This window comes from Myripristis murdjan, chromosome 6, assembly GCF_902150065.1.
Source record: "Myripristis murdjan chromosome 6, fMyrMur1.1, whole genome shotgun sequence".
Classification (NCBI taxonomy): Eukaryota; Metazoa; Chordata; class Actinopteri; order Holocentriformes; family Holocentridae; genus Myripristis; species Myripristis murdjan.
Window position 1 is genome coordinate 12,399,525 of NC_043985.1, and position 288,358 is coordinate 12,687,882.

A 288,358-nucleotide genomic window follows, 5' to 3' on the forward strand; every position below is an offset into this window, starting at 1 on the left:
GTTGAAAAAAGTGACACATGCTCTGACAAAATTGCACTTTTTTTTTTTTTGGTTGTTAAGATGATAAAACTGTTTCTATTTTCCAGATATTCAATTATGACATTTATGTAGTGATGTGTAAATTGGCCCAGATGGATGTGAAAGCATTGTGAAACTGAATGCTTTGTTTTTAGTCTCAGGTTTTCACTCAGTTATACATGCCAAGGTTGCCAAAGCCTGGCAGCTTACCTCAGGATTATCAAAAATAATCATATCCTCACATTGTTCTCTCAGGATCAGCGCAGGAAGGACAGAGCTGCAGCTGCAACACTCCAATAAACAACTCATAACACCACTCAGAGACATGTTATACATGGTATTTTGATTTGTTTAGCTGGCCCCTATGTCCGCTATAAAGTTGGCTCACGGATCCTCCTGGATCTGCCTGAAGAATGTGTTTATAGCTGCTTTGGTATATTTATCTTTTTAAGGCCGCTGACACAAGCCTCACATTGTTCTCACTCTGTGTTGAAATTTTAACATTTGAGCAGCAACCAAATGATCCATTCTATTACTTTTCAGGAGTAACACTTTTCAACAAATAGCCACATTGTTTTGACACAGAGGCTTAAAGCTAAGTGATGGATGGGAGCTGTCCAAACTCCTCTGGCCTTTAATTGTTTGGTATCACTAAAGGGGGTTATGTTGTAATTGTTATTTAGCTGCCAGTGATGGAGGCCCACTCTAAAGGGCTTTTTATTGGCCTCTATAAAACTTAATGCAGTGGCAGCGGGTGCCTTGGACCTCAGGTGAAATATTGGAGGCTGGCCTGGCCAGCCACCCATCACCCTGAGGAGAAGGCACACCCCCAGACACCAGCCAAACATTTACACACTCGCTCACACCGCCAAACTCTCCCAAATAACATTTTACTTTTACATCTTACATACATTTATGTGACAAGCTTATCCAAAGTGACATAATGTGTGCAATGGTAAAATAAGCTTCAATTCTCACTAAGGATGGGATAAAGCACTTAACTCAGGATACAATTCCTCAGGCGATACTGGGTTCATGATTTACAGCCATGCATTGGTGTCTCTCCATTTACTTCCATAGTATGGCTAAACAGCTCCCACAATAAAACAGCACATAGACCAACGCAGACAAAATGGATTATGCCAGTATGAAAGCAACTAGTTCTGGTAACAATTTTTTTGAGAAAAATTAACAGCTCTTAAAATATGTTGAGGATGATTTTTTGGCGTTTCTGTTTTATTTGATAGTCACAATGGAGAGAGACAGGAAAGGCAAGGGAGAGAGAGAGAGGGTGACATGACGCAAATGGCCAGGGCTCGGATTTGAACCCATGCTGCTGCGGTAAGGAGTAATAATAATAATAATAATAATAATAATAATAAATCAAATTTATATAGTGCTTTTGTAAGTACTCAGAGACGCCCCTAAATGACTCTTTGCTTGTTATTTTCTTATTTAAATTGGGATAATTGTGATTAACTGTAATAAAAAAAAAGGGGGGTACAGGGGGTACAGGGACTTAAAGCATTATCTGCTCTGTTTGCATTCAAAGTTCAGTTCCATCAAAAGTATAAAATAGATAAACAAGATCAGGCACCCACCTTTTCATTATTATAGGTCAGGCTTCACAGAGATTTGGGTTTGGGGTTTAGTTACGCTTTAAGCCAAACATCCAGCGTTCTTTCTTTGAGAGTGTCAGTAAACATCTAATATGGTTGCTGTTTCCTTCGCAGGGAGTCTGTTTGTGGCTGGACCGCAACAGTGGGGCCAGCTCTACACCACAAATGTCCGTCACCAACTGAGTGATGAAGTTACTCAGTGACTGAGTGATTAAGTTACAACATTGGTTAGCTGAGTGTTGGAGTTTCCTAATTGGCTACAGCTCTTTCAGAATGAATCGTGCCATCCTCAGGGGGTGTTTATCGTGGTTCCACTCATTGACTGCAGCTCATTCCAAACTTATTGTACGTTAAAATAACAACACCAACTCGAAATGGCTGCTTCAAATGAACAACATTAGTGTAACTAAGAGATTTGCGGATTTTTATTTTTAACATAACTAGATTATCAACTATGAAACAAGCTTCACAAATCTCGCTTTAGCATTTCCTGGTTGTACATAAAGCTGTTCAGTTTCTCTCTGACCAGTCAGTGGTCTGCAGTGCTTTCATGTCACCTTTCAGTATTGCCTCAGCTCGCCTGGAACTTCAACAGAGGTGATACTGAATAAATTAACAAGTATTATTCACAACTTTTGTCTGATAGAAAAGCAAAAAAGTCAAGTTGAGCTATGCCATGCAGCGGAAAAGTGGCTTATTTCATAAAAAAAATAAATAAATCTGAACTATTTAACTGTATAAATAATCAGGGTATAGAAACTGCTGTCCAGTAAAGCTGCTGTTCACAGAACCAAAAACAGATGCTTTCTAAATGTATTTGTGCAGCTACTAATTAAATGGCTACATTTTTGCATGTTGACCATACACAGTACAGCTATATACCATGTTTTGACTTAGTCTTTTTCCCACTGGTGATAGAGGTTTGTGATTTGTGGGTAACAGTGTTTTATGGGTTACTGTCTGTAGCAAAATGGCATCTTGCACTTTTACAAGTTTGTCCAATGGTACTCCCTGTCACAAAAATATAAGGCTAGGAATATGCTCTATAAAAACGTAAGCTTTAACTTATTTTCAGGCAGTTCTGTTTTTGGCTATAGTAGACAGCACAATTTCGGGTTCATAAAAATTGTGTAACATAAGCAAATAGTCAACTCGTTTCTTTGGACTTGCAGTTTGGAAACCGGTGACACATTAAAGCAAATCTGTAATGGATTTAGAAATGATGCTGCGTCCAAGAAGTGACACCGGTGGCAGTCAGACAGTATGCCATCTTAGTTTGGGCTGAGATTCAACCATTAGCTCATTCATGTTGAAAAATACCTTTGACTTCTGTAAGTGGCAACACATCCTTGATTGGATTAAGGTGTTTGACGTCTTTAGTGTCATATACAGTGAGAAGCAAAAACACCTGAACAGAATTTATTAATTTGAGGTGTGAAATTCTTCTGCGCCCACAGGAACTGAAACAATCAGAGGCCCCTTATTGCTACTATCCCTGTTTTTGAGACATTCTGAATCTGTTTTTTCATCTCTTCTAGATTTTCTGGTTGACAGTTGGCCTGTGTCAAATCCTCCTGGCTATAGTCCCCTTTATTTAAAACCTGCCAGTCTATTGTCTCCCTTTGCCCACCCATTGCCCTCAGCTAGTGTCTCTATTTTTATGTGAGGCGCCTGTCAATTTGGACACCGACTCTGGCCTGAATATGCACACTGAGGGCCCCTCGACACAGACTAGTATTCCAACTTTCAGAGCCAAAGGGAGGATTTCCTTTTCAAAATGTCTGGCTGGTAAATATGTCACCTAGCTGGAAACCGATCCTGTGAAAAACAGCTGGGATGTTTTCAAACCCACCAGGGGAGAGCAATCTTTTTCTTCCTTTACCCAGTTGAATGTATGAGTGTCAATCCGGTGCCAGCAGAGGCATAGTCTGTCCTGCTCTTGTGAGAGTAAATAGCCCTGGAGCAGTTTCGAAGATCTGCGGCTAAATCTTCTCTAATTAGATTCACCTTAGAGTCACTGTATAGTTATTTCTACAATGGTACCACCTTAAAAGAGTTCAGCTCCTCTAAAAGCCCCCACAGTGACAGTGAGCATGAATAGACAGTGGCCATCTATGTTGTGTTTTATTTTATTTTATTTATTTATTTATTTAAAAGGGACAGTGCATATTAATAAAAAAAATTACATGTAAATATGCCAGTTTGTAGCCATAGGCTAATTTCCAACTGTAGTCCCTTGGCAGGTTGATGTAAAGAAAGAAAGGGAAGAAGGAGAAGAAAAAGAAAAAGCTCAACAAGAGCAAGACACATAATACAAAATTTTGAATATTGACTCACAGGGAAGCATCCTTTGCACAACACCTTCTTGTCAACACATGCCTAACAGTAGAACCTGTTAGTCGTTAATTCAAATTAAGTCTCCCCATGAACATGGCATCTTTCCTACAAAAAAAAAAAAAAAAAAAAAAAAAAAAACCTCTCATTCCTATAGTGCCACATTCAGTTGTAACTTGATCAAAATATACCCAACACTAAATACATAAATGCTTAGTGTTATTTTAGTGTCATGATGACTCAGATTTAATTGAGATGCTTTCATTTCCCTATGAAAACAAACTCCAGTGTTGCTATAATAAACTTACAATACAAATAGCAGCTGTACGAAGCGCCATATGTTAGGTATTTACATGGGATTATTAAGTGATAGAAGATAAAAACACCATAAAACAGCCTACTATAAACATTAAACTGTAATCACTATAAACTCAACTATAATAAAACAACTACAAGTTCCTATAGAAATATCACAGGAATATCAATACATATTTCGTTAGGGATCAGCAAAGCAGCTGTTTTGTGTGTGTATGCGTGTGTGTGTGTGTATGTGCGTGTGTTGGGAGGGGGCAAATTTTAGTCACACCCCATAATATTTTCAGTAATGCGCTGAATGACATTATGATTATCTTTAAAAAACAAACAAACAAACAAACAAAAAAAAAAAAAAAAAAAAAAAAAAAAAACAGTAGCTACGGTCACCTGTTCGGCCCATTCGCTGACAAATTCTTAGTAATTCTTCTCAAGAGAGTCCTGCAAATTCCCTCCATCACAACTCCCACCCTACGGCGTAGCCAACGTGGACGCGCAATGCGAGTGCACGCGAGGTTGCACCGATTGTAAGCGGAAAAAAGGGAGAGAGAGAGAGAGAGTGAGAGAGAGAGAAGGCAGAGCCGAGCTGTCGGAGGGCGACGTGACGGGAAGAGTCAAAACACAGCCTCGGAGAAAAAAAAGACAGATAGAGCGAAAATTGGATTATCTTGACAGAATATTACAGATTTGAGCGGCGTAGACGCACCAGGATACGTGGTGCGTTCGACTGCGCACGGTAGCGTTTCCATGCGGTAAAATAACGCCTGAGTTTTGGACTGGGGGTGATTTGCCTAACCTTCCTCGTCAGGAAAAAAAAGACGTTTAGCGGGAGCAGCTCGCTGAGGAGTGGATTCAAGCAACAGCGGAGGTAAAGACGTTTTCCTTCACACTATTATAGCGTGTTCTTGCTGACCACTGCATGTTAACTCTCACCTATCAGTGAAGGCTGAGTGTCCGCAGCTCATGATGGGGAATGTCAAACCTCCCTGTCTTTGCAGGCTGCTGCTTGCTGTCTCTGTCATTTCGGCATCAGTGTGTCGTCTACACAGCTTGCCTGAATTGGGACCGGGGGATATGAGGTTGTATTTTCAGTGGGGCTCAGTCGAGGTGGCTGTCATAAAACAGAAAACGCCGTACAGCCCTAGCTTGGTGTGGTCAAAATAGCCTCCAGCCTCTTGTACGCACCCAAGGGACTCGAGCCTCCCGCCCCGCGCCTCTGCCTCTGGTAATGTCACGCTCTTTTTTCTTACATAATGGTTACGAATGTTGCGTGTTGCATTATGGACGCGCACAGTCGCCACATTTCGGACATGAACACGGTCTGACATGCAGAATAAAACAGGCGAGCAGTGGTAAACATGACGCGTTGGCTGTGGATGGGGTAGCGTATCCATCCAAAGACCAGTGTGGCGGAGGATGAAGGGAGGAGGAGGGGGCGGTTGCTTCATGAAAACTAATTATGTTGTAAAGGCTGATTTTTTTTTTGGTAGCGAATACACTGTGTTTTGGGGCATTAGTCGGTGTAACGTTATGGTAAACCTTTGCTCCGATGGGTGTGTGTGTGTGTGTGTCCGACAACTAAGACGGCTTACATCACATTGATGCCTAATGGGGCATGGCTGAGGTTTTTCCATGGCACTGTATGGCTTGGACACTGGGATGTGATGCTGCTAGCGTTTCCAATTAATCACACAAATTAATCATACTTTTGATGAGGCAAAACTAATCTATACTGGTGAATTAAATGGTGGGTAAGCAGATCGCTATAAGGCAGAACAACCTAAACAAATACACAATTAGGCTACACTTTTAATTATTTGTATCTTTTAATGTATTATCCCCTGAATCACCCTAATCTCACATAACGGTAATATATTGTGAATTTGCATCATAGATTTACATTATCTAAAAAAAAAAGCTGCTTCTCTGTAAATGAAGAGGTGGATAAACTGAGCTTAGCCAAGCCAAGTCAGCTTTATTTATATAGTGCTTTGAAACACAAAACCAATGTGTACCAAGCTACTTCACAAAATAGTGGGTTACAAAAGAGGGAAAAAAGCAATTTGATACAGGAACATCAACATCAAGATTAAGAGGCAAGAGAAACACAGCAGAAAAGGATGTGTCAGACGCAGAATAAAGCCAATGAAATGCAATAGTTCTGGCAGATGTACCCCCCTGCGCCCCTTTTCTTCCACATGAATTTGATGCCACTGCTTATTTTAGCTCTGAAATACAGCAAAGTATGTGTCTGTTGCTCAGTCATCCTCCAGTTAGACCTGTCAGTGATGGGCTCTCAAGCCAGTAGTCATGTTAAAACAGGCCTGCATGGCTTCAGTCAGACCAGTGCCCATAAGCTTTCAGTCCACTCGCTCACACTGGAGAGGGCTTCAAGTGGAGACCCACCCTTCTCTAACTCTGAATTGCCTGTGTTGAGCAACAGCACTGAACAGCAGTGGCTGAATGTCACGAGTCGCTACCGGCCTTTGGCAATCCTCAAGAAATACCACAATGATATCATTCTCCTTCAGCAGGGGTTAAACAGGGATGGGGCTGAAGTCATTATGTCTAGGTTAAGTTTACATGTGGGGGAGAATCAGATAACCGCTTTACAACTAGGTGTTTGTGGCTGGACTTCAGTCGATGCGTCATGCGCTGGCTCTTACTCTGCTGCCTCTGTCAAAAGAGAATGCACTCGCTGCGATGTTAAGTTTGCTGGCATTAACATTTCATTCAGGTTATTATGTAAGTGGCGAACGTAAAGCCCTTGAGAACAGGACTGAACACATTGCCTTGACAGCCCAACCGAGTTGAAGGCTCTTAAAACAGCTCAGAAGTTGCCCTGAAATGCTTTGTTTTTATATTGTGACAGATGAAGCCGGCAGATGCAGAAGATCTTCCGCACACCTCTTTTATAGATGATGCAGTAATTGGTCCACTGTGTATCAGCTGTGAATGTGACTCTCTACAAAGGCTCAACCAATGTAAACACCTCAACAGTAATAAGACACAAGGTTCAACAGGAATGCTGTACTTTATAGAATCACAGAGTCTAACACAACCTGCACACAATGTTTGGAGATTGGCTACCAGAGATTATGAGAAACCTGTCACCATGTTGGAAGAGCAACAAGAAAACTGTAATGAAGACTGTAATGTTATCATGTGTTCCTTCATGAGGTTTACTCCCTGTTTGTAGAGTTACTGTGAACATGCTACCATTATTATTTTCTTTGGGCTTATTGTTAACATCTATTTCTTTTATTTTTGCTCTCTCAGCATGGTGGTTTGTCCACTATAACCATGGGGACACACTGTCCAAACGTTTTGTGACAGGCGAACAGTGGTTCAATCAGTATTGATGAACACAATTAACTCTCTCTCTGAAAGCCAGAAACAAGAGAAACGAGACTCCGTTCACGTCAATAATCCATTGACTAGTTCTGCTGAGATTTTATAGGAGAATGACATCGGCAGACTAGTAGAACATCTGAATTGTTTTTTAAAAACTTTTAAAATTTAAACATGCTAGAAACAACTAAATTAAAGCCAAAATTGCACCCAGAAAGCAAACCTGGTTACTGTGCCCGGCTTCCTTTTTCCTCCTTGTCAGTTGGTACTTTATGTTGCATTGATATGATGTGCCTGATAAGAGAGTGGGACAAGCTCCTGTCTTTGCGAATGAAGATGTCTCAGGCCTGACTGATACAGAGAGTTTGGACCCGGTGCCAACATTGCTTATTGATTTAACTCCAGATACAGACTTTGATTTCAGGCGTGTTTCTTAAATTTGCTTCCTCAAGACAAGCCTATTACAGTATGCTGTTCAAGCCCTTGTGTTTCAGCCTTCAGGGAGGGGCTAGAGAACAAACCCAGAGCAAACCTTAAACTACTAGAAATGATTTGAATTGGTCCGCAGGCCCACTGGCTCATGTTTCTGTTTTGTCGACCGCTTCAAACGATCATGGCATTAAGCAAAATGATTTTTTTAAGAGCAGCTGGCCACAACCATTTAGTTCCAAATGACGTCACAGTCAAAGCTCTCTACACAATGAATACAGTACATTTGCATTGCATGGGAACCACTGCAGAGCCCCCTCTTTCATTTTTCCTCCATCTTTCTTGCATTAATTATGTATACTGTTCTTTAGATCAAATAGATTTATTCCAAATGTATGGAAGTCAATGGAAAAAAACAACTCCTCTCTTTGTTTTCTCAGTAAACGTTTTTCCCATAAGGTTATGGACTCAATCACAAATTGTATACTGTTCCTTGATGCTTATTTTGAAAATCAATGCCCCATTTTAGAGTAAAAAAGCTCCAAAATAGGGGAACGTTTTTAAGGCGTGGTAAACCTGTCATTGCCTATAACATTAGTGACATTTACTTTATAATTATAGCTCATCACTGAAAATATCTTGGCCATTCAGAAACCAAGTGGTAACTTCCCAACAGCTACGCTCATTTATTTTACACAGTCAATGGTTTATTCCAAAAAGCTTAAGTCTGTCTGTCAAGAAAATAGTTGCCAGGCCATTGCTTTTGAATTCAAGCAAACAAAAAGTTGATTTTCTATGCCACCTCAGGAGTTCCTCTTGAGGTGGCGTTCTGCTGCTGTAAAATGTGAGTTCTGCAAAAGCAGTATCTGTAACATGACACATATAGCACTTGTTTCAGTATTTGTGATAGCATTCTTCATTTGCAAAGTTACAGATTTTATGATTTCTGAAACTGAAATGTTTGACATTTCATATGAGTATTATTGGAAAGCACTGATGCAAAAGAGATACCTGAAGGAAATAGACCGAAAGAGCCATAAGTTACATGTTCTCTGTTGTGTATAGCAGGGCAAAAAGAAAAAGTGACTGCATTTTTTATTCAAGTACAGGAACAATTTAGACTTTCCAGAGATTAAGAGAAAAAACAAAACCTGATATTCTATAAGAAACTGTTATGTGCAGTTACACTTCAGTCTTTTGGATTTTGCTCTTCATTTAAAATGTTGTTTCATGTTTACAAATGTGTTTCTCGACCATCAGATAGAGCTCAACAGTAGTATTTCAATTTTACATGAGACTCATTTCTGGTGGAAAATAACACTTGCAGCCCTTTTGCACCAAAACTTCAATATGTACTGAACTCCAATAATAAACAGTCTGCATGCATACTCATTCTACATGTTGGGCCATGATGGGAGTAGATGATTTATTTTGACTTATTTTACTGCATAAACATCATATTAAGAATCTGGGTAAAATATCAATCATTAATAATTGGTTCGATAGAGGGAAGGGTAACTCAAACAGCAAAATTGACATGTTTTGAACTGCATTCTGTGTGGGTTTGACTGCAGGCCATTTGGCACTAGATCCCAATGCCCTTACTTTGAGCGGCGGGCTCACGTGTGAACTTTGTTTTGCAACACTCAACGCTTCATGTAAGACAATACCAAGATGAGGCCAACGTTTCACATACCATGTCAGTGCTGCTATATGCATCTCCAACCAGGTGTATTTATAGATCTGTCCACAATGGTGGGCGGGGGGTGGGGGGCATCTTAAATAGCATGCGTCTTTGTCCTGACACAGTCAAGGGGACGTTAGAAGATACTGTGGTAAAGTAGTCAGGTTTCTCCATCTCATTGTTGCCAGTTGTCAGATTTCCGCTGACACAGTTTGAGAAAAAATAACGAATAAACACGTCTGATGGAAGCAGTGTTTGTCTGAGAAATACTCTGCATATCAACAAAGTTTGTCAGAATTACAATTGAGAGGTAAAGAGAAAAAAAATGTAATTTACATCCTCTTACACTGTTATGTTCATTAATCTGTGATGTCAAGTGCTTCTCAGCAGTTAATTTGTCATGAAGTGTTTTTTGATGTATGCACTTTCATTCAGCTGTCCTTGTATGAGTCAACTTCAGTTAGTGCTTCCCTGCATTTCTCAGAATGCCTTTCGACAACATCCAGTGAATGGGCCTGAAGTTGGTCCATTCTGTAGTGGGTTTAGTTTTACAGAAAATTGCAGATAGTTGAATGTAGCTACCATGCATTCTGTTCTAATGAGGTTCCTGTAAGATTCAAATTTGTTATCTCATCCTTTTCCACAGTGCATTTCTCCCTGTCTGTTTTTTTAAATGTCCATGCAAAATAGGGAGTCTAGAAAGAAGCCCTTGCTTTTTTATTTTGAGAGACTGATGCCAAAAACCTGACATTTACCAATTATGTTTTAGACCGCTTAAACCTTTTCTGCTATCAAACTCCATTGTAGCTATGCTGAAAAATGATTCAGTGTGATGTCACATAATCTACATTTGGCAAGCTATTTATGGGAATAAGAAAATTACAACATCAACCAACAAAACGGGTCCAGAAATGCAAGGTGCACCACCAATAACGTTTTTTTTTTTTAAAGTCTTAAAGTGTGATTCAGGGTGAAGTTTTCCTTTTAATGTTGTTCCGGGAGATTTCTGACCACATTTTCCCAGTCAGTCAGGGATTTGGAAGGGCGTACTTCTGGTCGCAAGCCTGCTACTATAATTACCCCAAGTACCCCCAAATGATTTGAAATCATGTGGAGAACACTTACATTTTGAGAGATCGATTGCATATTCCCAGCAGGGAAAAACAAAATAGTTTGGCACATTCCATGACTAAACATAGCACATAGGACAAAAGGTTTGCCATGCTTTGTCACAGCTGCTGCTTTCTTCAACTGTGAATGTAAACAACACTTTGACTTTAAGAGAAGCCATATTAACATCTGAAATGGACATATAAGGTTCTTTTCTGTAAGTATTCAATTCATACTGCAAGCTTCAAACACTGAAACAACTTGCTGGACTATTCAGTGGAAACTTGACTGGTGACACCCTTGAGCTGTTTGTGCTGCCAGTTGAGGCGGCCTGTAATGACCTGTGACGCTCATGTGACATGAAGACCCAGGCTCAGTGGTCAAAGTGATTTGTCACGATGTGACACATTGACCTTGTTGATGCTCTGATAGATTGTGTCTTGTGAGTGTTCAAAGTCTGACCTATTGACTTGCATCGTTTGAATCAGTCATAATCTCTTGAAAATCACATGAAGACACTGGCTGCTTTAATGCCTCCACCCGCTGCTGAAGTTAATTGTTGAATACCTTCTCCCCATTCTGTATTACATGTTCTTTTGAGACAAAGCACTCAAAGACGATCCAAGGTATTGCTAAACAAAGACACGTCGGCAAGAAATCCTAGCACTCTCTTGTGCGGCTGTCCAAGCATATTAAAATCACTTTCACTTTTTCCACAGCCCTCTTCAAAGGAGTTGCTACGGTACGTGTCACTGGCGCAGATTGTTAGCGTGATAGCGGAGCTCTGTTTGATTCCAACATGGCCTGATTCTTAGCAGGGCGCCACTGTTTGTTATTCTTTCAGCTGTTCAAAGGCGGGCCCTCGGTGAATTTCTGCATCCATTATCATTCCTCACATCTCCTTATATTATTCATTTAACCTCATGCTTTGGCGATGGGACGAGCTGTCACAGCTTTAGGCACAAAAAACGCTTTAAGGCTTTGAAATCCATGTGTCCTGTTGTTGCCATAGTTGTTTTGACACTGAGAACTGGAGCATTTGGCAGGATTGTGATTCTTGCATCAGGCGGCAGCTGGTGAGGGCATGGCTCAGTCCCCTGGCATTACCCGGGGCAGAGTGCAGCCAGCGGCATTGCCATGCTCCCCTCGTCCTGCTTGGCTGATTACAGATGGAAGGAGAGGGAGACTGGGAAAAGAGATGATTAAGAGTGAGAGTGAAGCCGTTAAAACATGTTGAGAGATTGCTTCTGAATCAACAAGCCAACAGTCAGACCCCATGAAGATCCAGTTCACGCTTCTGGCAGCTGCACCCAGAACTTTATTTATGGGATGTAGTACTGTCAGATCCTACATTTAAAATCAGCAACCAAAAAAAAAGCTCACATCTCATACTTGTTGCTTGGCATGAACACAACATGGAAAATGAAAATGAACCTGCACACTGAAATGCTCCGACAATCTAAAACCTGACATTTCCTGTAATTCCATCCACAAGTAGTTGTAGATTTTAGGCTGCTTGTCCCTTTCTGTGTGTTGTTCTCATGGTACAGCTTTGCGGATTGATGGATGTATCATAAATATTTTGCATATATGTCTCCTTGAAGATGTATTTTGTAAGTCAGGATTCCTCATCTACTGACAGTACCTCCTTTCATTTCAACATTCTCTGACTCTGTCTATGTATGGATGTAGTGAACTCAGAATATGTTTGACCTGACGAAGAGCCCAAGGGATGGAAACATTAGATATTAGATGTCAACTGACAATAGAATAAAGTATTGGAATGAATGAAAATGAATTTTAGTGTAAACTAACAATAAAGTTGTATCGTATCCTGTTGTATCATAGGTCTCTGGGCACTTTTTAATTTTCCAAGCAAAATCACACATGTAGTTGTCCTTGTTTTATACCTTTAATTAAGGATGGATGGACAAATAGTCTGTCTGTTGATATATGCTTTAAAAAAAAATATTGTATTAGTCCAATATTATTTATGCTGCCAACATCTGGCTGATTGCGTGACCTGTCTTCCTAGGAGTATACCACTTAATACTTCACTGTGAAGTTACCAACAGAGTAAGATTGACATGGTCTTTTGTTTGAAATGAAAACACTTAATTGTCTTAAGACAGGCCTGTCTGGAAAGCTTAACCTGTTTTTCCAACTGGATTTGTGTTACAATTCTTACAAAAATGTATCTGCTGGTATCAACCATTGTGGTTGAGATGATATAGGATATCACTAAAAAACAAACAAACAACATATAGGTGCATCACTACCTGCCACTCGTCTCCCCACCCTGGGACGCATAAATTCCCCTGGGATGTAGGGATGGAGTTAAATCTAGATAGTTACCTATCTGTTGACTTTTGGGAAGCTTTAGTGCAACAATGCGGGGCCAAATCTGGCCCGTCATAAGGTGCTGAGTGGTCAGCTGACCAATTTCTAATTCACAATGAACATAAATGCATTCACACTGGGAATCCCCTGGGTTTTACTTGTTAGCCCATCATTAGGCTATTCTGTGCAATCCGCAGAGGTTGTGCCACTTGATTTCTACAAAAAGATGAGAAGTTAATTTAGTGAATAAGTTAATAAGTCAATTAATTTGAAAATAAAGAATTTCAAAGAAAGATGAGTTATGGGCCTTTAATTATTTATTCACTTTATCTGAAAAACATTGTTATGGTTGTTTATTAACTGGCCGTTGGCCTCCTGTCATTCTGCAAAAGTGTCCTCCAGGCAAAGCAAGTCAAGTATCAAGGGTTTAAGGGACTGCTTTGCTTAAGTGTCTTTGAGCAAGTCAGCTGTGCTGCATCTGACCCTGCGCTCTGACCTTGCTGGACTGGGGCAAGCAAGGGGAATTTCCCAAAAGGGATCAATAAAATATCACATTAATCATTTTGTTTACCTCCTCAGGAAGCTGTCTTTTATTGTGTTCAGAACATGAGTCGACGACTCGGCGTAGCCAAACCCTGCGCTGGCTTGGCTGGACAGCAGTCTCACTAAACCCACAGAAAACAATGGAAGGAGGCTCACAGGATGCGATTCACAACTGCAGTCTGAAATGCTCATATTCCTGTTTACTCCAATGGGATATGCTGTGAAGCAAAATCAGCCCTCATTTGTGTCTGCTAGCAAATTTGAAAAACCTGGTGGAAAAGACTCTCAAGACTTAGCTAAATAGTAGTTTGTGCCTCTTCTGTGTGCTTCTGTCTCGTAAACTGAAACTTAAATTGCTTCAGCGAATGTCGGTGGTCCGTATTAGCCTTCGGTCGGTGGTTTAGCTCGGTGGCTGATGCTGACGCTTGCATTGTTTGTCTCACTGTGTTGCCAGAAGATTGATGGAGGTGTTGTTCGGATTGACAGATCTAGTGCAGCTCACTGCTCTCTTGAAAGCAACACACCCTCCCTGTGAAACACCCGCAAGGGTAAATCAGGAGTAAGAAAAACTCTCACCCCTCCGCAATTAGCACCGTGTCATTTGGGGTTCAGAGGCAGCCAATAATGTCACATTTCTCGTGCGTCTGTGGTTCACTTTTTCAACACAGTTTGACAGGGTGCCCGCAGACTTGGTAGGCGGCGTTATTTAGCACTTGTGTCACTTCACTGAAAGCTGAATTACTGTCCTTAATAAGTGCTTGTGTCATATTTGTACTGTCTGGGCGAGGTTGAACCGACCCATGCTGTCAGTGAGCTTGGGAGCAGTGTCTGGATTCAGTCACCGTGGATTGGCTGCGGGTCTCAAACTGAAGCCAAATGACGCCCTCCAGAAGTGCTGGCAGACGACACACATGCAAGAGGAATTTGAATGCGTGCACAATATGGCAGACAAACACACGTGTGACCTGCTGTCTGCCTCGACTCTGTTGCACTGTGTGCGTGAGTGTGCGTCTGCATGTGTTTGGGTGTGTGTGAGTGTGAGACAGTAGCAGGGTGGTGGCCAGAGCTAGAACAAAGCAGTCTGCGACCAGCCAGTGGACTTGGGTGTGGCACATTCAGTGTGATGGAGCACCAATGAAGTCTGGTGGCCCCCCCCTCACTCTCTCTTTGTGTCTCTCTCTCTCTGTCATTTGCTCTACACATTTTGTCCTTACCGCATCCATTCACTCGTACTTTCTTTGTCTTACTTTCCTTCCTTCTGCTCATCTCTTTCCATCTGCTTTTTGTCTTTCTCTCTGTCCCTCTCTCTCCAGTAAAGTGAGCCCTGAAAGCTTAGTCATTCTGCCAAGGTTGTGTGAAAGTTGCTCTGTTCTGCATCCTGCAGTCTGTCCTACTTGGGCCTGCGATGCTAAACTGGGACGCCACAATACGAATATAGCAGGTAGGAGCCAGTGGTCGAGTGGGCAGAGGTGCACTCTGTGTAAATGGAGATGGTAAATGTCACAAGTTCTGCCTCACTGTCTTATCATCTTCCCATCTTCTTGCTTTAGCAGTTAGAGCGACCACTTGTTAACTTAAATTGTTCACACACTTGATCCTTTTAGCAGTTGTGTGTCCTTCAGCAAAACTTGCTCATTGTAAGTGGTTAGAGTGCCATTTAATTTGCCTAAAATGTAAATAGCTAAACATATTTATATTCAGCTGCCCCTGTGGTGGAGACTAGCTGGATTCATATGACACAACATACAGTTTAACAACATTCAAGATTATTCTTTACTGTTTATTCATTATAATTTATAAGGATCCACATTACCTTAGTCTCACAAAAGACGCATGGCTCTTGCAATTCCCAAATGGTTCCACCCACCTGCCTGTATTTTTGCATGCCATGCTGATATTGGAAGTGAAGGTGGATATCCAGTCATGCAGTCACATCTGCATCTGCTTTGCAGTCACGTGAACGCGTCATTCTGGAGTCCAGCTCTCAAAGGCTCACTAATGCTATCTAGCTGCTAAGCAGAGTGGAAATCCAGAAATAGCCTATTTTTGATTCCATCTTTTAGGAACTTTGCAGAGTTCATTCTGACACTAATTTGAAATACTTTCAGTCTATGTGTTTGCTGAGTTTTTCCATCATGGTTTAGGGTGTTGCTAATAAATTAAACATGTACAGCTAGCATTGTGATCTCTTGACACGGTTTTGTTTCTGAGGGGAACACGTCTTCTGGTTTCAAGACTTTTCCAGTGGAAGATGACAGCCTCTGTTTTTTTTTTCTTGTGTTGCAGTACAGGCTAACATCAGGCCGTCTTCTGGGGCTCCACAAACATTCACAATGACAAAGACCTCCAGTAGCCATGTTTTTCTGGCCGTTTGCCCATCTGTTTTCCTAGCTCCTCCCTCCTGTTTTCCTCCAATGAGATGTTAACAGAGCAGTCATTATGTAGCCTGCTGCCGCCACCTGCGCAGACTACACACACCTTTATGTGTTTGTCTAGATGCAAAGGGGTTCAAAGCCCAGCCTTTCTTCCTGCTCCGTCTAACACTGATTACTTATTCATTCATCCATTCAGGCTTGTGGTCCATTTACCCAGCTACACGCCTCTTCAGCCTTCATTGACAAGCAGTTGTTGCTAGGAGCCACGCACACACACACACACACATACACACACACACACACACACACACAAAACCACACACACGCGCTCACTGACAGTGCCTGTGTCTGTGAATAGCAGTGCAGACCACACGCAGTGAGATCTAATACATAAAGATAGATTCTTATTGTATTCAGGTCTGTGCTGCTTTACTGGCTTTATATTTCAGTACTGTTACATTTCAGCAACGGTTACTGTTCTCGCTGTTTTGTTGCATGGATGTTGTTTGTTTTCTGCGAATGACAGCTGATTTGATCCACTGCATGTAGAAAAGTGATTCATAACTAAGCCATGATTCATGACTCGTTTACAAATGCATGGGTGTCAGTGAGGGAAGTGATTAAATATTGCCCTGCCTGTTGAAAGCTGATTAGTTTGATGATACTACAACATGACGCTACTGGCTCTTTTTTCCTACACGGAGAGTGTTACACATTATGAAACTAACACATACTATTGATATCACTCTATCACTCTACCTGTGTCAAATTATTTCCCATGAGATATCTGTCATTTGAAAAATAAAAAAGAACTCTCAAGTCACTTAAGCTGGACAAAGTGATTACACTTTTACAGGCTGGATCCTCCTTATTCTGAATATCCTGAATATATAACTATACAATGGTGACTGATTTCAGATATATACTCTCTTCGTATACACAGACACCATCATCTTCATATTCAGCTGTGTGTGTTAGAGCAGCCTTGTTAATGAATGGTCCTCTTTTCCCTCAGAGGCGACCACAGCTCTTTTGAATAATAAGGAGAGCTAATCAGCTGCACTACAGTCTCCTGTGGAACAATGATGAAAGCTGCTCATGTAAAAACCGGCCTCGGACAGAGAGTTGCCATTGGCTAATGAGGAACGAAAGGCGGCTGGCGATTGGTTGGTGGAGTTCCGAGGAGCCATAACGTGGTTGGCTGTTGTCACGGCTCCGAGAAATCTCACCGGCGAGTGTGTGAACAGGGTTGAGGCTGGATAGCTGAGAGTGAGAAGTGTGTGTGTGTGTGTGTGTGTGTGTGTGCGCGCTGTTGGTGTAAATCGATGCTTAGGTCAAGGTGAGCACAGTGGGGTTTAATTTAGCCAAAGCCGAGTGTGAAAGTCACCCCACTGTGGCTACATGAGTGTGAATGATGGGTGTTTGAAGCATGACACATTACACACACACACACACACACACACACTTGCTCACACACTAGTAATAACTTATGTACGTGTTTTTGCCTGCCCTGAGACCTGACATGAGCTCCATGTCAATGCACCTTTCTCCGTCTTTTTATGATTTATCTATTGTTTTCATTTATTATTTCTATTATATTTCTGCTGTATGAGATGTTATATAGGACAGACAGCGATGACATGAGACATATTATAGGCTGGGTTCAAACAAGCAAAAGTCACCAGCTCACAAGTGGCCTGTCAATCCACTGAGCCACCCCCATTACCTTGACTGCAGCTGTAGAGGTATAAGATAACCAGGCTTTGTTTGTGTGTGTGTGTGTGTGTGTGTGTGTGTGTGGTACCGTGTCATTGTGTTGTGAGTGTTGGGCATATGATTCAATAATACAAAACAGTACAACAATACAAAATTTATTTGCACAGACGTGGATAGACTGAGACTCTATCTATCTATCTATCTATCTATCTATCTATCTGTCTATCTATCTATATTTCTAACAAGTATCAAAATAATGCAGATTCTCTTTTTCTCATTGCTTTATGCTGTATTTCCCAAAGATCACTTGCCAGTCAAACAGTGTGTTCAGCACTGGGACATCTGTCACTACTCCATGTGTACCACATGCACCACATCTGTACTGCGCATGTGCATTTGTGCACTTTAGGGCAAGACTGAGCTGTCAACAGAGGTGGGAAGGAGGCGAGATGGTTCACTCATTAGCGACTTCCCTCACCAGCTCTTGAAGCAACTGACGTGCTTAAATGAGAATGTCATTCTTGAGATAGTTTATTTCCAAATGATTTCTGATGTCCTCTGCATGCAATCTGGTCACTAAAAGAAGATATAGCTAGAAACGAAGAAATTAGCTTAAAACTTAACGCTTAAAAATCTGATCATTAATGAAATTGTGTCCGGCATTGGTAGCATTAACATCAGACCTCAAGCCTTGCAGTATTTGCTTTTTTTATTAACAATTTGCAGTATTTATATGATACTGCCTGTTAGTGAATTTATCTAAAGAAACAAACTTTTTTCCACAATATGAGTTGCTTATGTTTTATGCTTGACCAGAACTCTTCCCCGTCCCTTAATGTAGAGTTCTTCATGGGTCCAAAAAATTGTGCCAAAACCCCAAAAGTCCCGCGAATGTACCACCCAGAACCAAACCAGACCTGTCTATTTTTTGAAAGTTAGTCCTGGACCCATGCAGAACTGAGAAATGCAGGACCCGGTCCTGGACCAGACCCGTATATAATTTGAGAGGTGGTCCTGGACCCATGCAGAACGCTAACAAGTTAAAGTTAATTTACAAATTGTCAAAACAAAACTTTGTGTCTTACCTAATGTAGCATTAGTAGCGTTGTAGTGTGCTTAAATCCATCCTCCTTGCCAAGAAAGTTGATAAAATACCTCCAACGGGGCTCGTTTAGAATCAGCTTTGCAGTTTTGTTGCATCTAGCAAAGATAATTTCACCTGCTTGCCCATTTTAAACTATAATAACGATTGCTTGTTTGATGCCATGGCTGTTAACATTAGCATTGCTAATTTGCATCATCATCTGTCACACAGTTGATCACGACCGGGTCTTCTCAGATCCACTTGGGCATTACACATAATGTTGAACAGCGGCAGTAAAATGGGACCCGACCTGGACCTGATGGACCATATAAAAACATGCATCCGGACCCATATGAGTCCCAGGTCGGGTCTCGGGTCCTAGGGATCGGGGTGGACCTGTGAAGACCTTTACCTTAACCCTCCTTGGTAAATTGTGCACATGAACATGCTCATCAGCAATGTGGCAGACGTGCAGATCAGATAGAGACAGGGCCTTTTACCTTGGATTTTCTGTTGATGGAGTTTGAGTTTCTTGTTCTTGTAGTTGTCTATTCAGCCATAATGGTTACCTGTGCTCATGCTAACAGCCTTGTTCATCTGTTTATTCCAAGCAATGTGAAACCATAAAACGAAATCACTTGGTGGTGTATTGTGGATTATTTGTTTAAATTTATTAACTCCTTTCTGAATGTAAAAAGCTAAAAACAGTCTCTCTTCATCCTTTAAGGAAGTTTAAAAATCCCTCTCTTTGAGCCCACCGTCCATCCCTGAATCTCTGACAGCTGATTAGGTGGTCGTGACAGAGGAGGGAAGTGGAGCAGCTGCCGCCAGAGAGAAAACAATCAGCGAGTTACACACTGGCCTCTAAGTGGATTTGGTGGCTGGGATTGAGGGGGAGGGGGAGAGGCGGCGTCTGCACTACATGTCTGGATTGTCTTGTGGACTGTGTGTGTGTGTGTGTGTGTGTGTGTGTGTGTGTGTGTGTGTGTGTGTGTGTGTGTGTGTGAATAGACGGTGCCTTTGTTTTCAAGATACAATACATGTGGCTGCTGAGCCACACAGTGATGTGGTGGTACCGACAATGAAGTGTGTGTGTGTGTTTGTACGTTTGTGTACATGTGTGAGAAATCAGATGAAACTTTAATGGTCCTTGTGGAGAAATTTGGTCACTACAGCAGCAAACAGCAAAATGATACTGCAAAGGAAAAAAAATATAAACTGAGAAGATGAATATAAACAAGAACAGAGAATATAACAAATGTGGGATGTGTAGAGAACTGACAGTTTTAACACTGTGACATGTTAGTTTTAATATATGTGTAAAATAAAGATAGACATTACTGAGGTGAGGATTGAGTGGAAACAAAATGAACAACATGAAAATATAGGCAGAACTAAATTGGTGGAAACAAGAATTTAAGTATCTATATATAACAATTAGGAGGGTGTTGGAATATGAAGACAAGATACAGGTGTGTGTGTGTGTGTGTGTGTGTGTGTGTGTGTGTGTGTGTGGCTGATTTAGCCTAACTTGACCTCTTATTGGTCAAACAGACATGCATTTGTTTTCTGAGGAGTGTTTACCAAGAAAAACATTACTGTTTCAAGAGGAACAGTAATGTTTCTATTGATATCATTCAAAGCTAAGTTACACAGTGTGTGTGTGTGTGTGTGTGTGTGTGTGTGTGTGTGTGTTCGTGTGTTCGTGTGTGTTTGTGTATGGTAGCATTATACACAGAATGCTTTCTTTATTGACTTTTTTTTTTGTTTTTGTTTTTGGATCTTAAACTGTTTCCCCCTTGTAAATGGAACAGAAGTGGAGCAGTGGTTTAGCATCTGATCCTGATGGCTGGACTCACATGTGTCTGTTTTGTTGTTTTGTCAGTGGTCATGGCACACACAATAACACATCCTGTTGCAATATTTATCTTAGTCTATGAGTATATATCTGTGTTTGTATGTGTCTGTGTGTGCAATGAGTTTGATGAGAGACTGTGGTTGTGTGTCAAAAGAAATGTGTTCTGCCTCTTTCTCTGTGTCTCAGCGCGTTTTCACACCTGTAGTCTGTTCGCTGTGGTTTGAATCGGTGGAATAGTTGATACTTTGTTACATTGTTCATTTGATACGGCTTGATTCCACATGGCAAGAAATTCAAACGAACAAAAAATGTAGCATCCACCTGGGAGCTGTCAGGCAGATATGTCCAGGTTGAAAGGTGGAGAAAGGAACTGTTTACTTCAGGGATGTTTTTTTTCCTCTGTCACTTAATTGTACAAACAAACCTGTTGGCCAATTCAGTATCCAACATGGGCATGGAGCGCCAGCAGCAGCCGTGGCATGTCTTCATTATTGCAGTTCCCTTTTGGGCAATATATCAGTATATTTCCTTGTTGCTCCCTGTCAAGCCTTTCTACATGGTGTTCCTATGCTGATCGTTGCTCACACTTACCGAGTTGCTTCTTCCAGTTATTAATTACGAGTCCATAATGCACACCTGAGTTGCAGGAGCCGCTTCAGCCCAAAAGGCTTGGTGCTTGCTGTAGTTGGGTTTAATGTAGGTCGGTTCACATTCACACCACAAACAAATTGCTCTGTTTGTAAATGTGCCAAGACTACCTCTTCAACAGGGTTTCCATCTAGTTGTTTTGGTCCACACCCGAGTGCGAATGCTAGTTTCACACTTGGATAAATAAATTGCACCAAGCGAGCATGTGCACCGGAGTTCGATTCTGTTGGACTAAATATGTTCAAATCTGTTTTACTGCCAAATTAAAGTCACCTTAGAAACTACATATTATCAAATACTATTCTAGTATATTGTAGTATATAATAAAATTATTGTCCTTTAAAGTAGGCAATAACAGAAATTTGTCTTTGGCAAGATGGCAAGATGCACATCATAAACATTAAAATATGACTGATGACAGTTAAACAAAAGTCAGTAAATATCTGATATATAATATAATCGATCATCTCTCTCTGTCTCTCAGTTCACCTTCCGTTGCTGTATCAGCATCATTCTTATTTACACATTTACAAATAGTATCTCTCTTTTTTCAGCCTCCTTACCAGACAGAGCAGTGGACACTCACTTTATCCTGATATGAAAGTACAGAACAAAACTATAATATCATATTGGAATGGTATTGGAGTTATGAAAAACTCTTGAATACTTGTTTTGTATTGATGACATCTACTATAATCATATCGCAGCATTTCACTCTTTATTTCACTCACTTACAACACAACTTGTTCCACATGATCAAAACAGGCCAGTTCACTCTGTGGGCCCCGGCGGTGAAGCACACTCTATTACCCCATCCCATCCTGACATGACTTATTGATGAGGATGTAATCGGCTTTTTTGTTCACGGCATGGATTCACACACGTCTTGTGTATTATTCATCCCTGCGTGGTGATGTGATGTGTGTGTGAAAAATCTACTGAAGATAGGTATGTGTTTGTGCATGCTTACGAAATGCATAGCCTATGTGTTGGGCACATTAGTGGTTGTGATGTGTGTGTGTGTGTGTGTGTTTGTGTGTGTATGAGAACATGCCTGTCTTGAGTACCTTTGGTCCTTCCGCAGCTACCCGATATTTTTTTACACGTGCCCCAAGGCTCATCCTTGCTGGGAGAGGCGCTTGGCCTAATGGCTGCATTCTTAGGATTAAATGGAGTGTACCTAATCCATGGCAATGATATCACACGCACACGCACACACACACACACACACACACACACACACACACACAGCTCATGTCTCCCCTCAGGGCCTTCTGTGTAGAGAGCAGTCTGGTGGGCAGTGTATATGACAGACCCTCATAGCCTGTGCAAAGCTTCACTCTTAAATGTCAAAGCAAATGTGATGTGTCTGTATGTTAACGTCCTGTTCAGGAATTGCTGCTGGCCATGTAGCTCCATTATTGCACTGAAAGTGTATTTGAGCATCTCTGACATCATCTGTCGGGATTTGGCAAGCAAGGCTGTAGCATTTGAATCCACTTTGCCCCCCACATTTTCTCCTTTGCTGAATCTGTTAGCTGCCTCTTTGTTTTTGTTTTATTTCTAGTGGACAGAAAACAGACATTTGGTCTGCAGGCGACATGAGAGTTTAAAAACATCCCTGGAGCTGTTTGGAGTGCCAGCCTCCGATTGAAATCTGTAAGTGGAGAGCATTTCACTGAAAGTTTGTCATACAGTCCTGTTTTCCCTGATATATAATCCCAGAGGATTCTGCTCCTCTGTATGATGGTCATATCTAATCTGTGCAGGATTGAACTGGGAGGGCAGAGAGAGGGACTGAGCCAGTGCTGTCACTATGGTTACGGCAGGCCAGGGACATTCATTGATCCAGGCGTCTGGTTACAAGAATCGCATAATGAGATGTTTTTGAACGGTTTCTGTCACTGGCAAATGAGTGTTTCAGCCGCTGTTGACCTGCTTGAAGGGACGACAGATCACACAGCTTTAATTTTTCATTTTAGAGGATATCTTATGTTGGAAGATGTTTTCAAGTCTACAAGCGCACAAGTAGACACTGACATTCAAGCCTACGTAGGGTTCTCTCATTGACACTGTGGTTAAGCGGGCTCAGTACAGCTTTATGTGCAATACTGGAATAATTTATGTGGAATACTGAATTACTTTATATGGAATATTTAGTACAGTAACTGCGCTGTCTAAAATGTAAACATACACACACCCACACACACATACACTAACCGGGTTGTTCCTCATCAGGGCGATTTCCGTATAGCTATGAGAGCATTAGAGGTAAATACTCTGCATTAGATTGTTTTGGGTTTAAGCGAGAAACTGTATCCAACGCTGCTAATCTCGTTGAGGTCAGTCCTTGATTTATGACCCTGTTTGGAGTCATCTTCACCATAGAGCCTTTTGTCTTCCTTGTAGCCCCCAGGGTCAGAACATAACACCGTCTCCACAGCCGCCTCTCTCTCTCCATCTTTCTGCTATAGAATGCAATAGAGCATTCAGTGCCAGAGGTCTTCACTTAATAACATAATCACTTGGCCGCTAAGAGAAGATGAGAAGGGATATCGGCTCCCTATCCAGCTACTGGCTCTGTTCCTGTAGCTGTGAAACTTGAAGTGTTCAGGACGTGTTACTTATGGAATTAACTTGAGGCGTGTCGTTATCTTTGAATTACCGGGCTGCTTGTATAATGAAGACTAAAAGTTTCTTTTCTGCTGCTTCTTTCTTGTCTCTCATGGTCACACTGCTCAATATGCCAGAAAGGGGCAGTTACTTCTATAACAGATTTGATGTTTTGGAATAAGTCTCTCGTTTCCCCATGAGAGCCATAGCTCATCTTGCCATTGGCCCCAATCTGAGTAAGAAGCAGAAGGAAAAACAGAACAAAGGAGACTAATGGGACAGATTTGCACAAAATCTGCCACATTACCCAATCCAGCTGAACAATGCTCTGCATTGAACAGTAGGACTCTGTACTTTGGAAAGCTCCAGTCTCTAAGTGCATTGATCGTTTCCCTCTGCTGGCCTTGTCCTCGTCTATGGGACTCCCACAAAGTAGCTTGTGTCAATCTGCTGACTGTCTGAAGGCTGTATTGTCTCTTTGACTACTGAAATAAAGCCTCAGTTTGTGTTTCCCCTCGAAGACAGTCAGTCTGATTTGAAACGCGGCTGTGCGCCATAATGACGGGTTGGATGAGCTGTGCAGCCTTTAGAGCCCCGTCATTACCTGGTGTTGCACCGCTGCCTCAGCGTGCACATCTGTGCTTGACAGTTGCCTTTTCTGCTTGTTTTCATCCTGTTGTCTGACCTTGCCAATGCACTGCAGAGACAACAGTGCATCTTTGGCTCACAGGAAGTCAGAGTGTACGGTATGTTTAGATGGTACTCTCAGGTTTCCTTGGGTTTAAAGTCAAATGCTTTGGATTGGAACTTTTTTGTTGTTTTTGAGGTTGAGAGCACAAGCCCTTGGGAGGGGAAACAAGTCAAAAATAGTGAAGTAGGAAGAGGATGTGATAATCGTGCTCGTCCCTACATTAAAACTAGCCTTCACAGGAAATGATTCATGTGAAGGAGGCAAATGCAACACAGGGAGCTCTGTGACAACTGACATCTCTTTGGTGGAAGTGAAAGTGACCACAGCAACCCCCCCCATCCTGTGTCTCCTCTTGCAGTGTCATGTTGCACCAGAAAGAAAAGAGGACCTTGAAATATCGTCCTCTTGGCTCATTTTTCTGTTGGATTTCGGGGAAGGTGAGAAGTGGACTGATGCAGCTGGATGAAAACTGAGAACTGAAATAAACTCTTACTATGTGTGCGTGAGAGGGTGAGCGGAAAAACAGGGAGCAAGATGATGTGAGCGACTGCCAATGTACAGCAGCAAAGCCCTCGCATTGTTATTGCGACAAGCCTGCTAGAATTTGCTGAAATGTCCCGTCTGGTCCACAATAGGTGGGGCTGAAGCAAACAATACAGGCCTTTCCTCAGAAAACAAATCAAAACATTCACCGGTCATATCTTGGGAACTGTGCCATGTACAGTTATTAGTTCCCTTTAATGAAACACCTCAGTGGTGTTCAGAAAGTGGCCACAGACCCAGGGGGGTCCATGTTGTCACCCTGTGTACAGAGTGCCGCTGAGCGTCAGAGGTCAAGGCTGGGATCGCTCCCCCTCTGCGTCGGAGTTGAAGTGATTACAAGCCCATAAACACAGCTTGTCAGAGCACAGACATCTGGTTGGGGCACATTCCTCTTATTTTTGTCCAGTGACCTCAGATTTTTGGATGCTCCCCCTTCCCCCCTAGCAATCATGAAGTCTGCCTCAGGTTGGATTAAGGCCCAGACAGCAACAATGCTGAACTTGGGACCTGGATACTCTTATGGTCCCTCAATGAACATCTGTTGGACATCATGGTTTCACTTAACATACTTCACCTGCAGAATGTAAGTACATTTAGTTTACTATAGGAGTCTCATTCTCATAGCATTAATTAATTTAAGGTTGACTTGGTTTGTCCTTCAGTCTAGTCTGTGTACACAGATACACAATCCTTTTGGCTCTACACCTTATATTTGTTAAGTATTTGTTCTCCCAGGTTGGTCCCTCTGGGGGATCAACTTGATAAATGCTTTTTTATAAATGAATGTGACTTGACTCAACCTAGTCTAGTCTCTTGGGATCCAGGTGTATGTATGTTTTGCTGAAGTCCGTGGTTTGCTTAGTGGCTCCAGCACCTTCTTTGCTTTCTGTTTCCGGCCTTGCTGACTCTGGAGAACAAAAAGGTTTCTCTTCGTGTCAGATGGATGATGCCACTCCTCAACACCACTATTGCCTGATTTGGTCTCGTGACTCATCGTGACAGAAGTCAAGCCTGGAGCCTCTTATATTCTTCATCTGGTGCTTTTTATCAAGGCTGTGGCAAGCTTTCATCTCTGTCCATCTGCATGCTGCATCTATCCCTTTCCATTGTGTCCCACCCTTCCTTTCCATGGGGTTTGAGGTTAAAATAAAGCCTGATGAGAGAGTGGAGGAAAGTATAAGAGAGGGAGAGGGACATGCTCCAGCAGACGACATGTCATTTCAGATTCCAGTGAAGTTTAAGAGCCACTGTCGGCGGCGGTGCCCAAAGTGTGGGCACAAACATGTAATTCGACATCCCCTCTGCTGTATGCTGTGCCTTGTTTCAGGGACATGCCACTGGTACTGTAATTCTAGTGGCCAGGAGGCTTATTTTACTTGTCTTTTGCCCTTCTCTGGATGTGTGGCAGCTAATGTCATTTTTCAGGCCACTTTTATCAAAGTGCTGCCGACCTCTTCAACAGCAGCACTCCCTTCATCTCAAAGCCATTTGGCTCCATTGCTCTGACTGCAACAGCTTTTATTTGTTTTTACACTTTCGCACACACAGTCACACACAATCACATTTACACACAAATGCCCGCATTAGCCTCTGACCTGTTTTTGTCCCTCTATAAGCAAGGCCTGGCGGACTGTTGATGGGAAGCCATTGTGACAGGCCTGCACAGAGAAAGTGACCAAGTGTTCAGAGTGAACCTCTGGCTCTGTTGACAGCAGGGAACAATCACTTTACCTGTCATGTTGCGCTGTGTTTTCTCTCAAGGTTGACGTACCCTGATTTCATGAAGATTTTGAAAGCTTTTGCAAACTGTTGAGCCAGTGTCATGAAAGCTTGCAAGCTTGCATCAAGGGAGCCAGTGTCTGTGTCAAAAAAAAAAAAAAAAAAGTAATGTCCTTTTCCTCATGCAAACACATGCGCACATCCTGCCGGTCATGACATGTTTGGTTCTTCTCAGTCCAATGTTGTGAGGGCCGTTATTAGGGCCAGACTTGCCTTGCTTTGATCTTCCCAAAACGCCGTGGTCCCACCATTCATTACAGCATAGAAATTATGCATGAGGATCTGTCCATCGACAAGCATTACTCAGCCTGAGTCCCTTTGAGTAGGACAGGAAATTAGTGAAAAGAAAAAAAGACTGACTTTCTAAATAAGGATTAAAACTGGCTCTTGGACTTTGAGTTTCATCTGTTTCACACATTGGACATGTTTTATTTTAGCCATGTAACTGATGCTCTTATCCAGAGGAACTGACAGGGAATAGCACAGTAACAAAAAGTAGTTCCTGTAGATGCAGAGCTGTATTTATGCATCACATATGATCATGTCTTTATGTATTGTGATCACACTTGATTCTCACATTGCAGCTGCTGTTGTTGAATTTGTTGTGTCTAACCTGCCCTGCCCTGTTCACATCACGAGGAGCTCTAACTTTTTGTCATAGCATTCTTGATAATTTTAGCATAGTATTTGATATGTTTTAAAGCAATTAAGGAGTCTAATTCAATTAAATAAGGGTGGAGTGGTGTCCTGACGGCTAGAGTAACCACCACACAGCCCACAGGCTCAGGATCTGCCCACTTACTGTTATTGGCTCTAGATGACAGCACTGGCTAAAATGCTTAAAATGTGAAAGGGAAATGTACAAAGCAAAACAGCATCTACACAAGGGACAGATATTGATTGTTTTCTTATGGATGCAAACCAAAGCACAGAGCTGAAGACCAACAGGAAGCGGAGAGGTGGAAACTATAGGATCAATGCAGGGGATGGAGCCATTAGTGACACTGTGACCCTGGATTTGATGGGTTTTTTTTTTTTGGCTTTGTTTGGAAAGTACGACTGTTGCTGGTGGGTAACAGTTTCAGGGGAGAGCTGATGTTAAGATAGTATGGACATTTTAGATGCATGTTTCCAAGATCTTTTCTGTTGGCCTCATTCAGAGAAAAGGAGGCCTGGGTTATCCTTGGTTGAAGCTTGCATCCTCTGTAACCTTTGAAAAGTCTTTGAAAATAATAGAAGACTCAAAAGTGAAACACTTTAGATTTTGTAAATGCCAAAATGTGAATAGTGCCAAAACAGTATCAAATGCTAATATCCATTTTCTGAACCCAAATTTCTGTTGAAGTATTAGCGGTTACTATATTTTTGCATTACACAGATGCAGTCATATAAATTTTTGATTTTGCTTTGCTGTAAAAATAGCAAAGTGTCACAACTGCTTCACTTTAGCTCTCAACAGAGGAGTTTATTATAGCATTCTAATATAGCAACAAAAACTAAATGGTGTATTGACAATTAGCCTATTCAGTCATTTAAATTGGTTGTTGGCAGCTGGAACTGTGACTGTGAAGCATTGCATTTCTGGAGATAACGTGTGTGCTCAGTCAGCCTTCCTGGATCAATGAAGGTTAACAAATATGGATGTATTTTTATGTATCTAAAGGAACTGCTTACTAAAAGTGTGACTCAAGGATCTGGGAAGGTTGAAAGAGTGTGCCTTAGCCAAGTCCCAACAGGTTGTTACTGTAGGTCTCCTCTATGGTTATAAAATAATATTCAGCACATTAAGCTACATGACCGGCAGCACGTACAGTGGAATTACATGCGCGCCTTGATGAGCAAAAACATCGCCTGGCTGCACTAACTCTGCTTGCCATTTCTATCCCAAGAAACAAATTGCGTTTTGAAAATCGCTTTGAAGTGTGAAGTGGCATTTTGCTTGTTGCACTTGCAGCTCTGATAATATATTATCCGTACATGTGAAATGAATCTTGACATGCCCTGTGTTTACTGTAGTTGTCTGTAAAATCAATCCTGGTTTTGATAATCCAGTTTGCATTTCTGACATGTCCGAGAGCCTCGCCAAAGCTTTGTTGTTTACTCTGAAATGTTCATTTCACGAGGATGACCAGTGGATCTGCAGCTGATCATGAAGCTTAGAAAGAGGGATTTGAAAGAGAGATGGAGAGGGGAGAGAGATTTGATTTGATTTGAAAAATACATGATTGAAAAGAACAGTGTATCTAACACTTATTTCTATTTTGGTCCTTTAGCTAAGACAAAGTAACAGAATGTGACATTCCATTCTAGACAAACACAATAATAGCAATCAGTTTTCTTATATTGTCTCCTTCCAAGTTTGCTCACTTCCTTCTTACTTCCTTCTTGAAATAATAATCTATGACATTTTCATATGGAGCTGTTTGTTTGTTGCTACTCTCTTTTGCCAGTTGATTCAACCTATACCTGCATGCTACAAGGTTTTACATTTGTTGCTCTTCATGCCAGAGCATGTGTGAAAAGGTCTTTCCTGGGAGAAAAAGTAAAGTAAAAATAAACCAAAAAGGCAATAATTATATGATTTCATCTAATACCACTTAAAATTTAAGTTTGGTACAGTATAGGAGAGAGAAAGAGAGACAGAGATGGAGACAGTCGCAGTGTGATTCGAGTGGGGAGGGGTGTTTAATCAATACAGCTCCCCTGTGGTTTTGTCTGACGTGTGTGTGTGTGTGTGTGTGTGTGTGTGTGTGTGTGTGTGTGTGTGTGTGTGTGTGTTTAGATGGGGTGTGGGGTGGCCTGTGCCAGGAGGAGAGCGGTGCAGGTTGAGGTGATGTCATCCCCCTTGGGGAAATGTAGTAGCACAGAGGATGGTCAGGCGGCTCTGTACCATGTCTTTCTCACACACACACACACACACACACACACACACACACACACACACACGCACACAGGCAGGGGAGACTGCAGGAGTCAGAGAGAGGCAGAGACGAAGGAGAAATCTGTCCTAGGTGGGAAGGAAAGTGCAAGGAAGGAGAGAGGAGGAATGAAAGAGGTTCCAGTGTTTTATTTAATAATGATTTATATATATATTTTTTTATATTTTCCTTTTTTTATCAAGGAAAATTTCTGAAAACTGACTGTCATGAGCAGTAGTGTTTTTTTTCAGCTTCTGTGTCAGTGCAGAAATTGCATGTTGCATACACATTTCTCCTTCACACACACACACACACACACACACACACACACACACACACACACACACACGCACACTCATACAGCCCGTTGCTCTGAATGACTCGGCACTCTGTCTCTGCACTGGTTTTCTGGCAGATGTTTGTGTCTGTGTGGGCTCAGTTCCTGTGAGCTCTGCTAGCCTGCTGGAATTTAGGAATTCCTACACACACACACACACACACACACACACACACACACACACACACACACACACACACACACACACCAGGCATTTATTATTTTTTTAGTTAGCCTTTATTTGTCTTAGGAAAGTTGACTGAGCATGCTTTCTCTCCCGCTTCACATTTGCTCAGTAACTGACAGTCTCACCTGGGAGCCAGCCGTGGTCTCCTACCGCTCACAGTTTTAAGGTGCTGTAGTAGAGGAGGGAGTGGATAGGGCTCCACAGTAACTTCACAAACTCGTATTTCCCAGTGATTTTTTTTTTTTTTTTTTTTTTTTGAATGAATGAATTTGATTTTGCTGATGCTATAACTCTGCTGTTAGTGACAAGAAGAAATCCTGGTAGATTTACCAAATCCAGAAACAGGAGACAGAGAGAGGGGTGTTTCGGTGTGAACATGTTATCAGAGATCTCATTTGTTGGTAGTAAAGCATGTAAATCACTCAGCTGTAAACTTGAAACTTGAAAACAGTCCACTGTTTGTAATGCATTTTTGCAGTGAGACACTCCATATGATGATACCGTTCATATGAGGAGTGCTGTGGCTTTGGTTTGTGATTGTACAGAGGAAGTGTGGTGTGGAGGAACATTTTGATTCTGCCGTTTTTCATGCTTGAAGCTGCAGGTGGTGTCACTTGGGTAACTCCATGACGTCTCTGGATGTGGGTCGCTAGATTAGTGGTGCTACCTGTATGTTTCATTTTTGTTTAGCACATTCTGCATAAACGTTTTGTAAAGTTTTCCATATTTTCTAATATAACTCAATCTTCCACACTTGTGGTTTATGAATGTTCTGTGGTGCAACATAAATTTCCTGCGTGTTGGTCAGCATCTTTGAGGAAATGAAGAGGAACAATTGACGAAGATGGGGAATGCTTGTTTTCCTTTAGTTGAGGGGAGCAGGGGTCATGTGACCTGATGTGACCCCTTCAGAGAGAGAGAGAGAGACAGTTGCAGGCGGAGAGAAAACATTAGACAAACACTCACAATTTGAAAGTAACAACAACCTCAGTTCGTTTATGCCAAAAATAAAACATGCACATTGTTTTGAGATGCACTAATACACAAAGTGCTGCAGAGATTTTCCAGTGATTCACTTCCAGCTTTTACCGATGCAAACTCTCTGAATCAATATGCCTGTATTTTATTCGTTAAGCCCGCTGCATCCAAATGCACCTGTGAAACATCATATCCCTAACAGGTAGTGTTGTATACATGTTGTGGATAATCAGTCCGTCTCTTTTCTTCAATGACACAAAGGACAGTTTTGCACCAAAATGTTTACTAACTCGGGTGATCAAACACCATAGGCCTGCATTATCAAATCACACCCAGTAAACATAAAAAAAAAAATAAGATCTACAGAATGACAGTCTGAATTAAACACTCTGGAACAAATAAACCTCATGTACTTTGATTGATAAAGGAAAACATCAGGTTTTTGCGGTGAGGTCTGTTCATTTCTTCCAGAAATAATGAAGGAAATAGACATCAAATGAACCATCCCAGTTCTTTCCTGTCGTTGCTATCAGGTGAAAACTTTGGATCTCCAAATGCCAACTAAGAAAAGCATTTCTTATGTAATCCAGCTGGCTTTGAAAGGGTTTGTAAGTCTAATAGGTCTGAGAATTGTATGGCAAAAATCACCATTAGGCTTGAGGTTTTCACATAACAGCCATACAGCCACATGCAGCTTTCATTGGGGATTGAGCTGCGTGTGTGAGTACAAAGTCTCCTATCTCACTGGGTATGCTACTGTGGTGCAGCGGGTCTGTACGTGTTATCAGAGCTGCAGGTTTGGGAGTGTGTGTGTGTGTGTGTGTGCTGATGGCAGCGGTGGATACGCTTGAGTTCCTTGATCACCAACATTATAAGGTACTGAGAGTGGGCGGTGCAAAGGTCAGAGCCTCAGGGAGCTTTAAATATTCCTGTGACCACAGAATAATCTTGTCTGATGTCTGATGCCAGGATTTGAGGATTGGGAGCGAGTGTGTGTGGAGGTAGATAAGGTTTGCTGTTTGTGTGTGTGTGTTTGAGAGAGAGAGAGAGAGAAAGAGAGAGAGACAGACAGACAGGCATGAGTTGGGGTCAATTCTGTCTTGGTTCACAATGTTCTGTTTCTTAATAAGTTAAAAAAGACATTTTACCTTCACTGGTGGAACTGGAAAAAAGACAACACACACACACACACGCACGCACACACACACACACACACACACACACACACGCACACAAGCTGACTACTGTGTGTGTGTGTGTGTGTGTGTGTGTGTGTGTGTGTGTGTGTGTGGCGTTGAGGAATGCTGAGGTTTAGTGTTTATTGCTGTTATACTGGTGAGAACGGACTGTGGGAGAGGAGGGGGTGTTACTGTTTACCAGCCAGACGGAGACCTGCAGGACGAGTTGAGCCTCTCGTGGGCACTTGAGCATCTTGGATGTTTTCCCGTCTCTGGTTGGAATTACTCGGGACACTTTATGTGAATGGGGAACTGTTTTCTTCCTCGATCTCAATGCTCGTCTTCCCTTCTAACAGTCCTGTAAAGATGTATTCATAGTAGAAGTCATGTTTTACTGCATATTTGCTGTTCTGTTACTCCGCCCATGAGAGACTGTTCAAAAACGAATCCTAACCCTAACCAACTTTATTCACCTTCAAGTTGTGCGGGTTGGGGTGCAAAGAGTGGTGTAGCAAAGTAGTCGTTTTTGAGAAACATGCCTATTTACTTCTATCTGAGGCCTCTGAGAAAGAGCTCTTGCAGTATTAGTGAACAGATGTAAGACGGGAGACTGTTTTAATGGCTACGCTCCCCACACATAGCTCTGTTTCCATCCAACTGTCCGCAAACATGGCAAAAAGTAAAATGCAAATGAGGTGTGTTTCCATCATCTGGGTTTGTGCAAATAAATTGGCCTCCTGAATGGGGAAAAAACATGTCTGGTAAAAATGTATCCTGGCCATTTTTCATGCTGTCATTTGAACAGGAAAACAAACATGCACTTGACTATATTGTAATTTAGAGTGCTGTAAAAAGTACTCAAATGCTTTTCTTATGTATAAGTAGCAATACAGTGATGGAAAATATTATTTGAAAAGTAAAAATCCTGCAATCAAAACTTTACTGAAAGACCAGTGATTTTGCATTTTTAGCATAATATCTACAAAATGTATATACTTAACATTTCTGTTGATCTTTTACTAAAGCAATCAGTCATATTTTCCCCACCTTATTTCCTACTACTAGCCTATTACTATCCTCACTATGATATGAAAATGAACTTTCAGAGACATCAAACCTTCTTCATCACCGTTATCAAGTCGTCCACGAGTTCTTCTAAAAGCAGCAACACTGTTGTGTTTTGATGACTTGAAATTGGGCGGAGTGAAACGGTCTCTCTACCAGGGAGTTAACTCTGGAAACGGTGAGCTGGGTACAACCCTTCACTGGTACGGTCCTTCTAAGTAAAATGATGTTAGCATTAGCAGTACAGTGTACTTAATTACCAAAAGTAGAAGTACTCATTCTAAAGAATAGTGCGATTTGGTGTGAAATTATTGATGTATTTGTTGAAGGGTATTTAAATGTTATACTAACCCTATACCTAAACTATACTATACCCGCATAATTTGTTATGAACTTATTGTATGTTATGTATGTAAAACCTTATTCTACAAAATAACTAGTTGCTGCAACCATCAGACAAATGCAGTGGAGTAAAACAATATTTGTGATATTTTATAGTATTTGTTTTCTGATATGTAGTGGAGTAAAAGTGTAAAGTTTCCCAAAATGGAAACACTTAACTGCCAGCACCTCAAAATTGTACTTAAGTAGTACACCACTTCTCTGCTAATGCACCAACTAAATGGCCGTACAACCATCAGCAGGAGCATCCAAAGCCACTTGTGAGCTGTTGTGCAGTGAAATGAAGCATTCATCGGGCCGATCATGCCAAACCCGTCTCATTTTTCATTCAACAAACGTCTTCCCATTCCTGTTTATCACCAAAAAAAGTAGCCTTTAAGCATAAGGAAAAACGTTTGGGATAGAAATCCTCACGCACTTAGTTTCAGATACATTAATGAACAAAAGCACACCTGCAAATTCTTACATACAGATGGTCCCTCACTTTGTTAATTTCCTCCCCCTTTTCTCTCTTTTTCTCCCTCTCCCTTCTCTATCTTAAACCACATTCTTTCCCCCTCTCTGAAGCCCCCTCCCTCTCTCTCTTCACACACTCAGGTCTATTTGGAAGGAGCTCAGTGTTTTCTAACATTAGCAGTTTCCCTCTACCTGATTGACAGCTCTGAGTGGCTGTGACCCGCTTCTGAACCTATCCACAAGTTGGATGACTGGCACGCTTTTATTATGATGCCTTCCACTGTCCCTCCCTCTCTGTTTTAAATCCCTGGTTCCAGTACTGCATCAGTGAAGCGCCTGCTTTCACCTGCACAGCGCAGCTCACAGCCTTATCTACACACACTGTCAGCGTTTTGGATCCAACCATGTCAAAACAAGACGAAACAGACGTGTAGCCCCCTCCCCTCTACTACCGCCTCCACTTGTTCATCCTCTTTTTGTTTCTCCTCTCTTCTTCCCACAACTTTCCCCTTTTCTTCTTGTCTCATGGCATCTTGCCCTCCTCTTTTCCCTCCCATAACTAATTTATATCACTTACCAACCTAATCCATCATCATTCAAGCTCCATCGCTGCAGATTTTTGTATTGGATGCTGACCATACCAAGGCTGGGCTCATCTGTTGTACTGGGTGTCCAGAGAGACTGGGGGCTTTGCATCTAATAGCCGTCCAGTTTCTGCCCGAGTGACCTCACCACACGCAGCTGTCCACTAAAGTGCCAGAAAATGTAAAAAGCTTCCTAAAATTGGGCAGCTAACTCCACATTTCCACCGCATGTGATCTGTCAGAGCCTGAGTAGGCATGCAACCTTGGCTCCTCACTCTGACCTGTGACCCCTAAGGTCCATCCATCAGTCCCTTCCCATCTTCACCCAGGGGGGTTATCACGACCTACCAGCTACTAGCGTAGTCTGCTGGTTCCAGGCCTCAGCGCTGCACTGTCTCATAAAGTGTCTCTGATGGTCAGTAGACAGGCTCCTGAGTGCTGAAGGTGGTCTGCTTTCTTCAGCCTGTTGAGGATGTTTTTTCTGTCTTGTGATTTTCTGCCTCTATGTCTCCATGCCATTTTTTAAGCAGGGTCATGGCTTTCGAAAGAGCAAAAGTCAAGGAAAATGCCAAATATCTGTTGTGGGAGAAAAAAAATCAACAAAAATTAGGATTTGGTAATTTGTGATAGCTGTTTTATTTTTGTTTTCGTTATTTGTTGCACCACTTGGAGATCATTTGGCAGTGAAACAGTGTGTCTAGCACTGTGACATCTAGTGCTCTTTTCTTTGTCTCTTCAGCCATGGTTGCTGTCACTGTGTGTGTGACCTACCCAGCTCTTCTTTTATTCATTCCAAACAAACCACATAAAACAGCAACATAAAATGCTTGATTCCCTCTGCAACACAGGAACTTTTCCCAAGAAAAACCTCTTGAACAGCAAAAGTGAAAGCTCTAATGAATTGATTATGGGTTCGATCACTGTTTTTGTTACATCAGTCAGAGACAAAGAGCAGCAAAATAGACATTAATTCATATGAAAAAGTTGCCGATTTAAACCTAGATAGTACGAGTATATTTATTTTAATTTTTTGTTGTCAGTCATTTTGTGTCTTGGTGAACTTCATATCTCTTTCTTCTCAAGCAAAAGTTTTGGAGTCTAGCCAGAAATTTTTGTTTTGGTTTAGACAAACATTTGAAAGGATATGTGAGGGTGAGACTCGTGCAGTGTTAACACTGTATTATCACTGTGGTAACACTGCTCTAATTTACCCCTGACTTATTGCAAGTTTAAACTTTTAATTATTCATTTTGAGGCATTATTAGTAGTGATCTAGTGTGGAGAAAGATTGGAAAGATACCATTTGGCAACCAGCTGTGGTTCACATACACTCACTCAGTCACTCACTGAAATTCATACACTCAACACAACATACTCACATGCTCACACACACACACACACACACACACACACACAGATGTGTGACTCTCCCATTGGTACTGTATGTCACAGCAATCCATCCTCACCATGAAAGCAGTGTGTTTTAGCCCCTAGCGGCTGAGGCGTGTGCAGTGATGACTGGATGTGTCGATGACAGTCATAACTGACTGATTTCCAGCTTAATGACTCGCTGAGCCAGACTGACAGCTGAGCTCTGTGACGGGGCCTCCTGTGGCCGGACAGCTACGGTGTGTCCGCTTCATCGCTCCATGGAGACGAACAAACCAGCCTTGCCGGGAGAGCTGAATGAAGGCTCAACCAGCCGTTTTCAATAACTGTATACTTAAGTTGAATCCAAAAAGCCATCTGGTGCCATGTGGAGATATCCTGTAGTCAGCATGGAAGAAATACCGCACTCACACAGGCTGAGAAAATTGTTTGTCATAGTTGGTATGAAACATAAGAACAGCAGTCAAGGTTGCAAACAATGCATTTACTGCTCCTTATGTTATATTGGATTTCCTCAGAAAGGTTTCTCCCATAAGATTGAATATATCCACTGGCCCAAGTATTGACATCATCATTTATACAAGCATCACAAATGCAGAAAAGAAAATAACTTCCAGGTAATGCAAACATCCATAGGAAATGTATTACATTGCTGTGTAACAGACTTGAAACTCTGACCTTAATCACATTTCTCCAGCTTGTTACTGAAAGGGTGACTGCTGCCTTGGTGGGGGATGACATATTTACTGTTGCTTTGTTCTTTTTGACATAAATTCAAACTTGTTTTGAAGCCTGTGTTTACCTTTCTACTACACACTCTTTCTCTCTCTCAGTCTGTTTTTTTGGCTCAGTCTTCCCTCGTTCTGCTCTATCTTTCATCCTGCAGTTTACCTCTTTCTTCCTTACAGACACCCAGCTGTCTCTTACCTTCACTTGCTCTCTCTTTCTCTCTGTCTCTCTCTGTCTCTCTCCCTCTCTCCCTGTCTGGTTGTGGTGGGCTGCAGACTGGTGTAGGTGACTGGGATTGCCCCAGACTGACACTGTCTGGGATGCTCAAAGGATGACTGGCTGGCTGACGATAGCGCACATTTCAATCCAAATAATTGATCATCTGAGTATGATTTGAATGTATAAACTGTGACGGTTTTGAATGAGTCCATTTAAATTTAATGCTATTCACTACTATGGCAGCATGGCATCTGATAAACAGCTATACTAGTGAAGCATCTGACTTGAAAATTGATTTGAGACAAATGGCATGATAGTCATGTTTTTTTTTGGTGAAGCAGTGAATGTCCACTGTCAAGTCTGACTGAGAGAGCAAAGGAAAGACAAATGCTCGGTGTGAGAGTGAAAATAGGAAGAAGTGATGAAATGCACTAACTGAGAAAAGAGAGAATATTCCAAGAAGTAGTGCAACAGAGGGCAAGATGGACGACTGGCAGGGATCACTTAATCCTTCACAGTGGTGGTCTTGGCTTTGGCCTACATTTAAATAGAGTTCTTGTTTTTACAGTTTGGGGTACTTAAGTTTTTCATATTTTGGTTGTGTGCCATTATACACAGTAATATTGATTTTTTTTTTTATTTTTTATTTTTATTTAAATTTTCTGTGTCCTACAAATATTTAGTGAGCATGTAACTTTCATATTTCTATGGAGACTGCCATCCAAATTGTCAAAATGCATTTTCTGCATTTGTAGCTGACACGCTTATCCAGAGCAGCTTACAGCGAGAACCAGAACAGAATAAGCCTCAGTTCCCAGATCTGCAATATTACAAGCAACAAGAAGCAAGGGTCAGAACTGTAGTTTCCTGAAAATATTCCTGTGACCTAAATAATGATCATGTGAGAAAGTGCGTGCAATGATGTTTGGTTGGATGTTGTTAGACATAAGCATTGCTTCTTTCTCTTTGACAGCACTTTTTGGCACATTTGTTCGGGGTCCAATTTTAGATGTGTCAGTTGTCACAATATTGTGTGCTTATCATGCTGTCACAATACTCTTTGTCATTGTGGGATTACTTTTGTTCTCTAAGAAGCCTAATTAAGCCTGCAGACATTTAAGGAGTTTAATTCCAAAATGAGATTGTAACCACTTGGGAAAAAAAGATGCCTGCACTCATAAGATGATTTCTGTTATGACTGTAGCACAATAGAGGATACTGCTAAAATGATGTGATGTCCTAAGACCCCTGATTATAAGACAGTTTGCAAGCAGAATCATTTGTGTTGTTGAAATTGTGAAATTGTGAAATGTTGAAATCTAATTAGGGTTCAGCAACAGCCCAATTAATGATAAAGAAAAACATTACTAAAATCTAGAAAAATAAGATCTGAAATATGGGAATGTTATTTGAAAATTTGCATAATGCTTTATGTTGTTTACTTGATATGATATACCATGCAGATGTCCATGCCATATCCTTTTAATCTTGTATTTTTAATAGCCTTTTCTACATATAAGCCAAAGATAAATCTGAATGTGCTGTTACAAACACATGAATGAGAAAAATTAAATTAGAGAACATAATGTGACAACACCCTATCATCATCAGCATATAAAACATCATTTTACCATTCCTCTCCTGCTCCTCTGCATCACAGTTGCAGCTTTGTAGTCTGTGGGACTGGAGTCAGTTCTGTGTGTGTGTGTGTGTGTGTGTGTGTGTGTGGGGAGTGCTCTGTCCACTATCAACAGGGAAGTGGTGAATTACACCATTGTGTTCTCATTACAGACCGTTTTGTGTGGAAGGTGGCAGCTGTTAATCTTGGCACATGGCTAGAGCGCTTGGATTATCATGAGGACACACACATGCGCACACACACATCACACACACACACACACACACACACACACACACACACACGACTATGTGGCTGCGATAAGCTGTAGCCAGCAGCCCTTAGATTCATGAAGTAGCTACTGTTCCTCATTATTTTGAATGGCTATCAGCGCTTGTCTCTCTCTGTCTTTGTGACTCAATCTCACGCTGCTCTTTTGTAGCGTTCACTTCAATGATAGCAGTTCCCTTTACAGTCCAGAACAGAGAGCTTATTGAGCTGGCCTGCGCTGTCATGGGACAGATGAAATCACCATGGCTGTACTGACCCTGCTGTGACTCGATGCACTGAAAATGCCTGAGGCTATGAAACAAAGTCTCAAACCACAAATTTTTCCTTTTCCCTTTGAATCTCTTGCTGTTGCTGTTTTGCCTCCATGTGTAACACTTTTCCATCGTTCTCTCTTTGTCCTTCTCCAGCTGGAATGTCCTGAGTCTGTCTGCTGGGCCCAGAGAGGGGTGAGCTGATGGGACCTACTGCGCCGCCATGAGCCTACAAGATGGCGGCTGCGGCTACCCTAGCGGTGCTAACGCAGCCACCGCTAGTGGCAGCATGCGGCGGCGCCTGGAGGACCAGGAGTTCACCCTGCGCGTCTACCCGGGCGCCCTGGCTGAGGGCACCATCTACTGCCCTGTCAGCGCCCGCAAGAGCACCACAGCCGCTGAAGCCATCGAGCGTCTCATTGAGCGATTGCGCCTGGAGCGTACCAAATGCTATGTGCTGGCCGAGGTGAAAGAGTTTGGTGGGGAGGAATGGATCCTCAACCCAGGGGACTGCCCTGTTCAGCGGATGATGCTGTGGCCGCGAAATGCCTTGGAGAACCGCAGCGGCCTGGGCAGTGGTGATGACTACCGCTTCCTCCTGCGGGAGAAGAATCTGGATGGGTCCATCCACTACGGCGGCAGCCTGCAGATGTGGCTGCGCGTGACAGAAGAGCGCCGGCGCATGGTGGAACGGGGTTTCCTCCCCCAGCCTGCAGGGAGTGAGCACCCAGCTGACCTCTGTGCTCTTCCAGAGCTGACAGAGCGTGCCCTTTTAGAAAGCCTCCGTGCACGCTTCCGCCAAGAGAAGATCTATACTTACGTTGGGAGTATTCTTATAGTGATAAACCCTTTCCAGTTCTTGCCAATCTATAACCCAAAATATGTCAAAATGTATGATAACCACACACTGGGGAAGTTGGAGCCGCACATTTATGCGGTGGCAGATGTGGCATACCATGCCATGCTACAACGACGGAGGAACCAGTGCATTGTCATTTCTGGCGAGAGTGGTTCTGGGAAGACCCAGAGCACCAACTTTCTCATTCATCACTTGACTGCCCTCAGCCAGAAGGGATTCGCCAGTGGGGTGGAGCAGATCATCTTGGGGGCAGGGCCCGTGTTAGAGGTAAGGATCTAATTGGATACTAAATATGTGCGTCTGTGGCACTGTACTGAGGTCATGAGTTACTTGTGAGTACCTCCACCAAGGAGATTTTATTTTCACCCGTTACTTTGTCTGTCATTCAGCAAACTCTCTCAAACACTTGAACAGATTTCCATGTGAACTTGTGAACAGATGTCCTTGAAATTTGGAGGACACATTGGACTTTTGGTGATGATTATAGATTTTGGTAAGATGAAAATAACAGAGAATTTATCCTAATCAGAGTATATTCACAGGATCAAGAAATCAGTTCGTTGATAGGAATTTGGATGAATTTGGGTCTATGGGGTCATAAGTTGGAGAACTGCACAGTATTGGTGAAGGTTTGAGCTCTTTGAATTTTTTATAAATGACTGTGAGGCAGAGCTGTAAAACCACTTCAATGAAGTTAACACCAAGACAAAAGAAGGCCCCAAATCCAGGGTTAGATTTGAGTAAATTGAGTCTGAATAGAGACAAATAGCTGAATAGTTGTCAAATCTATCAGAATGTATCTTGAACCTTGCTTCTTCAGGAAATTCTACGAGGTTATTTGAACCTCAGAGGACCAGAAGTAAGACCAAGACATCGACAAATAAAGCTTAAGACATGATTGGGACAAATAAAACCTTGAGACCAAGATGCTTGTGCCATAGCCCTGCTGCATTCACGGTACTTCGTGAACATAGAAATATTCTATAACCCTCTATTCATGAAAAAAAAAAAACATCCTTATCTGTGTTTAGTGATATTATAGTGCTTACTACCATGGTGTTGTATAGTTGATAGCCGTACTGGCTTTGTGCTGTTTGACAGTGGATGTGCTGGAAGCTCAAGTCAAGCTGATTGCGAGCCATGTGTTGTGCATTAGAGGTCTTGGGTCTTGGGAGGAAGTGACAAAAGCCATTCAAAATCTGAAGTGCAGTCCGCAGGTTACGTCTCCAACCAGTGGAATGTCAGTGAATGAGACAAGGCATGAAATGGATTATAGAAGCCTTCTTCTGAAACTACAGTCCCTCAACATGCAGGGAAACCTATATTTAGCCTGGCTTTGCCACATATGACTTTTAGTATATGAATTATGTGACCCAGAAACTGGGTTTTGTGCAGTGTTCAATCTATGGATTTATAGCTTTGGTGGAAAAAACCCTAATGGAATGTTGCCTAATCCAACCCGGATTATAAATCAATTATGGATTATGGAATTTCATTGGGAATTTTGTGTTTGGAGGACTATGGTCTGTTCAAGGGCAACGCCCCCTGCATGCTGCTTGACTGATTTATGAAATGGTTTTTGCATTTCAGCCTAAATGTGATTGGCTGCACATAGTGTTCCTTTTAACTATTTGTTGTTTTCTGGCAGCCATTGTGTTCTGTAATGCACAGCATCCTCTCAGGACGTCTGGGGATGTCATGTCAATATGCAGCTGTTCGCCATGTGCGTCCCATGCGGAGGTCTGTACACTAAAACAAGGCCTCTGTATGGTCAGTTGGTTATATGGTTAGTCCTCTGGAAATTATGAATCATCGTTTAGACCTCATCACTGTTTTTGAAGAGAAACCTCATAACTCTGATTTCTGTGGTTTTATTGCTTGAGCTGAAATGTCACACTGTCCGTGGCACCTATCCTGTTTCATGATCAAATTAAAATATGCAGGCATCAGTGAGAAAAATGAACTCTTCAAAATTCCAGAAAAACATAAGCTTAGGAGGTGCACAGTTTTCACATGACTGCAGCTTTATGTAATCTCACACATCCTGGGAATCTCCTGTGCAGTAAAACGAAGAAATAAAATTAGATGTTTTACATGGATTGAAAATGACTGGAATTTTGGCCGTGTAGTTTCATCGCATAGCTGTGGTTTATCCCCTCCTGCATTCAGGTCAGTTGCAGTCCTATGCTGGTTCTTTTTGGACACTGGTGATCGAATACCTGTCAGGTCTCACATGCTAGCAGCGGCAGCTCTATCAGGAATGAACAACCTGTTTTGATAATAGAAAAAAAGGGGAACACTATTCTGTGGGGAAGTAGATATCGTTCTGTAGCTTGTTTGTGTGTTTGTGTGTGTGTGTGTGTGTGTGTGTGTGTGTGTGTGTGTGTGTGTGTGTGTGCCATGCAGTCACTTCCCATCCAACACCTGCCTGACTGAGGCGTAGAAACCAAAAATGTGCATTTTATATGTTATAGAGGAGAGGAAGCAAAGGGACAGGACAGAACACACGGACAGGAAGAAATCAGTCTTAGTGGTGCTGTATCAGAAACACATTAATAACTTATTAAGTGATATAAGTTGCCATATGTACAAATAGGCACAGGGACAACAGATCCCTGAATAAAATACACATCACTCTGCATATACACATTCAGCCTTCTATCAGTGGATTAGAGTCAAAGGAAACAGCATTTCTGAGGTGAAAGAGTTATTTCCACTTTAAACAGGATGTTGTGGCTGGCTATAAAATGGCAACAGTGGCAACAGTATAAATCAGTCAGATAGCAGTAATCATTAAGGAGGAGAAAGAAGGGGGATCATTCAAAATTGTGATAATATTAGTTGATTTATTTGTCTACATACTGTTATAATATGAAGAAACAACTAAAGATTTGCCACTTTCCAAGGAAGTAAAGGTAATGGGATTTTGATATAAATATATGAGAAAATACATGAAATTGGATGTGTATTGAAACATGAACACACATGGCCAAATGTATTTTTCATTTCGCTTTTAAATTGTACATGCTGCAGCTACATCACATGTTTAGCACCGTTACACCTGTTCACACTCTCTAAACAAAGTCCAACATTAACCAGCCCTTAGCCACAAGTCTTTCCTGTGAGCTGTAGCTGTTTATACATTCCCCGACAGCTGAACATGACGTCCATATCCATTCACTGTTTTCTTCATACGAACAACAGCTGGATTCAGGCAGGAATCTGTGGGCCGCTGTGAACGCCCCAGGGCCCAACATTCTTTGCCCCACAGAGCTGGACCTGAGTCAGTTAGGAGCAACCCTATGGGGTAAAAAGTTTACAGCTAGCCAAGGCATGACGCTGCTGAGCTGAATGAGCCAAATTCTTTGGTTTCATCAAGTTGTAATGCCAATTACAGAACCATTCGCCTTGGTCAGATGTTGCCCTGGCTGTAGTGAGGTTTTGTGAAAGTTTGAATATTTGCCTGGGGCAAAATCAGGCTGAGTAAAATCAGGTCAGTGAGACATGTTTGATGAATTTTGCATGCCAGTTTTTGTGGAAGTATTAAAATTTTGATGTTTTTTTTTCTCTTTTTTGGGTTCCCTAATGTCCACGTTATGTAAATCTACTTCACATACCATGTGTCTGGAAAGTGCTTGTCTTGTGTTTCTAGCTACATTCGTCTGTCTAGTTTTCTGTTCTGCTATTGATGTTTCTCTGTCTATCTATGCATCCTTTTTTGCAAACATTGTCTTAATGGATGAAAAACAGGTTCATTGACTCCTGAAATTGTTTTTAATGGAGGGGAGGGGGGGGATCAGATCCAACAGCATTGGTAATTAGTGTGATTCATTCTTAGGACATGTAGCTTACCATAGAGATAAATCTCAATCAAAGGTTTCTTGTGAATAATCATAAAAATATGTTAAAAATATCAAGCAATGCCACAGCAAACACCAGTGTACTACAGCAACAATCAAAAGACAAAGAAAAATGGTAGCACAAGAGAAGGAGAAGACAGCAATAAAGGCAAAGACACAGCCAATAGGGAGATCACAAGGCTGTGCCCAATCACCAATTCAGTTTAAGTAAATAGTGACAGAAATAGCTATATTTGTGTGGAATGTTTCTAAGACAATTGTTCATAGTGATTCACATTGAAGATAAACAAAAAAACACAGAAACAAGTCCTGGATGCCCACACTGGTCGCAGAGCAGTGCCTGTGCTGGGAACCATGTCTGACAAAAAGCATTTTTTCAGGATGAACTACATCTCACTGGGGAAGCTGTGGTTGGACCCAGATTTGGAGAACATTTGTAGGTTATAAATGCCTGTAGACTAAGATAAGTCTTTCTTTTGGATTCACTTAAGAAGCTTACTGCCAACTAGATTAATGAAGGGAGGGAGGGGAATTTGTAGGCAATTTGTAAGTCTTGCCCTATATGTGTAAATATCTATCTATCTATCTATCTATCTAGATAGATAGATAGATAGATATAGATATCTATATCTATAGATATAGATATAGATATAGATACGTGTGTGTGTGTGTGTGTGTGTGTGTGTGTGTGTGTGTGTGTGTGTGTATGTATATGTATGTATGTATATATATATGAGGGAAATTTGAGAGATAATTCACTGGATAAATGGATAAATAAATGATATTTTCTTCAAGGTCTAGGCACAGCATGAAGTTTTTGCTGTTGGAAATATTTCTCTTGGTGAAACGTTCTTTCTGCTCAGAGAAAATAAATAATATAGAAGCGAATATTGTGTTTTATGAAAGTTTTCTTAGCACCTTCATTTGAGAAGGTGCTAAGTGAAATTAGGTATCAGTTAACTGTGGAAAGAAACACAAGAAAATGGTTTTCCAGTTCTGGAAAGTTCTAGCATGGTTCTATTTTTCAAATCTAAACTACAGGCAGCACTAACACACACATACCCACTGTAGGCCTGGGCAATGTATCAATATTATATTGATGATGATGATATAACACTAGATATCGTCTTGGATTTTGGATATCATAATATTTTGAAAAGGCATGACTTGTCTTTTCCTGGTTTTGAAGACTGCATTACGATAAACGATTGCAGTTTTCAGAATTTAATGTACTGTACTAGCTTTTCTGTCATTTACCTGCTTGGTTATCATATCCTCATGACTGTTTACCCAAATATCATACTGAAGCACCAATAATCATCCCTACAATATTGATATTAAGGTATTCAGTCAAAAATGTTGTGATATTTGATTTTTTCATATTGCCCAGTCCTAACCCACTGCATGCTTGATGTAGCAGCATGCAGTGCTGCTACATCTGTTTGGTGCACAGGCTAAAATGTACTGTCTCTGTCTTCCTGTTCTTGTTCTCTCCTGCCCTCCCTTCACCTCTGCATCTAACACACTGTCTCTCTTTCTTTGCTTCTCCCCTGTTGAATCCAGCTCAGCAGTGTGGCCATCAGCCCTGTGCTTCACTTTGTGTTACCACTAAGTGCCAGGTCAACAGCATCACCGGTGAAGGCTATTTTAGCTATTCCTTGAGCCAGGGTGCTGGACTGTGGCTCCAGCGCACCAAGAGATACACACACAAACACACTCATATGCTCATCTCACACCCAAAATAAGCTGAAAATGTAGCTCACACACATCCAAGGAGTCACCTTTAATTAACTCTAGACATTTTATGATCTGTTGATCTGATATTTTGAGGGGCATTTTGGTGTTTTTTGGGAAAAATGTTACCGTTAAACTAAGAAATAATACATTTGCATTGCACATTGGCATATAAACACTCAATTTGTGCCACTAAGATTTAGTTTAAGTTCTTTCCCACCGCTGGAAACTGGCGTCAGGCCGCACAGAGGAGGATGGTGCCATTTTCCATCTCTGCCCCCAACCAGTAACAACTTCCACCCCGCGAAAGTTGAGTTTTATTGGTTGTTACATTTTGTTGATACAGTGGTTTGTGTCAGGTTTTCTCCTGCTGTCGTTTTCTGATCAGAAACAGCTCCATTTTTCTCCCCCAGAATGCACTGGAAAGAATCTCCTGGTTGTCGGCTCATACATATCACCTACAGTGGCCCATGGGGGACAATCGTCACATTTATGCACTTAATAAAACCAAAGTGAAAAGGGTCAAATGGAGATAAAGGTTACTTCCACTTTTTTATTTCATGCATATTTTATAATTTTTAAGGGCATCTTTGCCCTTTGACTGACTTTAGTGAACATGCTCTTATTCGCTTTTGATCTGTTCACTTCCACTCACTGCACTGGAGACGGTAGCTCACTGAGTTACTTTACTCATTTCTCAAGGATTCATTCAGGTGTGTATGTGTGTGTGATGTATGTGTGTGTCACACTCTCCCTTTTCATTTAACATTTTAGGCCACTAACTGACTTGCGGGTGAGCAGACAGGGGTGCAGTGTCTTGATCAAGTCTTTATGGACTCATAGGCTGGTGTGGGAGTCTTGTGATCATCTGGTTACTGGACAGTACTTCTATCTGCTGGGCCACCCTGGCACTTCTCACAGTAGCACAAACCACATGGCATACAGCGGCCGTCAGCATTACATCACGCCAGCGGTATCGTCTGACAACTGGCTTTGCCCTGAACGCCCCCTGGAATCATTACTTGTCATAAAGAAAGCCTTTAATAATGTACCGCAGATGGCCAGCAACTGCAGCCTTGTGTAATTTGAGCTGCATTCAGAGCCAAGTGACAGTCGAGATATGACTGTACAGTGGGATAGTGCTGACTGGAAGACAGCTGGCCGGCTGATGGGAAGGCCCTGGCTCCTGTAGCCCCATAGGCCAGCTAGTCTAGTTGTTGTTTTGCAGTCAGGTGACCCTTGTCCCAGACCACAATACAACAGCCTATAGAATATCAGACAGTTAAATATTGTACAGTTGGAGATGAGATTCAATATTTGACTCTCCCACATTGCCCTTGGACTCATTCAAGACTAAGTTAACTGTTTGAAATTTGCAGTATACTTGACGATATGGACTTTAAAGCTAGCCTTCATCACTTACTCAGTGATTTAAATGTTGAATTCACTCTTATGTTACCTTGGTGTCACGTACAATGCACCCTTACAAGTTCCTTTTTGTAGCTTGGCTTACTCAGTTATATTTCCCACCTTATGCCCTTGCAGCCTTGACAACGTAATATGTACAGCCGCTGAAAGATGCCACTGTTTGACGGACACCCTACAGGAGTCACATCTGGCTTTTTACCATGCTGGGAGTTTGAGAGATGATTCACAAGGTCTTGTTTTGTTCTGGGTGACTCATAGATGTCACAACTAGCTAATCCCTGCTGTAGTCATTTTATGTCTCTGACAATTAAAGCTTAATTGGATCATACCAGGCTAACAGTTGTCTCTCAGTTGTCAGCTACCTCTCAACTGGTGATTCAGGACCTAAAAGTGCCTCACCAAATAGTCTGACAGGGATACCAGTTTCCTTGATTAGGGGAATACTGTGTGCTCATCTATGTTTAGAAGTGACTGCAAGGTGAAGGTAAAAAATGGTGCAAAAACACTAGACAGTCATTTGTGTTTTATTGGATCAAACGTCTCTCCATAAGTTCTCAAAGTACTGAAGTACTTCAAGGGGTCAGGTTTTATGTGTTGTACAAATACATGTATTTGACATTGAATTGGATCATCAGTGGGAACAAACTATCCTAAGCTGTCAGGATGATGAACTGGGAGGAAAAGACAACTTTACCTCATCCCTGTCTGTCTCTGCTGGAAGCTGGACAGACTGCTCAGGATTATCCTCACAGAACACAGATCTGAACAGAAAAACTGCTGATTTTTTTCCACAAACCTCATGCTCCCTGAGGGGAAACACCCATTATTTACATTTATATTTTAGGCATATAGCTCATACTTTGGTCCAGACTGCAATAAATGAAGTGGGATTTTGCCTTTTCTTGCTCAAGGATGTACTTTGGCCACTTTATGGTTTTTTACCCAGTGACCTTTAAGGTACAAAATTGACTCTCTAGGCCAGTGGTTCTCAACTGGTGGGTCACAGTCCAAAAGTGGCCCAGAGATTGATTGTGAGTGGACATCGGGCATGCAGGTCTGATACAGTGCCTATGTTTCGTAGAGTAGACTCCCGAGCATACATGTTTGTGTGAACGCGCACCAGCACAAAATTCCTCAATATCAAGCATTGGGCGGAGTTAGTTCCTGGCAGCTGGGGAAAGACAGCTCCCATCCATCGACTGGGTCGAGAGACTAGAAGTTTTATAGAAGTTTTTCAGTTTGGACTGTAGAGACATTGTTTTTATTGAGTGTTTTTTTTCCTTGGCTTGGCTCTGCTTCATCACCCCTTATTAGCTATGTAGCTAGCTAAAGTGTAAATAAACAACAATAGCTCAAGATAGCAAACCGTAATATGGGACCTCATGGTAAAGACTGGTGCTGAATTAGCTGTAAAGCCTGTCATCCATAACTGAATACATCTCTACACATCCGTAAACACAAGCAAACTCGCATGTTAAACAATAAACTAGATGCCATTACAATTTTCTACTTATGTGTTCAGTTAGCTAGACAAATACAGTGGCCTTAAGCGCTACCTGGATTTTCCGCCTGCATCCTTCAACAATGGGGTGACTGTGATGGATGGATGGATTCAATTAGGGACAGCGTGTTTGGCTGGGAGGAAGTCCAGCAAATATGTTCTCTGACCAAAAAAACAAACCAAAAAAAATTGCATCTTCATCCAAAGTTCTGATTTTGAAATCTTTTTTTAAGAAATAAAGGACATTGTCTTTTAGTTTTCCGAGGGCTATCAGTGCATGGAAGGAGTGTGGATAATAGCACCTCTCATTTGGCAAAATGATATTGAATGGTTCTCAAGTTAAACTGTGTAGACTGGTGCTGTGGCCTTGGTTTCTCCCTGTCTTCTGCTCATGCTGGGATTGGTTCTGGCACCATGACCCTGAAAAGAATTAAGTGAGTGGGGAAAATGAATTAAATATTTCACCGCCCTTCTTATTGACTAAGTTTTCATCCCCAGTTTTCATCCTCATTCTCCAGTTCTCTTACATTTTTGGTACCTGCAGCTGAACTAGTGATCCAAAGAGGTAAATACAGAGAGGCAAGGAGACAGGAATAAAGCAAAAGATGAATATTTATTTCAAGGCAGTGTGGATGGGATGTGGAGCTGGGGATGAGCAGTGCAGAGGGGATGGCTGGGTGTATGAAGAGCCAGGGAATCTGAGTTGAGCAGGTCCGGAGCAGAATCTGTGTGGGGGGCCCCTAGGCTGGGATGCAGGGCTAATGAGTCGAGGGGCTGGAGACAGACAGGGGCCAGAGCAAAGTAGATTGGACTACAGAGAGAGGGGACACATGATCAGGCTATTGTATCAGGCAACAAACAGAACTGCAAAATGCAAAAACAGGAATGGCTTGAAGTGTAGACTGGCAGGGTGGGTGTGGCAGAGCTGAGAATTTGTAGGTGTTTTGATTATTGGATGAGATGATGGGGTTGTGCTCCAACTCCAGCATACCCGTCTCCACTCACATAATCACACACTCACATACGGACACAGGGAAAGAGGGAGAGAGATCCACTGGGAAAGTGGCAACAGTCACAGAGTAGGAAGTGGGGGGAGCGTCAGGGGAGGCAACAGGGCAGATGTAACCCTTTGTCCACAAGCGTCATGTCAGTGTCTTGCTTGCAAGATGACAAAGTTCATGCGCCACTGACACGGCTGTCCGTCCAGTTCCATTCCAGTTCTGGCATGTCTGTACATTTCAAAGCATCGAGCAGCCAAACTTTTGTGCTGTATACATTAAGATGAGCATTACACAATGCAGAATCAATAAATAAACTTCAATTAAGGAGAAAACTTGTCCTCAGAAACAATAAAATCAAAGAACAAAGTCAGATATAACAAGAAAATAAAGATAATATGATAACATTTAAATAATTAAAATGATATACTAATGATGAACCCTAAGCTATATAGTAAATTATAGTAAACCCATGAAGTTTGAAATAACAAATAGCCTGGGTTGCAAAGTGAAGATAGATTTATTAATTCAGAGCCTTTTTATTGGGCATCAAAGTTGTGTTTACCTGTGTATTGTTGAAAAAATTGACTTGAAGCATAAATAAATGCTTCAGGTCACAGTTATACCCATGAGCTGAAGCTGAGATGTGAGGCTGCACAGAACTGGTGAAGACAGCTGCAGAGATTAAAATCAAAGTGTATCTGTTGCATGAGAGGTGCGAGTAAAAACGTGTCTGATATGCTTGTGGTCCAGACAAGGAGTAACACATTTCTTGTGTCAGTAACCCTTGCCTCGTGCACTACAAGGTGGCCTAGCCACTTGCATGGCAGATGCACAGTCCTGCTTCAAATCTTCTGGAGGGCTGATTGAGGCCTTGAGTCTGACCCCAACTGTGTGGCACCTTGTCTAGGAGCTCCTGCAGGGCTGTGGGGCCCAGATTATAGCCTGCCTTTGTTCTGTTGGTGTGGCCACCAGCCCTGCCTGCCAGTCGGAGTTGTAGCCGAGTGGCCTCCTTCACCAGATGGTTCCTATCCAGATGTCCCCCTGCTCTCAGCCAGGCCCTGAGGGACAAGAGCTGTCTCCCATGGCTGAGATGGATGGCTCCAGGTAGTGCAGGGCCCCTCTGGTGTGTTGTGTTGTGTTGTGTGTCTTCAAAGGCTTGTGTTTCGTTAAGTGTGTATGTGAAAGGGCTTGAGGAGATGCTCAGTACCAGTATCCAGCACCACAGATCCAGCCAGCTGTTTAAAGCTTTAAATCCCATGTAGCCTTGGCATATGGACACAGTTACAGTAGAAGAACCAGAGCTGAACCTGGTGCACCCACTGAACCTGGTAGAACAAATGAAAATCTTCAGCCCTGTAACGAGGTTGTGAGTTTCTGATGGGAAACGCATGCATTATGGCACCTTGAGGCATATGGCTGTGTGTGTTCTAGGGAGTAGGGCTGTCCCCTATTACTGGGCATTGCAATATGACAATAAAACAAGACACATTATCTTGAAAATACACTGGGAATATATTACAATAGAGAATGGAAAATATTACGTTTTTTTAGAACTGGTAGATCCACAATCAGTTTGGTTAATTAACTGGAGAATTGTGCAGGGTAGTACTGAAGGGCTGATGTGGGGGGTTGTGAGTTGGATACATCCTTAGTAGGGAGAGGGACACTACTTTGCTGTGTGTGTGGCGGTGGGGGGTGGGGGAGTGTGGTGGTGGGGGGTGCTATCCCCAGTGCAGAGGAGAGCTACCTGTCAGAACGTGTTAGAAGTCAACTTTCCCAGCAGCATGCAAATAGCGGATATGCATCCCTGACTGAGTCTGTCCTTGGTCTTTAAATCACAATGAGACATCCAAAAGCTCTCTGCTATCAAGAGAGGTTTCTGCAGAGGACAGGCTGGTTCTCTTGCACAGCACTTTATATCGCACTGCGCATCAGGGAGTGTTTCCCTCAGTGAATGGTCACATCATCTCTCATTCATCTTTCGCTGGCGTTTCAACATGGCTGTGTGACTGAGGGAAGTACCCACTTCCTCTTGATTTAGCTAATGCATTCAGCAAAGTCCTGTTTCTGGGGAAAATGTCCTACTTTTGTATTCTCCCACACAGTCTATGGGCTACTTTTGAGCATTCCATTTCCAGACCAAGTTTAAATCCCACCTTTTCCCCAACAGCAGAATTAGCCTCTCTTTCTTTCATTACATGTGGCTTAACAATAGCTGCCCCCTTTACCTCAAAAGGCCTTGCATTAGCTAGCTAGTGTGGGCTTGCATTGGCTAATCATAGAGCCTACCTCAGGCCCTGCATGTTCCTGTTAGCACTTCCATCCTTATAATCCATGTCCTCTGGGCAGCGAACACTCTTCGATGCGCTCCCAACATCTGTTCCCTGGATTATCCTCATCTCCCTCTCATTCTGTCTTTCTCTGGAGCATTCCCTCTTTCCTCTGTCAGGAAGCTCAGTACAGTGTGCGCTTATCCCTGCCGACAGCTGTACACAGTGTACTCAAACACTCGCTGGTCATATTGTTGAACTGGACAATATTCAAGGTGCTATCAACTGACAGATTTCTACTCATTTTGATCATTTCTATTCAGCTTTATTATTGTCTGCCATTTACCTGGTCGTAAAAGGACAGTTTGCTCAAACTATTGGAAAAAAGATATTTTGCTATAGACACCTCGTGCAATCTATCCATCCAAACAGTGTCTGTGTGATTAGGTGAGGCAAATTTTATCCACCCCCAAGGAGTATGTATTCGGAGCAGGCAGATACAGTTTGTGGCAGGAAACAGCTCCAAGTGAATCTCTTTGTCCCGGAGGGCTGGGGATTATGCCGAGTATCTATTTCACTGTTGGAGAGAGCCGTTGTTTATTTTTTTGACATGTAAATTTTTGATGGTTTGAACTCCACAAAACAAAGCCCATCCAGCCTGTTGTATTGGGAAGATTGTGGTAGACTAGAAATCTTGCAGAAATCTTGTAGTGCAGTGACAGAGTTTGCCACGGCACAGAGACAGATAATGCGATTTCTGAAACACGGAATGGTGATTTCTGCATCCACCTAATATTCAGTCAGTGTACGCAGTACACACAAAGAGACACACACATTGTTGTGCAGTTGACATGAACTAAACGAACGTGTAATCACTCCTGCTGAAATGTTGACGTGTTATTATTCACGTAAGAGAGGAGAGCTGCTGTTCCGTTACATCTCATCATCTCACGGTGAAGATTCGGTGCCAGCGTCTTATCTCCTTGTGTGAAAACACTGTGATTATCATTTAGGCAGCTTCTACATGATTAGCCAGGGAGTGTTAATTGAGTTAGGAGTTTTGGTTATTGTGTCGATGTCTATGTTAAACTGTGGCATTACACTCAGGTAGGAGTCTTTTTGCTCTTTACTAGGGAAAACATGGTGCATCTTCTGACATATGGCCTTAGATCTCTTTAATGGAGAAAAATGATTAAAATTTCGCTTTTTAATGTCCAGTGACTTTAAATTAAAGATTGTGTTATTCAGAAATAGTGCCTTTCTCTTGTCGGGTCATTAGCTCATCCTGCCTGCTTCCACTTGGCTGTCACACTGTTGTTCCACCCCCCCCAGATTTAGGGAAAGCTTTGCAACAGGAAATTAATTGTCCAAATGGTCTTGATTCAATCTGAGCCTGCTTACATGGTGTCAGCTCAATCAGACAGAGATGAGATTAAAGTCATTAGTAGACTTAGTTGGACATCATGCCATCTGGGCCAATAGGAGTCATTGAGCAAACTGGATGCGTATTAGTGGCCTTGTCCACTTTAACCCGTTAACTACAATGTCATCAATCAAATGCCAGATTGAATCAAATTAAGCCACATCCATTAAAAAAGAGGAGGACATTTATTTTTCTTAGTGCCAGTGCTTTTCTCTTTTATTGTTTAAGTGTTTCTTCCTTTTGTATGGTGGCACAAACTCTCTGCTGAACTTTCTCTCAACTTAGGCAACAAATAAAACATATTGAATGCATCTTGTACATTTATGCATATATGGTTTCTAAGGCATCACAAATTAGGATACTTTTTTTTACCAGTTCTCTCTTTATACCTGTTCCCTTTGAAGATTTTTGTTTATATATATATGTATTTATTATTTTAGCCTCAGACTAACTCGTGGCCTTGGATGCATGCTGAGTGGTTGAACGCAGTGTTGCACGAAGCACAGGAACAGGAAAAGCATCATGTTAACAGATTTCTGAAACTATATTAAATGTACAGTTTTAAATTCAGGTAATTTTGTCGCAATAAAATTGCCATATTGTTTCCAGAATATAATGTTGCAGGTGACTTCAGCTAATTTTATGCTCCTTTCTCTCCACTGTGTTGTTTTGCTGTACAAGACGTAGAAGTTGTACACAAGCAAATTATGTCCTATGGGAAATATTGATTCTGGTAACATTCTTCTTTGTCAAAATTGCAATGGCTGTATTGGGGGAAAAAGAAACAATGGTTAGTGTCATTACTTTGTGAAACAGTTGCATTATACATTTATCAATTACAATGAATGCTGCATGAGACAATACATTCAAACCTTTCATATTTTCTTTGTATTGTACACCCTGGCATTGATCTAGAATTGGCAACATGAAAAAAAAAATATGCAAAAGTAAAATTTGTTATGAGGAACAGAAAAGATAACAGAGTTCCAAAACCTTGTCTGTTAAAACCTCTGCAGCATCTTGACATAACTAGTGACACACAAGCAGATACTGCATGGAAACCTATGAAAATGTGGAACACCAATTTTGGTGATTTGCATGTTTTCACTTCTGTTGCCTGCTGCTGTGGACTGAGAGAATTCTTCTTCCTCTAGTCTTTCAAACCGTTTTGTATAAACTCAAAATGCCTGGTAATCAAGCTAAAAGCAACTCCTGAACCCCTGTAGCATATTAAGCATAGCATAACCTATGGGTGTGTGTGTGCATATCTCTTCATATGTGCGCATACACCCAAGCTAACATGATAAAGCTAATTTGATCAAGGCTCCTGCTAGAGCAGATAGCATGGCAGTAGCTGATGTAGCCTCTCTTAGCTTCAAGTGATTCATACCGTAGTAAACTCCATTAACCAGAGATGCTCTCTTTTGTGGCTGTTCCATCTTTGTGGTGAGACCTCCGTTATGGTGAAGCATACAGCTAAAAATCCCACTCATTTAGGCTCATTTCACTTGTGAAGTAATTACAACTCTAATCTCTTCACAATCCTTCCACCCTGTTTTTTTTCTCTTCACATTCCTTCTAAAGAGCCAAATCTGTGTCATCCACTGAGAAAGTAGATCAAGAAAATACAAGGCCTTCTGACTGTATAACATGAGGCCATACTCTATTGTAGTCCTTTTTGCCAGGTGTTTGATTGTCATACTTGAACAGCAGTTATGCCTACTCTCAAGAGCTCACATCACCTTATTTCTGCCCTTTTTTTTGGCAGGTCTTGTCGTTTCTAAACACTGTTGGCACACTGGTTGACTGACTGTGCTGGCTGGATCCCTTAGCCCAGTTTGTTATCCAGCAGCTACCTGGGCTTTTTTTTTTTTTGCAGCTCATGGGATTCGGTGTAGCTGCTGTGCAAGTCTAGACATTGATTAATAGTCATACTGGCATAAAATCATCATTGTGGTCTGGGTGCAACCCACGCTGGCTTGCTTTTTGCTTTGTTTGTGTGTGTCTGCATGTTTCTGTCTGTTTTTGTTTTGTCTATTCAGTCTGGATTGTTGAGAAAGGGTTCACACAGTAGATGTGCTGTCTTTGAGTTTTCACACAACATAATTTCACATGTGAGGCACCTCATATGTGAAGGCTCTCTTATTCATCAAGTGTAACAGTGAAATACAGTCAGATTCAGGCAGTCTGTTGCCATTGAAGGTAGGCTGTTGTGGATAAATGAATAAGTGAATGAATGGTGCAGATGTACCTTTGACCCTGCCCTGTTGGATGTGGATGTATGGTTGGGTAAATGAAAAGGCAGGGAGTGGCAGTATGAAGTTTGAACATGTCGCCAGGAGAGCTCCTGTTTGCGGCCTCGGCTCAACAGGTGTTGCTTTCGTGGGATTTGTCATTTCGACGTGTGTGCGCAAGCATTCCTGTTTTCTTGTATGCAGCGCTTTGTTAATGTAAAGCTACACCACCTCAAGTCCACCTCACCACAGAGCTGTCCTCATTCAACCTCAGTGGATAGCAGAATAATGCAGCTGGCCTGTAGTTTGAACTGTAATATGTGCATCTGTGCCTTCCCTTCACATTCCAGCTCTGCCCTTTACAGCAAACAGTTTATTTACCATCTTCCTGTCTCCTTTGTTTTCTGTAGTCTTTCATCTACTAAGCACTCCATTGTATCATTTCCTCATGTTAATCACTCTACCTTGTTCTTGCTCACTGATCCCATAAATCCCTCCTCCTCTTCCTGTGGATGACACAAGAAAAGCGTGCTGCTGTAGATTCCCATTGTAACATCCACTGGCTCTCAAACTGAGACTGACAGATTCTGGATAGGGCTCTAAATGCTCCCTAACAAAATGAGGTAGCTTGATTTCATGAATATTTAAAAAAAAATGTCTACAGCATTGACACAGTTATAATATGTAGTCACAGCAATCTTTGCAGCTGGGGGTCACTGAGATAAATCATATTGGGGGAGGGGCATCTGTCTTGGAAACCCTCATCATAATGGAATGATCCTGCTGCTTCCATAGTTACAATTATTTATTCTATTATCTTCAATACAGACTGTTTTTTCTATCCTTATCTATTTCCTGATCTCTTCTGCTGTAATGACTATTTCCTACGGGGATCATTAAAGTTTAATCTAACCTAATGGAGTCTAAAAGCGTAGTGGACTGATCTGACTACTAACTATGGACTCTCATAGTATAGTAGACTGCTCATCTCGCTAACACACAGACCGCTTGTTTAAGTTCTGCTTGTCTCTACACGCTTGCAGGCAAAAAGATGGATCTTGCAAGATGACATTAGAGTTTTGTGTCACATTAAGCCCCTGCAACTCTATTTCAAACCTCTTAGAGAGAGCAGGCTGCAGTGGCTGTTGCAGTTCAAGTTCATGATAGTTGCAGGATAGGATCTGGTCCTTCCTTATAATGCTGTCTATCTCTCCTATCATTGTTGAATGTTCACGGTCTTTCTGTCCTTTGAGAATTGTGAATGATTGGATTCAAAGCATTTCATATTGATTCAGGGCAAAGTCAGAGCAATTTGTTCGTTTATTTCTTTTAGCAGATTGATCCAGTTGAATCGGCAGAATTTATAAGCAGTGCATTAATTCAGTGGATGAATCGCTGCAGTACATCCTTACTCCTGTAGCGGTTATACTGGTTCTGCTGTATCACTGCAAGTGTGTGCAGTGTGTCTTCTCCCTCCGTCTTTTCTGATGCAACAGCTCTGCAGAGAGAAGATCAAAGAGCTCTGCTCCAGCACCCTGAACCCCCACCCACCCCCCCACCCCTCTGCTCAGCTGCAGCACCAGCATCAGGGACAGATTCGGAGAGAGATGAAATAGAAAGGGGGGTGGGATAAGAGATAGAAAAGGGGGTGAAGGAGTCGAGGGGGAGGAAGATGAGAGAGAGGGGTTGAAATTCTTGCCTTAATAATGGAGCATGGGAGAGTCGTTTTCAAGAGAGCCCGGTCCCAAGTGTCCCAGTTTCAAGGGTTTAGTCAAATTGAGAGGAGGCTTTTAAATGCAGCAGGATTTTGCTCTTCCTCCTGAAGGCCATCTTTGCAGCCCTCAGAATTGAAGCCTTTTCATGAAAAAACTCATGATCAAAAACGCTTGAGAAAACCCATGATGTCCCCTCACCTCTCGCCCTGTTCACAGCTTGTTAACCTTGTAAACAAACACAAAAAAAGTGTGTCCGAATGCCTCTGGAGCTATGACGTCCGTAAAGCTTCTTTTAAGGTGTTTAATAAGCCAGGTCTGCTGCTGTCTACAGTGTTTACTGCTTCCTCCTAGTAAACACTGAGCATAAGCCCCCCTCAGCAGCTATGGTAGCACCCTTGGAGCAGAGGTCAAGGGAGGAGGATAGACGGGTGTCACTTAGGAATTGTTGGACATCACTCACCAAGCAGGATGTGCAAAAATGTGTGACACATTCTTAATAACATACAACATGAGAGCTGCTGGTGATACAGTGCACGGTGTTGTAAATGCATTTTGTCATGCATGATGGAGATGTTTTACCCTGTGTGGTTCTTAAGGACACAACAATTTGGACATACTAATCAAGAGGGCCGAAACATCCTTTCACCACTTTGTTTTCATGCACACCAATGACTCAGTCTTAATCCATTTAAGGTAACACTCAGACTACTGAAACTGTAAATGCCTTTATTTGATTTTCTTAATTGAACCAAGGTCATAATCACATTAAGCATAACTCAGTTAATACAAGTCCTGTAAACACTACAAACACTTGAGTCAGATTCTTTTTTGTAAGCTGCAGATGTCATTCACATCACCAGATGCAGAAAACAAAGTAAAGAATTTGCTGAGAAAACGTATCAGGCTTCTTTAGACATACAGAATGATTATTGTTATTAAACTTTAAAAAATACATTATGTGTGATGTCACGTTATGTATCTGCTACTTCACTGAAACTACATCACACTCATTGAAAGAAAAATATTCAAACCTGATGCCATTGTTTTATAGCTAAAGCATTACATCAAATAGAAAATATCTAGATGTCTTGTGCATCATTTAATACTTATTTTCCTGTAATTCAGCAGGACATATTTGGTATATTTGGAAACCTCGGGATCTCCACCAGAATTTAAGTTCTGTGGGTTTGAACAATGTTCGGCTGCACAGCATGCTTTTATAATGACAAACCCACCTGTGGCAGGGGCAAAGTTGAAGAAGTTAAAGGTACCCAATGCACTTGATGACTACTAGTGATGCTGTAGTGCTTTTTTTTTTACATGCAAATTTAAACAATGCAGAATTGTCCAAAATAAGTCTTTGGAAATGTCTTTTGTGGTAAGAAATGCTCTCAGGATTTTATGAAGACTCCATGACACACACAATGTGCTATGGAGAGAAGTTTTAAACATAATCAAGTGTGTTTACAAAATAATCATCATTGGGTATCATTAGTAAGCTGATTGCACCCAGTTATCAGAGTATGAATGTTCATGTAGATGTTCTTGTTTGGGTATACACATGTTGGTGTGACATAGATAAATTAATAGTTTATTATCCTTAGAGAGAAAAACCTTTTCGATAACCATGTGTTGTATATTTACTTTTATATGCTTTGTTGAAATCACATGAAAAATGCATTTTACTACCTCGTTTCTAAGATGTCACATGTTTTTTGTCCTACATTAGATGCACAGATGATTGATTGAATCCTTTTTAAGAGAATGTGTGTATATGGTTACTTAGTGTTTTCAGTTTGTTCTTGATTAGATATCACAACATTTTGATGCTAAAGATCAGCACAGTGCACAGTTTTTTTTTTTTTTTTAATGGTGTACGTGGCTTTAAAACAACACGTGAGCTTGCTTTGAGGATCCGAGCTGGCTTTACTCTGTGATTGCTCTGTGATTTTGTGTGTGTGTGTGTGTGTGTGTGCAAGTGTATATCTGTGTTGGTTTTGGGATTACATGCGGTGCGTGCTCCAGCGGCCTATCGTAATGTTCACATTGGCGCCGGGCATTCTTGTGGCATTGGTGGCTGCCGCCTGATGTAAAAATAGGTCGAGCTGCTGCTACCACTGCCTAAACTATGAACCATAAAACATGTAGAAATGGAGGTGGACACACAGAGAGATAAAGAAGGAGGAGGGAAGGGAATGAAGAAGACAGAGAAGTGAGAAGGAGGAGGTTTAGAGTACAAGAGGAGAGAGAGAAAGGCAAAGGAGAGGATGATAGAGGCCAATGGGTACAGAGGCCTAATATTAGAAGAGCATGAAAGAGAGAGATAGAAAGAAGAAAGTATTAGAGGTCAGTTTCCAGGGAAAAGCTCCAGCTAATTTGCAGAGAAACAAAAGAGGAAAGAGGGCAGTCTCACAGGAAGGCAATAGCGTCTAGTTTTCAGTTGCTTCTCCTCCATCCAACGTTTCCTTCCCCTGATAAACAGAGATAAGACAAGAGGAATGCCACGCTCCCTTTATTGAATCAGTTCGCTAAATCCACTGCTCTGACCATGCACTAATTCAACTTCTTGACTGCTTTTTTTTTTTTCTCCTCCGGCACATTCGTAACACAATACCCATCCATGACCAGAGAGATCGGACGATAATTCCACAAGACCTGCCATTTTGGCTCCCGCCCTGAAGTTTTAGTGAGTTATGAACAGTAAGGTGACTCTCAGTTAAAAGCTGACATTATTTATTTTTATTTTTGGACTATGTGAGGCAGGGGTTGGGCATGGAAGCGGCCAAACTGGGCTTATTAGCTAAAATGGCGATAAATCTGCCATGGGCATCTCATAAATTTTAAAAGCTCTTAAAGAGAGTAAGCTCACCTATGAAGTTTGACCTAAATATGGAAAACTATTCTGATTTGATAAAAGCTGCACAGCTTGCAGCTGCCTCTCATGTTATTTATGGTTCAGGTTACTGTAGTCCAAAGCCAACATTTAACACCTCTACAGCATTACTCTGGTGTGGATTCTGGTTTGGAAGGTACATGTAGGGATCATCACCAGAGGGTGTCACATAAACAGGAAGTTACAGGTTTGATCCCAGCATCAACCATAATATCTACTAAAGTGTCACTGTTCAGTGTGCAGCACTATCATTGAGAAATGCCTTGAGACTTAAATTTGTGAAAATCAAATTGAGACTTAATTTCCCCTTGGCCCCCTGAACCAATAAAAGCTGAAATGTTTGGGTGTTTTTAATAGTTCCATAAGGGAGCAAGCCACCAGTAAAGGTTTTGTAACTTTTTCAAAGAAGGTTGGCCTGTGCCATGTTTGATATTATGAAGGTCGTGATCCCTCGGCAAACATTGCTTTCTTCCCCTGTAGATGTTCTAACACCGCTGACCTTTCTGCCTGCTTTAATCACACTAATGTAATGATTTGCTGGAAGTGACTGAAGGGATGATGGACTGAGCGTGCATGCTCTGTTTCTTAGCAGAGCCTTGCTTCACTCTGATGCAGGTATCAACATTCCTAGACTGGGAGCCCTGTGCAACCGAGGGGACGAGTGCTTTGCGTGAAGGCAGTAGTAATCATGTGTTTGATGTTTAACCAAATTGTTTCTTATCCACATACAAGGTCAAAGGTTTGAACCCGACAGCAACCTGTATGTGTTCATCAGCAGCCACGTGTCCTGTTGAAGTGTCTTTGAGCAAGGCACTGAACCTCCACATGGACGATCATGATGTAAATCAGCCTGGATAAGCGCATCAGCCATCAGTCATTCCTTGCTCAGCTTATCAGAGGCTCCTTTCCAAGGGGTCGATTTCTCACCAAGTTAATTGACTCTCGCCCAGCCGCTTTATTTTTAGATTGAACCTAAACATTGTCTTTGTGTTTTTGCTGGCCTGACGCGATGTTAGCTTTGCTGACTCAAGCATACTTGGCCGTTGTCGCTGTCAGCAGACTGTAAAATGGTGAGAAATGATAACTTTGGAATGCTAACAGTTATTAAAAATAACTGGAGGCCCTGCTAGCCAGTCAGCTGAACCCCACGAGCATGGGAAGTGTGCATCTGTCTCACTGCCTATGTGTGAAATTCCTAAGCAGAAGAACATTGTTTCTGGTCATGTGGGTTAGAAGAAGATGTAGATGGCCTCAGTACTGTTGAAAGGGGATTTTTTTTTTTTTTTTTTGCTTCAAGACAGCAGTATATTATAGGGGCAAGATATTGAAGAGGGATATGATTTAGTGGGCAGAGGGTGGTGTAAGCAGATGAGTTTTTCAGCCCACGACAGAAGGTAGGCACTGACTGGAGTGGCAATCTTCCTCTCTGATCTCTCTCGACCTTTCAGACACACAGTTGTGACGTGACTGAGTAGGTGCCTTGTAACCTCTCAGTCTCCATCTCCGTGTATTATTTAAATCCTATGGCTCACCATTACAATATCCTGTCTTTGCAAAAACCACCTCATCATCCTCTGCGTGATTCCTCAGCATTTTTTCCTCAATTACCCTGACGATATCCCCTATCACTTCTCTCCATATGTGCCAAAGTAATTAAGACACCTTATTACATCTGTTTCCTTGCCAAGGTAACCTTACTGGTTACTCTTCTGTTGAGCACCAGAGCTCTTAGAGGCTTGGAGAGTGATTTAACCAACACCCTCGGCCAAATGTAATACTTATCAGGTCACGATAAATAATGGTGGTGATGGTGAGAGAACTTTTAATTTTAAATGCAGGCCGGGGAGCAGTTGAGGTAAATTTATTTAGGCAGCACTCTTGACAGAACAGGGTGTTTGCAAAAAGTGTTTTTGGAGACATAAATAGAGGTAAAAAGAAGAGAGGGCAATGGCACATTCAGACTTTTGTGTGTTTAACTGCATTTCAAGTGTTTATGTGTCTGTGTGTATGTGCATTGCATGTTTGAATAATTGCCCAGTAATTGAATGTTTGTACAGTATGTGACTGACTGCCTGTCTCGTGCTGCGTGAGACCCCAAATCCACTTCATTGTAACTATAGGAGCTGGGGAGTCATTGTTCTGTGCTGCTGACACTGACTTTTAATGACTCCATTGAAATGACAACCAAAAAGCAAAAATGTGCTGGCTAAGCCGTGTTGAATGATGAATGGGACTGATGAAGAGAATTTTGGAGCATAATGGGAGAAGAAAAGAAGATGAAAGAGAGCGAACGCTTGAGGTTGCAGGAAGTAAGCAACTGCTTCAACGTTCTTCCCAATCAATGCACAAGCATACATGCACATACACAAGTATCAAAAATTTGCACATGTTAGATAATTTCCTCTCACTGAGTGCAAAATCATATGTGTGCATAGTGCCATTGTCAGGTGAAAACCTTAGGGGCCCTATCTTGCGCCAGACTCCCTAAACCCGCTATTTGCGGATTTAGGATTTAGGAAGAGGCGTTCCCCCGTAAAAGTTGCTATCTTGTGCACCTCCCGCTATCCGCAAAACACCTCCGCTACCCGCTATATTATGAATAGGCGTGTTTTGGGCATTACGCCAGTTAAACCAATCAGTGTGCCAGGTGCCATTGCCTTTAAGGGCAGGCTGCGCTATCCTAAATCCTAAATCCTAAACCCGCGATGGAGAGAGGGAGGTAGATTTTCTCAGGGCTTCTACTGAGGCTAAAGCAAGTTGGCTTTATATATATATATATATATATACATATGATATATTATATTATAGGCGAGTTAATTCGGGAGGTGGGGCCACATGTGTCCAAGTGGACGTGTCACAAGGTTGTACTGATTGAGTAAAATCCCCGGGCCACACCACACACACACAAGAGACAGAGGTGGAACTATGTGTAAACTAATTTATTGACAAGGTAGATTGGGCAAATAAAATATTAAAAATAAAAATATAGCACAGCTGCTGGCTTATGATAAAACAATAAAACGTGCTGGCGTAAGTGTTCAATTAAAACAGTCTTTCCTCTAAACACTCTATATGAGTAATATACTCAGTCCATTCCGGCGGCGTCCCGGTATCAGTCCGACCGTGTGCGTGGCGAGGCTCCGTCGGGGCGCGCATTGAAGCCGCCTGGGCGCGCTCTCGTAACAGCCCAAACTTTAGGGATAGCGGATAGCGGGTGGTCAGGACCACCCGCTATCCGCTATCCCTAAAGTGTGTGCACAAGATAGCAACTTTAGGGAAAGCGCATGAAACACGCCCACGGACACACCTCCAGGCGCAAATGACGGAGTCGGCATAAGGATAGCGGGTAGCGGGTGGCGCAAGATACCGTTTAGGGATAGCGGAAGCTCCTAAATCCGCAATTTGCGGGTAGCGGGTAGTGGTAGCGGATAGCGGGTGGCACAAGATAGGGCCCTATATCTCCACATTAGCTTATCAAGAATTAAGAAAAAAAAGCCTGCTTTAAGCTTGATGTCAATCCATTTTTGAATATATACATATAATGGGGTTTGAAAGGTTTCACAAATGTGTAATTTTCAAATTGAAATAAAAACTTGAAAATCACCATTTAGGTATACGTGGTTTTCAGCTGATGGTGACAAAGACATGCATGTACACACACACGCACTTGTAAACAAACACATAAACACACACACCGCCATGATGACATATACATCAGCAAATCTGGGCAGGCATGTGAAACCACCACACAAACATTGGTCTCCTGGACTGAAACATACACTTCACATATATACAAACATATAGCCATACACACACACACACACACATTAGCAGCATGCAGGACCCAGTTTCCCCAGTCCAGCTCTCTGGGGATTAACACTTCAGCACAGTGAGTCGTGGGATTTTCCCACACCAGCATGCGCTCTGAGTTACGCTGTCTGTCAGTCACAGTCCGGCATCACAGGCTCACCGCCAGCATATAGCCAAATCCCACCAATGGGATTTGCCGAATGCAACATAGCTGAGGCATGCTAGCCTGCTGGATCCAAGCGAAGGCAGTTTGGAGTTGATTAGATGTCAAATGTCGGCTGAAAGGTGTGTGTTTTTCTACGCAGAAGCTGTTGTAGAGGTTGAGATGCACACACACTCACACACTCCTGGCAGAGGGAACGTGGAGGTGGATGACATAAACTTAGGTGTGATATGACTGGATATAAAGGTTGAAGGGACACATAGACAATGGTTGTGCTCACTTAACATACACACACACACACACACACACACACACACACACACACACACACACACACACACACTATGCTCAGGAGCCAGGCCAATGTCAGACAGTGTGTCATAGCTGGTCAGGTGATAAAGTTTTCATCAGGTGGAGTAAAATACAGACTTGTACCTCTTCCTCTCTCCGTCTCTCTGTCCCTCCACCTCCTCTCTCCCACCCCCCACTGACAGCGTTAGACGGCCTGTTGACAGTCCTTTGCAGTGGGAGGAGGCTTTTATTGGGGCAGTGTGTGCAGCACTTCCTGAGGTCAATGGGATCCAGATGTGGCCCTGCGCTCTGGTGACAGCAGCCATTTATGGAGAGAGGGGGCATATTCGTGAACAAGAGAGAGAGAGAGAGTGACAGAGTGTGTGAGAGAAAAAGACGACAAGAGATGCGAGTTCTCTGCTTTGCTCCACTCTCTTCGCCTCTTCTCTATACATGTACACAAACTGTAAATTTGGTTAGGGGTGTGCGAACTTGGCAAAATCAAATATCACCGTATCTTTTTCTGAGCACCCCGATATTGTGACAGTATTGTTTGGATAACTATTTGTGCTTTCATAAGGTATTTACACAAAGGAGATGTCATCAGCAATGTGGATTTAATTATCAGGTGGGTAGAAGGAAACAACAGAAAAGCAAAAACAGTCTAATAATGACAAAATTACATCCCTTTATTGTAATGAAGCCTTTAAAACCAGGAAAAGACAAGACTTACACTATCTTAACATCATGATATCCTAAGATCTGGACGATATCTAGTCTTATTTCGTGATATTGATACAATAGCGATTTATCACACAGCCTTAGTATATATGCTTACATAGAAGGCTGAATTGACAGACAATTGCATGAGCACATTCAGACACATGTTCTGACATATGAACACACACACCCATGTAGTGGCCAGTGTGTTGTGTGTCCTGTCCTGTTCTGTGCGTGTGTTGATTCACACAGCTGGTGTCTTTTTGTACCCTTAAACCACATTGAGCTGTCAGTGGATGCAAATAAAGTATTACAATGTGTGTGTGTGTGTGTGTGTGTGTGTGTGTTTGTGGCTTTCATGTATTATTCCAGTGTCCCTGCCTCGCTAGATCATAAAAGAACTCGCGTGACTTTCTCTCTTTGCATAGTCACATTGTACACATATTGTAGCAAAAGTACACCACAAATGAGTGTGTGCTTGTACAGTATGTGTGCCCATGTGTGTGAATGGATTTCATTTCTGATGCAGCCACATAAGAGGCGAGTGGAGCACTGTTGATGAATAATACACACTTCTTTCCCCCATTCATCTGCTTACCTGGCACATCTGGATAGGTAATACTGCTCCTCAGCTTCAGACACAAAGAGGGCCCTCTTTCAGCCTTCCTGGATCTGCTCACTGGACACGATGTGTATGTCCTGCTGCTTGAACGCACATTGACCTTTATCCAATACTGAATGTCTGAATGTCTCCTGTCCACAGTATGTCTTTCCCTGCAAGTGAGTTTGTTACTGTGAATCTTTAAGTTGTCAATATTTCTCAGTGTAACTCAGCTAAATGACTACTTATTTATCTGCTATTTACTGTGATTTAAGTCACTGTCATTAAAATGTATAAGTAAAATTTACAAAATATAAATAACTGTAAGATTTTTAAAGTTATCATGAAAAGTGCTTCAAAATAAGCTGATTTCAAATTGAAAATGCTTGAAAAATAGCAGCTTGCAAGAGACTAGCATCTAGTGTCGTCATCTAAACCTGTGCTTCTGCGGTAAATAAGGTAAAAATGTGACAAAAATGTGACAAATGTAACTGTGGTATAGTATAAGGATTATATATAGTTCTTAGCAGTGTGAGCTAGGCTAACCTGCTCCTAGCTTGCACTCTGTTGGCGAAGTCTCTTATTTTCTGGTATGTTTCTCTCTCTGTGACATATGTCAATGAGTCTTTTGTCACATTTGTTTTTCAGTGAATTTCTTCTTTTTTTTTACACACTGAAGCTCCACTCTTGCTATCTTCCTTCAGCGCTGTAACTATCTGCCTTAGAGTGAGTATATCAGAATATTACAGACTGCATTGTGTTGGCGCCTGCTCAAATGCAACCGCTTATATGTGGAATAAGCCTTTTATTTTTTACAGCTGTGTCTGGTATACCCTTTTGTGAATCCACAGGCCAATATCAACCCCTTGCCCAGTCTTAAACCTTTTTGCGGTCAAATTCGGCAATAAATACCGGGCATTTATTCAACTGGAAGATAGTCACTGAGCAAGGTTTAACTTTATTGCCTCCTTTTTTTCACATCAAACCCCAGTCGTTAGGCTGTGATGCTAACCACTGGTGCTCACCACATGAAAAGAGCCTCCATTGCAGCGTGTGACCTAATAGCAGAGCACCATTACCAGTAACTGCACCCACATGGAAGAGACATGATGAGGAAGCTCAAACCAGAGCCAGTTGGCTATGAGGCTGATAAATCCAGTGATATAATGTGTTTACTATACGATGCATCCTGTGTTAACATCTCAGTTCATTTTAAATTTATTATGTCCCTAAACGAAATTTGGTTTGCAAAAAGTATTTGCCTATTTTAGATTTTTTATTTCAAAAAGAAAGTTAAGCCACCCTGGTCAACAGGTAGTAAACAAGCAGGGAATCAATTAAAATGTCTTGCAGTTATGTAACGATGGGACTGAATGTTCAGCCAGTGAATGAGGCAGACAGTTCGTTAACATTTACATTTAAACAGGAAATAAGGTCATGGTCTTTTTAAAAGCCTTGAAGCAGTAGGCAAGTACTTGATGGCCATGTGTGTGTTTGTGAGACTCATAGAGCGTTAGATGGGTTGATAACAGTGTGGTTTCCTTACAAGAAAAGGGTTGTCCTTGGTCTTCAGGTTGGGTTGATGACTCATGTGTGTATGTGCTTGTGTGTGTGTGTGTAAGTGACGCTGTTGTGTCATGCAGTCGCAGTATCAGTGAATGCTTGCCGGTATATGTGCATATTCTCTGGTCATATCCAAATGCCGTATTGAACAGGTTAACATGTTCCCTGCTCAAGATAACTCGCCTCTACTCTAAATAGGACGGCTTTCATGCAAAGGCCCTTCAGTGTGACCTACCATGATTATGTAACTGTACTCCTCCTGCATCCTCTCCTCCTGTCCCTCCTTTTCCAAGAAATGGGGGTACTGGTTCATCCCAGGCCTTTGAAGAGGCTTCCTCAGTAAAGAAATACCAGCACTGTTGTCAAATGGAGACAAAGACTGAGGGAGAAGAGAAAGAGATGAAGGCAGAAAGAACAGGGCTTAGAGAGGGATGAGAGGGAGAACAGAGAAGAGGGAATGGGAGATAGAGGGATGAAGATGAAAGGTTGAAGAAGAGTGGGAAAGAAGAGATGGAGAGAGGAAGATCTGATTGATCTGATGTGTTAGCTTTGTTCATATACAAAGCTTGAGTGTTCTATTCATGCTCTAATCATTAGTGTATTCAATTAGATACAGTTCTTCATAGTGCCGCATTTCATCAGAGTGGCCCGGGCTGCTGTGATGTGAATGCATTTGGTGTTACTTTAAGTAACAAATATGGTAAGTTGACTGATTGTGAAATTTGATTAAAGTATGGGAGAAAATCGGGAGAAAAGAATCAACGAGAAAATCGTGAAGGTTGGCAAGTACGGGCAGTTTGACAGTGATGAAGGGATAATAAAACTTGCCCTTCTACTCCATCTGTCTACATCAGCCTCCCACGTCATGACAAACGCTGTTCAATCAAGTTAATGAGGGCTTGTGAACAGCCAGACAAACATGATAGTAGTTTACAAAGTTGGTGTTGAACAGGCCTCTGATCCTGAACAAATAATAGAGCTTGTACACCTGAGTTAAACACACATGCATGCATGCACACACTGTCATTCATCACTTCTTATGAATGTTACAGCTTGCCGCTAAGGGCAGAGCTCTTCAGAAGCACCTGCTCTTGTCTGGCTTGTCTGATGTGTGTGTGTGTGTGTGTGTGTGTGTGTGTGTGTGTACATGCTTGTGTGTTAAAGCTTTACTGCACACCAACAGGAAGAGCTCTCTCTCACACACACACACACACAGCCTTCCCAGCCTGCTGTGTGGAGTGCGGCTGCACCTGCTAGCGGAGGAATGCGATGTGATGTCATCTTCCTAAAAGCTCCAAGTGCCTTAGTCAATGTGGAAGTAGTAAAGCCTAAAAAAAACTCCTCTAGCTTTAAAAACAGACTGAGGCAGAGCATAGCCAGGCCGCTGGGGGAATTCATACAGCATGAAATCATTTTGAAAGATTATTTTTAAGGCATTGCTGCTGCACCATATACTTAACAACAAAGACAAAGGCAAGATGTGCGGGAGGCAGAAGGGACAAGAGTCATGACATGGGCCCAAACTTAGGACGATGTGGTCACACAGCATGAATGAAAGTATCATTTCTCCACCCCCATCTCTTTCTCTCTTTCCCAGTCTTTAAACACAGTTTACTTAAAGTCCCAATGTAGTGAACTCCCTTTACCCTTGCTTCTTGGAAAACAATGTATGACCTCATGCTGCAGCAGCAGGCGAAAATGTCAACGAATAAAACCTTCACAACCTCCCCCCTCTACCCAGTCAAATAAAACAGTATTGTTGTTTTTTTTTTTCCCTTAACTGAGGGGTATCATATTGGGTTATGCTTTTAAACGATCCATCCCACAACATGCTGGTAGAACAGGAAATACATGAAATCAAGGAAGTAAGATAAACATTTGACAAAGTTTTAAAATTGTTTTTTCAGAGACACCAACAGTAAAAAAAATAAGTTAATATCAATGTTGAATACATTATGTATACATAATGATTGTGTAATTCCATTTTGTATTTACCAGTAGTTATGTATTGTACATTATGTATACATAATGATTGTGTAATTCCATTTTGTATTTACCAGTAGTTTTACTTTTAATAACTGGTGTAATATTAAATAAAAGTTTTGGTAAGCTAAACTTTTTAGAGTTGAGGTGTATTACCCTTCACTTCCCTCTGTGGAAGTTTCTCTCTGTCTCCATCATTTTTCAAAACAGGGATATGCTCTGAGGGCAGAGGAAGACTAAAGACCAGACGTCTGCTTTAATGATGGCCCACTGGGCTGAAATTAGCCACTCTGGAGTAAACTACAACTACGTAGTCCAGCGACTGAACTGCTCTTTGAAAGAAGATCCCTTTGATTAGAGGACAGGACTCAGACCAACACACTTAAGCCGCATTTTCACCCAAAGTAGCTGAAACTCTTAATCCCAGGGACTACTTCTCAAGGAACTAAAGGTTCCACCAGCCCATTGTTGTGTTTCTTTGTTTGTTTTGTTTCTGTGTTTCCAATGCGGTCTAAAGACCTGTGAAGATTAGGCAGATTAGTCCGCTGAAGTATGAGGGTAAACAAGGGTAAACACACTCGTCTCTGCAGCCTGTAGTTTGGTATGCTCACCCTTTTCCTCTGACAAACATGTTTATTTTTGTCTCACTGCGACAACATTAAAACGATATCATTTTGTAGGACTGATTTAGCGCCATGATTCTACACCATTAGCAGCTGGCATTAGTGATTGGTGTTAGCATGTAGCTTACAGCTTTGGCTAGGGTAACAATTGTATGACATCAGTTAACAATGAACAAATTAGTTTGCAGTTGCAGAAAAATGGCAATTGAAATGCTAGAAGTGCTCGACCAATCAGAAGTGTTCAGTGCTGCAAGCTTCAATCTGTGGAATACAATTGTTAAAATGTGATTTAATGTGATTTGTGCAAGGAGAAATGTGTTGTATTCTCTTGCTCTCTTGTTCTCATTTGTTGTAATGAAATAGCTTTCACAGCTTTTGTATTAATTCCTAATTAGTTGTCAACACTAGAAATGTGTGTGTGTGTGTGTGTGTGTGTGTGTTAGTGGAGGACCACAGTCGGAGATTCTCAAAGTAGTTCCCATCCCACTATTTTATGCATATTGAAAATGTCAAAAGCGCAGTTCTGTGTGTGTGTGTGTGTGTGTGTGTGTGTGTGTGTGTGTGTGTGTGTGTGTGTGTGTGTGTGTTCACATGTAGCCATCAGCAGTATATCTTGGCAGTCTTCTCCTGACATGTTATAGTTGTTTAATGAAGCAGCAAATGTGGTTAGTGTCTCCCACCACGCCTGTGACCTGAGGTTTGTGTTTTTGTGTGTGCGTAAGTGTGCATATGTATACATTTTTGTGTGTGTGCATACAAAGTGATGGCATGTGCTGTGTCTGCCACCAAGGTCTTCCCTCATGCGGTCTTTTTATGGCAAGTGTGTGTTTGTCTGTTTGTGTATGTGTGTAAGGTTGACTGACATACTGCACACTGTGTAGTTTTATTGTTGCTTTTGGGGAGCCCCAAGGTGATACATACCACAGAGAGTGACATGCTCTATTTTTTCATTTTCTTCCAAGAGCTCTGACACCCTGAGCTGAATCTTGAGCAGGCGCTGCTGGTTGGATTATTTTAGGGTGAACTGTCAGCAGGGGGTTCAGCGTCTCTGCCTACCAGCTGGTCATAAAGTCACCCTGAAAAGACTGCTGTTACCCTTCTAATATCACTGTTATGTTATTTGCATATATGAGACAAAGGAATGTTTTGCTTTATTCCTCTGTGCACCTGAACCTGTTGACTTTACAGCCACCAACCATTGCAGCCAGCTCTGTCAGTCTGTCAGAGGTCAGAGGTCAAACAGCAGTGGGGTCATGGGGTTAAATCCTATGTATACATCCTGTTTGAATTTTGGCAAATGTGTTTCTATCCCAAATGATGATATTTCTTTTTATCAAGTAAGTTTTGCCACCTCAAGCTAGCATATATACTTTTTACTTGCAATTTGAGGATTTTGTTCAACATTTGCCATCGGGTAAACATTTTTTATTTGGTGTGTCAAAATGCACATAACAAGGGTTGATGGAAATGCAGCTACTAAGTGCCAACAATATAGTTATACAAGGTTATGCCATCTTATATTTAATCCGGTTGCATCAGGTACATAGACTAAATTGTAAAATGTACCTACAGGCCCTAATAAAAAATTACATGTTAGTCTGACTTTTAATAATGCTGGTACCTACTATCACTCAATATAGTGTATGCTGAGTTGGCATTGAGCTCCTGAGTGGATGACCTACCAGGCACAAGAATAATTTTGCCATATGCTCTCATCACTAACAGGTGACAATGGGCCAAGCTCCCAAAAATGTTTTCTGTAGTTCTCACTTCTCAGTTTCTGAGCCATAAATCAGACGCAGTCCCCTAACATAAGGTCAGCCCCTGATATGGATATCCACACACGCAAAAAAGCTGATCATGCTGACGCCAGCAGCAGCAGCAGCAGCAGCAGCAGCAACAGCAGCAGGCCTTGTCTGGACATCAGGAGGCTGCAGCCAGCGTCAGTACTTTAAGCCACTGAGTCCTCCATGAAACACAGCAGGCTGGCTGAAGGAGGCTAAGCCTGGCAGCGGTTTTGGCACGTTTCCAGTTATTTTTCAGAATCTAGGTCACCTGTCGGCTTTGGTGAAAGAGTGGGCAGAACACTACAGCTGTAATCGAAGAAAAAAAGGCAGCGAAAGATAGAGAGCACCGGGTTGTTAATGGTAATATATGTGCTCGTTTTAGTCCCTGTGTTGGGGAAGGTCTTGACATGCTAATTAACAGGCTAGTTCCCGGCTTGCTCTCCTCTCTTCAACACTTAACTCCCTAAATCCCCTTTTTTAAATAGCAGTACCGCTGCTTGCTGCCTCTGAGGCTGAAGGATCAGGCTTTTCTGCCGCAGCGCAGGACATAACTGGCTAACAAAATGTGACAGCGTGGAAGAGCCCACAGGGGCTAACAGGACGCCCAAGGAGACATTAGCATACTGCTAATATGAAGCCAATGTTGCCATTTGGACTCATATGCACACTCTCTCTTTTCTCTCTCTCTCTGACTCACAGCAGGATTAGGCCTTAGGGTCAATACATTTGCTTCAGCATAAACCCGAACATATGGCAGGCTAAGCGCTGCATCTTTGATTCATGCACAGGGCCGCTCTGATGTGTTTCATCACACTGAAGTTGGCTGTTTCTGGACTCCATATGGCACTATAGGGTATACAGTGAGGTTAATTCAGTTCCGAGTGACTCAGTGTGGCTTATATAACTCTGTTTCTTGTTGTCAAGTATATACAGATACATAAACACTTAAAGATAATCAGAAAGTCTGCTGCTACAAGAGAGAGGTGTCAGGGTCCCACTATAGCAGTTGATTTTTAGCTTGCCCTTAACAATCAGAAAAGCTTGAACGGTTATAGAAATAGAAAAAATGTGAATGGGGAGAAAGACACACATAGGTAGAAAGATGACTACATTTGAAAAGCCTGCAATATGTCTCTTAGAGAAATATGCTATATAAATGTTAGATGATAACTAATGTTTGTGTATTTCTGTATTCATTCAGCTGCACTAGGCCAAGTCAGTCAGAAATACACTTCACAACTACAAAAGCATACACATACACACATAACTAGTGTGAAGACACACAGAGGCACAGAGAGTGTGTGTTTTCCTGTGCTGCGGTCTCAGCTCCCAGTTGGGGGGTGTTGACCATGAAACAGAGTTCACCACTAAATCACCCAGGCACCACTGCCCTGCTCATTAATCTCACACACACACACACACATAGATGCATGGCATGCCATGCATCCACACATGACACACATGCATCATGCAAACAGCGCTGCACTTATAGTGAACTCCAACATAAAAAATGCCAGTACACGCGTCCTCTTACACACACACACACACACACACACACACACACACACACACACACACACACACACACACACACACACACACACACACACACAACCACAGGCATGCAGATACAAACTTGAACCCATGCATAAGGGGAAGTATTCACACTCCACACCTCTCCACACACATTTAGATATTTTTTTTATATACAAACGTTCTGTTTCTTGGCTGTCTGTCTCTCACTCCTTCGGCCTGTTTTCTGCAAGTGTCAGTGAGATTGTCGTTGACAGTTTCCACCAGAGCCGGGCCCATTTCACTTTCAATTCAATCAATTCAGGAAGTGGATTTTCCTCCACAGCTCAAAACTGGAAATATTTTGCCACAGAAGGGCTCTTATATCCAGAAAGTATTGAGAATGAAAGCTCTGTCATTATCATGTGAATTGCAGTTTCGATTTACATTTTGGATTGAGTCAATTGAAAGTGACCTGCTGCCAATCCTGGTTTCTATAGCAATACATCTCTCTCTCTCTCTCTCTCTCTCTCTCTCTCTCTCTCTCTCTCTCTCTCTCTCTCTCTCTCTCTCTCTCTCTCTCTCTCTCTCTCTCTCTCTCTCTCTCTCTCTCTCTCTCTCTCTCTCTCTCTCTCTCTCTCTCTCTCTCTCTCTCTCTCTCTCTCCCCCTGTGGCAATGCGGCTCAGCCCCTGCAGGAGTTATCCTACATTTCAAAAAGACCAAATACAGATCTGGTTCAGAGAAAGGAGTGATGCATGGATAGCAAGAGGACAGTAAGGGGATGAAGGGATGCACTGGGGGAAATGAGAAAGAAGTGAAGAGAAACAAATAATTGGGGGAAGAGAAAAATAACTAAAATAGGCAGCAGACAGAGAGAGAAAAATTGAAACACGGGGAGAGGGATCAATGTTAATGTGGAGATTAGACTTTCCCTTTATTTTGAGCGTTTTTCTGTTTTGGCTAGAAAATGTATGTCATGTTGGGAGTGCGTGGGTGGGTTTATGAATGGGAGTCATCTGAGTGATCAAAGCCTAACTCAGGGGTGGATTTTAGTTCTAATTAAAGGATCCTACTAGTGTTTTTTTCATATTTTAGCCAATTTACTACACTGCACACATACTTAACATTACTACAAACCATTAGCCAAAACATGCTGTACTTTTGTTGTTTTATTTGATATTTACTTGATTTCTTTTCTCTTTTCAATGGTTATTATTTATGTATATAAATGTTCATGTGGTCAAGGAGTCCTTACTGTAGTAGCCGAGTTCAAATCTGGCCTGGGCCCTTTGCTACGTGTCATCTGCTCTCTCTCCTCTGCCTTTCCTGTTTCTCTGTATAGTCACGGTCAAATAAACCAGAAATGGTAAAGAAAAAAAAAAAGTCACTTGAATTTAGTTCATAAAACAGTGTTTTTCTACAGTCTGTTGTGTGTTTCCCTGTATGGAAAACATTTCCAGGTTCAACAGAGCAACAGGGCTTTCATGTGCTATCAGATAATCTGAAATGTGAATTTCCTACTTGGTAGTTAGTAAGACTAACTATAATAACTCTTCTTAACATGAAGAAATCAAATCTACATAATCTTTTTCACAATGTCCATGTATGCTTACCAACTTTTAAGTGCTAGATATTGAAGCTTCACATCACATCACATTAACATGAATGTACCTGGACACAGCAGAAGATGTTGACTTTTTAAATCAGTGCAGGCACTAAGCAAATTATTATGTAACAATAAAGTAATATTGACACAACATAATGTTGTGTGATGGGTTCAAGCAAGCTTCTAGTCCCTGCACAGTGATTTTCAGTCTGTACTGAAATGAATGGACAGGAATGGCCAACTGGAAGGTCAGAAAAACACATTCCAATGTTTGACAAAGTAATAAAGTAAAATATACATTAATTCACTGTGCTAAAGCATGCAAAAACATTGTCATGGCCCTTTATATTATCCAGAGCTTTACATTCTTCCAGCAGTCAAGTTAATTTAGTCCTGCTCCACTCTTTTTCCATTTCTGTGTCTGTGTCTGTGTATTCCTTTCTGTCTCTTCCTGCTCCTTGCCCCTAACCCTGCTCCTCCCCTCTTCCCTGCTGGTTCTTATTTACTCATTTATCATAACTGCAGCACATCTCACGGCTCCAAAATACTGATTGCATCAGCCCAAAATTTCATCCCTGCATCTGTGATGCTGAATTATGAAAATGTTTGTGCTTCCCCTCTCTTTCATGTGTCACGAGGCACAATCTTTTATAACCTCTTCTCGTCTTTCTTCTTTCCTTTCCCTCTGTATCCGCCTCCTGTTTTCTCTCCTCTATCTACAACTTTGCTGTTCTCTCTATCCTCCCTTTTTCCCTCCATTAACGTTCTTCTTTCTCTCATCCCCTCCTTTTCTCTTTATTCTCCTCTCCTCTCCCATCACTGCAGTTCCAGTTCTTTCACCACGAGGCTCACACTGGGCCTGCAAACCAGCTCCACTGGGGCCCATCAGACTCCTAATGAGAGTCTTAATAGTTCCTCCAGGGGTCTCTAATGACGGGCCATTGGCCCCTGTGTGTCTGCCTCTGTGTATGTGTATGTGTGTGTGTGTGTTTGCACATATTTTCCTTTTCCCAAACATATTTATACTCACAAAAATGTGTGTATGTGTGTGTGTTTATGCAGGCATATTGGTATCTACAGTATGTGTGGGATTTCATTGCAAAAGCATATTTGTCCATGCAAAAATAAAGACATGTAACACTGAGGGACGAGGTGTGTGTGTGTGTGTGTGTGTGTGTGTGTGTGTGTGTTGGCAGAGATGCACACAGACTGCCACAGTTAGCGTCTGTGCCTGTTTTCAGTTCCCAAGCGTGTTTGCACACACAAGAATGTGTCAGTTTAGTGCCTGGTTGACATGTGTAAGTGTGTGTGTGTGTGCATATGTGTGTGTTCTTTACGTGCATCCCTTGGTGGCCCCTTTCCAAGCCTCATGACCTGTGTTACAGTGATTTTGATTGGTAGCTATTCCCTCTGCATCCAACACTTTTCTTAGTTCAGTTAAGGGTTCACTTCCCATCATAATGTTTTGGCTACATGTGCAGATGTGTATGCATTGCATGTGTGTTTATAAAATCCTGGTGATTGTTATGTAAGTCTGAAACGCTTATTGTGGTGTTTGCTCGCTTTTGCTTAAATATATTTCATTGTTTCTATGGCACTTCTGTTTTACTAGACACTGTGAGAGCAAGAGAAGGGGAACAAGGGCCACTGCAACCATTAAGGATGTTCCCTTTCATGCATTAGTACTGCCTTGAATGTTATCTAACCTCTGGCTGCTGTACCTGCCAATCACAGCCTGTCTGAACTAATGTGCTGACCTGCCGGTGAATCTTAAAACTCTCTGTTTCCTCCTCAGGCCTTTGGGAATGCCAAGACAGCCCACAACAACAACTCAAGCCGCTTCGGAAAGTTCATCCAGGTCAACTACCAGGAGAGTGGCACCGTCAGGGGGTGAGACACACACACACGCACGCACATGCACACATACATTAGTAAATACAGACATCCATATAGGCACACATTTCACTCACTCTCACAGTTGCAAACACCTCCTGTGGGCTGGGACACTTAATAATACTCACCAGTTACAGTTGGTGAATTCATAATTATTTCATATTCACTAATTATCATGTCATAGTGGAGTAAAAATAAACCATACTCACTAGATATCTTTAAAAGAAGACTAAAAACCTACCTTTTCACTCTAGCCTTTAACTAGCTCCTATTTTATTCCACTCTGTGTTGTCTTTTATTGTTTATTTTCATCTTTTGTTTTATTTCAAAGATCTCATTTTTAGCCTTTTCCTTTTTAATTCCACCTTGTGCTGTGTTATATTCTTTTTAATGTTTTATTTAATGTGTTTTCAAATGTTCTTCTTTTTATTGTGAAGCACTTTGAGCTGCAATTCTTGTATGAAAGGTGCTATACAAATAAAGTTTTATTATTAATATCATATGTTGTTTACTAATCAATAGTACATAGTTATATAGTGTATATTATTTGATTGTTAATTAACAACATCTAAAACAGTTAATCATTTATATGTTATAGTACGGTTTAATTTATATAATTAAATATTAAACCTTTGATTACCTTAAATAACCATTCATTAATAATTTGTCATTATTCGGGTTAAACATTACAAATACTTAATATTTGTAATGGGTAATTCAATGATTTGAAATGTACCAATAGGCATTGTCTGAGCCCCCATTATAACAGTGCAGTGTTTCCAATTTATTTACTTATTTATTTACTTATTTATTTACTCTGTGGGACACGTCAGCAGGCAGAATTCTGTCAGCTTATCTTTTCCTCTTCCCCGTTGAAGTAGTACCTTGGTTTCTTCCAATGATAGGAGCTGTATAAGTCATTTCCCATTTAACTGTCTGTCTACTTCTGTGTGTGTGTGTGTGTGTGTGTGGTGTTTTCAGAGCCTATGTGGAGAAGTACCTCCTGGAGAAGTCACGTCTTGTCTACCAGGAGCACAATGAGAGGTGAGTCAGGACACTGGGACATTGGATTCACAGATACCAGTGATGGACTAATACTGGCTGATACCTGAGAGCAAAACTTGGATGATGTTGAGCTTGTTGGCATATCAGTATATGGTCCTTGCCGTTTTTATAAGGAGAATCTACACTGAAAAGGCACTTTGTTGCACTCCATCAGCCGCTGTTCTTTGTTTTCGAAATCGGTTCACTGTTGGTACACTTCTTACTGTTACAAACACCAAAACCATGCCCACAGCTCCTCAAAGGAAGCTGATTGGTGGCTTAAATGAAAGTGAATAGCCTCACAAGATCAGTTTTCTGTGATTTTCACCCTGCCATATCGCTCAGAAGTGTTCAATTTTTTTCATGTCAGAGATCCACCAATAGACCCACACTGGACCATGAACCACTAGACCTAGTATCTCGGGATATTTTTCTTGAAAGATAGGCCGCTGAACCACAGAACTGTCTCTGCTGTATGTTTGGAGGCAATAGAGGAGAGAACAAAACCAACAGATCACAACAGTCATTGTCACAGTGTTTTATTGGACTTACTTTATGGAAATTAGGGCGAATTTAATGTGTTTTTGATTTTGCTGGACCCCTACTGTTACTGCTGTAGTCACGTGGTTGGCGGCCTAATCCACAGGAAACCTGTTTATGTGGTTCATCCTTGAATCAGTCATTGAACTCAAAAATGTTAATCATCAAGAACCATATTCCCACTCTTCTAGGAGCTAAAATGCCCAAATCCATATCGCTGCACTCATATGTGTTTTGTCTGTGGAACGTGACACCTAAATAGCCTTCACTTCCTCTGTAAACTGAGGATGTATCAGGTGTCCATCTGGAATAGGCCACATTTGCCAGCTTCCGCTCCTCACTCAGCTGACAGCTCAAACTGTCAGGTTTTGCCTGTTAATGATTTGGTCAGAGTATAATCAACAATGACTAACTATACAGACTACCATTTCTTGAATTTACTTAAAACTTTGGTTATGGCAGCAGTATAATAACTGTATTGTTTATAACCAATAGTTCTTGTTCCCTCCCTTTCAACACACACACACACACACACACACACACACACACACATATATTTGCATATTTGCAATACTGCTCCACCTGCACCCACATCCCCAAATTAGTCAACCCTCAGACAGCACACACACACAAATCATTCATCTCCCAGGCAATACACACACACACACACACACACACACACACACACACACACACACACACACACACACAAACATACACATATCTCCACCTATATCCCTGTCCCCATATCACTCATTAATCCCAGGTGACAGTTAAAAAACAAAACAATAAAAAACAACAACAAAACAAACAAACAAACAAACAAACAGCCAGTCCCAACAGTATAATAGCTTTGTGAGGAGAGAAAAAAAAAAACTCTAAAATCTTCTACTGGTCATCTAATCCCTCTAACCCTGATTGGCCCAGGGTTTCTATTTCATCCTGATGACAGGCCTTGGCGGCCATATTGATAGGGTGGAAACTAAAGACGGACCTCCCAGAAAGTTCATGGGGAGGGTGGTGGGCAGGCTGATGATAAACTGCATACTATCTTAAATCTTAAAGGCATGTTCTACGACAGGCCACCTCTCTACGACCCCCAGGGTAGAATTTAAAAAAAAAAAAAAAAAAAAAAAAAAAGACAAGGAAGGAGCAAGCTAAGCTTTCCAGCAAGGTTGTCGTGTTCTGTCACTCCACATGTCTCAGTCTGGATGGGCAGTGAGGGTCAGAAAATGACCTGCGTGCTCCAGGCATTTTGTTAAATCAGAGCCTTAATCAGCAGCCGCTGCTCATTCTCATGTTAATAGAAGCAGTTGCAGAGACTGTACTACTTAGATTAGCAATCATGGTTCATTTTTAAATAATCTACCATTATTCATCACTGTAATTATTATTATTAGTAGTAATACAAATAGTGGATTAATTATTAGCTTAACGCATATTGATAAGGACCTCATGATAAGACAGTACATATCACATTTAATATGTACTGTATGACAGTGCAATCTGTATCACAATACACTGCCATACACTGACTGAAAATGTATAGAGCTGGAAACACAACATACTGGATAACACTTGACTAGACTAATGAAATATGCAACATTTTATGTGACAAACTGACTCAAAACAATTTGTTTCAAAATTCAAATTGCAATTTATTAAATCAGACTTTTCACAATGCACTTATCATCGTACACTAAAATGAAGATGTCATCATATCAAGCATCATATGAAAATAAGTACAGAGATAATACATATCAATATGAGGGACTATGATGCAATACTTTGAAAAATATTGCAGTATATTTTTTGCATAGCTACAATCACTAACCACGGTTCATTATTTTTGCATTAGGTTGTTATGCTCTATTTTTAGCAGCAGCAGTAGTAGGCATATCATTCATTGTACATTTGTTGTGCTGAATTGCTCATTTCAGATTTAAATGTCAACTGTTGAATTGTTTAAGCAGTAAGTTTCCAAACACGAGCCAAAAACTTAACAATAACATCCATCCTTGGTTCTGACACCAATTACAGATCTGGATACTTTAATATCCCAGGGCTTTCCACCGCATCCACTCTGTGGAGCGCTGAGCGTCTCAGTGTGGAGAACAAGGTCGTTTCCAGCTGTAATAGAATTACATCTCAGCACGTTGGCTGAAGCCCCAGCCTTTGTCATGGCTAATCACAACTCCTTACCTCCAGCCCACACAGCACACTGCTCCTTTGTTTGACTTGAAACACGAGCCTGCCGGGTCGAAGGTGTGACATATTTGTTACATATTGCAGGTTTGAATTGTGAAATAAGCTGCAGATAGAAGGTTTTCACCATGTGTCAAAACCTTGAATGGAATCTCGGCTTCTTCCTTAGGCATTGTTTCAGCAGAGCGACCAGATTGGAAAGCTACTGTTCCCATTTGTCCTCTGAGGGAATTTACAATGATTAAAATGGGTCCTTTTTTCTGACATACTCTCTAACTCGTATTTGTGTGTGTTTATGTGTGTGTGTGTGTGTGTGTGTGTGTGTGTGTGTGTGTGTGTGTGTGTGTGTTTAGGAACTACCATGTATTCTATTACCTGTTGGCTGGAGCCAGTGAAGAGGAGAGGAAGACATTCCACCTGCTCAAACCTGAGGAGTACCACTACCTCAACCAGGTACGCATACACACACACACACGCGCACACACACACACATATATATACATATATATATGTGTGTGTGTATACAGTTGTCCCTCTCTATAACACGGTTCACCTTTCGCGGCCTCACAGTTTCGCAGATTTTTTTTAGTGCAATTTGCATGCTTTTTTTTTTTTTTTTTTACTGGACTTATTTTTCTACGAAGGTTTGAACTTTGAGAGTGTTTAAACAAGAGAGAAAAGTGAGAAAATGTTAATGCCTGTCTGAGAAAAGTGTATAAAGTGTGTAGTGAGGGGTTTTACAGCCTTAAAACATCTATAATAATTGTAAAAAATAAAGCTGATTACTTCGCGGATTTTGCCTATTGCGGGTTATTTTTAGAACGTAGCTCCCGCGATTAACAAGAGACCACTGTATACATATGTATGTTTATATTCAGATACTGTGCTGCCTCACACTTGGGGTGGGAAGCCTAAATGCCCAACTGCTACTGAACATTGTTTTAATTGATTCCAAGTACTTAGAGTTGTGTCTGTCTTCTTATGCCATTTTAATTTACAGCAGAACAGTGCTGTAAAAAAAAAGCCGAATTCCATTGGGTGAAAAAAAAGAAAGAAAAATCAACGACTTGTGCATTTCCCCCATCAGTATAGTCAACATATATAGTTCAAGGCAAAACAGAATAATTTGGTAATCCATTAGCTACCATTAGCTAACGATAGACAACCGATAGCAGCAGCCATCCACGTCCTGTCTAGTGAACAGTAATGTAAGATATGATAGGCTTTGAGAAGAAAGGCATAATTTACATATGAAATGTCATTGAACATCCTGGCTAGATTTGTTTTGAGTTCACAAAAGCCTGGATATAACCCAAACTTTTTTATCTTTTGGCTGAAGGTAAAAGTTTGTTTTGTTTGTTTTTGGTCAGTAAAGAAGAGTTTTTTTTTTTTTTTTTTTTTTTGAATATTGTGAATAAGCAACAAAATAAATGCACCTTTCACGTAGTCCTAAACTGTTGCATATGTCATTGCACAGCATATGTATGTCCCTCTATTGTCTTATCCATCAAATCATTAAAATCATATTTCCATGTTCGCGATGGACAGATGACAGCATTTGGGTTGTTGTGGATTTGAGAGCTAGCAAGATAGATTTCTTTTTTTTTTTTTTTTTTTAAAGAGGCACAATCTTGCTAAAAGAACCATAAAAACATCTCAACTTCTAATGTTTGTCTTTGATTTTCATTTTGCAAAGCGATAGAGTTTATCTTGTTGTGAATTACATATTATCCTGTACGATGACTGTGTTCTTCATTGAGTCTTTGCTACTATGTCTGCTTGTAAGGGTTTGCTTACAAAATAGGCCTGTCATGCTTTGATTGGAGAGTGACTTCCGCATATTACAATTCACAATAATGATATTGGCTTTACCTCCATGACAAAGTAAAGAAAATGCCTAATTTTGTCCTGTGTCTTAGTATGGCAACAGTAGGAAAAATAGCATAGACAGATCAGGAGGAAAGGCAATCATGCTTTCTTGTGGTGATCTTGGGTGCGTGTCTTTCATAAATGTTGCTAAAATGGAGTAATGAGGAGATGCAGCATTTACAACCACCAATACAAGGACATGAACGTTCTCACACACACTATATTGCAGAAAAGAGTGTGATGTTAAAATGTTATTGTGCTATAAAGAATTGAAAATGGATATATATGTGATCAGAAGTGTGAAAATACATTTTACTCGGTTGGAAGTGATGAACTTATATCCCAGATGCAGTCAAGGTTGAGTAATTGTGAATCTAAACAGAGCCAAAGAACTGTGCAGAAAGATTGATGGAGTCACTGAAAGCAAAGATAGACAGTTTCTCTGCCTCTCTTCCCTTGTTCCCTCTCTCTGTTGGCTCTTATTTGCTCGTTCATCATAACTGGAGCCCATCTCAACCCTCAGCAGTGTTGCCCGCATCAGTTCAAAATCTCACCCCTGCATCTGTTCAGTTCAGCCCTGCTTCCATGTATTTGTGTGTGTCTGTGTATGAGTACATGTGTGTGAGTACTTGCCAAAAAAAAGCCATATGTGTGCATCTTTTTGTGTGCATCTGTGTGCATTGGCAGCAGATGTGTGAGGATCCAAATTCCCTCTTCCTATCTGAGGACACTGGGGAGGCAAAAAAAAAGAAGAAGGAAAAAAAAAACTCTTTGTTCATCTCTTTTGGCTTCCCTAGAAAAGTAACAGTTTTTTTTCTCCGCCCTTAATCCCCACGACAACAAAAACCCCTTGATGCCTGTTACTATGCAGCCCTGTTTCCATGGCAACAGCGAGAGTTGAGAGTTAATCTGGCGCGCTGACTCGTTGTTGTGCAGAGGGCGCCGGCGGTTGTGCGTGTGTGTTGGAAGCATGCCTGCTGTTTGTCAGGGACACACACACACACACACACACACACACACACACACACACACACACACACACTGGCATTCTCAGTCTAAATCAGAGCAAACATGGTGTCACAAAGGATCAAAATGATTATCCATATTTAGCTCTCTCTCACGTTTCTGAGGTAGATTCGGTCTCTTATGTCTGCCTGTCTGTCTGTCTGTCTCCAGCGCGAGTACGGAGAGTGTGTCACCCAAAACATAAAGTTTTCGCAAATGGGTGTAATATTGTATCTCAATCCCTGCAATTCAAACCAGTTGTGTCATCTTCAGTCTCTGATTTGGTCACAGCCTAATGGATTCAGCTGCCGTAACTGTTGAGTTTTATTTGTATGTGTGTGTGTGTGTGTGTGTGTGAGGATTAGAGATTTTTCTCCTTAGTCATTGGAAAGTGTGTGTGTTGTGTGTTATTAGTTTCCACATTTTCTTAACCCGCTCTGCCTTGCTTCCAGATGACAAAGAAATCGCACAAACTCCCCTGGGACAATTACTATGAGAGCGAGCTGGTCAGTATTGTGTGGAGAAGCTGGTGTGTGTGTGTGTGTGTGTGTCTGTTGTTGGGTGTGTCTTGGTTCACTGGTTTTTTGGTGCTGGGTGCCGCTCATGGTCTGACTCTGTCCTCACAAAGTGTCACTGTGAACACACTTCCTGTTTCACTGAAATGGAACGGCTGCATAAAAATGGAGGCGACCTGGACTGACATCGTTTGCTCTTCCACACCGAGGGAGTTTTGTGGACTCCCTCAATAATGTTTAAAGGGATGCCTTGGTATTTTGAATTTTACTGTAATTGGTCATTTCTCCTCAAGAGATTCTTGTACAAGATTTTTTTTTTTTTTTTCCCAAAATGAGGCATGCATCCTTTAAAAAAAGTGACTCTGATTCGTTCTGATAGTGGAAGTCACAGCTAATTGTAGCACTTTCTGAAGAATATTAGTGAAAATTACTTAAAGTCTTTTACCATCAAAATGGTAAAATTTAGAGACAGAATGTTAACAAGTTTATAAACATAGAATAATAATCTGCAGGTAATAATTTAACCCTAACCCTAACCCTAACCTATAGCGACATGGCTAGCCACATGCTAGCTCATTAACCAAATCAAATTCAAAGGTAAAGGAATCCCTTCAAATAAATATTTAGTTTTGGATGATTTGCCAAAGGGGAAGAGTAAAGATGTCAGACCTGGAGATTGCCAGTCTTAAAGGGAAGCTACAGGATTTACAGAGGTCAGTCTTGCTGGAATGAATATCCATCACTAAGTGCAATAATTGTGCAGGAATTTAGTCCACAGGAGCTCACACGGACAAAGGGACCTCACACTCTACATTCATGCATCCGTAAGTGAGAGTCCAGCAATGCATGAAACAATGTATCAAGAGATAGCCATTTTGAACATAACCTACATAACACCAAGTATGAGAAATTTAGTATGATTAAGTTACAGTACATATGATACAACTGAGAGGAATTTAACTTGTATCATGTTACAGATAACATGAAAAACATAAGACAAATACCAGGAATATGGACGGAAATAGATTCATATTTTCATATTTTGCCCATTAAGCTACCGGTAGACGTCAGAAAATACTCCTGCACTGTACTCAAAAACATTTTAGAGCAGGTGCGTTGGGGGAAAACCACAAAAGTAATAGAAGAGAAATCCTCCACACTGGCTCAATTTGAAATGAGAGCTGTATTGCAAGAGACAACATTTTGATCCAGTAGCGTTCTCAAAATTGCTGACTAATTTCACCAGTGTTTGGTCTATGTGAAGTCAGCACTTGTATTTTGTCGAAGTAAAACTCATTTTATATTCAGTGTGCCAGTCTGCTGTGTTGGAATTTGTCATCCCAAGTTCAAAACGAGCATCTTTCGAACAGGGTTAATGGTGATTTTAGTTATTGTGAAAACAAGTCTTCATACAAGAAAGATCCAGCCAATGATCTTGAGGTGATTGCAAAATTGTCTAGCATCTTAGATTGGTTGTTTTTTGTAATGCTAGACTAGATTAAGTAAATGGGACTTAAATGACTTTCAAAATCGTGCACAAGAAATTCCATTCATTTCGTCTAGCTTTAGTATCGTAAGACAAACAATCCCCATGTACAGCCTAACAGATATATGGCTTCAGACAGACAGGCTTCATATCCTGAAACTTCCTTTTAAGTATGTGGTCCATTTTGTATGTGTGTGTGTGTGTGTGTGTGTGTGTGTGTGTGTGTGTGTGTGTGTGTGTGTGTGTGTGTGTGTGTGTGTGTGTGTGTGTGTGTGCGTACGTGCGTGCGTGCATTTACTGCTTCATTGGTCATGAGCCTGCCTCTGTCTTGCCAGCTGTCACCCGAAGTGGTCAATGTTTGGTCACTGGGATTTGTTGTGTGTGGTTAAAAGGATTTAATGTGTCTTCGAGGGAGATTACCTTACCTTGACTTTGCCAGTTAGCAAACACTTGACAGAGCTGATTAGTGTAAATACTACTATAAGTATCACAGGTTGTCTATTAGTCTTGCCCTACTTCTCTCTTTACTTTGGCTCTTACCTTCCCCATTTTTAAACCTTTACTCATCCAGGAAAGGTTTTCCGAGGACGCTCGCCCTTTTTCAGCGCAGTCCAGCTCCACATTCACGCAGTTAAACACACAGACACCAGCAAGCTGCCCAGTACTCTCACATCTTTTGTCAGTCGGTATTTAATCTTTTCTTTCATACTGTTCTCCATTCTCTTCCCCTTCTTCTTTCTCTTCTTTATCCTTCCACCTCTGCCCCTCTGTCTCTTGCTCCTTCCTCCCCCTGCTCCCCTGTCTCATTTCTCTCCTTGTCCCATCTGACGGTTGACATGCTCTCATTCCCTGGGGTCAGCCGATGACCTCATCAGTCTGTGACCCCAGCATCCAACAAGATGATGTCACCGTCTTCACCGAACACACACACACACACACACTTACACACACACACACACACACACACACACACACACACACACACACGCACGCACACACACACAAGCACACACACACACACAAAGCCCGGCAGCCCTTGACAGCTGTCTGAGCATCTGACCAACCCTGTGGGCCTATTTAACCTTTGACCCCCAAAACCGCCTCTTGAACAGTCATGACTTTATAGTTCAGATGCCAGACACAATGTCTATTGTCAGAAATAGAAAATAAACAAATTTAAATAAAGCATACAATGTTTCCAGAAGATCCCAAAGACCAAACATTCTGTTTTGTTGTTTGCATTTGATGTGTGTTCTCGGGTGTTTTGTTCTGGGTCATGGTGGTTGCGGGTTTGCATTGTCTGCCTGTTTGGGTGTCTATGGTTTTTGCTTGGATGGAATGTCGAGGGACGGGTGGCATGCTGTTTTGGGCGCAAAACTGAAATAAATCACTCAAGTCTTGATGAACTCATGGTAAGTAACAGGACAGCCTCAACTCAATGTGTTATGCGCAGCTTTTAACTGGATCCAGGAGTGATCTATCAAAAAGTTACATGTGCATTATCGGTTGAGCTCCTAAGTTCAAGTTAAGCCCGCACCAAGAGTGTTGTAAATTCACAGCTGACTTCCAGTTACAACCTCAATATATGAATAATGAAGTGAGAAAGAAAATCTGTTTAAAATAGGTGAAAAGAACAGATTGTTCTGCTACTGGACCCAATCCATCGCCTTTTCCCCCCTAAGTACCAGGAGTTAAGGGTTTGGTTTAAAACCAAATTATTCCCTACAAGTGGCCAACATTGATGTCTTTATTTTCCCAACTTCCTTGAACGTATCACGTTGTGCCGCTTGGCACAGAGGTCTAACAAACCCGGCAATTTGAAAATTGCCTTTCCCCGGGACTTACCCGTAGCTCGAGAAGCCTCAAAACCCCTTTGTTGCAATTGGAGAAGCTCACTGTAGAGATATGCCAATTGTTGGCTTTTCAGTTCCTGGCAAGTTACAAGCCAAAGGAAAACAATGGAGAGGATAGTAGTGTTGAATGTTAAAGAGCACAAGTGGCTGATCCAGAGTGAGGATTATGGGTTCCTGCGTCTTCACTCGCTGGCCGGTCTCTATGGTATGTGCTAATTACAGCCTGAGTGAGGCTTGCTGCCGGAGCAGAGACATGCTGACCAACTGGAGGGCCTGGGGAGACACACACACACACACACACACACACTCGTTCTCCCACTCACTCATTCAGTATCTTGTTTGCAACGGCTATTATTTATTCATTCACTCAGGTGTTCACTTATGACTTATGAAGTTACTAAATCACAAAGGTATGCATTCATGTATGCAGACAGTGACACACACACACACACACACACTAAGGCAATTGCAAGACATTCGCACACTAATGTAAATCGGTAAGATAAAGTACTGGTACATCCCTTTCATAGTGAAATGGATTCAGAAGCTATCAAAACAGCTCATCGCAGAACTGTTGTGTTGTCTGATTATTAAGAATCCTTTTTAATGCTGATGTCTCTCTCCTTCATGTCTGTCTGTGTGTGTGTGTGTGTGTTTGTGTGTGTGTGTGTGTGTGTGTGTGTGTGTGTGTGTGTGTGTGTGTGTGCGCATGCGTGTGTGTGCATGGGTGTGTGTGTGTGTGTGTGTGTGTGTGTGTGCATGCGCGCCTTACACCAGCAGGACTGCTTCACAGTGGAAGGAGAAGACCTGAAACATGACTTTGAGCGGCTGCAGCTTGCTATGGAAATGGTTGGCTTCCTACCTGTCACACGCAAACAGTAAGACATGCGAGATATCAGAGCTGACATGTGCTGTCTACCTTTGTCTGTGTTTACCATAAATGTTTTCAACTTCCGTCCCTGTGTGTTGCAACTTTTCCAGAATTGAGATCATGAGTGTTGCATTTGCCAGAACAATAAATGTAAAGGAGCTTTTCTTGGTGGTAGCTTGTTTACTATCATCAAGTGTGACTTGTACAAAGGAAACACAGATAAGCCAGGAAGTAAAGACATTTTTGTTAAGTATTATCAAAATAAAACTTTTGGAAATGTGCAGTTTTTGTTTGACAGAAGCCATATGTACTGGTTCTCCAGTGTTAAGAGAAAGAGGTCTCATACGATGATGTTAATAGTATAACATTGTTATGAAAGTTAAAGAGACAGTTAAGCAGAAATGTCAAAGGTTTGTTTCCTTCAACAACCTGGCTAAAGTATCCTGTTCAAGTGTCCTGTTCACTCAACCTCTTACAAGTCGCGCTGGATATCACAAGAATGCCGAAAATACAAAATGCAGATGTAATAGCCAGTGTCTCTGTTCCTTGTCAGGATCTTCTCCCTGTTGTCAGCCATCCTCCATCTGGGGAACATCCGCTACAAGAAGAAGACCTACCGGGATGACTCCATCGACATCTGTAACCCGGAGGTGCTACCCATTGTCTCAGAGCTGCTAGAGGTGAGCAGCAAGGGTCAGAGTTATGATCTGCTAGTTTTTCTGACCTATTGATGACAAAAATACTGTTGTTCAATCAATTTTTACTTCATTACAGATCCCTGTTTGAGTGAAAAATAGTTTTTTTCTTCAGTGTTATATGTGGCTTCTTGTGATACCCAAACTTTTGTCATCCAGTACTAATACTTGGGTTTAGCTAATATCCTGGATCAATGATCAGTGCAGCTTGATCAGTGTCAGATTGCATTAATCGAGAAGATTTTCAGCAGCCCAACAAGAAGATCAAAGACTCTGTCTTTATTTTGGAATCATTCATTTAAAAATTTTTGATTAGTAGAATTGTTACTCTTATTGGGAAGTGCAAAATGAATTGCAACGTGAATCCTGTATATTCAGAGGTGCTGTAGGATTCTTTTGAATTAGAGCAAAATCACAAAGGTTCTTTTTGTCTCCCATATAGTGCTGAAATACAATCCTATAAATACTTAGAGGGATAATAAAAATGAAGAATCGAGGTAGGATTTTACCACAGGGTTAGTTTATTCACCCTACACAGCCTCCATGCCATTTTGTCTCCCAGAGATATTCCATCACATGCCCACTGAACCAAAGAACCGAAGATACTTAAAACTTAATGAACCTACTGAACTTCGAAAGCAGCTGGAATCCGTTTTAAGCATAGGATTTTCCTCTGCCATGTTTGAAATGCTGCGAGAGATTGCAATTCCTGTTGGCACGATTTACCTCCAGTGTGCGGCTTTTACAAAGAAGCTATTTAGCCTTATCCGTACGAGAACAGCTTGTGGTGTCAGCAGAAGTTAAGAGGTGCTTCAGGTCCCAGAGAGCTGTGTAACCATCCGGTGCTTCCACAAAGTGCTATTTGTGTAGAGGCTATTTTCAGACCTGTCATGCTTGTGTGCTGCTGTGCGGGCATGCTTTTCCACCAGTAACTACATACAAACTGCTTCAAATTCACCTGCCCAGTTAAATGAATGCCAAACTTAAAAAATGGCAAACAGTAATCCCAGACCCTATCATCTTGTTTTCTTTTAATTTTGTTATCTAATGCAGTTTAAGTTTTAACTTATAATTGACTTTTTGTTACTTTTTTTGTTCTGAGGTGATATGATTGATAAACCCTTGCAGTTTATTTATTTATATATATATTTTTTAATTCATTAGATTATTTTATTATTTAACATTAAAATAATTAAAAAAAAACTTTAAACTGAAAAGCAGTTCTTACAAAGGTGATCTATGATCTATGCATGTTTTCCTGACTGCAGTCTAGGCAGACATGTTTAAAGGTATCCAGTGTCCACTAAATCAGTCTTGTCTGTAGGCTCAGACTGACTTGGACACTGTGTTGTCCACATGGACAAGAGAAATAGGAAAAAAAATCCAGATGGGTTTGCGTGCCACGCAGCATTTGCTAGTTTATGGCTGAGTTCTGAGAGGGGACCACACACACACACACACACACACAGATGCACAGACATCATCATCACTGTACACCGTGACAACTCCAACCATCCACATACTGTTCTGATTTACCTCGGGATTGAGGGATGGTGTCTCTTCCCAACCCCAGTTAAAAGCTGCAACCATTAGTCGGACGTGACTGTTGAGTCACTGACAAAACAATGACCAAAGTGCGCCGGAGACTCCTGTCAACAACACCGCAGGGATGTTATGACTGTGGTGAGCCAGTCAAGGTTCCCCTTAACACCAGAAGTGGTCTGCTCCACAATCCAGAGGTCCAGTTTGACTTGGTGTGGCAGCAATGTGAGCTGAGCCACATGCTGACCACACGCTCTGGGTTCATGTTTTAGGTTCAGGGGTTGTTTTTGGACCTGCATTAGCTGGCTTAGAGTGGACAGTTAGTCTTCCTGAGGTATACATAAAAAAAGCTCAGAAATAACAAAGAAAACACCACAAGAAAAAGAACACATACTGTCTAAAAAAACACATCTATACAGTATATGTCAGAGAAGCATCCATCTATTAGGGAAAACCAAAATTCTACACAACGAAATTAAACAAAACCCTGAGGTTAGCTACATGAGGAATTAAATACAGTAAAGCCAATGCTTATTGTGGTTTACACTGGAAATACCTTTAGAGCTGCCTTCTTTCCTTGGGTGCTTGGGTCAATGATAGTGTACAGATAGATCTCTATTACTGACAATACATGACTTTTTTTTTTTTTTTTTTTTTTTTTTTAGGTGAAACAGGGGCCATTTCCATAATTGATGATGCATGATTTTTTGTGATTATTCTACTACTCTCCCACTTATTGCATGGCCCTCTGGATAAGAGCGTCTGCTAAATGGCTAAAATAAGCATCTGAGGTTTTTCTGAGTGAAGCGGTTCAGTTGTGTATGAGTCACGCAAGGTTGGAACTGTTTGAAGGGAAAGCTAAGCCAAACTGCAGATGCCAGTAGTTTGGAGTGAACACTTTATTTGCATCGCTGAATCACCATTGTTGGAAATCATGCTTGAGCTCAACATATTATTATGATTCTTTTTAAAATAACCTATTCATTTTGCTATGTAAAATTTGCATCACGTTGAAGTGAATGAGATGTGACCCATGTCTTGCTCGCACAACCTCTGTATACCACGGTCATGTGAGGCACTTACCAGGGAAAACTAATTGCCCTAAGTGTAGATTGATGCATGAATGGGAAAGGACTGGTTGGGACTTCCTGTTTCCTGTTGGGGCGGAACAGGAAGAGGAAGTGGGGCTACTAGGGCAGGATGGGGGGTTGAAAGACTGGATCCTCTGGGCTGTGGAGTGGAGTGACTTAAGTCTGGAAATGCAAACCTGGCCCAATGTGAAAAATCCCTTGATGAATCTGAACTCACTCCAGATGGTATAGCATATTTTGTGCCCAGACCCCATTATGACTGAATTTGTTGTTATTATTCAGTGCAAATTTGAAAAACACAATATCATTTAACAGCGATTTGGACTCAGAGGCTGATCCAAATCCAAGAAATTTGTTCATTCAATTTGCAATGCATCCAATCCACCAAGCAATGCTTTTTCAAAAAATTGTTAAATTTATTTGTTTTTAATTGTCTTCCACTGTTCACAAATGCCTCACATGGTTTGGTTTGGAAGGAGAAGGTGAATAAATAACTGGCAAACTATGCTTAAGGTTATTTTTTTAAAAAATAATTGGATATCAAAATGAAGAGTGGATATTAACAAAAGGTTATGAGGTGAGTAAGGAAAAATTTGTCCTGCAGTTTACGTATTTCTTTATAAAGAAAGAAAAAGACAACAACCATCAATTTGACCTAGATATTTGCTAACCTACAATCAAAGTCATGCTCATCATGTTTAGAGTAAAAAGTGGTTAGTTTAAGAGTAGGATCACTGACCCCAAACCAGTGTTTAACTACAGATGTAAATGCTACCAGTGCCTTGATCATACACCCAGCAGCAAGCTTGTTTCCAGGCGACTAATACATTGCAGTGTACAGGCTAAAGACCAATCATCGAGTCACAGAATAGGCTTTGCTCTCAGTTGAGGGATTACCAGTCAGTGTGAAATGAAGTCTGATTATGCCCCCCACTCAACACTCCTCCCATCCCCCTCCTCTGTACACATCAAAGTCCTTACAAAGGAGGCAACTGACAGAAATAGAGCCATAACCGTATTAACTTTAATATCAACACACTTGCCTTTACACATTAAGACACACAATCACATATGTATGCACAAAGGCATGCTTGCACATGCATTCATACACACACGAACACACACACACACACACACACACACACACACAAACACACACACATGCATGCTCTTAGCAGCAGCTGTTTGACCCACTCCCATAATCCCTATGGTTGCAGGAGATGTGTGTGGTGACATCTGCCTCTCCCAGTGTGGCCCTGTTGTCAGTGGTTTGTCTGGGCCAAGTTTAGAGTGTGTGTGTGTGTGTGTGTGTGTGTGTGTGTGTGTGTGTGTGTGTGTGTGTGTGTGTGTGTGTGTGCGCGTGCGTGTGCGTGTGCATACTTGTGCGCAAGGCTACATATTGCTGTGCAGACGCAGAGCAGTGTTTGCGTGCACTGTTTGGCCTGAGAACTGCTAATCTTGGCCCGTTATTCTAGTTAGAAGCAGCTGAGTTATTATGGGCATCAGCAGAATGGAGGGTCAGGCATGACCAAATGTTGCTTCTTGTTATCAAAACGACGCGCAGTACATCACACACAAAGTATTTAACATGACCTCAAGTTCAAAGTTTGGCTGAACTGAAAAAGCAAAAGAAATCCAAAGTACACTTCAAGCAAAATGTTATTGTTATTTTTCGGACTCTCCGTCGTACATTGAAGGCGAATTTTTTTTTTTTGTCACCGCACAGAGAAATCTTTGGTCTCTTGTATTGACACCCCAGCCTTCCCCTCTGCTCCTTCCCCCATGACTTTGTCCCTCATCTTGTATTTGTCCTTTTCCAGGTGAAAGAGGAAATGCTGCTTGAAGCGCTGACAACCAGGAAGACGGTGACTGTTGGAGAGAGACTCATCGTGCCCTACAAACTTGCTGAGGTGAGCTTCTGGTTACCAAGAGGACCACATGCAACAACAGGATTTAAAAAGCATTCCTAGGTTTGAATAAAAATAAATAAATAAATAAATAAATAATGGTTATCATCTCTCTGTATATTCATATATGCGGTAAACTTAAATGTGTTATTATTTCTATGAGATGCCATCAACAAAAATAAAAATGAGACAGGCCTATGTTTTAGAGACCTGGGCTAAAAACAAATAAGCTTGTTAAGTTTTATTTATCCCATAAATGTTTCATTTGAAGAACAGTGTTAATTGAAAAAGGTTAATTGAGCTATGTGGATTCTTCTACACTAGTTGGTCAACTATATGTTATTTTAAGTAATTGCAGTACTGTGTTTAGCAAAAATGTGTAACGGTAGTGAGCTCATTCCCTGGTTCATCTTAGGCTGATGACTGACAAGGTGGACAAAAATGCTGGTGGTCCCGCTCTGAGAGGCTCATTGTGGTTGTTTCAGAAAGACACTGAGGCACATTGTTACAATGAATAGAGGCACATGAAACATTAGATCTGATATTTGGACATTTGGAGCTCAAATAAAAATACCATCCTAGAGGACAGCTTCAAGGTTTTATCAAATGGCATGAAAAAATAATGTCTTCAACCAGTTTACACAAATCAGAATCTTTCATGTTTTCAGCTCATTTTTTGTAAAATGCTATTCATGCCTGCTTTTCACTTCCAATCCTTGAACCAGTTTGAAGTCCTGTGCAACACCACATAACACACCCACCCACCCACGTCCAGAGGACACAACGGATCCTCCTTGGCTTTCTGAAATGGACCTTAACCCCCATCCTATTCCCACTAAACTTTTATGAACTAAGAAGACAAAAAAACATTTAGTGAAGCTGTTAACGGGCAAGAGCCTCGTCGTCATATCTGCTTATTTATTCTTCTCCTGCTGGTGGTCAAAAGGTTGATGTAGTACAGGGGGCAGAGGGGGCAGGGCTCACTCACATTCCAGTCGACCTTGCGGAAGTAAAGCCAAGCCAAATGTTTTGTTGTGAGTTGCGTCAGCGGTTGGGGAGATTCTGTGTTTGTGTGCGTGAGTTTGTTGTGGCTCTGCAGCCCTCTGCAGCCCACCCCTCCACCCCCCCCTGCTCTTGGATGGGGGTCTCTTCCTATGCAACTTCCTGTTTCCTGTCAAGACAAGCAACAGTGTAAGTTAACTCTATCCATGCAAGCTCCAAGCAGAGCCACACACTCAGTCCTACTGCAGTTACGCTCAGCAGAAAATTTGCACTCCGGGATGATACAGTTGACCTAGATACAGTGCTCCGACACATAGCATCACGCTCACGGATGTTTAATGGTTTCCGTTTATCTCCCTGTTTCCATGTCTTTGATGGTTCTGTGGAGAATTGTGCCAGCAGCTGCAGGAACTTTTGTCTCATCAGGGGAGTGCTTTACATAGATGGTCTATGACTCTGCTCAGCTCCAATCCCTCCTCCGCCCCCATCTGATCCACACATTAGCTTAGCCCAACAATGGTTGCAACCCCCTCTTATGTCCCCCCCTCCACCCCCACCCCCCTCTCTCCCCTCCATCCCTCCAGTCATGTGGTCTCATCTCAGGAATGTGCAACCTCCACTGGAATATACAGTAGAGAGGCCAGAAACCAGATCCCGCGTCTGTCTGTTTGTCTCTGTCTCTCTCTCTCTTTCTCTACTCACTTTCTCTCTTTCTCGCTCTCTCACTCTCTCTGCCTCCCCTTCCCACCGACATACACACACACACACACACTCATATACCTTCCCATTTCCAGGGCAACCGTGTAACAGAGGCTCAGACAATGTGATCAGAAACCTAATCTTGGATTATGTTTGTAGCTATGACAAACCTTGTCCTATGGCCTCTGGTGTTACGCTATGGAAGTTCCCTCCTGTCCTTCACAAGCCTCTAGCCTCACACAGGGAGGGAGACAAATCAAGATGCAATGACAGAGAGAGAGAGAGAGAGAGAGAGAGAGAGAGATACAGAGGCTTTCACAGCGAATCTTTGAAAAGAGGCACAGAAAAAAGAGAAGAGTGCAGAATGGCAGAGGGGGGATCTGCTTTATGGAAATCCCCAGATATGAACTTGCAGAGATGAAAAAAGAGAATCCATGACCATACCTCTCATGCATGTCCAATTATTGTGTATCATCCCCCACAATAAGGCAAGCTAGCAGGCATAGAAGGAAGGATTAGCTACTGTATGCCTAGCTCCCTGTCTTTCACTCCCTTTTTCTGTCTCACACACACACACACACACACTCACATGCATACAGCGGAGGAATAGTCCTGCTTTAGCGAGGGCCACCTGTGGAATCCATGACTTGCTGCTGTTCCATAACACGCCCGCCTGTTTTTATGCAAGGGAGAAGTGGAAAAAAACCTGGTAAATAATGGTGGTGTTTCTCAGAAAGGATTTCTCCCTCCCTGGATGAGAAAGGTTACTATCCCAGGCAGCTGTCCCATACACCCTGATGAGTTAAGATGGGGTGATATGGACAAGACTGCTGGCCTGCTGTGCCCTGGTGTGCTGCAGAGTAGAGGTTGATGCTTGTTCCTGAACCCAAAGGGCACCTGAGCATGGGGTAAAGCCTGGATTATAGTGTCTCCATAGCATTGTTGTTGTTGTCTATGGTGGTGAAAACATTTATAATCCTGCATTGGAGAATCTGTATATAGACAATTGAAGGTCTAGACATGAGCACAGATAAATGAGGAAGCAGCTATGTTCACATTATCTGCACCAGAGTCTATTCTCAGACACACTGATAATGTCTAAAGCATCAATAGCTAGGAGCTCCAGTGATTCAGCATAGCTGATTCTTGTCAGCACAAGAGCTTTACATGGGTTTTTCAGCTGAATGTTGTTGTCTCTCTTGCCAGTGAATCACCCTGTGTTTAGGTGTTACAAGTTATCAATACCCCTGTGGTCAATTTATCATTATTATTAAATTATTAACAATTGTAGTCTTTTCATGGGCTCAAAAAAGCTGTCAGAAAGTTTGAATTTGAGTGTGTAGAATTTGTCTACCTGCAGAGTCTGAGTTTCTGTAACTGAATGTTTGTGTATGTATGTGCACATGAGCCTGTGTGTTTCAGGATATAAAGTATGCTGACTGACTGTGTTGATGGGACTGCAGATAATCTGAGTCCACCACTTCCTCCTTCCTGTTTTAAAGTCAGACAGGAGGGAGGAGGAGGGGGGCAGCAGTCAGCGACTTATTCACATAAAAACTGCTCTTTCAAATAAAAATTATTTGAAAGTTGTTGAATCCACATAGTCTAGAGGTACTCACACACTACTGCATGTGTAAAGATAACACTTTTACCTTCCCACTGACAGAATAATGTCAAACATATGCAGAAACACACACAAACATACACACTGATAGACAAAAACAACAACTACATAAACTCTAATTAAAAACATACACGCAGATTGTAGTGGAGTTCAGACTCACACACCCACACAGAGCAGCCTGTAGTGAGGAAGCTAGCAAGCCACGTGCAGTGTAAGCCCATGCTGAGCGGTTTACACCTCCTGTGGTTCTTGGGAGACAGAGACCGAGTGCGATAGGGGAAGATAGGAGAGAAAAAGAGGGAGAAAGTGCAACAATTTCCCCTCAGCAGAGCCTTCTAATTATAAACACAAGCTAAGGCCTGATTTAATGGCCAGGGCCATTACAGTTTACAAAACTCTCTGATAAAGTCCCTCTAATCATGTTGTCGGCCTCTTGGGTGGCCTTACCATAAAACAAGTTTCTACCCATTTTCTCCATCCACATTTCCCTCTTGTTCCAAACCACTTCCATTGTGGTGAATAATTAAATTACATTGTGAACATCAAGACAATACATGCTCAGTGAGCATGTCAAATGTTCCAGTCACATGTGACGATCCCCCGTGTTCCTCCTGAAGTGTCTCAATCGCGATCCCTTTTAAAATGTTGCATTATTCATCACAGTCTTACATAACCTTTGGGAGCAGAAATGATGCAGGCCCGGTCGCTAAAAATATCACAAACAATCAATAATACAGGACGGAGGAGGAGGCTTTTGAACTCATCTTTTTGCTTGATCATGGTTTGTTGGCTTCATGTGGCCTCACTGGACGCTGTTTTAAAGTCTTTCAAGTAAGAACGCCCACACCGAGGGCTTGATTGTGGTCACGATGTTCCAGAAGACTCTGACAGAGCTTGATTGCTCTTGTTGTTATGTAACTGATGCAAGTCACTTAAGTCTTTTCAGCACATAATTCAAATATTCTGTTTGACCTTTAACTAGGCAAACCTATTAAGAACATTTCTTATTTATGCTAATAGCCTGGTGAGGAGTCATTTAGAGGGAAGCGTGATCAAACAGTGCAGTAATTTGAAGTCACGGTTACAACCTGTATCAAACTCCCCCACTAACATTGACATTATCATTAACTCTCACCAACTTGACATCAGACAAGCCAAAGCTCCTTTCCTTCTCTCTATACTGCTCACTAACTTCTCGGCTGTGTTTGTTACAGCACAAACAGGGGAACTCTGATGCCAACAAAATGAAGTTAGTTAGCTCGCTTGTCTGTAGTTGCACTGGTTAGCTTGTCCAGTGTTTGAGGAAGTTGAACCTCCAGGTTTCCTCGCAAATGAGGAGCAGTGTCTGCACTGCTCCATCTTTACTTTAGCTTTCACAGCTGACGCTCTTTCTGTCCATGTACAGCCCAGTTTTACACTAAGCAATAAACAAACTAGAAGAGTGTACTCAGTAGAGTGCAGATCTTTGCCAGGTGCATCTCCCCTTCTCCAGTGCTCAAACTTACAGTCAAAAAAAAGAAAAAGAAAAAGAAAGTACACCCTCTTTCAGTTCTATGGTTTTACATATCATGACATAATAAAAAATCATCTGGCCCTTACCAGGTGCTAAAATTAAATAAGTCTAACCTCAGATGTAAAACAACACACAACAGATTCCACTGTGTTGTTATTTATTTAACAAAAATTCAGCCAAAATGCAGAAGCCATGTAGTATGAGTAGTATGCAAGATTAGCTGCGGACGGATACACACATGGACAGACACACACAACCAAATGCATGATTCCCTCCAGGCTACAGCCTGAGGGAGAAAATTAGTACATATTTAAGTAATGCATCAACAGCTGTTAATATCAAGCAGGCACCAGAGAAGTTCATACGTACAAGGCAATGCTTTAAGCTTTTTGGTACGGATCTCAGAAGATGCAGTCTACGACAAAGACATCTACTAAACTTTCACTTTTAAACCCTTTTTATTGTCCAGTTTTAGCTCAGATGTCTGTAACCATTTAGACATCTTCTCAAAAATTGAGTCAATATAAAATCTTTAAGTGGGATTATTTCACTTACCAAAGGTAAGCACAGTTAAAGAGTATACCAGGGTGACTATTTTGATTATTTCCTCTCCAATTTAATCAAAAACACGTTGTGCAATTCTCTGTTCAATCATATTTTTGTACAAAAATCTTGTCAGATTGGGCTTCATACATTAGGCAAAAGTCTTATCTGTGGTCTAAGGATTTATTTGGGGGTCCTTGGCATGGAAAAAGTTTTGGAAGTTTAATCCACAGGTTCAAGCACATTTCTGTTGTCCTGTTCCACAAACCATTCAATCTTCATAACACTTCTAGCTGCCAAACAATATGCACTGGTGTCCAAGTCTCCATTTTGGCATACTTATGTTAGTTTAGCATGCCTTTCATCATCTGTAAGGGGAGAGCATAGTTTCACTTTGGCTTGTTGAGCCATAATAATGGCCGTTCTTGGCAGGGTTGTTTTTTATGGATCGATGAGGTGTCCAAAAAGTGATCTGCAGGACTGGAGGCACTTAACATTCTGGCTTCTGACTCACAACACCTAAAGTATTATGGCACTCTGCACAGCAAGACCACAAAGCATTAGAGAAGAAACTTGGAGGTGCAAGGCTGCTAGCAGAGTGGTAACTTTAACACTTGCTGGTGTTTGTACAAGAGACTATTGCCCTCCAATAAGAAAGAAAAACACTAGTTGTCATTGTTGGCCTTCAGCCATTGATTTGTAAATAAATGGTTGAAGGTCAATAATTTAGCCCGATACGAGCCTGTGGTGTGAGCTTCCTGATTGACAGTAGCAAGATTGGTTGCAGATAGGTGGTGTTAATGCTTGTTCATGGTGCTTGGTACCAACTCTAATTAAGACAGATGAATGCCAGTTCAGTGTTGGCTTTTGTCTTTCATGAATTAAGAGCCCTGTGCTAGCTTGAGCTGTCAACATCCTGACACTGAAATATCAAAAAACAGACAAATCACACAACCTCACCTTTGTGTTTGTTCTTTTTTTTTTTTTTTGGATTCTTTCACAAGTTTCACCAAACCTTTTTGGACAGGCCAAATCATAAAGTCATCATAAAGTTTTATCTGAAAGTGTCCAAATAGTCTGATAAAACAACACAAAGAGGAAGAGTTAAGTGCTACTTGTATGTTTTTGCTTTTTTATGGATTGGAACATGATGTTTCCACAAATCAGCATCTCATGAAGTGTGCTCTCTGTGCTTTAATACTGAACATCCTGACATCAGCCAGGTTTGAGGCAGCCATGTTCATCAAGAACATAATACAGGCTGACAAATGTAGGTGTTAGTTTAGTTTTAATTTTACACAACGCATCTTTGCAGTGATGGGAGCCAGAGGGAAATGAGCACTAAGATTTGCATCTGAGATTTGCATCCTGTCTGAGTACAGGTCTGTGGCAGGCTTTGAGTTTGACTGGTGGTTTAAAATATTATTTATCTATTAATTTGATCAGCAGTGTTTTTCTGACTTGCCCATCTCTCCTCAGCCACTGGCATTTTGCCAGTGGTTGGAATAGACATTTTCTTTCCCTCAGTCAGAGTCCCAGCAGATGACTCAGCTGCTGTCGAGTTCATTAGACCTCTTCCCTGCGCAGTTCACACAGTTAAAATGACACTGATCCAGTTTTAGAGCAGAAAGAGAGAGGGAGGTAGCAGTAGTGTTGTATCTCTCCAGTGTTGCACTGGCTGAGGTTCCTCCTGTGCATTTTGAAAATGACATGCTGTTGTTGGCAGGCTCTTATGCCACCAAGTTGTTGAAAAGTCAGCTCTCAGTAGTTGTGCCCAGTACTGCTGAAGTGCTTTATGTCATGCTGTTGAAGAACATCAGCAAGCATCTGGAGGAGAATACACTTATAAAAGGCATGAAAATGTTATACACATCGTACATGTGTTTCCCCCATATTTATTCAGATTTTGTGGGTCACCACAGCAGAACTACCACCACTGTGACATAAAAATGGTTCAGCAGGGGGCATGTTCCTTAAGTGATGCAGTGAACCTGTGTATACGTGTGTGTGTGTGTGTGTCTGTGAGTGAGAGTGAGATTACACATACACAGTGGGCTTTGGCAATCTTAGTCCCTGTTGTAGATTAAGGAACCCATATGTTTTTGATTGGACCCGAGACTAACATGATCTCTCTCTTGTGAATTTTGGCATGTCTGTGTGTGTGTGTGTGTGTGTGTGTGTGTGTGTGTGGTGTGTGTGTGTGTGTGTGTGTGTGTGTGTGTGTGTGTGTGTGTGTGTAGGCGGGCACAGTGAGAGACTCTATGGCAAAGTCACTATACAGCGCGTTATTTGACTGGATCGTGTTCAGGACCAACCACGCCCTGCTCAACAACAAGGACCTGGAGGACAACGCCAAGGTAGGGATGCAGGTGCACACACACACACACACACACACACACACACACACACACTGTCAGTGTCTCATACAAATCAAATGATGCACAGATGCTGGACCTGGGTCAAGCATTACAGATGCTACACATTGTTATGTAACATTCAAAGCTTTAAAGTTTTGATTCATGCTTCTTCCCAGGAAGTTTTGACAATCCCAGAGCAAGAATGAGAGTGTCTGAAACTGATGTGGTTAACCCATCTGGGTTGAAACAATTCACAGGAAGTTTTTGCACTACCTTTAGTCATTTTAAGGATACATGGACGGAGTGATTTTTTTCTTTGGTAACATCTGTAAGGTACAATCACAAAATAGCTTCAGGCCTTGATCACATTAAACAGCTGTGCACCTTTTTTCAGGTAGTTTTAATGCAAAACATACAAACATATGTCGCCTTTCACCGGCTAACTTTGCCTTGTCTGTTTTACGCTCCTTACTTTGTTTTGCTCTCGCATTGTTACTCACAACACTTAAAACTGCACTTTGTATTTGAGGAACTACTTTGTTTTAGTATCACTTTACAAGAGCTTCCCTCAGCACTGTACTGTAAGTTTAATACACCTGATAGATGAAGCCGTGGCATAGCGATACAAAAACAAAGTAATTCCACCCATAGCAAATATGATTTTATGGGTAAGAACTTGAACTATCACTTAAAGCAATCTTGGAGAAATTAAAAAAAAATAAAATAAAAAATAAAGCCACCGACATCAATGTTTCTCTCTTTGTGCCTTATATTTTGCTTCATCTGTCTCATCCTGCTGTCTGTCTGGTCTTTGTTCCCTGCTCTTTGGATTTAGCTAGTTCCCAAGTTGGCAAGTTGGATGATATGAGGACTCTAGTGTGTGTGTGTGTGTGTGTGTGTGTGTGTGTGTGTGTGTGTGTGTGTGTGTGTGAATGTGTGAATGTGTGTATTGTGTGTGTGTGTCCATGTTGCAGTGGCAGCTGGCAAGTCGTACCCAGTGAGCATCTAAGAGATTAGAAGAAAGATCATTCCCGCCCTTCCCTGTGTTTGTGTTTGTGTGTGTGTGTGTGTGTGTGTGTGTGTGTGTGTGTGTGTGTGTGTGTGTGTGTGTCCACATGTGCCAGGAACACTGTGGCAGATGGCATCAAGTTCCCCTCAGCTCAGTTTACCCCCTGTGGTTTTCTGCTGTCTCAATGCTCTGTTTGTGTGTGTGTGTGTGTGTGTGTGTGTGTGTGTGTGTGTGTGTGTGTGTGTGTGTACTGACATCATCTGTGCATTTGTGTGCTCATTCTCCCTCAGTGCCACTAGGGCAGATGAGGTTACACTCTCTGTCAAGGTTATTGTTTTTATGTGCAGCTGACAGTCTAGCCTATATATGCTAATGAATGTTTTTTATGTCCAGATTAAAAAAGGTTGCCCTGTGGGGATCAATAAAAATAATAATAATAATAATTTAATTAATTAAATTGAATTGAAAACAGCTTTTGCAGTCAATTTTATAATTAAAAGGCTTGTGTGAGTGAATAGCTTCTTCAGATGCTGTATGTAAATGAGATAAGATGAGATGAACTTCATTGATCTCCAAGGGGAAATTGGGTCATTGCAGCAGTAAAAAAGAATGGAACATCGTTAGTCAAGAAATCCCTGTGCGAGGACTGCTGACATTTAATGACATTTTACAGATTCAGTGGAGAATAGTTTTGCATTGCTGGCTTTTTACTTATTCAGTTAATTGTAAAATATAGAAGAAATATATTTCTGCTGCTTCCTGTCTGTTCAAAGTCGTAGGAGGACTTATACAATTATGAGATGTTGATTAAGGCTATATTGGTCTTGGTTAAAGTTAGGGGGTACATTAGATTGCCAATATATTCTGCCAATATTGAGCTTCTTATTAAATATGAGACACTGGCATGTCAGTGTCATACACCACTAATAAAATGAAGGTTCATATTTGATAACATCTACAAAAAAGTCTGTAAATCCTGCAATGACATTTTATTTTCTATGCATATTTTATTTATTCACTGAATTGCTCAGTTTAGTTGGTCATGATTGTCTAAATTCTGACTCAGATTCTTTTCTTCAATGTCAGTGATTATAGTGGCTGACTGTTTAGTCCAAAATAATTAAACATCGCACAAAAAGTAAGGAAATTTGTGTTTGGTAGATTATTTCTTCTTGGCAAGAAATCTTATGCCGTTGGAAAGCCTGTTTATTTCCCTTTTTAAATGGTGCCACATTTGTAAGGAACATGCATTTGTGGGGTGAGCAGCAGAGCTGAGTATGTGGGTTGCGCCCATGAAAAATTTGCCAAATCTTCTCTACCAATGCCAAACAGCTTATTTTGCTGTTGCTATTGACTCTTGTTTTGAGCTTTTGGTACCCCCAGGTGCCAGGTGATACCCCCAATCTCTGGTCTCATTGGCCTGCCAGGAGGCTTGCCATGACTGCCCTTCACCTCAGGCCCGTTTGCGCTGGTGTCGGCAACACATGCACTGGAACCTGAACATGTGGAGGAACGTTACGTTCAGCGATGAGTCCAGATTCCGCCTAAGGCATTTGGATCGTAGGGTCAAAGTGTGGAGAAGATGCGGAAAACGCTATGCTGATTGCTGCACCGATAGAGTAACATCTTTTAGTGGAGGCAGTGTGATGGTGTGGAGCGGCATCTCCCTCACTGGAAAAACGAGGCTTGTCATCATTGGAGGCAATCTCAATGCAGAGAGATATCGAGATGAGATTCTGCAACCAGTGGCAATCCCATATCTCTACAGTCTGGGAACGAACTCTATCCTTCAAGATCACAACACTCGCCCCCACAGAGCAGGGTTTATCAGAGACGACCTCCAGAATTTGGGAGTGGAGAGGATGGAACCTGCCAGCAGTCCTGACCTCAACCCCATTGAACCTTACAAATGTGGCACCATTTAAAAGGGAAATAAACAGGCTTTCCAACAGTATAAGATTTATTGCCAAGAAGCATTGTTACAACAAAGAAACAATCTACCAAACACAAATGTCCTTACTTTTTGTGCAATGTTTATATCAATCATAAAAGACTATCGGCCCATTTTGTGGGTTTTTAAGTGTCTTTTGTTTCTTAGAACATAGTTGACTCTGAACCGAATATACATGTCTGTTTGTGCGTGTATGTTGTTATTTTGTGTGATATGGTGATCACGATCCTATGAACGCTTAAGGAATAAAACAGTAATGTCCAATAGTGAAGGTTTTCATGCTCTCTGTCTTCACCACCAGATTCTGTCCATTGGAGTCCTGGACATCTTTGGCTTTGAGGATTATGAGAACAACAGCTTCGAGCAGTTCTGCATCAACTTTGCCAACGAGCGGCTGCAGCATTACTTCAACCAACACATCTTCAAACTGGAGCAGGTAAAAATTTATTCTCCTTTCCTCTCCTCTGCTCTCCTTGTATCCCACAGTGACATAGAGGGGAAAACAGTGACTTGTCGGCCTATTTTCTTCCAAGACAATGTTTATTGTGATTTAGTCGATAACATGCCATTGTGTCCTGTGATTTACAGCCACTGTGGCGACCTTTACAGCACAACCACCCACACCCATAATCTGCCATGGCATGCCTTGATGCATGCAGTGACATCAGAGTTTGTAGATTGTAGATTTGTAGATTGTAGCTGCCACACATTCCTTGTAGTACGTTTTTCTTGCATTTTACAGCCGATTGAATCAACCACCGAAGCCAAGAATGGCCCACCTGACTCTTTGTTTTGAAAGAAAGATTTAGCATTTTTCCTCAAAACTTGGAAGAAGCTAGCAAAAGTCATGGCTTCCTCATTACTGCAGTGTCCTTGCTGTAGGTCAGTAATGTTTAACGCTATCTGAGAAAGTCACTGCTGTATAAAACAGGGGTTTTCCTGTTCACTCAGTTGACTCTAAGCGTCAAACCCCCTGTTGAAGTGACTTTGCCCCAGGCACCCTCATATGAAAAGATATCTTGGTTTGTGTAAAGTATTAAATTGTTTAGATATCATACTTGAACACTGACAAGTATACTCATTAACTGGAATTCAAATGAAGTTACAGTGGAGGTTTAACTAACGTTTTCATTTTGCTGAGGACCCCCCTGGAAGCGCTGCAGGTAGCCCTTTGGATCCCTGAACCCCACTTTCTAAACAACAGGTCTAAAATACATGCATCTCTGGTGTTTGTACACACACACACACACACACACACACACACACACACACACTGGTTGTAACAACTGAATTCTGTTGCTGCTATGAGGCAGAATAAGTGCCTGGTTTTGGCATTATCATAACTAATTATTTAGTGTTGTGTTATCTACCTTTACTACACCTGTCTCATGTAAAATGGTAGAAGAAGCTGTCACTGAGCGTTACGTCACCTGTCTTCTGATGGTGATGCAATCTGAACACTACAGTTTGTTCAGCTGTAAGATCGATTAACATAATGCCATGTAGCTCTGCATGTGGAGCGGATTTAGGCAGCATGCCAACTCTGAGCCTTTGTTTGCAGCCCTGGCTTACTCTCACAATCACATTTTAGGCAGTTCAGCTGACAGTCAAGCATCCACTCATAAACAGTAGCAGTGGTCAGAGCCATACTGCCCTGAGTGATGCCTAGAATAATAATGTAAGGGAAATGTCTTGAGAAAAGAAATAAAATGAGAGTTAAACAGAGAAATACAAGGGTAATTAGAGTGAGTCATCAGTTCGCAGAGGATGAGGGGTGGCCTTGCTGCTCAAATGGATAGGGAAGATCACTGTTTTCCTTGTTCCTTTCCTTTCTTACAAATGGAGACGGCTTGCTGTTAGCATGTTCCACACAGCACTGTAAGTTGAGTGTGTTTTCACTGAGCACCAGTGGATAAAAGTGTTTCAGCTTCTAGCGACACAGCAGCATTCTTCAGACTGGCTTTCAGTGGTTGTTTAGTAAAGGCAGCCATGACTAGTGCTTCCTGCAAGCACCTTTTAAGTACCACTGCGCTAGTTGCAACACAAGCACCAAGTGAACATTTTTTTAGTAAAAATATGTACATTAAAAAAAGACACTGGGAGATTGCCAGTCAGGATGAGAGGTTTTTAGAGATTTCCAGTGACAGTCTTGCCTGTTAAATGCTGTTGCAAAATGACACCAAAGCCTGATGTTTACTGTTAATGTTCAGGATGGACCCAATTCTTCCTCATATGAAACTGCATTGCAGCTGTGCAGGAAATATCTTCATGTGACATTGTGTTGTCAGCATTTGGCCAGTTATCCATGGGAATAGCAAAAATTGACCACACAATTACTAATTCACCCAGAAATTCAAGGCTTTACAATTAAAAGAGAAACAGCGAAATACAAAGTTTATTTTTTTTTTTTTCTATTTTTAAAATCAAAACAGATGGCAAGGCATGTAGTTCAACAGTTATCAAAGGAAGGAACTCAAACTTAGGTGATACTGATGCTTGGTTGTTTTATTCAAACATAAATGTACAGTAAATGTGACATGGGGAACACTTCATCGCACTTTAGTCTCATAGCGCACAACTAACTAACAAACCTGTCGTTTCTGCCAGCCATCAGTGACTGTGCGAGTTGAATATTTCTTCATACGAATGCTCTGCTTTAGCCAGCCATGTTCCTCCCTCACATTGCAGTACAAGCAGCTGTAATTATGTAGTGGGGCTAAGTTAGCACACACACCCATTAAAGCAAAAGGTCAGAGCAGAAGTGCTAAATGAACAGGCTGGGCTGACAGGCTGGGTGAGTGGTAGTCGAGCAGAGCTGGATGTCTCCTGACAGCTAAGTGCTGCGAACAGTAGCGCCAGTTTTAGCCAGACCAAAAGCTTTTGTTGGTGATTTTTTCCCCTCCTTCTGGCTGGGCTTGACAGGTTCTATGTTTTTGTTTTGGTTAGAGATATTTAAATGATCTTCCATTCCACACACAGATTATTTTTCGTCATTATTTCTTCTTGTTATGGCTGATGTGCTGATGAGAGACTTCATCATAACATGACTACCACCTGCCTCTCTCTCTCTCTCTGTCTCTGTCTCTGTCTCTCTCTCTCTCTCTCTCTCTCTCTCTCTCTTTCTCTCTCACTCTCACCATGTCTCTCTCTCTCTGTTTCTCCAAAGGACTATTACTGAACCACTAATCTCTGGCCTGCCATATTATGTATTCATTATGCTCATTCATTCAGATGCCAACTGAGAAACCACTTAATATTGTTTGTTTGTGTGTGTGTGTGTGTGTGTGTGTGTGTGTGTGTGTGTGTGTGTGTGTGTGCGTGTGTGTGTGTTTGTGTTTTTTCCATTTTATATCCATAGAACAAAGAGGAAAGACAGACAGGGAGAGACATATGAAGGCCTGGTAATGAGGCTCAATCAGCTGGAGTGTGTCACAGTAGCTGTCAACTCTTGTCTCCTTCTCGCTGGCCCCTGATAGGCTATGGCAACTTAGCAGGCGGGCCAATCACTGATGGCCAAAGGGAGAGAAGGGTGGAGTGAAAGAAAAGAGCAGTGTTTTGTTAAACAAGTGCAGTAATGTCCCTTCACTCCAAATGAAGATCAGATACAGCTGCTTGGCCTGCGCTAATGGCCCTGTTATCCATTTGTGACAGTTAGCCTTCAGGCAGTGGGAGTATACACACACACACACACACACACACACACACACACACACACACACATTCATTCTGCAGGATGCAACATGCACTAATAAACAGGTTGTGCTACTGTAATACTTGCATGTGGTTAGGTTTTACATGTACATTTAGATTTTAGACAGATGAAATGGGAAGCTGGTGCTCCTACCCAAAGTAAAAAAAATCAATGGGCTACAACAGATTAAATTCCTAGATCTCAAGCATTACAAGCCAATATTAAGGAGCCACAATGTCTGGACTATAAGTGGCTGGAATGAAATAGTGGATAGTGGATATATTGCACTGTCCTGTAATCACAAATTCCTTTATTCTGCCCACCTTTTCCTCCAGTGTAATGTGTGTGTGTGTGTGTGTGTGTGTGTGTGTGTGTGTGTGTGTGTGTGTGTGTGTGTGTGTGTGTGTGTTTGAATTTGAATTATTTTGATGAGATGGTATTGTTCCAGTGTTCATAGGCTTGTGGTCATAGAGCAATGTGTATTTGATTGTAGTAAAGCCAATTTGTGTAAAGGGTACGGACTAGGTATTTTATCTATTTTCTTGTTGCATTTTTATGTCTTATGGCTTATTTACACATTAATAGTCAAAACAAACAAACAAATAATACACACCAAGAACCACATTAACAAAAAATAACCAGCCTAATATAAACCTGCAATCTGTGTATTTGTTTTGTTTATTTCTGATTCATGTGGAAGCCCCAAATACTAAAAACAAATTGTGTTGCTGGCACCTAAAAATGTTAAAAACAAAGTAATACTGGACATTGGTTTAATAATTGCTGCACCATATTAGTGATAATGAAAAGTTTATTTTCAAAATACCATACATCCATTTTGAAAAATAAAAAAATACAACAACCCTCAATTTATCATTCCATAAGATAGAGGATCTATTTTGTGAAAGTCTTAACATTTCAGGTGTTGTGGTTATATTTACCTACTACACTGCAGAAATGACAATGATTTGTTTTATTTTTGTGCTGTAAATCATTACGTAAGCATAGCTGTCAGTTTTTCCAAATGGGAACTATTTCATATTGGGATGAAACTCTTCATGTGATGGACCGTTCCTGTGTTTCACAGCTAATGAGTGTCAAAGTGCTGCAAAGGTGCTTGCCCTCACAGGGCTGTGCCTAAAATTGTATCAGTGGAGTTCACGTTTATTATCCTTTAATCACCGGGGTCCTCCAAACGTTTGGCCCTCTGCTGTTCTTGAGTTTATTTGACAGGACACCAGTTGAGGTGGAGTTGAGTGCCGGGGCCCCGCTCGGGCAGGTTGCTAACTTCTTTTTAAACGGGGGTTGCCAGATCCCAACTGATTTGTGTTTGTTTGAATAAAGAGGTGCAGTTCACACCACGAGCCCCCTATCCCTTCACTTTGACGTCAAATGGAGGGAAAGCACCTCATCTCCCGTGCTGCTGCTTTTACAGTTAGCCTTTCACTGCTGACCTAGGATCAGCCAGCACTATTACCTTTAAAGGATATAAAAACATGATGGCAAATACATGCTTTAATAATATATCTGTTATAATAATGTCATAATAATCTGTCTTTTGCTGCAGTACAACGGAAGGATAAGCAGCTGTTTCACCTCTTCATCAAGTGTTTTTTTTTTTTTTTTACATGCTATATGGCACATGCTAACACATGCATCATCTCAGCAGCATTGTAAGGAACTAAATACTGAACACAGATGTGGAACGGCTACACACATCATAGAAATGTCAGTATGAGTTTGTCAGCAAAAACTCAGTGTGCATCTTTGAAGGAATAGCTTTACTTTGTGAATTTTATGTCCCAGTATGGGGATAAAGTGTCAGGATTTGTTCCTCTGCTTCCTTAAAACCTTAAACACTTCCCATTATTTTCAATTAGGCATGCTACTAAGCGTAACAAGCCACCTTTTGGTTAACTGCGGCAGCCAAATGGAAATGGACCTCCTGAGCAGAATAAAACATTTGTTGGCAGCTTTCAAGCATGGCTTAAGAAGTTTAAGGGCTTATATATAGTAACAGGTGGTACAGTAATGGACACATGCTTTAAAGGCAGCTGAATAATGAACAACCAAATAAACTGGAAATTCTTGGCTATGTGACCAAGGCAGAACTGCTACCTTTTGATAGAAAAGTTGGTCCAGAAAAGTTACTACTCCATGTACTAGATGTTGTCCCTGATTCTCCAACAGCCTGTGGGGGGATTTTCCTCCTCGCCTTTCTCCAGGCTTCGCCCCCTTCCAGGCAATCAGTTAGTTTTATCAGTGGTGTGTATTTAACTTTGGAACTGTGGCCAAAGCTAATAGGACCACACCAACTACAGCCTTCGATGTGGGGTGAGGGGTCTGGAGTCCAGTGTTGACACTAATGTGTCAATTGCTGCTTGATTTCTTTTTTTTCTTTTTTTTCTGAGTGTGTGAACAATTTATCAAAGTGTGAAAACATACGACCACCACCGCCTTAGGCAAACACGGTATCACGTTCAACTCCAGAGATAACACACTGACTTGGGATAAAAAACCTCAAATCAGTTTTGTCTTCGTTTGATACCAGTGAGAGATCCCTTCTTAAATATGAGTTGCCAAATTTTAACTGATTCTGCTCTTTGATAATGCATATTTTCCAAGCTCTCCGCCATTTTTCCAATCACAGTCCAGCTTATTGCTTGATGTCATCGTTGTGAGTCATTTAGGCCTGCAGAGCCTCCGTCTTTTCTAGCTAGACGGCAACAGCAAACTCCACTTTCAGAGCTTGCTGATTGACAAGATAGTGTGCATCTGCTCTTCTTTACCTTTCTGCCTACATGGTTTTAAAACCACCACAAGCTGCTCCAGCTCCCAGTACTGCAGCACCGTTCCCCCCTTATCCTCAATAAAAACATACCGCTGTCACAACAAAAGAGACAAATGGAAAGAGAGAGAAACACAAAGAAAAGATGAGAAACTGAGAAAGAAGGAAAGAGATGTAGGCAGTACAACCTTCCACTAATGGGTGGTAGAGGGCCACATCTCTGGACCAGCCTCACCAACCACAAGAAGACTCCATGCTCCCCACAGAACTACAGGAAGGTTTAGAGCCTCTGTTGTGTGTTTTTTGTTTGTTTGTTTGTTTGTTTGTTTTGTTTTTGTTTTTTATCTGAAATGTTGTCTTTCTGTTGAGGTACACCTAGTTAGCACCACGTGGGCCATCCGTTTGTTACTAGACCACAATTTTATGATTCAGTAAGGTGCTAGGGATGTGCCATAGGGAATTTGGTCCATGCTGAGCAGATATCATCACACAGTTCTTGGGCTTGTGCGTCCTGTTTCACCTCATGCCAAAGGTCTGTATCAGGTCAGGTTCTAGGGACTCCATCATCAGCGATCATTCCACTTTAGTATGATTGTCCACCTTCTGGATCTTTGTGGAACTTCAGGTGGACAAAAAGGCTCATCCTCGAGCCGTATATTTTGCCAACTTTGGAGGAGAGGATGCTGCCAGGATAAATAAAGTGGTTGTTATTATGACAGTAAACTAAAGTTATCTTAAGATGGTGGCGCTTTATCCTGGGATGCACCTGGTCAGGAAAAATCTTAAGGTTTGCTGTGGTGTTAAAATGAATCTCCATTGTTACTAAGGAGCTTAAAGGCTTATGTGTACTTCTTTGCTTGATACTTTTGACAGATGTCTCTTGGCAATAGGATACGCTGTCACACAACACCTGCAGTTGCACTGTGTTGAAGATATGCTCTGTGTAGCATTTCCGTGGAAACAAGAGATGCTAGGCTGTTCAGTTTGTTCACATATGCTAAAACATGGCAATGCCCTGAAACTGCCACAGCTGACATGTTCTAGTCAGTTTAGCTATGATGTGTAAAGGAAAAAGGATATGAAGCTCCTCGTAAATTTACTGGTTCCACAGATTCCTTTATTTGTGTTAAAACTCTAGTACACGGATATTCGACGTTCTGACAGTCTCTTGCCATGAGTTCACTGCCATCTGTGTGTCTCTGTATTGTTTACATGAAGTGTCATATAAATGCTGGTTTGCTCACTTTCTCAGCCAACTTTTCCTGTGTTCCTTCCATGATGCTGGTGATGTTGTTGTCACTGGTTTGTATAAATGCTAAGCATCAGCTTGGTAACAAATATCCAATCACTCCGTGCGACAGGCCTGATGGCATTATGAAATTTTACATGTAGGCCTACTCGACAGTGACAGATGTGTGACATCTTTTTTGTTGAAATGACATCATTTTTGTCAAGAAACAGCTGTCAAGGGTGTTGAGCGACAAAGTATAAATAAGCCTTAATGTGTGTCAGTAACACATTCTGCATACAGTTTACACTGGCATGGGGAAGGATGGATAAATGTATTCATGTTTACACCATAGCGTCCCCCCTCCCATCAGGAAATCACAACAGAACCCAGGATTCATCAGTCCAGACAACATTATTGTACTGTACAGTTGAGCAGTTTCAGTGATCACATGCTCATTGTTGTTTCATTTTCCTGTCAGCTGACGAGGGTGAAACCCAGCATGGCCCTCTGCTGTAGCCCATCCACTTAAAGGATCAATAAGCTGTGTGTTCTGAGATGCTCCTCTGCACACCACTGTTGTTCTTACCTGTTTTTTTAGATACATACACAGAGGTACTGCCAGTAGTCGAGTTGTAAAAAAAATTCAGGGGGGATGGTCAATTTTTTTCACTTGATGAAAAGGGAGGATGGCAGTTTTACAGGGTGGGTGATTTTAACCGTTTTTATTTCAAGGGGGATGCCATCCACCCTCATCCCCCCTCAACTCGAGTACTGGGTACTGCTGAAAATCCCAAAAGGGTAGCTTTTTCTGAGATGCTGTGAACGTTATGTGTGGCACCAGTTCAACCATGTTGAGCGTAACGTGCTCGCAGACCTCTTTACCTTGTCAGCATGCTTTAAACACTGAGTCACAGTCTTGTGACTCAGTGTAACTGTTTTGTGGAATGAACATAAATGTGAAAGTGTACCTATAACAAAGTGGCCAGTGAGTCATTGGCCACTTTGTTATAGGTATGGTGTGACACCCACACACATGTTTACACACACTTTCTTTGACACAGACATAAAGTTAGGTATTTCTGTTGTGACTCAGTCATTGGTCAGTGCTTGACGAGATTAAAATGAAAACACGCATGCAACATTTTACAGCTCTGTTTTCATTTTGCTTGATCTGGTACAACCTCTGGAAAAACACCCAGCGCACCACATGTTCTGAATGCCTCGTCTGTGATTCAACAGCCTGAAAGAGGAAGAGAGGGCAGATGTGTTTGCATATATGAAAATATATTGCAACACAGCTTTCGATACTGAATTGCAGTCTCATTTTTGTGAGCTGCATTAAAGCATGTTCAATTGGCATTTCAACTTTTTGTTAGTTTTTTTGTTTACCTTTGTTAGCTTCATTAAGATTATACTTACATGTACACAAACATGAGAGGAAGTACTGACATGCAGAGTAAATATAGACATGTACACATTAACACACAAATGTTCATTCACACACCACACACACATATAGGCACAGGGTCTAGGCTCATTTGTCTTGTGGTCGCTCAGTTGGTTATCTAGTGTCATATTTGCATTTAGCTGTTTTGAAAAATAACAGAAGACTGCTAAATGCTTTGGTGCATGCCAGTTGTTTGTATCTGTTTTTATTCAGTTACAAAGTACCTCAGTTTCTTCCATAGTCAGTCATCTTGGGAAGGTTTTCTGAGCATGCGTGCTCTTTTCCACCACTTGACATCCGTAGCAGTGCGACACACTGTCATCGTGGATCTCCTCAGTACACACACACCCTGTTATTGTTGCTGACTGAGTAGCTCTGTTACAGCAGTTGGTGTTTACATGCCTTGCTCACATGCACCTCAACCTTTTTTTCCCACCTCGTTCAGGGATTCTAAGCTGCAGCCCTTGCTGGCTACTCCCATAGGAGTATTTAGATGACAAGAGTCCTATAACTCAGCTGTCACTGGCCACCTGGGGCATATAAACTTAACCTACTAACCACCAAGCGTGCCAGGTGCTCCCACTGTAGAGACTTTGCCTGGTGTTCCTCACATATACATACAGTGCATTCAGAAAGTATTCATACCCCCTTCACTTTTTTCACTTTTGTTATGTTGCAGCCTGATACTACAATCGTTTAAATTAATGTTTCCTCATTAATCTACACATAATGACAAAGTGAAAGCAGAATTTTATAAATTTTTGCAAATTTATTAAAAAAGAAAAACAGTTGTTAAAAACTGAACAAATCATATTGTTCCCTTCTTTTATAATTACGAGCAAAATGCCCATAAGCAAGGCACCTAATCCCCAAAGTACTCCACTGTAGCTGTTCAGTGCCAAACAGTAGGTGGCTTGTTTTATGGAACAGCTCCCAGGTGTATGAACATGCATATGAATGTGGGGAGGAAATGTTGTTGAGAAAGAGCAAGTACATTCAGTCATTCTTCGCTCAGTCGAGGCTGAAAGCAATCAGTGACATTAACATGCTGACTCTTGCCTTTTCTGTTCAGCAACTTTGAGTTCACTTATATCGAGTTCACACTTGGAGTTGGATCATTGTAGTGCAAGTGTGTTTTCTGACCCCAGCGGCTTCTTTCTTTGTGTTCCTCCCTGTAGGAGGAGTACCGGGCAGAGGGCATCACCTGGCATAACATCGACTACATTGACAACAGCGGCTGCATCAACCTCATCAGCAAGAAACCCACAGCGCTGTTCCACCTACTGGATGAAGAGTGCAAGTACGCTACCAGCCAGAAGTAAAACTCCCAATTGGAGATGGTGCTTCAGGAAGCAGCTAGAAACATCCACATAGCCTGATAACTTTGAAAAAGAGTTCCTTGTTTTTTAAGCAGTTCTCCATACTAAAATTGCATAGTGGTAGTAATGGATATGCTGTTGCCACACCAATCAATGATTTCCTCTTACGAGCAACTCTTTACATTATTATTTATTATTTATGTTTTTGTTTTGTTTTCTTTTACAGTTAACCGGCTAACTCGTGCCTCTTGTAATTTAAGGCCGAGTGTTGCTCTGCAGATTAGTATAGGCACATCTGTGTTACTCAGGTGGCATTATACTAGCTTGCAGGTTTGTGTTTAAACTCATGGAAGTACTGGATGTTAACCCACCTAAACTCATTTTACTAATCTGTTTATTTACAGAATAAATTTTGCCCACTTTTAAAGGCTGACATAAATGTTTGCTACATGAATAGCATCAGATTGATAAATGAGGACAGAGACATGGGACAAATTAAAAGTATTCTGTAAATATATTTGATTTTTGTCTATGTTGGTGGTTGTTTGCTTTGTAATGACTGCCTAATGTGCCTTCAAGTGCCTTAAAATGCACTTGAAGAATGTGCACAAACACCACCAGGGTTAGTCATTCCCTGTGTTGGTTTCCACTGCCTTTGCTGAGATATTTATTATTTAGGTCATTACCTTGTCAGAATGTTGTGGAAAGTTAAACGTTTTTCATCGTATCCTCTGTCTTTGAAATGACCTTTTGATCACCCTGTACACGTCAGGCACCCGACTGGTGCAGTGCAGAGACAAGCTACTCCCTGCATGGGCTTTATCATCATTAGCTTGATTGATACCAATACTGGGACTTCCACCAAAGCTAACTAAAACATAAAAGCTAATGACACACTAATTCCTTTGCTGGCATCTCTGGATCACATGTGTTCCCTGCTGTCATCCCCCCTCTGCTCTAAAAGGCTTGGCCCCTGCAGGTCAGCATGCTGCCTCTGCGTCTAGATCTTCATTAAATCAAATCCAGCGCCCTCCCGCCCCCTCACATAAAAACATATCAGGCTATATACACACAGCAGTATTTATCTACGTGAGCTGTCATCTTGTGTGCCACTTAGTGTAGCGGGTTCATCTGGATCTAATAACATCTGGAATGGGCCAAGTCCTGTGTGTATGTATACAGGGTGGGGGGGTGGGTGGGGGTTCTGTTTGAGCATTAGGGTCAAAGGGGGATCTGAGAAAGAAAAAAAAGGGGGAGCTCTTCTCGTGGGATTTATTGTGCTGCAGGAAAGAGTGCCATGTTAAATGATTTCAGGGAAAGGAAGACACTTGGGGATCTCATCGGTCATGGTTAGTAAAACTCACAGGACTTCAGGGCCTCTTGAGGAGTGGATTAGGTTTCTGAGGGAGGGAGGGAGTCGGGCCAAGAGTTGGGGCGCTCATTTCTAACAGCATCTAGTTCTACAACCCTTCCAGGTGTATTTTAGCCAGGAGGGTATTATTATGGAGCTGCATAGAGGGCAGCAGTTTGAGTCGATGGTATGGAGTCTCCCATGGGGGCTGTTTATCTGGTTAGCTGACAGGTGAGAATGGTTGGAAGTAACATTCTGACACCACCATTAAAAAGAAATGAGATGGGTGTGCAAGTAGGCACATTCAAGTTAAATTAAAGCCTCGATGCAGCGTGTGGTTTTGACACAACCAAATGTTTATCCACCCGTTGGAAACCTTGCCAGTTTGAGTGCATGAGATGCTTCTCAGTGGCCAACAGCTGAAGACTGAAATACTGTGAGTGAGGGTGTTTGCTTCTAAAATCAATACGACTAGAGTCAATAATCATTAAATGAAATGAATGCAGTAATTCTAATGCTCACCGTGGGATGAGCACAGAAATGGGTGGTTGAGTCTACATGGTTCTCATCATTGGCCCAGCTTGATGATGGATTTCTTGGTTATTCCATGTTTTTTGTTTTTTGAGTCTTAGTTCTCACTTTAACCAATCCTCAGCAATTTTGCATAGTGCATATTTAAATGGACTGAATGCTTTTTAGTGGGGACACAAAATGGCTCCTGCAAAATGGCCACAGAGACTTGGCAATGGAAGTTTTATTGGAATATGATTGCATGCGGTGTGCAGGTATCTCTCAACAGCTGTTTTCTGCAGGCTTATGTATTTGGTATAGAATTTTTGATTTCAGCTTTTTGTCGTCCCTATATGACATTTTTGAGCCCTCCCCTAATAAGAAACTATTCTTCCAGTTTCCCCCAGGCTTCTAACCAGACCTTGCTGGACAAGTTCAAGCGTCAGCACGAAGGAAACAGCTACATTGAGTTCCCTGCTGTCATGGAGCCTGCCTTCATCATCCGCCACTATGCTGGCAAAGTCAAGTATGGAGTTAAGGTCAGCATTACTTAGTTTTCTGTGTGTCTGTATGTGTCTGTGTGTGTGTGTGTGTGTGTGTGCGCGCGCGCATGTGATATTCTTTGTCCCAGTGTCCACATTAGCTTGGTTATAATGCAGTGTAAGCCATTTGGCGGATTTTATCTCAAGTGCCTTGCAGTGTCAAGAGCACATACATTTTTAATACAGGTGGCTCCAGTGGGAATTGATCTCTTAACCCTGGTAATGTGCCACATTCTGCACATTGAGCTACACAAACTAAAGGTGTGTTTACATCAAGCATGTTTACAGAGGTTCATATGAACTCACATGGCGCATTTACTGTTTTGTTGTTTTGTCAGATGAGAACAATGCCCTTTGAACTCAGCTGGCACCAAATAACCATATCAGGGTGCCTGAACATGCCAGTCTCTGTCCTCTTTCAAGAGAACTGTGATGTTAAGAACATAATCTGAGCCAACTAAAGGAAGCCCAAAATGCTAAATTTAATGGCTATAGTGTAAGGGGACATCTGATCCAGATACACCATGCCTGGAGAGCCTTAGTTTAACAAAATTATTAATTATACACCAACTTAATGATGTCTGTAAGTGTTTCTAATGCTCTTAAACAATGATTTTCTTCTGTTATTAATCCCAAGTAACCACTGTAAACCAGGCTCCCCTGAAAAAGAAAGCTTGCTCTCAGTAGGATATACTTGTCTGCATAAAGGTTTTAATTGAAATGAAAAATGGCTGCTCAAATCCCGCTCATATTCTCTTTTCTTCATGTGCTCTCACCGACCGCTGTCGTGGAGCAGTATTTTCTAAAGCTCTCTGTGGATTTGAAATAGTGGCTTTACTGCTCTTATCTAATGATAAACTCACTTGCTGAATCATATCCTTTCTCCCACTTCCTACGCTCACCATAATACTCCCTTATCTGGATGCTTCAAGTATTATCTATCTCCTATCTACTGTCTACCTCCTTATGTCTCTCCTGTGTGTCCTATTTATTTCCACTTCATGACAAGTCTCGTCTCAAAGAATTATTGTTAGGGTGCTGTGGCTGTGACCTTTGCACTCATCACTGTAATTGTGTACAATGTTTGTGATCTAATTGAATGGAAATGGAGCTTACGGTACTGTTTGTTACCGTTTATTTTTATTAATAGTTATAGATGAATAATGTTTGCAGTAGCGACCTGAAATTCCAGGTCTGTCATTTGATGAAAGTGCTTCTTATGAACAATAGATTTATTACTAATCTTTCTATTTGTCTCAATTGAGCCTTTATAGATTCTGCAAGTCTGCAGCAAGTCTACTTGTTGTTCCATCGACCTACTTTTCTAGCTAAATCTAATTCTCTGTTCGCCTCCCAGCTGCGTTTTGATAAGAAGCACATGTGCTGGAAAGGGGTGAGCGTATTGTTGTTTGACTGTATGCTATAAGCCCATAACACTTGGACATACCAGCACATGCACATGCATATGTGCTGGGCGCCAAAGAGTTGTTTGGTGTGAAACGTGCAGTGGGAGCCAGGGTCGTGAAATGTGTCCGAGGCAGGTTTGGTTTAGTGAACACCCAGCTGGCTCTTATCGTGTGAAGCTGGAGATCTGAGCCTGAGAGAGAGGGAGAGGGAGAGGTTTGCTCCACCTCAGTGATTTTATTTTCATGGAATATTTCGTGCAATGAGACTATATAGAAGTCTGATATTTGAAAACAACTGACCAATGAATTATTCAAAAAGCTATTTTAGCAGTGGTCTTTGCTAAAATGTTTGAACTCAGAGCCTTTGTGATTGTGATGTTAATAAAACAGATATTCCCCTCTCACGATCCCCAAACATGGGGATTAACTCTCTATGTGATGACACGTTTGCACATGAATGCTTGTACTCTGTGTGCTGGACTTTCAACAATTTAACATACAAAAAATAAATAAATAAAAGGAAAATAGAATATATCTCAGTCCAACTTGCGTAAAATAAATAAATAAATAAATAAAACTTTTTGTTAATTATGACAGCTCGTTAAGTGTCTGATTACAGTTTGCTACATTTACCTATCTATAATATCATAATGGACATATATCACAAAGTTTGCTCTTTCTTGACTTGGTCAGTAAGAGCATGAACAATAACCTAGATGAATATATCCATACAAACATGAAAACCTACGTATACTGTATGCAGACAAATGAATAGCATCACACACCCAGTCAGTCCAGTAAAGTAATTGCTAACCCGTTTGTGTGTGTATCTCTGTGACATCCAGGACTTCAGGGAGAAGAATACAGACCACATGCGTCCCGACATTGTGGCTCTGCTGAAGAGCAGTAAGAATGCCTTCATCTGCGGCCTGATGGGTATCGACCCAGTGGCAACTTTCCGCTGGGCGGTGCTGCGGGCTTACTTCAGAGCCCTGGTGGCTTTCAGGGAGGCCGGCCGCAGACACACCAACAAGAAAACAGGTGAGAAAAAGTACATAGGCCCATTCACACATGCATACAAACATACATAAATCCATTCACACATACATACAGACAAAATTACTAAACTTGTGAGGACCTTCCATTGATTAGTGTCCCTAACCATAACACCCCAATACTAACTGTCACCAATACTTGCCTAATCTTGGCTTTTTTCACACAGCGCTTCCCAGAAATCAGTATTTAATCAAACAATGTGAGGGGTATTGAGATGTTTCTTTCCTTGGATTTTCTGTTTGGGAAGTCTGCTTTTCTGTAGCTGACACTCCTTCCTCGTGTGCTCAGCCATGGTTGCTGTCACAGCTCATGGTAACTACCCAGCTCTTTCTCAGTTTAATCCGAACACACTGAAAACATAAATTTGACACTTTCCTCTGCACCAGAGGATTTTTCTAAGAAGAGACCTACAGTGCCTTACTCCGGGGGCCACTTTTACTCATGTTTTGTGATTTCGCAAATCCTCTTTTGGTTTTAAAAAGTGATTGTCAAGATTTATTAGACTGGAGTTTCCCTCAAGCACAAAATTCTGGGAGATTAGTATGGTAACCAGTCACCTATTCTGATTGATTAAGGCTGATAGTAATTACCAACTCAGTGATTGCACACACGGTGAAAAGCGTTTTTTTATCTCTGCATTAACATGGCTGCCATTGTTTCTGAGTTTCCAAGTGACAAGTCCTGCCACCTCTCCTTTATATTAGTGATGAAATGAGTTTTCACACAAGGTCAATATTTTGCAGTATATGAGTGTTTGTTGTTGTTGTTGTTATTATTATTATTAATATTATTATTATTTTTTAATTAATTCATTTATTTTTTCCAACTAAACCACCTGTTTTGCTGCCGTGAAATGCTCTAGTCTATGCTTCTGATCCTTTGTTGGTGATGCCATGCTGTCTCCTGACAGAAACATGCATGCACAAAACAGATGTTTACATTTTGCAAGGCACATCTTAATGCGGGAATTGGCATTAGGCCGGTTTTGCCACACACACAGGCACAACATGTCACAAAACTCACAGTACTTTTCTGTCTCAGTGAATTTCTTTTCTCTCTCGGTAAAGCTGTCCACAATTTCCCTTAGTGTTCAGAACAGCAAACGTAACAGCTTTTAAGAATTGGGTGTAGGCTAAATCAGTATGAATCAACAATCAACAATAATGCACTGTCGATCAGTACTCTTAGGCAAAGTGTCCTCGATTCCCTAAAAAGTTGTTGATTTTATGTGTGCTGTCTAAATTGGTTACCAGAAACTCAACACATAGGCACAGAGAATGCAGTTACAGTTTGAAATTGGTGTATGCTCAGTTCCAGCTTCACTACACACATATGTAAACACATTCAATACACATCCTCCACTCTGGAAAGAGACATGACCTCCATACACCAAATATAAATATAGACTACATGCATATAAAATTCATGTAAACATGAACACATGCCAAACCACAGCGTGCACATGTCAGGCATGCAGACATGCAGTGTGCAAGTTAATGAGATTAATGTGACCCCAAACACACTTTTTTCTGCAGTACACACACACACACACCTTAGTTTGAATATTTTTCAGCGCAGTAAATTCCCCTGTGCATCTTGTCAGAAGTAGAAACTACTCAAATTTGTTTTCCTCCCCCAAAGTTGCAGCAGGCAAAAATATCTTTCACCTCCACACGATCTAACTGCATGAGTTTTCATATTCCATTAGACAAGCTTGACATCACCACTTACCACTGCACACAAACACACACGCACACACACACACACACACTCTCTCTCCATTATTCATGACCATGGAAAACACTGCACTGTGTTGCACCATGATGTCCAAATGTACGTTTTGAACCAGGCCAAGAACAACATGGCGTGTTTTGGGAGGTGAGAAGTTTTAACTGGGAGTAGTGCTGCTGTTGATGATGCTGCTGCTGATGATGATGAGGAGGAGGAGGAGGAGGAAGAGGGTTTTCATTCTTCTTCTCCAGTGTTTATTATCACAAACTGGGTGGAACCCTCTTTTCTTGTCTTTGCTGACTTTCCTCAGATGGGATTTAGTGTCTTTGTTCTTTTCACTCACTGCATCCCTGCTCCACTTCTTATCTGCCTCAGTCTCCTGTTTTCACCCGTTTCTTTCTGCCGCTTTTCTTCTTCTCCTCCTTTATCTCCCCCTTTTATTATTCCTCCTAACCCAATTTCCTATTTTCTGTGCCACTATTTTCCATGCCTTTGTTTTCCTAATACCTTTCACTTGTCTCTCTTCTCTCTCTCTTTATGGTATGTTGAGGTGCTCTCCCTTTGTCATTTCAAAGTGAAATGCCTCATTACAAAACATCATGTCTCTCTCTCTTGCTCATATTGAAGATGTATTTTGTCCATTCATGGTTTTTAAATGAGAAACATCATAACTTCATCTCTCTCTCTCTCTCTCTCTCTCTCTCTCTCTCTCTCTCTCTCCCTTTCCCTCTCTCTCTCTCTCTCTCTCCCCCTCTCCCTCTCTCAACCCCCCCCCCTTCCCTCTCTCTCTCGCTCTCTCTCTCAGGGAACGATGCAGCAGTTCCCTGTGCCGTCCTCAAGACAGTGGACAGCTTTAGTTTCCTCCACCACCCAGTTCACCAGCGGAGCCTCGAGATCCTGCAAAGATGCAAGGATGAGAAATACAGTAAGGAACTTCAAAGCCCACAATCCTCTCTGCCAGCAGACAAAGCTGATATACACCTGAAAGGGATGGCCCTGTCTCTTACTCAGCCAGCTTCAGTTAGTTTCCTCACGAAGTCAGAAGAGAATAGGGCGTTACTGGGATCCACATGAAATGTATTTTAAGAGTTTCAATCAAAAACTAAAGCTGATATCCGTTAAAAAACAGAAAGTTGTGAACCATCTGATGACTTTCATCACAAAATAGTTACATTTTTGAGGACAGAATGTTCTCTGTTTTTCTGTAAATATACACTAATAAATATAAGGTAGCCCCATATTTCTAAAATGGATATTTTGGAATGAAAGCCTTCATTTCTAGGTTGTGTTTATAAGGTAGTGTTAATAGGGTTCATAATGGAACTGACTGCAGTCAACAAAAGTGTGTTATGGTGGATTTAAAAATGCACCCATTTTCCATGTACAAGTCCTTATCTTAAACCATCTAAAACAAGCAAATTAAAAAAAAAACCACACAATTCCAAGCTACACAGCAAAAATATTGTACGGTCATGTAGACAATAATAGATAATTTATAGATTTCCTGCCTCAGAGAGCAGTTTTCATTGCGGTCATTAATAAGGCATTGGAAATCAAGCATCTAGATCATCTTAGGTTCAGATTGACTCATGTAGAACCATGCCTATCCACATACATGAGTGATCAGACGATTGCATTATTCCCATATGGACTGGCAGGGTTTAATGATCACTGGGATTTTTTTTGCCTGTCCTTTAGCCCTCGCTTTGCCACTGCTTAGCATGTATTAGTGCGTGCATATGTGCAGCCGAGCATGTCTTCATGCGGATGTGCTTCCAAGTGTGGGTATGTGTGTTGTGGGTCCTCATGCTGTAAGGCAGCACTTTGCATTCATGGATAAATTCCAAGGGGACTCGACAGCCACCGGCGCTGAGATGAATTTCCAAGTGAATTCCCCAAAGAAGTAGTTCTAGCGAGATGCACAGTGGCCAAAACTGAAGCTCAATCACATGCAAACCCTTGCATCTGTCCCTAATGATCTGACGGCCCATAGCCTCTATTACCTACTTTCACTCGCTCTAATATTGTGACTGTCTCAGGAGCCAGATCTGTTGTGGCTCCTTTATTGAAGTGCAAGTTTTTCTTTGCTGTTGAAAACAAACACAGAGTTTGTTAGGCCTCCGCTTTGTAAGATAAAAGCAAAAAGTTCACGATCAGTTAACTGGAGAAAACTGTTCAAGTGAACTGGAAGTAGCTCACTCTGAATACCCAAAAGTCAGGAAGAGGGAGAGATGGAGTTAGGGAGGAGATGTAGTGCAGAAAGGGAATGTTAAGGTGAAGATGTATATTGTGAGGAGTTGGATCTTCAAGCTCTGGTTTGCAGAGCGGCAGTGTGGCAGTGACTGCAAACCAAATGTCAAGGTTTTGATCCAGTGACCTTTGAGAGTCATAAGCCATGTCATCTTCACATGAAAAATCCCAGCCGATCACAGTTATGTTCAGCCTCCTCCTGTTCCTCCCCCCTCTCTTCTCTCTCTCCTGTCTTACAGGTATTGCTAGAAAAAATCCCCGCACACCTCTGTCAGATCTTCAAGGCACCAACGCTCTGAATGAGAAGGCCAGCTGGTGAGTTCTAGTCAATACAAGTGTCCAATCCAGGACATACTGGTATATCCTGCTGGGTACAGTGGGTGACACTGTGAATTCACTGTTTTTGTCCAAATAATTACTATCATCATTCTGGTGTTGGTGTGATCACTGGGAAGTCTTCTCCACACACAGGGGATGTCAGATTGTAAATTGAAAGCAAAATGTAAACTTTGCTTCTAAGCAGCAGCAAGCAAACACTGTCTAGAGAAAGCTAGACCTACCAAAAACAGTTCATGTAACTATTTCAACCTCGTCTTTCCACTCTCTTTCTCTTCCTCCCACACTTTTGCTCCTACACTCAACTTTGTCCTTCCCTGCATTGCTCTCTTCTCCTCCTCATCTCTTCTATTCCTCTCTTATGCCTGCTTCTTTACTTTTCCCACTTTTCCTCTTTTCTCTCTCCCGCCTCTTTTATTTTCCCACCTTTTTTATTCCACCAACTTCATCACCATTCTGTCAGGGATGGATACGGCGTAGGCTGTAATGGCCGTAGCTCCCGGTCAAGTCGTCTGTCCTCGACAGGAAGCCCAGCCCTGGAAGAAGATGGGATCTTCCTCAACTCCACAAACAGCAAGCTCCTGGAGAGAGCTCAGGGCATCCTGCTGTGAGTGGGACATACAATACACACAGTGTGCACCAACCTTTTTCCTGCCAGCACTGAACTGAAAGTATTGGCTAATACATTGCATCATCCTGGTTTATTTCCTTTGTCTAAGACTCTAAGAACCCCGACAGTTTTAGATGATAGTGATGTAGTCAGATTTCCCCATCAGAGGCATCTAATGTCTTTCTACTTAAAAACAAAGGCAATCATGTTTCTCTGCTTTCTTTTGCCTGAACATGTGCCGGGCAACTGCTACACATTTCTTATGGGACACTCTATTTTTCATGTTTGCAATTACATGTATAATACATACATCGGTTCTCACTGGCCCAAATTCAGATTGTGGTTTATTTTGTATTTCCCATTAATTACTCACTGAACTGTTCACTTTAATGTCTGCTTACTGAAATCAATTTTGTCCCCTTTAGGAGGAACAAAAACTGCAAAAGTAAGCCCACTCTTCCCAAGGTAAGGTTCCAGCATGATGCCTCCTTTCATTGCTCTTGTTTTTTTTTTTTTTTTTTAAAGGGCCAAGTCAGTCCTTTCCCTTGTATTTCCTATTTATTGAGTTGGTAGAAAGACAGAGGGAGACAGAGTAGAGGACATGCATTAAAGCTCAATATATATTGTATCTGGTTTTGTTTGTGCAGCACTTGTTGGACATCAAATCTCTGCGCTATCTGGGTAGTGTAACACTCCATGACCGCATCACCAAGTCCCTGCTTCACCTGCACAAGAAGAAGAAACCGCCCAGCATCAGCGCCCAGTTTCAGGTCAGTGCTGACCTCGCCCTCTGCTGGTAGAGTTTGTGAATTACAACAACATTAGTGAGCCTTTTTACCAGCTGCAGCAGGAGCCTGTCATGATTACCAGCAGGGGTAGGGACAAACTGTCCTAAGAACAGATGCACTGCTGCTTTCCTAAGCTTTCACTCAAGTATGACTAAAATTCATGATGAAACCTTATTAAGATTATTAGATTATTTAAATAAATAAATAAATAAATAAATAAATAAAAAATAAAGCACATTAGCAAAGTATTGCTCATTTCTCTTGTTTTCTCTGTGTTCTTACAGTTTACTGCTAATGGAACCATAAGTGGCCAAGTTGCAATTATTCTGCTAGTTTCTGATGCACCAAATTTTAGATAAACTCCCCTACACTGGACTCTTGCATTCCTAGTCCCAAATCTATAAAATGTGATTGATGCATGTTGCATAAATGCATACATTTTCTATATACCTCAATCCAGTAACTTTGTGTTCTACAGTTGCCTCAGTTTCATTAGTAATATTCGTAGTATTATTTTTTATTGATGTGTTAGTGATTATTTGAGATTAAGGCATTAAGACATTGCAAACAAACCAACTTGAATAAGTACCTGAACCAGGATATGAACTATTATCTGAACTACTTTGTATTTTTAAATGCATTCAACCCTTGTACAAGGCATGAGCCATATCAAAACAATGGCATTTTCCTTTGATGTTGATCAATCAGGATGTGTTGTCACTGGTTTGTGTTTCTGTGTACAGGCATCCCTCAACAAACTGATGGAGACTCTTGGTCAGTCAGAGCCGTACTTTGTCAAGTGTATTCGTTCTAATGCTGAGAAAGTGAGTTATGAACCGAGCGCGCTTTCCGTTATTTAACTAATCACTGAATATTTCCCCTGTTACAATCATTCAACCACTGATCTCTTTAGTGTCATTTAATTTTTAGCATCTCTCTCTCTCTCGCTCTCTCCCTTTCTGTCTAGCTCCCACTGCGTTTCAGTGACAGCCTAGTGCTCAGACAGCTCAGGTATACAGGTATGCTAGAGACCGTCCGGATCCGCCAATCAGGATACAGTATCAAGTACACCTTCCAGGTTAGCCCTTCCCACTGTCTTCTTAAAAAGACTTAATGACATGATCAAATGTAAAAGTTATTTATTAGTGTCATTTTATTGTGTTGATAGCAAAGACTCACAAATGTACAACCACAGAAATGGCCAACAAAAAAATACAAAATAGATGTGGCTGACAAAAAAAGGCTTATGTAAGGTGTTTACCTGGAGAGTTTTTTTCCTGGCTGTTTATTCAGGACTCTTCAAGTATTTTCCTGGGGGATATATTGCCATTTTGGCTACACAAATGTGATTAAAAAATAATGATCGCTATAGATAGATATTGTGAATCACAATTATTAGTCCAATTATATGAGGACCAACATTTTTATGTTCACTTTTTGGATCCTGACTATTTTTAGCAACAGCTGAAAAGGAGGTTTAGTCTAAGATTGTCTGTTTTCATGCAGCATTTAGTGGCATCTATGGTATCTGCACATGCCCTTTCTACCACAATGCATTCTGAAAGAGCGAGGACGCTGTCTACATTGGTTTATTGACTATACACACCTTCTTCCAGGACTTTGTGCATCATTTTCGTGTCCTGCTACCCCGTGGCACCAGTCCAACCAAGTCGGGCATCAGAGATTTCTTCCGCCAGATTCACCTGCCACCTGCTGGATATCAAGTTGGAAACACAATGGTACAGATTCTGCAAACTATTTCCTGTTTAGGTTAATGCATACCCTTTGGTGGAGATCTTAATCCAAAATAGTACTTTGTGCATATACACTGGTAGCATGGCAGTAGTGGGTGTATCTGAACCTTGCTTTGTTGTGTAGGTGTTCCTGCGGGAGGCAGAGCGTCAGCGTCTCCAGACGCTTCTCCACCAGGAAGTGCTGCGGCGAATTGTCATGCTGCAGCGCCGCTTCAGGGCCGCCCTGGAGAGGAAGCACTTTGTCAATATGAGACAGGCCACCTGCATCATCCAGGTGAAGAATCATGTTGACTTGGAAAAAGAGAATGGTGATAGCCATAAAGTTAAAGAAGGAAGCCTGCAACTTGGTTTACAGACAAGCAGAACTGAGAAAACTTTGAACGAAACTCTTCCTGCATTTCTTCCTGTGGAGTTGCACAGTGGTCAGCGATGTCACAACTGTGATGCTTCTACTTAGTATGTCACTATCAAATTTCTGCTGCAAGTGCAAATTCCAACAGTTTCAGAATGATGGCCAATAAGGTATTGGTATTGGCCAATAAGGCTAAATGGCCTTTCTGTTTATACATAGCATGATAAAGTGTTGTTGCATTTGCTACAAATTGCTACAAATAGAAACTACTTGCCTTTTCTTTTTTAAGGGTGAATTTTCTCCAAAATCAGTCAAGCCATTTGAAATGATTAGCTGTTATGTCCTCAACAATTTTCTTTTTTAAAAAATTGAGCTTTTTCCAAAATGAGATACGTATCTGCCGTTTGAAAAATGTGACACCTATGCTTGCAGAATGATGAAAGGATTAAACTAAGTCAATTGAGGGTAACCTTTGTGGCTTGGTGGATAACTTTAATTCTTAGTTGATTTCTAATCAGTCTGGCTCAACCTGACATGCACCTGAAATAGGAGAATACTTTATCCCACTGATATTTATAACAGTGATTTCAACAAGAGAAGAATAGTTAAGACATTAAGAACCCATTCTATTATCTCCATGAGAGAAAGAAAATGAGAGAATGAAAGGAAGCGAAGGAGCCAAGAGAATGATGGAGTGAGACCTCTATATTCAGACCGCTGTCGGCATGTTTTTTCTGGAAGAGCCCTGTGAGGAGAGTGGTCCAAATCTTTGTCAGACTGAAGGAAAACAAACTCAGTCAGACCATAAGTAGTATAGAGTTGGCCAAGAGCCAATGAAGCACAGATAACATTCAGAAGAAGAATTGAGAAAAAGACTGAATATACAAACTGTCAACTGTTTTTTTAAAAAAATGTTCTGTTTTTCTTAAACACACCATGTGAGGATTGTGAAAGGCCATCTAACATTTCACTTCTTGTTGTACTAAGACAGCGTACTGTTAGTCAGAAAAGGCAGTTAAGACATTTCTGTTTCCACCTGCCTAGAATGAAGAAACTATAAGTTTAGAATCATGAAATTTAGTTGATTGTTGCAGTACAAAGTGTTCTCATCCTGTTTGTATGAATCTGTCAATTAAATTTATACATTTAAATACATTGTGAATAGGCTTTCATATTGTCATCATATTATAAATATTATTAATAAGTAACAAAAATGTGATATTCCTCAGACTTTTCTTGCTCATTCATGTCTCAACAAATCTAGAGATCAGAGCAACCCAGGGGACAATAAGATGATTTTGGAGAGTCAAAACTTGACACAATGAAATTTGAAAAAAGAATTCTATACAAATACATTATCATGTAAATGAACTTTAAATACCTTTCTCTTGTGAAAATTACAACCCATAGTCCAAGTAACTCAAAGTTACTTATAAGTTGTTCCACAGGGATTTGGGGGGGATCACAAGCAAGTTTTGATCCAAATCCTTATTAGACTGAAGAAAAACAGACCCATTTCAATGTTAGTTGCAACTGGCCAGTGGTTTTAAACCATCAGTCTATTGGAGTTGGAAATTTCCAGTGACTTTCTTCAAATAAAACTGAACTTAGCTTAACTTCTTTATTGGGAAGCCACCTGTATTTACACCTCCATTCTGACACAAAATATTTTGTCCTGATTTTTTTTTTTTTTTTTTTTTTTCATTTCATTTCATTTTGATGCAGCAATGGTGGCGACGCTGCCTTCTCAAGCAGTCAGAGTCAGCAGTCCATCCCGGTGTTGAGGAAGGGGCAGCAGTTTGTCTGCAGGCAGCATGGAGAGGCTACAGGGAGCATAGGAGGTTCCTACAATGGCGTAACTCCGCTCTGGTCATACAGAGGAGCTGGAGAAACTGCTGCCAGCGGAGGACACGGGCAGCCATTGTAGTTCAAACGGCCTGGAGAGGATACAGGGAGAGGAACCACTACTGTAAAACATACAGGACTGTGATGCATGTACAGGCGATAGGCAGGGGATACATCGCCAGGCTCAGGTAAATAGAGGAGTTTATAGCAAAGTATTGCTGTTTTTTGGCTGCTCTGAGTGGAAATCTATGTTTTTGAAAAGTTTAATAACATTGTTTTTTCTTTGTTCATTAATAATGTATGTAGGTTTAGAGAGCTGAAGGAGCAGCATGAAAGACAAAACGGTGAACCTCAAGAGAAAGCAGAGGGAATGATGGTCCTGGATACAGGAACCATCGAGGACCTCAGCCTACCAAGACATGAAAATGAAGTCCAGGATCTCACAGAACCTGATGAGGACTCCAAGTCGCCATTGTTAGATGTATGTGACGCTGAAAAAGAAGAGGACACAGAAAGAAGTAGGAGCACAGATGAGACAAGCCATAGGACAAGGTCAAAGCGGGAGAGCAGACGGATGAGAGAGCTCGAACAGGCACAGTTCAGCTTAGAGCTTCTAAAGGTCCGAACCACTAGTGTGGGAGGTGCTCTGCCAGAGGACTCGATCCCAGGCAGTGGCGCCTGTCAGTTGGACAACAGTCACAGAAATTCACCCCGGGGATCCCTGGCTAGCCATGGGAGCTTTGAACTGCTCAGTGTGGAAGACATGGAGACGGAGGGTTCTGGAGATTTCGGCTCTCAGTTGACTGTACAAGAACATTCTAGCTTGGAAATGCTCCAGCCTGAGATTCATCCACTGCATGAGGGGCTTAGAGATACAAACTACAATGAAAAGGCCATGATGGATTCGCCAATCAAAGAGGAGGCTCCTAGAGCAACATTTTTTATTGCTTCTGACCAAAGCCCTGTTCAGGAACCGAAATTTGATAGCCCCAGCAAATCATATAAAGAGAGAAGGGAGTCCACATCTCGAAGGCCAGTAGTAGTGGTAATCAGCATGCAGAAAGAGAGCCCAGTGGAAGAGTGTGAGCTGCAGGCAGCCCAAGCCCTTGAAAGAGCTTCTCAAATGGCAGTAATGTCATCCAGTTCCCACCTGACCTCCACTGCAGGTTTGGAGGTGGAATTGGAAAAGGAACTGCCTCTTAGGACTACTACCCAGGTTACAAGAGATCTGTCTGAGGGAGACACGATCTCTAAGGTTCCCTCTTCCACCACCCTTGAAGCTCCAGGGGTTTGTTCCTCTGAGGTGGACATCCAGATCATTATGGAGCCTAAGACCAACGTTCCTGGAGTTCTCCCCAGTCAGCAGGAGAGGAGGGTTGGACGGCCTGCAAAGGAGGCATCCAGCCCTATTCTGGAGACCAAACCACCAAAAGCCCAGAAGAAGAGCTCAGCCCAGACTGTTATTGTCAACATGATGGAAAAGCCCTCAAATGCTGTTTTCTCACCGCCCAGACGCAAGCTGCCCTTCTCTAAGTGAGTGGACTTTTAAAGTGCAGTTTTGTTTTGTTTTGCTTTTGTTTTGTTTTTGACAAAAACATTGCTTCTGTTGAATGAAAACCATCTTCTTCATGAGGTCAATTTTAAGCATACCATTTAGATCTTCAGACAGATGAACATGTAATTTTTAAACGTTGTCATGGGTTTAATAGTTAATAGTTTTAATGTTGAAAATCATCCATCGTTGGAGTCCTTCCTTCCAGGTCTTCCTTCCATTGCAGCAAATTGTAAAATAGATGTATTTTCCATACTGTCTTGCAGGTCAGATAAAGATTTGGTTAACCAGGAAAGGTCACTAGCCCTGCTAAGAGATGACACCTCCAGCTCCAGAGCTGGTGGATCCAGAAACAGAGAGGTAGGACATGCACGCACACAAGCACGCACACCCGCAAACACACACACACACACACGGGCACACACACACACATACTCAATGTAGCAGCTGACTTGATATCCCTGTGATTGCCCAGAAGCAGGTGGGCCGCCCAGGCCCCAAAAAGAAAGCACGAATGTCCCGGACGCGCTCCGACTTTCTTACCCGCTGTAACTCGGAGGGGGCGACCCAGTCGGATGATGATGATGAATACTACATCCCTGCCCTCTCCTGCACGCTGCCCCCCACCCTGTCTCCCCCACGTGCCCACCCTGAGGCTGACTGTCACAGTGACTCTGAGATGGTAAATGCCCCGACCTCTGGAGCTCGCTAGTCCTCTGACGAACCAACCGTCTCATGTCCACTCATACAGGCGGCTGGAGGAGGAGCCTTTTAACACTGCTAACCTCACTACTGTCGGACTGTTTGACTGCTGCTCTACAGTATCACCAAAGTGTTTCTATGCTAATGTGCCAGCTCTTTGCCTGAGTCTTCACAGTAGTGTCAAAAAATGAAAAGATTGAAAATCTTTTCATTCAAACTGACCGTCACCATGGCTAGTCTAACTGCCTGGCAAGTCACCCAGATTGTCATGGGTTTAAAGGCTGGGCCATGGTAAGCCATCACTTCTAGTCATTACTTTCTTTAAGATCTCATGCAACTAATTGTTCTTTTGAAGGGATACTTCAGCATTTTGAATTTTATTCTTCTGTTCTACTTCACCAAACAGATGACACATTACAGTGAAAAGGTTTCTGTACTGACTCTCCAGCTGCACAGTCACAGCAAGTTAGCTCATTAGCTCATATATAGACATTGATATGAACTGGATATGGTGTGGAATGGTATCACAAGCTGGTTTTAAGCTGGCGATAGAACTCTTTTACTCTTAACGTGACAAGTGGTTTAGGAATAATAATAATAAAAAGGTTAAAATTCAAAATGCCAACATTCTAGGGTATCCCGCTAACTACCTCATCTTTTAGGTGCAATGACCAGAGATATTTGCAGAGTAAGGACTGACCACCTGTTTTTCTTAATGGTTCTGCCCACATTTGGACCTCCAACAATCCCTCTTATCCTAAAAGCACTATTACAAGGGTCATGTTGCATTGCACACCAACCGTTCCTCATGCATGCTGGAACCACTGAAACTCTTTACTAACGATGTCATTGTCTTATTTCCATAACAGGACCTTACAAGCATGACTTCTCTCTCACTTTCCTTCGATGTCACAGTGTTTTTTCAGTGTCTTTAGACTCACTAGATATTTTGTCGATGTTGTTGTTTCTCAAGTTTTAAGGTTGTGCTATCCAAAAAAATAAAAAATGAATTTATTGTAGTATTATGTAGTTACTCAAGTCACTTGCTTAGAATTACTCATGTAATGCAACAATTTTGCACTCATCACCAGATGCCAAATTATGTACTCAATATGCCAAATTACTATAAAACCCCTTGTTTACTCTTGAACAAATTGTGTAGCAATATATACCATATTGTCCCAAATATAAGATGATAGTTCTATCTGGAAATTACACCTGAAAAAGTGAGGTCTTCCTGCATTCAAGGACTAGGAAAAAAGCTGGGGAGCCATGTTCCCTGTAGCCAAAAAGAGTTAGGCTAAAGAAGTCAGCTCATTTCTATTTTAATTTCATTTTTATTTTTAGTTTTATTACAGTCAAGGCTGTTTTTTTTTGTTTGTTTGTTTGTTTGTTTTTTCCAAGTTCTATACCAGTCTACAATTCGACTAGATGTTTACACTTTTTTTTGCACTGCGATGTTTTAATTTTTTGTTTTAGATTGATTTAAAAATGCTGCAAACCAGCCTACCTTTATTTATTTATTTATCCATTTATCTATCTCATATGAAATGATTTTTGTTGTATTAAAAAAACAAAACAAAACAAGATATGCTCTTGATTTTTTTTTTTTTTTTTCCCATAAACTGATGCTGAAAAAGGGTCTTTGTCCTAGAATCAGGGCCATCTTGTATTCTGGCCAATATGGTAATTTTCTAAATACTGCCTTTCCAATGTAAAAATATACACAATAGTGTCAAAGGTGATATGTATAATACATGATATATGATTTGAACTTGAATAGTGTACATTAATCCTGGGGTTGTCATGATTTGTGGAATACCAGATTACAGTTGTGTCTCAACAGTTTACAGAGATGGACAAGACAGGCAACACACCTCCACCAAATACTAATACCACCTCTGTCAAATCACCTGCATTAGTGTCAGGTGTCTCACTCTGAAAAGGGCAGTTCTAAATGTATCCTAATCTGCTCACCAGCCTTCTCATAAAGATCAGAAGAAGATCCATAAGACCATGTCATCAGGAGACTTGGGCAAAGTGGAGGCCCTCAGAAAGACATCCAGCCAGGATGGAAGGTAGATCCTGCTCATCTTTCTCTACACATTTCACTTATTCCAGATTAATTAAGCTCATTCATCACTATCAGCTGTAGAAAACAGGAAACATCTGTTAAAGTAGGTGCTTGTAAAGAAATTGAAAATTAAATTCATTTTCTTATTATCCCTTATATGATGATCTTAGAGGCATTAGAAGATAATAAAAAAAAACATTTGATATGTTTCAGGAAAAACTCCTGACTATTTTTTAAAGTATGACACCTCTGCTTTTTTCAGAATATATTTGCTATAAACATGTGTTGTAGATGTGTTTTTAGAGAGAAGAAATTGCAATACATTATATTGTTTAAATTTAAATTTTTGTTAATTTCTTTATAAGAGAAGTTGCAACTTTCTTTCAATGGTGGACGTCTCACATTGGAATGAAACATCTGTTCATTTTCAAAGTTAGCAAAATTATGTTAGAGGTGTGTGATTTATAGATTTGTAGGATGATGCAGAAATTGTGTGTGTGTGTGTGTGTGTGTGTGTGTGTGTGTGTGTGTGTGTGCGTGTGTGTGTGTGCGTGTGTGTGCGTGTGTGTGCGTGTGTGTGTGTGTGTTTGTGATACAGCAGGATGAGAGGAAAGATGCGATTCTGGAGTAAGACGAAGCACGGCGAGAAAAAACTGTCAAGAGACAAGCAGGGCAGCAGGAGTGATGCTGGTGATGCACATGGTAAAGAGACCCTGACCCTTAAGTCTGTTTTGAAAATGAAATTTCTTTTTTCTTGCCCTTTCTTGACAGTGAGGTCAGAGGTCAGAACAGAACGGAAACCTCAAGATGGTAGGGCTTTCCAACACAGGGGTGTGAACCCACATCGTTCAGTTGAAAGACTCACCACACCATCCTGACTGCTCCAAGTAGCACAATGTAGTAAATAGTACAGTGTAGCATAGAGTGTAGTACACTGTAGTATAGTGTAGTAATTGTTCCAGTCCAAGTAAAGGTGGCCCATGACTGCAAACCTTCCTTGCGAAACTAATTTAAAAAAAAACCATCACTCAACCAACTGATGAGCAGATGAATACGTTTTAAACCAGGGTTTAAAACGTTTTAAACCAGGGTTTAAAACGTATTCATCTGATAACCTGAAATTAGGGATGCACCAATATTAACACCAGGCTAACATTAGTATTGGAGATTTTAGTATTAGAGTTTTTACCCAAGACTAATATGCCATACCAAAAGCTTTGAGTAACATGTCAGCATTAAAAGCAAATTGTCTTGATTTTTATTTTTGGCACACTAAAGCCTGCAATTCTCAAATGGTGGGAAAAGAAGGATTTCATATAAATTATTTTGTCCAATGAACCCACCCTAATGGTCTAAGCCTACTCTGTTCACTTAAAGTACTGGATCAGATTGGCACTTGGTATCAGTATCAGCACTGGAAGTGTAATATCAGTGCCTCTTGATATTGATTGTGAAGACTCTCCGGGTTTAAAGACAACACAGTGCAGAAGATAGAATACTTTTCCACAGTAGCAACAGATTTCAGAGTCTTAGAAAGAAGGCTAAACTCCTGTTATTGGATTTAGACAAACTTCTCCATCTGTTTTGGTCACTTGTTCTTTTCTCCACCTTCCTCCTTCGTCTCTGTCCTGCTCTCTTCTATCCCAGAGGGCCCATCTCCTCCACACAGCCCAGACCTAGCAGGTGCTCCTCCACGGGGGACCAGGGAGAGTAAGGAAAACAAAGAGCCTTCTCCTAAGATGAGAAGGCGCCGCAGCTTCAAGATCAGCAGCATCGCTTTGGAACCGGCCCAGTGGCAGAATGACGCCCTACACATCCTCACCTCGGCCCATGACTACCGCAGCATGAACGACTTCCTCATGAAGAAGGTCAGGTCATATATATATATGTGTGTGTGTGTGTGTGTGTGTGTGTGTGTGTGTGTGTGTGTGTGTGTGTGTCTCATTTTATCCAAGGACTGCTTAGAATGGGTGTCTTTTTCCTCAGTAATTCCCTGGTATTATCTCTGCTCCGTCCACATGTTTCCCCAGTTGCTTTTAATTGAACAGTGTCTGTCTCTCCAGATTGGTGACTTGGAGTCTGAGGACGGTAAGAAGGACACCATGGTGGACGTCGTCTTCAAGAAGGCCCTGAAGGAGTTCAGGATCAACATCTTCAACTCTTACTCCACTGCCCTGGCTGTGAGTGCTGCTCTAGTGTTCAGATTTGGGTCAACATCGAAGTAATTTGTTTTTTCTCTTCCAGTGTTTATTTTCACTTGCTTGCAGTACCACATAGGTGGTATTTACCACATCAGCTCAGTGGAGATGGGGAAGTCAGGGAAGTTGTCTATCACAGAAAAGCACATTTAATTGACTCTCAGATACTTTTCTGTGATAGTCTACACTCTCTGCATTGAGTTGTCCAGTGAGGCAATGACTAGAATGAACCATCAAACATTTTTGTATGTATGATGTAGGATTGTTTTAACATTAAATAGCGTCTGGCAAATGTCTCACTGGATTCGCTGGATTTCATGTAAAGTAAAGAATGATAAAATTAATCTGACTAGTCATTCCAAATACAAACAACATACACCACTCTTACCACATTCTCCTCTCCTCTCCTCCCCATCAGATGGATGATGGGAAGAGTATACGTTACAAAGACCTGTACGCCCTGTTCGAGCACATCCTGGAGAAGACCATGCGTCTGGAGCAAAGGGACTGGTGCGAGTCACCTGTCAAGGTGTGGGTCAACACCTTCAAGGTCTTCCTGGACGAGTTCATGACTGAGTACAAACCCATGGAAGGAACCATTGGCAGGGTAAGACACCATAGTCTTAGGATGAAGCGTCATACGGTTTCATTTTTTGTCAGTCCAAGTAAAAAAGAAAATCTAAATAGGAAAAAGAAAGGGGGGGAAAAATAGGAAGCCTGGCAATGTCTCTTGCAGATGACATCCTGTTAATTGAAAAAACTCTCCTTGTTATAAATAAGATTGCTTGCTGTTTTTAAAACACTTAACAGTCTTATTTACAACATCTTACTCAGTCATGCACTGCATTTTAAAATATTGATCAACAACACATAGCAGATGCTATATATATATATATATATATATATATATATATATATATATATATATATATATATTTATTAATTTTTATTTATTTTGAACATGTTGTATAAAGGACAACAGACAATGCAACAACAGGACAACAGAAGAAAAGTACAAAAAGAGATCAATAAATTCAATGCTATTACCTAGATGGCCAGCACATGTTCAAAAGGGAGTAGGAAGAAGTTAAAAACTTACATGATCCTACCGCTTTAGTTCCTACATATTACATATATATTGTATTGTACTCTAGTAATTATCATCAATATTATGTTCTATGGACATGTAGAAATATATATATATATGTAGAAAAATATAAGATCTGTGTAATTAACATCAATATTGTATTATTAATATATCAAAATACAGAGAGATATAGAGTCTAATCTTATAGCAGTATATATAGTGGCTTGTTTTTGTATATATATAGCAGTGGCTTGTTTTTGAAGTGGGTAATGCAAATGTGTAAGTTACTTCAATAAAAAGTAACTTTTAAATGTAGCTCATCACTTTTAAGGTAAATAACAATACAAAGCTACAGGATCACTAACTGTACTACAGAACTGTGGCAGCAAAATGGATTACAAAAGAAAAAGGGGCAAAACTGTGTTGATGGATGAACAGCTTTAAGAAAGAGGTGGATGGGTGCAGCTAAGAGGGGAATAGCTTGGCTATTGGGTTTATCAGAGAACATATATACATTCAAGTCAAGTTCATTTTTAGAGGGCTTTTATTAAAAAATATTTACCACAAAGTAATTTACAGCAAAAAATAAATAAATAAATAAATCTATTATTGTTGGCTCAATACATGCGAAGGGTTGACAAAAGTCTAAGGTAACATATTTGGCTTTGTCTGATTTTTCAGGCTCCCAAACCTGAACGCAAGAAGAGGAGAAAAAAGGAAACTGACATTGTGAGTGGTGTTTCTGTCTCTGTCTAACATCCACAGGTCATTTCACTCATGTGGTTCAGGTCATTTACAGCAGGGATGTCCTTTGATTTGAAGAGGTTTGCAGTTCATTTTTACCCTTGAAAACAGGAGATTGAATTCAGTTTAGTCATTTAGCAGATACTTTTATCCAGATTTATTTAATATACAGTGAGTACTTGAGTAACTTTGAAATCGCTGACCACAGCCGCAGTGACTTCATAACAAAGTTTTCCAGAGTTTTCTTGAAAAGGCCATGAAAAGGCTCTCAGACTTTTCTCCTGGTGTTTCATATCAGATCAAACATCAAAGTGTACTAATTAAAACATTAAATCTTTGCATTTGAAGACAGTCATTCCACGAGATACTAAGGAATATAGAGGTCATAGCATAAAGCTGCAGTTCAAGGAACTATAAAACATATTGCAGCTAATAATAATAACATCACTGCTGCTTCACACAAACATGTTTGCAGAAGAGAGGAGGCATTTTGGAACTTTTAAAAAACTCAGAGATCAGACAATTTGAATTTAGGATGAAAGGCATGATCCTGTTGAATGTAGTAGATTTGCTTTGAGCTGAGCAGTGCCTCTGCTGCCCCCTGTAGGTGGAGGAGCACAACGGCCACATCTTCAAGTCCACTCAGTACAGCATCCCCACCTATTGTGAATACTGCTCCTCCCTCATCTGGATGATGGACCGAGCCTGCGTCTGCAAATGTGAGGACTGAGGGCTGGACATGCACACACACTCACAGCACACATGTACATTGAAAAGGAATTATTCAGCTGAGGGAATTTAAACAGTACTTTCCACACTGTAAGATTCAAATATTTTGGTACAGGGTTCCCACTGGCTGTGGAATTTCTGGAATTTTGTAGGGATTTGGGTCAAGGAAGTTGAATAATTCTCTGAGAAACTCAAATGAGCCACTTTGTACATGATGGCAACAAGGGATTCCAATAAAAAATAATAATAAAAGCAGGTTACTCAGGTGTACACATCTCTCAGAAGGATGAAAACATCCATCAACAGCACAATACTAAGAAAAATATTTTTAATTACACACCTCCTACTCATCTGTCCTGATGAAGATCCTCAAATGATTGATACACTGATAAGATTTTCATTAAACTTTGGGATCAACTTTTAATTCAGTGTGCTAACTCTAAATCTTTTCATTACCATGATTTAATGACATTTAAAGATACAAAAAGCATCTTCTCTGCCGTGCTGTCCAGCCGTTTATTACCTGAAGAGACATATAAGAATGCTGCTTGTTGTTTTGTCGGCTAGGACTGCAATCTGTAAGCCACCAAAAGATGTTCAAGGCTGCCTAATATTTGAAACACACACACACACATACACACTCAATGCGAGTTCTTAATGTTCATCTAACTCACTTACCCACAGGCACTCATGCCCGTGTGTAGTTTTTATTTCCATCCACACAGTACTTTACACCCCCCCCCATGCTCTATTCACACACACACACACACACACACACACACACGCAATACTCACACGCAATAAACACACGTCCTGCCTTCCTAAGTGTCCCAAAAATTTGATTACATCTGCCATTCAGCTCATAAATCTATCTTTTATCCGGTTATAAGCTCCATCTCCACTCGCTGATGGCAGCTCTGAGGGTCGACCCATCTCTTCCAAACATTCTGCCTGCTCTGCATTCACCTGCATGCAGCTTGGTGGTCGTGGACCGACTGCAGCTGTTGTTTCGTCTGTATGGAGGTCGGAGAAATGCCTTCAGTCTGATTGTGTTGTATTTGCTGTCTACAGTGTGCCGCTACGCCTGCCATAGGAAGTGCTGCTCCAAGATGACCACCAAGTGCAGTAAAAAGGTAAGAGTGTGTTTTCTTAAGGTTTTATTGTTTCTAAAAGCTATTTCATTTTATTGCTGATGATTTTGGTATTTACTGTTTTTCTCAAGAGGATCTCTTTTGTGCCTCCTTCAGGATTTCTAGCTCTTATAAGACTCCTCAGTTACATTGTTCGTAATTTAGACTTTTTTCATGTGGTGTGTGTGTGTGTGTGTGTGTGTGTGTGTGTGTGTGCGCGCGCGTGTGTGTGTGTATCCATGCACATGTATGTGTGTGTGTATCTTTGGATTTGTATGGGTGACCATTTCAGTATGATCCAGAGCTTTCATCACGGCAGTTTTGCGTGGAGCTGTCCCGTCTCACCAGCGAGGAGCGCACAGTGCCCCACCTAGTGGAGAAACTCATCAACTACATTGAGATGCATGGCCTCTACACTGAGGGAATCTACAGGAAGTCTGGCTCCACCAATAAGATCAAAGAACTCCGGCAGGGGCTGGACACAGGTGGGATTGGCAGGGGCCTAATCCAAAGGGGCAAATAGCAAGGGTTTTATTTTATACAATGCAAAAAAGGGAGTGAAAGTGAAAAAAAAATCTACCTTCTTGTTTCCAGTGCAGTTTGACTTGATTTGGGAATTTTTCAGGACACAAATCTGTTTAAATCTGTTGAAACAAGGCAGCAAAAAACAGATCAGCTCATCGGTATCAAGAAAATGACACTTGATTCAAGAAAAGTCTGGAAACAAGTTGATCTGCCTTGGAAATGGGAGATTATCTCATCCCACGCTGATCACCCTCATCCCCCCTCAACTCATTCCACACTTAGAATATGAGTCTAAATGATTTGTTAAGACGAAGACTTTTTTTGCAATGTATATGTTTACACTTAATTTATTTTAACAAATGTTCATTGCTAGTTATGTCATGTTGTGTGACTGTTTCGTAACATTATAAATATTACCAAATGCTATATAAACACATGGCAGTTAGAAGGAAGCTTTTTATATCAAAGCCTTTATATTTACATTTAGACATTTTAGATCCTGCAATCGTCACTTCAGTCTGCCTCAAACTCATTCAGGCTGCTCCAGTTATTTATAGCTGTTTATTACTGAACCTCCACTGTACTTGTTACATTGATTCACCTGAACTTATCTTTCTGTCCCAGATGTGAATAGTGTGAGCCTGGATGACTACAACATCCACGTCATCGCCAGCGTGCTCAAACAGTGGCTCCGTGACCTGCCCAGCCCTCTCATGACCTTTGAACTTTATGAGGAGTTTCTTCGAGCCATGGGTAAGCACGTAATCATCATCTGTAGTGGCTGTTTTTTGCTGTTCTTTGTTACTTTGTCAGAATCAATTCCTGAGGGTCCCATGGCCGAGGATAAGTTTCATAAGGTGCATTGTTGTGTGAATTTTCATCAAATTGAAGTGAATGAGCTCATGAATATCAAACTATATGTCTTAATTCTGTGTTGGGCGGGTTCAGGTCAACCAGACAAGCGGGAGGTGATCCGAGGGGTGTATTCTGTGGTCGACCAGCTCAGCAGGACCCACCTCAGCACACTGGAGCGCCTCATTTTCCACTTGGTCAGGTCAGTGATGGGATAAGATTCTACACCAGCAGTGTAACCCTAACCCAGACAGAAAATTAGGTTTTAAAAGCTCTGAATCTTTTTTCCCTTGGAGCTAAGTAACTTGCCCCAGTGCTGTATTGTTTTTTTTTTGTTTGTTTTTTTTTTTTTGTTTTGTTTTTTCAGTTGTATTTGAAGATGATGGGTGCCACAATCTCTCACCTTCAAAATCTGAGACCCTCTGTAACAGAATTATATTGTGGTATGTTGCAGGATTGCCCTACAGGAGGAGACCAACAGGATGTCAGCCAATGCTCTGGCCATAGTGTTTGCTCCGTGCATCCTGCGCTGCCCCGACACCATCGACCCGCTGCAGAGCGTCCAGGACATCAGCAAGACTACCGCGTACGGCTGCCCTTCTCAGCCCTCCTGCAGTGTCCTAAATGAACTTTTTACCTCACCTGCAAACAGACATTATGCCCAAAACATACTGGACAAAATATTTAATATGTTTTTTTTATTATTATTTAGTAATGTCTTACCTTTTTTTAATTAAATAAAATAAAATTAAATTAAGGTTCCATTCCATTGAAGTGGGGATAAATTATTAAGGGTCCCTTCTATTCTCTTCTATGGTGTCTCTCTTCCATAGGTGTGTGGAGCTGATCATCAATGAGCAGATGAGCAAGTACAAGGCTCGTCTGAAGGACATCAGCAGTCTGGAGTTTGCAGAGACTAAGGCCAAGAGCAGGTTGACTCACATTAGGAAATCCATGGTAAGAGCACAAGAGCCAATCACAGCCTCTGGATGCTCCTGGAGGCGGGTTAATGCATAAATGCTTGCTGGGATTTTTTTTCTTATATGGTAATAGCTGATGAGTTACCACTGTGCATAATGCTTTTATCAGAGCAATTATATTATCAAGGCTAAGGCTGAGTGTGTGCGTTATACTGTAGACAGATAAAGTACAGACTTAACAGTAGTACTAATAATAAGTAGTATATGATTGACACAAAGTTACAGACTAAGAATGCACGTGAAGAGATTTGATTAAACAAGCCTAATTGCCTGTCATTGTCTGTGGCAGAGATGGATGTTTTCCTACTTGTTCCAAATTGTAATGCCCTGTTTTCCTCACTCATTGTTTGAATGCTGACACACTGCAGTGATCAGCTCCATGAGAGGCTGGCATGGCTTCCAAAAGGCCATGGCAGGAGTTCATTCCTCTGTGTTGCATCTTTCCATCAACAAATGTAGTGGATTTTTGTCATGCACACCAAGAGCTCAGAAATCATACTAGAGGGGGTACATCTTGAACACTGATCCAACCACATTCAGATTTAACACCCAACACTGACATATGTGAATGGTTAAGTGGTTAATGGTTAAGTAGGAGCTAATGCCAAAAGGGCAGGGTCCAAGGCTCCCAACATTTTTGTTCTTTCCTATATTCAAAAAAAGTCCATCTATAAAATAGAAAGGAGGGAATCAAGAACACAACCAATGAAACAACAGACAAAAGCAAATTAGAACTTGCTCAGTGCTACTTATATGCTATCCAACTGTGAATATCTATCTAATGTCATGAAATGAAATCATCAATAGCTCACTCCTACAACTTAACGACTAACATTGCTGCTAATATATACCCATAATGATATATAATGAAAGCAGTTAACCACTTAGAACAAAGATGTCCAACAGACAAAACATAAAACCTAAATTAAACAGTTGTAATCTTATAAACTAACACTTGACCACGGAATCCGGGAACTTGAAATGAACCTTCTCCTACTATATCTAATGAACAGTTTCCACATGCACTTTGAAGTATAGAGAAATGTGATATGGACGGAGAAAAATCAACAGAAAGTAGCCTATGGTAGTTACTACCAAAGGCATTTTAAACAGTGCAGTTCATTAAGGGCCCTGTGAAAATCCTACATTCAAAGACATACTGGCACATGTAAATGCCTGCCCTTCTGGCAAGCATAAAATGAGACACCTGCTTCTACCTTGTTTGTGATAAACAAGCCTCCCAAAATCCTCTAACAAACCAGTTGTATCAAGATTCTCTATCAACCTCCTAACCCTAACCTGTCCTTCCTTCCTCCCTTACTCCCCCCACCCTTCCCTTTCAGAAACCAGTACTAATTGCTGTTAGGTTTATGAGCATAACCCGCACTGCCACCCCGGTATGTATGCCCCTCCCACTCCATGTGCCCACCACCAGTCCTGTCCTCCAGCCCATTTGTCAATAGCGCTGTCAGTTAGCACGTCTACCAGCTCCGCCTGCCCATATTGTGTGTAAAGTCCTTGTCCGATCCTATATATTTGTAACGTCTGTCAGTCTGTAAATTGATTATCTTTTAGGTGTCTGACACTCTGTCTCTCTCTCTCTCTCTGGCTGTTTCTGTCACATATTTTTGCTGATAGTTGGAAAGTGTTGTCCTGCAACACAGAGTATCATGGAATATATCATATGTTGCTTGAATAAACCAAAGATTGGCTTATTTACTTTGGCATTATATCTCTCTGCAACCAATGGATATTGCTAACAAGGAAAAGAGTTATTTGTGTATTGGTTAATAAGTTTAAATCTCCAGCTTGATAGGGTTGCATTTTTCGTAGAAGGTTTATCGTAGTCCAGGGAACTTGTTTTGCCCTGGAAGTTGCGTGTAGGCAGCACTTCTCCACCTCTAACCTTAAACCTAACACTGACCCAGTCTAGGAAGCAGTGGTGCCTTACAGCCAACATTTGGGTGAAAAAAGTACCTTAGCCTTTGTTCATGTCATGTTTTTTAATTATCCAGTGGACATCTGTAACGGCACTAGCTGTGGTTTCTTGGAGTTTTGTGACTGTCAAGCCTCTATTCAAACCATTAGACTCACGCTAACAACCTAGCATGTGGCTAGTGGTTACTACATGTTTCAGTGAGAAATGCTAACCACAATGTCATACAATTTTTTGGGGAACCATGACATGAATATCATACCTTTTAAGAATGTCAATGTACCCAGTGAAAACAAGGAAGGAGGGAACCCAGCATTTCCACATAAACAGGACAGGGCCTTTTCCCCTCCAGCAGAAGAGGAAGATTCTTGTTAATCTTTGATTGATGTTTGTGTTTGTGGCGAAAGAGCAGCAGTCCAACTCTCACTGCGCTGACACCACTGACCACCTTTTGCTTTCTGTTTCCGCTTTGCAACTTATTAACATGCAGCCTAACACAGCTAAACTTAAGGTAATGCATACCTAAGTGTGAGTTTGTGTGAAAGACAACACGTCTGTGCATTGTGTGTTTATGTGTGCGTGTGTATGTGGTGCTACCCTGCACACCCCCTAGTTTCTTAGCGGTGGTGTCATAACATCATGTGGTCCAAATATTTATATATGGTTAGTATATCGGTTGTGTGTGATCAAAACATCCAAGCATATTTATGCCAAGTGTCTGTGCTCCATCTGTTAACATCAGTAAACTGAATGGCAGCTTACCAGTCAGTCTCTGCCGTACTAACATTAGCCTCTCTTGTGTGTGTGTCTGTGTTTCATCTCACAGAGCAAAAGCCGTGTACGGCAAAGCAGCACCCATACCCCCTCACCGCCTCTCAGCCCCAGGGTGCCTCCAGCGGCGGATGGAGACAGTGCAGGAGGAGGAGGAGATGATGCAGCAGAGGCGGGGCTCAGCGAGCAGCAGCAGTTGGCCATGCAGCAGGAGGAGCGAGTCCTCACTGAGCAGATCGAGAGTCTGCAGAAGGAGAAGTACGATGTCTCTCTGGCTGAATTTTGGATACTGTAATTTTGTGATAAGGCATAAGTTTTGTTTATTCCAGTCTGTAATGTCAACCTCCATTTCTACTATCAGAGAGCTTACTAGTTACTAATAATTTGTCATAATTTGTCATATATGGAATTTAGGAGGACCCAAACACAGGAGCAGAAGCAGGTTACATGAAGAAATGCTATTTAATAATGAACTCTAGAGAAAGCAGGAGGACTTAAATACACTAGGAACTAATTGGGGAAAACAAGACACACTGGGGGAAGGGGCTGGAACACAAGACTGGAGAACACAGAGGATAGGCTGAAGGACACACTGGGGCGGAACAGAGCAATCGGGGCTGATACACAACTTAGGACACGTGTGAGAAACTGGGAAGCGCAAACAAGACACAGTTAGACACAGGTAAAAACACTAATGAGTGACACAGTAGGACAAAGGAAACAACACCAAACACAATGAAAACACTGGGAGCAACAAAACACAATCACTAACCAAAAACAAGACACTAAGCATAGTACCATGACGTAATTACCCCCTAATGTTTTAGTGATTTAAGTAAAGCCACTACAGTTAAACTAAATTGTAGCTCTGCGTTGAAAAAAAAATAGGTTCCATTGGACTCAATACCTATTTATCATTTACTCTCTGGCTCTCATTTCCTTACTGAGCACCTGTCTGTCATACACGATCACTCAAAGGACATGGCAATATTTATTACATCTGTTGTCTGGACAAAATTATTCAGACCTTCACACAACTTCTCTGGTGGTGCTCATAAAGTTAGTGGTCTGCAAACTGAAACGTATTATATTGTTGATAAGAGCATCAGGCCTTCAACTTAAATTTTAATATGGAATTCAAATGGGTTAGACAGACAATGGACCTCAACCAAGCTTGTGAGCTTTTAGTGGATTTTCAGTGATGGGGTGTGTGTGTGTGTGTGTGTGTGTGTGTGTGTGTGTCGGCAGGGAGGAATTAACATATGAGATGCTGATCTTGGAGCCGCGGGCATCAGATGATGAGACTCCTGAGTCAGAAGCCTCCATCGGCACAGCAGATAGCTCTGAGAACATCACCATGGAGACGGAAGGAGCCGCCTCCGAGCCCTCTGGTTAGTGCTCTCTGTATGTGGGTGTGTATGTGTGTATATATTGTTTGTCGCTGATACTGTATATCTGAACAACAATGTAATCATATGACTTCCATGTCAGGTATATATCCACAAAATGAGTTTCACTCATGAGATACGAAGGACAGCAAAGTTCTGTTTGCAAACCAACCACCCAGAATCACAGTAAACATTGTCATCAAGGGTCATAGGACCATGGGGCCCTGGGGTACAAATTTCATGTGGTGCTCTCCTTCCACAATGCTCACACTGGATGAAATGATGGAATGAAAGAATGAAATGAAGAAATATCTAGAGGCTCTGTCTGTACATTTGTCAATAACGCAAAATAACCGCATGCACGGCTGTTTCTTCCTGTGCCTTTCTGCCACTGACACTCTTTCTCTCAGCAGAGCGAAGCACCTACCGCTCCAGGAAGTCGGAGGCCAAGAGCCGACGAGCCCTCCGCCGCCAGCCTGACTCCCAGGACTCAGCTGACTCTGCGTCCACCGTCTCCTCTTTGCACCACCTATCGTCCTCTCTCTCATCCAACACCTCTGGCTCTCCGTCTCCCCACTACCGCTTCCGCTCCTCCTCCTCCGGGCCCCTGCTCACCTCCTGCGGCCTGGGTGCCCCCCTGGCCGAAGCAGAGGGGGGACCCAAAACAGGTAAAAGCCGTCACAGGCTCAGGCTGAGCCGCAGCTCACCCCGCGAGCCCTCGGACAGCCACCGGAGGGACCCGGACTTCAGCTCAGCGCCACAGCAGCTGGTTCTGTACGGCAACAATGAGTTCATGGTGTGAAGTGAAGGAGGGAAGGGTTAAATGCTCAGTGTCGCCGCCCGTCCCAGTGCAGGGTGGTGCGTGTGAAGGGGAGGAGGGAGAGTCTGTGGTCAAACGAGGCTGGTCACGGGGCGAGGTTAGTGCCCGACGCTGCCTGCTGCCCCTCCTCAGTGCCCCCATCCCACACCCCTGCACCCCCTTCCTCCCCCTGTGCCAGTCAATGGACTGCTGACAGATGTGGGGACAAGAGAGGAGATGACAAGCAACTGACAAGGAAGAACGATGGATGATGCAAGGAGGACTAATGTGAACGGCAGAGTGAATTAGGTAGGAAACAGAGACACAGTTGGGCCTCTTGTTGACCCTTAACCTCAACACATGATGCTGTTTGACCCCTGCTGGAGCACCAGGGGTCAGCTAGGAGGGAGAAAAAGGGAAGGAAGAGTGGGATGACATAACGTCCGGACCTGCAAAACCAAATCTATTGTGCCCCCTGTTTTGTTTTGTTTTGTTTTTGTTATGTTTTTTTTAGCATGTGGGCAGGTGGTTGAAACCACTCAAAAGAAATGTAGCCATACTGACTGGACTGGCAGACATTTTGTCTGCAACCAGCACCAAGATAACTCTGCTTTTCACATTTACACGGGGCAGACCAGCCAAGAGGCTGCATGCTTCTCCATCACACTTTTTCCTACGTCCGTTTAAAGAGACTGTACAGGAATACATTCTGAATAGACCATATGTTGTTATTATTATTATTATTATTATTATTATTGTTATTATTATTATTATGTTACAGAGGAAAAAAGTGTACATAGAAAGAAAGTCCAGTGCTGCTCCTGGGTCGTCCAATATTGATTATTTGTCTCTCTCTCTCCTGTTCTCTCTCTTTTTCGTCAGAAGTATTTTGCAAAGTGAAGTGTATGGAATTCAGGTTCTGCTTTTTGTTCCGGTGCCAGTTTTGCCTGATTTACGTTGTCATTTTGTTTTCTCTTCTCTCGTTTTACAATGGACAGAGCCACAAAGGCATCCTCTGCCAACACCAGGTTAATTAATACTTGTGAAAAATAATTGTGATTGCAAAGGAGAAGTTGTGGATCTGCGCTCTCAGTGCTGTTTTTCTGTTGTCTCACGTACTTTACATGAGGTGTCAAGTGTCTTTCAGCCACAATGTATATGTACATACCTTTCCCAGCCTGCATCTCCCCTCCCAGAAAGCATCTGTTTCTCTTTTCTTTTCTTTTTTTTCACAAAACATCAGTGTTACTAAGTCAGGACTTGAATTTTTTTAAGTTTTTATATTATTGCTGTACTATAGGTGTCACTGTTGTTATTGATATCAAAGATGTCATGTTTTTGTTGTCAATATTGTCATTACCTCCAATGGTAATGGTTGATTTTTGTTGAAATGAAAGCCATTTTCTCCTCTGTGTGTGTGTGTGTGTGTGTGTGTGTGTACAGTGTGCGTGTGTGTACAGTGTGCATGTACAGTATGTTACAGTATATGTGTGTATGAGTGAGTGAGAGATGACTGCTGCCACTTCAGTCAGCTCCCACTTTGTGCATTTGTTGTCTGCTCTGATTATAGCAGAAGACACACCCGCACATACACACACATCAGTGTCTCCCCTATTCTTTTTCAAATTATCAGGGTGGAAAAGCCTCTCTAGCAGTGTGTAGACCATCGAGATCCCACTGAAGCCAATTGGTGACTTCACAGCTCCTTAAAACAGGGTGACCCACTGCATCTATTCAGTTCTAGGGGAAACTAACACACACATACACACATGCCGTCCATGTGTTCATGATGTCCTCTGAGCCATCAAGATTGTTTGTCTCACTCTCCTCTAGGTGTTACCATGTTGAATAATGGCTCTTCCTTCCCGGCTCTGGCTGTGAAAAGTAGCATTTAAACTCTCTGTCTCCCCGGACATGGAACAGTAGCAATCAAATCAGACTGTCTATATGCTTTATCAACTCTTTCTGCTTATTCTCTCTCTGCATACAGTATCTATACAGTGTAATATCCAGTCTGTCTCCGTTATATGGATCTTCTCAGTAGCTTCACAGCAATGATGTCTCGGTACTCTAGCTGCAGTTTCTCTTCTTGCTTGCCGTAATTGTGATCAGATCTCTTTGGGCCACGTTAACATAGCCAATCTCTCACCAACACAATCAGTGTTAATCAACTCTCCTGGAAAATGGGAGTGTCGGTCCTACCAGTGGGGCTGATTCAGGATTGTTCCAGTCTCAGTTTTGACACAGGTGGAGACTTGCAGGCAGTGTGTTGTTGAGGTTGCTGGTAATCACAGGTTGGAGATGAGGGTTAAACAGCTCATACTGTAGGCCTGCGTTTTAAAAAAAAACAAAAAAAAAAAACAACAACAACTGCAGGCTCGGAGGTGAGCCGGAGGATGTTTGAAACGACGGGAGGGGTCGATTCATTCCTGGTCAAATATCCACAGGCTGTTATTTAAGAAGATGGTATTTGTACATGTCTAGGCTGTCCATATGGCATTCTGCAAAAAAAGAAAGAAAAGAAAAAAAGTGAATGTACCTATCACTGGAAGGTATGCTCTGCTTTCTCTGGTTGTTTTTGTTTTGTTTTGTTTTTGTTTTTTGGTTTCTCTTTTATACACAGTATATGTACTATTTATGATCATGCTTCGGGGTGTACATTGGTTTAAAAAAATCTGTTATAAAAGGTGTTATAAAAGGATATATTATCCTGTGTACGGTTCATTATCTACTTATTAATCATGGCAATGTTTTAACAGGCCATAATGGGTCTTTCATGTTTGTGCTGCAAGGCAAAAAAGAAAAAAAAATCCAACTTGAGCATCTTTGTCTGCGCCACCCTGGACACAGTTATGTGTAAGGTGCAATTTGTGTAATATTTCTTTTTTAATGATACAATGTCTACGGTTGTAAGAAGAAAAAAAACTATGGGAGGGGGCGGGGATCATCTGCTTATTAAAAAAGCAAAACTGCAGCCAAATTCAAATGAGTTGTGTGATCTTTGGCCAAAGTAACATGTTATGTGACCTCTTATGGACAACAACATATATTTGCGCTGTTTTAAAGTGTAACATGTTAACAGCATAAGTTAAATAAATAGGTGTTCTTTGAATGTGTCATTCTAAAAAGGAATAAATCACAATAAGTACAGTAAGTGCATCCTATGTTGAAAATAACATTTAATTTTCACAAATGTGTAAAAAGCTACAGTTTGGTTTTAGGTTTAAGTATAGAGCTTATAGTGTTTCACATATGCTGCATAACCACTAGGCATATTTGAAAGTTAAGGGTCTAAATAAGAGCTGATATAGGTGAGGAAATAAAAAAAAAAAAAATTAAGCGCATAATTTTTTTTGGAATGAAAGCAACTTTGTGGGAATGTTATTGTTATTAGACAATTGACTAATCAGCTGTAGATATCAAAATAGAGCTTGTGGTAAATACTATGGTGCATTTGAAGTACCTACAAATTTACACTGGGCACTGAAATTGTATCTGAGGTATAACATTTTTTTCTCCGATAGTGTTTTCCTACCATTATTCTATTACTACAGCATTTTCTCAGGTATTATTTTTATTTCAGCTTTCCTGTGTTATTTGTACAGCATGATAAAACATGTTAAAGGGTCATTACGGGTCTCTCTGGTAAGGTCAGAATGTAAAATAGTGTAAAACTACATGGAGTATAGAAGGATAACAGCAAGACCAAGAGTGTACACAGCAGCTGATTCCATTAATCAGCCTGGAGATGTACTGTGTGATCACTGCAGCTTCATGGCAAAAACTCTTTAGTCCAATTGTAGCTATATGTCATAATAAACCTAATTATCGACAAATCACCAGAATATTCATGTTATGTTCCCACAGGGACTAATTGAGTGGTATGATGCTGTGGCTGAGTTTACAGAGACAAGTAGCAAGTAGTTTTTCTTTCTTTTTTTTCTTTTTTTTTTTTTTTTTTTTGGTGTGGCAGGCGCCTAAAATTCTGTAAAACTAACAAGATTTTATTTGAAATTTATTTGGACATTTTTATCGTTGTTGAACCTAAGACTGATACAGCCCAACATTTATTCCTTTACAGGACAAATTCCATCAAAGCCACTGATGTGGTCAAAAATTGGTTGGCGTATATATTTACTTTTTTTTTTTTTTTTATGATCCTAAATATCCTTATTGTAGTAGATGGGCTACAAGTTTCCATACGACAGCAGTGTAACCAAAACAAAAAGCCTTCCTCTCCAATCCAGTCACCAGAGGCGAAAAAGGAAACTGAGCGAAACGCGGGGAATATTCCGCCTTTCACTGAAAATATCTTTTGTTTGCCGGTTGGCATGTAGACTGACAAACCGACAAACATTATAAGGAAGTTCGGGGAATCATATACAGAATATCATAGTTTCACGGGTTTCAGTCCACGCTGTTTCTGTTCCTCTAAAATGAAAGTACAGCGTGAGTTTTGCCAGGCGCGGCTGTGATTCACCTGCCAGCTACGCCCAGTTCCCTGATGCAACACAGTTATTGTCACATTAAAAGTGGGACTGGCCGGGATTATTAAACCCCTGACTTCACATGAAAGCTCACAAGACAACTGACTCCGCCAACATGCAGTCCACAGTAAGTTACTTCCCACTGAGATTTGTTGTCACTTTTTGCTGCAGACTATCTCAGGAATTACTCAGAGCTGATTAATATTGCGTGTTACTCTCTTGATTAATTACTAGGTCTGGTGCATTCTCTCAGATAGATTTACAAAGTCATGTTAGATGTGATAAAAGGATTCCAAGGCCCTCTGATAAGACTTGACACCAATGTCTGTCCTTAATCTCTGCAGATGTCTGGTGAGAAGACCATTGTTTTCTTTGACCTGGAGACCACTGGATTAGGTAATGTGGATCTATCTATTGTATATGTGTCTGTCTACTTCTTTGTCAGTTAACCAGTGATGGGAGTTGCTGTTTTGATGACCTTGATGACTCACTCCTCCAACATCCAAGCCACATTCACACCTAGGTGCTGACCTTGAAAAGCAAAAGCAAGATCAGTAAGATCTTAGTAAGCTCAGTTAGTGAACGTTGGTAAGTGGCTCATTAGCTTCAGCGTATGGCAGGCAGGGGTGGATGGAGTGGTTTGGGCATCCTAGGCAAAGGAATATATGGGCAACCCTTATCTTAAAGATGGGGTGAGCAGATTCTGAGAGCTGGTAAATTGTGATTTTCCTCTCTGTAGATGTCAGTGTTGGGTCATGTGATCTGGGGCTTCCAGTTAGGTTTCACTTTTGGTTGGGAGGCTTAGGGTGCTCTTTTAGCACTCTTCATAACTGTAGATCAGTCTGTCTGTTTCTCTGCTCTAGTCACCACGGTGAAGTCAATGTTTCAGTTTCACAGAGTATTCTGATAGAGTTTCTACAGTCAGCTGATATTGAACTAACTAACTAACTAACTAACTAACTATATATATATATATATATATATATATATATACATATATATATATATATATATATATATATATATACACTATATTACCAAAAGTATTCGCTCACCCATTCAAATGATCAGAATCAGGTGTCCTAATCACTTGGCCTGGCCACAGGTGTATAAAATCAAGCACTCAGGCATGCAGACTGTGAAACAAGACATTTGTGAAAGAATGGGCCGCTCTCAGGAGCTCAGTGAATTCCAGAAAAATGGGCTCATGTTAGTTGATATTTTTGTCTCTTTTGGGAGCCCTCTGGCTGGCAGGCCTCAGGCATTCATCTGTCTTTGGCTATTGCCCCTGGTGGCAGGAAGCACCATATTGTGCAGCCAGAGAAAAAAAAGAAGATATTGTATTTTGGGCACTATTTTTCTTAGTGTTTCTAGCAGCAATAGCCACCATGAGTGAACAGACAAAGAAAAGAGCGCCACCTATAGAAACTCAGAATGCCTCAGTAGATAATGCAGGGAGAAAGATGTCACAATACTGGACACCCATGCACCATAGATGAAGCTAAAAAAGGGGATCTGGTTCCACTTTATATTTTTAATATTGTATTATTCTCATTTTTCTCATCTTCCTTGCTTTGTGTCATCCATACCTCTGTCACTCTCAGACACCGCAGTGTGTGACATCATCCAGCTGTCGGCCATCAGTGGAGACAGGGTCTTTAATGTCTACACTCTCCCACACGACACCATCTGTGATGAGGCCACCCGGGTCACAGGCTTCACTGTCGACAGTGGCACCCTGCTGCTCCATGGGCGACGTGTAGAAACCATCCCCCTCCGTGAGGCTCTCTCCACCTTCATCTCCTTCCTCCATTCCTTCCGATGCCCCCTGTTGCTGGCGGCCCACAATGCAAAGCGATTTGACGCACCTGTGCTTTCCAGAGCGCTACGAGAGTGCTCCCTCACACGAGAGTTCCGGGAGGTGGAATCTAAATTTCTGGATACGTTCTTGATCAGTAAGAGGCTCTTTGCCCACGAGCTGAGCAGATTCTCTCAAGAGTATCTGGTCCGCCACTTCCTGAAGAAATCCTACAATGCCCACAATGCAGTGGAGGATTGTAGAAGCCTGCAGGAGCTGTACAGGAAGTGGAATCCTGCCATATGGGACGTGGCGACGTGTACCTTCTTACTGCCCCATTTGTAGCGTTTAATGACAAGATTTTTAAACAGACAAAACTCTTGCCAAATATCTGACCAAGTATATTTAAAAATTACCATTTTTATTGTAGTTTTGATCTCTCCTTATATTTTCAAATAGTTGAGCAACCATATCCATATTGATCTCTGGACTCTGGACACTAAAACACCAAAACCAAGCTGCAGCTCAATAAATGTTACAAAATGACCTATTGTATTTCCTTTGATTTGGACACACAAAAGATATATTTGACCCAAACCTCACAGATACTTATGAGAGAGAGAGCCTGCAGTGTACAGCATTGTTTACAGTGTGAATCAGAATCAACTTTATTGGCCAAGTTGAGCTTATGCATACAAGGACTTTGACTCTGGCAGCATCTAGTACTTACATATATCACTCAAACAAAAAAAGGGCAAAAAAGAAGATATATACATATATAGTTGTATTCTTATTTAGTTCATATAGTGGCTTTGTTTTCAAATGTAACATGTCTCATGCTTAGGGGAATGTGCTTGCTTCATCTTGTTTTCAGGGTAATGTAGTAATGCAGTTAAGTAGAATTATTAAATTTCCATCTAATCTACTCCAGATAACCTGGTGTTTCCACAATAGATTTTCACATGCCCCACCATCACAACACACTGCACCAACTTCAGACTGTGATTAGGATCAGGCTGTTACTGATATTCTCTTTGTGTAAAGTAATTGTGTTATTAAAGGAAAATTCTACCCTAAACGCTTCAACAGCATTTCTGGGTTATTTCTTTCTGTGTTTTTCTTATTCTTGTAGATGACTGGCAGTAGAGACAATATGATGCCATATCAGAATATTTGCCGCACAGCTACAGTGGACATTAATAACAAGACATTTTTCAGCATTCCAAAAGGTCCGTGGTGATTGTCAGGTTTTGGTGTCAGCCCCCCAGAATCAAACAGCGAGGGCTTCTTTAACTTTGCACTGATGTTCAGCAGTCATACAGGGACACATTTCTCAGGTAGAAAAACCTTTGTCCTGTCATCACTATCACTATCACCTTTTCTTCTGTCCACTTACATATACGTATATAGCTCACCGCTGGAACTCTGAGTTCACACCTGTTGATGCTGAAAACCAGTTTGAGAAATGGAGGAAAACACCTACTGAAGTAAAACGAGCTAAGTTGAGGAAAAAGTAGTTATAACAACAACAACAACAACAACAACAAAAAATACACTTCATCACCAAATAACTCTTGGAATTCTAACCATCACCAGCTGATGGTACATAATAGTTTTTCCTGTTTCCTGTAATGTTGCAGATTTTTCTATATGTCATCATTTTGGAGTCAGATTATTCAGTGTCTTTTATACTGTAAAATTGATGACAAACATTAAACAAATGCGGGTGGTGCTCTGGTGCTATATCATATCACGGTCCATTTGATGGATGCTTCTATCCACAGCCCATGTTAACACTTAACCCTGGGATTTATTGATAGTGTTATGCTGTACCTATTGAGTTTCCAAAGTGGGCCTGGAAGTCCTCTGATCAATGAGCATTAGTCTAAATTACATGAATGTTTCATTTAATAGAGATCAGCTGCCTCTTCACCTACAGTGCAGATGTATGTCTATGCTTAATCATATTAACTACAAAACTGTTCAGGATTAGGCGTCTTTGGGACAAAATGTCATCAGTAAGGGTTTCTTATCTTATGTGTGCCTGTCTGGGGGTCCTTGAAATGAGAAAAGGTTGGGTAGAGGTGTCATTATTTTGCTGAAATTTTATTCATGTAGAGGTACAATTACCGATGTAAAAATCTTGCTCAGTAAGGTTGAAAGTAGCTCATTCAAAACATATTTAGAAGAGATACTGAGAGTTACCTTTAACAAACTAAATGAGTTTGGTGTTGATCCTTTCCATGGAATGTTTATGAGGTCAGATGACTCTTCTCTGCTCAGCTATGTGACCGATCACTGCAAAGAGCTCCACATTTGACCAGTTCATTGTCCAGTTTCTGAGGGAAAGTCTACAATATATGGACTCTGAAATGAAACAAGGTACAATACACACATAAGAAAAAGTGAAATTACTGATCTGAAAAATACCCAAGAAAGTATAATACAATAACACAAATATAGCTTGAGCTTTTGGCGCCTCCACATGCATAAATGTATCTATGATAATACAAAGAACAAATATGTCAGTTTAGTGCCATTGAAATGTGTGATAATATACAGAAATTTGCACACAATGAAATGTGTGTTCATCATTAGACCTGCTCCATTTGAAAAACAAAAACAAAAAACACTTTCAACACTGAGGTATGTACGTAAAATGTTTAAATTCAGCATGTATGAGTATGTAGGGTTGAATCAAATATATGATTATGTGTTTTTTGTGGATGCTTGCTTGAATCCTGGTGTAAGGCTAGTAGGCCACATTTAATAGTTGTTATTTCTTATATTCCCGGAGGGTCCTAGAGAGGAGAAACAAGGACACAACACCGTTACAAGCAACATCCGACATAACTGATAATATGACACATCTGCAGCGTAAACACAAGTGAGTTTGTACAGTTGCTCAGAAGCAAAACAATCTATCCACACCTGATGAAAACCAACAAAGGTCTACATGTTGCTGCAAGTAAACACAAAGGGAAACACTGAGCATCACTGCACTGTGTGAGCAGGCTGTTTTCTTTTCTTTCTTTTATTCATGCTGTAGTACATAACACCTGCTTTATATTTTTGGATGTGTGTACAATTCTCCATCTTTTTCAGTAAAAAAAAAAAATCAAATCTAAACCCTTGTTATTGTGTTGCACCTCCAACATTCACTTGGTGTGAACTCTCTCCCAATGCATTTTAAATGCTTTTAACATTGAGTAAGCTACCTTTCACACGTACGCCCCATCACGTTTTTTTGATTTCTGACATCACTCAAAGAAATGTTTCGGATGCTATTCATTTTGATGATTGTAATGGCATCACAGATACCACCCTCCCTGCTCCTTTATGTTTCTTGGTCTTACCTTGTGATAGCTGTATGTGAAAAACTGAAGTTCCAGGTTTCATGTCATTGCTTCCCTTCTTAGTGCCCATGATGGAGGTCGCAAGTTTTATATTAGAGTAAGCAGCTGTGTGAACATAGGGTGTTCCAAGTACGAATCATAAAAGATGCTTTTCTGAAAATGTGGCTGGGTCATTCATACTGGTGGTAATCACCACCGCTGGAGGGCATAGTGCAGTTAGCTACCCATCTTTTTATTCACTACTACATCACTGTTTGTGTGTATTGTTCTATTTCCTGTAGAGGGCAGCTGTTTTGCTGGAAAGTTGAGGCAGTTCCATGAAGGAGAATGAGTTTTATCAAGAAACATCATAATGGACTAGTGTGAGGAAGAAAACGTGGTACATGCATTGTTAACCTGTCAGTACAGGGAAGACAGGAGGCTTTGATTGAAAGCCTGAGAGAAAAGGGAGTTCATTATTATCATCATTATTATTATCATGCTTATTATTGTTGTTAGTGCTTACAGATGCTGTTAAATTTCATAAACTCCAACAGGAACGCCGGTGTCCTCGGGCAGGTGACATGAGGTTGACTTAGCTTAGAATGTGCCTCTCCCATAAGGACATATTCACAAACTTGGTGCTGAGAAATAAGCTTCTGATGTGAACAGCCAAGCTCCTGCACACGTACCAAGACCAACTCGAAACTTCACAAGTTCACATGAATAATCTTAGTGTAACTTTTTTTTTTTTTTTTTTTTTTTTTTTTTTTTTTTACATGGATGGATTGTTAACTGTCCAACCTTTTGCATGTGTGGAAGCAAAATACACATTTCGGGTGGCTCAGACTTCCTGATTGATTTAGGAAGTCTGATTGATTCAGCTAATTGACGGGCCCATCCTGTCGTCTGGGCCCGGCATTCAATCCTTTAGGCATGCACATGAACACTTACCATGTCTTTGTTCCCATTTGGAACCGCACCCTACCTGATCACTACCTTCCCTCACCTTTTGTTCTCTGCCTATTTACATACTGTCTGTACTCACTGTATGAAGGTCTCCCCCTGACATTGCTCTTGGTCAACTCACCGTATCAGATACCCTCTGTGTCGGTCAGTTCACCAGTGTGCCGGTATACTTCAATAAACTCACACCATTACAGCAAACTCCTAGATTGGACTACAGTGATTTTCTTCAACACATGACACTGACTCATCCATTTAACCAACTTAAGACAGTGATTAAGAATGACAGAGGTGTGTGTGTGTGTGTGTGTGTGTATGCTCATGCACACACTTGTGTTGGGTGTGTGTGTGTGCACATGCATTTTTGTGTACATGCAGTCTGAATGTCTACCCAGAGATTTTGAGGAACATCAGGCTCCACAGATGAAGACTGATACCGTTAAAAATGTTCAAAAGTATTTGAACAACTTATTAATAAACATTTTATAATGGTTGGTGGAAAAATAGCAGCATAAAGAGCTACAGTGTCATTTCCCTATATTTGATAATAACATACCAAGGACACACAAAAGTTAATAATTGCACACATTCAGAAATCAATCTCAGTCTCTGCGCTATGTAGCATACTGAATCTCAAAAATAAATAACTTTCATAGTGAGTGTTGTTGTTGGCTGACAGTCACAACATTAAGATGACAGAGGAATAAACTTTTAGTGATGTTCAAGTCCCTGGCTCTTCCTCAGACTTGAATGACAGCTCTGCCTTCTGTGGGCCCTGTTTGTGCACTTCAAAGATGCCCAAGACATTCCAAAAGAACCAATCCCACCCACTGATGGCATCTTGTCTGTACATGAAAGTTATAAAGCACTGTAAGAAGTGAAACGAAAGTGAGAAACATACATACCACTTGTGGAATTTCCTGCCCCCAGCTGCAGTTCTCTATAAAGTAAAGTCAAATTAAATTCATGCTTTTTCAACATATCCAACCCAAGTCCAACATTTCCAAGTATGGAAATAACAGAAATCAAAAGGCAAAAATAGTCATGATGAAAATGCTTGTTCTTTAAAGACGAATTCATGTATAGGTCATCTGATGGTAATTGTCATGACCTACCACAACTTTCTGTCACTCATCAGTCATTTAACATCATCATTTAACAGATCACTCTACAATAAAGAAATATCAAATTTTTGTTTGTCTGTTGATAAAAACTGTGAGCCCTGTATATTTATTCAGGACAAGCAGTGGAAATATGATGATCAAAATCTGAATATTGTATTTGGCCTAGTATAATACCAAAGGTCATTCTTATTCCAGTCCATTCCAGTTTGGAAAAGTGTGACAAACTATTTTGATATTTTCCAGGTTTTGAAGTATTTTGGAATTCGACAAAATTACCAAAAATGACTGAGAAAAAAAAAAACAAACAAAAAAAAAACATACTAATTGTCATTGGGAACAGCTGTACTCAGATACAGAGTGCAGTTTTAGATGCAGGGTGCTTACAAATTAAAGATTAATTTCCTCTATGTCAAGTAAGGCATTGGAAGCAACCAGGATATGTCACATACCCTATCAAAGTACTTCTATGTTGGACAGAGTCAGAGTGAATTGTCTCCCCAATAGCCTGTCCATGTAATTTCCCAATACATTTCAGTGTGTGTGCTGTCATTAATCACACAAAGTCTTGCACCAAGAGATGGTCAGTGAGACACACTCCTTTCATTACCCTCCATCAAGCTGTGCTCCAGCAAAATGTCCACAATGTTATACAAGCTCTATTTCTTTATGGAACACAGAACACACATGAAGTGATGCATGGGATTTTTTTCCTCATTATTCGTGGAGGACTGACAATAGAAAGTGGAAAAAAAATACATAAGATAGAAATACTGTACAGAAAATAACAGATGTAACATAAAGTGCATTAATGTATCTGTGTTGATAATGTGAGGCTTGTGTGTGTGTGTGTGTGTGTTGTTTTTTTCCTTTTTTTCCCTTAAATGTAGACATGAGATTTGCTATGTTAGTGTGGTGCATTAAAAAATACAGAGTGAACAAGATGGACTAGCCCTAACCAGGGGATCACAACATGTACACAATCCATTCAGTGGATATGGAAAACTTAGTGTAACTTTTTTTTTTTTTTTTTTTTTTTTTTTTTTTTTTTTACATGGATGGATTGTTAACTGTCCAACCTTTTGCATGTGTGGAAGCAAAATACACTTAGGGCTCCTCTGCAGAGGCAACTTGCTTTGGCCCTCTGTGCACTCCACATTATGAAAGCAACTGTAGCTCCACCTGCTGGTGGATCTGTCTGTAACAGCATGTTACTGGCTCCATTTTAACCTCCTCACTGCCTTCTGCTGTGTAAATCTATTTATTGATGGCCATTACTACAGATTCATGACTACAATAATTTAACACATGGTGTTGAGCCGCATTTCAAATCACTCTTCAGGTTCCCAACCTTCAGATGATGAATACCACTTCTGTGTGGTCTATGTGTTGGTCTCTGATCTCCCTGTCAAGATCCCCTGACCCCGATTTTAGTCCACAGGATTAATAAATACAATTGAATATGTATGTATGAATATTAGTCCAGTCCAGTCAATGGTTGCAATGCATCTGAAAGTTGTAGTCTTACCTTGCCATAAAAATAGAGGATGAATGAATGGCACTTTTGCGCTTGTGCAACTGATTTGAATATGTTTGGCAAAAGTAGCAGCGCCTCTCTTCTGTGAAAATGGAGACTTTTGGAACAGAGAGAGTCACAAAAATATTACATTTTCATTCACTACAGACACCTCTTTTGATATGTTTGTCAAGCAATATCCTTAAAATTGCATGGCCAAAAACATTTGCTGTCCCTATGAGACTGGGAAACAACCAGAGCATCATTGCTGAATGTATACCTAGCCTTTATGAGATCTACATTAGACTGAAAGATCAGCAACAGAAAGTTACCATTAGAAGCTGGATGTGGAGCAGGCCCAAGGTCTAAGAAGGCCATCCTGCAGGACTGTCAGGGGCACAGTGACACCATTTTTAGCTATTCCTCCGATAATTTGTGATGCCACTGGTAGATTTAAAAATACAGCCACAACTGAGGAAGAGATCTGAACAGGCACCTGCTGGGAGGATAGCAGAAAATGACATTGAGCAGCTCTTTGCAGATAAGATGGTGTTATTTACAGATGGCTCAAAAGACCCTGAGACTGGACAAAGATGAGCTGCAGGTTCCATGCCACAAAAGGAAACAAGGTGAACAGAGACAGAATTTAGTTGTCTTTTTTTTTTTTTTTTTTTTTTTTGTCTGCCAAGCCAATCGACCGTTCTATGAAACAGTCCGGTAGGTGGCGGTAATGCACCTGCAAGCTGGTTACCAACCACCAATCAAAGCGTAGAAGAAGAAGTAAACTGACTGCCCGCGATTCGACCACGTTCGAGCAGGGTTGGCTCTTTTCATTTTTTATTTGAATCAAAAGGTTAGTAACGGAAGCTGTGATGCAGAAAGCAGGGGGAGGTGCAAGTCCTCAGCTGTCTCTGGTTTTCTTTGACTTGGAGACAACCGGGTTAGGTAAGAAAATGTACAATAACCGTGTTTCTGAAGGGTTCATGTTTTGCTGGTAGACCTGCCGCTGTGTTAGCTAGGGATCACACAGGGGCAGACCCCGGCCCCCCCACCTCCTCTCCTCACTACCATCAGTCCAGCTCTGACAAACATCCATATTTACATTAATAATGCAAGCACACCTTTACACATTCACTTATTCAGTAATTGGATACATTCTTATCTTTATTTCTTGTTCTTTATTTGTTTATTTGTTTATTTCTAAGGCACTTTTTTCTATTTCTTATAATGTGATTCTTCTCTTTGAGCAACTGCAACTTACCTAGTTTCTCCTCCGGGATCAACAAAGTCTGTTTATTGTCCACACTTTCATTAATTGTGCTTTAAAGGTGCTTTTTAGGGGCATATGACCTAACCCCCTGAACAACCAAGTGCCCCAAAAGCTAGTTTGTATGAACATGCGAACTAGCTTTGATGAAAATCCTGCTTTTGGATTCGGACACCTTTGTTTTTTCTTTATGTTAGTTGAGATTTCTTTTCAGCATGTCACTGTTCTCTCTGATACCTAATAGCAAACTTTTAGTGTTGTTTGCCTAATCTGTCTAATAGGTGATGGTTGGCTGGACAGATTTACAATTTAAAGGCATGACCACTGGGTGTGTGTGGAGGTGAATCCCAGCATGTCTAATATGTACAATTTTAGGCCAATATTTAAAGTTTACGGCATTTTTTAAAGGATAATTGCAACCTTAAGTGATGATGTGACATTTTCATTATAAATAAATGTGTTTTCAATATGCTCTGCCTTCTTGCTGATTAATGTAACGCATTAGGGATTCAACCTACTGCCAGTTCATGACAGCTCTAGATTTGCTTTTGTAACCTAGACTGCTTTTTCTGAGAGAAATCCACAGAGTCCCCATAAGCAGCAGAAAAAGATCTGGGTAGTTGGCATGATAAGCAGTAGCCATCATGAAAAAGAAAAAAAAGAGCTCCACCTTCAGAAACTCAGATCTACAGAAAATCCAAGGAAAATTGTCAGTACTGGACACACTGTGTAACCGCAAAGCAATTTCTAGGAGGTGCAGAGCAGAAACACCACATCAACAAGCACTTAGCATGAACAGTGTCGCCAGTATAAAGAGAACTGTACTCTCACAGATGAAGTCTGTCGCTGATGAAATGATAAACATGTTTTTCTGTTGTTTTCTGTACATTTTAGATGCTGAGTAATAATTACTTAGTTTGTCATCCCATCAGGTCCAAGTTGTGAGATCGTCCAGCTGGCTGCAGTGAGTGGTGGCCACTCCCTCAACCTGTACACCATCCCTCGGTGTCAAATGCAGCCTGGAGCAGCCAGGGTGACTGGCTTCAGGGTCCGCAGACAGAGGCTGTACCTTCATCGCCGACCGGTCCTCACCAACTCCCTCAAAGAGGTCCTGGTGTCTTTCATAGCCTTCCTCCACATGTTTGGACGACCCCTCCTTGTAGGCCACAACATTCGCCGCTTCGACTGTCTGGTCTTGGCTCGCGTGCTTGACGAACTGGACCTGAGGGCCAAGTTCCAGTCGTCAGTCTCAGGCTGCTTAGATACCCTTCCAGTAGCCCGTGAGATGTTGAAGGACCACGGCTTGCAGAGTTTTCGACAGGAGAACTTGGTCAGGGAGGTGTTGGGTTTGAGCTACAAGGCCCACGATGCTTTAGAGGATGTACGAGCACTGCAGATGCTGTACAGCGTGCTTCAGCCTGTGTCAGAGCTGGTTAGCAGGCATACGTTCTATCTGGAGAACATAGAAAACAAGCCACCTGCCAAAGCTAAGGTGCCCTGTAAGCCAGCAGGGCAGCGCCCTCTGTGGGAGCACTTCAGACAGGCACTGAAGGTCACAGAGAGCACAGAAGAGGACCGTGCCAGAGAACTGGATACCTAATGAAACATTGTTGGGAATATTTAGTATTTTTAAAGGTGCTACATTTTAATCTCAACAAATAATTTAATTTATTTTGAGACATGACTCTAATTACCATACACAAAAGAGGCAGTCACTGCAAAGGATACAACAGCTTCAACACTGCGTTTTACATATGTGCACCAGGAGGGAATTTGTATGAAATCTAATTTATTTCTGCTGGCAGAACATCAGCCCCCTCTGTAGAAAGAGGGGCTGAAGAGGCCTGGTGTCCCTCCGTTGACTGAGAAAACACAAGCACTTACGTCCATGTGCATCTGAGATCACTGGGCCACTCTAATGCTTAGTTTTGTTGCTTTGTTTAAGGGCAGCTCAGTGGTATTATATAAGAAAGGGGAGAGGGCTTTTAGTTCACTTCTGCTACTAAGATGTTCTTGGACAAACTGGACATTCCAAACTGTAAGCTTGGGTCACACCCTTGTATTGATTCAAAATGCATATTGAATAGTCCTACCGCAATTAGATTGGAGACCACCCTCAAGGATGGTACTGAGGTTTCAAGTATTTAATGTCCCAGTGTATATATACAGGAACCTTCTGTTTGTCGAATGGTTGTTAAAATCCACATTGCTGTCTTTGTTGTCTTTTAGCATTTATTGAAGTGAGGACTGGCAGCTTTTTGTGATCCACTCTCAACCTAACATCTTTAATGGATGTGCATACATAGCTTAGGTTTTGACAGACATCACTCTGGAAAACATTCTCACCACTCAGGGCTATGAATAGAAATATGAAATGTGCGCGTTATGTATTTGTAAATTAAAACTGGATTCACTTATATGATCTATATGCACAAGAATTTTAACTGGGAAATAAATCTGATAGTAAATTCATTTTCTACTGTGTCTTGTAAATTATGCAGTACAGTGGCTGGTGAGCAGTTGTTGTATTTGATATGGGCAGATTCCCAGATCTGTGAGCCGTCTGTTCTACCCAACGAGGGTTAGAAGCACAGAACAAAACAAAGAGTACAGCACTATAGTAACAGAACAGGTCTTTATTAAATCACTTTGACATACAGATTTTCTCTGCAGACCCATGCTACAGCATCATGTTAAAAAATGCTAAACCATGCCCTCATTGCAGACGAATATTCCAAGAAACCTTCTCACAACAGTTTAAGTAAAACCATTGAGGTAAAATGCTGCAGCCTTCACATCTGAGTGCATCTGAAACCCTGAAATCAAAAGAAAAAAATGTTTCGAACTGAAAAAATAAAAATAGCAACAAGACTTTAGTGCAAACAGTCCCTATAGAGAGAAAGTGACCTTTTTGAACTACATAAGTTGGATTGAGACAAAATCAGTAACAAATGTGTTAATTCCATTTCAGAAGTTTCTTTCCGAAATGGGACACTGTTGGAATGGAGACCTGTACAAAAAGACTGACAGCACAAAATTAGAACAAATTTTGTGCGTTTAACAGACAGCAGATAACAGACTGTAGATTGGCAAAATGACACTTGTCATAGAATGTAGGCTCTATGTCAGAGAGGCTTAAGGATTAACTTAAGGTAATGTTTTTTGTTTATTTATTTTTTAAAAAATAAAATAGATGCAGTGTCTTGAAACAAACTCTTCAAATCCTTCATTGTCCCATGTTTCTTCTACTGTTCAACTTCATAGCAACAAACATCAAACAGCAAAATGTTTAGTGCATCTAAATTAGGAACAAGGTTAGAGATTCAAGCTAAATCACTGACATCACCGCACAGCAACTTGCTCTTATGGTTGTGTAGGAGGTACAGTCTGCACCAGGGTTTGGTTGTTTCACTTCAGTCATTCAATAGTTCAACCAGTTAAAAATGTAGAATAAAAGGCATTCATAGGTAGGTTGACAGATTGATAGAGCATTCATTCTCAAATATTTGACATAAGATAGGCTATACAGACCATTTTAGGAAAAGACAAAAAAATCCACTTCATAAACTGAATAAATTCAGATCAACCCTGGTATGTACTGTAATATAATGCAGTAGTTTACACCTTACTGAAATAATTTATTAACAATATTGAATTAATGTCTTGTAACCAAATGAAATAATTACTTAGCCATAGTGGTCACCATAAGATTTTAACCGTATTACGAAGGCAAACCACTCACCACGTGATATCACTGACAACATTGTAAAACCCCATAATACATACTGTTTCAGGGATTGTTTCCTTTGTACACAACATTTAATGTCAAGTGGTGATGGTCAGTACAAACAACATAACGTACAAAGTTGAAAACATCTGGTTGCAAATACTCAGATACAGAAATAATTGTTTACACTTTTGTTCATACAATACTGTAAACCATTAAACTGAATGCAGCATTTGGTTGTACACTGTACAAGTTTGAACGAGTGTGTTTCTGTACCAGTGTTAGCTGTGGCAAGCAGCGACAGTGCATTTTGATTCCTATAGAACTGGCAGTCTCAGACAAGCAGTCTGACTGCTCAATATACATTCCAACTGATCATTTCCAGACAGCATTACTTGCCTTGCAATCCTGTTTTGTTTTCATTTTTATGTTTTTTTCCCCTTATGTATGTACACTACTTGAGGAGAAATTTCAAGACCGTACACATGCACTGATAACTGTTGTATGATAGCAATAATACCCTCAAAGGTAGACTTTATTGTGATTGGTATTCAGTTGTGGCTCATTATCACAGACAGAAAGGCCCACTCCGGTATTACTGCTATAACTCAAACATGCACAGGCATCTCAGCATTACACCTTATACTCTCAACCGCTAATAGATAAATAAAGATGATTTTTTTTCCCCTAAAATGAAGTTTGAAAAGGTGGTTATCTACTTATTCGAGCAAAAATGGCGATGGTTAAATGGTTCATCAGGTGGTTTCACCTATGATCCTGGAGGAAGACGACTACTGGCTCATCAGAACAGTAATAGACATGCTTGGTCCTCAGAAAGGGTAGGCGTTAGATGTTCAAAACAGTGAGTCGTGCACCAGTGTAAACATATGCCACCCTCTGCTTTCTGCTCAAACAAAAAGCTGAAATCTGAACTGTGTATGCTTGTGTGAGTGTGAAACCCTTTATCTTAGACTGGAAAAGAAGAATGTAGAGGTATCAGTTGTACCTACACCACTACAGGTTAAAAACAGGATTAAAATCAGTTACAAAACTCATGCCAGGGACCACTACCACTGGCATGAAGGGGTGGCACAGCGGTCCAGAGGTTGGGTTGGGTTGGGTTGGGTTGGGTTGGGTTGGGCAGAGTTAGGTGGGCAGCGGGCACAGATGGGCAGTGAGTGCTGTGTCTGAAAGCTCCTTTTGCATACTACCTACTAAAAAGTGCACAACAATCATCAGCCTCATTCCAGAATGCAGCGCAGACCGTGTTGATTCAAGCCAGTGTATCACATTAAATAATAGGTAGCAAGAGTTTTCACACACAGCCACAGACTCACGACTACAGGAGGCAGCAGGCCCGAAACATGGTCATCCCAGACTGGGAGGTGATATGCAGCGAGACGCTCTCATTGGCCGAGATGAAGAGGACAGTGCCCCGCCTCAGGGTGATGTCAGAGGGGGCTGCAGCTGAGGTTGCTGTGGCGTCACCTTCAATAACCAGGAGGATGCCAGCGCAGTCAACTGGGGCCAAAGTGTACTGTTTGACCGAGGCTGGCACCTGAGATAAGAAGAAGAAGGGAACAAGAGGGTAAGAACTCATTCATTTTTAACAGTTTACCGAAAACACTAAGACAAACAAACAAAAAAACAATGTTACTTTCTCAATTACCCTTAGAACAATCCATCTATCCATCCACATACTTCCATCCAAATAGTTCCTGTCTGATTTGGTGCCCCAAAAGCGTACAAATTAGAGGATAGATACAGTTTGCCGGTGTTATTTGACAGGAAATAGTTCCCAGCAAAACTCTTCGCCCCTTTGAGCTGTGGATTACGCCTTGATTTTTTTTTTTTTTATACCAGCAATAATTTTGTGGTGGTAGGTGTCACTTTTTTCTTTCTGGAATGAAACTCCTAAAATGTAAAACATCAGCTGTCTTGTCATTTTGCTGTAGTTTTCCCACCTGTATCCTCATGACAGTGAAGTCTGGCACAGGGGGGTCATACAGGATCACGCAGGGATCTGAGGAGTCCTGCACGGACGGAAAGATCTTGGAGCTGGCCGGGGCAGGGCTGTAGTTCAGCATCTCACACAGCGTGTTCACATCAATGTATTTGGGTGTCAGGCCGGCCCTCACTGTGTTGTCTGAGCAGGCCATGCATTCAATACAGTCTAAAAGAATGAGACAATGGAGAGAGAAAACAGAGGTTTCAATAAGTAGAGGGGACAGGAACTCCTCTTGCTATCCTCCCATTAAAAGAAACCTCAGATTCTCTCATTGCCTCACATCGCTAGTATGTTCAGTGCATTCAAGGACTTATTTTGTGATGAAGTGCTGTAACTCTTGGTGTAGTAAAAGTAGACAGGTAGATAGTAAAAAGTAGACAAGTAGATAGTAGACAAGTAGAGAGTAAAAAGACAACCAAAAACAAGGTTTTGGTTATCTTTTTTTCAAGCAATGAAGAAGGGATAACACATAATATTTTGTTCTTCTAGAAGTAATATGAAAAAATGGGCTCTTACATATACCTTTACCTGTCACTTCTCTGTCATAGAGGAACATTAGACAATCACTAAAATATTTTGTCAAATTTAAACTGTGGATGTTGTGGCTCTGACCCCTGGACTCCTGACTACTGGCGTATTCTACTGTTTTACTCAGTGGAAGGATATGGCAGGAACATAAACAAAAAGAAGCTGCTGACCTCCACAGAGGTAGGCGTGAGGCTCGTTGGCTCCCAGGAACATGGCCTGTCCCGGTTCCAGCACCATCTGGTTGAGGAAGTAGATGGAGAAGCAGCCAATGTCACCAGGGTACTGTGAGTGGAGGCGGAGCAACAGATCGCCGTTGCTGCTTGACGTGTCCTTCCCTGCCGCAGCTGCATGAGTGACAAAGATCCATGGAATTAAAATGAGATGAAATGAAATGTCAGCAACAGCAGGTTCCAAACAGGAAAAAAAACCTGAGAAATTAATTTTCAAAACATTGCATACTTTATGCCAACTCAGATGGGGGGCATTCCCACAAGATGTCTGTCCTGCGCTTCTGGGCACTACCTTGATGTGTTTTAAGCTTCTAAGTATCATGTTGTGAAATTTAATTTAGGGCTCAACATTACTAAGATTTTTCATTTTGTCAACCAAGTACTTTTACTTACTATGATTCAAAAAGTACCACTGTTTGTAATATGTTTGTGCATTTAATCACTTTGTATCAGCAGATGTAACTTTTATTTTCAAATGATGGGTAAGTCAGTTCCTGACAAAACTTACAGTAGTCTACAGTCAAAATACAGTTTACTGACACGTGATTAATCTATTAATGGCAGGCTGGGTAAAGAAAGTGTGGTTTAGATCTGAGCTCAAAAATGGATAACTCTTGCTGTTGTTCAGTAAAATACTGACAAATTATTATGTCAACTACAAATGTTTATAATAAATAGCACAGTGTAAAGTAAGAATTTGGTGTTTTCAGCGCTTTGTGTTCCCGTGCTCAGAGTTATGCCTTAATGTTCCCTGAGCGTCCTCACCCTCTTCGCTGACTCTTTTCACCAGCATGTTGAGTTGGTCTACAAACACTTTCTTCTCACAGTTCATCATCCTGGTGAAGCACTTCTTCAGTGCCTGGCTCGTACGGGCTGCATCTCCCATGCTGCACCGCAGCTCCTCTGCTGCCTCGTTACCAACCAAAGCATGGAACTCTGGGACAACTGACAGACAGACAGGCAGACAGACAGACAGACAGACAGACAGACAGACAGACAGACACAACACATAATGAAGTGCTCCTTTGTGTAGTTTTAAGCATTCAAAGCACTTTACATTGCATCCCACCTCCTCAAAGAGCATTTGAAGGGTTTGATTCCAAAACACTATGGCCTAGAATGATTAAAGCCCATTAGTGGGTACTAAAACATTTTCAGTGTTCAAAGTCAGCGTTAAGATTTGTCATTAGAACAATTTGTTCAGTCAAGGATTATGTCATTAGTAAAGACTATCAAATTGGGGCCTTAGTGTCCATGCTGAAAATTTATCCTTCTGCCTAATGTTCATTGGTAAGCATTTCAAAGTGTTTTTTAATCAGTGAATTACATCATATGTTATATATCACTGCACATAATTTTTCCACATTCCTTAAATCACTGCCCAACCACGCAAACCCTTGTAATGGGGCATGCAGGATTATGGGACTCACATTTAAGGAATCCGAGGATCTCGTCCACAGGTCTGAAGCCACAGAGGCCCTGAAAGCGGGTGAGAGCGATGGCCATCTCCGGCTTGTGGTTGTTATCTGGGTAATGCTCCGGAAACTGAGCATGGAGACGAGTGGCCAACTCCTGACCAGACCATAACGATGACAGGGAAAAAGGATTAAAAAGGAGGAACTGCAGCAACCCAGTTCTGTTCAGTTCATACATTAACCTAATGATAATGCTTTTCTGCATTCTGTGGCATACACTAGGCTATATTAACATATTAGCATGCTATATGGCAATCATGGTAATCCTAAAACAATGCAAGCCACACTGACAGCATTCCTTCAGACTGCATTACTGCTGCTTTTCATGATTGGTTAATATAGCTGAAATGTGCCTACCCCCTACTTCAGTGGCATGTGCTCCAGAAGTAAATTTCCTTTTTTTTTCTTTTCTTTTTTGCACTGACATTTCAGGAAATCACAATATGAAGATAGATAGATCACAGTGTAACATGCTGACATTTTCATGATACTGATTGTTTTTGATTGTTTTAGTATGGAATCAGGTCAGTGATCAGCAGCTGCTATGCACAATTTGAACACTGTATTTATGCCTATGTGTCCACTCAGCATACTCACCCTGTTGGGGTGGGCCTGTATGGACAAGGCTGTATTGACAGATAGCACCTTGAAGAGGAAGGGCAGCTGGCCCTGGAACGTGTCTTTGACTTTGGAGCCCAAGCAGCCAGGGAAGTGGGCGATCCATTGGCCCAGGGTGGTCTGGGCGATCCTGTTGTCTTTGATCTGGGCGTCACCTTTTGGGTGGGCACCCATCCACAGCTAGAAGAGAGATCAAGGATGCTTTCAGCATCGCCTTCATGTGTAGGAATTTTTCTGATGCACCTATTTTCATAATATTCCTCATTGTCAAAGCTCGGGGTTCCAGAGAGTCAAACTTTTGGCTAAGTAAATAAATTATAAAAAAGGCTGTGAAAGTTGCAGGTCCAGTGCGTGACTCTTGCAGAGAGGCAGCAAAGCTTGTTTGCCAGCGTCAAAGAGATAAGCCCAGTGTCCCACATTTACATTTACAGCATTTGTGTAATACCCTTATCCAAAGCGATTTATACTCAGTGAGAAGGTAGAAACTCACACAGTATTAATCACTTTAGGTAACAAGGTTAGTGTAAGTGTAGGATACTGTCTCAGAAGGGCATTTTAAAAGGACACATGGTTGTTGGTGGACATGCATCTGTTGCTGCAGGGCCTTTAGGTGTGGGTCAATCTCTATAACCTGTGTCCTGCATGGAATAGAACTAAATTTGGAGACAAAATATGGCAGGTGAGGATCACGGTTTCAGATCCTGCTTCATATTTATGGTAATAAATGAATTAATGAGGGAAATAAAATATGAATTTAAAATGCGGCAACCATACTCATTATCAAAAGGAAAGAGAAGGTCCAACTGATCATTATTCATTCCAGTTTCACACAACGATCTTAGGTTGACATGTGACATCTGACTTTCTAACCATTATATAGCATAAAGTGTTACAGTGAAAATGACCAACCATACCATGTGACTTTAACGTGACTTCACTGTTACAGTATGTGAAAATCTCACCACTGCCATAACCTGATCTACTGACCTTCAAGATAAACCCTCCAGAGCCACTGTCTGGAGCTAAATAAAGAAGGACTTGTGACAGGCATGGACAGAAACAGGCTCTCTGTCAAGATCCTGATGAGAGACACCGCACTGTAAATGTGCAAAATTATACAGAATTTTCCCACTCTGAGGTGATACCTAAGACACCACAAGCACAATTTTTTACAAAACTACACTGTGTTCTGCTGTTTTTTAAAAATACAGAGAAGATCTGGCCCTAATGGCAGCAGGGTAAAATTTTGAACTCAAATGTGATATCTCAGACGCTACCAGTATAATTTTGACAAAACAAGGCGGTTGATGAATTTGAGAACTGTGCTCTGGCATTTAAGGACATTACACAGATTAATTAAAGGTCAAAAGTCCAGGTTTTGAAAGGACATGACTGCTAAACCACAGGTGTGATTTGACAAAACTTAGACCGATGATGCATCTTGTTACGAATTAACTCATGGATACCTGCATCATCAGTAGAGGACATGTTTCACTTATCAGCTATTACAGCGAGGTCATCACCTCACTTTGCAGTCAAAAACACTTTTTAAACCTTTCATTTATTCAGGAAAGACTAGATGATGATGTACACTCTTTTTTCAGCAACTGTAAATCAGATATACTTACTCACACCAAGGGATATTACGTCATATACCAGAATTTTGGTAGATGAAATACCAGTGAAACACCACAATTCTTGATAACTGATTTGATATTTGAAAAACAGAAATCCCATTCAGTACACACTCCTTTTATTGAAAAACTCTCTATACATTACTAATCAACAGAAACTTTTAGTATTTCAAGTATCAAACATACTTTTTAGGCTACATTACCATAGGGACACTGAGTGCAACACTGGCTTGTAACCTTCAAGTGGAAAACAAACCAACTCAACAAAATATTGTTTTCAAATTGGAAGAACTGTATGAACTGTCCTGCTTTAACAATAAATACTATGTGCTCTCATTTTGATTTACAGTCCAGTACGCATGACTGCAAATTTGATTATTTCAGTATTTAAACACATGGGCTAAGGCTTCATTAGAGTAAGAACACTGAGTGACACAGTGAAGGGTCAAGATGCACTATCGATGCTAAAAGCATTATTATTGGTACTGTTGTTAGTGCCAGACCGATATGGGATTTTTGAGACTGATGACGATACTGACTTTGTTTTATTATACTTTATTAAAGACTATTCAACATTATTATACATTGCCAACCAATTCTAGAAATAAACTGTGAAAATAAAGAATAACTTGCTAATTTGAATAAATAACAAATTTATATATATAAAACTGGGAAATGGGTGACATATTCATTTCTAAATTATCCAAAGCATATTTTTCTGCATTATCCATAGCGGTCAGCATATATGCCAATACCATTATGATAACAATTTATCTGTGATAGGCCAATATGGGCCTATAATATCAGTCAGGCATGAATTGTTCTCAATTTTCTGGCATTGACTTAATATCTATTGGCTCTTGGGACATCCCTGTTCACACCTGGAAGGAAACCAGTACAATCACAATTTTCCAGCAGCTCCAGTGGAGCAACTAGGGGAATAGTGTCCTTGCTCATAGGCCAGTCAGTAGATATTCTAACCAGCCACCGCCCAGTCACAGTCCCTCTGCTGATACTGCCGGTTGCCTTACCTCTGCATAGGGTTTGTCCTCCTCTATTACAGCCAGTGGGTCTCCTCCAACCACCAGTTTGGCCACCTCACTGTCCAGCCCCACCTTGCCCCAGGCATAGTTCTGGACAGCACAGGTCAGGGGAAATACTGAGGAGGGAAAACACACATACTGTAATTTTAGTTTAAGAGTTTTAAATCCTAAAGAGTGAAGAACAACAGTACTGCATGAACCGATATCTTCCAGAGGCCTCCAGTGTCCACACACCATAATAACACAAGACAGTAGTTGTGCGATGATCCCTTACTCTCTGCCAGCTGACTCTGCGCCGTTCATTGAAAGCAAAACACCAGCCACTTTGCCAACTAGCTACTGTGTCTGTCCGCCCATTTCAATCAAACGGAGACGTTTCACATACATAGGGTTATTCTGTACGTACAGGGCAACGAGTATTACATGTATTGTCACTGAGACGATACGCGCTTCTCCGTAAAACAACCAACGTCATCTGAAATTATGTGGATGCTCGATAATAACGAACTCCTCTGTCGCATAATTTGACCCGGTATCACGTCGATAGCCCGTTAATGTGCCGTCGGCTTGGACATGTATACACAGAATGAATGATTTGAAGCCGTATGAAGGAGAAAATCTCACTCACCTCTTACTTCCTCCATGGCTGCAACGTCGGCTGTCAGAGCACCGGTGACGTCACGCCACAAAGAGCTTTGTGTAATAACTTTAGTCAAATATCACAGAAAAAAAAAACCCACAAATCCTTATACCTATGGTTATATAATGTCAGAGTGATAGCAAAGGCGATAAAAATGTCTTGAATGCAACAAGGTCACGAAAAACGCTCTTCTGAGTTCTGACCATCCCTTACACTGAAGCTGCTCTCACAGGATAGCTCAGTTTGGCAGTTAGCCTCACTAAATACAAAATTGGTCTATGTTCATTTTATTTTATTTTATTCTGTTTCCAATGAGTCACCTTAATATATTTTCTACCAAAATGAAAACGTTTTAAGGATATAAGTTGTGGATAAAATATATAAATATTTTCATTGAAAATAGTTGGGAAAATAAAAATATATAAGCTGTGTTTTACAGGTGAATTTCAAGTGGTGAAATTCTTAGGAAATTGATTTATTGCGATTTGAGAAACAATGACGTATTGGTGATTTATCCGCGCTCTTTAGCATAATTTTAGATAAATTATTTATATTTGTAATAGTCAAAACAAATCCACAGGTGGCGAGCGTGGCTTCCTGAACTAAATAGTGCCCGGTGACGTAGCTGTCATTGTTTTTTTTTTTTTTTTTACAGTGGCCTCAGTGAGCATGCGCAGTAAACTTCATTCGAGGAAGTGGATAGGAGGAGAGGTGTCTCAAGCGACAGATAAGTGCACGGTTTATTCCCCCGTTTGGAGCGCATCAAACAGCCTACATCGCATTCAGAATGTCTGGATTTGAAAACAACCCCTTCGCAGATCCAGCCAGCGACAACCCTTTTCACGTAAGTGTGTCTCTTCGACTTTTTTCTCTAGCTAACCAGTTGGTATGTTACAGTAAACTGTTGCTGACTTACCATTCGTTGAGAGGTAGCTCGCACGCCAGGAAACTTGTTGGGTGGATGTCGGGGAGGGACCTCTCTTGTTCTCTTAATAGCCATTTGCTGAACGCCGCGTGATTGACAGTCTTTCAGCCAATCGGTGAGCGGTGTTGGTAAACGAGGGTGGTGTTATCCAGCGAGGCAGTTGCAGGAAGTTAAAATGTTGCCAACTAAGAATCTGTGTCAAACCTATTGGGCTGTATTAAAATGCTTTATATTTTGTTCTGTTAACGGTGTGGATCCCAAACAGGTGCAACAGAATTTTATGTTAGACACCTTAGCCTGTTTGAACCTAGGTTGCTATATTTCCAGGCAGTCATTTTTCAGCTCCCTCCGTTTGTGTTTCTGGCTTGCTCTTGCTGAGGAGGGTTTTTAACAAGGATGTAGCCTAGTGGTCTCTGAGGTTTACAGTGAGCTCTGTTGCTCCACGGCCTACATGCTGGAGGACTAATTGAGCCTAGAGTCATGACCTTCGAGGAAATACAGACTTCCAGAGATCTAACCATCCAATTCTGAGCCTGATAGAAGTTACATGTGTCATCTGCTCAGGGCCCTCTCTTTTGGTATGGGGGAAGTGAGACAGAAAACCACTTGTGCAATATCAAAGAAAGATAAGACTCCTCAGCACTTCCAAAATGTGATACCATTTTCTGTTATGCATTCTTAAAAAGGATGTTTCCTTGTCCTCACATTCAGTGTTAAAGAGACAGCACAAATACAGCATTAGTATTATTTTTGTTGTTGTTAATATTGTGTCAGTATTATAAAACTGTGTTTTATTCCAAACATTACATCCCTTTTGAGAAAGTGTGAGCAGTGTTTCAGCTTAAGCCAGATATGCTGCACTGTGCATGCATCAAACTGCTCAGGATCTCTCCGCCAACCAAAACCACATCTGCTAACCCCATCCACAAGGCAGAGGCTGCATAATGTTGTGTTACATAACATAGGCTAACCATACATTAAAATCAGCCTCTCTGTTATACACAGAATACCATCCATCATAGCTTGTTTTGCCTCATATGAGCAAACCCTTACTGAGAAGGCAGTGACACATCATGGTAGGAAGACATTTCTGTCTCCTGTGCAGTGCAGGAGACAAATTTGTAAAGGCCACAATATGGGTTTTAATAAGTGTGAAGTATCTCCTTGTATAGTCCTTTTTATTATTATTTTTATTAGTCCTCATGTGTGGTTAAATGTGTTCATGTTATCAGGCATGATGTTTGTACTTCTGTAGAAGTTAAATAAGGGGAAATTATTTGTAGGTATGAAATCGGTCTAAAAATGTCACAATTCAGGTGTGCCTTGGCTGTGATTTTTTTTTTTTTTTTTGGATCAGACTTGTATTCTTGCCCTTTCCCTATTTCCAGGTGCCACAAGCTAGCCTAGCTGACAGAAGTAGCTGTGAGCAATCAGTAATTTCTGCTTTATTAGATGAGGGAGAGAGAGGAAAACGTAGTCGCAAGCACCAGTAGACATGTAGGAAAGGGATGACGTACAACCACTGATCTATACTCTATAATAATGTTTTTCTTATAAATCTGTGCATGTTACACATGTTGTGAACTTTATTTTAACAAACAAGTCACAACATACAGTACAGGCCAAAAGTTTGGACACACCTTCTCATTCAATGCGTTTTCTTTATTTTCATGACTATTCACATTGTAGATTCTCACTGAAGGCATCAAAACTATGAATGAACACATGTGGAGTTATGTACTTAACAAAAAAAGGTGAAATAACTGAAAGGACTGATAAGGCACACCTGTGAAGTGAAAACCATTTCAGGTGACTACCTCTTGAAGCTCATCGAGAGAATGCCAAGAGTGTGCAAAGCAGTAATCAGAGCAAAGGGTGGCTATTTTGAAGAAACTAGAATATAAAACATGTTTTCAGTTATTTCACCTTTTTTTGTTAAGTACATAACTCCACATGTGTTCATTCATAGTTTTGATTCCTTCAGTTAGAATCTACAATGTAAATAGTCATGAAAATAAAGAAAACGCATTGAATGAGAAGGTGTGTCCAAACTTTTGGCCTGTACTGTAAGTTAATGGTATGTGCCTCAGCCCACTGAGTGTCTAGGACGCCCGAGTTACATTGCCCTTTAAGAGTGTACAAGATAAGGCTTAATCTAGGTTAGAGCGCTGTGTTAGGTCTGTAGGCTGTAAAATTCCCTGTTTAGTTCCCTGCAACACACAGCAAACTTCAAGAAACATTTTAAGTCAAGATTACTTGATTCGTTGGGCACAGGAATTTTTCTTGGTGGCACTTGTATGGAGACATTTTGACCACTTGCATGATATCGCAAAACATATGGCTCTGAAGTCGATGGTTAAAGGACAACGGGAGCTCATGCACAGTGTAATAAAAAGGCTATGATAGGCAGCAGATTGTTCATGTTACTCCACTTATCAGCGAGTAATATCTGTAGCAAGTTATGACTGTACTGATGATTCATCTATCATTAGCGCTGTTTCATGCCATGCAGCCATTTTCACAGTGCAGTGGTGCAGGGACATACTGTGTTATATCAGGTGCACAATGGCCCTGACGTCAGACTACTGTTTGTCTGCTGGGTGTGGAAGTGCCTGAATAAATAGCTTCATAGCAGCTTGAATATTGTCGGCTACACTGCAGTGCAGGTCCCCTCACTGTGAGACAGAACTCTGTGCTCCCATTTATTCAAAGCAGGGAATGTGTCACTAAAAGTTTATAAGCTTCAGGAGAAAAATAGCTAAAACAATAGATAAAATAACTGAAAGTATCCATCGTCTTCCCCATCCACAGTGACTCTGAAATTGTACCTATGCCCTGTTTGGTAGTATCTACAGTATGTAGCATTAATATATTTTTAGGAGCACACAATTCTGAATTGTTGTATAATATGCAGGATAAAGACTGGCTTAAGTAAATTAAGTAGCAATATCCAGCTGAAATTATGAAATAGGTGCAATAGGCACAACACCCACACCTAGACAGTAATTATCACAGCAAATCCTGTCTCCTTGTACACAAGCTTTCTGGGTAAAGACATCAAGCTTGAGCAATGCTGATGCTGAATTTGTTTTTATTATTGGGTCATAATTACCAGGATTGGCAAGACAAACTAGTTTTTGATCCTGGATCAATACACCAAGCCTAATATGGGCCTCATCCTCAATACCTGTGGAGAGCTGACAGTGTGAATAAGTTGTCACTTCACACTCCCTTGTTGTGAGTGTGACATCTTGTCATGGCTTGTCTTGGCCCTCTGCTTATTTCAAAGGAGTTTTTTACTTGGTGTTATTGGCTTAGTCTTTATCCAGTGCTGACTATGTAGTGTCAACAAAACATACTATGCAGTGCCTCAGTTGTGATTTGGCAGAATATTTTTTTCTGCTTCACTCTGAGGCATAAACATATTTTGCATTTAAGGCTATTTTGAATATGCCCATGGTCAGTGACGATGTACAAGAGAGATCTGTCATTTTAAAGCTACTCTGGCAAGGTGATTGGTGTCTCAAGAAGTCACTCCTGAATATTATAGAGCATCTTTGCCATGTCATGACTGCTTGCTATACAGTATCTTTTTAGAGAATGGGATTGGTTGTATTTTTAAACTGTTGAGCATTGAATTTTTTCCTAAAATATGTTCAGCATTGAGTGACACTCCTCGCATATCACACTGTTTCCTGGTGGGAATGCTTACAGGTGTGACGTGACTTCTGAGCAGATTACTAATAGACCATGAGGTCAACTTTGAGCCACATGATAAGGGTTAGAGGGAGTAACATATTGGGTTATCATGTGAGGTCCTTGTACGTCCTTTCCTCATGCTTTTAAAAGAGAAATCAACTCAAAAACTGAAAGGGTCATGCACTTGTGAGCATGGGGACTGTTTGTTTAGTCAGGCTTACTATTTTTCTTTTAACTTGTTCTGCTGTCAGGTTGGGTTCTGTCAGTCAGATACAGAATCTTTATGAAGTTTAAGATATTTTCTTCATAAGCCTAGCCCTTTGAAGAAAGGCTTCTATGTATGTGTGTAAAGATAATTATATATTCAACCAGTGCAGGTTTTTGTGTTTTTACCCGGCAGATGAGATACTGGTAATGAATGGTTTGAAATATCATTGGATTCTCAGATAGGGAAAGTTAGGAAATTTGATAAATTAAAAAAAAGTGATGGAATTTTGCACGAGGACAATAATAGGTACTCTGAAGCCTGTATTTTTAGGTCATATTCTCACCTGTCAGACTTTGCATATGGGTCAGACGGTGGCTTCTCTTATCTGTTAGGCTAATTTCCTCAGCCTTGATTAGTCCACAGGTGTCTGAACACAGAGGCTAAGGGTTTATTCTCAGCATTTCTCAGAACAGTCTCAACCTTTTACAGTATTCTCATATTCTGAATGAGCCAAAGTATTTGAGTTAATTAATGTTTGCCAGTACTCCTTACCTAGCTCTTAAACTCTGGTCAAGAGGGGAGTTTTTCTCTGGTAATAATTCATCATGACCCTCTTGGAGGTTGTTGCAACAATGTCTGGAAGTTATCAGACTTTACGTGGTGTCTTGGCCAACACACTGGCCTGGATCTCGGGAGTGTCCTTTAAGACAGTTTACCTTGAGTTAGACCACCTTTTTTGTTTCAGTTCAGGAAATGAAAGTTCTCATGACACAATTGTCTGTTGCCTCTTGAAATATTGCAAAATGTTGTGTGTATTTTAGTAATACTGGAAAGTGCTGTTGAAGCAAGGTCCCAGGTTCAGTCCCTAGTGACTCCTAACTCAACTCCTAACTCCACAGTCAAGGCCTCAGTGGAACCCTTCCTAGGTCCAGATATACAAACTGTATGATTGTGTGATGAATGACTGATGATGAGTTATGTTTTGTTGTGTTCCAGGACCCTTCAGTCACACAAGTGACCAACTCAAACATAGAGCCAGTCGACCAGTACAACCCTTTCCCTGCCCATCCCACGGTAAGCCATCAGAAATCTGCATCACTACATTTCTCTTTTATTGTTTTAGAACATTTTGTAACACTGCTTTGAAGATTTTTCTTCCTGTCTTTCTTTGTCCTTCCCTCTTGTTTTCTCTTCCTCATCCTCCACCTTTTTTCTTGCTTATATCAGTTTGCTTGACCTCAGTCTCCCTTTCCTCCTCCTTCTTGCCTTTATTGTCATTGTTTTATTTTTTTATTATTTTTCAGGACAGTCTAGCGACTCACACCACACCAGCTGCCACCTCTCCCTACCAGCCTGCGGTGTTACAGCCCTCCACAGAGCCCAGCCCGCAGGTGAGAGACGGCATCCGGTCTGCCAGCCTGTTGCTTATCTGTTTAAGTGGAATGTAACTACTTATGACAACTCAAGGTACCATGTTTAAATGGACTGAGTAACAACAGTTCTTTGGCTACTTTTAATTACCACATTATGAACATTCTGAAGTTCTGCACTATCACAGCTACTAAACTGGATCTTGCTACAGCGAGCCATTTGCTCTGTCTACCTGTAATGTCTTTTTGGATGGGAGTGGGCTACTTGAGTATGCTACATGGCTACACAAGCAACATCTGCTCAGTTTACACAATATTATAATCAGTTGCCTTGGTCCACTTCTAATCACATAGATACATAAAGAGGCCCACAGGTCAGCTGTGTGCACTGTTTTTCTGTCAAGTCAGACATTGAATCAAAATGTGGTCATAAATATTCATTTTGGCCCTACTTGTTGTCTTGGAAACGTACAAATTTGCATTTTTGAACAGTTTTGGAAACACACATTGTAACACAAAGAAAGGCTGCTGAGTTCTCTCTGTGTACCCTCACACTGGCTCTCATGTTTTAGGTTTTTGAATGTTTAGATGTCAAATTATCAATGGATGTTCATGCAGACAGATATGCGTTCACTGCCCTATATAGAGAGAGAGACCCTGTGTGTCAAAGCGTCATGTGCTTTGAAGCTCTGGAGTTGTTTACATCTTTAGTTTACTAATGCCGCCAAGACGCATTCCTGTATATGTTATTTAAATTTTGTGAACAAAGCTTCTCTGACTCTCCTTGCTCAGGCGACAGCAGCTGCAGCCCAGGCCAACCTGCTGAGACAGCAGGAGGAGCTGGAGAGGAAAGCTGCCGAATTGGACCGCAGAGAGCAGGAAATACAGAGCAGAAGCCCTGGAGGTCTTTATTCATACTTCTCTTTCTTCACTATAGCTGATCTGTGCTGCTGTTAGCTTGCATTTGTCAATGTATACTGCTGCATCCATGAGGAAAGCAAAATCTATTCTCATCTGTGTTAAATCAACATTTTCTTGTAATATGCTGGATTCTAGTAGGATGGATGAACATGGTGTGCATGTGTGTATCTATCTATCTATCTATCTATCTATCTATCTGTCTATCTGTCTATGTCTGTCTGTCTGTCTGTCTATCTATCTATCTCTTGGCTGTAGTATAACTAGATGGCTGTATTGAAGTAAACCATATGGTTTCAAAGCAGTCAGCATGGTATATTTCCTTTTCAGCAGTAGCCCATAAAAGTCCACCATAAATGTCTGGCTTGAACATGACAGTACAAGGATACTGTCATGTTGCATTTGTAGTAATGGTTTGCACTTCAAAATATAAATTGCTTCTAACACCTTTACCAAATAAGGAACAGACACATTATCTATTTCTCTCTGTTCTCCTCAGTTTTCCCCTTCATAACATTTCTAAATGGTAATGTGTGAGAGACAAGACCAGTTATTATCATGCCTACCTGAACATGCAGGCGGTATCAATTCACAGACACTTGATGAAGCCAATTTTAATCCTCAGAAATGTATTGTGAAGTGAAAACATATTTGAAGGGCTTTATTGCAAAACATATTTTGTGAAAACATCCATCACCTGATGTTCACTAAGTATTCAAAAAATAGCTATTTAAAAAAATAACCTGTGATTCCCTCTTAAGCAGTGGTTAAAAGACAAGACAAAGTTAAGATTAACATTTGATTATGACTTTTCCTTATATTCAGAGCGTGTGGATTTTGTTGGGTTTTAGATGTTTTAGTTTTCTAAACATGCTCTTCCTCTCCAGCAGGGTTGATTGGTTGTCTCTGTTTCAACAGGCAAAGAGAACAACTGGCCCCCGCTTCCTAAGAGCTTCCCCATCAAACCATGTTTCTACCAAGACTTCTCAGAGGAAATCCCCTTGGAATATCAGAGAGTCTGCAAGATGATGTACTATCTCTGGATGTGTAAGTACGCTAAAATCATGTATTACTTTTAGATGTGGGAGGAACACTAAGCTGCTGTACTGTTGGTGGATGTTTAAGCACTAGCTTGGGCAGTGCATGTAAGTATGCTAAAGTATCGAATAAGCAGTAGATGCTGAGGTGCACACAGACAGTGTGTGAATATGAGAGCTGGGGCTATCACTGGAAATGTGAAGTACTGATGCCAGGTGTCTAAATTATACATTTTTGTCCCCCACCAAAAAAGATTGGAGAGGGGACTATATACCTGGCCCCATGTTTTATCAATCAAGAGGGAACCACATTTTAATTTCATTATACAACCTGTTGTATAATGACCAATAAACTTCCGTGTATCCTTGTATCTTTGTATGTTTCCATTATGTTTATGTTATGTTTATATATATATATATATTTTTTTTTGTGCTTCTGCTGCTTATTTTGACGAAACTGGAATGATAGATCTTGACACTGAACTCAGGCATTTTTAATATAAACCTGATTGGCTGACTATAGTGCCACCATTAGGACAAAAGGACCCTAAGCTGTATGCTGGATCTTATGTGATGAACCTTTGGGGAATGATGTGATTTTATTTTGATATCTTGATGTACAAAGTGAAACTGATTGGCTCACCACAGTGTGATCAAGAGGTCAAAAAGTCCCCCACACATCAAGCACTCAAAAAGCAAAACACACACACACACACACACACACACACACACACACACACACACACACAAACAACCCAGGGACTTGCCAGTCATGAGGGAGGTCATGGTCACTGTTTGACCATGCCTTCCTTATGTATGTCTTTTGCATGCTGTCTTTCCTTTTTATGGATAGAATCAGAACATGCTGGTTTAACTTCCTCAGTAAAAAATACCATAATGTAAAATACTTGAGTTGTCATTATCAGTATAAATATAAAGTATACATGTTTTTTTATGTATTTGGATTTTAAGCAGTGTGCATTAAAACCCGGTTTAGTGCTGTTTTTAGATGTCCAGACCTAGTGGGCATGTTTGTGTCTGAGTGCTTGTCTCGTGTCATTTTACCCACTGTTGCTTGAGGAAAATCTGCCACCTTGTGGCAGCCAGAAGTCACTGCATGCAGAGAATGCGTACACCTGAATGTGAGGGTTTCTGTAAATAGTGATGTTTGATGTTAGTGCAGTGTTTTGTTGAGTGTGTTGAGCCATGTTCAGCATTTATTTTTGTGTTATAATTACCGAGATTCATTTACCATTACCCAGACAACGTGTTGGTATGGTTTGGCTTTGAACATAAAGTCATGTTACTTTTTTCCCTTTAGGTTGTCTTTAATGTCAGTATTGTTTTACTTTTATCGTTTGTCTTAAGCTCTTGGTGGTAACCATTAGAAAAGTGCTATATAAGTAAATATTTTTCTTATTTTCTTCTTATTATTACTGTTATTAGGCCTACTTTATTATCATCATTATTAATATTAGTAGTAGTATTAATATTAGTAGTAGTACCAGTTGTAGGAGTAGCAGTATAAAAAAATAGGTGTTAAAATGTTGTTAATTGTCTGGCAGCCTGCTATATAACACCTTATTGTGTGCCACAGTGAATTATGATTATTGGTAGTATTGATAGTATTACTATTGATGTCTGCCCTCTGTGTCTCTAGTCCACTGTGTGACTCTGTTCCTCAACTTGCTGGCGTGCCTGGCATTCTTCACCACTGATTCTGCCAATGGCTCGAGCTTCGGCCTGTCCATCCTCTGGCTCATCCTATTTGCTCCTTGCTCTTTCCTCTGCTGGTACCGACCCGTCTACAAGGCCTTCAGGTAAGTCTCCCTCTGGAAAGTGGTTGTTTTTCTGGAAATCTGTGATTGTGTCCCTTAAGTTGCTAATGCTAACTTATGGGATGCTATTATGACAAACATTGTTCTGTTAAATAAACCAATAAATGGCTTTTCAGTGCCTGTTTCCCCGAGATGATATTAAGGCTGCTAACTTCAAATAAAATACCTGGATAATCTTTCAAGAACAGGGTCCTCTTGCTGGGCAGATAACTGTCAGGACTAATTATATTTCATATCATTAGAATTGATCAAACTTGAATGTTGGTTTATTTGTATAACTGCCGTGTTCCCATTCCAACTAAACATCTGTCATTATGAGAAACACATTGGAGTTTATTTCAGGCTTTTTTGCTTTGGTTTACTGTGTAATCCATTTCCCAAAATACCACTGTAAGACAAAGAAAATGTGCCTTAAAAGAAAAAAAAAAAGGCATCATGTTATTCAAGTTTTGCTGCTATGTATTCTGTTACTTGAGATGAATGGTTCATTGAATTTTTGAGAGAAACCCTTAATGTGTTCACTGTTTTTTCATTCTTGTTTTCTCCTTTTAGGACCGACAGCTCCTTCAATTTCTTCTTCTTCTTCATTGTGTTTTTCTTCCAAGTGGCGGTCTTCATCCTTCAGGCCGTGGGCATACCCGGTTGGGGCAACAGGTGGGTCACACTGTCTCTGTAACATGCTGTAATTTGGGCTCTGTGTTACAATGGAGAAAGTTATGGCAAGACCTTTTGCTTCTTATCAGAAATAGGTATTTATTTATATAGGCTTTATTTATCTTTTGTAAGTGCTACTTTATACGGTATTTTGCATTTTAAAAGAGCATGACATTGTACATAACCAGCCATTTAGTTATTTATCAGAGTGAAGCTGGAAAATTCACTCTTCGCTTTCACAAGGGGGAAAGTAGTGTGGCAAGAAAACTGCCACATTCAAATGAATATTCTATAAAAATAAGTGATAATATCGAAGGTGTTTGTATTCGTGTCTGTATTCAGCATTTTAAATGTAGGGATGTTATCCTCTATTTCCCTGTGGTTCCTTGAGTGAGTGGAGTACACTGGCTGGCTTATAAGTGGCTGTCTTCTCTCCTCATTTTCTGCCTCCTGCCATCTCTTGTGACAGAGACTTTTCCATCCTTCAGCCTCTAGCCTGCTGCCTCTCTGTCCACTGGTGACTCTGTAAGTTTCTGCAGCTGACTCTCTCTCTCTCTGCTCTGCTCTTCCTGCGCCAACTCTTTGCGCTGTCTTCACAAACTTGTAAATAAACTCGTGAATAATGGTAAAGTACTGTCCAAAGTACTTTATAGACAATAAAACATCAATGAATAGAAGCCAGCATTTCAGCCAGAGAGCAGTTCAGGGTCCCCATGCCGGGCCATTGTGTCAGTACAGACATACGTTGGTGTAGATTGAAGGAAACAGGTGACCTCAGGGCTGTTAGATGCTTAAAGGAGTTAAAGTTGGTTAAATTGGTGCCATCTTTTTAATCACCTCTTAAAAGTCACTTTTAGAGATTTGTTTTTGTATAATGGTCTTTTATAACTAATGGTTTTTTTTTTTTTATTTACTCTTTAAAAACATTATTGTATGTGATGTATGGCTTTGAACAGTTTAAAATAAAGTTGAAAACAGTCATACATCATTTTATTTATTTATTTATTTATTTCCAGCCTAAAGGCCTTTGGCAGTGCCTGGCAAAGCCCAGGGGCCCAAACTGTAAAAGCCAATATGAGGAGCATAATATATAAAAATAAAAACCATTAATTTAAAAACTCATCACAGTTTTACAATAAATTAATAAATAAACATTCCTTTCTGTTTTGCCTTCATCTGCTCAGCTTTCTTGCTGCTTGTTAACCACAGTCTTCTCATGCTAAATCTACGGTGCCTTTTGACCCGATTACATTATGCCATGGACAGTCAACTACACTTTTATTCAAACTGTTTTGTAACAACCTTCAACTCATCATCTTTGCTTCACCACAGTGGCTGGATTGCGTCGTTCACCATCATCGGCAAAAACAAGGCAGTAGGAGCCATCATGATAGTGGTGGCCTGCTTCTTCACTGTCTGCGCTGTGCTGTCAGTCATCCTGCTCAAGATGGTGAGGACTGTTCCAAATTTAATTTTTAATGTCTTAAAGTGTAAAATGTGCTGCTTGAAGCAACTGTGAACTGTTTTTGTATTGGAATAATCTGTGTTATTAGTCTCAGCAGAAAATAATTTTGGTGTTTTCTATTTACATATAGAAATAAGGTGGCCATAAAATTACTATGTGAATTTTGAAATTTCAGTACAGGATAGGTAGGGAGAGGCTTTGTTCCCACTGTTAATGTTTGCTTTCAAAGCTCAGTGAGTTTTCCACAAAGAAATCCACATCAGACTGCACTGAATAGGTGCTTACATTTCCATGTTAACTTAACCTTTCTTTATTTGATGTAATTACTGGTGGGTTGTTTAAGACAAAAAAAATGTGCATTTACTGTACTGGTGCTGGTACTGTAATGGACAAAAATAATAACTTTTCACAGCAGAACAAAAAGGCCATTTAGAGCAGATATTCTACTTACACGAGGGTACAACAAAGAGGTGAAGTTCTGTTTTTCCAAAATGGAGTACAGGTCAGAAAGTTAGTGGGACCTCACTTTCTGGCCTCACTTGCAGTATAACTGGCAAGAGAGAATAATCAACAACCTTATCCTGCCCTTGCAGACATGTTATGACCATTTTGTGCTTTGTTACACCTTTAAAGGACCATATCACTGATTTTAAATGTTTAGCCCAGTCACTACAATCTACCCGTATTTTACACTGCAACAAACCATCCTGCAAATCATACAGGAGTACTGAATATTTGTCAACATATAGTTTGCACCACATTGCACCACCTATTGTAAAATGTTCTGTGTCTGTGGCTATCAAAGTTGTCGCCATTCTAAACCACAGAACAGATGAATGGCAGTGTAAAACAAATGTTTCCCTGGGATTTTCCGGTGGAGAGACTCTTTCACTTAAGTCATTAAAACACAATAGTGCTGCTGGTTCAGGAAGACTAATGTAGATGACTATGTTACAGTGAGGGAATACTGGTTTGAAGTTTTAAGTCTCTGAAAGTTCATTTTCATATTGTAGTGAAATGAATGGACCAAATGGCTGGATACAGCTGCTTTCTTTGGGAAAAGATTAGCAGAAACAGGATGTATATACATTTTGTAGATGTTATGCCAAACCTGCAGAACCACTGGTATAGTCCTTCTTAGTTGTTCATTGGAAAGTTCAGCCCAGTAAGTAGCCCAGTAACCTGGGAAGATGAATGGAGATTTTATTTCATGAACAGTGGCACTAGATGTTGTGTTCTCTCCCAAGTGCAACCACCCAGACCTCTCAAAACCAACCCCAGCCATTTGCTGACAATCTCTTCCTCCTCAGGTCCACAGCCAGTACCGTCGGACTGGGGCCAGTTTCCAGAAAGCCCAGCAGGAGTTCTCCCAGGGTGTTCTCAGCAATAAAACCTTCCAGTCGGCCGCCGCCTCAGCAGCCTCCTCTGCTGCCTCCTCTGCTGCCCAGGGAACTTTCCAGGGGAACAATTAATACCAGACTGGACTAAGCCAAACTCGTGTTAACTGGGCCAGGCTGGGTTAGATTAAGGTCTATAGATTATCAAGTCTAGATGACAAGCCAAACTAAGTTTCCTTATTGAGTCGATGTGGAAGTTAAAGTTTATTGAGATCTAGGTTGGCTGCACCATAATAACATTCAGGAAAAATTTCTGGATGATAATATGACTGGTACCAAAACTCTTGCATTTGGACTGATCGGCTGCATTTCATCACCTAACTTGGTAATTTATAGACCTTGAGCTGGGTGAGGCTACGCTAACAGCCCTCTCCTTCCACCCCTGCAGTTGATGCAAATGTAATTTCCCATGTTAACTTGGCTTCTCACGTTCAGAATATGTCCCTCAGAGCCTGACACACAGGTTGCGTCTTCGGGCTCTATTGGGTTCGGGTCTAAAGCAGTTAAAGGGCAGTGGACGGCAAAGTCCCTCACTAAGCGCATTTTGGGGTGGAATGCATGAATGAAGTTGACTGATTGCAATTGTAGTGTGTCTTGGCTTTGTTGTGTGTGTGTGTGTGTGTGTGTGTGTGTGTGTGTGTGTGTGTGTGTGTGTGTGTGCGCGCGCGCGCGTGCTTTTTGGCAATGCTCTTCAGTGTAATTTGTCTTTGCGCACTTTCTCCAAGGCTCTTGTATGTGTGTGTGTGTGTGTGTGTGTGTGTGTGTGTGTGTGTGTGTGTGCATGCATTTGCACAGATGCACAGATGCATATGTGAATGTGTGTGTGGTGCACATGTGCCCTCATCAATGGTCGACCCTGACCCTGTAATATAAATAAGATGAAGTGTTTGTGTTAGTCATTGATGATATCTTTTTCAGTCTTGCACAGCATTTGTGTTTGTTGAATCCAGTTTGGCAATTTCAGTATATAGAGGAAGAACAAGTAATTCCACAAACAGCATGTGTAGTAGCTGAATGGAGGGTAGCATGTATGAAGTTAATCATAATCTGCGTCTACTAGTCTGAGAAGTTTGGATGTTATTGTTACTGTAATTATCTATTTAAATGTGGGGTCATATTTGTTACCTGCAAAGGAAAGAGAAAATATCAAATAGCATTTCAAAAGAAAGGACAGTCCCATCACTTTCAGATTGAGGTACCATGTTTGCTTGTCTGTAAGTGTGCCTTGAATTGTGTCCATGAAATTTGAGAGACCAGTGTTGTTTCAGAATATTTGGTGGACAAATTTAAAGCAAATCCACTCCCCTCCATAGTTTGTCTTGTACCAAGAGGAACCACACCTTTTAAAATAGCAATCAAAAATTAGCTGGTGTTTAAGTCATGATCACATTTACAGAAAAGGCCCAAAAGTTATACCTCAGTCAGTTTGATGCAAGGAGGCAGATCACAAATACATTTAAATTTACCTTAAATTAGAATACAGACTAGAATTGTTATGGCTAAGGCATTAAACTGATTTTTTTTAATCAGTAGTAAATTAAGTATGGTTAATGAAGCAGCTTTAACCAAATCTTTGAACAGAGCCTTGATAAGTTATTTCTCCTGTTCACAACGATGGTCAGTGGTTCCTAAGGAAACCAACACAATATTACCTGGGAAAAGGAAAACATATCACAAGTCTAATGAAATACATAAACTATGTTAAGTACATACAGCTGCAGTTTTAAACATTTTAAACATTTTGCCTTGATGAGCTGAGACAATACAATCCAAAGCTTATTCTGCTCATTCACTACTAACGATAGATATGTTAGGAATTAATTTTGCACATAGATTGCCTTACTTTTCAATGCTGTGGTGCATTCAGTTTGGAACATTTGAAATACATCTGAAGTAGAAAAAGATCTCCGAAATTCCCGCTGTGTCTGTGAAGCTTGCCAACTGTGGTTTTGAAATGGAATTTCTACTAGAACAGTATGAATTTGATAAGTCCATCCCTCTCTTTAACCACACCATTCTTTCAACATCATATGCAGCTAAGGTATTGAAATAATTTGCAGTTTCAGTTTTCGTTACAGATTGCTTGATTTAGGCATTTTGGTAAATTCAGTCTTGCCTTTTATAGATTACCACCAAGCTCTAAATTATTTGTGGATTGATGTATATTTTCTGTGTGATTTCTTACATTGGAAGACATACTTATGTTTATATGATGTATACTTTTAAAGTATTGATTTTGATGTAACAGATATTAACAGTTCTAAAGAATAAATGCAAATTCAGAGATAAAGAACGATGTTTTTGCAAGAGATAATAGTTATATGTAATATTCAATCATATCGACTAAAAAGGATTTGTCTTAATTCATACATTTCTGTATGCGTTGTATTGGGAGAAGAGAATTCAGTGCCTTTTGTATTTCAATATTGAATATAGTATCTAATAAAAATGCTTTGGCTTTCATCGAAATCTGACTCTCACTTACCTTCTTACATTGGTACAGTCTTTAATGGATAGGCCTGAGCAACAGCACATTTTAGATTACAAAAACTACAGATAGATTGGAAGAAAGATGCCTAACAATGCTCTTGATTGCATTGTGTAATAAAGTGTTACAGGAGATCTTTAGGTTTGTAAGCTTTAAGTCGTTAAATTTTAAACAACTGAGACATTTTTGACAGAGAACTTCTTGATTCTTTCACTTTAAAGTAAAATATTACTGATTTTGTAGGTACCATTCTGTGTGTTAACAGGAGCTGCCCTCGTTTGGCAACTTTTCTCTTTGTTGACATAATTAGTTGCCATTTAATTCTGATTACACTGTTGCTGTTCAGTGAATCTGAAAGAATCAACTTTGCTCAAAGACCACAAGTAGCCTTTCATCTGAGTGTGTATCCACGCTAAATTTCTCCTGCCTGGTCTTGGAAAATCAATGCCCTAGACTTTGATTTAAAAGTCAAACTTGATTATCACACAACTACATGAGCAAATACTGGCTCTAAATACAGCACTTTAATCCAGTTGTTGACAGAGTTAAGTTTTGCATGAGCTGTGATTGAAAATGAATGCAAACTGCAACAATTGGTCTAGAGGAGGTAGGTTTCCAGAGTGAGGAAAAAATACCTTCCCAGTCACCTTTCCTTTAGGAAAATTTCTTCAGTCCTACCAGCCATAAAATCTTCAAGGGTCCCTTTGTCCTCTACTTTGGCCATGACTTTTGTGTCTGCAAGAATTTTGTAGAGGGGAAGCAGGTGTGGAATATCCTGTTTGCAGGAGAACATCCTTCAGGAGCAAGCCACCTTGTAACCTGGCCCTGGAGTAGATATGTTTATTTTGCACATAGAGGCAAGGGAAAGTAGAATCTGAAGTGTTCTGCAGATTGCATGGCAGCAAACTCAAGCTCTTCTGTCTGTACACCAACAGCTGATGATAGTAGTTCTGTTTTATTTGATCACAGTTTTCCTTGATTGTTCCTTTGATCCTACAGAGAGAAAGATTATAGTAAAAATTTAGAAGGAAGGGGAAGGAAAGGATTGATGAACTGAGCAGAGAAATGCTACCGCTCTGACATGAAGCAACAGAGAAGGAGCTGAGATCTCTAAGGCCACCTAATTCCTGCCTGACTACAAGGTGATATTGTCTCAAGAGAGCACAGTTTACCCCGCCAGGTCCACTTGAGGAGTCAGGAGTGCTGATGGATGTGACCAAACATCTGGCCACCCTGACCTGACCCTTGGTACAACAAGACTCTGGAGAGAGACTGCAGCTTCCCAACAACCCAGAGTGGTTTGATAAACAGCCTTAAATCATCAACTCTTAGGGCTTTAAGTTTGTGACACACAGAATGTCGAGGTTGGAGACAAAACAGTTTGGGGACTGTGATGATAGATTATACCTGGAGGAAGGGAGATGAACAGGGTAGATGTTGGTGGATGGTATCTCAAGGGTGACTAAAGTGCTGTGTCAGGACCAGAACCATCCACCCATCTTATCATGAACCTGAACTCCAACTTGGAACGAGTAGAGAGACCAGAATTGTGACAGAAATCATGTGCACACTTTCAGACTCTGTTCAGTTGAAAGGTCTTCCCAGTTTTCAGCACTGCCTGTTGCCTCTGTCCTGTGAGGTTGTTTCCAGAGACAGTTTTTGTAAAAGTAGAACAGCTGGAAAAACCCCAAGGTACAAAGGTAGAATTTACTATCACTTTATGTAAATTAAGTTTGTCAGGTGAAGTAAAAACAGGTCATACATCAACTCTTAAAACAATAAAGCAATCCAGCTCACTAAACCATACAAACCCACACCAGGACTTGCCTTATTTACAAAAACATTTTGCTGTTGTCACCTTGTAACTCTAGTTTTGAATAATTTTCATATTCTACACTGACTTAAGTTGAAATGTTGCATGATCTTCTGTGGACTGAGAAAGAAGGCTATTTTTCTTGTTGACAATCTGGAGATATGTAGGTGTTCACCTGACAGCGGCAATTCACCACATCAAATGTGCTGCAACGTACACCTTGCATAGCATAAAAGAGATTTCATTATGAATCTGTACAGGTAGAGTTTAATTTGCTGAAGTGGAAGAACACCAATTCTTATTTAAAGGTAACAGTGTTAACACCTCTACCCTGGTGAGTCCATTCCTCATAGTCAGTTTAACTTTAACTTTAAATGTAGGCCTAGTAAACATGTAAACTAAATGGTATAAAACACATAATTTGTGTTTGATTAGCTTCTGCTTCATGCCATCTTTTGATGTTTTTCACATTCTGCATATTAATTCACAGTCATTATGTACTGTACAATATACTCTAACTCTTGCTTTTGAAAGTATGTACTCTGAGTCTTGCTGTAAATGCTCTGAGTTAATACCTTTGTGTCATGGCATTATTATGCTTGTCTCATATGAACCAGTTTTGGGTGGAGATGGAGAAGGCAGGCCTGCTTCAGTTTTGGGACAGTAGTGGGTGAATATATTGTTGCCTCTGAATAATTTCAACTGATTTTCAATCCAAACAAACAAATTATATTTTCTGTCTGCTGGAAAGAAATATGATCCCATTCAGTGAGAATAGTGAATTTTAAATGTAAGGCAAACATGATGTATTTGCTATTACTCTCCTGTAGCAACTGCTTGTTGCTTATTAATTTGTCCTACTGATTTGGAATTTTAACTTTAATAAGGAAATGTAATAAAGATAAATTAAAGTCTCACTCTGATCAAAAGGTCACTTTAAAATTGCATTTTTCCCCATCTTTCTCTCTTTTCCCTTTCATCTTTCTTCAGCAGCATGTGTAGAGTAGGAGGTGATGACAAGAAAAAAAAATTGGGTTCACACTTATCAGTCAATGTCCTCCAGTCTATTTTAAGAAGCAGAGAGAAGACATTACAGGCTAGAAAGGACAAGCAGACTTTTGTGACCAAGCTGGTTCTCCTCTACCTTGTGCCCATGACCCAGACACCGTCTGTGGGGAATCTGCACTGAAACCCAAACTGCTGCTTCAACCATCTGTCTTTCTGTCGCTCTGTCTGTCTCCAGACTTCGCCTCTCTGTTTGGCCGTCTGGAGCTCAGAATAACCCAGCCTCATCCCATCAGCCACAGCTATTGACAACCGGACCAGACATGACAGCTACCCAAGTATACACACAATAAGATACTGTATCTTTGTCAAGTAATTGTTATAATTACTGTCAAAAAACAAGAGCGTGGTTGAGACAGCTGGCTGCTATCTGAACCCAGAGGTATGTTAGTGTGTGTCCCAAAAACTTTACCATAAACCCTTTTTCTTCCTCTCATGGCATCAATACAGGTACATTAGTTTTCTCTTTGGTTTTATTGAGTAGGATAAACATACCAGAAGTTATTTTTTTCCTTTGCCTGTTGGCTCCATATACATCTACCACTGCCAGAAACTTTCCAGAACTTTTAGTTTTTATCTCTGCTTTCACTGAAATAACACCATCCTCTTCCTGTTCCATGAAATCTGACGTGGACAAGCAAGGTAAAATGCACTAGAAGCTGGTCTTACTTGTTTATTAGAAATATAATAATACCTCAAAAGTAATTTTAAAGGAGTGTTGTGCTGATGTGATCTTTTCTGCAACCCTGAAGTAAGTGACAATCATAAACTGAAATTAACAACAGACACTATTCCAATCTGTAAGCCACTTTAACATGTAACTGAACTACATATTTCTGTTATAGTAATATATTCATAGTGTCAGTGTCAGGGTGTAATCTTTCTGTCAAATGTGTTTAATTGAAAAGGGTCATGCTCTACAGCGAAGATATGTTTTAGCAATAACTATTTTATGACAGCAGAAATCATCTACTGCAGGTATATGTACAGATCAATGAACATTTGCAATAGGCACCAAAGATCCACCGACGACATACAACCTGATGATTCAGAACTGAGCGGTTGATTTGTCCAATCTAGTGGCTGATAAAACAGCTATGACTGGGACAGAAACCCATAATCTCGAAAGTCCTGGTGATGCTCATGGCTCGGTACACAAGCACAAAAAGAAACTTCAGAGTAAACATGCTGCTGGGAAAAATAAAAAAAACAAATAAAGAAAGAAAGAAAAGAAAATTACCGTGTTGCATTCATCATACATGCTAGAGTGAACGATTTTCAGTGTATGTACCCAGAGGCATTCTTCTGGTAAAAGAGCTTTTCCATCATCACTGAAGACTGAAGTTTGATTTTTTTTTCCTTCATATTTCAGGTCTTCTAACTCATGCTCACATGGAGGCCTGATACAGTGCAAGCACAGAAAATCTGAACTCACTGTCACTGTGGCTGCCGGTTATCAGATATCAAATTGGATTAAACCTGAGAACTGGGCATTTCAAAGGTAATTAATTATATTCTGATCATTCAGAGGGGATTTAGATTTGGTATTACAATCCTATCTTTAATCTAGTTGAAATGATGTTTCTGTGTTTTGCAAAACTAAACTGCAGATGTAAGAATAGTTCTGTCAAAATTCTCTTTAGCCCACTAGACTGGTGAATTCAAGGTGGATGTAGAGACATAGATGACATTATACAGGCTATCCAAGAAAATGTTATGTAACCTATAATGATGTGGGCTGAACAGAAAAATTCACCCTGCAAAAAAAATAACAATCTGAAAAACTAATTTCACCTTAATTAAATTGCTGAAGTCTTAAAATATGTTCTAAACTCTGCTATAAATGGTTGACTCAAACTAAATGTGTTTTTATTCTAAATATCTCACATACTGTGACTAAATTAACAAGCAGGCATCCTCAAAACCAGTTGGGGTGAATGTGGATGTCACCCGTCCTGCCACTAGAGGGAAGCATGGCTGTAGTGTGAATGCAGTCTGGGGTGAAGTGCTGACTCACTGTACTGTGCTGAGAGAGAAACCTGCAGCACAGATTCCTGCTTTTATATCTCCACGCGTCATTTTATTTTCACCTTACTCTGTGTCTCATTTTGTCTATCTCTCACACTCATCGCTACAGTAGTACTCCAAACTGCTCGTTATACCAACAGACTCATTAATGTATTGATACATTTAGCTTTGGCCTGTTTATCTACATGATGAAACTTACAAAAAATGATCCCTGAAATTCTTGGTACGATGATAAATTTTGACATTACAGCAGCAAATAAGAGTAAACAGTGCTGAAAGTAAAGCAAATGGGGCAACTTTATTAGTCTGAATTCGGTTAAGCAATGTAAAACCATTTGCCATCTTTCTCATCATAAACTTTAATTAAACATGACTAGCCTAGGACAAAAAAGTCCTATTCGACTATACAGCTATCTCCAGGCCTGTAATATGTCAGATCAGTGATAAGTAAAAAGTTCAGGCTTGCTCTTTAAGCCCATCAGAAGAGGAGAAGTGGGCTCTAGACCTTCTTATTATCTCCTCAGCGTGGGGCCGACAGTTTATGCTGAGACACCCTCTGTTACATACTAAAATGTGCCAAGCTCAAGGTTAACCAGGAGAGAAGCTGAATTAGGAACATTTCTCAGAGAAGAAAGAGGCTATTTTAAGGCTGGTCTGAGCACTGTGTCTCTCTCTGTCTTTGTGTGTGTGTGTGTGTGTGTGTGTGTGTGTGTGTGTGTGTGTGTGTGTGTGTCCTTACGCGTGTGCATGCATAAACTCAAGAAATCTGAGCAGCAGAGAAACAGCCCTTTTAATTTTCTAGAGATTATTTTAATAAGTTCTCCACATTCTGTGCACAAGATTTACTAGGTTCATACATCAACTGAATCCTAAATGGAGAATGAGTGGGAGCAGCAGAGCTATAAGGCTGCCTGGTTAAGTTTGAGGTTAGAGTAATCCTAAATGCCTCTGTTCAGACTTTTTCTTACAAATCCTGCAAAACTATTTCAAACTGTATGGGAGAGTTTCTTATCGCTGTAATAACATTAAGGTTTTGAACATCTTTAAGTGTCTAAAAAGGAGCACCAGCATACTAAAATTTTCAGGCTTCTTCAATTTCTTTCTTTTTTTTCTTTCTTTTTCAATTATGCTATAGTGGAGGCAGCACAGAGGGTTAGTAGTTAGCACAAAGCAATAAGGCCTCAGGTTTGAATCTCTGCTCTGATCCTTTCTGTGTGGAGTTTCCACGTTCTTTCTGTGTTTGCATAGGTTTCCTTAATCTTGTTTCCTCCCTCAATCCAAAACCATGGATGGCAGGTGAACTGGTCACTGCCCTGAGTGTGTTTCTCTGTGTATTTTCTGTGTCCGGCATGTTTCCCTGCCTTCAGCCCAGTGCATGCTGGGACAGCTTCCAACCTACAGTAACCCTGATTAGGTATAAGTGTCTATATAAAATGGATGGATGGTAGAATGATGGGCTACAATGCTAATTGTAACAGAGGTCAGATTGAGTCAGTCACTCTGAGAACAGTGTTAACTTCATCAACTTCAGTTTATATTCACCGCGTTGACAGTATGTTTTGTATGTAACGTAATGCCCTGCACGTTATACAAACTGTATAGCATACACACTCACACAAACCTGACTGGGCAGCATTTCTGATCTGAGAAAGTCCTACATCAATATTCAACCTCATATTGAAGTAGAAGGCGGCAAACCAATCAAAGAGAGGAAAAGTGTTTTTTGACAGCATACATATCTAACACTAACTGGACATTCAGCTTACTCTGGCTGACCTGACACCAGGTAATGGAGTTCTAATTCTTTAACTTTTTAGGAACACTATTGTCCTACTGATATGGGTTAAAATAGCTACCACCATCAAAGATGTTTTTAGATAAGCATTATTTTGGTGTTTTTTTATTTTCTTTTGAAATATTCTAACCTCATAAAACTAACATCAGTTTGATAATGCTTATTATAAATGAGGCCTATACAGTCCAGTACAGTACAGTTTTGCCAGGTGGGTGAACTGAATTTAAGTGGGGTTGTCCTCCACTTCATCCTGCTCATATGACCCTGTATAATGTTGTGAAAGGGACATTTTGGAAACAACAACCCAAAAAAATAAAAAATAAAAAATTGGCTTAGTTTAGACCCTAATTCCCCCTTGAACAGCCCATAGTCCAAAGTATTGTATATCTCAAAAAGTGAAAATTATCTCAGTGTTAGCTGCATGCTAGTGGTTAGTGTCTTGCCAAATAAGCCATCAGGCAAAGTTGAAAATAAAACTTCATAACCTAAATTAAGACAGCATGGGCCAAAATGGTGATAAACCACAGCTACCAGTAATGAAGTTATACACCTTAAGGTGCGCTCACACTGACAGCGACAAAATCGCCTGTGGTCGCTCGGTTCGCTCCCTTCACGTCGCCTGCAGTTTTATTTGCAGTTTTCTGCAGGCGCGATGGAAGCAATAGAAGCGACGGAGGGGGCGGGGCAGATGTGTCAGCGGGAGTTTATTTGGCTGTCGCCTCGGTCGCGTCGCTCCTCATTTGCATAAAGTTGAGATTTTCTCAACTTTTTTTGCTCGCATGGCGTTGCTCAATTCGCTCGTCGCCCAATTCGCTCGTCGCCCGTCACTCGTCGCCGCTGTCGCCCGAATCGCCCCTCGTCGCCAGCGTACATTGAAAATGAATGGCAGCTCGTCGCTCAAGTCGCCTCTGTTGCTTTCAGTGTGAGCGCCCCTTTAGGTGTATAGTGTTATGGTTATGGACTACTTTCATGGACTCCTTGTTTTCTGTTCACTTCCTGTTTTAATTTGTTAAGTCTAGTTTCATGCTCTTTTTGTGATGTCATTTCATGCAAGTTTCCTGCCTTGCAGTTAGCCATACCTGCAGTCAATTTACAACTAGCCATTCAGTATATATACCACCACCATCTCACTAGTAGCTAACTCTGCCAGGTTGTCTTTGTTCATTTTTCCAGCCTTCTTCTAGTGTTTTGCCCTTGTGTTTTTGACCTCTACTCTGGATTGTACCTGGATATTGAGTGTAAGCCTGACCCTTTTTTGTACTGTGGCCTCTCTAACTGATCTCCTGTGACAGACCTCCTGCCTGACTTTGAGTAAACGGTTTGATTTTACACCTGCTCCTCTCTGGGTGATCCCTGCTCTTGAGTCTTTTTTCTGACCACTAACCCTAACCCTAACCCCCCTCTCCCTCCAGTGCAATAAAGTCACTGATAATATTATACTGCTAACAGCTTACTACTACATTTTAAGGAGTAACATTATAGTTAACACAAAGTTCACACAAAGTATAAGATTAACTTTAAGATTAAAATGTCAAGCTAATGATTGAGATTAAATTGATTTTAAAGATTGAGGTTAACTGTAAAATTAAAAAGATTCATTTTAAGATTAAAATATATAAAATAAAATCACTGATAATACTACTGTTAAGAGCTAACTAGTCTATTAGCTACAACTTAACATAGTTTAAAATATCCAATTAGAGTAAAGACATTCAACAAATAAATATGCCAAACCATGAAATTTAACAATATGTTAAAAAAATCACACACTGTAGGCCTGCCTTATCAGGAAACAAGATAGATGTTTCCACAGGCCGTCTGAATTGTAGAATGGAATGTAGAATGTAGAATGTAGAATGTAAAATGGGCAATTTTCCCATGCAACTGTGCTGAAAAATAGCACTGTGTGAGGATGAAAGGACATGAACATAAACAAGTTATCCAACACTCACTGGATCACCCATTAGAAAGAGTAATTGCCCCCTGTGCTCATTGCACCAGCTTTAGCGGCAACAACTGGAACCAAATGTTTCCTGTAACTGGAGATCAGTCTTTCACATCACTGTGGGGAAATTTTGCCCCACTCGTCTTTGCAGAATTGCTGCAATTGAACGATACTGAGAGTTTTGTGCATGAACAGCTCATTTAAGGTCCTGCCACAGCATCTCAATGGGGTTCAAGTCAAAATTCGATGGGGTTCAAGTCTTTTGAGCCATTCTGTGTTGGACCTATTTGTGTTTGGATCATTGTCCTGCCGCATCACCCAATTGTGCTTTAGCTCCAGATCATGGATTGATGACCGGACGATCTCCTCGAGAATTTTCTGGTAGAGAGCAGAATTCATGGTTCCTTTAATGATGGCAAGTCTTCAGGCCCTGGGGCAGCAAATCCTCCCCACCCCATCACACTACCACCATCATGTTGACTGATGGTATGATATTTTTGGTGTGAAATGCTGTTTGCTTTATGCCAGACCCAGGTCTTTCAAAAAGTTCCACTTTTGACTCATCTGTCTCATCTTTATCCCAAAAGCGAGCTATCCCAAAACTGCAGAGTTCCAACTTTGATACTCTGCAGTTACTGAGTAAGCAGAGTGTTGGCGACTTTTACGCACTATGCATCTCAGCATAGCGCGTAACCCCGCACACCCCGCTCTGTAACTTTACATGGTCTGCCACTTGGTGGCTGACTTGCTGTGGTTCCTAAACACTTCTACTTTGCAATAATACCACTTACAGTTGATCATGGAATATCTTGGAGGGAAGAAATTTCACGAACTGATTTATTGCAGCAGTGGCATCTTATTACATTACCATTACAATACCATGCTTGAATTCAGTGAGCCATTCTTTCACAAATGTTTGCAAAGGCAAACTTATCTATCTGTCTGTCCATGTCCATCTATCTATCTATCTATCTATCTATAGATATTTTTTTTTCTTTTTTTACAAACCGGAAGTTCTTTTTAACACATCTGGCATTCGGTGGTCCTGAACCCCTCGACCCCTCCCAGTGAGTCCCCACCCCTACTCCTCTCCACTCCCGCCCCCCATTCCCCCCGCGCCTTCCCCTCGCGCACACCGGTAGTTGTCATGGCGATGAAATCAACCCCGGCGTCGGCTCGAGGGGTTGTTGCCATGGAGATTCCGGTCCGAGGTGCGCTCCCGGTGGTGGAGGAGGATGATGGGCTGAGCGCGCTGCTCCCGGGGTCCGAGGAGCGACTTCAGCACCGCGGAGAGAGACGCCGGCGAGGAACGCCTTTCAGCCGAGACAACTACTACATGCTGATAGTGATCGGAGAGATCGGCACGGAGCACCAGCTCAACACCGCCAGAGATCACATAGAGCGGGGTGAGTGACGGGACGAGCCGTCTTATATTTGTACCTTTCTTTTCAGATTGTGATTTCAGTGAGCGTAATTTGAATTAGAAAGTATTGGACGAAAATGTGCCAGGAAACGTAAATTGATTTTTCAAGGAGAGAAATGTGACGCATTGGATACATAGTATCCATAGGTAGAATCAGCTGCAGCATTGCACCATGGGACACCACGCAGTTGCTTTGCGTACAGTATAGGCTATGATCGCAATATAAGTTATAGCACTCTTCCTTCTAACCTGCACAATATGGTCTCTGTGCAATAATTACCGTCCATAATCTGCAGGTGTATGCTTATGCGTGTGTATGCATGAGTGTGTGTATGTGTGGGAGGGGAGGGAGTGTTTACATTTACATGTATGTTTCTGTGTGTCTAAATGGGCGTGTACTTGGATGAGATTGCATGTACCCTGAAGAGAAACCAACAAAATGTGCTGACTGTCCTCTGTAGTGAGAATACATCATCGTCATGGACTTTGTAAGCAAAATGTGTAGCCATCTGCTTTCTGCCCGTGCCACATTTTTCACACTCAGACATCATCATTCAGCTGAATACCACAATGCTGTTGGGTTTAAAGCCTCACTCCTCCTCCTCAGGACTGGTAGAAGGCTGCAGTGGTATCTGTGGAGGCTGTTGAAGTTTTTGGAACAAAAACAGATTGTTGATCAGTTGCACAGAGGTTGACACATGAAAGATGTTGCTATATGTGGATTCAGGAGTTTGCCGGTCAGCAGATTCTGCCGTGCCAGCTCCAGTCTAAGCTGTACTCAGCCCGAGATGATCAATCACTCTATTAGATGCCAGGCTGTAGCACCATAGCAACCCTCTCTCGTCCCTGCTGACCTCCCTGTGCTGCTGCTAGGGACGACAGCTCTGCTGCTCTGTGGCGTACTCAGTATCATGCCCACTTGACTCATTACAGCATTGATTTTCACAGGCTGAGGTTTAAGTGTGACTCAGAGCGAATGACCTGCCTTTGACTCTATATTACACGTCTGCGGGTAGATCTTTGTACGTCTAAAACAACAAAACAACTTGGCCTCACTTAGATGAGATTTGAAACTGACACTGCTGCCACATAATCCTCAGTGGGGGTGAAACTTTTGTTTCTTGTGTCTTTTTGGCTCTGACCCCAGGCCCCCCGCATGGCTGAGCCCCCCTGAGAAATGGAAAGATGCAGAGACACATCCTCCTAAAATAATAAAAAAAGGCCCTCATTAACTTGGGATGCACCAATATATCAGCAGATCATTTGTACTGGCCAATTTCAGCTTTTAAAAGCAATATTGGTATTGGTCTAATACTACACTGAAAAGTTTAGCTTATTTGAAACTGCATTTTCACTAACAATTTTACAGAAATGCATATCCATTTTGGCTGGTATGGGTGGGAAAATATCAGATTTTGATGCATCCTGACTATTAACCACAGGGTTTAGTGGATATGATAACATCTTCATTTGAGGGAAAGTTGCTGCTATAAAGAGTTTTTAATATCCTATAATTTCTGCTTTATTGTTGGCTCATAAACAGTGGAGGAAAAGGGGAAGGTACAAATGCTGCCAGGTTTTGAGTTTGTTTACAATTCGGTTCGAAAAGGAAAGGAAAAAGGAATTCGCTAGTGGTACATTACAACACACAACAAAGCAAAAAGAGGCACATTTGAAGCTATAACACTATATGTTTCTTAGGCTGCTCTATCATTGGGCACAGCCACCAGAACTTTGATTTTAGCCAATGTATTATGCATTATGGCACAGAAGGGCACTGAAAATGGTGCCGCCATTGCATGGCATCATAAGTCTATGCCAGTCTAGCTATAGGAGCCATGTCCAGCCTCAGAACCTGCCATGCAGTTCCATTAACTCGTAAGATGCACACCAGCAATCTCACCTATAGCTGCTCTCTCACTTTTGGTTGCAATTCATGTCAAACTACATGAATGCATATCCTGATAGAGTGCTTTTTTTGTATGCAGGTAGACTGCTGTTTTAACTATGTGTGGCTCACTGTCTAATTTTGTCTGTCCAATTTTACATCCTCCTATCCCTGCACAATTTATCTGTGTGTACACATACGAGCCACTAAAGCCAGTACCTGTGCATTTATTGTTCTTGATGTGGAAAGTGATTCTGTTTCTGATAAAAGAAGCTAATCAAACACTGCAAACACATCCTGAGTTTGAGATGCAACATTCTTGCCCCATAGGTGCCCTGTGAGGATGTGCATGCCTAACACCTTTAGGTTAACGTTATCTGGAGTAGCATAGAAAATTACCCTTGATAGTGGTACAGACAATATGAGCTTTGAATCTTCCTGTCTCACTTCTGACAATGTAAAAATAAAGTGCAGATTTGCCCAGGTACCTTAAAAAAAAGAATATGTTTTTTGAATGTAACTAGGAACTGTTCCTTTGGACACTCTGTCATTGGTGCTGTCATTGGTTCTGCAGCATTAAGCAGTCATAAAATTTTGTTACATTTCAGAGCCAAGATGAAAATGATGGACCCTTTACCCAGAACATATCAAATGACTGTTTCTTGTGATTGTGTATGTATTAATAGCATTATTAACATTTGCTCCTGTCAGGTGTTCTTTCTTAGTGATCAAAATGTGCACTGATTTGAACAAGGTGTTGCTAGATGTGTTTATGTCAACCAAATAATACAATTATTCTGCCAGTGGCTATATGGATGATTAGAGTTATAAAAGGAGATGGTTCACATGGTGCCATCTTTCGCAAGCCCAGGCAGTAGAATTGCGGCGAATAACACCAGAGCTCCGTCTCTTTGAATGGGGTGCTGCCTACATCAACTGTTGTGGCGTTGCTATGTATTGTCATTTGCTGTATTTTGCTCTCTAAAATGTTTTTCTGAACGACTTTAAGGTCTTAACTCACTGATGCTTGTGCACATGCGCTATCCACACACCAAGATTAGCTGTAAGCTGCATTCAGGCTAATCAGGGCAGATAACCTGTGCTGGAAAATGTTAGTTGGACAATATATTGCAGAATTTGGAGATGGGGGTGGAGCCGGTCTTTACATACATCTGAACAACAAACACTCCTGCTAGCTTGCTAGTTAACGATGCAGCTAGCCCTGGGTGGCAGTCCAGTTTTTCTGCAGCTTGAATTCAACATGTAAATCAACCCTGCATGTGACCATGATTAGCCAACATTCATTGTATCTGGTTAAAAATTTGTAAAAATTCCAGAGAGGTCTATGGAGGGCATCTGTAACCATGGTAATGCTGCCAGCTGGTATTGTGTAACCTAACTTTGCCATTCAGATAAATAAAAGTCCCAGATTTCATCTGTAAGGTCTTATTCGGGATAAGCTGTTTACATGAATCATTAATATGCTGCAACTGAATATCCCTGTTGCCATGAATAACAGAATATGCTTGCCTACCTGTGGTCTCAAATCCACAAGCAGACAGGTTCGCCAGCAAAAAGGCTGAAAAAGAGTTAGCTGTCAACTACATTTTTTGAACAATAGGTCACTTTTAATAAAGGAGAAAGAAATAACGATTCCACTTCTGTTTGTTCCATGTTTTTGCGACATCAAAATGTATCCCTAATGTTGTGCTTGTCCGGTGGCAATCCATGTGACATTGTGCAGATGATGACAATCAAAAGCAAAAACCATTTTCTTTTAATTAAGATGTTTAAATATGTATTTACTTAATTAAATAATCAGGTTAAGAACAAAATTCTCAGTGCATATAAACATAGCCAGTTATGCCTGCTCAGTAGTTTATAAAAAGGCCGTTCTGTCTTTGGCTTTTCCTAAATTTATATTTTTATTTCACTGATGGATGTTACCTTTAGAGATCAGTGGGTCAAGTGCAAAGATGACACTCTCCTATTATATATTCTTTTGGGCCACCAGGAAAATAAAGCTTTCTTTGTTTGCCCTGTGTTCATCTCTGTCTGACAAAAGTAGATGTTGACACTCAGATATTTTACAGCAAGCACTGGGATGAAAAAAACAACAACAAAGACATCAAGCTAGGAGGTCATGATTTTATGTACGTGTCCAAAGAAAGCCATTAAGTGCTAACAGTGACACAGCAGTTCTGGGGAAAGACTGCAGTCTGCAGTGAAGGAACATTTTCTCCTCAGTTAAGGGCAAAACAAGGTCTTCAAAGTCTTTTTTTGGAGGGGGAGATTTAAGCACAGGGATATGGATTTGAAAAATTAGAATAATTTAAGTTCTTGTTCTCAGTTACAAAATCCACAAGTGAATAAGAAGAGCGAGGAGTCTGCACTGCACTTTCTATCTTGTGGATGAGATCTGACACAGGTTCCCTCTGAAGTTCTGGAAACTTCGGCTCAGTAGGATATAGCTGCTGTGTGTGTGTGTGTGTGTGTGTGTGTGTGTGTGTGTGTGTGTGTGTGTGTGTGTGTGTGTGTGTGAACCTGACAAGGACTTTCCCTGGTGTGTGTGGGCGTGTGTGAGATGCTGATCAGTATGTTGCTGAGTCATTTCTACTTGATCCAGTGTGCACTCTAATTGATATTTATTTTAAGTGCTACAGTAATGTTTACTTGGGACCTGTTACATCACCTGGTGATTTTTGTACTTTCTAATGGGTGTAATATTTTTAACTAATGGTGTAATAGTGACACGGATTAACAATTTAGTAAGTCTTGCGAATCAAAATAAGTTATTACTTCAGTTCAATGCTATATCATCCATTGAAAATATCTCGTACCTAACAAAGTAACAATCACCAGTTGAGATCATTATGTGATGTCATCACATGAGCCTGCAATTACATTATTGTTATAGTAATGGCTCATTACATTTTATATTATTTTATATTTTCATTTTATTTATTATTATTTTATACTATTTTAATAACAAATATCCAAATAGAACTGGAATTTTAATCTGAAATTGAAAAAGATTCTTATATACTTATGCATCAAAAGTAATACTGTCATTGTATCAGGATATTAAAGTAGTTTATATGAAAAAATATGTATAATCAATATGCTCACAATAGTATTTTATATAACAACAACAACAACAACAATAATAATTTATTTATGAAACACCTTTCATACAGGGGGTGTAGCTCAAGTGCTTTACATTATGGTGAAAAAAAAAAAACAACAAACAAAAAATATGAGTATAAAACAGGCAATTAAAAACAAGGGCAAATACTGCATGATAAGACCAACCAATCAATTTAAAAACAAAGACTAGAACAAAACAAAAACAAAAGCCAATAAGATACATAAAAGATGGAGAAAAAATAACAAATTAAGATTTAACAGAAAGATATGTAGAAACAAAGGAGAACATAGAAACAGTAAAATATATAAAAGAACAGAATGGAAGAATAAGACAAAAGAAATGTGACAGTGAGTTAAAAGCAGTGTTGGATACATACATTTTCAATTGTCGTTTAAAAATGCTCACAGAGCTTGCATCTCTTGTATAGGGAATTCCATAATTTTGGTGCATAATTAAAAATGTTGAGCTGCCAGGTTTCTTCTTTATGTGATAGTTTGTATCTAATATAATATAATATTAGATATATTATATATAATATAGATAATATTATAATATTAGACTCAGCCTTTGGAGGTGAAAAAAATCTGTCGGTTAGAATATAATCTATAATGTTAAGCTGATACAATGTGATGGTAATATTGGTTTAGGATAGCGATACTGATGTAAAAAAGAGGGATACTGTGCTATCAATTTTAGGACATTGTGGACATTTTAAAACCCTTATAATGAAAGGTTTCTGCTTGGCGACCTTGCCTGCAGCCCAAACAGAACCAGAGACAGGTCTGAGAGAAGAAAGTGGGAGGCTGACTAGCTACTGCGGCAACAGCCTTTAAAAGGATAGTTCCCTCAAAAAAAAAAAAAAAAAAAAAAAAAAGGAGGGTTAGAGTAAGGCAGAATTACTATCTCACAACTAAATCCTATATTTATGCCCCAGGTTTACTGAAATCTCCTTCAGGAAATGTTGCCTAATCATGCTGATGTCTGTCCTTCACTGATGATGTTATTGTCCTCATGCCATCTGTCTTGTCCTCCCTGGCAGCGATTCGATCGTGGGACGTCGACCTCAAGTCCTGTGACCTTGACCAGCAGCTGCAGCTGTTTATAACCCGTCACTCCGCCCACTTCTCCTCCGAGGTCAAAGGTCAGTGCAGTTTGGTGCTCTGTGAGTCGATGAACCCGGATAGAGTCACTTAGTTTGAGTATTCCTCAGAGGTTTTACAGAACAGAGACAAAGCAACCACTAAATATACTGGTGCAAAGAACTCAATAATTCTCAAGGCTATTAAAGCTGCATGAAGCAAGAATTTTATGTAAACATACATCTGTTGTAACAGCCCAAGATACACAATAGGGCTACAACAGAGAAGAGGGCTCCATCCTATAACTAAATTCTGGTGTGAGGGATGCATACTTCTCCACTCACAGGGGATAACATATTAAAACTTAAGACTGAAATACAAACAGCCGTGAGGAAGTGCTGTTTTTTAACCAGCTTTAGATCCCCTGGCTCTTTAGCTCCTGTGGTTTCCTTTGCTAGAAAGCATCACATCAAGGCCAGGTTGCTAAACATAAGCATGCTGTGTGCAGTTTACTGACAACATCTTACATGATTTCTGGTCTCTCAAGCTCAAGATTTTCAAACAGTTCCTTCTTGCTGCCATTTGGAGGCGCCAACGTGCTAACGCTGCTTTAAATTAGCCTCCCAATATGAGAATTGTGTTGATTTGCTTGTGCAGCCATGAGCAGATTTCCTCCCGAAGACATACAGAAATATTGTCAACAAGAAGTCAACCTCAAAATGACAGACACTATATTGTACAAGTGAAATATATTTATGAAGAATTAAATACAATAAAAGTTTATGATTAAGTTTATTAATGTTTTAAAGTGCAGCAAAGGACATAAATATAACTGGGAAAAAAAACAAAACAAAAAAAAAAAACAAGGACAAACATTTACTGTCATTAGACACATCATGCCGGTCAGTTTCCTGTCATGGGATGATTGACAGAGGGGAATCTTATTTGGTGGAAATTTGATCCATCTGCATTGCATCAAAGCTGTACAGTGTTTATAATCACCATGATGACTGTCAGGGAGCTGTGGACCTGCATTGTCAGGCCCTGTCTGAGTGAGTGAGTGAGTGAGTGAGTGAGTGTGTGTGTGTGTGTGTGTGTGTGTGTGTGTGTGTGTGTTTATGTGATGCAGTGATTTAGGGCTCAGAGCCCAGGTTGAAAGTACAATAGGTGCTGAATAGAGAATTATTTCAATCTACCAGGTATGGGACTGACAGGATCACACACACACACACACACACACACACACACACACACACACACACACACAATCCCAGGGAAACAGACAACCACAGGATAGATTATTCCTGCACTAATGGCACCAGTCAGCAGAAAATGACACAGCATTTTTCAGCGCTATTGTGAAACAAATTGTATACCCTAAGATGAAACAAGGAAGGAAATCCTACAAAACAGTAAACCTTATTAGTGTCCTTCATCTATCTGCCATCCAGCCTGGCTGCTTAGGAGCAAAATGCCGACTTTTGGTGTAGAAACACTCAGATTACAATTACATTGATACCACTGTGAAATATATGAAGAGTTTAGTGACAAATTCTCATGGGCCACATTGGCTGTAATAATAATTAACTTTTGAATGTAGAAGACAGACAAGAATTTTTAACAAGAATTTTATTTAGCAGCGGGAACAGTCAAATATTTTGATAGCTTAGTATTTATTTTAAGAAAAGGGAGAAAAAAAGGAGCCATCTTGGCAGGATAATCACAGTGTTATTGGCTCTTGGATGACTTGTATTTTTTATCGCTTTGGGAGAAATAATTTGGATGGTATACTGGATTTCTAAAGACACTTTCTTGTTATGGAAGAACAGTGGCATAGCAGACAGATTGTCCTGTAAGCAGAGGGTGCCAGGTTGAATTCCCCCATGACATCAAGCGTCCACCCTGCCGATGTATCCTTGAGCAAGATACTGAAATCCTGCCAGTTCCATTGGTGCTGTGCTGGAGAAAAAAATAACTTTTCCCCTGGAGTTAAACACATATAAAAAAGCTAACATTTTGTGGTCTTGTTGTCATCTACACTCTCATGACCACTTTATTAGGTCCACCTGTACAGTCTAATACAATCCAATACAACTGTTCTGCCACAAAGTTTACTTTTCTGATGCCTATAATGCTCAGGTTTTCTTTTTGTCACAGTAATAGAGGTGTTCATTCAATTCTATGTTTGGCATTGAACTCATAGGCAGTGGTGCTGTTGTACTGGACTGCATTTTCATTTTATTGAGAGCTGTTCTACTATTCTGTTGACCTCGTGTATAAATAGTAAAGGCAAAAAATTAGAAACACCTCTTAATATTATGTAGTCCAGTACAAGACTTTGGCAAACAACAACCTCAATAATAAACATAGAATTAAATTTACACATTCTCCACAATGTCAACAAACACTGAACATTATAAACTTTCTTAAAAGGTAGAGGTTATGGCAGAGCTGTTGCCCTGAGCTGCATTAGATTGTACAGGTGGACCTAATAAAGTGGACACTTAGTGTGTAGTACACATTTCCTGCAAATAAACAAACAAACAAACAAAACAAACAAACAAACCAAAAATATCTTTGGTGGTAAGCTATTATTACTGCAGTATTTTTTTTCTGGAGATCACTAAAACAGAATGTCTGGTACTGTGACCTCTTTTTGCTGTTGAATTTCAGTCGTTGGTGCTCTTTTCATTTCATTGTCTGATCAGACATGCTGACTGTCACTGTTCATGCAAACTACCCACTTCCTCCATTTTATTATACACAAATTGGAAACGTAAAACACATCACCACCTGTGCAAGAGGCAATTCTTTTCAGGGAAAGATTGACAGCACCAAATACAACAACACTGTGAGAACAACAAATGTAAACGCTTTTGTAAACTGGCTTTACACTCTAGGATGAGCCATCATCTTGTGTAAATAGGTGACAGAAAGCACCAAACATTCAATTATTTATATTAGTATGTCAGTGTTTTTTTTTTGTTTGTTTGTTTGTTTTTTTTACCATAAAAACAATGCATAGCTCTTTAAACAAAACTTCATGTGTTATTTTCAACATGGGTTCAGAAGCGAAGGGCTAACCAGGCTTGTTTCAGATTTCATGGCGTTAAACCAGTTTTGGCCGTTTTCACCTGTTTGGGATTTTCATGGTCCAAACTGAACTCGCCAGCACCGAGATGGATGGAGTGGTGAAGCTGGGTGTGTTTCTTATGCAAACAAAATGCAGGAAAAGAGGAATATGCAAATGCAAAAGAAAGCAACAGGACCACTATGCTGTTCTATCATAATTGATGGAAGTGGTATGTGTTTTTCAAAGAACGGAGCAATTTCACATGTGTTTATGCATAGATTAAATCTATGTAAACCCGCATCAGCTCTTACTGAGGTTTTTTTTGGACGCACTAAACTAGTTGGTTATAATTTGAAGTTCACACAGTGGAAAACGTCATCAGTAGTCACTCAAAAACGCCAGGTTGCCGGGAGCTGCTGCTTGCATCCTCTCCTTTCCAACAGGTTTCCCAAAAGTACTGGGTTTTTTTTATTTCAAATAGATAAAGGTCAGTAGCTGCAATGCACATGGTATGATGGGTGAAATTTGACAGTGGCAACTCAGAAAACTAGCACGTTTGTGTGTGTTTGGGGGTAATTTCCAATTTCCCCACATGTTGATGAGGTGCCAGCCAACCAGTATGGTAACAATAGGAAAGGAGGAAGTCGATGCACACTCTAGCTCCGATGCATTGACTCCCTCCTTTCTAATCATTTTCAACAAATCCATGAACTTGTGGCAAGATACCATAACAGCAATATGAACTGGTACACCATATATTGCTGTTCAATATCTGCTGTATTGAAAGTAATTAAACTTATTTGAACATACCTGATATTTTTTAGGAGTGTGAAGTAGGTGAGGCTGCAGCATCAAGAATAGGGACTGAAAGTATTGATTACACTCTCCTCTCATCAGTACAGCACACAAGGCAGATCAATAGCACTTCAGTGGAGAGCAATCCAATGGCTGCAGTGCAGAAATAGATAAGGAGATCACATTGCTTTGGGTGTATGGAAAAAATTCCAATGTGGGAAAAGGGCAACACCCCTTGTTCAGTGCCGTTCTGCTTGTTATCTTTGGAAATTAAAGAGCAAACCAAACCTCAAACCCAGATCTGTATGAAGCCTGGCATCTACTGGGGAAAGGAAAGGTGCCTGGTCATGGGTGTCAGGTGATGCCACCAGCTGTCCTGCTCTATGAGTGGGTTTGGGTTTGAGGGTTAGTTACTGCTACACCGCTATTCTCTCAACAGCTACTCTTGAGGTGTCCTTGGGCAAAGCATTTCACATTCAAACCAGAAAACTCTAAATGTATCGGGCTGCCATGTATATGTGGCCATATATGAATATCAATGAGGGTGTTGCTGAAAGAGATGGTGTATGTGGAGCAAAGTTTTTCTGGACAAATAGAGCTTAAACAATTTCTCTCTCAGTACTGTAATACTGTAATACTGTAAGTCTAGATAAATAGGGTTTGACCCTTGGGTCAAATTTTACCTTGAAAGAATAATCTGCAGAATATTTCCAAAAGTTGGGCTTTTTTGAAGGAAAAAACAAAACAAAATGTTTTCCGGTAGGCACCATTCAATTTCAGAGTCAAGGCTGGTAGGTACCATTCAATTTCAGAGTCAAGGCTGTTAAGGGCTGTATTTCAAAATATCAGCCAAGGACCTACTGATTTCCAACCACAGACTACATTTTAAGAAGTGCTACAATTACTCAAAGCCTATGTTTTTTTTTTTTGTTGTTTTGTTTTTTTTTTATTGCTAGCTGTCATTTTGTAGCAAAACATAGCAACTTAGTGATGGTGGTGAAACTATGAAGTGACATTTATCTGATATCTCTTTCATACTGTGTCCTTGGTGTTTTGAACATGTAAAAAGAATCAGCTCATTATTTTGTTATCTCCACTGAGGAATTGTGACTAAATTATTAAAGGGGGTTACAATTTATGGGGGCATTATGGAATTAAGATTTTTAAAATTTGTCATTTCAGCCCAGGGCTTGTTGCCCTCTTTAAAAGTACTGGGGGACATCACAAAAGTGATTAACTGAGAAACAGTGTTTGCTTTAGTGTTTAAGAAAAATGTGCAACATTGTCATAATGTTGCCATTTAAGGCCGGCTTACCACTACAAAGCTTGGTTTATTGTTCAGAATTAGACTGCTCTCTTGTCAAAATGTTGCTATCTTCTCTTGTAAACTAACAAGAACAATACAAACTTGTCCTCTCAGGACGTCATTAAATGAGCCAGACGTCTAAATACCGCTAAACATCATTATCATCTAAAATTGCACAAATTGTTCAAATGTAAATTGAATAGTTGAATTACATCTCAAAATTTCCCAGTACATCAGTTTTCATAAATCTCAGGCACTGCTTGTCTAGAATATGATAATAATATTTTCTTTTTGTGTTGGGTGAGGCAAGTGCTACTGCTGCCATCCCTCTAAGGTAGTTTTTGCCATGTTTTATATTAGTGTTTTCTCTGTAAATTATATTTAAAGCATTTTTTAAAAAAATCTTATGACAAATGAATACACTAAAGTTTTTACTATTCTGACAAAGAACTATAGTTCCTCAAGGTCTTTCAACATCTTAACATTTGCAATTTTATTAGGTTTTTGGAGCACAATTGAATCTTGGTGTAGGAGATTTCGTCAGGGAAATTTATTCAAAGACTTTGTTCATTGATCTAAAAATCTACAAGTCTCTCCCAGGTTTCCATGGTAATTATTTTACATTTAATGGGTACATTCAGCAGGAGGCTAATGACACTGCTAGGCAATACAACCACCTCAAGGAAACACAATGGATCTTTTTTTTTTTTTTTTTTTAAAGCGGTGTGTCCCTTTAAAACCAGCTAATATTATACAGCTTCCCAGTCTTAATTAAAAAGATATCAGAGATTGAGTATTAGATATTTAAGAACATTAGTGTGGAGTTTGGTGTTTTTAGAATAAAGTTATTCAGGGATTAATTTCATGGATGACATTTAAATTTTAAAATGGTCCCATAGTATACATATATTTACAGCTTCATTGAGGAATGCTCACTTCAGTTTTTGATCAGCATTCCTCCATGAGCCCCTCATAATACGCAAGACAAGCCAAGCTTAGTTGAAGTTGGACCGCCTCTGCAGCTTGAATCACTGAAATGGAACATTTTCTCATCTGATGTCTCACATTCCTAGCGTGTGTGTCTGTATGTACCAACGCAAAATTCCCCAAGATTGAGCATGGAGCATGGGGGAGAGGTGACATGTCCTATCATCTGTGGGTCTGATCACTTTAGTCACCAAACAGCCTTTCTGCACTGAAGTACAGCCCATTGGCATTCTTGTGTGCAGTACACATCAAAAACATAGAGTATCCAAAGAATAAATAATTAGGCAGTGGAATAAAAACACATTGTTCATAAACCTGAACCAGCACTGCACCATATTGACACCAAACTCAGGAAAAGAAGGTGTGTTGTAATATCGGACACTGTCTGCCATCATTATTCTGTGTATAAGCAAAGTGACACGCACACACACACTGCTGACAAATCTAATAGCACTCTAATAAGGTGTCTTATTCCCTTATGTGGAACTCAAACAGCCAACCTCCAAACAAATACACACACAAACACACATGCGTTTGCGTGTACACATACACACACACACAGACTGCCTACACTAATACCCAGGCGAGGACTGTGTGTGATAGGCCATGGATTAGTGTCAGTGATTTACTCTGATTAACCCTCCCACAGTGAACTCACAAAGTGTGCGTGCATGTGTGTGTGTGTGCGTGTGTGTGTGTGTGTGTGTGTGTGTGTGTGTGTGTGTGTGTTTAATGGTTTGTTCGCCGGTTTTTATGTACTTGTGTGTGTATATATATTTGCCTAATTGACTGAAAATGTTCTGTGTGTTGTGATTGTGTTTTTTTTTTCTGTGTGTATACTGATGTTTGTATATTGCTGTTTTAAGAATACCAGAACTCAGTATTGGTCTCTTTATTTCAAAAATGGTTCAAATTCAGATTGAAAATCCTGTTCTCCATCCTGTTTATTATCTGTCTATCTATCTATCTATCTATCTATCTATCTATCTATCTATCTATCTATCTATCTATCTATTTATTTATATCCCACCAGGTGGCTCTTGAATGTTGTTTAAATCTTGGACCCTCAGTAGATATGATTTAGTCATGGTCCATCTACATGGACCATTGAAACCCTGTTCATTGTGCACTCATGTTTGGGACATTAGTATCACTGTAATTACTTCAAACAAACAAGACCACTGATGAGAAAACTGGCAGCATCTACCCTGTACTGAAGTCAAACTACTCCTTATTTTACAACCACCCCGTGCAACCTCGTGTCCATGTGTCATCTGGTAGTTCTTAAACTGCAGGTTGGACCTTCAGCATTTCTGCATGTACCATCACCAGATTTTAGCCGACCAGGTCAGGTATTTCTCATTTAGTGCACTCAACAAATCTCTGAGAATGCTAATTGGGGCTGTAGCAGTAAAGGGTTATGGGAAACAGGCTTTAACATCCCAAAGGTCCAAGGATACTTTGAAGTAAGATGTGAAAAGCCTCTCTCCCTGTCTTTCTCGTAAAGAGACATGTGGGTGGAGAGAAGAGGAGGAATAAAAGAATCAGTGGGAATAAATTAGATGCAATCGTTCTGTGTGGATCCTCCCTCCTACACACACACACACACACACACACACACACACACGTACACAAATCCTACAGATTGAGCTCAATAAGATGGCTTAGTCAGCCAAAGACCTCATGGAAAAGTGTAAACATCCAATCCTTAATAAGAAGCTTCTGCAGTGAGTGGAGAGTTTGATACTGCCGCCCATCTATGAAGGTGATTGTATCACTTAGATTAGATTGCCCGAATAACACAGATAATCTTCAAAACTTAGTTGTGGTATGAATTTTTGAACAAAAAGAGAACTCTTGGAATCTCATAGTTTTATCAAAGTAGTTGAATTATGTAGCGAGCTGAACAAAAGACAAACAGGATCAGATGCAGCCATGTTTAAGAGCAGTTTTCCTCCAGTGTGTTCATACATTATGGTCAAAATGCAAAATTACTCTTCAATAAATAAAAAGGATGTTTGCCTGTTGATTGTCGAGTCCAGGTTACAAAGGTAACTCGATTAATTTGAAAATCCTTCTTAAAGAGACAGTATTTTGTATTTATGGTGTGTTCCTCTATATCAGTAAAGCTAATACCATCTTTCATTTTTTTTTTCTACAGAGATGATCAACTTTCACCTGCCTGATCTGTGTGTTAAACCTTTATGAGAGTGATACACACATAGACACACACACACACACACACACACGAGGTAGTGTTATCTCCATGCCACTGTAAGAAGTGAATGTGGTGGGTGTCAGAGGAGGCCTCAGGGTGGCAGAGAGTGATTATGGATGCATGGTTGATGACGGTACCAATTTGCTTCACTGCCTCAAGTGCTATGCCTCTTCAAGGTTGTTACCATGGTGACTCGACCAGTCCAGCCTGGACAAGATGACACTTGGAATTCCCCTGGAGGTGTCAGAGATGAAAGGTTAAAGATCTTCCATGGCTTTATTGGAAAATTTGAAAATGAGGTCAAAAGAGCAAGTGGATGGTGAAAGGGGTGCGCGGTTTAAGCCACAAAGACCAGGCAATGTGTTTGTGTTTTGATTCCATGTATCAATATATGTCCAGGTTTAGCAGAATGTCGCGGTGGGACGTAATAGGGGAGGGACTGTTGTGCTAACTAGCCCAAAATGCCTTTTGCATTATTTTGAACTATCATAAATCCTGCATTTCTCAAAATGAATCCATTCCAGTTGGCCAGACAACAGCAAAAATGCACTTAAGCTTAAGGTTATATATGATAGGGATTGTTTGTTCAAAAAACTGTAGCGTACCCAAATTATTATAGTGGACATTGTATTGAGTAGTAGGAGTATAGCCCCTTGAGATAAGCCATTTTGTTTTTGAGGGCCTTGAAAGTACAGTGGTGGAAAAAAGTTTTCAGACACCCCATGCATTTGTGAAATATTGCATTAAGAATCACTCTTAGGTTTTCAAGTGCAATTTCTTTTAGTACAGTCACAGCCAAAATACTAAACAAATCTTAAAAAAGCCATTAAAAACTTAAAATTGATTGGTACCATAAAAATACATAAGAAGTTTTGAGTATTGGGTCATTTTGGTACCAGTGATGAAGGTCGTTCTTTTTATTAAAAGACACAATTTTTGTTGCCAAGCTTCGTATCTATATAAAGCTAGCACATCTGAAAGTTCTTTGGACACAAAAATGGCTAAAACAAGAAACCTAACGCAGGAAACACGCCTGAAGATAAAGACTCTCAGCCAGGAAGGGTACAGCTGCCGCCAGATAGCTAGGAAGTGCAGATGCAGTCCTTCAGCAGCTGGATACACTCTGCAGAAATACAGACGAACCAACAGCTTGGAACACAAACCAAGATCTGGTCGTCCAAGGGTTTCTTCAGCAAGAAATGACCGCATCCTGATCCGCATGTGCAGGCAAAACCGCCGAATGACATCACAGGAGCTTCAGCAGCAGTGGTCAAACCAAACTGGTGTCCAGTGTTCCACCTGCACTGTACGTGGCCGACTTTTAGATCATGGCTTAAGGTCTTACAAGGCTATCAAGAAGCCCCTGATCAATGAGAGACAGAGGTTAGCCCAGTGTTGTTGGCCCAGGCACACAAGAACTGGACAGCCAGGAACTGGAAGAAGATTCTGTGGTCAGAAGTATTTGTCAAGAATATATATATATATATATATATATATATATAATTTGTATTTGTTTGTATCTGTCTAATGCAGCCACACCTTTTGAAACACAAAAAAGATTTTTCCACAAATATTTCATGATAATATTTGAGATTGTGTAAAATTTTAAGGGTGTCCAAAAACTTTTTTCCACCACTGTATGTTGCCAAGTCTCAGGTGTAGTGTAGTGTTGAGATATAATATTAAAATAAAGATTTGTTTTGAATTACCATGGATTATCTCACCTGTGGTGAGACCTGCAGGTGTGATTTGTTTTGTTACACAGAACGTTTGAACATGATGGTTGTTGGCAATGAATACACAGTTGATCAGTTGAAGTAGCTAAAGGCAATATCAGCTACATTTAGTGGGTTTTGTATATACGACTGTAGAGGCCATATAATAAAAACCACAAATGCATTTTTTACTTCTAAAATTTGATGATTTTTTGTCCACAGTCACGTAAGGTATGCTCAAGTGTTAGTATGGAGCTCTGGAGCAAATTGTCTACCATGAACATTGGATAATGTTGGTGTCCATGCTCTCATTTTTTAACACATAAGTTACCAGGGGGCTGAGGTGTGAAATGTGTGTGCACATGCTTGAGCTTGTGAATATGTGAGGAAGAAATACTTAGTGTCATCCTCTTCCTCCTGTATAATATTCTCTATGTCTTTCTCTACTGCAAGCCCTAATATTTGCTTATCTTTAAGTTTATAAAAATCCTTTCCACCTCTCCTCTAAGCTCTCATTACTGTTATTTCTTTTCCTGGCACTTCTCTCTTACTTGATCATTCTAGGCTTAAAGGAATATTTTTGCATCTAATATGTGGGCGCAGTGGCTCTAATTGCTCTCTAAAAATCCCCTACTATCTACCTGCTCAGCTCTTATCTTGTTTCTTTTCCTGGCACTTCTGTCTTACATGATCAATCCAGGGTCACCCTAATATTATCAGGGCACCTGAACCTTAGAGTCCTTACTATTGATTGCTTGTAGTATTGGTGGTGTTGGAAATGAAGCTATTCTACTTTTATACTCACTATAACTCATTTTTGACAGCCTAAAATGTGATTTGCACTGTATGGAAAAAACAACAAGTGCTAGAAATGCATTTTTACTTCATTCATGTTGAGATGTATTTAGCAGATTTGAATGTAGAGGTGAGACTGAAAGTGTCATATGACAGCAGTGGCAAGGAATTAGCCAGATAGGTTAAGCAGCTCTAATCATGCTAAATATTCACTTGCCTCGATTATGGCCTCAGAAGCTGTCCCTTCCACAAGCTGTCATTACCATGTTACAGAAATTGCTGTTCAGTGTTGAGGGCACAGGTCATGTGTTCATGGCATTGTGAGTCCAGCCCATGGCCTCGCTGTATCATCTTTATGCTTTCCTCTGTGTGCTCATAAAGCAGAAATGACAGTCTGGATTTTTTTATTTTTATTTTTGTACTTTATCTAAATGTTCACTATAGAGGCATTGATGTAGCTGTTCTTTTTTGAAAACAAAAAAGAAGAGCGGACAGCCACCTTACCCTTTTCCATTTAAAAAAAAAAAATGGGTAAACCATTGCTGCATTCAGTTGAAACCTGTTCAATATTAACTCCAATCTCTGGAGAAAAAAACAAAAACAAACAAACAAACAAACAAACAAACAAACAAACAAACAAACAAAAAACATAACGGTTTTCCAACTTGGACTGACAGGTAGAAAATTCAGAATCATTTCTGAGCTCCAGTTTCTTGGATTTCATTCAAGTCATGTTGGCGCACATAAAAATAACCAGAAGTCAGATAAGTCAGATAGTTCTAAGTTGAAATGAATGCAGCATATCCAGCTGGTGATTATCATAAGACAAATTATTAATATAACCAGAAATTCATAATATTTTCAACAATACCTTTACAGATCTTTACAGATCATATCCTTAAACAGTTGACATTAATTTGATGAAAATTAGATTTAGGATGCCTCTTAGCTTCTAATCCTGGGATTCAGAGTCTACTGTTGGGTGCTTTATGGCAAAATAGGGTCTCCTATGCATGAAAATAACTATGGCTATAAACAGTGTTCTTGACACATTTCAGTCTTGTGGTATTTAGGTTAAAGACGCAGACAGGAGAGGATCTCACGCATAAGCTCTTGATGAAGCGATTACAAATCATTGCCAGTTATATGCATGACTCAGCAGATAAACAACAGAAACAAGTCAGCAAAAATAATCTCTCTCCCTTCTACTGCAGTCTGTAAATGAATCAAGAACCATAAATTATATCATCCTGAATCCCCCTTTTGTGCTTAGCCCTGTATGTAGTTTTCTTGCATGTTCACTTACATTGTTCTTTCACAATGTCCTTTTTATTTTTTGTATCTGTTGACTCATCTCACCTGCTGAATCACACTTACGGACAATGACATAGCACTCTGAGATAATGATATGTAATCACTTTCACCTGTTTACCTTTCATCAAGAGCATGTAGGTGATGTGTGATCGTTTCCTCTGTGCCTTGCTTTACCCTAAGAAAGGACATGAGGCCAAAATGCTTTTGGTGTGTTTTTTAAACTTTTCCTAACAAATAGTATGATAGATTGAGAAAAAAATCTATATATATGATATATATATTATGCAGTTATGTCACAAAGACTTATGTCAACCTAATGTGAATAAATTCAGGTAAGGCAGGTGGGTCTCTTCCTCTTTCTTGTCTGTAACGTGGATGGTGAGAAAAATTAAAACGATGGTAGAATTGGTTTGGAGCAAAATTAAGGCCAGGACACAGTAAGCTGACATCAAAAAACTAGTGCCGAGCGATGGTGATGATCAGTTCACTTTGCATCACTTCAAATCGCCTGCTAGCTAGTTTGCACAATAACAACAGAACCTAATTTCCATTTCTCTTATTTTATCTTTACTTGGTGAGGCTGCCAATCAGCGAGCTTACACACCAATGGCCTCTGCTGCCCATTCAACATGGTGAATCAGCTGGGAAGCCGCTGACGAGGTCTTACAGGGGCTGACGGCTGCAGGACACAGGGTACAAATTACAAGTGATTTGTCGGACACAAATGCCCTAACAAAGGCCAAAGGCTGACCTTGGACCTGGTGTGTCAAAAGCTTTGGTGTCTGTTGTTACACATGAATCCTCCAGTCTACACACACACACACACACACACACACACACACACACACACACACACACACACACATATACTTGAACATCTTAGGTATTAACCTGCAGATGTTTCCAAGTTGTAGACACAAATTAGAGGAAAAAACACAAATTAGAGGAAAAAATCCATATCTTGTTTAATGATATTGTATATATTGCCATGCTCGATCACCATGTGTCAGTCTCTGTTCTGTCTTCTATATTAGACGGTGAGAAGAAGACATTTTCATTACTGTTAAGCTCTGCTAGATGATCTGGGAGTAATTGATTGAGCACAGTGTCAAGAGAAGTTATGGTTGTGGAGCTTGCAGTCCTTTTCCCCAGTGCCAAGACACTGTCGGCCCTTCGTTTCTGCTCCTCTCTGCCTGACGTTTCAAAGCTCTCTCATCTCTTCTGTGTTTTCTCCCTTGTGTAGAGCTGTGCAATTAATCACATTAAAATCGAAATCGCACTTTTTACCTCTGCAATTTCAACATCGCAGGAGGCTGCAGTTTTATGTAGTCCCAGATGGCACCCTAAACAAAGTGTTCCTGTTGCTGTGCAGAATGCGTGACTTAAAAATGGCAAAGCTCTTATTAGTCAACTCACAATCAATATTCAGCTTGCAAATGTGAAACATCAGTGCCACCTCTCATTTGCTGACCTTTCTGAAAAAAATAAATTGTGGAGAGTGACTATGCAAGGCAGTTCATCAATTGTCTAGTGGTATTCAGTCAAAACATTTTACACTTTTATTTGTCAGTATCATGCAGCCTGGGTCTTAACACAGTGACCTTACAATAGCTCTATCCTGGAAACAGACGTACAAACAAACATTATATATGCGTCAAAAATATCTGTGTCAAATCAGATTACCATTTGTCTGGCCTTGCTTAGACTCATGGTCAGAGAGTCTGGGGCCTTTATCTGATGCTGGCTGCAGGGATACATCGAGGAAGTTGGCGCTGTTCTAATTAGAACATTTTCCCTCTGACTCGTCTTGTCTCTGTCTCAAGAAAGCTTGCCACCCTGGCCACCACTCCACCCTTTCTGGTTTTCTACCTGACAAGCACATGTTAAATTTCAGTTTTTAACCTTGTGAAACATGCACATCCAATTCTGCATAGTTGCTATACTAAAAACAAAGGCGCATACAGCTCTATGGGGTCTGCACGTCCATGAAGTTTGAATCACTACACATGGGCAGAACAGGCACAAGAGCAGCAGACAAACAGTCAAAAATACATGATGTCGATGCAATGTTGAGAATGTTCTTGCAAAGGAATTTGCAAGAACATTCTCATATTTTTTATCTTAACTTTGTCATACCTTCTGTGAGGATTCAGCAAACTCTTGTTAACAGAAAGCTTTTCTAAATGACTTGAGTAAATATTATGAATTCCACCTGTGCATAAATGCGTGTGTTCTTGAGACTTGTGAATTAGCATAGTTGATGACCTCAAAATGCCATAAAAGAGCAGATATTAAGCCTTTTATTCATAAAAATCACAATCAGAAGCAAGCTATATTATACATGTCACAACTGCCTGTGTCATGACCCCTTTATAGATGAACTTACCTGTGAATGATCATACGACAGGGGTAAATTTTGTTTGCACCGAAGAGAAAGTTCTGTTTACGAGAACATTGGCAAATGTGTTAACATCTCTTAAATTGTTTGTATGTGCCATTTATTTCATACAAATGGTTCTTACATGAGGCTAATTGTCATCATCATCCTCGTCATCATCACTCTCCCATCACCATGTATCACTTGCTGATACAAACGTGTTTTAGCTGCTGAAGGTAATCAAGACATTGGAATTTGCTGTGTCACGGTGTCCTGACCCACAGCATGACACTGCAGTTCTGTTCTCTAACCTTGTTGAAGCAGGTGAGGAGGTGGTTGGGGGTGCAGGGTCCCTCTTATCACTCTCATTACTGCCTGCTGGCCCCTGCAGTGCTGCTGGGTGGTGGTGGAGGGGAGAGGGTGGGGGGTGTCATAGCTCTCCCTGGGGTTCAGCGATCTGTTCATTCATCTCCCTCTGAATGGAAGCCAAGGTCACAGATTTTCACTTCTGGGACACTTTAACCTTTCCTGAGCGCACCTGCTGTGTTATGAACACACACACACACACACACACACACACACACAAACACACACACACGCACACACACACACACACACACACACACACACACACACACACACACACAATCTGTTCTCTGTCCTTCTCATACACGTACAGTACTTGTGTGCATGCATGCCCACGATCTCTCACACAAACATGCACACACTCAAACCCTCACAGCATGATCTGCACAGCAAACACACACAGCCCCAGCTATCGTTATAATGGCGACTGAGGAGTTGTCAGTTTCCATTTCACTGCCCCTGAGCTGAACCAGTGTGGAAAGGCCGTTTGCACTTAGTCAGCGCCTGTCTTTCTGCCTCCCTGCACATCGGCTTGTCTTGTGCTTTCTAGTAAAACACTCACCAGTACCTTGAGGGAGGGTGAGGAGTTGAAACATAGTATTTAAAGCCCCATGTGTGCAGCTGCCAATGGCTGCAATCATTCGCAGAATGAAGTCCATTGAAGACCGGCGTCTTCAATGGATCTCTGCTCATTCAAAATGATTTTCCCAACAGCAATCTTAAACGAGGAAGCTGAATGATAAGCGCAGTCATGGTGCAGGCTGTTAGATCACTCCACAGCTTCAATTCACCTGTCAGCACCTGTCATTTTGATTTGATTGTATAATGTGACCTGGCTTCCTTGCTTCCTTGAGATTTTTTCAAGCATCATGAGAGTGCATGCTTTGATACTATGGTTGCTAGCATGTTCTGAAAGTGCTTGCAACACAAAAAGCAGAAGCTAAGTTTTTTTTTTTTTTTTTTTTTTTTTTAAAAAGGCCTGCATAGACCACTGTTCTCAACAGCCCATGCAGGTCTTTGATTATTGGCTCTTGACATATTGGTTAAGAACTCACTCTCCAAAAGGTTTTGTGTTCTCTGACTGCTAATAAAATGCTAATGCAAGATCTTCAAAATAATTGCATCCATTAGAGTTAATGGACAGATTAAAGCCCTCCTCCAGTAGCCTCATAAATATGCCATAGTTTACAAGAAAAAATGTTTGCTTTCCAAGGCACAGTAGGAATAATATCTGACTGCTGCCACTCTTAATGGACATATATACATTCTCAACCTGTGTCCTGTAAATCTCATTTTGCCTGGGATTATAACCAATGGAGATGATCATATATTGGACTCCGGAGGAAGCCTTTACAATGCTGCTTGTGTTTTGAATGGGCCTTGTCGACAAGCCTGAGCAAATCTACAAGTGCCTGGCTGCAGTGAATATGCTAATGCTAATCCCACAGCTCCTAAGATGCAGCGTCATCATGGAGTACTCTCCTGTAATCTCGCTGAGATAGGCTCACCAGCCCTATTAGCTCAGGCTAACCTGTCCCACGTGGACAAAAGATAGCTTTTATTGGGTGCATTTTTAAGGCTTAATATTTCACCCAGTGTTGCTGAGTTCCCTTAAAATCTCATTTCCTTCCAAGAGGAAAATACCCAAGAATTTGCAAAAAAATGGATATGCTTTTCTTGCCAGAGATCATTTTTCACCACCCAGACTGGACAGTTGCTTTGAGACAGCAAACTGGAATGTGAGAGCCGGCTTCCTCTGAAAGATTTTTGACAGGTACAGCAGTTCTTTTATTACCCCTGCTTTAAAATTGAGACTCGATGAACTACTTTATCAGTGAATACGCATAGACGGTGCCATCTTTGATCTATGGCGTGAAGTGTAGGTGAAGATGCTGGTGTGAGAGCTCTGTAGACGGGCTGTTGATCCCTGTGATGTGCGGTAGCATCCCAGCTACAGCAAATACAAAATGTTCCTCAGTAGTACATTTTAATGAGTCCTTCATACCTTCCTAAATAATTCTCTTTACAGCAACAGACTCTTGAGTGTATCGACTTATTAAATCCTGTTTTTAGCAGCTCTGTTATGTCATTTTGTAGTTATTTTTTGTAGTAATATGAGGTATACATTTAAAGAGAGTTTAGATCTCAGCTGGAAACAAATTAGGGCAGAGCCAACACTCATAAGTAATTTCACTCCTGTGTTTGAAAGCGATGCATTTGTCATGAATGGTACATATGTGTTATTAATGCAAATATAGATACGAGTTTACTTCACCTGATTGAGAAATGAGAGTCATAAGGGAGAGAGAGAGAGGGAAAGAGGGAGGCATTCTTCCAAAATGTCTCATTGCGTCATACATTATTGAAGCAGCTTTTGAATAATGCAAAGCTTTGATATTGATCCCAGGGCTTGCTGTTGCTGCAGTCTGAGGAACAGAGAGAAAGAGGAAGAGAGTGAAGAAGAGAGGGAATAGGGGAGGAAAGAGTGAGAGTAGACAGAGAGTGAAAGATTGGCACGGGAGAAAGAAAGAAAGAAAGAAAGAAAGAAAGAAAGAAAGAAAGAAAGGGGGTTAATTACAAAGTCAGGAGATAAGGAAAGATTCAGAAACACATGGTGTGGGACAGGAGTACATTCTGTATTTCCAAGTGCTGTTTGGAAGAAACAGTTTTCATGAATACAAATTGTGCATGGGAGAGGTCAGAAGTTACCTCAGAGGTAGGAAAAAAGGCATAAGAAGTTACTTCAGAGAGAACTGAGAGGGAGGCGAGGCTGAGGAAGCGTAACATCAGCACTGTGGGACCAATGCTTTCTTGCTCAACACATCAATGGACGGCATCCCCTCAGGGCCAAACAGAATCTAGTCCTGGTCTTGCAGGGGCAACGCATCAGACCTTGGCAGCACTCATCTAACATCCACTGACGACATTGTTGAGTGTTCGCACTTTATTTTGCCGAGTCCAGTTTTACACACAACAACATCCGCCATTTATCAGAATGTCCCTATTTTGATCTCCAAATGGCCCAGATTGAGTGTTTTTCATTATTTAAGATGAAGGTTAGATAGTTATGACATTTTTTTGTGCCTTTGTGTTACTCTAGCCAGTGTGGAGCAATACTAATGCTGCTGCTCATTCTGAAGCTAGAGCTGACACAGTGTTGCACAGCATCGGTCTCCTAATCTGTTCCTTTCCATCGTCATTGATCAAATGAGCACATCCAGGTTGGGTAGCAGTGAAACAACCTCAGACTGAGAGGGAATTTGAATTTGAATTATGTCCTCTCTCCAGTCACTTCAATTACACCTGTTATTTACCAAGGGCAGGAAGCTGCATATCTTCCCTGCAAACTACACTGTGCATTTGTATACGTGTGATGAATAATAGGCCTATGTTTAGATCTGTAGCACATAAATTGCTTCCATCTCAAGATGCTGTTTTGTTGCCATGCAAAAGGAAAATCTGTTTCCTAAGCTGAATCTGCAGCCTTGTCTAACCAGGGACCTGGCAACCCTTTCTCGGCTAATCTGATTGGCAGGGAGCTTAAGAGGCGTGGCAGAAAAGTAGGGGGGTGCGGCTACATCCCACTGTTGAATGGGCTGCTGTGATCATAGCAGCTGATGCCTCTTCCTCCAATGACAATGCAGAGATGAAGAGGAGAGACAGATGAGGTGTGTGTGTATGTGTGTGTGTTGACATTTTGCTGAAACAGAATGGCAACTGGTGCTGTGTTCACCAAATAGATGTCTGATGTGGAGCTTTGCTGTCTCACGTTCACACAGACACACACAGACACACACACACACACACAGACACACACACAGACACACAGACAGACACACAGAAACACAGACACACACACACACACACACACACACACACACGACACACAGATAGAAAAACATGTGACATGTAACAGCCTACATAAAAACACAGTCCTGCACAGACACAAAACATGACAGTATGTCTCTGTATTAATGCCACCATGACAAATTCATATATCTTACTTTTAGGTTGGTGGCTGGAGTGATTGTGATTCACATCAGCACATTGGCCCTATGAGGCATTATATTGCAGGCTACACTATGTGGCACGCTGTTAACCATCATTAACATGACCCAAACATGAATATTAAAACCCCCTCTTAAACTCTATATAGCTCCCTTCGGCTCAGGTTAACAGATATACACGAGTTTGCTTCTTGCCTAATGCTTATATTACTGTAATGTTTCCTAATGCTTATATTACTGTAATGATTCTTATAATGCATTCAATAGTGAGTTTATAGTGACCCATTCATCCTAAATGGTATTTTTTAAATCTCCCATTTCATCACGATAATATTCTTATAATATTATTGCAACGTGTTAGTGGTACTCAGTAGTGAATTTATAGTAAAAATCTACTGTTTTAATCAATTGCTGTTGTATTTTTTCCTTTCTTTAGTGGGAATTGTATTTTGGCCTGTAATTAGTTACTTAAAGTTTAGCTGTGATATTTCTATAGTATCCTAACTATATTGCAGAGTGACAGCAGTTCTTCTTTGTGAGGGCTGTGATGAGATGTGGTGCAAAATCCCCCCCAACCCCCCACCCCCACCAACCCCCACCCCACTCACACACGCGGGCCTGTTCTCTCTCCGCTTACAAAAGCAGTCCATCCACCCACATGCATACTCACCGCCCTGGCAGTGAATGAGTTACTACTGGTGCAGTGTGTGAGCCTCTTGCGCCCCTCCCTGGTTGGACCGCACGCCGCTGACTGCTGGCTGCAGACGGATGTTGCCGCATCCCGGTGCGCTGCGCTCCGCCACCAGGCTGCGTCCCTCTCTCCAAATGTGCCAAGTCCCCTCCTATATCCTTCTATCTCCGCCTGACGCACACACACCCACCGCCAACGCTCCTTCTCTGGTTTTCTAGACACACAACTCTTCGGCAAAGTGGCTCATCACCCACAACGGTACGTAAACTGTTTATGAAAAACCGTGACTGATATGTGATGTTTTTTTGACAGCGACGGTAGGTTGCAGGGATGGGATGCTATGGAACGACTGCTGCGTATTTTGCCTGTTTCCATCCTTATTCTGAGCTGTGATTTTTTTTTTTTTTTTTTTTTTTTTTTTTTGCGTGGTCTCTTCTTCGCATAGACATGCCGCTCTCCTACTCAGACGACTGCGTGTCAGTCGTTTTTAGTCTTTTAGCCTGTTTTTCGTGCTCATAGACTGCGTATAATAGCATCCATCAACATTTACCTTATGCGCAGATCTTAGACGGGGCGTTACGGGAGAAGAGTGTCTGGGAGAAATTAGGGCATGAGACAGCATAAACTCGTTAAAGAATCAGTGCTCTTAAATCTACCTTGGCAAAACGGCAGGCACGGAAGGTTCAGTCGGCGGATATAGTCAGTCTTTATCCAGTGTAAAGGGATTAATGCAGGTGATAGAGCTAGGTGCGTATTCAACCTGTTTTCTAGGCGAAACGCTATAGAGATCAATAAAGAATGTAGAGACTTGACAGAAATGAATGCAGTCTGTGGCGAACAGACTACGTGCTTTCGCGGTCAATGCAGTAAAACATAAAGCCAAATAATCAGTTGAAAACTTGATAAACATCAGCAGCAGGCTTGGCTCTTAGTTGAAGAGTCTGTTTTGTAACTGTAAGGTTAAAGATTGGATCCTCCACAACAGTTTGTATGTCCATGAGCAAGGCACTGAACCCGCTGAACCCTCTGTACCTGCCCAGTCATTGTGAGTTGATACAGTTATATGCCTTGACTGTAGGTTATGTAGATGACTGCCCCAACCACCCCCTTAAAAACTGATTTGATGCTGTTATCAATGGTTTGCACGCAGGTAAGGTAATGAGACGACCTTGGCATACCAGCTGTAATTTTTGCGCGAGGATGACAAAAGACTGTGCCGGCTCCCAATGGAGTGTGCAAAGAGAGAATGGAGACTGGCAGTGTCTGTGCGTGTGTCTCTCTCTCTGTGTGTGTGTGTGGGTGTGTTTGTATTTAGGTGGTGGGTGGGAGGGTCTGGGGAGACTGGGGACGCTTTTCTGTCCACAAAACAGCCAGCCACTCTTTGTTCACTAAAGCAGATTACTGTGCATATGATGATTCATTTGTGCTGAAGATATTGCTGTTGCCATTGCAGTTGCACCAGCCTTGCCTGTGTGTGTGCGTACGTGCGTGTTTGTGTCAGTGGTGTGTTGTGAGATGACTATTGATGCCAAAAAAACCAAGAAGAGCTGTTGTTTTTTTTAGTATTAGTCAGTATTCATCCTGTGATACTGTGTTATAATCAACTAATAAGTCTGCTCCAGTTTCCTGTAAAATCTGTTAGGGCTCATTGGCTTCAGTGACTCAGCGAAAGGCTGTTTGACCCAAGCAGTGTATGTGTATGTATGTGTGTGTGTGTGTGTGTGTGGATTGAATAACTGATCTAATTGAGTGCATGTCTGAGTGGGGGATTATTTTTCCTCTTTGATATCAACCATGATAGCCTGCATGCATGGCTGTATCTACATAATTACTTTGCTGCATTTCAGTCCCAACTTTAATTTGATAGTAAAAATGAGCCATCAACTCTACTATAATCATGTGTCATGAAAGATTTCCTCTGATGCACAACTTGAGGTTTGTTGTTCTGGGATGTTAAACAGCACCAGCATACTTTATGAGGTTGTCAGTGCTATCTTGCTCCCTAATGGGAAAAAGCAGACTGCTGCAGATGGACAAGAGTACTACTCAAGATATATTAAAAATCCAATTAATTATGTCCAATCCTACTGAACATTTATACTTTCAAATGAAGTGAATGGTGTTTTTGGAGTGAAGGCATTTTACCTGCCTATGTTTAAATGGGCTTCAATCTTATTTGAAAGGGGTCTTCGCCAGTCATTAGCTGTGCATGCATTTCTTGCGTTAGCTGTGGTTTAGTGTAGGTTCATTTTAGCCTATGTGATTTTCTATTTATACTCAAGGAGCATGCATGTGTGTTAATTTGAATTTGTGCCAGGACTAATGCATCTTATCTTCATGCCTATGTCTTGGGGTTACCTTGACCAGAACCTGGGTTTCCTAGGAATGAGCATTGCCAGGCTACTCAGGGCTAACACATGTTTAGCCTACCTATCTGGCCTGCCAGTGATTCAACAATGAGTAGTTAGACCAAGAGTGCTTAGTCACTTTTTGACATTTGCCACCCACGATGCCGTCCACACATCCTACACTGACTCTAGAGGAATACATAGTTTCTACCGGAACTTGGGGAAGAGGCAACAGATAATGATGTGGACTGGAAGAAATGCAATGCTGCAGAGAGCTTGTCTCGCAGTTTTAGAAATATAATGGGGCATTCTCTGTAGGAATTTGCCTGTATAGTTGCAATTAGTCTTAATTTGGACGCAGTGTTTCAGGGTTTTAGATGCCAAGTAGAAGTATTACTGGTCTTATTTACTAAAAGTTTGTGGCGGCACTAATGGCATTCTGTGCGTAAGAAGTCAATTCTGATTTATCAACTAGCACAGATTGATTTTGCAAGTGGAATTGAAGGTTGACAACAGAGTACAAACATTCAGTGCATTAGAACTGATGAATATGTATTTTAAGGTGTGTCAGCCAGAGAGAGCAAAAATGAAGGAGGGGTTTGCTCTAATTATTATAATAGCTCCTTGCGCGTGATTTACTAAAGCAAAAAAAAAAAAAAAAAAATGAGCCCACTATTAACCACCCAGTGAAAGCATGAAAATTGTTTTTAAATCTACCAGCAGCCTACGTAGGCTTGTTTTTCTAAAGTTAATTCATGTCACATGACTGATTAATTAGAGGTTGGGATTACATTACATTAATGCATTACCCAGTTCCAATATATTTCATTTAATTTCATAAGGTGATTGAGCATGCATTTTGTACTCCTCTCAGTTGTGACCTCTGGCCAGGTGTGGTAGGTGTATCAGTGCATGAGTGATACAGTTTATTTTTGTCTTGACTTTTTCATGGATGGGTTATTTTAAGATAAAATTTACATTAGAAATTCTGTGTAATACCTTTAATATATGTTTGAACAGGAAGAACTAGCAATATTAAATATTAATTGGATATTTAGAATTTAATTGATTAAAATTCTTAGATAGATAGATAAAATTTGTTTTATACTTGATAACAGGAAAGATGTGCATCCTGCAACCATATTTAAGTAGTGTCTGGTATTCCAATTGGCTAATTTCGCTAAAATGTCAGCAGTTAGTGAATAAATCGCTCAATCGGTACAAGGTACACCCTTTATTTATTTATTTATTTTTACCTCATGTAGCTGGATTGCACCTGCCTTAGTAAATCAGGGGGCAAGTCTGTAAAACAACAAAAAAGTCTAAATTCATTTTGAAATCCTCTTGGATCAGTTTGTTTTATATCAAAATCTTAATGGATTTCTGGACCAGAGAAGCTTTTGATAATCACAGAGGGATTGCTGATGCAGGTTTAGACTTCCTTTCAAGCCTTTAGGCTTTCTTTTTATCCGGAACATTGTCTAGTTTTTCAGTTAATCTAAAGGTTTAGAGAAGCAGACCTCATATCGCAAAGTTTAAATGCCCAGAGGGTCTGGGTGGAGAGAGTGAATGAATGATCTTATCTTCATTAGCAGCTTCTACTAAAGTTCCACTGAATGAGGTACCTAAGCTCCAAGTCCTAGAGAGGAGCTGCTCAGAGGCCAATTATTGGTCATTGATTTATGCTACTCTGCTGGAAGAGTAATGCTGCAAGGAGGATGTTGCTGTAAATTAGATTGTGTATCTGAAACCGTCACTGGATAAAAGTGGTTAAAAAACATTACAATCCCACTTGTATTTGACACTTTTGTCAAAAGCAACAAAATTATTGGTCAAATTAGAGCAAACATAATGGCTTTAGAAAAATGTCTCTTTGAAAGACAGTGAATCAATGTTTTTGCTATGATAAAATGTCCCCAAAACAATGTTGTTAATGCTGCGTCCTGCACCACCAGAACTGTGTTGTTCAATAAGGTGATTATAACATAATACTTTATTGATCCCAGAGGGGAAATTCTGTGTTCTCTTAGCTCTCTCCACAGGGAGGCCAGAGGTCAGGGTCAGATCGTGGGGTTTCACATTTTGCTCTTCAGCAAGGTGGTTGTTTGCTGACATGGAGACTCCAGTTCAAATGTAAAATCTTTACTCAAACAGAGGACACAGGTAAACCAAAACCGAAATTTAATGTACTGTAAAATGCTGCTCCTACATGAATCCACCAAGCAAACACTGCAAGTCATTGGAGAGAAACTGGCAGGCGGGTCAAGTCTGGTGGTTGAGCTCATCCTGTTACAATCGCAACCCTAATTCAAGGACATCGGTGATTAACGCAATTGTTGCACATATTTAATTTGTCAACAAGGCTCAAATGCTTGGATTTAAATTGCGAGCTCTTATACTTGGGAAGGTGCTTATTTGTTAAGCTGCAGGAATTTGGGATTGGGTTGGAGACAATGTACCACTCTCACCCACAGATTAGCCGCTGGCCCTCTTAATACAGCAGAGAGGAGGCGAGTGTCTGGGGACAAGGATCAAATGATAGGGCAGAAACCTCATTTAGAGTGCGTGTATTGATTAAGTCATAGAAGCACGCAAACACACTGACGGACACATATACTATCTTGTGCTCCTGGAGTCATACAGCATGCACACATCTAATCCAATTTATTGTGGTTAAATGGCTTAACCACTGACCATTACACGCCACCTCAAAGCCCCCAGCGTTCTCCCAAGACCACTTGGCAGAACCTGAGATTCAGACCACTGTGATTGTTGACATACTTCATTAGGCTGTCTTATTAAAGAATTAGCCCTCTGTTATGTCACTGGGTAAATGCTCATTTGGAGGCATTAGATAGTTTTCCAATTAGTGACCGACTTAATTATGTAAATGCAGTCGGAGAGCACCTCTTAAATCGGCTTGAGCTAGTTTCTCTTGAATACCAACTGGACCTTGAGCTATACTTCTCATTCAGGGAGTAAGTTAACGGACCTGTTGTTTCTTGGGTAATATAGTTACTTATTTTAGCATGTAACAAAAGTCCTCTAACCGGCTAATTTGGCTTTAGTCCACAGTTTTACTACTATTACCACCATTGCACTGATGACAGTCTCACCAAACAGTGTTAAGTAAGTAAATCTTTATTTATAGTGCACCTTTTGAAACTGTAATTACTGAATTACATAAATAATCTGCTGTACAGTAAAAAAATAGTAATGAAAGAGTGCATAGTGCAGTAGTCCACATTATTCAGAGAAAGGTCTTAGCTTGTTTAAAATATTCAGCCAGGATCACTTGTTATGGAACTGGGGAGCTTGTTCCAGTATGCAGAAAATGCACAGTCACCTCTGGATTTCATGTTCTTCTTTTTGGATGGGAAGAAGCCCTTGATTAGAAGACATATGAGGTCTTGCTGGTGCTAGTGAGATAGGTAGTTCACTTAACATAAGGGGAAAGACCATGCAAAGCCTCGTATGTATTTTGAAATCAACTCAGCAAGTTGATTTCAAAATCATATCTCAAGAGATATGAGAACAACCTGCTGTCTTAGTCACTACCCTCATGGCTGCATTTTGAACTGTCTATTTAACAAACAATGGAAGTTTGACTATGGGTAGCAGTAGTGTGATTACTGATGTGATATGATGGCATGATTGCCAAGGGATCTTGGTTGGAGGTTGTTCACTTTTTCATACCTGTCTTACACTGCAAAGCTTACAAATGCTGAGATTTGCTTTTCACAGACCCAGCAGGGTATCCAAGTGGTTAGAGAGTCAATCTATAACTGGAAAATCACAGATATGATCCCGGCAATCATCATCAGCTGTCTTTCCTGCCTGTTCACTCTGAATCAGGGCGTCATAAATGCCTAAACATAGCTCAGGAACACTTGTTGCACTGTAGGATGTCCTGTGAGAAAATATCGCGCCAAACTAGACCGCCTTCAATACTATTTGGATAAGATTTGACAAGCCCGGATCATTCTTACCAGTTAAAATAATTGCACATTTGTCACAAATATATAATTTCAATGCAGTTTTGTTAGGTACTGTGTTAAACAACTATTTAGACCTCACCCTTATTACAAACTCCACAACATCTCAAGATCTGTTAGTAAGAGAGCAAAGGGAGACTGATTTAGATTTAGGAGATACAGAGTTTAAAATTGAAATGTGCACACATAATGACAAATTTATTTATTTATTTTTTTTTTAATGTTAAGTTTAAGTTTCTGTTAACGTCATCATTCAGGCAGTGAAGATACAGAAGTGCAGGTGCTCCTGCGTTGTGTTGTGCAACGTAACACGAGCCAGTCAGGATGCTCTTAGACTCAGAGCCGTTGTTGGGCTTTGATTTGATTGGCTCACATCCAGAGAGTGTCCCGTGGTCAGCGGGCACAAACTCAAGCCTGAGAACAGCCAAAAACCAAAGACTGAATATAACCAAGGCTTTCAAATGTTATTGTCTTAAAAGCTTACTAGCCAGTGTGGCTTATGGTTCTTTAAGATTTATCCACCAGAGATGAATTATACTTGCTTTTTGCTCTTGGTGGTTTGGATGATTTCAGACCCTGGTTATGGTGTATTTGCATATATATTGCATTTTTTGGCGTTTTGCCTACAACCATCCAAAGTGACTTACAGCAGTAGATCCTTTGATCTCCAACATAACAAGCAACTAACAGACAGAATTGGCTTGGAGTGATAAATAAGTTTAAGGATAAATCGGGCTGATATGGACCCTTTATTAAATATCAAATATTGTCCAGACAGTGTCGCCAAAAAGCAATACAACTGAGGTTCCTCTTTGACCACAGCTACATACACTTTTTAATTCATTTAATTGTTATTATTTTTTCTTTTTATTTGTCCTTCATTTAAAAGCCTAAGGCATCCTTGAGACCAGTGGCTCACGGTTGGGTTATTATTACGGGTGTCAGTGGAGAGATTTAGTGTCTTGTGGTGTACCTGCTGTTTCAGAGGCATCCCACCCTGTTGAGACCTAACTTATGAGTGATTGGTAGTAATTTGGCGGCATGGCAAAGGTTACTTTTAAAAATATTGAACACTCTGAGGAAGTATTGACTATCAGCAACTTGAGTCTCAATACTGGGAATAAGAGTCACTAATTAGATCTATTAGAATCACTAAGATCCGGGTCACAGCAGCATGCCACTGGCGCATTATTTGCCACCACAGTTATTCCTGTGTCAGCTGGATTACCTATGTATATAAGGAAGGGGTAGTTATGTAAAGAAGAACTAGGCAGAAATAACCATCACCAATGTGCAAAAAAGGAAGAGGTCTGTGTCTTGTGTCTTAAATCTGTGAACAGAGTTAACAAGACAAAGGAGCAGTATGGAAACAGAATCGGTACTAAGCTGAGAGTCTCAGGACTCGTCGACAACAATGGAGGGGAAGGAGGGGAGGTTCTGGCTCGGAGAATGCAGCAGTGAGCAGTCTTTGCAGTGTTTCGCTTCGCACCTCCCTGTTTGCTGTGCTGCTCGAGCCAGCTCTCCCTGCTGCTGGAGCGTGTGTGTGTGTGTGTGTGTGTGTGTGTGTGTGTGTGTGTGTGTGTGAGGTAGAGCGGGAGAAAGAGACACAGTGTACAGACAGACTGAGAACAGACAGTGTGTTTGTGTGTGCATGTGTATGTGTGTATGAATCTGTCTGAATTATATTAATGTGAAAAAGACCGTTTCAGAACTGTGCAGCAAATTCTATCCCTGCTAAAACCCCATGCTGAGATAACAAACCCTGTTTTTCGGGAAGGAAACGGAGTCGCCAGGTGTGGAAGCTGTTGAGCTGTGGATATCTCTGCTTCATTCTGCCTGATGAGCTCTCTGTCTTTCTCTGCAGATGCTTTCCCTGACGCTGCTTTAAAACAGCACCGAGAAGATATATATTTTTTTTTTTTTTTTTTTTTTTTAATCCAGTGCAGCCTAGATAGATCCCACCATTCTGCCATACTCATCCAGCAATCAGAGGATCAGACCCAATCATATACAGAGTTAAAAATTAGATGTTGTCCTTTTGATGTAAATCTAGCTGTAGGTGTCACACTGTTAAATCTCTTGCTCTTGCTTTTTTTCTATAGCCTGGGGGTTATAGAGCAGAAATAGAGAGGGATATTGAAATATCAACAGAAAGAGAGCAAGGGGCATCAGTATGCAGCCTTTTTGAAAATGAGAGAAAGAGGGAAGAGAGTGAGAGCTACAAAAGCTACACAAAGATTCAGAATGACAAAACAAGGAGATCTTACATCAAGCAAGGCAAAAAAAAAAAATAGGGAGAGAGAGAGAGAGAGGGAGAGAGAAAGAGGGAGTGAGAGAGAGAAAGAAAGAGAGAGAGAGAGAGAGAGAGAGAGGGGCGGGGGGAGAGAGAGCGTCAGGAACAGAATAAAAGACCAAATAAAAGCGAGAGGCAGAGAAAGACAGACTGCCTGACAAACATATTGAACAAAGGCAGAACTGCAGAATGAGATGGAGAGACAGGTAGAGAGACAGAGAGGCAGGCAGCATGACAAACAGGGCCAGAGACAGCAGTCACAGCGCAGACAGGCAGTTCATGCTGATGGTAGCCATATTGGACTGGGGCGAGGAGGTGATGCCTCAGTGTCTACCGCCGTTCCCCTCTGATGGTGCAGAGCAGCAGTAAACATTGATCCCTCCATCAGGGCTGTTCCCAGAACTCGCCGACCCCCGCCCTGCGCTCCCCTGCCCCGTTCTCTCTACCTCTACCTCCCCACCCCTCCTTCCCTCTCTCTCTCTGTTCTCTGTGATCTGCTGACAGGGACGCCACCCTGCATCCAATTTGCCTTGGACTTCGGCAAGCCAAGCAGTCTGAGATATCTGTTTGCAGTGTGAATGTGAAAGTGGATGAAGCTGAAACCTGTGGTATTTGCTTTTACTTTGCTTTTACTTTGAGATTTGATGCCAAAAGTGAAATACACACTAAACCATATTAAAAATACAGCTATTGCCAATGAAGCTTATATTTCTGGGCCTAATTTGTTGTTTGGTGATTTTTTTTTTTTAATTCCTGTGGGTAACTGGCCAAACATGGACAATGAGCATGAGAAAACTGTAGTTCAGCTACAATGAAGTTTAATAGCTTTCTGAAACATCAGTGATAAACAGGTTTTATTGTCAGTCCTTCAGAATTAAAGAGCAAAGGCTTCTTTCTGGACTCACTATGACAAATCCATTGCAGAGAAGGCAGAGATACTCTCATTCAACTCTCATTCAATGTAGCCACAAGACATGTTGCTGTTTTACCTTGCTGTTGAAATCACTATTGCTCTGTGGCATTATGAAAGAAATCACCAACCTATTGGAAGTAGATAAGGCAGGCTAAGAGAAAGTGAGTGCATGAAAAAAGTAACTACTGAAATGTACTGAACATCAGAAATCAACGTCTTTGTGTTAGAGGGAGGATTCAGGGCAGGATTTTTCTTTTAAGAGTTCTGAAGTGCAGCCCCTGTGACTGAGAACCAGTGGTTAAAATTGATCCAAGGAGTCTCAGAAGTAATGTTTCATTGGCTCCTGTGTACTTTGTTGTGTTGTGCAGCTTGAAGGGATCATGGGCAGTGAGCAGTCATCAGACCAGTCATGGACAAGAGATGCTGTCTGCGAAGATAAATTATATAGCTTAACCCAAGGACCCGTACCTTGCTGAACATCGCAGCTTTGAGAGTGCGCAGCAACCAGGAGATGCAAATTAGAAGGGATACAATAATGAGTAGTGAGTGTCCATGGAAACCTGTCCTTTATGTGACCCTGATCTTATATGAAATCATTTCTTCAGTTTGTTGCTTTAAATGATAAAGTTGAGACCGATTCTTCTGCACCAGCAGAAATACTGTACTGTACAGAGCTCTGATTCCAAAATGGTGTATTTCATCTTTGGGGAAAAAAATGAAGCCATCGTAAGTTCTGACAGGCCATGTTATCAGTGACAGCACAGGAGCTCAGCTGACTACGACCACCAACATTTTGACAGCTGATTGCTTAGTTTCCAGTCTGACAGACTCTAACCATCATTGCCAGCATATAATCAGTTTCCCACCTACACCCCAGCTCCACCTTCAAATTGAATTTCTTCTGAAGGTTTGAGCAAAGTCTTTTTTGTCTTAGAAACCTGGCTAAATTCCAGGTTGACAAGACACTGATGTCCTATTTTAGAAGTAGTTTATTCAGTTTATGATCATGATACCCACTCCCATGTGTAAAGTCAAACAAATATGAGCACTCATTTTTTCCTTTTTCCATAGCTTTGATCAATTTGCAATAAATTGTTAGGGTACCTATGGCCCTTTGTCTATCTAATGTTTTTTTTAATCTTCCAAAATGTTTTATTTCATGATGAGATTTATTTAATGTCTGATTTTACCTGCTGTTGGTCATATTCTCTTATATTTATTGCAACTTGTAACTTCCAAAAGTATTGATTATCTGTATTGTATCATATCAGTGCCATAGCTTTGTCCCACAGGCTTTAGCTCCAAAGCCTGTGGGACAAAGGCTCCAATACAATTGTGCGTTTGTTATGACATAATAAACTTTGATGATACTGATCCTGGCAGAAATGTTTTGCCGTGATTAAAAACCTCTAAGGGTCTAAAAATCATTTTGTACACCAAGATCTTAGAATAACCTAAACCAGTAGTCTTCATTAGTTCCTAGATTTTGATTAGGGTTGTGTTAGAATCAGAATTACATTTTCACTTCGTTGGCATCTCATTTTTCCATGCAACTCTTGAAATCACTCATGTAGGCGTTTAAATTTGCCAGTAGAACAGTGCATTCAAAAACACCTGCCATGCCAAGTGGGAAATCTATAGCTCTGAAATAAGCCCCTGCATGTGTTTTAGTTTCGGGATCAGCATCTAAGTCATCATCGTTATCCAAAGCAGTGTGTCTATGGAGCTGTTGTTCCCACTAAGCTGTTATTACCAAGCAACCAGTCAGTAACCCCAACCTGCATGCTGGCAGTTTTCAAATCCACCTTAAGCTGAGAGTAAATCCCAGAGGTCCACCACATCTCACCCAGAAGTTGCTACAGAAAAAGGCCCACATAACAACCTATTCTACAGCCAATTTAACACCCAGTGACTTCTGAATGGCATTTGTTTTCCACTTCCCATTCCCATTTTCTCTTTCTGATTGTTCCAATATCTACTGAAATGGGATGGACACTGCTAAAATGAGGGTTTTTTTGTTTTTGTTTTTGTTTTTGTTTTTGTTTTTTTTTTTTAAGAGTGGGAAAGCTTCTTCTTTGCCTCTGTCTCTTGCAGCGCGCTGGCTTTTCCCACCTTGAAGGAGTCGATCTCTTGTCATTGTGTGAAGGAAGGTCACGATGGCAGGGTTATTTTTCATAGCTGTTGTCTCTCTTGCCTGTATGTGTTTGACCCAGAGACCCTGTCTCGTGTCCATCACCATGATGAATGGGATGCCCCTGCTCAACGACATATTGCTGACAGCCAGTGTATAATCATTACACCACTCTCCTGACACCTCAAGACCTGAGCAATGAAGATGAGAGATGTCCTGCTTAAAATGGTCTTGGTGTGTGTGTATGTGTGTGTGGCTGTATTGGTATATGTCTGTGCCTGTGTAAGTGGGCTGTATTATGCGTGGATGCATGTTTCTGCATATATGTACTGCATGTCGATGTCTCATAATGATAAACAAGCGGCTGAGCAGATCTACAGTGTATGTAAAACATCCAATATGCTGTGTATATCAGCTCTATGCGCAAAATTATGGGTGCAGTTTGAATCCAATTACGTTACTCAACGTTTACGTCCTCTGGGCTTGTGAACTGCAGAAATGTGTGAATGTGATTTTTTTATTGGGATACTTTTTTTTTTTTTTAGCTGTGATCCTAGTTTTTCTTGCGTAATCATCTAGCTCAACAACATCTTGTGCTAGATACGGAAGTATGAAAGTAAGAGGCCCATTACTGCCGGTATTTATATTGTAAGACAGCGTGGGGAGATGTTTGTGGTGGCCTGAAAAGATGGTCTGACACATTTCAGTGTGATGTTTTGGCAGCGTGTTGTGTGTGTGTGTGTTTCTGTGTGTCTGTGTGCTATTTGAACTTAGACTGCTTTCAGCGCCTCTTTAGGCCTTTGGAGGGTGGGAGCAGTACGAGGGGGGGCCACCAGCGGTGATATCATAGTTGGCACACAGTGGTCTGGCCTCTAAGAGACGATGACACTTTGCCAATATCCTACTGTTGCCCTTTTCAGACGGTAGCTCTAACTGCATTGTCATGCCTCTCCTTACTCTCTCAGAGCGGTCAGGCCGCCTCTCTGCCTGTCTGCCTATGTGTCAGTTTCTTTCAGTGTCACTTCTACTTATGTTCTTTTTATTCCTTATCTCTTTTTTTATTATTCAAATTTATCTCTAAAGATCTCTCAACAAAATGGCATGAAGAAGTGCAATTTAAAAACAGTCACACTTTTAAGACTTCACTGAATTCTTGGTTTGGATCACCCTGAACTGAAGAAGTGCTAACCCAATCTAAAACAATTTTATTAGACTGGGTTTCAGTAAAGAGTTGTAGTATCCTTTGGTCTGTGTTTCCCAGTGTTTTACGTCCTACCAAAACTACAGCTCTGGAAGAAATAATGAATCCTTGTAATTTACTGTCATGAAAATCATCAAATTTAGAGATATTAGATATTGGTTTACTGTAAAGTAGCAGCTATCAGGACCCTCAGTGCAGTGCATCACCATGGCAGTCTGCAGCAACACAGACTGAATGACAGACATGCAAAAGGAGCTCAGAGGCCCCTCAAGGAGGGGAAGGAAAAGAAGAGATTGGACCGGCTGGCATGGCGGGAGTTAAGATTGACTGTAAGTTGCGCTGAAGAAAAAGGTCTTTAGTCTGGCCTTAAATACAGAGATACTTACATACTAAAATACCAAACAATCTGAATTTTTCATCTTAAGTTCCTTGCCCTCTGCCCTCTCTTCTTCTTCCTTCCATTGATTTCTTCCCTTTAATGTGTAAAGTATGGCCATGGCAGCACTAATACTTGAATCTGGTGGTGAACCAGATGAAAAGTTCTGAAAACTTGATAAGTTAGTAAAGTACTTTTATATCAGTTTAGCAAATATGCTTTTCTCTCATCTCCTTATTCATATGGAAATACATGATAATGCCTTATATGCTGATAATGAGTTGCAGCTCTTTTAGAAATTATTTGAAGTAGCAAGAACAAAGTTTTGAACTTTTGTGGCTTAAAATTATATTTCATTATAACCATCATGTTGCCTTTAAAATAGATAAAGCGGGATGCAAAGAGACTGTATTTTACAACTTCTTTATTTGTGATCAAACTTTTAGGAAACATTGCTGACAAAATTTAGTGAATCCCTAGGTTTAGGTGAAGACTAATACAAAAAGTTTCTTTTAAGGATTTATAAGTTTTATGTGTTGCCTTGGATGCATTTTTTCTAATGCATTTAAAAAAAAAAAAAAAAAAAAAAAAATTAAACCAGATAGAATTAACTTTATTTTAAAGGATTGTGGAGAATTTGCTAGCAAAGACTTGGGCACCCAGTCAGCCATTAAAGCAACAATATATTGTTGACTTTATTAGAGTGCTATTAGGCAGAATTACATTGTAGTTGAATACCTGTTGAAATGTACTCAAGGTGCTGTGCATCAAAGTTAGGAATCACTTAGAATGTGAAATGAGATTAAGCAAATGTGATTATTTATGTATATAATGTGTATGTCGTTTGCTTTTGTAAATATAATTACGCCATTTTTAGAGTTTCCCCACAATATGCACATTTACTTTTGGATAACTCAAGATCCCATTTTAGTAATCCAACATGTTTTGTACAATGCTTTTTAATTCTCTTTGATAAGTGCAAATATAGTTTAGAAACATGAAAATCTGGCATGATGTGGATAGATATGTTTTTTTCTTCTTCTAGGATGAGGTCTGAGACCATTGCCTTGCTGTTGTTGGAATAGAGGCTTTAACTGGCTTAGCAGCCCAATCATTCAGTGCTGCCAAATCACAGGACTAGGATTAGCATCAGGAATTAAGACATCTGTTTCCTGTAGCTGTTTTGACCCAGGGAAAGTGATTTTGGGTCAACACACACTCAAGTTTCTCACTAGGATACTAGTGCTTTGAATCCCGAGACCTTCTAGGAAAACTGCGATGAGAAGGGAAAGTTAGAAAGTCTTCCTTTGTTAGCTGGACTTCGTTATCTTGTTTTAGTATAATTCTACGTCATAATTGATAATCCCAGTAAAAACATAAGAGTATTTCAGCATATTTTACAGTTGCAGAGGTGTTTGTGGTCTGCACTGCAGACTGCAAAAATGACTCAGCAATCATGTGCTGCTTTTAGCCATAAACAAAAAGTTAGACTTCTAGCTCTGATTCATAACTTCAGTGATGGGAGAAGATGTGGTGGTGAAATTGGCATGGAGACTGTTGCCTGCTCTCCTCTTGCTCCTTTAATTTTCCAGCCCACTTCACACCACTTTATCAATAAACCCAGACAATAGAAGTCAGTCCCAGGATGGGAATGAGCTCACATTAAGCAAATGAGATTAGGAACGTTATGACAATTCACGTCTGCCTCTTTCAACCTTTGTTGTTCTGATGTGTTTTGCAAAGATGAAGCCCGGGGCATTGGTTCAACTTTGTTAACTTGCTCATTATTTAAATTCATCTGATTTGATTGTGAACTTTCAAATGAGATCAAGACTTGAGGTTCATCAAGAGGGCACTGAGCAGTTTTGCAGTTGAGGTTTGGTGGGTGGCATCATGGCAGACTATCATCTACCGCCAAGCTTGATGAGGTTAAATTTAGAACAAGTTGTCGGCTTTCCCTGTCTTTCTGGCACTAGATTTATGACATGTATATTTGAGTGAGGAGCTGTCCATGGTACTAAAATCCCTTTCAGCACTGTTGTGCTGTATGACAAACTGACAACTCACTGAGCCTAAGCTCCAAAACACTGATATCTTACTGAACATTAGAGATCAATTCATTTTTAGTTTACACAATTTGGAGCCTTCATTCAGAATAGTGTATTCTATACAGTGAATGTAAGAGCCATTTTATGGGAAATAATTGCCATACTTTGAAATTTGACCCCCCCCCCCCCCTTTCCTCAGTTGACAGATTTGAAAATGAATTGACCCCAACCCTGATTAAGTTTTATTCAGTGCAATGTTTGAGTCCATCTCCCAAGTCCTAGCTAATACTTGAAATTTTTTACCTGTTGTCTTTAAATTCCTTGAACCCTCCTCTCACTCCCCCGTGCTGCTGTGAATGTGGAGCATGCTATCTGGAGCAGTGCAGTGGCTGGGCCTCGGTCGATCAGTGCTCTGTTTTAGTCGCCTTTTAACAGAGCGTTCTCGTTTTGGGAGTTCAGACATGGATATTTATATCAAGCAGGTCAGCTGAGGAAGAGCTGGAATGAGGAGTAACACCGAGTTCTGTCTGAAAAAATGACCTTCCTTCCTTTGGGCCTCAGAGTTATGAACAGAGTCATGCAAGGATTGAGAAGGAGTGAGGAGTTCATCTCCCGAGATTCTTAAGTCAACCGACTGAAGCAGGGCAGAGGTAATCCAATGTCTACATCGCCACTGAAGTTGTTTCTGTTAAGAAAATGGATCAGTGAAGATGTTTGCTCTTGGTTTACCCTGGTGCTCCTTGTGAATTATGCATTATTGAAAGTGTCTGTCACTTTGTAAAGAACCACATGATTTTATCAGACATAAGGTCTTCCCAGCACAAAGGCAAATCTTTGAGATCAAGTTAAAGTTTACAACTTTACAATCTTTTAGCATGGTATGTTACATGGTACATAAGCACAGTTAATACAAAGATGAAAGAGACTGATGTGTGTGACACATCAGTCTATTTTATCTTTCTATGGAAGGTCTCGTGGGGCATTCAAAAAGATTTTTCATTCATGCATTTAATGGAAAGTCTTGTGGATTGAATGACCTAGACAGTCTACTGCATCAGTGTCAGTATTAGAGATTTACTTCATGCTCAGTGGTTGTTGCCAAACAGTTTTTAAATCAAAATTCAGTATCTAGTTGCAGGGGGAGGTAGGCGTTTTTCTTCTTAAAGTCAGTCACCATGTCTTTTGTTTTGGATACAATGAGGTACAGAAATGCATCACCACTCCACAAGCGCTCACAATGATATGCTAATAACACCTTGCGTTGCTTTGATCTCTAGAATTGCAGGCACAGTATCAAGCTAGGAAGGCAACTGATATGATAAGACACTAAGTCTACTTAAGATTTATTTAGCTGACATAGAAAGCAGGGAACCAGCAAGAGAAATAAACCCTTTGCAGAAATGAGAGCTGCTCTCAGATTGTGTAAGCAGGAATTCAGCCACTGCGAACATTTTCTGGAGTCTTGTTAGGTTCTTTATAAGCTGCAGCTCCTCAAAACGCCTTTTGGTTGGTTGTCACTTTTCATGACGGGATGATGCTCTCTCCCTGTGTCTGGGATGCCAGTGAGGAAAGCCAGAGGGATGAATAGATGAGGGCATCTTGGCTGAACATTTCGCTCTTCAAAAGGACTATTTAAACAAACACATTTAAGCTGAGGAACAGATGCTGGCCTGCCGAAGGAGGCCTTCACTTCTCACTGCTGATATCTCAGTGGATGCTGTATGCTCTTGAAGGCTGACTTGCATTACTCGATGATAATTTGAAATAACAGTCTATTTATTACATTTCACACAGCACAAGGTTAAAAGATTTTACAATCATTGATATCTCTTCTCTCTGTGGTACAATGGCAGACTTTTTTTTTTTTTTTTTTAAAATATAAATACCATCTTAGCCTTGGTGCAACTTCTTTACCCAACACTCACAGTGTTATCTAACAGGGTAACCTACATACTGTTCTGCTAAAGCTTACATGTAAATGCTTAATATTAAAAAAAGAAAAAAAAAAAAAAAACTGCTTGAAAATTTCTTGAAATGTCTACAGTTCCAAGTTACCACCAATCTCTTGTACATTGTGGATCAGACATAAAAGTAATACTGGATGAACTTGAATGTCTTTTGGAGGATTTAATTCAGGCCTTTCTTCTGAACACTATTTTGTGGGATTCCCAAAAGCATACTGTGATCCACAATTTAGTTTCTCATACATACACACTTGTTCACATTCTAACCTTGAAGATACTGAACAGATAGAAAAAAAAAAAAATTCAGTGAAAGGCTGGACTCCAAGGAATGGAGATTTATTTAATAAAGGTGTGTGTAACAGTGTAGAAATAAGTCAGTTTCAGCCCTGACTTACTGTAGGTCAATGAATAATCAATCAGTCTTGGACAATGGAAAAAACTTCCTTTAAGTTGAATACATTTGTCAGGTTTTTACAGGACACGTTTCTCTCATTACTTAGAACCAGAAATCATTCAGTTGATGTTGGCTCAAGGTTGGCTATTTGAATAAAGCACTTATGCACAGGACATTTGAGAATCTTTTACAGAAAATGATCCTGTTACCTTGATGGGAAATCAATGGTGCAAATTCTTATCCTTGTGTTAAAAAAAGACTACAATTATAAATTAATAATAAAAACTAATCATCAGCTCTGATTAATTCCACCTGAATCTATCTCCTTTTTTTGGATCCATTTAAATGTTATACAGTGGAAACAGCTTACAGTGATCATGTTTACAATGATCATGCCCTTATATGGATCAAAAAGCTGGGGACAGATTCATTCTTATACAAATGCTGTTTAAATAATTTGCTTACTGTAATCAAGTAGTCCTCTGACAGTGTTTGTTTCAGGTCTTTTGTCACATGAAAATATCAGATTTTTTATTTTATTCTTAATGGCATACACTTAAACCACTGCCAAGCTGTTGCGTAGTATTTGCGCTGCTGACATTCTATCCTGCCTGTGAGGAAATGTAATTTCCTGCATTTAGTAAAATATCCTTTCTACTAAACTACATACTACATTACTCTTACCCTGAGCCCATTTACAGTATGTATGAAAACAAAATCATGAAACTGAACCTTTAACTTTATTTGCATCAGTGTCACACATTCCTGCTCATTAGCTGTGAACCTGATCTTAGAGAACTCCAGCGTCTTGTGCGACTGACAATCTGTTCAGACAGTTGGCATCATTGTTGTTGTTTCTGACCACCAGGGGAACAGTGCGGCATTCCAGGCTGACTTAGAGTCTTTGTTGTTGTAGTATCACATTGTACCAGTCTGCAGTGTCAGCGAGCAGTCACCCTGCAGGCAGCGAAGAGCAGCAGCTAATGCAGTCTCTTGTCCTCTCTTTCACCTGAGAAAGCACATCAGGAGGGCAAAGGGACATGCTGTCCCTCTGGGCCTCACTACTTCCTCTCTCTTACCTCTGATAGTGAAATAACAAATTCATACCATAGCTGAATGACATGACGGTTTGTGTATTCTCCGGTGTCTCAATCGATGATGCTGCCCCAGTGTTGTGAAGACCTCTCCTGGCATCGGAAGTATCAACACAAACTTGCAAATCATCCCTCACAGCTTAGTCATGGTGCTGCGAAAGCGGACATATCTGTGGGCAGATTTGCTGAAGTGTTTGAACTATGCCAACTGCTGTCCCAGCATGCTCTTGTGAACAGCGTTGTCTTATCTTTTAATCTCTGCACCTCACTTGCTTCATGCAGCGGTCAGTTGACTGAATTTTCCTTTTTTCTGTATGACAGTGGTGACGGTAAAGCTGCAATGCGTCTCCCAGAAAAAAACATTGGGCAGGTCAGTGTAATATGAGTGTCAGCCCGTTGCCATGGCAACATTAATTGAGTTAGTCTGCCTAAGTGATGGTTTCTGAATGTTTCTGAAAGTGTTTCAGGCAGTTTATATACTGCAATCTGGATCTGCATTTACTTTAATAGTAAGCGCTGGTTTTATTCCCTTTGGTTTTCTCATTTCTTAATTTAATGCACTTGCATTCATGTAATTTGTTTTGTAACACGATAATCTGCAAAATCTGTGTTATTTTTTTGTTTTATTGACTTTATCTTTGGTGCTATGCTTCCTCTATTTATTCCAAACTGCTCTTAATGTTGCTGCTGCTGGAAAAACTAAAAAGCATCACTTCCTGTGCGGCAGAGAGGTTTTCTTGAGAAAAACCTACCAGATCAGCAAATGTAAAAGCTTCTATGGCGTGGCTATGAATTGAATCACTATTATGTTATATCAGTTGGTGATAGAGAGCAGCAAAATGGGCATTCATTTATATGGAAATTTCACAGATGGTTACTTTAAATCTTGTGGTTGTCATGCTGAATCAGAGGAAAATGAACTACATAATGAAACATATAATGAATCAGTTCAGCTCATGCTCTTTCATCAGCAGTGCACTGTTAGTGCCAGCTAGCCCATCTAAGTGTAAGCATATAAATATCAGTGTTTGCAGATAAAAGCATAGTATATGACTGTGATCACTGGCTGTAATACAGCTGCTCTGCGATACAACAGCTAATTATACAATGCTCCTTTTCTCTTTTTTGAGTCGAATGACTGAAAGTAGCCACACGAAGATGGTCTGGGCTACAAGTACTGCACTGATCAACTTATTTGCATAAAGGATGAGTCATACCAAAAAGAACTTTTTTTGTTTTGCTGTAAAGGTTCAAATGAAATTACATCACTTTCAATGTGAATTTTATTTCAACCACTCTGTGCTTTATGCATCATTATCCTGTATTAATACAGAGCAGTTGAGTCTGTTTACATCATAGAGGTCTATCATAGAAAACATGTTGACAGCACAGATCCTAAAAAAAAAAAAAAACAAGAAAAAAAACAGCACTGCAAACTCAGGGGATGCATTGAAGATCCCAGTGGATGATGGAGTCACTGAGCACCCCCTATTATTAGACCTCTCTATTATTAGAGGCTGCATCAGTATTGAAACAAAGAGGAATTAAAAGCTTAACATCACCTGTGAACGGATGGAACTGCTGAAACATAATTCTATTGAATATGCATTATGTTAACCTAAAAATCTTGTGCATTTTGTGATATTTCTCATTTATCTGTGTTTTTGCATAGAATTGTGTTGTTACTCACAAAGCTGTTCTAACTCTTAACATTGTGTTGTATTTTGTAATCATACACTGCCTGTTTGTTGTTGAATAATGGAAATTGAATAATGGACTTTACATCAGATTGCCTAATTTCCAATGGCAATCATTAGTCTTAACATTTGACTGTTTTGATAAACAACATTCCAAGTTCATGTTTAGTTTCAAGCTTTAATTTCAAGCTGCAGCCAACAGACATCAGTGACCTATTTTCTATTCCAACTTTTGTTCTAGCATTGATGCACAAGTGGGTTGCCTTTCTCTATATAGTGATTGCCCCACATACGATGCAGAATGCAGTATGGTAAATCTCCCTGACTCAAAGAGGTTTCCAGATCAACCCTGGATACTGTCCAGCAGGATGTCTTCAGGGCAGACTGCTGAGTGTCTGGCAACAGTCATGGTCGCTCTTCAACTTGTTGACTTCTGCCAGCCTTCCTGTCTAGATGGATTTGGACCTTTTACTTTAAAGGAGCCACATGAAAGATGTTTACGTAATATGTGTGGCTTCTCCTCTCATGTTGTCCTTTGAATCTTCTCCTATAGGACAAAGGACTCTCCACCACAGGAGTGATGTCCTAGAGACTGTGGTCCTTGTTAATCCCTCAGAGGATACAGTTGCATCAGAGGTGAGGTTTAAAAACAGATTCATTTTTTGAAGAAGCATGCTGCTTGTGTGTATGCTAGCTTCCTGACAGTGATGTATTGGTAAATAAAAAGATGGGTGAACTGGGTGTATGTGGGTTTAGCCTCCACCATGTTCCTGCTGACTGACCTGTCAATTCCTTATTGAATTGCATCCTCTTTTGGGCAGAGTATTGCATAAAGACTGGTGGAACTGGACTATTTTCAATTTGAATTTGACATATCTTTATGAAACTAGCTGCTTCATCTTCCTTTGTCATTGATGCAGGTATTTCTCTCCATCATGGCAATCGTGTCTCTCCTCTAACTCCCCTCTATTTCTCTCTCCCTCTCCTCTCTCTCTCTCTCTCTCTCTCTCTCTCTCTCTCTCTCTCTCTCTCTCTCTCTCTCTCTCTCTCTGTATCTGTCCCAGATCCAGTCTCTACTCACAGACTCAGCAGGACACAAGCTTCTGGTCCTGAGTGGCCAGAGCTCAGATCACGGTGACCTTCTTCTTCAAACTGGGGTTTTCACTTACCAGACTTTTTCACGTGTCATTGCTGATCCTGGGGTAAATCAATTCTACCATCGTATTATGCTCCACAATATTTTGTTGTTGTAGCATACATTCACTCATTTATTTGAAGGGTTTGGTGTTGATTATAGCAGGAGAGGAACACACTTTGGATACATTTTAGGATCTCATCTAGTGATGCTGTAGATGAAAAAGGCTCAAAATGTGTAACATAATTTTCTGGTATGCAGAAAAGGAGGTTGCCCTGCTGACAAAAATGTAGATTAGATTAATATAGTATTATTCCCCAATATCCTCCTTTTCACTTGAATTTGATGATTCTGAAAATAATGTACAGTATTTTATGTATTTGGAATCCAACCAGTTACCTTATTATTATTATCTACAGTGTCTCCAGTTGATACTATAAATCTTAAAATGTTATTTTAATAAAATTTTTTGACAACACAGATAGACTGTTTCTATACATCATCACTGATCATGATATATCTGGCTGTGTCCCCCCTTCAGGTCAGTGAATTACTGGGAACAGCAGCCCCCAAGCAGCAGGCAACACTTATTGTGTCCTGCCGCGGGGAGGTGGGCTGGAGCTCCCTGGGACAGCAGCAGCACCTACGGGAGTTCCTGGAATACAAACTAAATCCTGATCCCGTGCTTCCCAAGATGGAGGGCGTCACCGAATTCACTGAGTACATCTCAGAGACGGTTGATGTCCCTTCACCGTTCGACCTTCTGGAGCCACCTACCTCCGGAGGCTTCTTGAAACTGTCTAAACCATGTTGCTACATCTTCCCCGGTGGGAGGGGAGACTCTGCTCTCTTTGCTGTGAATGGTTTCAACATCTTGGTGGATGGAGGCTCTGACAGAAAATCCTGCTTCTGGAAGCTGGTGCGTCACTTGGACCGCATCGACTCCATTCTGCTTACACACATCGGCGCTGACAATCTCCCCGGCATCAATGGGCTCCTTCAGAGGAAGATAGCAGAACAGGATGAGGAGCAGTCCCAAGGCTCCACCAATTATAGTGACTGGATGAAGAACCTGATCTCTCCAGAGCTAGGTGTGGTGTTCTTCAATGTACCAGAGAAGCTCCGCATGCCAGAATCAAATCTCAAAGTCAAACGCAGCATTGAAGAGGCCTCACTCACATTGCAGTACCTTAACAAACTGGGAATCAAGCCGGAACCACTATTTCGAGTGGTCAGCAACACTATTGAGCCCATCACTCTGTTCCACAAGATGGGAGTGGGCAGGTTAGACATGTATGTTCTGAACCCTGTAAAGGACAGTAAAGAGATGCAGTTTTTAATGCAAAAGTGGGCCGGCAATAGTAAGGCTAAAACTGGTATTATACTCCCTAATGGGAAAGAGGGAGAAATATCTGTTCCCTACCTGACATCAGTTACAGCCTTAGTTGTTTGGCTCCCCGCCAACCCTGCAGAAAAGATTGTCAGGGTACTGTTCCCCGGGAATGCACCACAAAACAAGATCCTAGAGGGACTAGAAAAATTAAAGCACCTTGACTTCTTGCGCTACCCTGTAGCCACACAAAAGGACATTGCTTCAGGAGCTCCTCCCTCTGCCATAAAACAGACAAAGTTAAAGCAAAGAACAGATAGCAAAGAAAGTCTCAAATCCTCCCCCAAGACTACAGCAAAGGCATCAAAGAAAGAAATTGATGGCCAAGATGATGTGTCAGCTGCTACAGAGGTGAAGAGTGATTCTGTAAAGGAAAACAAGTTAGAGAAAAAGGAGGAGAAAAAGACTACCAAACCTCCAAAATCTAAGACTGATGTGCCAGAAAAGAAAAAACTCTTGAAAGAAAAATCCTTAAAAAAGCACTCCAAAGAAAGAGCATCAAAAATGGATGAGAAAAAAGACAAGGAAAAGAAAGAGATCAAGAAAGTGAAAAAAGAAGACTCAACCAAAAAAGATGAGAAGAAAGATGGCAAGTCCAAGGAGGACAAAAAGAAGGACACATCCAAACCTGAGCTAAGAAAGATTACGAAGCCTGACCTAAAACCCCTGACACCAGAAGTCAGAAAGACATTACATAAAGCTAAAGTTTCAAGTAAAGCCAAGACTGGTAAAGTCAAAGTGATCAAAGCAGAACCTGCTGAACCCAAGCCAGAGGAGCCAACTACAGCTGAAACTACTCAGCCTGAACCACTACAGAATGGAGCTCTTGAGGGTCTGTCTGCTCCTTCCACACCAGAAGACCTCACCAAGGATTTTGAAGAGTTGAAACAAGCTGACGTTGTTGCTGTATCCTCAGAGCTACCTGACATTACTGAGGTTGCATCAGAGCCATCAGAACAAGGCCTTATCCAAGAGGAGGAGAAAGCTCAAGAAATTATATCAGAAATCATTCCAGATACACAGTCTCCAGAAAAGGAAGTACTGGCCTCAGATTTGAAAGCTGAAGCTGAGGCTGAAGATGAAGACAAGAAGTCAACACAACAGCAAGAGGAACAATTAGTAGTAGAAGAGGCTGAAAAGTTTGAGGATGAGGGAGCAGCTATTGAGGATGAGGAGGAGGAAGAGGAGGAGGAAGAGGCCAAAACTGTTGAAAAGAAAACAGCAGAGGAAGAGGAGGATATGGGAATTGGAGAAGAGGAAGATGAATCAAAATGGAAGGAGGCAAAAGACAATGGGCTTGACAGGAAACATGAGGTGGAAGAAATGGAGAAATCAGAAATTCTCACCGCTAAGGTTGAGACAAAGGGTTTAAAAATGATGCCGTCCAGGGAAGAGGAAGAAGAAGAGGCATTGGAGAAAGCTGAACTGGAGGAGGTCGAAGATTTAGATGTGATAGCAGATGAAGAGATCAAAGTCAAACCTGAAGATTTTGCTGAAGGGCAAATGGCCCAGGTCATGGACAGCAAAGCCACTGAACTTGCTACTTCAGCCAAAGATGAAGAAGATGAGGAAGGATACCTATCACATGTAGGAGGGGTCACAGCTCCCATAACCTCTGTAGCTCAAGGAGCTGCTGCAGCGGAACCAATCTCCTACATCCAAGATGAAACCATTCCTGGATACTCTGAGACAGAACAAACCATCTCTGATGAGGAAATTCATGAGGAGGCAGAGGACAGAATACCACACCTTCAATATGATGTTGGCACGTATGATATCTCCGTTCCAGATCAGACAGGTTCATTTGTAGACATTCATGGCATGAGGGAGATGCAAGCCGCAGCCATGTCTGACAAAGGGTTTATACCAGGTGTACAGGAGCAGGTATCTGTCTTCACCAACATTATTGCTGCTCCTTTGGCAGAAGAGGAGCATGTATCCTCTGCAACATCCATAACAGAATATGACAAATTGTCCTCCTTCCCCACCTCTATTGCTGAAGACCAATCTGTGGCATCTGTCACAGCACCTCAAATGGAGGAAACAGGGAAAAGTTCTTTAGTTATGGATACTGTCAACACTGTTCCCCTGTCAACCCCAACTGATGCCACCCAAGGCAAAGACTACCCACACTCTGCAGGGACCATCTCACCATCCTCCTCTTTAGAAGATGACAAGTGCTTCAAGTCTCCATCTGATGATTTACAGTTAGCTGTCACTGAAGTGAAGACAAGTGCTAAAGTTCCTGATACTCATGATGAGGAAGAAGAAGAAGAAGAAGAAGAAGAGGAAGATGAAGACCAAACTCCTAATGTTGACATTTCACTTGAAAAACTTCAAGAGGGCTATGCTTCAACCCAAATATTCCAGGATAAAGAGAGAGATACTGAAAAGCTTGCTGGCTCAGTGTCTCCAGGTTCTATCCAGGATACCAAACCTCTACACCCACCAGTTGAAGAGGAGCACATAGATACAGTTGCATCAAAGGATATCTCATCTGTTGTGCCCACAAAACCTTTTGGATCAGACTCAATAACATCAGAGAGTGAAGAGCGTTGCTTCAGTCCAGATGATAGCACTGTGAAAATGGCCTCCCCTACACAGTCTGGACCCCCAAGTGCAGCCCATTCTCCATTGCGTCAGTCACCTGTGGAAGAAAAGACTAAGGGCTTCCCTGAACAGGAGCTACAAAAACAAGAAGAGTTCCCTGACATAGCCATTAAAGTTGAAGACAAAGATAAAATTAAAGATGAATCAGATAAAGAGAATAAGATTCAGAAAGATACTGACATACAGAAAGCAGATCAGCATGAGGTAGAAGCTTTAACATCTTTGGATAAATCAGCTGAGAAGGACATAAAAGAGATTCCAATGATGAAAGAGACAGAAGAATACACTTCCTCTATACCAAAAGACGAAGACAAACAGAAGGAGACAATGCCTCTTGCTGCTGCATCTGTAACAGGAAAAGTTGAGGTGCCCATGTTAGTAAAAGATTCTCTTGCTGAGGACATTGCCAGTGTGGGAGTACATGATGGGCATCAAGAGAAAGAACCCAAAGTGCCTATACCAAGTAAATTTCCAGAGAGGGAGGGTCAGTTTTTTGATGATGACGAAGAAGATGATGATGACGATCATGATGATAAAGCTGTTGTTAAAGTCGTCAAGGAGGTACAGGAAATAGAGGGAACAAAGGATGACACTTTTGATCTCAAACAAGTCATGGCTGAGCAGACACAGAAAGAAATACCACAGGATGATGTTCCTGGTGTACAACCCATCCAAGGAGATATGACAGAGAAAGAGGTAGAAAAGGATGTTACCTCTGATGTTAGACCCATTAAGGATGAGCAAAAGAGAGTGAAAAACTTGATACTCCTGATATCAAACCTATTAAAGAAAGAGAGATGGAAAAAGATGCTTCTGATGTCAAACAAATCATAGATGAGCAGAAGCAGAAAGATATCACACAAGATGATTTTGATATCACACCCAAAGATGAGATAACGGAGAAAGAGATGACAGATGTTGATGTGTCCGATACTGTGACCATGAAAGAGCAGGAGAAAAAGAAAGAGGATGGTACATTTGATATTACATGTATCAAAGGTGAGGAGATGAAGATTGAAAAGGACCATGCAACTGACATTGAACCCATTAAAGCTGAGATGGAGAAAGAGGCGAAGAAGGATGATATAACTATTGTTAAGCATATTAAAGAAGAGGAGAAGAAAACGGAGACAGAAAAGGATGAAATCTTTATTATCAAAGATAAAAAGGAGGAGAGACAGATTGACATTCCTGATACCAAAGTCATCAAGGATGAGCAGTGGGAAGAAGAGAAAGTCATGGATGATACCTCTGTTGCTAAACCCACCAAAGAAGAAGAAAAGATGAGTAAAGATGATAGCTCTGTTGTTAAACAGCCCATGGAAGAAGAAAAGGTGCAAGAGATGAGTAAAGATGATATGAGCAAGGTTGAGGAAAAGGGTGTAATGATGAGTAAAGATGAGACTGTCAAACCAAGCATACAACAAGAAAAGGGAGAAGAGGCTGGCAAAGGTGATATTTCTGCTACCACATTTACCAAGATGGAAGAAAAGGATATAACAGCAATAAAAGATGATACTTCTGCTATCCAGCTTACTAAGGTGGAGGAAAGGGATGTAGTGACAAGTAAGGATGATGCCTCTGCTGTCAAACCAACCATAGAAAAAGAAAAGGAAGAAAAGATAAGCAAAGATGATACTTCTGCTATAAAACATACCACAGCAGAGGAAAAGGATATGGTGACAAGTGAGGATGATACTTCTGCTGTCAAACCAGCCATAGGAGAGAAAAAGAAACAAGAGGCAAGTAAAGATGATACTTCAGTTATCGAACTTCCCAAGGCGAAGGAGCCGCAAGATACTTCTGTCATCAAACCAGTTGTGGACAAAGAAAAGGAACTGGACACAAGTGAAGATGCCAGTGTTGCTGCCAAACCTGGTAAGATTGAAGAAGAGGATATAATGACAAGTATGGATGTCAAAATATCCATGAAAGATGAGATGAGCACAAAGGATGATACTTTTACTGCCAAGCCCACCATGCAAGAGGACAGTCAGAAAGAAATCAGCAAAGATGATGTTAGCACTGTCAGATCAACAATTGAAGAGGAAAAGGAGAAAGAAGTGAGTAAGTCGGACACTTTCACTGTCAAACCATTCAAGGAAGAGGCAGTGACGATTCAGGATCATAGTTCTGCTATCAAACCTGACAAGGAGGAAGGAGATATATTAACAAGTAAGGCTGACATTTCTGTTGACAAGCCTATCAAGGAGGAGGAAGGCAAAGGAATGCCTGGTGTAAAGCTCATCACAGATGAAGAGAAGAGGGTAGAGGTGGGTGAAGTTACACTATCTGATATAAAACTGCTCAAGGAGGAGAAGGCGGAAGAGCCAGTAACAGATGAATCTTATGCTGTGAAACACGTTAAGGATGATGAAGAAAAAATAGAGAAGAGTGACCTTTCTGAAACTAAACCCCCCCAGAAACAGGACAAAAAAGAGGCAGTAAAAGAAAGCACTTCTCCTGTCAAAGCTATTGAGACTGAGGAGGAAGAAGAGGTAGAAGAGAGTGATGTTTCTGCTATTAAACAGATAAAGGCGCAAGTTAAAGAGTTGGAAAAGGGTGATGCTACTGACTATAAACTCATTACAGATGGAAAAAAAGATGAAGAGACTGAAAAGGATGATAAGACAAAAGAGAAGGAGACAGAAGAATATGTTGACTATACTAAGGGGACAAAAGAGAAGGACTCTGAAGTCAAAATTATCAAGGATGAGAAAGATCAAGTCAAACAGGACACTTTAGAAACTCTATCCATCAAAGAAGAGGAGAGGGGAGCACATGAGGATGCTCTATCTGGCACAGTGTCCATTTTAAAAGAAGAGACGGAGAAGACGTTCACTCCAACAGATGGCACCAAAGATGAGAAAAAAGGGGCTGGAGAAGATTATCCATTTGAGTCTGAAACCAAGATGGATGACAAAAAAGAGCCAATTCTTGCTGTGGCCGAGCCCTTGAAAGAGGACAAGCCTGAAAAAGATCATCTTTTTGAGTCAGCTGCGACTAACATAGGTAAAGACACTTCTGATGATAAGGTTATGGAAGCACAGAAAGAAAAAGATACTTCTGGCTCTACACCAATAAAAGTTCAGCAAAGCAGTGACACGTCTGCAGCTAAGTCAAGTGATGACAAAAAACAAGCAGAAGATGACATTTCTGTGGTTCCTCCTGACATCCAGGAGAAGAAAGAAGAAGCTAAAGATAAAGACAGTGAAGCAAAAGTCATCACCATTCAAGAGGAGAAGATGGAGAAAGAAAAAGATGACACACATGTTGCTGAGCTAACTAAAGAGCAGAAAATGGAGAAGGAACAAGAAAAAGAATACACATATGAGACTGAAGATATCAAAGATGAAAAAAGAGATGAGGATGAAATATATGAACCTGCTAAAGTAAAAACTATTCAAGAAAAAGGTACTGCAGATATAAAGACAGATGAGATGACTGAGAAAGAAAAGTATGACTCCTACGATAAAGAAGAGAAATGGGAGAGAGAAGAATTACAAGAGAAAGCCCTAGATAAAACCATCAAACAAACTGCACAAACAACATTAGAGGAATCAGTGACAGCATCAAAGGTGGATTATAAGCCCACGTTTCTGGTTCCGTCCTCTGATGAAGACAGGGAAGAAGAGGAAGAGGAGGACATCTGTATGGGAGGGGCAGGCTCCAGACCTTTGTCAGTCGAGCCTAGAAAATCAGAGCATGACATCACTTGTGAAGGCCTTTTCTCCTCTCAAACTTCACATAAAGTGCCTAGTGACCAAGCTACAGAGCTTATACCTGAAAAGAGCACAGCAACTATGACTACACTTACAACACAGGAGCCCTCTATTGATAAAGACATCAAAGAGTTGGGAAAAGAAGAATACAGACTTTTACCTGAAGCAGACAAGGGTGTTATGTCAATTGAAACCACATCTGCACCCCTAGCCACACCAGAACCATCCTTTATTGCCACGTCAAAGGAGGAACCCATCTCAACTGGAGTAATTTCTAAAGAGGCACCAGTTTCTGACATCCCTATCACTAAAGAGGATCCCATGTCAGAATCTGTTGAAAAAAGGCATGTGTTATCAACATTATCAAGCACTGACAGTCAACCAAGAAGTTGTACGCTATCAAGCACTGAGAGCCAGTCTAGTGTAGAGGAAACACCCCAACTGGAAAAACCAATACCAGCTCTGAAAGACTCAGCACTTAGTCCAGAAGAAAAGAAAAAGCAAGAAGAGAAACCAGAAAAGGAAGCAGAGAGAGAAATGGAAGGAGAAAGAGAAGTGGCTTCACCAGGATTATCACAACCCTGTTCATATTTTATGCTAGATAAAGATACTGAGAATACTGTTGAGTCTGCTGGACATGCTGATACTGTAAAATCAGACAATGCCACTGTTAAAGCAGAAGGTGTTGACAAAATGGCCTCAGTGAAAGAGATGGTCAGTGAAACCCTACAAGAAGAAAAGCAAAACTTTGGTGCATCCAAGTATGAGCCATACGAAAAGCCTATCCCTAAAGATCATGATTCAGACTACAGAGGAGGAAGTGAGGTTTCAGAGGGTTTTGATCAGGCCTCTGAGATTGGCATTGATGACAACAGGAGAACAAGTCAGATAGAGTCTGGTGGAGCCATGTTCCTCCTGGATGATCAATACAAAGAAGAGCCTCTGTCCTTCAGCAGAGTTGACTACAGTCCAGTGTCGCTTACAGAAAGTGAACGAAGCAGTCATCACAGTCAAAGTGCCTCCCCTCAATATGAAGACAGAGAGAAAGGCCAGGAGGAGGAGAGTGAGAGAGAGGAAGTACCAGACACACCTTATGTTGAAAACAGCTTTTCATCTGTAGACATGCAAGATAACAAAATGACCCATGCTGCTGAATCGTTGTCTTATGTATCCAGTGTCAAAGAGGACAAACCTGAAAAATCAGAGAAAGAGAAGGAGGATAGGGAGGAAGGCATTTCATCAGCCCCTCAAACAGTGGCTGGAGGAGAGGATAGTACATACAAAGTTTCTACTAGTATGGATATCCATACGTCAGACCTATCATTAAGACAGGAAACACCGTCTACTTCATTGAGCCAATCAAACCTCGGCATCCAAGCCTCAACTACTTCGACAGCTTTTGGAGAATTCACAGAAAGGAAAGCCTCAGAGAAAGAAAAGGAAAAATCTGCTGAGTCACTAAAAGACAAGATGGAATCCTCTGATACTGAAAGAGAAGGATCTCCCTCTGGTCGGTATTCACCAGCAGAGAAAGACATTTTAGCTCAGCGTTCTTCACCTTGTGAAAAAGAGGAAACAGCTAGTGACTCAAGAGCTGCACCTAGTGCCACATTTTTAGGACATCAGATAGACGACAATGTCCTTGCATCTGACAGTAGTCAAATTAGCAGCTCTGTCACTTGTAAATCTATGCTTGACTTTACAGAAAGAAAAGATAGTATGGTGGATAAAAGGCTACTTGTTGAGGGGGAAGATTTTAATGATGATGAGGATGAAGATGAGGATGAGGATGAGGAAGAGGATGAGGAGGACGAAGAGGAGGTCAGTGATGTGGATTTGGAAAAAGGTGCCAGAGAACAATCAGAAAAAGAAATTTGTAGACGTAGCTCTGATGATGCCACTGTCACTAAGTTAGCAGAAAAAGAGGACTCAAATAAAATTTCTCAGTCACCTGAATCAAGCCCTCTCAAAGATGACAAAACCTGTAGACCTGCTGCCGATAATCTATCCACTTCCAAAGTCACTGAGGCAGATGAGAAGGGCTTGGATGAAAAATCTCCTGAAACAAGGGCTTTCAAAAAGGAAGATATCTATGAAGCTAAAGCTGATGAGAGAACTGCATCCCAACTTCCTGAGACAAAGAGTGAAGATGTAGATAAAAATATTACATCACCAGAACCGGGTTCTCTCAAAATGGCTGAAATCTGTGTAACTACTTCAGATGATGCCAGTGCTTCTGCACTTCATGAAACAAAAAAGGTGGATGCAGAGAAAAGGGTTCCATCACCTGAACCAAGTCCTCTCAAAACAGATGAAATCTGTTCAACTAGATCAGATGGCATCACTGCTCCAGAGTTTCCTGAAACAAAGAAAGTGGAAGACACAGACAAGAGGCATTTATCACCTGAACCAACTGAAGCAGCCCCTCAGAAAAAGTCATCTGTTGTGGATGCCACTGTGGCTGAAGTGCCAGAGTCAAAAGAAAAAGAAGACAAAGTGTCTCTATCATCAGACCCAAGCATTTCTACAAAAGAAGAGTGTAAACCAATGGCCACAAGCAGCTTGACAAGTAGCCTTGTGCCAACAGACCATGCAGAGTCTTTGTTCAAGCCTCCAGTTAGTTCGTCCCCACTGCTACCAGGCAGCTATGCCGATATTGGACAGAGTGGATCTGGAGACTACCCCTCAGAATCATCTGAGCATTATTACAGTGAGGTCAGTCAAGTAGGAAAGATGAAGGAGGGTGAAGGAGAAGCCCTTGTGTTTTCAGACACCTCCCAGCTATCTAAGTTAAGTGATGACAAATATTACAGCCAAGGAGATGCTGAAAAACAAAGGCTGATGCTAAGTCCAGATGAGAGGCAGACCTCGGATATCACTACAACACATGAGGAAACTGCCTCATCAACTTGCACATACACCACCATGACATACTCATCCTTAACATACTCCTCTGTATCACACAGCTACTCTTCATCAGCCTCAGCTTCTGTTCCCTCTAGCCAACAGTTTGGAGAAGAAGTAAAGACTTTGATGGCGGTATCCACTTCTGGTCTTGAGCAGGACTCTGAGGTACCTTTGGTCAAAGAAGAGGCACCATCCGTTACACAGTCTAGGCCTCAGACAGATGAGTACATGGAAGTGACTATGAAACCTTCAACAATTGCCCCTAGTCTTTCAGAAGCATCTGTGCCCATTCAATTTGAGACCAAACCACCTTCTCCTATCCTGCATGCCACTGCCAAAGAGATTTTGGAACAAGATGCTTCTTCAAAACCAGAAATGGACAACAAGCAGAGCAGTGATGATTTTTATGTACTAGAAACTAAGCTTACAACAGCAGCTGCACCATCATCTTTACAAAGTAGCCAGCCAGTTAAACTGGAAGAGAGTGTATCCACATCAGGGGCTCTTTTTGATGTTTCTCCCCTGCAAAGGGCTTACTCTTCTGACAGAGGGTCAGCAGAAACCAAGGAGGAGTCTGACACATTTGAAATGGAGGAAAGCACCCTACCATGTCGTATTGAATGTCAACTAACCACTGTGGCTGAGCAAAAAGAGACAGTTTCCTCAATAACTGAGTCACATGTGGCACAAAGCACCATATACGCTACACAGACAAAGACAGTCACTGTAACCGGTACTACCATGGCATCTCAACCTGAAGTAGAGATAAAAACACAACAGGCTGCATCTCTTACCCCAGTTTGCCCTGAGGAAATTCACAGTGGAGCTACAAAAACCTCATGTGCCATAGCAGATCTATCAAAAACAGAAGAGGAAAGAGATGCAAAGGAGGAGAGACTACAGTTAAAAGAGGAAGAGAAAGCTAGAGAGATGAAACCTCTGAAGGAGGATGCCAAAGTGTCAGAACCTAAAGAAAAAGAACCAAGGGAACGAGATGACAAGACAGAATTTACTAAAGAAGACACTGAAGTCAAGGAAAAAATGGAGGAAAAGAAATATGAGGAAAAGTTATGCAAAGACAGCACCACTGAGGAGAAGAAAACTACAGCTGATCCAAAGATGAGTGAAAGAGCAGAAATTGGAGAGGGCCAAGAGGCAGAAAGTGTAGAGGAGAAAATGTTGGAGAAACCACTAGAGAGGCTGGAGGTAAGGCGGAAGAGCAGTATATCTGATTGGGAGCTCCTACAGAGGCCTGAAGGTTGCCCAAGTGCCCCTCCTCCAGGTTATGGTGATGATGATGATGAGGAGGAAGAGGAGGAAGCAATGGAAGCAATGGAATGGATGACCACTGTCCAGGGTACCTCTCTGTCCTCTGCAAAAGATACCTACCACACAGACGCATCTAGAAAAGAAGATGGACAGTCCGATCGCCCCTCTGACTTGAACACAGGAGCCACCTCCTCGTCTTTCTCGCCTCCAGGGTACTCATCCTGTGAATATAAACATCGCAAAGGAGAACTTTCCCCATCTTTCATCAATCCCAGTCCCCATCAGCTTTCCAGTGATGAGGGCGAAGAGGATGGACGTAGTGACCACACCCGGGAAGGGGATGAGGATGATCGTGAACAACACTCTGTTAAAAGGAGGTCTCACAAGCAGAGGCGTCATCATGCTCAGAGTCACCATGGAGATGCTAGTCAGGGGCCAAACCAGTTGCCTGGTGCTATGTCATCTGGACTGGGTGTGACATTAGCAGGAGAAGAGACACCTCCAACATCAGCAAGTGAATCATTGCCTTCACAGTCAGATTCTGATGTCCCACCAGAAACTGAGGAGTGTCCATCCATAACAGCCGAAGGAAATCTGGACTCAGATGAAGATGCTGAACATCTGCCTGTGGACAAACTATCAGCTTCTGGAGCAGGTGGGGGCCACCATCCCCCGTCACCTCGGTCAACCCAGAAGACTCATGACCCCCTTCCCACCCCAATGAAGGACCCTCTTCCTCACCCTCCCCACCCAGACGTGTGCATGGTAGACCCAGAGGCACTTCTCAATGACTATAACAGCACAGATAAACCTCCCAAGAAGGAGCACAAGACCACCAAAGTCCTCAGAAAGGGCAAACCGAAATCAGCCTCCCCTGCCCGGAAGGGGGATGTCAGGAAGAGATCCTCCACTCCAGTGAAGCAGACCTCCAAGGACTCCGCCTCACCTCGCTCAGCCTCTCTGAAAAGGAAAGACACAGACAGAAGCTCCAGGCTGATTAAAATGTCTGAGACCCAAGGATCTAGGAGTGAGATCCATAACCCTGGGAAAGGCTTAGTCAATGGTGTCAAAAGCAGTTCAGGTACGCTGTTATCTTGATACAATTCTACATGATTATAGTGCAGCAACTGGCTTGTTAAAACATACTGTGAAATTATATTTCCTAAATATGACAGTAACTTTAACAGGTATAATTTACTAGCAGGAAGAAACAGACCAGAAAAGATATTATCCAAGTAAGCCATTGTCTTAGACACTGAAACTAGCTTATATTTTGGTTCTGTTCCAGGTAACAACTCTCAAAAAACTAGTTCAGCTGTTCCCCCTGGGCCACCCATCTATGTGGACCTGGCTTATGTGCCCAACCACTGCAGTGCCAAGAACGTGGACCAAGAATTCTTCAAGAGAGTGCGGGCCGCTTACTATGTAGTGAGTGGGAATGACCCAGGCAGTGGAGAGCCCAGCCGTGGAGTGTTGGATGCCCTGTTGGAGGGCAAGGCTCAGTGGGGCTCTAATTTACAGGTAGCTCCCACTCACCTGCGTGTCTTAAAGAACAATTTTTGTGTTTTTGAAGGCTGTATTTCTAACTTCTCTACCATGGTGTCCATCGGTAAATACTACAGTTTCACAGACTGCACTGTATTAGAATTTAGAAACTGATTGCTAAAAATCAAGCTCCAACTCTGCTATATGGGGCATCTAGGCTATCCTTTAAGTAACACTGGAAAACTATCCTTTTTGGATCCAAAATGTTCAGTTTTTAGCTTGTTATTCTTGCTGCTACAGCTTATGTCACCTCTTGTTCCCTCTGGTTGAGTACCTGTGTTCCAGGTTTGGTACTGAGTGAGGATTATTTTGACTTTGTTTTCCAATATCACCCGTGCATTATTTAGGCTATATGAACTGAAGTATAGCAATGTGGAACTGTGAATGAATGCAGACTGAACACAGAGAGAGAAGCAGAGAGGTAGAAGAGACATAACCAGCATTTTGGTTTGAAAAAGGACATTTATGGGTGTTTTATGAATGCTACGTTGTGGAAGGCTTAATTGTGCTGTATAGTTCAGTTGGAGCCTGATCTTCAGCGCTAAATTGCTCAATATGAACACAATCAGCAAAATTGTTGTATTTGCCAGTAGACACTATGTAGGTAGTCAGAAACACAGCCAAACTTAAAACAAAAAATACAGAAATTGTCCTTTAACCATCATTCCTCACATTATCTGACAGGAAATACTGTATATCAAATTCTCATGCTGCCCATCTGTTTCTCGGCCCTCTGCAAATTCAAACCAGTTTAACAAGGAGTTTTGCATCTGCTGGTGTTTTCCACCAGGGACATTTTGATCAGTTTATTATGACTCAACCAAATGTGGCTGTTACCATTCATAATAGTGACTTTATACATGCTATTTTCCGCTTCTGTCTCTGGAATTGCATTTAATTGTTAGTTTTTCCTTTAGTTTTGGCAAGACCTTGTTTTAACACAATACTCTGCCAATCTCCTTTTCTTTTTCAATTCCTCCCTACTCTCTCTCCTTCTGTTTCTTGCTCCCCTCTCCATGCTAGGTGACTCTGATTCCCACCCATGACACGGAGGTGACCAGGGACTGGTATCAGCAGACCCACGAGAAGCAGCAAGATCTCAACATCATGGTGCTGGCCTCCAGCAGCACCGTTGTCATGCAGGATGAATCTTTCCCTGCCTGCAAGATCGAGTTCTGAGCTTCATAAGCCCTGATGTGCTTTTCCCCTCCCATCCTCCCCCCTCCCTGTCATCTGTTCATACTCGAGGTAGAGCAAGGGGAATGCCGTACCCCCTGCTGCTTCAAAGCTTCTTGCTGTCTCATGATACCAGTCTCCATTGCATTTGCTGCAGTCCTCAACATACTTGATTGTGTTAGCTGAAATCAAAGACATGTCAAAACATGGGGTCTGTGGTTTCTATGACAGTGGGGTTATGAAAATAATGTCATTTTGTTTTCTTTATAATTCAAAATAACTAAAGTTGCACAGCCATTTTGTGGCTTGGATATAGAGAGATTTGATTTCCCAAGTACGTGTCCTAAAACATTTCTGATAATTGTGGCAAAAAGTCTTTATCAGTCAGACAACACTTTATCTTTTATAGACATTTTCAACACTTAACAGCATACTTACAATACGATATAATACAACAGAATAATGGACAAGATTTGCCCAAAAATGAATTAAATATATAATGCCACAATTTGTCTGAAGTATTCGCAGGGATAATTTCTCACACTATTAGATCAAGGGTTGCATTCAAATCACAGTTGATCTCAAACACAGACATGAGATACCCATTGAACAAAAAGTGGCAAATATCAAATCCAGAGTGCCAAAACAAGCTCCAAAAAACTGTTAACCTAAACCATTGTTACTCAGCAAAATTTCTCCTGACTCAATCAGTGATGAATGGCTTGTCAATCTTTAGATTGTATGCACAGTGTTTTAGGGTTGTAATATTTTTTCTCATGTTTCTTAATTTTGCGGCTCTTTTTTCCCCATGAGCTATAACTCTTTGCACACAAAGAGGCATGATCAAATTGTGAACAATTCTGCCAGTGCTCACGCTACAGTAGTGTCTGGATTAACTCAGTTAAGACATAAATTGATGTTATGTAGAAAAGGGTCATTCTTTGTACTTTGTTGTGAAGGTGTAGGAGGTATCTGAATTTGCCACTCCTCAAGAGCTAGCATCTCTGAAATCTTTCTTCTCGGCTTTCACAGCTTAGCTGGTGCATGATGCTTTCATTTTAGCTCAGACTCTTTCCCCCAATGGTTAGAGAATTGCATAGGGTTAATCATTTGTTAGCCAGCCAGTGGATATAATGTAGATAGGTTACCACACTGTTTGGCTGTGTCTATGCTCAAGTGAATGTTAATTCAGTAGGCACCAGGCAAAGGGATGATGTTTCTACACTAACCATAACTGCTGGATGTAATGGTTCTTCTTTGGCTATTTTAAGTCATTGTCATGGTCTTTGTTGGTTGTATGTACTCAAGTATACATATAGGATAAACATTTCTATATCAATATAGAGGTTATGTTAAACAAATTATATATTTTGTGATGATACAGCAAATTATGATACTGAAGCGAATGCTGTTTGTTTGGTCATGCATTTGAGAGGAATGTTTAAAGGATGAATTACATTTCTACCATTTCCTCCTATTCAATTACATTATATTGATATTTATATTGCCAGAAGTTGGAGACGGTAGTGACCTTTGACAAATGTAGCAATGGAAGCTACATTCACACCCTTGTGAGTGAATGTTATGCCAATGGGAATTGCAATATGAATTTTTATTACTTGGGTTGCTTTTCAGAAGAAGAAAAAACCTACATGAGGTATGTTACAGAAGGACACTTCAATGTGCCTTTAGGTTGTGGTCTTGGGCAGTAAGAGCTTTATTTTAAAGACAGGTCAGCTATTTTCAAACAGAGCCAGAAACCAGGGTAAAGAAACTGAATAAACCACTTTGAAACAAAGGACCAATCAGTTCATACAGTGCACAGAGTTCGCTTGTTTGATACTTTTACCCATACCCACAGTACACACTTGAAGGTAGATGCAGAGATTTTGTTTGCCTTTTGGAAATGCAGTTGTTGTTATCTGATTAAGCATTCATCTCATATTCTGGATTGTCAGCTAGAAAAAGTATCAGACCAATATGAATGTCAAAGAGCAAGGAATTGCACCAAATAGGAATGCACTTTTCGATGGTGGGGGAGGAGAGTTTTGGGAGTTGCGTCTTTGTTTCTAGCAAGAACTAGAGCTAGTTGTTCAAATATACAGCGATGTTACGAAGCTGGGTAGCGTGGAGGCACTCTGAAAAAACAAACAAACAAAAAAACAAACAAAGAAACAAAACAAAAACAAAACAAAAAAAAACAAAAAAACAAAACAAAAAAAACAACAACAAAAAAACAGGTGTTCCTCCAAAATGAGCTTGCTGTTAGAGAGGGAACATAACTGCAGAACTTTATCTAATTGTAATCAAACTTTACATAAAATTTTAATCCCAGAATAATGTTTATTGAATTAGCATGAATGTACTGGACACAGTTGAGGAATGTCATTGAAGTAGTTTATGTGTTCGAGGGGATGATACGCGCTGAAGGGCAGATGTTGCAGCTTTGTGCGCACCAACATGTTTTCTGTGGGATTATTATTGTGGTTTTTCCTGCTGTGTCACGTGATGATAGTGGGGCTCAGACATGCCGTTCACAGCCAGACTCAGAGTAGCCAATGTGTCCATTTTAAACTTGCAGTAGGTCGACACGGTACGTTTTTAAGTCACTTTTTTTTCTTCATTTATATCAGAAAACAGATTTACATATGCAGTTCATGCTCATGTATTAACAATATTTTTTTTGTCCAAAATGTATTTCATCATTATTTTCTCTAAATTTGCGCTAAAGACCGAAAGTAATTCTGATTGCTTTGTGTTTACATGTTTCTATCAGTATTTCTGTTAATGCAGCTGATTTCAAGCTGAGGTTGGTTTCCAGTAGGCTGAGTTGAGACTAGGGATGGGCCAGGCTGGGTGGGGCAAGCTTGGATTTCTGTGTTTTGAATTGTAGCTTGGTGCCATCTACCAACACAACGATGGGTTGATAGAAAGCTCTTGCCAAGCAAAGCAAGGAGGTGCCCCTGCTTGCACAGTAGATCTTCTATCAATTCTTTACCTCAATCTAATGCAAAATAAAGAAACTAGAGGAAGGCTAGAGTCCATCGTCGCTTTGTGCTAGCCTGGGACCAGTGCCATTTTATCTCCCTGTAGAACTTACTCAAGTGTTTTATACCTCATCTCTCAAAACCTCAATCCTCTTTTCTCCACCCGGCCCACCTTACTCTCAAATCAAACACAGATGAGTCATAAGGTTGTTGCTGAAAGTTTTCTGTCAGTGTTATGCTCGTTCATTCTCCATGTCTGCCAGCATTATGCACTGGATAAGCCTTGATATTATGCATCTCATGCTCATGATGTCTCAGAGGCAGACATGGCTTTTTTTTCCCTCCCCAACCAGTGGGAGGATTCTTTTCAGTTCCAGATGCAGGTTGTATGTTAAACAGCTGGGTACGCACAAGTACACACACAGACCCTAGTTTGGAGGGACTTTGTGTCCAAGGGCACACTTCCTTTGAGGGTGTAGAGAGGACAAAAAAGGTTTAAACTAAACTAACTCCCTTGGAAATACCAATTGTTTGCACCCAAGTGTTTGTCAGTTAAGCAAAAAGTCCTTGCCACTATGTTTTCAATCCTGTTTGGGATGTGTACTGTATTCTATTAAAAAGCCAGGAAGAAGCTTTCTAAAATAATGTATGAAATGAGTTTTGTGGGTGGTTGATATGTTGTGTTGTCTTTGAATAATGTAAGCCGGTGGATCCCTAATACCTGGCCTTGGGAACCAAGCAAATGAATGCTGTGAAAACACTCAATACTAAACTGTATAAGTATACAGAAGCTGAATGCACTAAAACGGAGATCTATTTTTCTGAATGTAGAGTGGGTATGACTGCACGAATGCTGCTGGATGAAAACAAACATAAAAAAAGAACATATTCACACACCAACACAGCCAGAAATAAATTTGAGGAAGCACAGAAGGTGGGCAGATGCCGCGTTGTGTTCTGATTCGACAGACTGTGTGTTGTTGTTCACACTTACAGTGTCTTGTCGTTTCAATTATGCTTCTGTCCCAAGAGGGAGAGGAGTTCGATTTTGACGTGGCAGGAAGCAAAGTTAGATTCCATGAAAAAACATATATTAACTGCAACACAGAAAAAGTACTGAATGCAGCTCTAACTTTTTCCTTTTCCTGAATATGACTTGAAACACATGCAGACTCAAGAAAACATCAATAAAATAATCAAACAAATGCTACATGTACATTTATGTACTGTACACAAATTTGTATATATATATATCTCTCTCAAAACAATAAATCTGAAAGATAGAATCCTTCTTGTGATACGTTTTCATTTTAGGTGATTTTATTGACAGTATGATCAAAACTCCTAAGCCTTCAACCAAGAAAACTCCACAAAATGCTGACAAGATACAGGATGAAAAAAAAGCGCATCTTTCAGATCACTTACATCACCATACTCGCATCAAAAAAATGAAATCATTTGACCACAATACAGTATCATCCGCCCATCTAATCTTTCTGCATGTGATTTATTTAGTTATAATCCTGAATGTAATCGTTTAACATGGAAATAATAATAAAAAACAAGCTATTTTAAAGAGGTATATTTGAAAAAAGCTAACTGTCTTAACTGGTACTGAAATGACCTAATATAATACTGGGCTGTGCTTTTATTGTTTGCCCTTATTAACATGTTGTTAAGAAGACGCTGTACTACTTGTAGTTATGTTTGATTCTTATTTTGGCATTGTATTTATCTTAGTTATGTTTTTTCTTCTTCAGCGCAATATTCGATATCTCTGTCTCTTTAAATCTAACTTGTAAAACTAGAACTACTGCAGATTCATTGTAAAAGGGAAACAGCCTGGTGATCATCAATTAAAGTACATTGAAATCTAAATGCGTCTGGTGATTGTTGTTTGTGCTTGTATGCCTACACAAATTATTTTACATATGAAGAGTTCACTGGCAAAATCAGATAGCTGGTTATATTAATTTCTGTAAATGTATTTTTTTTTTTTTTTCCAGATAATATCAATACAAAATCATCAGTATGCTGAGGTGATATTGGCATTTGTTACAAATTCTGAGTTTGGATTCATAAAGTGTGTAACATTCAGTTTGTTTTTTTAGGAAATGGTCTGTATCTGTTTTTACAAGTGAATTCTTCATATCAGCACTGTCAGATTAAGTTATTACTTCCAAATGGATTCCAAAGTTATGAGAACATCAATTAGTAACTAAGATGTAATCAGTTACAGGCAGTGAAAAAAGACACAGATGTTTTTCAGAGAAAACTCTCCACTGAACAATTTGATGCTGATTGAACAACAATTAAGAGGTCTACATGGCTCTAGACATCCAGGTTACATCGACTTTAAAAGTGAAAGTTTATTAGATGTCTGTGTCTTCTGAGATGTATGACCAAAAACATACATCCCACCACTAAACAATATAGTTTAGTGGTGGTGGTGGTGGGGTAACAATTTTTATTCTGATCCTTGAATTTTAAATTAATCAAATTGACCCCAGTTGATAAAAAATGTTAGTAAAGTTGAAGGTAACAGAGGGATTAGTTTAGTTTAATTATTATTCAGTTAGTTTAGGTTATTTAGTTAGTTAGTATATTATTATTTAGTTTATTATTATTTTATATTCTGAACACTGAACAGCCTGGCATGACTTTTTTCAATAATATTTTATTGGAAGGAACACATGGTATACAAAAACATAAAAATATGACACAAATGGAAGTTAATGTCCTTCAGTATTCTGTTAAACACCCTAACCTGCCCCCTCAGACCACGTTCCACCCTACTCTTACTAAAAGGATAAAAATTATAACAATAAAAACATTAATGGCAGTAATAGGAAGTATAAGATACATCTAAAAATACAAAATACAAATACAGTAGGATATAGAGCTTTTCATCATCCATTACTATTTACATAGGTCACATTTTATGATGTCTTACATTTTAGTAATTGGAGAAAAAAAGTATTCCACATGCCATTAGTATAAAAATCCACACAGACCTCAGTTAAGTCAAGTAATGTATTTTATCACAGAGTAAATATCAACATTATTTTTTTTGACAAACCTTCTATCATCTCCTGTCCATGATGATTGTGTATTGCTCCTGGAAAAATTGCAACTCATATGGCTTTATGAAGGCCAATATTTCTGTAATGATTATCCTCTAACCTCCACGCCACATCTCTACATTGTGTGTATCTTCCTAAATAGCACAAGAAACAGTCAACATCAAAGTACATTCTGACATTGACTTGAACCAAACAAATTTTTTTCTCGAGCCAAAGCACATTTTTAGTTCTGAGTCAAACTCAGGGCTGGATATAGAAAGAGTCATGATCAAAATGTTAAGCCATGTAGAGACACTTTTCTCCGCTCACAGAGCACTGCAGACTTAGTTTGTGGAGATGGTAACGGTTAGCCAGCGTGATAAGACAGAGATATACGGATGTATCTTCTTGTTGAGAATTATCGCCGCTTTGAAATGAAAACTTTTTCAAGTGTGAAAGATAAAGGATTCAGTGGAGAAGCTCTAGGAAACACCAGCCTGGGCTTTCAGAATTACAGCTTTGGAAGACGTTCTTGTACAAAACTGCCAAAACTGTGCAGGTCACTGATAGAAAGTGTTAAATGTATCTTAGAGTGATAGTCACACACAACAGCTAAAACTAGGGAAGCTCCAGCCAAATCAGGGGTCAGTTTTCTTGCATTAACCACAAATTACAAGACATTAAACCATCCTAATTTTTTTTATAAAGGTAAAATATCTGACGTAATAAACAACTGCTCTAACAGTGATTTATAAAAAGTGACATGCTCCATAGTCATTCTTAGCAAATTTCCAACGACCAGTAAAAACCCTATATCAGCAAAATATCTACTAATATCTAAATAAATATAAATTTTACAGGAAAAAGAAAAATTTGTCTTGTTTTTAGCTTTGCCACTAGGTACATATTTTTTTTAGTTTACCCAATAGGTTTAGTAGGGCTTTCATAAGGCTAAAGATGGCAAAATACCCTCAACCCACAGAGCAGCATGTAATCCTTCAACTGGAGTAACGAGTTTTCTTGCAGGCCAACAGAAAAATGCTCTCAGTTCAACTAAAACCAATTATTTTTCATCATTTAATGCAGTCACTACATTCACAGGGTTTTAATGGAGTCTCCATGGTGATGATTAAGGGAGATCACGCCCTTCATTAGCATTTTGCCTTTTTTGGGGTATTCTCATTAGCTATGATTAGTTCCAGCTGGTGGACAAACAGCAACTTGCTTATGTTGCAGTAAGTGAACAGTAATTTGATTTTGATTGTGTAATTTAGGGCAGAAAATCTGTTTTTAACCCTTTGAGATCCAGATCTGATTTTACCAGACCTGAGTCACTGAGAACACTATTGGCACAGAAATGGATATATGATGATAGTCTCCAACCATATGGCACCCAGTTAAAATAACAAACCATAAAACTGTGAGCTACAAAGATTTAAAAACAAAACAAAAAACAAAAAATAAAACACAAAACAAACAAACAAACAAACAAAAAAAAGAAGAAGGAAAAAAATATATTTATGTTTCATTGTATGAATCCAACCTTGTGCTTCCAGTAAACCTGGAGTGGGCAGATGAGGGAAGAAATGTAGTGTTCGCCTGTCAGTTTTTAGCAGATGACAGACTCGCTCCAGGCTTGGTCAGCTTGTTGAGTAGCTGTGATTACTCAGGTGAAAAGATAAAAGAGAACTTATGTCTGAGCTTCACTTTCCCACTTGTCAAAATAACTTTGCCATTTTCCCTTTGATATTTACGGGACTCTGACTAAGCAAGCGAGGGAAAGAGAAGTGCTCGATAATTTTCAGTGAACAATGTCGCACTCCCCGGAGGGGGCCGAGAAAACAAATCAATTCAGGCTCCAGAATCAACCTTGATGGATCCACACCCACACCAGAGGCTCCAGTATACACGCTCAGTGGCATTCATTTCAAGCGGTGATGAATGGCTTCTAATTTGTCTTTGTCCCTCACTTCACTGCTACTCTGCAGTTAGTGCATCAACCTCTCTGTCTGTCTTGTCTGTGTTGGGGTCCTTGAGGAGAGTTTTGACCTCCTATGTCATCCAGGGCTGCGGTACACCCGGATGTGTTTGTTGACAGTGACATCATCATAGACAAAACACACACACACACACACACACACACACACACACACACAAAAACACCAAAAGGGAGAGCTCAAATGTAAATTCTCACTCTCTCATCCAAGGTCAGATACACGTGGGTAAATTTGGAGAAAAAATTCGTGATTCTCTAGGCCATCACTTGCTCTCTAGGACAGTGAAGTCAATCGCCATAATCTCTAGGGGTCGTGACACCATTATGTTACCAAGAAAACTTCTAACCTTGGAGTAAGTGGCTTTAGCTACCATGCCAGTTGTGGCAGTATTTATCAATATCTTGCCACATATTAGGCCAGAAACATCTTTCTCTCACCAGGTGTATCGTCTTGTCAACCCCTTGGTGATCATGGTCCTTATGGAGATGTTTACGAACCTCACCCTTAAGACAATCAGGAAGGAGGAGCTGAAAAACTTCTCTACCTGTTTTTGGTGGCCGGATATGGTGATACAAAACTCCTCATACAAAACTTGTCCCATTGTTGGACAAGTTCATGGATATCTTTGGGCCCTGTTGTCAATTCTTGTTTTTATGGACTTGTTGAATGCTGCCAGTAAGAGTTAAATGCACCCAATCACTTGATCAGCCTGCTTAAGTGCTTGTAATCCTACTTTTTCCCACATTGGGAGAGCTTGGATTGCCAAAGTAGTGACATACAGTAGTCGTGAGGTGGAACCTGTGTGCTTTTGTTCCCAGATCATATTGGGTACTTGAATGCCAGAGGTCACTGAAGAAAAAGAGTCATATGTAGGCTGCCAAGACATTGCATATGCATTCCTATTTGTAGTGCCTGGGCGATATTTGATCTCAAAGTCAAATGCAGCCTGTGCGGTTCCGCTGCCCCAAGTTTTGCTGTTTTTAAATAGGTCAGGGTATTATTATCAGTAAAAACAGTGAACTTATTCCCCAGCACTTACTCCCTAAACTTACGCGTCACTGTCCATTTAAAGGCCAAAAGCTTCTTTGAGCTGTAGTTGATCATTTACATTCTGAGCGTCTGAGGCCCCTACTGGCAAAAGCAATAGGTCTCTATTCGCTCTCTTGATCCTAAGACAATACTGCACCAAGTCCTGCATGATTTTTTCGTCAATTTCAAGAACAAAAGGTTTAGCAAAGTCGGCGTAGCCGAGGACTGGGACACTAACTAAACGGTGCTTCAGGGACGGGAACGCCTGCTAACATTCCTCTTTTCACTTTTCCTCAATGGAACACTTGCCATTGGGCTTATGCTTGCTTCCAGTTACAATGGTCTCTACACAGTGTAAGGGTGCTGCTTAGTAATGCCAGACAGGGTTTTATGAATGACCACATCCATAAGTGACTTTCAAACATGAGAATAGTCTGTGAGGGATTCCCATTCCCTGTGACTGCGCTGGAGAAACTGAAGCTGTGCACTAACATGAGACGGACAGCAATAATAATTTTCACCATTTATGGAAAATATCTTTTCAGTCCTGTCTCTGTCTTTTGGGCCATGAAAATCAAGCTCTGCTGTAGCACCCCTATCTAAATAATCATACAGAAAAAGAATATGTTCAGTTTGGGACATTTGTCTAACCGTCAGGCACCTGCAGCCTCTTCAATCCATTTTTCAACAGTTATCAAATCAACAGACAGTTTACAAGAAAATTTTGGACATTTTCACTCTCTTGGAACATATAGAAATTGAGTTTGTACTGGAAAAGCAGCAGGAGTGTGGATGCTGATGCTTGCTGAGGTGGAGGCATCAGACTCATTCTGTGCCCCTGCTTGAGGTGGAACAGTACCTTGATTTATCACCTATGACTTCAATGGTTCATTTTCAGACTGAAGCTGTCGCACCTGCTCCATGATGGCTTGAATGTCCTCAATACCACAGGCTAGTGTTCACTGTAGTTCACTGTGTTCAGTGGCGGTTCTGCCCATGTTGCCGCCCTGGGCGAAATTACTGCCTTGCGCCCTTCCGTGTTACTACTCCTCTGCTACTCTTCAACTATATCTCAGTGCAGAAAGAAAGGTCTAGGTGAGCTTCAGAAGCCCCCTTTTTGTAGACACTGACCCTTGCCTGGGTACTGGTGGTAGACTGATGCCTTCCCCTCCACACATAGTTTCATAATTTTAAAACACATTTTCATAATCATTTTCTCAGGGAGTAGGAAGACAACTTGTTGAGAAAAGTTTTCAGTACCAGGGACACCAGTCTTCCTGGATCAGCTGAGTTTTCACAGCTGCTGAAGAGCCAGTGTGCGCTTCTCTAATGTCTTTATACGGTCCATTGATTGTTGGTTTTAACTGTCCAGATATTGGCAGTGGCATTGCCTAAAGTTTGTCTGCTTTAAAGACATCTATTCTCAGGCACAGTTAAACAAAACAAGTCATCTTTCCTTCAAGTAATCTCCATCTTGCAGTAGGTAGGTTGAATGTGCCATTGGGCACAGGCATCCGTTATGTTTTACATCACACATCCTGGGTCAAAGAGCCATTTATCATTATTTGACCTCTGCTCTACTAAAAAATAGGTTGATAGATATAGAATTGGGCATAGACATTTTTATTTATTTATTTACTGAATATTGTTGATTTGAGGAATTAGAGGAATGTTTCTTCCTAGTTAAACTGTATGAAATCACAAGAGCTCACACAATCTTATAAACCAAAACATAACAGCAATACATTATTCATGGGTGCTAATGACAGGTCCTCATGAAAAACAAACAAACAAACAAACAAACAAACACAAAACCACTGATGTGCACTGACTTTACTGATTTTATGTCTCTGTCACACTCTCAAGCTGTCCACTCCAACATATTAGGCTACCATTGCTATCGACTGTAGAAATGACTGTTACTGTTAATATTTATCATAAGTTTACTGATTTCTGTGATGCACATTGTAGTTGTGGTCTGGCTGAACTAGATGAGCATTAACAAAGCAGTCCACAGTGCAGCCCCGTTCAATAAAACGTAGCCTGTTGTGACCTTTAATAAGGCAAGACTAGTCCCATTTCCAGAGTTATTGTCTTGCTTCAAAATGTCACAAACCAGCCAAAGTCTGTGTCCACTGTTGTGACTTTAGTAGGAATTCAGCCAAGCAAAAATTGTTTTTCTTTAACACAGTCATATGTTTCTGTTATACTCAGTAGCTTATTCCTATGCTATAACAACCTATATCTCTAATGATGTCACTACTGCATTCTGTAGGAGAATTCTTGTTAGGTGGTTTCAGGAGACAGAGGTCATTTAGAGCATGATATTTCTTCCACTAGGACGTGTTTTGTTGGGGGCTTGATTATTAATCAACACTAATTACATTTACCGTTTGCTGTCTGTTGTTTACTATCTTTAAGTTTACTGCAAGAGACTTGGACTAGATGTAGTTAAGTAAGGTAAGAATAGCTAGTTAGGAGCAGCTAACAGCTGGAGGCTGGATGTCAGGGTTAGGGATGGTTCGATGCAGTGCTGTCTCTAAAGAATGTGGGGGCACTGGGCAAAAAAATCATTTGGGGGCCATTTTGGGGGCATTTTTATTATGAATAGATCAGAGTATAGCTCAACGGTGGGGTAGGGGGATTTGTTGGCTTTTTTGTGCTAATTTTATTTTTTGTTTTTAAGTATTTTGGGGGGATAATTCTTAGTCATTTTTCATAGAATATTTTAAATATATAATCATAATAATGATAAATATCCTGTAATTTTGTCATAATTTTGAGGTAGTTTTCTCTAGTTTTTTAGTATTTTTTTTTTTTTGTGAATTTTCAGGGAATTTCTTTGGGAGATGAGAAGGGAATTTGCTCAAGTTTCATTGGGTTAAATGCTTGTGAAACATGTAGCCTTTGACAAGCATTCAAACACAATAAATCTGATGTCTATCCAGCATCTCTGATCTCACATTTATATCATTTTTATAGTTATAAATATAGTTTTTTTTTTTCTTTTTTCAATGTTATTTCGGTTGATATTTGGCTGACTTTGTTTCTAATTGTTTAAAAAACACTGAATTATTTGAAGACAGACCTGTCTTAAAAGCTTAACCACTTATGTACCTGCATTTATATTATGATTTTAAAGAGCTGTTACAGAAACATACCACATACTGGTATCAGCCTCCAAACATATTGTTCCATCCCTCCCTCATTCACTCACTCACTCACAGACAAGACACTGATCTATATACAGGAAAACACACACACACACACACACACACACACACACACACACACACACACACACACACACACAAAGTTACAGAGACACAACACTACATTTCAGCATGGCTTGTCACCTGTCCTCTTTGTACTGTTATCTGTTAGCAAAAGTTTTATGAACAATTATTCCTTTTATTTTGAAGTCAAGTCTTGGATTTCTGTTCAGTGGGGTTAATAACAACTGATACCATTTGCAATGTGGAATTTATGCTGTGTGCCTCCTCTCTATAGGAGGCAGTGTCAGAGTTGAAGGATTGCGTGAAAGCCCAGCATAATTGCATGCATGTGCTGCTGGAGGTAGACCTGCACAAGACAGATTCTGGACTGTGCTCACAGGGCATACAGGCAGAGGAACTCTATTCAGGCTTTGAAGCTCAAAGAGAGGCATCAGGAAGCTGACCATCTCTGAACCTGAGCCCAGATGTTCCTCCAAAGAGCTCAGAACAGAAACAGCATCAAGGTAGAAATCTTCCTTGTTTGCTTTCTCATCTTTTTCACATGCATGCATGTCTCGTCAGCCCCACACACACACTGAAAAAAACCTACATGTAGCCCCCCCCTTGTGCTGCCACTTAAGCAGTAACAACAAAGCCAACAACAGACACAGTTGCAGCCATGTCCTACTTCAAAAGCCTTTCCACCACACCAAGAAAGAGTTTTGCCAAAGACTGGTCCATACAGTTTTCCTCACATTACCTGCTCCTTTAGTGAGAAAATTAACACGAGTAGTTCATCCTTGAAGTTACCTGCAAGTTGTAGCATTTATGCTTTTTACTTTCCATTCACTTCAGTGACACCACTGATGGTCTGAAAAGTTACTTTGAACCTGTTCAACTATGTACCCTGCTTTTAAACATTATAGCTGTCTTGAGTCTGCATTCATTTTCTATTTCTGCTCTTGCTTTACATGAAATTTATTGTTTAAAAATCTGTGTATATCCAGTCTTCAAGACAGGAGCTATTTCACCTTACTGTTACTCTGGTGCGGAGGTCCGCAATTCTTGCTGTTGTTTTATAAACAACGAAACCAGTTTCTGGAGCACAGTCTACTCAAAAAATGAGGACCCAGATTTACTCAAAACTACTAAATGGAGGTTTGTGAATAGTCTTGCAAACATGTTGAGTAATGTTTGAGTAATTTTCTTTGGCTTCATTCAAGTACAAATTAAAGTGCAAATTTGTCGCAGCCAATGTTCAGTAATTTTGAGTTTTAAATTCTGCGCATGTAAACTACAGGAAATGCGTTGGCATCTAATTCAAACTAAATATTGCTTTAAGAGCAGATGGAGAATGTGAATGACTGTCATCTCATTGTCTTTTTCAGAACACAAAGCCTTACTGGCTGCTGATGGACAGGTAAGCGTGTCTGCTTCACATTGCATGATGGCACTCTCACAAGATGCAGCCGCTGTATGTAGGAGGGTCAGTGTGTAACTGAGTTTGTGTCTTTTTTCAGGGCAAACTCTTACCTTAATGCTGATCTTCCTGCACACAGAGTGGGACAGCTAAACCATGTGGGTTTCCTCTGGCTCAAGGATGAAGAAGAAGTGTAACATGGCTTTCCAGGAGAGTCAACCAGGCACCTCCACCTCCCAGGATGCTCCACCACCAGCTTCCAAGAGCAGAAGCGGCTTCCTGACCAACCAGAGCTACCATGACTGTTCGTCATCCTACTCCTCTGAGGGTCTTTAGCAGACTGACAAACTCTGACTCTCCCTGGCCCTAGCTGGGTCGGCAGGTCAGCCCATCAAATGTTGGGTCAACCTTTATGGATCATGTTCACCCCCTCACCCTTCTCCAGTGCAGTCATGCAGTACAACCCACGCTTCAGCGGTACCTGAGTTTGCAGAACCAAACTCCTTCCACTCAGTGGCTCCTCAGCGGTCAGCTCCCTCCCAGCATGCACAGCTGCCCGCCGTCCAGCCACTGCTGGGACTTCCCATGAGGGTTTTCAAGGATGTCGTTCAGACACAGAGATGTCTCGACTATTATGAACTCCATTCATTTTGACATGAACTGAATTAAACTGGAAAACGGACAATGACTTTGTATAGCCCAAAGTTGTTGAGGGTTTGAAGTTTAATTTGTGACAGACTCCTTTGATGTGCATCTTATTATTATGATTTTTTTAAAAAAAAAATACTACTTACAAATTTATGTCTTATCTGTCTTCATGTGGCCAAAATAAAATTTCCACCATCGATGATAACAATGTTGTATTTCATTTCATTTCAACAAAAATTTATAAAACAAAAAGACAAAAATCTCCAAAATGTTCTTACGCATGGGTCAGAGTTTCTGTACAGGTGCACACATTCTCCTGTCGATTTTGTTTTTATAGACCTCAACCTTTGGCATGGGAAGTGGCATATGACTCTTTCAGGCTGCATTTTGTGCATATGCAGCGGTTATAAATGAGACCTTCTGACTTTGCATGCTACTCTTATATGCCGTTTGTCTCTTTTCTCTCTCTCTGCGACTGAGCCCACGCATTGATGCTCTGCCACACTGCCCAGCAAAACAGCCCCACCGCTGCCAGCACCCCTCACTTGGTTACCATGACGACACATTTGGACTTTGGAAAAGGAGGGCTTTCGGGGGGCTGAGGGTGGGGTGGCGGGTGAGGAGGCAGACATCCAGTCCAACTGGATGTCATCCTGGCTTCCTGCTGGCGTTTGTTTAGGGAGGACAAGTTGATGTGGATAATTCTCCCATCAGCCCTGTTTAATTGTTACCCTGCCTTCTTGTCTTTCCCCCGCGCTGCTCTCTGTGTTTATATTTACTTTTACAACAATTAGGCTGACACGATTATCCAAAGCGACATGTAGAGAGTGCAACTCTACCATACGTTCAAACATTACAAACAGTCAGAGGTGAGATGGTCAAGGGTCAGGTGGCACTGCAAAGTCATGATTGAGAATGATCGTGTAATAGAGAAGAAATAGAAATTAAATGATACTTTTTTTTTTTTAAGCAATTAGAGAGTAAGCCTTGAGCAGAGTGGATAACAGTTGTAATCCTCTTTGCCTCCACCTTCCCCTCTTCTATTCTTTATTTTTCCATTCCTTGGTATTTTTCTCAGGGAAGAGAGCAGTTCACAGAAGTTATCACCAAGAGCTAGAGGATGGTAGTTCAGAAATCGGGAATGCACAGGACATAAACACAATACACAAAACCTTGCCAATCCATATCAGGTTGTCTTATATTTACCCATGCTGATTGATAAGTAGGAACGTTCGGTGCAGCACCAAAGGTTTTAAAAAAGTGTTGACGCGTCCTGAGTCATCTATTTCACTGGCTTGTTTTCTACACGGTTCATCAAGCGCCAAGGTTCTACGAAAACAGAAAGTCGATAGAGCCGCAGCTGCTTGTTTTGCACAGCAGTTCTGGAGTTGAGGACTTTTTCAGCCTTTTGTGTTGAAAAAGGGGCATAAAGGAACATTTATTTACTTACCTTCATGCCAGTTGAAAGGTTAAGGTTAAGAATATTTGTGTAGCACCTGTGTTTTTGCTACAAGCACATCTCTATCGAGCATCTGTCTTCAAAACACCTGAAGTCAGTGAGAACCGCTTTTTAGAGTTGCAAAGTGGGCAAAAAAAATAACAACATGATTACTCCATACTGCTTGTGCAACATGATCCAAGACTTCCAAAGCCGAAAGATTGTATCCTGGGTGGAAAAGACCTACATTTTTAAAGTTACTCGATGCAAATCTTCACTACAGCTTTTGATGCCAAACAGTTAATGCTAATTTGTCTCCAAGCTTCACATGTCCACTTTCTGCTTGTCAAGAACAAGCAAGGTTGTTTCCTTTCAGATATCATTTGGCTTCAAGGGCATGGATCGTGCTGTGCAATGCGTATGGAGTAATATTGTTGCCATATCTTAAGGCAGGGCTAGACTGCATGATTTTCAATACCGATTTTGGCAATGAGCAGTGCAGCTGAAGTTAGTCACACTGCAGAGTTGGAGCTGTTATCGTGATGTGTGAGTCAGTGGAAGAGTCAAATCTCTTACAATGCGATCCCAGTCGGCTAGGCTACGATTTAGTCCAACATGTTTGATTTTATTGGGCCTACTCTTCTCGTAAGTGGGTACACGACAAGGCTCAAATCATGATGGGAATATTCAACAGCCAATGAAAATTTTGAGTTGGGATAGGGAGGAAGAGGCAACAGGATGTTTGCAAAGATCTGCAGTCAGATAACCACAGACTATTTGGCAGTAGACAGTTAACATGCTGTCATACTACTGATAGCAAGCTACCACTGATGTTCTATTTTCAGATAACCTTGTCCTTGTGAAGTCTGGAAAAAGTAATCCCAGGCCCAGCTTTTTCTGCAAGAAATATAGCCACAACAAAACTGTGTTAAAATCAGCCTGAATTTGTGTGGTCTAATTCCCAAGCAGAGATGAGTAGCGTAGTAAGACCAAGAGAATTAGAAAACGTTGGGAAAAGCAGGAGTCATGCCTCCTTCTTGAAACACACATTCTGTGGCTGCACTGCATTGTGGTCTACATTGTGGTCTACAGTTGGTAGAGAAACTGGCAGCTCTGAATCGTTTACAGAGCATTTCCTCCTCTATGATTTCTGGGCTGTTGCAGGACTGACACCAAAACTGTTGTTACAGATCGCTGAAAATGTTGCTATCAAACTGCAAAACATCCCCAGAAGTGCAAGGTATAGCATCACTTGCTGTTTTGTAAACGAGGTGAAATGTTTTAGGATGGATTTTTCTTCCTTACATTGTGGCAGATGTTAAGATTTTCCCTGGAAAAAGAGAAAATTGTGTGCCTCTATTGAATACACATAGGACAAAGCTGCCTGTTCTACTATATGGAAACTGTGTTTTTCAAAAGTTCCCTATTCTCTTGCATGTGACTTTTATCTTTCCACGCTGTTGGAATTAGTTCACAGCTACTTGGGAACAAACTTCTTTTAAATGTTTTCTTTGGAACAGCTCTTTGCAGACAACTTTTTTTATTCTACCTCTGGAGTGTTTGCTATTTATTTAAGTCATAAATCACAGAAGTGTCTGGATTCTTACAGTGGTCTTTTTCTGAACAAGTGAAAGTATTATTTGAGAGAGTGTATGGACGGATGAATTTTGCTTGTGCTTGTGTGTTCGTGGAAAAGAGCCATTGGTGACAGAGTGAATGACTGTGTGTGGAAAATAAAAGACGGAGAGAAAGACTCATCATGCAGCAGGGATGAATGACATCAGCTTTTGGCTTCCTGTGAGTCGGCAGTCTCCTCTCTCTCTCTCCATTCACCCACTGTCGCTGAGGAGGAGTCAATTACATCTGGGGGCGTTGCCATGGCAATGCATGGGAGCAATAGGAGGCATGAGTCATCACTACAGCCATTTGGTAGAAGACTGGAGAAGGGGAAAAGACAGCAGGGAAAAAGAGGAAAGCAAGAAAGAAGAGAGAGGACAGGAACAAGAGGAGCAGAGGCAGAAGAAAGCAAGATTCATGGACAAAGCGAGTGGGAGAAAAAAGAAAAGTGAGAGCTAAGGGAAGGGAGGAAGAGGGCAAAGAAAGAAGAAGAGGAGAGAGAAGGGAGAGAGAGGGATGAGAGTGAGACAAATGAGATGCAGAAAGAGGTGTGTTGTCAGTGAGGCGACGAGGTTTTGTTTATAGAGCAATAACAGGCTTCTGTGTCTAGACTGCAGGCCATTAATAAAGACACACACACACACACACACACACACACACACACACACACACACACACACACGGAAGACCCTGGATTGTGACAGTTGTGTGTTTCTGTGAGACTTGTGCGCAATAAGACGCCAAACAACATTTTAACTGGTTTACAACAACTTTTAACAAAACTGCCTTGTCGCTGAGACCAGCACCTGAACACCAAACCACTCGGAGACCAACTCCTCACAGCAATGCACCACTTTGGCTGGCATTAAATAGCACATTAAATAATTACATAAATACAGAACTAAAATTACCTACAGCAATCCATGGTAAGATTAAATCAACGAGTGCTATACAAATCTACAACTAAACTAAAACGAATAGATTGGTTCTACAGCAGGTCAAATGACAAAAAAGGACAGGTTTTCTTCCTGATGGAGTTTTTTTTTACCAGATTTGGGGGTCAGTACATTTTCACTTCTATCAGGGAAAAATGTCATTGATACGTCAGGCAGTTTCAGCTGAAGAAGTGGTCAAAGAAGTACTAATACCGTGCCGACAGCTGGCCACTTTTCCTTTCTCTTTATACAAACTTTAATGTTTATCAACTGCCTCACATCCATAATCACACACTGGAAAAAAAAAAAAAAAAAAAAAAAAAACTACAGCAGTTTCTAGTCATTGTTTTAGCATTCATTTCAAAAAGTTTGTTCAAAATAGGACAGGTTAACCTTTTAAAGAAATAAAATTATTTTAATTTCTTTGGGTTTAAAAGACAATCCACCGCTTGACTCAAATGAAAGTGCATCAAGTCCCAATTCAGTCAGATGATGACAAAAGCTAATTTTCAAACAAACATCATGTCATTACACCATCTGACACAGTCATTTGAATTCCGAGCATGTTAATACAACACAAGTACTTTGGTGTGACAGCAGTTTGCAGACACTGAGACTTCGAGAATTCAGCATTTACCGAGCAAATTCAAAATTTGCAGTCCTTAGGTACTCATATTCACGTCTAATTGCATTTATACTATTTACTAGATCAAGTGGTTTTCCCCTTTAAACTTGAAACAAATCTACAACACAGACTTTCTTAAAATTAGTTACATACCAGTATCTTTGATTTGGTAACCTGAAACAAGAACAAGAAAACAGGAACCTCACAGGATCTAAAAGGTTCTGGGTGAAGCTCCTTGCTGGTATATGTGGAGTATTGCCAAGACTTCCTGCCCACTCAAGTTTTTTTTTTAATATACGGGCACAGTAAATTGTGTTTTCATACAAGAGCAGGGTGGAGTAATGACAAACTGAACGCGGAACCAATTGGTCAAGCCGGCTCAAGAGTAGCTTTAGATCCCAGCATTACTGTCAGCGAGGGCCTCATTTATAAAAGGATATAATCACCCAAGTTGATTTTAGAAGTGGCCATAGGTATAAAATGTCATGGCCACCACGTAAGTGTATTTAAGGCAGATGCTTTACAAAAACACTAGCTGCTTGCACTTTGGATGTATAAGATGGACCTTCATCTTGCATGAGAAAACTCTCACTCTAATTTTATTTTGACAGTGTGCAGGTGTCTTACCACTTCACCACTGATGTTGAAAAGAAAGTGTTTCCAGCTCTATTGTACTTCCTGGCCAAATGACAGAGCGAACATAATTACAGGCTGGAGAGAAGTGAAGGTTCACTACTTGTGAATTCCTGAGCACAATGAATGAAAGTGTCACTTTGAGGTTCAGCAAATGCAGATCATTTAAGCATGATAATGTACATCTCTGGGCAGAGTGCTCACTCCCTGCTGTTAAAGAGACAGTTGCAGTTCTTACCCATTTGATGGTATTTGTAACTTTGTATGAATATAACAGTTCCTCCAAATTTGACCCGTCAGCCCTGGTGGAGCTATTACACTTGGGTAAGAAGCCCAACTGCCACTTAACTTTTAGTTTTGGACTGAACATATTACCTTAAAACATAACCACAAACTACTAATTCCTGACATGTGCATGATGTTGGTCTTGATATACAACAGCAGGATATCACGAGGGTGCGTCTGCTCCTCTGGGCAGAATGTTTGATGTAAGTTCAAAATGGCTGCCATGGGAATAAGGTCCATTCCTTGGGCTCTTACTCTGCAAGCATAATCATTTTTATAAAGCAAAATGTCAGATGACTTCATAATGATCTTCCTATCTCTATGATTTCAAGTTTTAATGCACACTTTTATAAATGAGGCAACCAGTGTGTGTGTGTGTGTGTGTGTGTGTGTGTGTGTGTGTGTGCGCGATGATATGTAAAACAGCATTAAGGCAGGGCTTTGCAAATCAACAGGCACCATTCTTTTCTTCTCCTCAGCTGAGCAACTGCAGGAGAAAAATGAGAATTCAGGACTACAGGGTTCATCCAAAATCCATTAGAGACACAGGAGGTCAAAGGTCGGCTCCATCAACTGTCACTTGGCTTTCTGCTTTGGGAGACAGAAATCAAAAGGGAAGGGATGAGAGGTGTTTTGAGCTGTCCAGCTGTATAATGTCCAGTGTGTGATCACTGACAGGGGTAGGGAGGGTATGATGCCTGGTTTAAAGGTTTGGAGCTGTAGCTGCAGTAGAGCACAGGAGTGAATGTACATTTTTTATGTTTTATGTTTACAGTTTGTAATATCTGAGGCAGGGTGGCCTATCTCTCCACATTCAGCCGCTCCACCCCAAAATTCTTGTTACTGAGTGAGAATTTTGGATGAAAACAGTGAAAGAGATGGATGACAAACGTCTCTGTGTTTCCTGGTGCACAGATCTTGCCTTTGACATCCCACACCAGAAAAAGTTTTTTGTTTTGTTTTGTTTTTCCAGATGCTGCATGAAGAGACTGAGCGTCTACTCAGTGAAGCTGAAGTGCAGGCTGGGGCTCTCTGTGGTGGGAGAGGAAGGACCCGCACTGGATACAGCACTGGAAGGGACGCTGCCATCTGCACACAGACACACAAACACACACACAAAAGATTCAGTTAACTCAACCCTTAACCACAGGAGAACACGTCTTATACCCTTCAGGAAATTTTAGGTATTTTTCAAGGTGAGCTTTATTTCGGACTTTTCTACCATGGTTTCTGTGGGCAAATGCAACACTTTTGCTGATTATTACTGAGAAACTTCCCACTGAAAGAGAGAGGGATAGGAAGAGAGAGATTCTTGGTATAGTGACTGACACAGGCTACCTTCATTCCAGACTCTGAAATCAGTGAGGACTATTTTGATTTTGTTGGCTGACTTTATTTAGGCTGGAGCAATTTGGAACAGCAACAGATGGACGAGGACAGAGCAAGGAGAGAGAGGCACAGAGGCACAAAGAAGCAGAGGAGACACAACCTGTTGCAGCAATGACAACGATAACTAATGATTACTAAAAAATGAACATTTTGAATCCAAAAAAGTTTTTGTTTCAATACTAACATAATCAGCAAATTTGTTGCATTTACCAAGAGACACCATGGTAAGGAGTCAGAAATAAAGCCTAATTTTAAAAATACTGAAATTGTCCATTAACGCCAATCTAAAACTATCCTGAGAACAGTAATTCTCTAGTGAAAATTTTCAAATTGTATTAGAGGTCTCGGTGGCTGGGCCTGGGCAGCTTGAGCCTGGGTATTCTTTTTTTGTTTCCAGTTTTCTACTGGTGGCTTGTGTGCAGCTCCACTGTAGATAGCAGCTGGAGGTTCAGCCTTGCTCAAGGGCACCTTGACATTAAAGCAATACTTGGACTTTTAAAACAGTCATGTAACCCAATTTCCATGCGGGGATCATTCAAGTATTTCTGATTCTGACATGCCTTTATTTGCTTGTTTTAATCAGATCATATTTCTACCACACATGTTTCTACCACACTCTAACACCTACTTTTATCTCTCATTTTTGTGCGTGCCATTTTGTCTTAAAATGTGTCAGTATTTTTGATTTTGGTTTCCAAACACAGAAGCAATGTTATATTTACGAAGCAAACAAGGCCCAAATGAACCCATGTAAACTGAGTTATTAGAGAAATCATGTTACTTCAAATGCTGTAATCAACATATTGCATTAAGCTGATAACTCCCCAGTAACTAGAGTATTGGTGCGCATATAAATGTGCTGGGCTGTGTACGCTTTAGCCCTGTGCCTGAAAACAGCTGCCCTACAATCGAGCCTGGCACCTTGAATCTAACTGGAGCCTGTCACGCCACCAGCGGAACAAGTGTCCTATTCAGCCGGTTCTGACCTCCAGTGTCCCTCCCTGCACAGTGCATGATAAACTAGGCTAAACGGACTCTCGGCAGTGACAGCAACCTAGATCCAGAGCAGGTACAGCCACAAAGAGAACAAGAGAGAGGGAGTGCGATCCACAATGAGCAAAATGAAAATGCTGAAAAAAGGAAATAAAAGAGAAGACAAGTAAGAGAGAGATATGAGAGCAGCCGCTCTATCAATCAGCAACACTGGTGAAAGGCCAAATTAATCAGCTCACCACCCAGGAGGTAAACAAGCAAAAACAGATTGAGGAAGTTAAGTGGGGAGGGAAGGAGGAGGAGGAGGAGGAGGAGGAGGCTAATAGTATTAAAAAGGGGGGAGAAGGTAGTAAAGGGGGGCCTGGTTGTTCTCTGTGAGTCCTATTTTACTGAGGTCTTAAGTGACAGTGATTCCACTGGGTGCACTGCCAGACATTTACATGCTGCTGTTATTTAGCTCATTTGACAGTTTCAGGCCTGGCAAGAGAAGAGGTGGGGTATTTTTATATTTGTCCGCTAAAACACAGGCACACTGTAAAAATGCAGGCTGCTGATTTAAATACTAAATACCTAAAAACTGTCTTTTTATGTATTTAAATGATGCTCTTAACCCCTAACTGGGGTTCATTGCCTTTGGAAAACAATCAAGCAAGCAATAACTAAATAATCTTATTATTTAGCTATCAAATTAAATTCGATAAGACATGTGGACGATGTTGCAAACCTAGTAGCTGATGTTGTGAACTTGCAGTTACTCAACAGCGTCATAACACCTCTGAAATCTGTCCTTTTTTGCATGTTGTCGCTGCATGGCAGCAAACTACAGCAAAGATGGGAGAGCATCGCATGTCTAGCAGTGAAAATATCAGTGACATTTTGTCAGTGACATTTTCACTGAATTGCTGAAATTTGAAAGTAAAATGTTATGGGATGTTGCAAATAAGGTGATGTGACAACAGGTTCACACTATCTTACGTGCATGTTGCTAGCACTAATGGAAGATGGTGGCATACACAGACGCAGCAGTTTGATGCTGTCTTTTTTGGTGCTTTTTATGCATGTTTTTGTTTATATGTTCTATAATGTCTGTCTATCTATCTACCTATCTATCTGTACACTTCACCCAGGTTGTCCAAAAATTACAAGTGATTGCCTTTTATTTAGCTAGATAAGCTAGTGTAAAACGTTAGCTAAACTTTTCATGTGAGCATCTGAGATTGCAACTGGAGTGTATGTGCTTATTTAATCTGACTGATAGTCTTTGTTTGAACAAACTTGACTGGTACGCCCTGACAAGCCAACTGATACTTTGGAAATCTCTCAACAGTAGTGGACATAGAGAGCCCAAAGTCATGGTAAATGTGTCTGTTTTAGTTTTACTATATTCCATCATACACATGGAGATAATAACAGTATATTAATTACGTATTTTAGCTTTAAATCCTGTGATTGAGTTTCATTTACAAAACTCTGCTTGGGTTGGTTCCCTCTGACTTGTGTAGAGACCAAGGCCATTATAGTCTGTGCTATGTTCTGCAGATGTCTGTTCTCTGTGTTTGCTGGGCAAAAGGCATTAAAGCATGCTGCCCCATTCACTTGGGAACACCATACGAAGTGATTTCAAATTGTCAGAACTAAAGTATTTGGCTTTAGTCTTTAAGAACTTGGAATGTAATACTGGAAGTGCCTTGTGGATGGTGGTGGTAGGTAAAGGCATTTTTTGTCACCTTTATCCTGGGAAGGGTTGCTGAGCTTGCATACTCTTTTCCAGGATCATGCTATTTCATGTTCACACAATAACTCATTTTCAGACCTGGGAGCTGCCCAGTGCAGCCACAGAGAAACTGTAGTGGAGCAATCAAGGATTAAGTGCCTTGTTCAAGCCATGGTCCAAAATTAACACCCACCAAGTGCTGAAAACGGGCAGGATGACATACTGAAAAGAAAAATGTATATGGATTATCTTGGCCATTTACAGTTACAATTTTTTTTCACTTCACCAGCCCTTGGAAGATGAGGTGAAAAGTTAATTTTGGACATTGGTTCAGGAACTCTTGGTAAATGCAGAGGGAGGGGAGAATTCAGAACGAGTGATTTTCCAGTCAAAAGCTTATTTCTTGAAACTCTGGTCATCATCATATTACTATGTAAGCATTAATAAACTCACACCATAGAGGTCGGCTTGGTGGGCGAAGAGACGTCTCAGATCCAGAGGAGGACAGAGGCTGCTGCGGGCTGTAGAGAGACGACTGGCTCTGGGAGTCGAACAGGCCAGAGAGCGCTGCGGGGAAGACAGGAACACACACACACACACATACACACATCAGTTCATGCCAACCAACAACATGACTCCAAGCTCATTTCATTTCAAGGGTGAACCATTTAACCATTAACATCTAATGCACTTTATTGATTTAATAATAAAAATAATAAATTCAAACAAAATTATTTATTAACCTGTACAATATAGTATACTTTTTCATGTCATAAAAAAAAAAAAAAAAAAATAGCAATCTCCCACAATGTAGTTTTTCCATGTTGGATTACATGCTGTAAAAACTATGGCTACCATAACATAACATTACAAGGACTGACTAGGCAATTACATTTTATTCACCAGATATTTACTATGTAAAATGAATGAGAGGAAAAGAACGTATGAGTTACTGTTAAAGTTACAAAATCACACTGAGACCTTTGTTCACATAATAGCTCTGTTTTTTTTATGATTTTGGAAATATTGAGTGTTGATTTTAGGCAGCAAACTCTTGCCAAAATAGATTTGTTTTTTGCAATTTCAAATAAAATGTACGTATTTCGCTTGCATGAGATAATGTCCAAGATGGTGGCATGCATAGATGCAGTGGTTTTGCAAAGATGATGCAAATCAGTTAATGCATCTCAAGGATTGCAAATACAATTTCATTGCATTTAAACAATGACAGTTTAAGGAAATCTAAGCCATTCCTGCAATCTATGCCTCAATGGAGAGTCTGGATACACTGGATAGTTTCCTTCCTACCTTTCATCGTCTTGGCATGGGTCTCGGTGCTGCTCTCACACACTGAATTTAGGAATTCATCCACTTGCTTGAGTGAAAGTGAATTGTGCAGCGTCTCCAGTGGATAGATAGAGGGCACCATCGAGCAGCCTTCAAAACCTGCATTATGGACGGAAGAGACACAAACAGAGCCAGTCGCACCACTCCTCTATCAGACCCGGGAGGACGAGTGGTAACACTACAGATTCCCATGCGTGTAGGCTGACCCTGGGGCTGCCCGTTCTGTCATTACTGGCAGGGCAGAAAATAAACTTTTGTCCACACTGGCCATTTTGACAAGCAGATATTCACCTGTCATTTTCACTAATCTACCAGCCACTCAGATCTTTAGAGCAGATCTCCAAGTGATAGTCACTTCACATTCAATGTGGCTGCTACAGTAAATGAGATTAAAAGCAACTGCCAAAATTTATCAGCGTTATGGCTGACAGCTGGTGTTAATTTCCAACCCTGATGTGGTGTTGCCTGCCTGGCAGAGCAGATCAGTACTGGCAGTGTGGAAATATGCCACATATGAGTGGATTCAGTTCAATTCACTCAAAATTCAATCACATGAAAATATTAAAGTGAAGATACGGTTTCATTTACATCAGCATGTTGGTGTGGTGAGTGGGCAGCTTTAACCAGAAGGCTTGGTTTCAAATCTGCATTCATCTGCACACCTGGTCGGTGCATTTCTGTGCATTTTATTCAAAAAACAAAACAATCCTAAAGATGGTAAGGCAATAAAAACGAAAATACTTTCTTCAAGGATCAATAGTGTTTTAATCCTTTTGCGAAAGGCAGCAAAATGTTTCCAGCTGATTTGAGAATCAGTCCATTTCAAAGATAATCCACTTCCTGATTTGACTGAATTGAAAGTGAATTGACCTCAACCCCGGTATATAAATAAGGTATATTTTTATGTTTTTAAGTATTTCTCTTGTCTTTGGAATAAAATGTTTTGTCGTACTTATCATCAATCAAGGTATTACACAGTTATACTCATTTAGTCATGGGTATATTAATTTCACAGGATGCGATAAATAAATATCTGTGCTGAAAAATTTAGCTGCTAACTACAAACAATGTTGTGCCATGGCAGGCTGACTTTCACACACAAACTTCCCAATAAATGCATTCCAGTGGCATTCACTGCAGTCCAATGAAAAAACACCATGATGAAGCAAAACCATTACAAGGAATGGATGGAAGGTGAAACAGCAGTTTCATTCCATCCATCTCCCCAGAGAGCATGCCAGTCAGCCTTGCATTTCTCCCTGACTAATGTGCTATAACTACAGAGTTTTCCAAGGCAACTCCCCAAAACAGATTGTCTGATACTGTAATGTCACAAGCAGAATGACCTTCAGTTGCTGCTTAATCGACAGGACTCTTTCAAGGGCTTCGGGGGCAAGATATCAGTTTCCCCTCTTAATAATTTTTACATTTACCTTTTAATGGGATTGATCAGTGTTCATGTAGGGGATCGCTCACGTAATGTTGTGTTATGGAAGTCAAGAAAAGCTGTAAATGGAAAATGCACCCTCAACTGTCTCACTGTTAAATGTCACCAATTTCTGATGAATGATGCATTCTAGGGATTAATTTGTGATGAAGTGTGGTAATTCTCTTTTTCAGTCACAAAAAACAAAACACATGGCCACACTGCATTATGGTCTACTGTTGACTACTGCTGGTA

General features: G+C 40.8%; 7 protein-coding genes across 27 annotated transcripts in view; 5 read left to right on the forward strand and 2 right to left on the reverse strand.

Annotated features, from left to right (window-relative positions):
• Positions 1 to 4,860: 4,860 nt before the first annotated feature.
• Positions 4,861 to 149,418, forward strand: LOC115360624 (unconventional myosin-IXAb-like). 10 transcript variants are annotated; one of them, XM_030053631.1, is made up of 44 exons: positions 4,861 to 5,151; positions 39,806 to 40,775; positions 77,023 to 77,117; positions 78,102 to 78,164; positions 81,263 to 81,362; positions 84,236 to 84,289; positions 88,418 to 88,515; positions 89,062 to 89,188; positions 93,657 to 93,746; positions 101,365 to 101,481; positions 104,743 to 104,877; positions 114,777 to 114,898; positions 117,176 to 117,317; positions 119,572 to 119,767; positions 122,319 to 122,438; positions 124,003 to 124,078; positions 124,563 to 124,706; positions 125,135 to 125,174; positions 125,357 to 125,479; positions 126,241 to 126,321; positions 126,465 to 126,575; positions 127,114 to 127,236; positions 127,376 to 127,525; positions 129,329 to 129,636; positions 129,755 to 130,981; positions 131,267 to 131,360; positions 131,476 to 131,682; positions 133,683 to 133,780; positions 134,375 to 134,478; positions 135,424 to 135,644; positions 135,840 to 135,956; positions 136,393 to 136,581; positions 137,743 to 137,790; positions 138,413 to 138,524; positions 139,606 to 139,667; positions 139,957 to 140,149; positions 140,814 to 140,942; positions 141,138 to 141,243; positions 141,496 to 141,627; positions 141,875 to 141,998; positions 143,365 to 143,418; positions 144,784 to 144,986; positions 145,977 to 146,119; positions 146,527 to 149,418. In XM_030053631.1, the coding sequence occupies exons 2-44, from the start codon at positions 39,873 to 39,875 to the stop codon at positions 146,916 to 146,918; spliced, it is 7,473 nt and encodes a 2,490-aa protein (XP_029909491.1). In that variant the 5' UTR covers positions 4,861 to 5,151; positions 39,806 to 39,872; the 3' UTR covers positions 146,919 to 149,418. The 10 variants fall into 10 exon arrangements, with proteins under 10 accessions (XP_029909491.1, XP_029909492.1, XP_029909493.1 ...); XM_030053632.1 differs by having other exon boundaries at positions 146,530 to 149,418; XM_030053633.1 differs by having other exon boundaries at positions 134,378 to 134,478.
• A 1,765-nt stretch (positions 149,419 to 151,183) lies between these two features.
• LOC115360625 (uncharacterized) lies at positions 151,184 to 154,272 on the forward strand. The gene is made up of 3 exons (XM_030053642.1): positions 151,184 to 151,529; positions 151,747 to 151,798; positions 153,007 to 154,272. Exons 1-3 carry the CDS (start codon positions 151,485 to 151,487, stop codon positions 153,543 to 153,545), a joined length of 636 nt encoding a protein of 211 aa, XP_029909502.1. The 5' UTR covers positions 151,184 to 151,484; the 3' UTR covers positions 153,546 to 154,272.
• Positions 154,273 to 160,900: 6,628 nt separating this feature from the next.
• Positions 160,901 to 165,381, forward strand: LOC115360351 (uncharacterized). Its single transcript, XM_030053221.1, has 2 exons — positions 160,901 to 161,083; positions 162,338 to 165,381. Exons 1-2 carry the CDS (start codon positions 161,011 to 161,013, stop codon positions 163,003 to 163,005), a joined length of 741 nt encoding a protein of 246 aa, XP_029909081.1. The 5' UTR covers positions 160,901 to 161,010; the 3' UTR covers positions 163,006 to 165,381.
• Positions 164,024 to 174,258, reverse strand: mpi (mannose phosphate isomerase). Of its 3 annotated transcripts, none has more exons than XM_030053218.1 (8): positions 174,225 to 174,258; positions 172,657 to 172,784; positions 169,971 to 170,171; positions 169,329 to 169,470; positions 168,664 to 168,843; positions 167,839 to 168,012; positions 167,097 to 167,305; positions 164,024 to 166,690 (listed from the first exon to the last, which is right to left on the reverse strand). In XM_030053218.1, exons 3-8 carry the CDS (start codon positions 170,163 to 170,165, stop codon positions 166,472 to 166,474), a joined length of 1,119 nt encoding a protein of 372 aa, XP_029909078.1. In that variant the 5' UTR covers positions 170,166 to 170,171; positions 172,657 to 172,784; positions 174,225 to 174,258; the 3' UTR covers positions 164,024 to 166,471. The 3 variants fall into 3 exon arrangements, with proteins under 3 accessions (XP_029909078.1, XP_029909076.1, XP_029909077.1); XM_030053216.1 differs by lacking the exon at positions 174,225 to 174,258 and adding an exon at positions 173,297 to 173,403; XM_030053217.1 differs by lacking the exon at positions 174,225 to 174,258 and adding an exon at positions 172,903 to 172,998.
• Positions 173,975 to 189,282, forward strand: scamp2 (secretory carrier membrane protein 2). The gene is made up of 9 exons (XM_030053220.1): positions 173,975 to 174,152; positions 179,137 to 179,214; positions 179,445 to 179,531; positions 180,303 to 180,414; positions 181,347 to 181,475; positions 183,126 to 183,285; positions 183,856 to 183,957; positions 185,290 to 185,407; positions 186,733 to 189,282. The coding sequence occupies exons 1-9, from the start codon at positions 174,096 to 174,098 to the stop codon at positions 186,892 to 186,894; spliced, it is 1,005 nt and encodes a 334-aa protein (XP_029909080.1). The 5' UTR covers positions 173,975 to 174,095; the 3' UTR covers positions 186,895 to 189,282.
• Positions 189,283 to 222,182: 32,900 nt separating this feature from the next.
• map1ab (microtubule-associated protein 1Ab) lies at positions 222,183 to 266,208 on the forward strand. Its single transcript, XM_030053201.1, is given in 7 exon segments — positions 222,183 to 222,211; positions 246,143 to 246,225; positions 246,654 to 246,791; positions 247,266 to 251,528; positions 251,531 to 259,703; positions 259,911 to 260,143; positions 261,191 to 266,208. Coding segments are annotated over 4 exon segments (12,672 nt in total). The 5' UTR covers positions 222,183 to 222,211; positions 246,143 to 246,225; positions 246,654 to 246,791; positions 247,266 to 247,418; the 3' UTR covers positions 261,347 to 266,208.
• A 13,298-nt stretch (positions 266,209 to 279,506) lies between these two features.
• ppip5k1b (diphosphoinositol pentakisphosphate kinase 1b) overlaps positions 279,507 to 288,358 on the reverse strand; it is a 59,817-nt gene continuing 50,965 nt past the window's right edge. For all 10 annotated transcript variants that reach the window (XM_030053695.1, XM_030053694.1, XM_030053697.1 and 7 more), the window contains 3 exons: positions 286,639 to 286,776; positions 285,784 to 285,897; positions 279,507 to 282,323 (listed from right to left, as the gene is read on the reverse strand). In XM_030053695.1, coding sequence (XP_029909555.1) covers positions 282,232 to 282,323; positions 285,784 to 285,897; positions 286,639 to 286,776 — 344 coding nt within the window. In that variant the 3' untranslated portion in view covers positions 279,507 to 282,231. The remainder of the gene's footprint in view (positions 282,324 to 285,783; positions 285,898 to 286,638; positions 286,777 to 288,358) is intronic.

What these genes read in the sequence shown, in the direction of transcription:
- LOC115360351 (XM_030053221.1), top strand. Translation starts at nt 161,011, where the DNA reads ATGCAGAAAGCAGGGGGAGGTGCAAGTCCTCAGCTGTCTCTGGTTTTC. An exon ending in CTTGGAGACAACCGGGTTAG is followed by an intron (nt 161,084 to 162,337) that starts GTAAGAAAATGT and finishes TCATCCCATCAG; the next exon opens with GTCCAAGTTGTGAGATCGTC.
- LOC115360624 (XM_030053631.1), top strand. Translation starts at nt 39,873, where the DNA reads ATGAGCCTACAAGATGGCGGCTGCGGCTACCCTAGCGGTGCTAACGCA. An exon ending in GAGAGTGGCACCGTCAGGGG is followed by an intron (nt 77,118 to 78,101) that starts GTGAGACACACA and finishes TGGTGTTTTCAG; the next exon opens with AGCCTATGTGGAGAAGTACC. An exon ending in CCGAGCCTGCGTCTGCAAAT is followed by an intron (nt 138,525 to 139,605) that starts GTGAGGACTGAG and finishes TGCTGTCTACAG; the next exon opens with TGTGCCGCTACGCCTGCCAT.
- scamp2 (XM_030053220.1), top strand. Translation starts at nt 174,096, where the DNA reads ATGTCTGGATTTGAAAACAACCCCTTCGCAGATCCAGCCAGCGACAAC. An exon ending in CCACAGAGCCCAGCCCGCAG is followed by an intron (nt 179,532 to 180,302) that starts GTGAGAGACGGC and finishes CTCCTTGCTCAG; the next exon opens with GCGACAGCAGCTGCAGCCCA. An exon ending in ACAGAGCAGAAGCCCTGGAG is followed by an intron (nt 180,415 to 181,346) that starts GTCTTTATTCAT and finishes CTGTTTCAACAG; the next exon opens with GCAAAGAGAACAACTGGCCC.
- LOC115360625 (XM_030053642.1), top strand. Translation starts at nt 151,485, where the DNA reads ATGAAAGCTCACAAGACAACTGACTCCGCCAACATGCAGTCCACA. An exon ending in CCGCCAACATGCAGTCCACA is followed by an intron (nt 151,530 to 151,746) that starts GTAAGTTACTTC and finishes TAATCTCTGCAG; the next exon opens with ATGTCTGGTGAGAAGACCAT. An exon ending in CCTGGAGACCACTGGATTAG is followed by an intron (nt 151,799 to 153,006) that starts GTAATGTGGATC and finishes TGTCACTCTCAG; the next exon opens with ACACCGCAGTGTGTGACATC.
- mpi (XM_030053216.1), bottom strand. An exon ending in AGGACAAACCCTATGCAGAG is followed by an intron (nt 170,172 to 172,656) that starts GTAAGGCAACCG and finishes TCTCTCTTCTAG; the next exon opens with CTGTGGATGGGTGCCCACCC. An exon ending in GAAAAGAGTCAGCGAAGAGG is followed by an intron (nt 168,013 to 168,663) that starts GTGAGGACGCTC and finishes TCACTCATGCAG; the next exon opens with CTGCGGCAGGGAAGGACACG.